The sequence below is a fragment of the Micropterus salmoides genome, unplaced genomic scaffold (genome assembly GCF_014851395.1).
Source record: "Micropterus salmoides isolate LMB-PRFRI ecotype aquatic unplaced genomic scaffold, ASM1485139v1 Ms_hic_scaffold_6, whole genome shotgun sequence".
Classification (NCBI taxonomy): domain Eukaryota; kingdom Metazoa; phylum Chordata; class Actinopteri; order Centrarchiformes; family Centrarchidae; genus Micropterus; species Micropterus salmoides.
Genome location: NW_024044348.1, coordinates 32,174,317 through 32,462,674, shown reverse-complemented (window position 1 = coordinate 32,462,674; position 288,358 = coordinate 32,174,317). Strand labels below are relative to the sequence as shown.

Genomic DNA, 288,358 nt, shown 5'->3' with positions numbered 1-288,358 from the left:
ATTGGGCGAAAGGCGGGGTACACCTTGGACAGGTCACCAGTCCGTCGCAGGGCTATTTCAATACCATTATGTTTAAATTAAAAGACTAATATGTCTTAAAACATTTATAATTTCTAATCAAAATGATAGCCTAAACATTTCCATCATTTGAGATGCTATATCCACTTCTGTATTACGCTGAATTTAAGCCAAATATCCACACACGCACAGCGTGTCGGGCCAGGTTTCGTACTTCTTCTTTTTTTTTTTGCTGTGCAGGTCATGACTCTCCTTAGACACGCATCTTAAAGGATTTCCCTTTACGCTCAGTTATGACACCTTCGTGCTCAACTAGAGAGGGAGAGGTGACAGAAAGATGGATGACCGAGATATTTCCGCACGCAACTATTGTTATTGCCGCGGAGCGCAAATACTGGTAGGGAAACCATTAGCTCAGTTACTAATCTGGTATTTGCGCCTGGTCAGGAAGGGAAGGTGATCCAGTACCCCCCACACCCATTCACACACTCACAGAAACACCGACACACGCGATCATTCTCTCCCCGCCATGCAAGATACACACTCTCTGTACAACCCGTTATGGGGTGCTGCGTCACTTTTACATTATGTTGAGTTCCTGTAGCTGCTGTGATGGCTATATCAGCAGCGGCTGACCAGCTGATTTTAGGGCTTAGCCTATGTGGTGACCCACACAGTGCCACACACAGATGTCTATCGACTGTATCTGTTTTGAACATAGGCTAACTGATGCAAGATTCATTAGACGTTTTTTAAAATAGTGCGACCACCTGTTGCACCAGTCACTGGTCTTCTCATGTCTCATGTATCCTGAGATCTATTATAAGGAGACATTAAGTACCAAATGTTTTCAAGAAAATGTGAATTTATTGCTTTTTGTTTCTTAAAACTCTGAAATTCACATTAGTTTGATCCAGATTATGTAAATATTAAATAAATGTTTGGTTACCTTTATTTAATATCAACTTGAATATATGCGCTATGAGAGAATATTCCATAAAAATAAAATTGAAAAATCACATCATTAAGAGCACTGGTAAGAGACTCTGCACACAAAATATTGCCTAAATGTATTTTGTGCATGCAACCTGTGGCTCTATGGTGTTATTGTTAGTTTTCAGACTGAGATTTTTCACCTCAGCTTATATTAAACTACACAATATTATGAGAAGTAGTCAATAGTAGCTTGAAAGAACAATAAAGTAGCTCTTATATAGAAATACATCAATTATAATGATCCAGTATTAAATATTTCACAGACAATGCAAGTTAAAACTTAATTAGGACACATTTTGAACAGAAAAAAGTATTTGTAATACTGTAACTAACCTATAAGGTAATATAAACTCAAAATGACATGTGTTTATCATGTAACAGACGCTCAAGCAACAGTCAGTCAGAGTGGTGCGCTATAAGATGCAACGGCTATTCAATGAAACAAGAACTTTTAAACCCCATGCAGAAAAGAGTTGTACATTGTTTTACTGTCAGATTGAGTACTTTGACCGTATCACATGCAACAGATAAGATAAGAGTGCTGAAAAACCTCAAATGCGGTTTTGTGGAGCACGAGATGATCTGCAAAAACGTAACTGATGTGCATCATCATGCAGTGAATGGGATATGCTGTAAAATTGCACTAGGTAGGCAACATTCATGTATTATTACATTTATGTTACAATAGAGATAGAGAGTAGAGAGTATAGGCCACTCCACCAATTTTACACATGAAGTTCAGTTTTTTTGTCATGAGGAGGACTACTGTAAAAACAGCTGGATGTCTTCTGTGGCTTTGGATGGAGCTTTCCAAAGTTTAAAAAGAAAAACAGTGCACGATAGGTACTAAAAGTCAGGAAAGGTTTTCTCTTTCCACACATGTCAATATAGAGAATATGTGGCGGGATTATAAATTTTTTAAAGGAACCTTAGAAGGAGCTGTGCTGAGTAACAAACATACAGTAACAAGAAATGCAATTCCTTACTTTTGCTGTTGAGTTGTTAGTAATGTAATTAACTTTTTGATGAGTTTTCAAGTATCTTGCCGGACACTGCTTGCCATTTTTAAGGAAATACAATAATACTAACTTGCTGGAGTAATTAAGTAATTAAGTAATGACAGTTATCACACCTGGGATATCTGCAAACATGTATGTGTAACTTTGCTAAAGAGGGCTGTTGATGCCATTGGTTAAATGGGACACTGCACCAAGATGGAGGAGTGACATGACAATTTAATTTGATACTTGACAGATCATTGAAGGGAAACCCCCCCCCCCCACTCCACTTCCTTGAATTTCATGGCTCATCAGTACAGCAGCGCTGGATCAGGTAAAGATTTCAGCGTCAGTGTCAGAGCTTGAGTTTAAGCAAGTATTGTGTGTTAAGTATTATTCAAGAACCCCCACCACCACAGAGAAAAGAAACAATGAAGATATATTCTATGTTGAGCCAGTTATGTACATCTTTATCTGAACTATTCCTAATGTTCGATTCTTTTATAAAAAGTACCTGTATAAACATGAAAGAGGTAACACTAAAAACAATGCTAAAACCTACTTTGGGGAATAGTCGTATGGTTTGGTCACCATGGATTTATTATTTTTAACTACATGTTTAGAAGATGTTTTATTGCTTCATGACAACCTGTGGAGGTGAATTCAGCTCACGCCAACTCACAAAAACTTCCACAATGAAAAGATACCTCCAGACAGCGAAGGTATGCAAAGACACTTGCACAGTGAAACAGAGGTACACACCTACTGCTGAAGGTGTGTGCGTGACAGCCTTTGCGTGAGTAGAAACTGACAACCTTCACAGTCATTACATCTGCTTTTATGTCCAAGAATTCTTTAAGTGGTATATGGCTGTGGGCAAAACCTTTTTTTTGCTGCACAACCCAAACCCCTCCCAGTTCTGTGAAATGGACACAGGCAAACTAACACTGCACACCTCCAGGCCAGCGTCCAGCTCTGCATTCCAGCTCATCCTGATCATCAAACCGTTGCTTTCACTGTGGTCAACTCCACACATGCAGCACTGCTCCTCACTTACTGTAGTAGCCTGTAATCTCTATAATCTTTTTAAGAAGTTAGGTTCTCACATCAGAGCTTTCACATCCTTCCTCTTCTGCAACCCCTATTTTTCTCTCAGTAGAAAAAAAAGAATCCCTCTCACTTCAGCTTTGATTTTCCTATTCCTTCACTTACTTGTTTTTCTTGCTGGAGCAGCTGCTTGTCAGGGTTTGACATTCAGAGATGGACGATTGGCTTATGAGAGGACTAATGGCTACATGCCCTAAAATGTGAATTTAAAAGGTGAGGTAAAGTTTTCAGTCCAGCTGTGTGACATTTACAGTTGCTCTCTCTCTGACTGTGAATGCTGCTCACCTGTTGTGATGTGACACACCGTCCTGCATAGAATGCAGCCTGCTCTCACCTCAGGTGGTCCACAAGCCCACACTTTAATTAGGTTCAAATTCATCCCAGGCGAACACAATCACACTGGCATCAAGCTAAATAATAGTAATGTGGATCAGATCCACCTTTTGCTTTGATTGCTGAATATTGTAACAGGAGGAGTCATTGAGCTAGATTTAGAATTTGTTCATTGCACAGAACGGAAATTAATCGGTGCTGACAAGAAATTCTCCCCTCATTAAGTTTATAAATTTAACCTGTTTTATAACACTGCTGAAAGATGGGCTTTATCTTTACCTGCTGACCCACAAGAACAACAGGATGTCACCTAGTGCAATCAGCACCATGTCTTTCTGAACCACACAGACTACATTGTTATTTGTCAGCAGGCAGTGTGGAATATTGTTGGAATATGACAGAGTCTTGTTTTAGTAGGATTTTTTCACTCTGGTCCACTGAACTAGAAACGGTAGGTATCCTATATGGTGAATAGCTGTTTTATTTCAAATCATTATGGGTTTCTCATTTTTTTCATATTAAGCTTTATATATTATACATTAGAATGAATTAGAATTAGAATTTTTTAACAATAGAAATGTATTTTTGCATGTCAATCAGAAATGAAAAGATGAATGGAAATTAAAACACTACTCTTGAAATTAGAGGTCTGTTTTCATTTTCTCTTGAATTCTTAAATTTGCCTGAAAGACTCCCTGCACCCTCTTCAACGACCCCAGGCTCACTCCGGACCCGCTGCTTACAAAGTGTGACTACTTCACCTTGTTTTATAAGTTGCAGCTTTCATAACTTGTTTGGCCCTTTGGTGGGATCTCGCCTGTGTGGCTGCACAGACCGGCCCCACCGTGTTGCATGACTGAGATGAATAAGGCCTGAGTGGCAGATTGCATGACTCCAAAGCCCCAAGATCCTCGCATTTACAGAAGCTATAGAGCGTAAGTATGTTCCTTCGTGCCCAAGCGGGGAAAAAAGAGAGTCTCGCGTCCTGCGCTCTTTGTTCTGCAAGTTTAAGACCCTTGTGTCTTTTCCAGAGGCTGCTGCCTTCGCGTGACTTGACCAAGCAGATTTAGGATTGTCCAGAAGACCGAGACCCTCCCCCTTGAACGCCAGCTCCGCTTCTCACGCAACCTGCAGCACCAGAGGCGCAGCCCCGCGGCGCACTGCGAGAGTCCCCGGAGAGTTAACACACCGTCTGCGAGGATCCGGACAGCGCTGCGCTGCGTGGAATGTGCAAATTAAATCAACAACCATAAACTTTTACCTGCCGGTTTTACCGCCATAGTACCTGAAAGTGTAGGCTACGCCTATTTCTAAACACAAACATCTATCTTCAAACTTGAGTTCAAATCACGGCGGTTCTTTATTTGCCTTTAACTATTAGCCTAAATGTAGGCTTATTAATAATAACCTAACCCATAATCTGCCAACAGTGTTTTTAGTTTTTTAAAGGGCTTAATTCCAAAACCCGAAGTATTATTCATTTTGGACACATCAATCTTGGTTAAGTTAAAGACAGATATTGAGCACACTGCCAGAATACGTTAAAGGGAATCTGTTGATACTAAACCAGAATCTTCTGCTTACAGCTTGCTCACCTCTGGCAGACAGAGCATTTTAATGAGCATATGGCCTCTATACAATTTCATCCAGCAAGGCAGCTTTATCTTTCTTTTTTCTGATAATTTCTGTTCAACTTCAGGAGATTTCAGGGTGATTATCCCTCTTTTTTATTTTGGTAATTGCAATAGCTAATTAGAAAAACATAATTTACGGAAGGACAACGACAATTAAACTTAAATAGCCAGAATTGTTATTTTTCACAGATAATTGGCCTTTTCATTATCTTATGTAGTATTTCAAATAAAGGGCTGAACCTTTCACACACCACCAATAAAGTGGTTGTCTTGAGAGAATGCTCTGAGCCTTGGCTCATTTTGCAGTCAGGAGTTTTTCCTCCAAAAATGAGCCTTTACATTTCTGAGGATATAAAAATCTGAGTATGTTCTCCCTGTAGCAGTAATATTTTAGAAACTAGATTTCCTTTTTGTTTTTGATGAGGGTTTTTTTCTCACAAAAATGACATGATGAGGATGATAATGATATCCTGTAGCATGGGGTTACACTTCAGTCCTTCATCCACCTATTGTCACTTGGCTGTACTGAATAAAATTGTTCAGTTCCAGAATATGTCCAAATTCAGTCAAACAAAAACCCAAAGCCACATTGACAGATTTAGATTCAGAACCACCTTGCCTGATTTTTCCAAGGCAAAGCTCCAACTGAAAGAAAACAGATTATTACAGCAATTGAGCTTGTTGATGACCTAAACTAGGATGACTGATCAGTCAGTGTAAAATGAATCCAAATAAAATCTGTTGTTGGTGGTAAGGTATTTTAACATAACATTAATTGCTGGTCATCTGTTGACGTTTCTGTTATAAGTTTAGCATCTGGTTAGTTTGTGTAGCCTAAAAACTGCAATGGACAAAGAAAAAAGACACATAGCAGATTAGAGAAGCACGCCTAATTAGAGAGGCTATTATAGAATCCTACTTTCATGCTTCCACCGTTATTTCAGTCTCGTTTCGATGTGCAGTAACTGATAGCTAGTTGTATAAATCTGACCTTTAGTGTAACACCTGTTGCACACGTCAAGGTTTAAAAAATGTAGCCTACTAACTTTTACAATTCTCAGTTCATACAACGAATGAAGTTATCAGATATTGTGCTTTTTATGCCCCAGATGGCGCAGAGCAAATGGTACAAAACTCAGAATACTTTGAATGTGAAATGCTGAAAATGTCTACTTATAAAATGCTTTCTGGGTAAAATGCTGAAATAGGGACAAAGAGGAATGGTATTGAACTCCTCCCCTTGCACTCCAGTAGCGCTACCCTAACATCCTCTTCAAAGGGGGAGGTGAGTGTTTAATCACTGCGCTCTCACGCAACTGGTCAATGTTTAACTCCAGCGGAGAACTAACAGGTACAAGCACGAAAGTGCATTTGACTATTTTATCAGGACTTAAATGTGCCTGAGTGGTTGCTGTGGTAGCTGTCCCAAACTCCTATTCTCACCCCAAACCTTGATTTTATTACTGTAGGCAAACAGGACTGACTGTAAAAGCCAACACTAAGGAAAAAAACTATATGACACTGTTACTTGTAGACACGGTGTACTCCCTTACAGGTCACTATTCCATTATTTCTACAGGAGAAATGTTTCCTGATGTTTAAATTATTAATACAGGGCTGTTTTCCCCATGTAAGAGACTCATCACTCTTCTCAGACTCGACCAGAACAATTCAAATAATTCACACCTCCTTGATAACAAGCGTTCCCAAAATATTGATAACAAGTCCCTTTGAAATGACAGTATTGTCTCATCAAATGATCGCGTGCGTGCAGGAATTCGTGAGATGATAATGAAAACTCCGCAATTATCAACAAGATTATTATTGCAATTTAGTTCATTCACATATAAAACATTTAGTAAAGTCATTTGTAACACGATATATTGACAGCGGCGTGGGTTTTATTATTTAAGTTTTCTGTATCAGCAAACACAACATTGACACATAGGCTATGAGGTAAACGCGTGGATATTTAATATAGAAGCGCATTTATAATAATTAAACATACGTATTAGCCTACACATTATAGCTCAACTATTGCAAAAGATAAAAGCCAAATCAATTTGCTTCTGCAAATCCTTTTTATTTAAACCACCTGCAGAACAGTATGTGTCATGTATTAAATTGAACAATTATTATTATCGGATTTTTATAGTGCTGGAAATGATACTTGCCTGTGATGGCTATTATGTCTTATCTGTCCGTAGACTATAAAACATAAAAGAGTTCAGGCCATAAAATCCTGTGCACCGACTTTTCAAACTGTAGCTATATGTTTCAAATGTAGTATCAATTTCTTAATTGGTGAAGATTCAAACTTTTTCGAATCTGCACGCACACAACCACCACACATCCACGCGCGCGCACGTTGCGCACCTTTTCTCTGTGCTAAACTTCATTCATGAGCGGTCTGGAGATAGAGAGAAAGAGAGTGAGAGAGACGGATTACGTCATGAACGCAGCAGCCAATGAAGCGGAGGAGCGCACTATAAAGCAAGAGCCCATACTCTGTTTTGGGGACATGTAGAGAGTTCAGCAACACTACTATACTATTTTTTTTAGTATTCTGGAAAATACTTCTGGGACCACAGCATTGTTCCTCTTTTACCATCTGACTAAGGTAAGATTATTATTATTATTATTATTATTTTTAATCAGTATGTTTTGGGACTTCTATCAGTACATATATACATAGCAAACGATTTTGCACAGTCTACTACTTGTAAAGAATGTTTTGGTGCAGCATGAGAAAATATGGAGTTTAATTAATAACAAACACATGCCTGTGACAGTCTTTAGTTACTTTTTTAAACTTTATGTGCTAGTAGTCAACATATTGCACAACACGTCTCTTCCTCTCTGCCTTCACTAGTCCAATGCCCCTCCTATTTAATTTCCAGGTTGAGCAGAAGCTAGAAAAAAAAGGAGCTGTCATCATGGCGCTAATGATACTTCCATTCATTGGATCAGTGTCCATATCTGAGAGTTTGGTGGCCATGGCAACAGTGTGTCTGGTCTACCTGATCCTCAAGTTTTTCCACACTGAGATTCCTGAGGGGCTTCGTCAGCTGCCAGGACCAAAGCCCCTGCCTATCATTGGAAATGTGCTGGAGATGGGCAGCAAACCTTACCTGAGTCTCTCTGCCATGAGCAAGAGCTACGGCCACGTCTTCCAGATCCAGATTGGCATGCGTCCTGTGGTCGTGCTGAGTGGCATTGAAGCAGTTCGACAGGCTCTCATCAAGCAAGGGGACGAGTTTGCGGGCAGACCTGACCTGTACTCCTTCAGATTCATCAACAATGGCGAGAGTCTGGCCTTCAGTTCTGAACATGCTGGTGTCTGGCGTGCCCGCAGGAAGCTGGCCTACAGTGCTCTGCGCTCCTTCTCCAACCTGGAGGGCACGACCCCGGAGTACTCCTGCGTTCTGGAGGAACACGTCAGCAAAGAGGGAGCATATCTGATCAAACAGCTCAACACTGTTATGAAGGCTGAAGGCAGTTTCGACCCATTCCGCTACATCGTTGTCTCTGTTGCTAATGTGATCTGTGCCATGTGCTTTGGCCGACGGTATGACCACAATGACCAGGAGCTGCTCAGCCTCGTGAACCTCAGTGATGAGTTTGGCCAGGTGGTGGGCAGTGGTAACCCTGCAGACTTCATCCCTGCTCTTCAATTCCTGCCCAGCCCAACAATGAAGAAATTTATTGGCATCAATAATCGCTTCAACGTTTTTGTGAAAAAGATTGTCAGCGAGCACTATACCACCTTCGACAAGGTACACCACGCACTTAATTATTCAAACTCATTTAGTCCTTTTGTCTTCCAAATTATTGCTGAAAAATGATACACTGCATCCCCTTTTAGTCACAGTGTATGGAGCATTCATTGAGACTCTACTATCATCTTCTTTCAGGACAACATTCGTGACATCACCGACTCCCTCATTGACCACTGTGAGGACAGGAAGCTGGATGAGAACTCCAATGTCCAGGTGTCAGATGACAAGATTGTAGGAATTGTCAATGACCTGTTTGGAGCTGGTACGTTGAATTTCTCTAAATGTTGAGTGATCTGATTGGCAGTGTTTCATAAATATGTGTCCTCACAGAGTTAATGTTTCTCTTCTAGGTTTTGACACTGTCTCCACTGCCCTGTCTTGGTCAGTGATGTACTTGGTTGCTTACCCAGAGATACAGGAAAGGCTTTATCAAGATCTGAGTGAGTGCAGCTATTTTACACAAACTACTTCCTTGGATATTACAATTAAAAAGGTCTGAAAATTGCATGGCTTTGATGACATAGGATATACTGCAGAAATTCACAATTTGCTTTGCTCAAAGTTAAATGCTAAATACTGTGATGCTTTAATCAAGTAAAAATGTGAGGCCCGAATACAAACTGCAACCTGCATCCTCATCCTGAACTAATAGTCAGCGATTTCTTTTTCATTTCCAGAGGACAAAGTGAGTGTGGATCGCAGTCCTCGTCTCTCTGATAGACCCAACTTGCCATTTCTTGAGGCTTTCATCCTGGAGATGCTTCGCCATTCTTCATTCCTGCCCTTCACTATCCCACACTGGTGAGTTTCATCTCTTTTAAGTTCTCGCCGAACCACACAAAGGGGATCCACTCCCCCCCTCCCCTCAAGAGGCTAATCCCTTGGCCAGGCTGTCTTTGTAAATAGAATAGAAGCTGTTTTTAAGTGTCCTGCCTGGTTAAATAAAGGTCATTAATATGTAATAAAAATAATAAAGGCGAACAACATACATAGCTATCACAAAGAATATATGTGATATGAATCCTGTAAATACATAGTGGACTTAGACATGTCCCTCTTTTTCAGCACGACAAAAGACACGTCTCTGAATGGCTACTTCATCCCCAAAGACACCTGTGTCTTCATCAATCAGTGGCAGATCAACCATGATCCGTAAGTTATTTTTGTTACATTCTTTCTGTCTTAATTAAAATGGTTGAAGATAGCTGACTTAATATTCACACTTCAGAGATGGGCACCCCATTGGTAGTTGTGGTGAAAGATATGTGGTGAAGTCCACATTCCCCTCTCACACCCACTTTGTTCAGTATGAGGAGATTAAACCACTAATTGATCATGGACCTGGGTTTTACTAACATGATCTTATTTCTTCATTCTCACTCAGGGAGTTGTGGAAAGATCCGTCTTCATTCAACCCAGACCGCTTCCTGAGTGCTGATGGCACTGAACTCAACAAGTTGGAGGGGGAGAAGGTTATGACTTTTGGCTTGGGAAAGCGGCGCTGCATCGGCGAGGTCATTGCACGAAATGAAGTCTACCTCTTTTTGGCAATCATGGTCCAGAAGCTGCACTTCAGCACAATTCCTGGAGAGCCGCTGGACATGACCCCAGAATACGGTCTCACAATGAAGCACAAACGCTGCCACCTGAGAGCCACAATGCGAGCGAGGGATGAGCAGTGAATGTATGAATGTGCTATTTTGAATGTACAAAGTTTGACTCAATAGGTGGTATAAGTTAACTCATAACACCGTATGGGTCACAGTCAGTTTAATGATCAGTGAAAGAAGCGTCTCTCTCAGAATGTAAGGCACTGGATGCCGAAAAGGATCCACAGAGCTACTGGCATTAAAGCAAATATGTGAATTTTGCTTACTGCAGATTGTCAGAGATGTCTTGGTTCATATGAACTTATCTCATTTTTTTTGGTATATTCCTTTGAGATATTCCTGCACATGACTAGTGCTACTCAGTGAAGTACAAGGATATACTTGGTTCTCCTGTGTTGTGTAGTAAACTAAACTGCTTCCATTCAGAAGTTGTAAAACACTCAGAGACTATGTTTTGTTTGCTTTGTTCAACTCTGGGACAAACAGTATGCTTTACTGGATAGGCATTACAATTTAGACCACTGCAAACTACATTTTTCTCTTCTGTGACACAGGACTTTGAACTGAACAGATATTAGGCTAGCTTTTGATACCATGGACACTTGTAAGCTAATTATTTGTATTCCATTATAATGTGGATGTAAGACACTGAAGCTATATTTGTATCCCAAAATGTGATGTTTTTTTGTGTATAGAGGGTATGCGCATGATGTCACAGAACACAGTTATGCTCACTGAGTGGCAGAAAGACAAGCAGCAGTGTTAGCTTGAATCAGCTAAAACACAAACAACACATCTAAAACGGGAAAGAGCTGGACCACTGGTTCTTTGGTAAGCAGTTAGGATCACTGTCAAGTCCGACTGCCTTCAATTTGAGCAAATAATCACTTCTTTTACTCCCAGTTTGCTAAACGCAGCCATGGAAACAGATATTTTGCCACTCAGTCCACCATGTTCCGGAAGGGGAAGTGACATCAACGCACACCCTCTATATCAAGTTCTCTGTATTTTATAGTAATTTTTATGTGCCTAGCATTTGTATATATTTGAGGTGAAATAGTTTTGCTGTGCATCAGTATATGAGTACAGTATATGAACTATCAGGATGCAAAAAGAGTTCCCGTGATTTCTGAACAATAGTAGACAGCTATACATTTTTGTATTTCTATCTCTAATGCATCAGTGCTTGTATAACATTTGTGGCATGTAAGGGCATGTGATTGGAGCATTATTTAATCAGCCACGCAAATAAAATAAAATTTATACTGTAATGATCATCTTGTTTCTATTGTTTGCTTGATTTGGAAGGAAACTAAGTCACCCACACCATATGTGAGAGAATATTGAGCTCTCGTGAACGGATTTAAACTTTAATGAGAGAAAATAAAATCACAACAAACCCACGTGGGAGATAACGGAAGTGACGTTAGGGTCCACCCGGAAAACGGCACAAATAACAGCTGCTGCAGCTTTGGCCTTCCTCGACACCTCGCTGCAGATTTATCGACAAGGTAAATCTTTCCATCACTGACTGAATATACTCAGGTTGAGTATTCAAAAATAGTAAGCACTCGTTACAAGTTTACAAAAGTCCGCTTGGATAAAAAGCAAACAGGGTTGTCAGGAGCGAAGCTAATGTTAGCTGCCCAGCACAGCTTTCAGGTTGTTTTTGTTAACCTTAAATGTTGTGGTTGTCCGTATATTTCTCAGAACGCTGCCCTCATATGGATGTTATTTTAAGGTTGTCTCCCGCCCCAAGGTTTTAATACGCAATTCTACCCTGGAGAGGCTCTCGCAACACATGGAAAAACTTTTTAAATGAACGGTAGCTAACTTAGCTAATGTTTCCACGAAGCTCCGTAACTTTACATAGCCCTGCAGGTAAAACCTAATTTAAGGGTCCAGTTTTTAATATGCCGAGCATCCCATAAGTTCAGTTCAATTTCAATTTTAAATTAATTTTATCGCTATGTCTACTCTGCACCGGTGCAAGTATTAACGTTAATTCACCAATTAATTTACACTACAGGGTGGCCGCTTGAATCACTTAACTAAACTCAGGTACATAACGTTAGTGGGCCGGAGTGTAACAGAATGCCATATCAATGTCTAATGTCTCTAATTAAAGTGTGCTGGTTAAGACATTCGCCCATGCTATTATCAACAATGATCTAGCAGATTATTCAATTGGGTTTATGCGATTGCGTTTATTGTTCCGTACCAGATAGTCAGGGCTGAAATTAGGACCATAGCCTGGATTTAAAAAATACTTATACCCAAAGCAGTCCTCACCCCTCTGAAAAAAATGACGAGACACCAGAAAGAAGAGCTCTAAACAATCCTTTTCATTTTTCTTTAGAGTAACTGTAACAACTGCTATAGGTTATCTCTTGTTTATGTTTTTGAACCATAGGATCAGGTGAACAGAATGGCCACTGACTGGTTGGGGAGTGTTGTGTCGATAAACTGTGGACTGACTCTGGGAGTTTATCAGGGAGAGGTGTCATCAGTGGATCACGCCAGCCAGACCATCTCACTGAGACAGCCCTATCACAATGGGATCAGGTGTCCTGTTCCTGAGGTTACTTTCAGGTAAGAAAGAAGATGATGACAGGACGATGACAAATCATCTTATCCTTCAACAGGAAATGCCCAGATTTAACCAGTTCTCTTGAGACAGCGTTGGAGGCTTCACAAGTCAAATGCTTGTATTTCATTTTGATCCAGGAATTACTACATTACTTGTGTAACTGGATTAAACATATCAGTCTATAGCAGAATTGTCTAACACCATGTGCATTCAGATTCTGCCATATACTCGGCTTTAACTATTTATAATCACATTTAGAGGATTGTGTACCCTTGGTGGGGTGAAAATAAATGGCTAAAAATCTGTTGAATTTTAAGCTTTATGCAGTGACAAGGAACCATGTGAGAAGCTGTGCATTTTCCTGTACATCAATACAATGCTGTTTGAGCTCCAACTAAGGTCAGTAATTTGTTTGTCTTCTAGTGCCATGGATATCAAGGAGTTGAAGATCCTAGACATCCAGAATACAGTCAACAAGCCCATCTCTGTCCAGGGAGCCGCAGCAGAAGCCGGGTCCATACCTTCAGGACGCCATGGTCAGAGTAACAGAATCACTTCGACTCATGCAACAAGCAGCAACTCTCAGTCCAGCACTGCTCCAATCACCATCCTACGCAGAGGTAGGTAGATGGGTTTACATTAGCTCATTTGCTAATGTAAACTGTGCTCGTCAATGATGAGTTAAGTTTGCTTGCAGCATCAGCAGCAGATAGTTAGGCAGTCAGGTTTTGTGCTGAAGCCTGTGACCATTACATTCAACACTGCACGTGCTAATCGAGGATACTGGAAGATTGACAGGTTATTTTACAAATGTTCCATCATATTAAGACGTAGGGTTTAACGTTAGGGTTTCATAGGTTGGGAAAGCCCAGTTTACTTGACGCTTTTTGTTTATTCATTGTGAAGCTGCCTTTCTAGTTCTTAAATCACTGAGCTATTGTTGCAAAGTGAATTTTGGGAGTCATGTACTACGTGACTGGGATTAACCACAGCGATGGCTGTACAGTACTCTTCTGTTCCTTAACAGAAATTGAGATCATTCATTGACTGAAGGTAATCTGACACACAGCACGTTCATAATTCTCAGAAAGTTCCCACTGAAATGCAAGACACTCCAAATCACTGTTTTTTTGATTGTGCAACAAACATATGTGATGTTTTCTAGCCTACAGTAGGAAGGGGGTCAGTTTTGTCTGCAGTTCAAATGATCTTTCAGATATCAGATGATTACTCTGTGTAAAAAGTTTTAAACAACATGCTGGATGTGTACCAAATGACAATACTCCAATGCCATAAAAGAGTGATGCTTTGAGCACACAGGCTTTTCTTTGTTGAATAAGGCCAGCAATACTCTGTTTTTGTCAGTGTCATCAAAGACACAACCAACAGTGCAGCAGTTCTACAATGTTTTGGAAGGAAACAAAGTCACCCAATATACAGGTGCTGGTCATATAATTAGAATATCATCAAAAAGTTGATTTGTTTCAGTAATTCCATTCAAAAAGTGAAACTTGTATAATGTATACATTCATTCCACACAGACTGATATATTCCATATATTATTATACATAAGTGTTCATTCCTTTTAATTTTGATGATTTTAACTGACAACTAATGAAAACCCCAAAATCAGTATCTCAGAAAATTAGAATATTGTGAAAAGGTTCAATATTGAAGACACCTGGTGCCACACTCTAATCAGCTAATTAACTCAAAACACCTGCAAAGGCCTTTAAATGGTCTCTCAGTCTAGTTCTGTAGGCTACACAATCATGGGGAAGACTGCTGACTTGACAGCTGTCCAAAAGATGACCATTGACACCTTGCACAAGGAGGGCAAGACACAAAAGGTCATTGCTAAAGAGGCTGGCTGTTCACAGAGCTCTGTGTCCAAGCACATTAATAGAGAGGCGAAGGGAAGGAAAAAGTGTACAAGCAGTAGGGATAACCGCACCCTGGAGAGGATTGTGAAACAAAACCCATTCAAAAATGTGGGGGAGATTCACAAAGAGTGGACTGCAGCTGGAGTCAGTGCTTCAAGAACCACCACGCACAGACGTATGCAAGACATGGGTTTCAGCTGTCGCATTCCTTGTGTCAAGCCACTCTTGAACAAGACACAGTGTCAGAAGCGTCTCGCCTGGGCTAAAGACAAAAAGGACTGGACTGCTGCAGAGTGGTCCAAAGTTATGTTCTCTGATGAAAGTAAATTTTGCATTTCCTTTGGAAATCAAGGTCCCAGAGTCTGGAGGAAGAGAGGAGAGGCCAGTGTAAAGTTTCCACTGTCAGTGATGGTTTGGGGTACCATGTCATCTGCTGGTGTTGGTCCACTGTGTTTTCTGAGTTGCAAGGTCGTCACAGTTGTCTACCAGGAAGTTATGGAGCACTTCAGGCTTCCTGCTGCTGACCAACTTTATGGAGATGCAGATTTCATTTTCCAACAGGACTTGGCACCTGCACACAGTGCCAAAGCTACCAGTACTTGGTGTAAGGACCATGGTATCCCTGTTCTTAATTGGCCAGTAAACTGGCCTGACCTTAACCCTATAGAAAATCTATGGGGTATTGTGAAGAGGAAGATGAAGGCCACAACACCTGAGCAGTGCCACAGACTGATCGAGTCCATGCCACGCCGCATTGCTGCAGTAGTTCAGGCAAAAGGAGCCAAAAGGAGAACTAAGTATTGAGTGCTGTACATGCGCATACTTTTCATGTTCATACTTTTCAGTTGGCCAACATTTCTAAAAATCCTTTTTTTGTGTTGGTCTTACGTAATATTCTAATTTTCGGAGATACTGAATTTGGGATTTTCATTAGTTGTCAGTTTTAATCATCACAATTAAATGAAATATACATTTGAAATATATCAGTCTGTGTGGAATGAATGAATGAATATAATATCCAAGTTTCACTTTTTGAATGGAATTACTGAAATAAATCAACTTTTTGATGATATTCTAATTATATGAGAGAGAGACACACACACACACACCCCCACACACACACACCCCCACACACACACACACCCCCACACACACACACACCCCACACACACACACACCCCCACACACACACACACCCCCACACACACCCCCCACACACACACCCCCACACACAAAAAAATATCCAGTAAAGGTTTTAGAGATCAGTTATCATTTAGGATGGGAGAAAAACATTTTTTGTTTATTGGCCTCGTGAGTGCAGGTATCAGCCAATGCCAGATATCGGCCCGATTAATCAGCCAACCAATTAATTGGTCTATCACTAAAAACCAGTGTTGGGCAGTAATATGTTACTCAGTAATGCTTTACTGTAATAATATTACTTTTCCCAGTAACTAGTAGTGTAACAGATTACTATTTTCAAAACAGTAATATTATTACAGTTACTAATCCAAGTAACGCTGCGTTACTGAACGCACCATCCATGACGTGAATGCGCGACTGAGCAGCAGGTCAGCGGCATAACATCATATGTTGTTCAAGTCAGCTGTTAGCCAAGAAGCTAGAGGAAGAATGGAGAACAAACGAGAGAGGCGTTCTTTCCACAGCTGAATTAAGTATCACCATTATTGTGACAGTGAAGGTTTCAAAGAACGTTGACGTCCATGGTAAACTTTGTGCGACCAGCAAAAAGCTTTCAACCGCGAACAATTCTACATCAACTGTTTATCTTTTGTAAAAATACTGAATATTGCTATTATAAATACATGTGCAGAAAAAGTTCAAAAGTTGGGATTTACTTGCTTTATTCTTTATTTTAGCCAGTGGCGTTAAGAGACGTTATGTTTTGTAAAAACATTCCTTCCGTATGAATATATTAGTTAGAAAGACTGCTTTGTTTGGTTGGAGGATAGGTGGGGTGGTAGTAACATAACTAGTTACTTTTATCACCCAGTAATAGGTAAAGTAATATTATTACTTTTATAAGGAGTAATAAGTAACTTATTACAATTTGAGTAACTTGCCCAACACTGCTACTCACCACAGGTTTTTAAAGATGGTGGTTGCTGGTGCTGCATGTGTTCAATCAGTTCTTATAAAAAAATTTAAAAAAAATCCTACTGTCCAAAAACGCGTAGTGTCTGCAGTCGACATGAATAGTTAAGTGTGTACCGCCAGACCGTCCTCCTGACCAGGGTTGAATACTCCTTAGGCATTGCTCGGCTTTGGTGAAAAATTATTTGTTGAATTAAATATATATAGTTTAATATAATGTGAAGTTTTGTTTAACGTTATTGACTTTAATTGACCCGTTTTGACCAGTTTACCGGGGAGGGGAGACAAAATAACAGGAATAATTAACACTGTGATGCAGTCCAACACAGGGACACTGGCCAAAACATTATGCCATTGGGAAGCTTCTATTATTGTTTATATTAGAGCTGACACTGTGTAGTGGAAGGGTTGATTCAACTTGGAAGTAGTATTATTTAGTCATTTGTGAAGTCTCATTTAGTGTCTTATAGTCATAAGTGATGACAGATGTTCCTCTTTTGCAGATGTCATTTGAGAATGTTTTAGGAGTCATTTGTAACTGTTTTTATGACTGTGTGTTAGGTACTTTTTGAAACGTCTAAAATGTTGCCAGTTATAAAACATTTAACCTTTTTTACATTTTACTTTTTACAAAATATGATAAATTGTCAGGGCAGTTCTGTCACATGTTTTAGACATTTATGCAGAAAAGCACATCTGCACACATTCTCCTCGCCTAAATTGGACATGTAGTTGTAAAAATAAGAATGTGTTACTCAACCTTTCTGATTAGATAAAGGTTAAAAATGGCATTTCCTCTTGTCAACATCCAGTCAGGAGGAAGTCTGCATGGACAGCTCTTTGGCCTCTCCCGGAATCAGTTAAAGTCAGTTCAGTTTCACACTCACATCCCTAAACAATGGAGAAGTCAGAGGTCAATAGAATTGGCTAATGGACAATGTGTAATACTCTTCAGCCTGGTTGTAAAAATGACCTCTGCTTCATGCTTTTTCCTGTGTATGGAAGATGAAGCTTGCACAATAGGAAGCCAGTCCCTCTTAATTTTTTTTTTTATTCAGAGAAAAGTTGTGAAAAGAAATGTGCTCATTTTGCCTGTATGTTTCATTTTGTGTCAGCAAGACTCATAGTTCGTTGCTCAGTCTCTCCTCCTAGTCCCTGTGTGTCACTAGTTCGTATTAAGAAGCTTTAGCATGTCTTGCTATGCCCCCCCCCCCCCCCCCCCCCCCAAGATTCCCATAGCGTGCTAAAGGCTTGTACCAAAGTTCCTCTGTACAATATGTGTGTGACTAAGATCAATAAACATTCCCCCTCCCTCTCCATGTCAGCTCCTAAAGAGAAGGTTATGCAAAGCCTGGCTCTCGTGCCTCAGTGCCCTCCTGTTCGCTCGCTCGCTCTCTCTCTCTCTCTCTCTCTCTCCCTCGCTCCTGCTCAGCACAGGAAACCCCCCTCCTCCTTCCCCAGACAGGAAGCCGTGTTGTCCCAGTGTGCTCGTAAGGCCAAAGCGATATCAATTGTGGAAGCAATGTTTACCTTTTGAGTTTTTATTTTAATCTCCAGCTCTCAGGCTGGTGGCCAGGGAGCTAATGCCCAAATTGCATGGGGCCAAAGTGCTGAGTGGCTTGGGCAGGGCTGGTCCTTTCACACGCAATGCCTTTGCTCCCAAGAAGCCCCCGGCCACAAAGAAGGGAAAGCAGGGTGGGTCTTTGCTTATACAAGAGATATATATGATGCACAGGCCTGTAGAAGTCGAATTCCACTCATTAAACGCAAACTTTGGAAGAGGACCTCCTGACTATGCCCTTATGAAAACTGTTCCCATAACCAGCATGCCACCTCTGTATTTGGAGTGAAATTGTGTGCAGTTAAGTGTTTTACTATAAATCCCTGCTTCAGAGTTCTTTTAAACCTCTATATATCTTGTAAAGGCTTTGGTGTGTATCCATGTTTTGATTATCTTCACATTCATACAACTCCACACACAGCACTTCCCACCAGTAACCACACAGCAACTCCTGTGTGTTTGTAGTGTGCTTTAAGTGCTGTAGCTCCTGAGGCGTTGAAGAACATAACAGATTCATGTTCTCAGTTGAGTTTTTCCCAGCTGGTTCCGTCATTCAAACTGGCAATAAGCAAGTTTCTTAGCAGTGTGGGTTGCTTAATCTTGTCAGCTCTAGTCCTGTTTAGCATTGCTGCTGTTCTCCCACCACCACCAGCACACTCTCCTGTTTCTTGACTGGATGGTACTGACACACGAAAGTCGTGTTTCAACCAAAACTACCCCGGACTTTTAAGTCCCTGGATCTGTTTTCAAGGAACTAAAAGGTTCCTTCAGCCCATTGTAGTGTGCGTTTTCACTGTGATCTAAAGGCCTGCGAAGATTAGGCAAATTAACCAGCTGATGCAGGCTGTAGGCCTGTATGCTGTACAAAGCGATGCACAGGCATCATTATTTGTAACCATTATCCATGAGCAAAATCTATAAATGAACATCAGATTTGATTGGAAGATTATGAAAAGCTATATGCTTTGCTTGTCCATTAAAAACAGCTTCTTTGTGTGGGAGTATAACGGAGAAACACGCAATAAAGTTTGTTACAAATTTAATAACAAACTGGTGAAAGCCATCAAGTTCATAAAATAACTCCAGCACAGAGAGAGAAACAGAAAAATAAAATGACGATAGTTTGGAAACATTTCCAGCCGACAAGAGCTGCAGATCAGCTGGCCAGACGCACGTCTGTGTCCGCCTGAGCGTCGGAGGAATTGGATGTTTAACAAGCTTTATGCTCTGCTGTAATCAGCTGTTCCGCTTATTTAGTAGAGGAGGAGACCGACTTTGACTCCGTGTAAAAATTTCCTGACTGATGAAAACTTAAAACAACAACTTCGGACCCAGTATTTAGTATAACTCAATCAGCTGTTCGCTTTAAACATACCGCTGCACGCTGGCTGCTATTTCTGACCAATACATTTAATGTCGAAGTCAGGCGGGCATTGGCGAGACTTGTGTGCTATTTGACTGTTGATTGTGATTTATTGGTTTGCAAACAACGGTGGAAAAGAAAGGAGCAGTAGCAGGAAAAACACCCGACATGCTTCATTTAAAGCCAGTAGCCTCTATTCGTACATTCCGAAATTCACTGCAAGGCAAGCCCCACCCTCCCAAAGTACCGGTACATTCGGAAAGTCCTACCGCTGAGCAGGGACTTTTTGGGGGTTAAAATAAAGACCCTAGAACTAAATTTAGTTCCTTCGGAGGAAGTCCTGCAAAGGTTCCTAGTTCCGTGGTATAGTTCCTTGTGCTTTCTGGTCGAAACGCGGCTAAAGTTGTTTTTTCCCCCCGTTTGGCCTGTAGGTTTCACACACTGTTTATCCATGCTTGATATCATTAATCAACAGTAACATTACATATTTGCATTTTCCAGGCCTGGAACTGCTGTGAAAATGCTTGCAACTGTAAGTGAAATTGTAACGCTTAATGACCAGCTTGGAGATCGCTTAAAAATAGAAATCCATATTCCCTACTTGTCACAGTTTAACACTGTGCTTTTGTATGTATGTAATTAACTGTACAATTTGACCGTAACCCATATTTCAAGTTGAAATATTCCTGGCCTGTGCAGTTACTCGTTTTTGGAGGTAAGTTTGTCTAAACTGAATCAGTGAAGTTCACTCTCTGTCTCGCTACTTGTTATTCATTAGCCTGTTTGACTTGGAGCTCTGCCCAGGTCATTCAGATTTTCTGATTCATAGCATGACAAAACACTTCCTTGTAAATAAAGACATTGTTGACTTGCGGTAATAAGGACACCAGCTCTTATCCCTGTTCGCACAGGTGAACACACTAACCCCCCACACTTCTCCCCAACATATTGAACCAATCTCAAAAATGTTTTTCTTGCTGCTTGTAATGGATTATAATTTGTTAGCCACTTATAAATACTTGATAGTACACTTCTGTGTTTAGGAGTGCACTAGTGTCTGTGTTTAGAGGCAACTTAGGCACATGTGGTTATAAGGCAGCATTGTGATATTGCGGCAATAGCTCATAGTTGGTTTGTGGCTTTGTATCAATGCCAGTATACTATGAGTTAGCCTGAGAATGAGCGTGAGAGTCCAAAGTACCTTAGCTGTCACAGTGACAGTAGCGTGCGACTGTGCCTCTCTGTCTCCTGGTTAGCGTGAGAGCTCAGCATTGTTGGGGTTGAAGGCCAGGTTTTTCCAGTTTTTCCTTTTTTTTGTTCTCTGTTCATGTAGTTTTTTTTGTTTGCACTTACATGTATGTAAACTTTATTGAGTCCTGCTGAGTCGGCCATTGTATGTTTTGCGTGTCAGCGGAGTTTTGTTCTCAGCGAGTTATAGTAGCCAACCGTGAGAGGATAAGAGGAGTTACCAGTCAGAGTTACACAAGATAAAAGGAGTTTCGAGTATCTAGTCAAAATGTTAAACTGCTGCGTGCGGGAACGTTTTGTGTGGGGATTATACCATTTATACAACACGATGATATATAGTAAGACAGCTCATAGGTCCTTTAAGGGGTGATTAGGATGTGAGCAGGGCTGAGAGATCGGAGGATTTCTGTGTAATCTCTGCATTTTGGTCTTGAGATTAAAGCCAAGATAGCCCTGTGGAAGCCAGAGTGCAAAGCCCTCCACTCTGTGTTGGACCCTCAATTTATAAAATATAGTCCTAGGGGACTGGTATTTAGTATTTCCATAGCTGTCTGCACTGTGTGTTAGATTACAATTCTCATACGGGTGTTTGGGATATTTCTTCATGAATTAAATTTGGAATAAAATACAATTTAACAACTCTTAAACATCCCATAAACTGCACTGTCCTGTTCCATATTTTTTCTTTGTATCCTTGGTTTTATTGTTTTCCTATCTATTGTAATGTGTTAAGTATATATGATAGAATAGATTATTAGAATATACTATTACTATTAAAAATAGCACCCTTTTTCTGTAAGGTCATTATTACTCACAAATGCATTTTGCACTGAAGAATATAATATAAATGTCAACACTTGACTTTGACTATTTTTTAGCATTAATAAGTGGTATACCAACATTTAATAAATGGTTTATAACATGCTAAAATGTAATTGTTCGCAGCTATAAAGACACTGTTGGGTGTTTGTTACAGCATTTTTCAGCAATTATAACTTCTCCTATAAAGACATATTATTACAACTGTGTTTTAATATATAGTCAATAATTATCTACAAAACGGGATTTGATGGAGATACGATGAAACAAATGAAACAACGTGACAAACATTACATAACAAGGACTCTCGGAAAGGCTAAAGGTGGGGCATGGGTGTGGGTTGGAGTGTGTGTGTGTGTGGGCTAAGAGAGGACATGGAGATTTATTTAATCAATGTTAGGAAGCTCATATGGCTGTCTACATAACGTTTCTTTCATCAAATGCTTCATGAAGTATGGACAATACTTCTGAAAATGACTATAAAACACAACCTGTCATATCATTATGCTCTCATCTCCCTGTGTTGTCCACCCCCAACAGGTTCATCTAACAGCAGGGTGGCCACACAGGCTGCACCGAAGAGAAACAGTGTGAGGAATGGAGGTGCTGGAGGGCCGATGAAGCCAAAGGATGACGAGTGCTTCGGAGACAGGACTGATGAGGACATGGGTGCAGATTTTGACTTTGAGGGAAACCTGGCTCTGTTCGACAAAGCTGCTGTCTTCTCCCAGATTGATGGGACAAACAGCAACAGGGCACAGCATCACAGCACACAGGATGAACAGAAGCCCCTGTCCTATCGCCATGATGAGAATATTCTGGAGGTGAAGCCTGTTGTGTACCGACAGATAACGGTGCCCCAGCATGGGGGCAAAGAGTACTGTACCGGTGAGAACACAATGCATGGACAAACTCAACACACAAACACATGTATAGGAGAGAGGGAAGTGTTTATGTGTAGAAAATAGTGTTATCTGTCAATATGGCTGTTATAAACATTTCAACACTTTTTGAAACTGTTTTCTGGGCAGGATTTGGCAGAATCCTTAAAGTTCTGCTAAATTCTCTAGGTTATCTTAACATTACCAATGGAGAATTAGGGTTGCTCGTGTGTAAAACATGTTAAGAAATAGTGAACAATATCCATTGTATTTATTTTTTATATTGTCACCAAATGCCATGAAAAGACCAAAAACAACAATTAATAGTTTCTACTACTAAGTGTTATCTGCTTATTTCTCTGTGTTCAAGGTACAATATCTCCAATATAGTCCCACATACACTGTCCTGTAAATTCTCGCTGGGACACTAGATCTGCAGATGAAAGTTCCCTGTTTTCAAAAAAGAAAATTAAAACTGTATTTTTCACTCATTTTATTAGATTTAAACTTTCAGGGAGAACCACTGGGCCTAACCTTTAGTGCCCCAAAATAAGGACAGACATGGGTCCAGGGATTAGTTTGATAATGTGAAATATTGTCTGTCCCGTCCTTTATGTTGCCTGTTTTCTCCAATCTTTTAAATCGGCAATGTATTTAATTTACAAATGTATAAAACACAGGAAAGCATGCAGGAGAAGCTGTACACAGCACAGAATTTGAATATAAAAGTTGATCCTTTCAGCACCTGTAGAGTAGCAACTGTACATCAGAAGTTTTGACAACCTTATTGGTGCACTTACTCTCACACTCGTGCTATCCTTTACCCTGTGCTTTCCAAGATGATTGAACGCACCTTGAGATAAAATGAAGGGCCTCTTAGGGACATTTTATCAGTGAGCATGTCAGCTTTGTGAACACTGTTTCTTTTGGAAGAAGCACTTTTTTTCCTCTGTTAAAATTTTGACCCAGGAGTACCATATGTTTGTCTAATAACACTGTTTTGAAGCACAGTTGGGAAGTCCAGTTCCAGCTGTGGCCAAATGTTAAAATATTTGAACCTTTCTTTTACACTTGATCCTGAGCACAATACCGAGGAATGTGCTGCAGTCTCTCTTTCTATTAAACACAATGAGGAACACCACGTGCACTATAATGGGGAGGACACAGTGAACCTGACGCCTTTCTCTCCCATTGGCCAGAGTAAGGTCACCTTGGGGTAAGCTGACTGTCCTCCTGGTTACTGTTTATCATGGAGGTGACTTTAGATTCCCTGTAACATCAGCTCACTATAGGGACCTTAATACAGACATAAGATAAGTAACTTGCATGTTAGCAAAGGCACTGGAGTCCAAAGTTTGAGTGAAATGACCTAGTCTGTATAATTTAACTCTGTAGGAGCTGGAACCGTGAGAAGGCGGTGGGTGGGTGTTAATGGAGAAAAGGCTGAGGGGTATGGTGTATGAGGATGGGTTGTACTAGAACTAGAGGGGTCAAACCCCATTTTTTCTTGGTTGGTCCAGATCCACTTCTTAGTTATCTCTTTGGTGAAATATAATTTGCAGGATAAGGTGTAATGGCGAACAATTATGTAAAACACAGTGCATTAAATATATCAACTATTTTTCATGTTGGTTGTCAGAATTGATACTATTGTGTTGGTCCCTTTAAGCTTCTCTTAAAGGTTCAGTGTGTAACGTTGAGGAATATCTATTGACATAAATGCAATATAATATACATAACTATGTTTTCAGTGGTGTATGCCATTTCCATCTACAGACACCGCGACATCGCCATGTTGCGCCACCATGTTTCTACAGTAGCCCAAAGGGACAAACGGCTCTACAGAATGCGTTTTGTCAGTAGTAGTAGTAGTAGTAGTAGTAGTAGTAGTCTGGTTTATTCGAAGTTAAGGAGATAAGTGAAATTTGGATAAAAAGAGGACCCCATGTATTGCCAGCGTAGCTTCTCCTACGCTCTTGGGTGAGCAGTGACTAATGGTTCATTCCAGTTTTGTCGGAATAATTGAGATTTTTTTTCCCCTCAAATCTTTATTGCAAAAAGAGGAATACTGTGTACATGAGAGTGTACAAAGAAGTATACAGAACAGTTTACAAATATACAAGACACAAATACTAATAACTTTGCCAGGGGTAGTTTATATTACATAAAGATATTAAGAGGACCATATGTTTACAGTCACAGCCTTTTTGGTGTTAGATTTAAAAATTAAATTGATGGAGAAAAAATACAAATTAGGTTTTATAATGCTGAATTTACAATTTCCATTAGAATAAATACAATTATTACAACGTACTTATTTTGTTGGAGGAGCAAGTGAATGCACAGTAAGCTGTTTGTTGCATTTCGCAACCCTCACCACTAGATGGCACCACACACTGAACTGAAAGTTTTAACAAAACATGATTCTAAACACATTTGATTTTGCATTTAAGGCCCTGCAGTATCTGCCCCATCCTGAAGAAGAATAATAGGACTAGGATGACCAGAACAAGGATGATGATTGATACGGATTTTAGCTGTTTATTCCCCGGCCTGTGTAGGTGACAGGCAGGTTATAGTCATGATAGCTTTTCTAGGATTTCTATCCCAGACTACCTTTCTGATTGTGGTGACATAACGAAGCTCAGCAGGAGCAGCTGTCAACCATTCAGCAGATAACTGCCAAGCAGAGCCTCCTTTTCTTACCATGCAGGCAGATCTGCTTCCCAGGGCTGTCATCATAATCCCCATCCTCTGCACTCTGTAATTAGTGTGCCGCCGTACAGCCTTACATAAACAGCACCTCTAAAGCTGGAACAAACCGCGGTGCTCTTGGTCTGGAATCTTTGCCAGTAAACAGATAAACCAACAATACAAGAACAGAGAAAGAAAAACAGTGCTCTGCTGTATGTAAGGGTTGCCATAACACACTGGCATGGGGTTTGACAGTTTCTATATACTATTGTTTATTGTATTGTTGGAGTCGGTGTAAGTTTAGTTCTGCTATTGTCTTGGTGTGATTGACTCCAGCTGTGCAGTGAAATCTGAGCGCAGCACAAATTGCAGCCAAGCCAACTGTGAGCTGGTTTTCCTAGTTTTTTTAAAAATTTATTATTAATTCATTAACTATTTAATTAATTAAGTAATGCTGTGTAACTTAGGAGAAAGCAGGATGCAGACTTGGAAACGTGTCATCTCAAAATATTTTAGCGTCTCTGTCTCAATGCCCTTGGGGTTTAAGTGAATCTCCCATGTGTTTCATGAGCTTTTTGTGATACTGAGTGCTGAAGGTGGTAAAGAGAGGGTGAGACTCAGGAACTACGGTAAACATGGGAAAGTGATGCAGTGATACAGTTTTTATTGTTTCAACAAAAATCCACCATGCAGTTACAACAAATTACAACCATTTTTTCAAACACTGCCACTCTAGCCATTTAAAAGCCCACTCTTGGATTGAAGATTGAAGGTACCCCTGCATTCCTCCACCCTCTTAGAATAATCTGTCTGGCTATCATAGAACTATACTGGACCCTGCTTCTAGTGTGTTTATCTATCCCCGTTAGGACTGACCCATCTCCTAGAACAAATAGTCTTGGGCTGAATGGAAACAGGGTCCCTGCCAGTAGATACAGGTTATCATATATTCTGGTCCAAAACTCCTGGGCCTTGTCCCAGGACCATAGGACATGAAGTAAGGTGCCTATTTCTGTGTTACATCTCCAACAGTTTGGTGTGTCTCTTAGTCCACTGCATTTGAATTTTTAAGCTGCAGTTTCGATATTTTGATCCACTGACCTTGATATGAATTTTGCCTGATGGAGAACACACTTACTCCAGAGAGATAGAGAAAGAGAGCGATAGATATATAAAAATTCATATGAAATTATTTTTGGTTCTTTCACCTGTGAAGTGAGTAAAAGTGGTCGACTGAGTGCAAGAGACTGTGGTTTCTCCGAAGTCAAGAGTTTTTTAATCCTGTGCAAGTCAAGTCAAAGACCTCATTGTTTACACCAACAACAATCATAGCTCGCAAAATTGACAATTTAACCGAGTAAATGACAGAAGCAGACAAATTAACGGGTGCCACAGAATATCAAATGATTACAGTACATACAATACGTTGATTGATAAGTGATTTGTGCGAAACACGGGGCAGAAAGCCCCAACAATGAGCTGTTGGCACCGACGATATTACCAAAATGAAAAGCATTAAGCTTGTTTTCTGTGCCACAATGAACCAGACTGCAGGTCACTGTAGTTCAACTCTTGCAGTGCAACAGAGAGGAATGGAACTGCCTCATCTAACCCTCCCTATCCCATCAAAAGCCTTAGTCAGACATGGCCCGCATCCAGCCAGCGTGTATTGCTTTCAGTCCCGTCAGTTCGCTTGTCATGCTTGAAGGATTGCTTCCACCTCAGTTTATTTTAGTGCTGCTGCTGCATACTCAAGGCTACCCGGTTTAGCTAGTTGACTGTTGAGTTTGTTTTTCGCACCACATCGAAAGTGTGTGTGTGTGTGTGTGTGTGTGTGTGTGTGTGTGTGTGTGAAATCACTGCATGTGTGTGAGAGCATGAGGAAAAGCGGAGGTGTGTGTGTTTGGTATCGGCAACTTCAGCAAGAGAGTTATTAAGAAGCACACCTGGTGGGATGGTTGAAAAGCAATTAGTGCATACTAGTGCAACTCCCACTTCCCCTGAGCTTGGCATTCAAGGCAGCAGTTTGCATGACAAGAGGCAGTTGACTTTGCTGTGCTTATCACTCACGTGAGGTTTGGCGTGTTTCAGATTTCTGTTGCCCGCTGAAACATATTAGCAGTCTTTGTGCGGTATCAATAAAAGAATGGTGGGAGGGGAGCAGGGCCAACCTAAAGATAAGCGAGAATTTCAGTCCGGCACGGCATGAGTCTCTGTGTTTATGTAATTAACTGGTGAAAGGGTGTGTGTGTGTGTGTGTGTGTGTGTGTGTGTGTGTGTGTGTGCGCGAGTGTGTTGCGTGGTAGAACGTGGGTGTCGCTCTGTTCCTGTTGCATGCCAGGGTGAAAAGTTCTGGGTGTATGTGTTAGTACATCAGGCCGTTCGGAGTGTGCAGTAAGATGAGGTGTATGCTACCATGCATGAATTTGTGCACTCCAATGAGGCCACCAAGTTCTCAGCTACCAGGCCAGAGATCTGTAGGAGGCCATTAACGACTTAACTGCCTCCCAGCAGCTTTATTTATCAAAGGGATCCTGAGCCGCGCAGTTCCCCCAGCTTGACTTTCATTACCCTCCTTATGTGCCACTGGCAATAGACAGCTAGGGATTAGCACTGGGTCTTTAAAATGTTTCCACACACTTCAGTTTGCACAGTGATAAAAGGCTGAATTGTTTTTCTGTAATACAGTTAATTAAAAATAAAATACACACAAGAACGATTCTGACAAGGTGAAGTGAAGGTTTAAGCATTTTTCTCCAAAGACAGATGGTTACTAGAGAGAAGGTGAATATCATAACAGGATATTCTACAAGGTCGATGTGACAGTGGTGGTGATGGAAATCCACATATAATTGACTTTGTAAGAACATTTTCCGTACAAAAGCCAAAACTCTGCAGAATTCTTAAAACCAGTTCTCAGTGGCGTGTGCTGCGTGTTAGGCCTCCGGCGATAAAATAGATGAACCCTTATGGTAATGAGGGACTACAACAGTGCAGCCCAAAGTAAAAGAAAAGGGATCCCCTGACACAATTGTTGTCTGTCCTTTTCTGCACAGACTGATAAATCGGCCGGACATATATATTGATCAATGTGAGCTTATTGCAGACATAGTGGAATCAGGATGTACTGTGTTGGCTTGTACAATAACAAGAAACTGCAGCACAGTAATGTCAAAGATGTATGTATGGTCAATTAGGAATGTATCCGACGCCTTCCAGAAAGTAGGACATTTTATTAGATTTTTACATATCAAGGGTATAACTGGCCCAACGGCCTTCCTGTACAAATACAGTTCCCCGTACATTCAGTCCTATATAGAGATTTGACAGCATATTCATTAAGTATTGACGTGTGCTCCATCAAAATTATTTGAAAAAAGTTGAGCATTTAAATGTGTTATATAGTTCTATACATGAAAGCAAACTGAAAATAAGTTGGGTGACATAATCCAAACTTAAATTTATAGTATAGGGATTAAAAAGGTTTTTGATGAGCCATTGGCAGATGAGTCAACAATTAATTTTAAGAAACTGAATTGGATCCACTGTTTAGCTCAGTCACCACCATGCCCTCCCCCCTCCATGTTCAGTCCTCCCCAGTCTCTCACCTCGAGCCGCTGGGATACAGGCGCAGGTGTTCACATGTATATGATGTTTATCCCCTTTTTTGTCACGCCAACCTGCTGCGTGTTTTGACTTGAGACAGCAGCCGATGTGGGGGGTCCAGCTCAGTGCAGGCCCGTTCCAGAGCTAAGGATTGCAGGATTGGTCAAACAATGTGACGGTGCGTGTGAACTCAGGGCCAGCTGGGAATAGGCGTCTCACTCTGACTGCCTCGTGTTTGTCATGTTTTGTAAAGGCTGCCAATCTTCCTATTGTTGCCACAGACAGCAGTGACACGCAGGAGAAGAAATGGAGAATCTTTCGTTATGGGAACAAGATCAGGTCATGAGGGGGAGGAAGGGCATTTCCCTGGGGGAATGGGTTCCTTGCATGAGGATCTGTGTTGCTTACACGTACCTACCACCCCCTGAAAACCCGTGAATGTGTTTATCTGTAGACCACCGTTTGTCGTTATCTTAGAGGTCACGTTCTGGGGTTGTGCTTATGAAGATGTCTTACACCTCAATTGTAAAAACATATTTAAAAATATGATACATGTAAGACCATTCCAATTTTTTACAGGAGCAAATTGTCCCCTAAATTTGATCTATGCTCCTCCGTCTTTCTCTGTTTCAGAAAGTGAGATACTTTGAAATTTAAGATTTAGGCATACATCAAATATACTCACAAGATGAATGCCACATATACACAGATATATATGTGGCATTCATCTTAGCAAAACATCTCCCACTAATCACTTCCACTGTGTCATAAAGTCAGCGATGTTACATGGATCATTTCTGGCTCATTGGTTCTGATCTCTGTTAAATCAGAAATGACAAAGTGTAGAATAGCTGACATGCAATCTCACCCCGTGTTTTCTGTCTGCAGATTCCGGGTTGGTGGTTCCCAGTGTTACCTGTGAGCTTCATAAGCGTCTACTAGCAGCTGCAGAGCGCTGGGGCCTATCTCTTGAGCGCAGGCTGGAGACTATAGGTGTTTGTTCCAGTCAGATGGCGCTCACTCTGCTGGGTGGACCAAACAGGTAAGGAATATCACTCTGGTTAATCAGTTCCTGGTATACATGACTTCTTATCTGATGTACAGGATAGTGCACATAGAGCCACTTTCATTTGTATTAGAAAAACAATGCCCAACAATGTGCCAAACATTGCTGTCCAAGTAGTCATACAATCATTAGAGCAAAAAAAACTTTTTGTTTTTCATGTCATGTTTTCCAGTTTCTGTGGCAGTCATCTTTAGTACCACGTTTCTGCATGAGTTAGATGGAGTTAGCCCTGACGGCCCCCCAGGGTTTATTTTCTGAGGAAAGCACTACACCGAACAGTCACACTGCAGGTCAAGAACATCCTAATGAAATGAAGCAGCCCTTTTGGTATTGTTTACCTGCACATTCATGAGCAACATAGTGTTATTTAAGATCAAAGAACCTCAGCGCAGAGGCTCATATAACAAACAGGTTTATTGTCTCAGATCCTTTTCTCAAATTTACATTTGAACTACTGTGAGCTTAGATCAAATTTAATTTTGGAATACCAGGATCACTGAAATTACAATGGTGTTCCACTATTTCTATGACAGCCAACAGGCACTCAATTCATACTCAAAAAGTCTACAGATATACAATCCTAATGCCCAATAAATCCTAACTAATAGGAACTGCAATTATTAATAAGATTAATAAGATAGTTTATTATCTCCATCATCTGCCCATTATCAGAGTAAAGAAACTTAAGTTATCGATGTGTGTAATGGAGCAGATATGTAATAATATATATATATAATCGGCATCAATCTTCTACAGCTTCTTGTCATTATCATTATAACAATAAATGTCTTCCTCCACTATTTGAGGAAACTTTTTTTGGGAGCAATGTTATCCCTGTTCAAACTAAGCTCTTTGTGTTGTTTTTGTGTTATCAACCTAAAACATGTTTCTAAAAAAAGACTAATAATCCCAACTGTGTCAGAGTAAGTAATATGGAAGCCCTGAGAAGCAAGTGAGGGGTAGAAAAGAAAAAAAAAAAAAGTCTTTCCAGGATTTTTTTTTTGTCCATGAAAACAGGTGAAAAAAAGGTATTGTTTTATTTGCCAGGATCATTTTTCAGATGTTTGATGTTGTAATACTGATTTCGTCCACAAGAGGCTGACGTGCGCCTTGACCCCTTGTTCTAAGTAGGACTATAAGCATTCGCGCCAATTAAATTACCAAAAGAAAGATATGTAAGTAATATTACATAACTTGCTAACGCACAATGTATGTACCTTGTGTTAACAGTTCATCAAGAAATTAAAACATACAGATTAATGATTTGCCAGGAATCTTTTAGAAGCATCTTATTGTTGTTACATATCTGTTCTGAAATGGTTCTGAACAGCACATAATTGATTAATACTGGGTTAGGGTTGGGTATCAACCAGGCATAATCATCATCATCATCTTCTTATGACGTGGATATGATGCAGTTTCTTTGATAACATACTTTTTGGGTAACGTATGAACACAACATTGGTTGTCTTTGTTTGTGGAGTGACTTTGTCATCTCTTAAATGTCACCAGACTCACCCCAAAAAATGTCCACCAGAGGCCCACTGTGGTCCTTCTGTGTGGGCCACACATCCAGGGAGCCCAGGGCATCAGCTGCGGTAGACACTTGGCCAACCATGAAGTGGAGGTCTTCCTGTTCCTGCCCAACTTTCTCAAAATGCAGGAGTCTGTCACAAGTGAGGTCAACCTCTACAGCAGGACCGGCAGCAAGCAAGTGGCCAGCGTCAAAGGTGAAACAGTGCAGAGTATTTAGATGATTTAATCCCTGTCCACTCAGTATACAGTGGTACTGATGGAAAGGACCCTGCTCGGTGTTTGGGCTGATCTGGGTCCAAAGTGATGGTGATGTAAACATGATTCAGAGCGCATTAGGATCTGTTCATGTTGTTCTGTTGGAACAAGCCAGCGTGGATAAATGGTGCCATCTAGTGGAGCAGCAACATCTCCACACAATTTAAATTCCTTTAGATAGACGGTAAGGATTTCTTTCGTGTCTCCTGGTTTCAGTTTTTTAGCCGGATCTTTATGTCTCTTTCTTCTCATTTTCCTCTGACGCAGACCTGCCAGCAAGCCCCGTCGACCTGGTCATCAACTGCCTGGACTGCCACGAGAACCTACTGCTGAGGGAGCAGTCCTGGTACCAATCAGCCGCTGACTGGGCCAACCAGAACCGGGCTCCGGTCCTAAGTATCGATCCTGCGGTCAGCGAGCAGCATCAGGCCGTCGAGGCAAAATGGACCCTCTCTTTGGGCCTTCCACTACCTCTGCCCAAGGCAGAGAGCAGGGTGTACCTCTGTGACATTGGCATCCCTACGCTGGTTTTCCAGGAGGTTGGAATCCGCTACCATTCTCCATTTGGATGTAAATTTGTCATTCCTCTGCATCAGGCGTAACAGAGTAACCAATGACATTGCACCTAGATAAAGATGGATAAGATGAGGGAATGGTCTGCTTTGCCACATGGCTGAAGAACAACTACATGGCCGAAACGGTATTTTGTTACAAAGTGTATACAACTTCATGACGCGTCTAAAAGCTCATGGTGTAGGTTTTTCCACTTACACGCTGGAAACTCCCTGGGTTTGCTGCATGTTGCGTGCGACACCTCTTGCCTCTTTGAGAGGAAAGGTTTCCTGTTCTTTGGTGTGTTTTGATAAGGGCTCTGTGACAAGTCAATGTGTTTACAAAATGCTGACCACTGTGAGTCTATCTATGACCCCTGACCCTGTGACCAGTCAGAGCAGCGGAGACACAGTTCCTGTTTCCTTCGTTAGATTGCATGTGGAGTCTCATCCTGACCTCGTGACCGGGAGCACAGCTCAGCCTAAAGCTATCTGCCAACCCGAATCTGCCATTCATCTGCCCCCCAGTGGATGTCCATTGTATTTCAATTTAATGCAGTTTTCTTTTCTTTTTTTACTTTTTTTACTCAACTGGGTGTGTTTAGTCTAGAAAGGATTTTGGTATGTTTCACTGAAAAGGTGATATTACATAGAATCTATATTTGTATTTATTTTTGGAATATGTCTCAGGAATAATGAATGGAAAAATGTTATAGTTGCATTTACATTACATCTGATCACACTCTTTCTGCACTGTTGGGTGTCCTGAGTTTATAACCACTGACGCTGAAAATTAAAAGAGGAGGGTTCTTTTTCTGTATTTACTGAAGTCTTTCAGATTAGACGGGAATTTGAAGAACACATTCCAAGGACCAGGATAATAGCGATATAGTTTCCCATTCTGACACATCAGATTCACCCACCTTCAGTGAAATAATCACTCCAACCAACTTCCTCTCTTTTGGTCAGCGTAGTGATCTTCTGTTAAAACCTCAGATCAGCAAAATGTCAACTTTACAAGAAAGAAAACAGTCTTATTGGCAGCTATGTCATTTTGTCCTTGTATCATGAACTGCTTTTTCCAAATGCAATAAATACAGAACAAAACTCAGTCAAAAACACATTTCTCTTTACAGTCATTTTGCTAATGTGTTGGAGGGTGATCAATTTAGTTTAAAGCAATGGCCGTGGCTGTTCTGCCACAAACAGTGAGAAAGATTCAAGGAATTTGTGGTGAATAAGAGAGTTTTATAACGGACAGCTTCCCCAGAAATCTGAGAATGACTTATCCATCTCCTGAGTGCTTGCCCAAACCAGACCTGCCTAGATCCTGGTATGCAAGGCTGGTAGAAGGGGGTGGAGTAGATGAAGCATAATCTGTGGTGCTTCTACAATGTTCTAAATAAGACATCTGAATATTAATGTAAATGAAATATTTAAATGTGCCAGAGAGCCTGCTGACTATCATTTTTCTTGTACATTCCTAGACTAAATGAAAGACTTGAAAGATGATGACTGTGATTAAGAAATCATGTTTAAACAGTTTTGTTTTTTATTATTGGGAAGGAGTCTCATGGTGATATTAATTATTGAGGGAAAACATTACAATCCGAAAGGTGAATTTATTTCTAATGGGTTTGTATCTTAGTTTTCCGGAGTTAAGTCTTCTCTGGAAAATCTTTTTGTTCCTGAGGGGTATTATTGCCAATCTGCTTGGTTGTTGCTGACAAAGCCACAGATGTGAGCGCAAAGTACCTTTTTGTAAGCCTGCTTAAGGTAGCCTATGGACAATGTGAGCTAAAAACATGTTATTAAATGTATCTTTAGGAATACATGTGCACCGGTCAAAGTATTTTAAAGTTACAAAAATATCACTGATAAACATTCACCCTGGATCTTCTGACAAATGCAGATGCTAGGGTGACAGTAGGTGCTGCTTTATACACAAATGAAATAAAAAGAAATCTTGCAAAAAATTGTGTGTAAACTGCTTTCTCTGGGTCATTGTCATTGATAACAGTATTACACCTAACTGCAGTTTTGAGACACAAACTATACACATGTACAAGTGCATCTCAGAAAATTGGAATATCGTGGAAATGTTTTTTTTCCATCATTTAAGTCAAAAAGTTTAACTTTCATATATTCTAGATTCATTATACACTGTGAAATTTTCAGGCCTTTTTTTATTTTAATGTTGATATAGCTCATAAAATCCAAAAATCCATGTCTCAAAATATTAGAATAAAGAATGTGTAACACAGATATGTTTACCTACTTAAAAGTTGAAAAGTTCTGAAAAAGCTTAATTACTTGGTCAGCACTTGGTCGGGGCTCCTTTTGCACGAATTACTGCATCAATGCAGCATGGCATGGGTGCAATCAGCCTGTAGCTGCTGAGGCTGCTTTGAAAGCGGCATTCAGCTCATCTGTATTGTTGGTCTGGTTTCTCTCATTGTCGTCTTGACAATACACCAAAGATTCTCTGTGGGGTTCAGATCAGGTGAGTTGGCTGGTTCAATCAAGCACAGTAACACCATGGTCAGCATACCAGTTACTAATGGTTCTGGTCCTGTGGGCAGGTGTGAAGTCCTGCTGGAACAGGAAAACAGCATCTCCATAAAGCTTGTCAGCAGATGGAAGCATGAAGTAACCTAAAATCTCCTGGCCGGTGCTGCATTGACTCAAATCATCACTGACTGTGGAAACTTCACACTGGACTCCACTCCTTCAGACTCTGGGACCTCAATTCCCATTTTGAAATACAAAATTTATTTTGATCTGAAAAGACCTTACCCTCCTTGTGGAGGGTGTCAATGAGTGTCTTCTGGACAACTGTCAGTCGAAGTCTTCCCCATGATTATGTCTACTGAACCAGACAGAGATTAAAGGCTCTTCTCAGGTCCACATTTCTGTATTTTAGATTCTTTATTCTAATATTTTGATACGGATTTCTGATTACCATGAGCTATAAGCCGTAATCAAAAAGATTCAAACAAAAAAGGGCCTGAAATATTTTCCTTTATGTGTAATGAATATAGAATACATGAAAGTTTCACTTTTGGAATTAAATTACGGGAAAAAGTGAACTTTTCCATGATGTTCTAATTTTCGGCACTACATTTAAGATGGAAATATTGGACTCTTCACTGTATTTATTTGACAGTTCAAGACAATACCAGTGGTACACAGTAATATGGGTCGTGTTAGCTGGTGGAGTAATGTGGAAAGCCATACAACTGTAGTATTTTGCACCATAACCATAGTAACTGGTTGGTGTTAGTCAACGAGCTAAAATTATCTAACTTGAGCCAACTAACGCACAAATTCACAAAATATTTCACATGTTTTGCAGTAATGCTAGTTTACCTGTCCAACAGGATGAAAGCCAGCTCTGTCGGTTTCAAAACAAAGCCGCATGCTCTCCGTGACTAAAGCCTTTCTGATGTTGACTGTGTTTTCGCCTGATATCGATTTATTCTCTTTTGGCTTCAGCACATAAAACTTTGTTGTTGTTTTTTATCCTTACATGGAGTTTATCTTGGAGTATGTGTGTGCTGGGTGATGTGTGATGTTAGCGGACTGCATGTTGTTAGCTGCGGTGTTGTCGCTGTTGTCAGAGATTAGGGAGCAGGCAGCCGATTCCTTCACATAAGAAGCTGAATAGTTTCTGTTCCAAGTAACAGAGAAAACAGGCGTGTTGTTAATTTCTAACCCTGTAACGACAAGTGTATCATATATGATACATGAGTTTTAGAGACCTCTACATCATCAGTTTAATATTTTTTTCCTCAAAAAACCTGATGTATACAATCAGATACATGTAATGCACGGATAATCCACCAGGGGGCCGACATTCGTCCAACATAGGCAACCCCTAACATACAGTAGGTCCTTCAATTGAGAGCCAAAATGGAGGTTGTCAATCGGTGACCTACAGGTGGTTTTGCAAGGAAACTTCTGCCAATTTTGAAGGAGTTAAGACAAACACTTTGAGACAAACATTCAAATTGTTTTGGATACTTCAATATTAATATTTACAGGACTGAAGCCAAGTTACTTTATAGCTACATACAATACACACTAATTAAAGGTTTAAGATAGATATTGAGATATTTTTAGCCTATATTGTATTTTACTGCTGTCTTGAGATGCTAAATGTCTAATTGGATGCTCACTTCATAATAATTGTCTTTTGGTCATTGATTTTAAATAAAAACTGACCAATTCAGAGGAGAAATACACAATAATTTGAAGATCTCCTGATTATAGAGGGCAATTCAAGTAGCATGGAGCAGTTAGGGGAAGATGAGGGTGCTGATGATGATAAAAGGCTTAAAACATGTTGTGTTCTGCATGTTTTTGTTGTCTTAAAAAAACATGATGTGGGCAAAACCTTGCAATAAATGCTATGTCAAATATGATACAAAACAAAACTCATACATGCAAAGAGCTATTCCAAATCTTTTTTTTTTTTTTTTGATTTTGACATTAGGTATAATAACTCAATTTTCATGGTTCAGGCTTTACAAGGCTAAGTGAGATTAAGGCAGTTAGGCAGTTAAAAAGTTACTTATTGATAAGTGATTTTATCTTTAAAAAAACTACAATTAGCCCTGTTAAGATTTAACATATAAATATATTAAAGTATGATGTGTTACTCATAAATACACCAGGAATAGTCATCCAGTAATACAGTGGGTACGGAAAGTATTCAGACCCCTTTACATTTTTCACTTTTTGTTTCATTGCAGCCATTTTCCAAAAATCAAAAAAGTTCATTTTATTTCTCAGTAATGTACACTCAGCACCCCATCTTGACAGAAAAAAACAGAAATGTAGAAATTTTTGCAAATTTATTAAAAAAGAAAAACTGAAATATCACATGGTCATAAGTATTCAGACCCTTTGCCGTGACACTCATATTTAACTCAGGTGCTGTCTATTTCTTCTGATCATCCTTGAGATGGTTCTACACCTTCATTTGAGTCCAGCTGTGTTTGATTATACTGATTGGACTTGATTAGGAAAGCCACACACCTGTCTATATAAGACCTTACAGCTCACAGTGCATGTCAGAGCAAATGAGAATCATGAGGTCAAAGGAACTGCCTGAAGAGCTCAGAGACAGAATTGTGGCAAGGCACAGATCTGGCCAAGGTTACAAAAAAATTTCTGCTGCACTTAAGGTTCCTAAGAGCACAGTGGCCTCCATAATCCTCAAATGGAAGACGTTTGGGACGACCAGAACCCTTCCTAGAGCTGGCCGTCCGGCCAAACTGAGCTATCGGGGGAGAAGAGCCTTGGTGAGAGAGGTAAAGAAGAACCCAAAGGTCACTGTGGCTAAGCTCCAGAGATGCAGTCGGGAGATGGGAGAAAGTTGTAGTAAGTCAACCATCACTGCAGCAATCCACCAGTCGGGGCTTTATGGCAGAGTGGCCCGACGGGAGCCTCTCCTCAGTGCAAGACACATGAAAGCCCGCATGGAGTTTGCTAAACACCTGAAGGACTCCAAGATGGTGATAAATAAGATCCTCTGGTCTGATGAGACCAAGATAGAACTTTTTGGCCTTAATTCTAAGCGGTATGTGTGGAGAAAACCAGGCACTGCTCATCACCTGTCCAATACAGTCTCAACAGTGAAGCATGGTGGTGGCAGCATCATGCTGTGGGGGTGTTTTTCAGCTGCAGGGACAGGACGACTGGTTGCAATCGAGGGAAAGATGAATGCGGCCAAGTACAGGGATATCCTGGACGAAAACCTTTTCCAGAGTGCTCTGGACCTCAGACTGGGCCGAAGGTTTACCTTCCAACAAGACAATGACCCTACGCACACCGCTAAAATAACGAAGGAGTGGCTTCACAACAACTCCGTGGCTGTTCTTGAATGGCCCAGCCAGAGCCCTGACTTAAACCCAATTGAGCATCTCTGGAGAGACCTGAAAATGGCTGTCCACCAACGTTTACCATCCAACCTGACAGAACTGGAGAGGATCTGCAAGGAGGAATGGCAGAGGATACCCAAATCCAGATGTGAAAAACTTGTTGCATCTGTCCCAAAACGACTCATGGCTGTATTAGATCAAAAGGGTGCTTCTACTAAATACTGAGCAAAGGGTCTGAATACTTATGACCATGTGATATTTCAGTTTTTCTTTTTTAATAAATTTGCAAAAATTTCTACATTTCTGTTTTTTTTCTGTCAAGATGGGGTGCTGAGTGTACATTACTGAGAAATAAAATGAACTTTTTTGATTTTTGGAAAATGGCTGCAATGAAACAAAGAGTGAAAAATTTAAAGGGGTCTGAATACTTTCCGTACCCACTGTATACCACTCTGAAAAGGGCCATTCTGTATAGTGACTTTCCTTGGGATACTACAATTTTGCATAATACTATTGTAAGACTACTTATAGTGGAGTCTATCTCTGGAAGTGAAACATTTTCTCTTAAGTAAATATTAACACTTCCTCTACTACTGCAATAAAGTTGTTACACATATTTGTAAGGACTTTTTTCACAGTGACATTCCAACATATCATAGCAGGAAAAGCACAGGTGTCATTAATCCTGTTGGCTCTTTTTTATTCAAGTTTTCCAATGAGCCAGCATGCACAATATACTATCTATCTATCTACACACATACACAGCAAAATTACAAGTGCAACACTTGTTTTTGCCCCCATTCATCATGGGATGAAAGATCTAAGACTTTCTCTATGTACACAAAAGGCCTATTTCTCCCAAATATTGTTCACAAATCTGTCAAAATCTGTGTTAGCGAACGCTTCGCCTTTGCCGAGATAATCCACCCACCTCACAGGTGTGGCATATCAAGATGCTGATCAGACAGCATGGGTATTGCACAGGCTGGCCACAATAAAAAGCCACTCAAAAATGTATGGGGGAGCGTTCTTGTAACCATTTGCCTCACACAGTACAACACATCTCCTTCGCATAGAGTTGATTGTGGCCTGTGGAATGTTGGTCCTCTCCTCTTCAATGGCTGTGCAAAGGTGCAGTCAGGTCAAGACCCTGATGAGGATGACGAGCATGCAGATGAGTTTCCTGTGACAGTTCCTGACAGTTTGTGCAGAAATTATTTGGTTATGGAAACCAATTGTTGCAGCAGCTGTCTGGGCGGCGGGTCTCAATCTTGGAGGTGAAGATGCTGGATGTGGAGGCTTATGGTAGAGAAATGAACATTCAATTTGTGGGCAACCGCTCTGGTGGACATTCCTGCAGTCAGCATGCCAACTGCACGCTCCTTCAAAACTTGCAACATCTGTGGCATTGTGGTGTGTGATGGAACTGCATTTTTGAGTGGCTTTTTATTGTGAAGGAGAAGGAGAAGTGCTCACTGACACAGATTTTGACAGATTTGTGAACAATATTTCAGAGTAATAGGCCTTTTGTGTACATAGATCTTAGATCCCTGAGTTCAACTCAGGGGGCAAAAGTGTTACGTTTATAATTTTGTTCAGTGTATGTATGTATGTATGTATGTATGTATGTATGTATATATATATATATATATATATATATACTGAACAAAATTATAAACGCTATATACTGTTAGTGTGAAAACCCAACCTTTCAGATTAGCCCATAAGAGGGGCGCCATTGGACCCCTATTTTTGTGGTTCATGGTTATACATTTAGGAATGATAAGAGAGTGAATTTTGACACATAGGCCTGTTACTATATTTGTATCTTGTTTAATGTGTAACAGGAAAGAAAGGATTTTGCAATAGCTTATTCTCCTGCTACTTAACAGCTGTTTTTAATTTTTATGGAATCTCTCACTCTTCATATCAGTTATCGTCGGGGTCAGCAGGAGACGTCAATCAAAACACTTGTTTGGGGGCCCTTTTGAACACTGAATCATCACTTGGACAATGTGGGCCGGTATGTTAGACATGTCCATCCTGTACTACCACGTACCATGCTTTTTACCCGGCCTGAAACGTTACAGGGAGGCAGACAGCTCTCGGAGTAACAAGTCTAACATCAGTTGACAGTCTCACCTGTTGGCCACACGGTCGCGCTCACACACCGCGTGCCCAGTGGCCGTGCTATTCCAATGCGCATGCGTGTTTCGCGCACTGAGCGGAGACCATTTCCTCCAGCAGCAGGCCTCGCAGAGCTTCTCCTCACACACACAAACATACACACACACAGCCTATATGCGGACCGAGTACGGACAGCCGTCAAAGGAAAGCCACGTTTGGGATTGTCTAATCTTAACACCGTTAAACCTGGATGTCCCCCGACCGCAGGAGTCATCCTGATGGGCCTTCATCGCTAATTTGCAGCAACATCTGGTCGACACCACAGTGGTATCTTTTGGGTGAGTTGCCCACATCACAGTCACTGTGTTGTCTCGTTGTGTTGCTGCTGCCGCTGCAACGTTTTAGCTCGGGAGGCTTCGGGATAGCGCGCGGAGGAATGTCATTGTCGGGTTGTTATATTCTGCAGTTGCCTTGGGTTTTACTTCACATTCACTAACAGCTTTAAAGGTCTGTGTTGTGACAGACTGGTTTCACTGCACAGAGCTGGCGTTAAACCTGCTTGAGTGCGTTAGCGTTAGCTGCTAACGTTAGTTAACGTACAATGTAACGTCACGAGATCCATTGTCGGACACAATTTATGCTAGGTCTCAATCAGATTTTCACCCCCTCCTTCCACATGTACATCCGTTACGTTTGACAGTAACGTTAGAGGGGCAAATACTTAAACACAAACAAAACAAGGCAACGGCTAAACTATGTTCGTGTATGTTCTTGTTGAGGGCGATTTTTGCTGCTGTTCCCAAAACCTCCGAGTCACCCACCTTCCTCTACTGTTTTTCCATAGTCGGACGCCTTGGTCGCGGCTTAACCGTTGTGGTCTTGACCTTATGACTCTATTTTCTATCTTCTGTCAGTATTTGTTGACACGGTGTGGTCCAAAACTGCAAGGAAGCCCGGAGGTAAAACTTGGAGTCTTTAAAGTATGGACCCATGCAGTATTGTGTTACAGGCGATGCGCCGTTTTGTATGTGTTAATGTCGTTAGACTGGCCGTAGACTCTACGGTAGAGGGACAGTATTGTTGAAATAATAACCACGTGGATATTAAAACTATAGTAATACCGTGGCCTGTCATCTTGGTATTGTTTTTGTATTTTGCAAGGAAATCAATATGTATAGTTAAAGCATGAGCCTGTCCGATAATGGACCTAGTAGTTTTAGCCACCTCCGCGGTGCTCTAAGTAGAACACAGGGCTGGAGCTGAGGGGCAGCCCCCTACAATGAGACAACACTGATCCGTATCGCTCCACTGATATTGTTTTAAGGTGTTTTTCCATTACTACATTGTTTAGCATGTGTCTTGGTTTCAGCATATCACTGTATAATTATGATGAATGAACAGTGCTACAACAGATTTGTCCTGTTGATGATGACCACAGATAATAAGAAAGAACATTTTTGTGATGATACTGCTTATCCCACAGGGTAATAGTTTTTCTCTTGCACCCCTCCACAGGTAGTTCAGAGGATAGGTTAGAGCACCATCCTGGAGCTGGTAGAGCGAAAGTGCCTTGCTCAAGGACACTTGACCATGAAGGCTTTGATTTAACTCGCAGGTTAAATATTATGACCTGCATTCAGAATAAATTGTGCTGCTGTTAAATATTGTTGTTTCATGAATCAGACGAGCATGAAGCCTGCTGTCCCTGCAGCTTGGTCCTTGTTTGTCAGTTCCTCACTCAGTAATTGAAGGGAACTGTGTGACTGAAATGGTGAAATGTACCACATACCTTTGCAAGCTGTGGCATGACTGACAAAAGTGATGTAAAGTAGCGTCAGTGGTGCATTGTTACTTTACATATTGTTCCCGTGTACTATATGCCGTTCTGCTTTGTAACACGCCTTATCACTTACAATCTTTCTCTTGGGTTCTTTCATTTGATACATAATTACACCTGTCTTCCAACTGTAATGCTGGTTACAGCGAGTGCAGACTGCTGATGAAGCAGCGTGATGGCTGTGGGTTCTCTATTAGATTCATCTGTTACCAAGTTTGGTTCGCGTGAGGTGGGGGTGTGAGGGCTTGGCGTTTATTATCCCCAGAGGAATCTTGTGAACCAGACTGCAACATGTTAAGAATCCATATGCTGCGTCTGTCAGGGATAACCTGCTGCCGGTATGCTAGGGTGTCCAAGATGGTGCCTGGAGGCTGTGTGCTGAGATTAGTTGCTATTAGTGCCTTTTTCTTTTGGTGTGTGACAAAAGTTTGACGCACAAAATGTTTTATTTCAGCACTCTATGTAATGTACCAGCCCTCTAAACACAGCGTTATTCAGCTCTGGTCGACAGCTCAAGACTTACAGATTACATCTTCAAATACAAGGTCTTCCCTTCCCAATCTTCTCTTTGTCAATATCTCCCTCCCCATTTCACTGACTGACTGATGGCTAGATCAGAGAAGCCTAATCGAGGGTCAGCTTGACGTGGACTAGAGGTGACAGGACATGTCTGCAAGCCCAGCTACATGTCTTCTCTCTTCTTCTTAACGAAGAGTTATGAGGAGGGAAAAAAAAAAGAAACGTTGTCTGGTCGATCCTTAGAGCTGCGAGGAGCTGTGTTACTGTCTTATGTTAAGCTCTGAGCTTGGCTTATGTGCTCAGCAGGGAAGTAATGGCTCCTCTGTCTGTACACTGACCATCTCATTGCACATTTGAAGCCTGTCCAAGGCCCTGCTGACCTCAACACAATGGCCGCGTTTAGTTCGTTTTTTCCCCTCCAGCCTCTTCTCCTCTCCTGTCTCTTTAATCAGCAAGTGCAATAACAGAGGAGGGATTTATCGTGGTGACTTTGGTGCAGAGCTTAACAGTATACTGACACTCACGAGCAACAGGACATCACAGATGGTACAAGATATATTCCACATAGTAGGCTGGATCACTCTGCAGAAATGCATTCAACCGCATTCACTTCATGCCCGTCTGCTATAGTGTGTTAGTAGCTATAAAGTGAAGTGCACCGAGTTCACAAGTCTTTATACCCACACACCGTGCAGACTTTTTTATTATTATTTTACCGTATTTGGTAAGGGATGTGCACATTCTGAGTTATGCAGTTTTATTGTAGGCATTGAAAGATGCAAAGTGGCGAGCAGTGCCACGGTCCACTTATTTGGGAAGAGTGATGGAAAGTGAAACTGTCTGCAGATCTGCACTGCACCTGCAGTGCTTCCTCTTTTTAAACTTTGTGAGAGACAGAATGGACAGAATAGGTGTATCATATAACAGTACTGTATTCAGTTTCATTGGCTGTCAGCTGATAAGCAACCACGGCATTTTTTGTGATTTGTGGATACTAGACATGATTTGATTTATACATTATTAGAATAGTAGCAGATGTTTTCTTTACCTCAATTCTCTTTTAGTCTCTTACAGCGTAATAGGAGTATTGCCTTGTGAAGCATCATAAAGAAGTCAGTTATGATTATATTATTTCACAAAAACATTTGGTGCCTGATGGCTTTTCTCTTTAACTACCTTGATGAGAAACAGCAGCTATCCGCACCATAGCACTACATCAAGCACTCATATTTAAAAATAATAATAGTAATGATAATAATAGACAAATGTCCTATATAAACTGGACTTTACAACTGTATAATAATTTGTCCAAAATATTTTTCCCACTGCCGTGTCACTCTTGTTATCTTCTCCGTTTGTGTAAACAGATCAACAATCCGTGTGTAATCTATAAATACAAAACACTTTTCACAAATTGAAAAAAAGATTTGTGAACTCTCAAAAATATTTTGTGATCATACCCTCCTCCGTAGTGATCATGTTGCCCAGTAGAATAGTGGCATTGTGGCCTCCATCTTGCGTGCAAACTCTCCATCTGGGCAGCGGCTGGTCAGTCAGGCAGCTCCTTGAAGGGAGGCTTCTACCGCCACGCCTGCTGGCTAGCTGCACAATGTAGGCAATGAGTAGAGCCGCAGGCCTGACACATGCCTAGTCTTTCACTACGCCCACGGCCTTCAGAGATTTCCCACTGGGAGTCGCAGGATAATGATAATTCATCTTTTTTGCATTACTATAATATGACATTTCAGACAATGTCATCATTGTTTATTTTTCCTCTTTGTGCTGTTCTTTGTTTTTGTGCTTGCTACATTTAAGCGGTAACAATACCATATAAGGAGCCTCAATATGTCAGATGACAACCCACTCCACCAGTTCCTATAACCTGCAGCTGAAACAGTTTATTATCCTCGTAATGATTTTCTACCTGAGGTGATAATTTAGAAATGGCACGGTGAAGAATTCCTCAGCTCCAAGACATAAATCAACCAAAACTACGACTAACTCTCCAGTTTTGTTATGGCCCCTCTCATCCATCACCAACCAACCCCACCTATACCTAGAGCTACCCCGTGGTGCAAACCAGCACGACGCAGTGGTTTATTTAAATGACAGATCAGCGGGAGGACGTCAGTCTGTGTTTTTTGGGTTGTGCAAGAGCTGATTTTAATTAATGAACAGAAGGAAAAATTTTAACCGTCTGACTCTTTTCCCTTGACTGGATCCATGCAGAAAAGCTGAATCTTTTAATTTGAGAGATGCACATATGATGTCGGTCTACTTAACTTGCATTCAGCCTACTTTTGACACTGTCAAATCATGACACTGTGGCACAGGTGAAATTTCTAGTGGTCACTATTCATAAAGATCTGAAACTGCAACTTTAGTTTTAGTTTTGTTTGTCTTTTTTTGGACTCTTTTTTACACTAGTCTATAGTCAGTAAATGTTGTTGTTTTGTTGTTTAAATGTCAGTTGCATCGTCTAAACCAGTGTCCAGCCCAGATTGAGATGTGGGTCACCAGTCAAGGTATGGTGATAGGTGTAGACCCATTCTAATTGACCACAGATAAAAAGATTTGTCATGTGTCGCTGTGTTGTTTGGAAAGGCATGTAATGGGATATAATAGGACAGCCAACTAATCGTGTAATAGAGAATGTTTAATAGCTAGCTGCCATATTGTAGGTATGTGATAAGGGATTTAAGCCACAGTATGTTTTGGAGGCGGCGGATTGTGCTCCTGTAAAAGAAACTCAGCAGCAGAATAAAGCTCAGCTGATGAGTAACTTCAATCCGCTGCTTTGCATAAAATGTCAGTCTAACTTTAACAGGTGTTTGATCAGCTGTGCTGCTTCCGTTGTATTGCATCAATCACTCACTGTCATCTAGTGAGACGAGCTAGATAGCATCTCGTCTTTTGTGACCGATTTAAGTTACTCCTTGATAGTCTAATCCGTAGCCGTTGTAATTTTGCTGTGTGAAATAATGCTGATAACCAAGACTGTATTTTGTCATGCCTCGTGCATTTGAAAGTCATAGCAGAAAGCTTAAATTGAATCACTGTGTTATTAAAGGGGTAATGTGTAATTTTTTGTAAATTGGTCCAGTATTGAGCGACCGTGCAATCTTTGTTTTAAAGGGTTAAAAACACCAAACTTGCACAATAACACAAACTAACCGATGTCAAGTAAGAGAGGTAAAATTACTGTTTTTGTTAATGATAAGAGTCTGGTGGCTTTGGTGGGTTCACTATATTGACTGTTTCTGGTTAAACAAAAAGAATCTTAATATCTAAAAAAAAAAAAAAAACAATCTGAACCTGTCTGTGTCAAAAACAAGATCTTTAGTGGGCGTACTTTGGAGGGCCGGCCCGAGTGTCATTTTTTGAGCTTCGAAGCTTTGATAGTAATTAACAGTGATTAATCGAGGTTTCGCCACCGCCGCCGTGTTCATTATGTTGTTAGTTTGTTGTAGCCTACAATTTAGGCTACTGATTCATTTTAAAATGTGGGCTATTTGACATTTTCTTTTATCTGTAATGAAATTAAGCAGTTGTAAAATGAACACCATAACTGCCACACTACCATTATTGTCTTTCAGTTTAAAGTGCTCCCACACAGCTCAGGGCTTCATTTTGTTTTCACTTTGATGTAAACTGGAACGTTACATTCACTGCTGTGAGTGGGTGTCAGGCGTGCGGGGGAAAACACTCTCAACATTCGAATCTGAAAATTAAACAATTGCATGTATACCCAGTGATCGAATATTTGAGTATTCGAATGTTCGGGTCCAGCCCTAGTACTTTGACGGCGCAATTGCCAGCAAGGATTACGTTGCATCCTGTCTCATTGCTGCAGACTGCAGTGCGCTTGCTCCATTCTGGACCAATTATGACATTTTGTCCCACGTATAGACAGTAATACATGGGAAAATGGGGTCCAGATAAAAAAAAGACTGAAGTTACCCTCTAATTATTTTGGTGATATGAAGATACATGTACCATTCCTTGAGATGATTTAGATTGCAATGTGGTTTATAAGGAAGCAGCCCTTTTTAATATCTGAATATGTATGACATGAGTTCCCTATCCAAGCAGCAAGTTGACTGTACCAAATACTTTTGCCAACATGCTATTTATATATGGGGCTTCTCCTGTGTCCTCCTCTGTCTCTCTGCACACAACACCACCAGTGTCCTGGTTCACTGAAGTCCTTCATATTTAGACCAATACGGGGAGGTAAAGAGGAAATAGTGTAGACGGTACAAAGTTGATGGCATTTTTCTCCATTTATAAAGATTTTAAACTCTGCTGCCATTGTTGAAAATGTCCTAAAAGGAGTACAGGATGAATCACTCATGATGATGATGATGATGATGATAATGACAATGAATCCTGTCTCAGCAGGGAGGCTCCAGTGCTTCCTCTTTTATCCACCGTTCAGTGCACTCCAGAGTAGTTTTTGTGCAATTGAATCATCCGATGCTCTTCAAAGATAAACGCTGTAAATGCTGCTGCTTTAATGATATCACAGAGAGTGCTGAAAAGTAAAGTGACCTGAATTAGGTCTATTCTAACGCAGGGATTTCTAATAAAGAAAGATTTTACTTTATCTGTTCGGTGTGAGGAATTCCTTTCTGGTATCTGTTCAATATAAGCAACATTTCTATCCTGCCATTCAGTGATGTTTTGCTGTCACTGGAAAGGCTTGCGCCATATTCTTGCCAGTATAGAATCAATACTTCTGATTACGTATTTGGATCCCCATTAGCTGCCACGTGTAGGCCAATCAGTAGGGACAAGTGTTGGGAAAAGTTGCAGTACTGTAATATTATTACTTTTCCCATTAGCTAGTAGTATAAGGGATTACTATTTCCATACTACATTTACTAATCTAGTAAGTTGAAGTGAAAGTAATATAGTAACGCAACAAGTAACATAACTAGTTAAAGGAGTAATAAGTAAAAAGTAACTTCTTTCAGTTCCAGAGTAACTTTTCCCAACACCGTCAGGGACTGGACAATTATAAGAAGTTGTAGTGACATATCATTATTAGAAATACAAACAGCTGGATCTGTAATGAAAACAATAGTCCATGCTCAGCTGTGGGAAGCTGGTGAGGGATTGTGCCCACGCCGCTGCTTTAGTAACTCTTACTGGTTGATCAGTGCCTGAATGGGTTGGTGGTGGGAAGCCTGTCCAGGTTTTCCTTGCTGCTACAGGTTTGATATTGGCAACTCAGTATAACACACCTTTGCGAAAGTGTCAACATACTTGTGATCTCCTCTCATTCATCGCCATTTCAGACTTAATGATATTAATATGATACAGAAATAGCAGTACGCTCTAATGATTATTTAATACCTAGTGGGTGTCTTACCCCAGACAGTTTTCAAAATGTCAACAGAATAGGCAGCAGTCTCATACAGTTTGACATAATCATTAGTCGTAATGATCACGGTTGTAAAACACAGTCTCCCATCTCTTCCCTTTTTAGCTTTATTTTAACATGCATCCTAATATCAACGTCACATTAAGGATCTTTCATTTTGTATGTGAGTTGTTGCGTGCACTCATTAACCAGAACAGATCAGTAATATACTATAGTATTATACCAGCTAAGGTAGATGGACTAACTAACTATTATTTCTCTGTCCTCTGCTTAGTGCACAATGTGAAAAATCAATATCGGATACAGTGTTTCCCAAAAGATTTTAATAGACTATAGTGATTTGACCTCGGACCCTCTCGGGGGGCCTTGGAGCATGTCTACCACCCCACCCCACCCCGGAATAAAATTTTGTACATTTTCATGTTAAATACATTAATTTGATGCAAAATCAAAAGGCAATCTATGAACAACTTTGCGCTCTTGTAAACAATGTTGTGCTCTAGTAAACTATTTAATCATAAACCCTTTGTATAGCTAAATGGTGATGAAACAGCAACAAAAGTCAACAAATTTATTTAATGTTTTTAAAGCAACCCTAAATCAAAGAATAGTATTTTCCCTAACATTTTATTGTTGTTGTTGTTGTTTTTTTACTTTTAATCGACAATGTTTTATACTTTCTGTGAATATAATCCAGTTAATCTTATTTCCATACTGTATAGACACCTTATTTTGAAAACCGGACGTTGTCACATGTGTATCCTCGCGTTAAATTCATCAAGTCCGACTCAATTTGATAAATAATGTTGTATGTAGTTCTCGTATCACGTAGCATGAAGACTTCACAGCTTCTCAGTCAAGGTGCTAAGCCACCCAGAACCCAATAGATCTTATTTTGTGATCAATTTAGTTAGTAGGTGATGGCCTAAAACAGCGGTTCCCAAACTTTTAAGGCAGCGCACCCTTTTCTACATCTTGACCCGGGTTGCTGCACCCCCAAATACCCTCTCTAGGTTTGCATAAAGTTTTCAATACCGGTTTTTTATTTCATGAAAAAATACTTGATGTAGTTATTACACTACTACTAAACCTTTTTTCCTCTCGCGCATCCCCTAGACGCAGCTCATGCACCCCCAGGGGTGCACGCACCACACTTTGGGAATCGCTGGCCTAAACAAAAGCAACACTCAATATATAGCCTTTGCTGTGTAAAATAGTGTCTCTGCTCTTAGTCATCACATCTGTTTTTGCCTTTCAACATGGAGTGCGCTGGTTCAGTTCTGTCGTCAGACCAATGAGGAAATGGGATTACTACAGTTTTAGGGATTTGTAGTCATGACATTGCTAACCTGTTGACTTTTCCCTCATTCACAGTGAAATTCGCACAAGGTCTCTCATTCCAGCCTCGTACCCCATTCTGACTTATTTACACAGGCCAATCACTCATACACTCACAGACCCATATATATCATTACGTGGTCACTCTCACTGTCTCTCGCATACAAACACACACACACAGAGATCATTTTCTGTTGCTGACGATGACCCGTCCTCTGAGTAGACCATTGGGTCAGCATTCGAGGAAATAAAGCCACCCATCTCCAGTTTCTGCAAAGCTCTGTCTTGAGTCTCCTGGGAACATAAGAATGTACCAATCATTTAGTATACGTGGACCCCTCCCTGCATATTCCTTGACATATTTCAGTGTTTATTTTTTATTGTGTCAAGTGAGGGGCAGATTTTGGATAAATGTTAGTGTCGTAGATTATTTTTACAGTTTTTGCTAAATATGCTTCCTGCATTTGCTCAGCCAGGCAACCAGAAGAGTGTCTATTGTTATTGGCAAAGGCACATCATGTTGTCACTGTGATGTTATTGCAGTACTAAAGTTTCATTCTGTTTACTTTCTCATGTAATGCAATGTTCTTGGACCAGTCCTGAACACTGTTATAAGCTTATTGCCATATATCAATATATACATTGAATGGTATGCTCTTGGTGAGTCCAGCACGTGGCTTATGTTTTATTCTAATACATTTTGGAGAGCCTGCGTCTGCTGTCTTAGAAGCATGGTCAGGATGTTTGATCAGGTGTCTATAGTCTGTCCTGTGCTGTTCCTCTGTTCCTTCTTGATGTCTCTCTCCCATGCGTCTGCGAGAACAACACCTGAGTTATCCAAAAAACAAAAAGACACTTAACGTTAGCCCCTGACGGTTCCATTTTCTTTATGCTAAGAGAATATTTGCACGGCTACTGTCATAACCACAACGTAACGGTTTTGGAACACGAGACTAATTCATGAGACAACGTTGACATTTAACCTAGCTAAAACGGACCAACGTTACTCATGATGTAATTAAACAGAACGCTTGTTACAGCAGCCTAATTATGCCCTTGAGAAGGAAGCAAATGCCATCCTTACTGAAAACGACAGGAGCAGAATTTAAATTACTTTGTGACAGCTTTTCTTTTAGTTGTAGTGGTTGTGAAATTAATTTATAAACATTATATTTTTTAATTGACAAAACAGCAGTTGAAATAGTTGTAAAGAGCAAAAACCACACAACACATTTTACACAGAGGGTAAATTCAAAGTATTGAATTCACAAAAAAAAAATGAGGGGGACGTGGCGTTCATTAAAAATGACAAGGGATGTCATGATAGACATTGTCCCTGGGGAATATTGAAAATATGCTGTGATATAGATTCACTGCTCAGCCCCGTTTACACAGACTTCTCTTTAAGGCTGAATGTCTCTCCCTTGGCTGTGAGAGCAAGCAGGGTTATCACAGTGCAGTGTGTGTGCGTGCGTGTGTGTGTGTGTGTGTGTGTGTGGCTATGTGAATTTACTGAAGAAATCCCCGAGCCCTGTTCTCAAGAAGCAAGATTTGCAGTTGCTGCCTCTGCAAACATTAGGAGAACCTCTCCTCTGTGATGCCTCTTGTGTGTTTCACAGTCTACCTGGGTTTTCTCACCCACACCATCACCTTCTAACCCAATGTCCTCTTCTACAGCCAAAAACAGACTCTGAATGTGGGGCCCAAATGCACATTTTCAGCCTACACAACACTCCCTGTGGTACACACACACATTCAAATGCTTTACCTCAGCTGTATGGTCTTTTAGTCTACTTAAATTTCACAGTGGGCTGATGATGCTGTTTTGTTTTCCTGCCTCAAACTAGAGACCTGTTGGCTGGCTTTGTGTGTGTGGAAGGAAACAAAATTTGCTTTCTGCTTTGATCAACAGATGTACAAAGAGCAGGGGAATCTGTATTTTAGGTGAGGTACTTCTTGTAGCAGATGCAAAACCAGTGATAAGAGTAAAAGTTGTCTGTGTGCTCTTGATTGTGCTTGTCTTATTTGAATTGCTGCTGTAAGTGTGGTGTGATTTTAATAAGTAAAACTAGGGCACATTGTATATGGGGGGAAGTGACAATACATGCCTCAGTGTTTTGAATGGCACAAATTCAGACAGACACACACAGCCCTCAGACCTTCACTTATATGTAGAATACACAATTTACAACATACTATCAAAGTAGCATTGCACTGATTTACATCTGTCAGGCAGTTTTCCTTTCTAATTAGGCTACATTTCTTAACCTAGCCTATGAAAAGAAACTAATGACCTAGTTAAAAATGTCTCTTGGGTACTGTACTATAGTGGCAGAAACAGTAGTGGGTTATTATGCTAGATATTGCGAGGGTAGTTTTAACATTTTGGGGAACCAAATACTTCTCCTCTTGTATTTTATGTCTGTGTATTGATATATTTGGCAACAGGCATTCTAAATATAAAGACCCTTTTTAGTGTTGATTTAATGAACACAATTCCACAATTATTAATCACTGACTCTGAATTGGTGATATGACATGATGGTGACATTGAAGTAACGGCGGTTTTTATTCTAAACAAACCACATTTGTTGTTGGCCGAAATGTAAAATGTCTCAACAGCTCTGCACCTGACGAGTTTTCTAAGGAAAAACCTGCTAGATGCTTAGAGAGTACCAGAATTTCACTCACAATAATGTTATTAGTGTGTGTGCGCATATTTTCACCTCGCGTGTGTGAGCTAATGCGTATGGTTCAGTCTAAGCAGGTATGTGCCTGCACCCCACAGTGGAGAGTGCACTGCACCTCACTGTGTGCTAATGCAAGTCTGTGGTTGTGAATGAATAATTCAGAGAGCTGGCATAGCTGGGTGGAGCCTCTATTATTCATGGTTGGCATTGGAACCAACAGATGACTGCTGTTAATATTAAGGACCAGCAGACACAGTCATCCGCCAAGAAACCAGGCAGTCTTCAACACTTTCATGTCTGTCTCTATCCTCTATCCCGTGTCATCTCCACCTCTTTGCATTTCTCACACTCCTCTTTTCCTATGTCCTTGCTCTCCTGATCTTTGTCCTCTCCATCTGTGAGCATCTCTTTCTCTCCCTCGCTGTCTCTGTATTTTCTGCATCTCTTTCTACATATCCCCATGTCTCTGTCTCTCTGTGTCATGCTGTTTCTATCGCTCTGTTCCTATTAACTCTTCAGCTGTGAACTTTCTTGGAACAAGATGTCTCTTACTGAAATGTTAAGATTAATTTAATGTTAGAAAATGTTATCTAACAGAAACATAACATTAAGGCAGCGTCACTTTATTTTATGATTGAACTGATGTACCACTTATTTCATGCAATTTCTGCTAATGTGTTGAATTTGGGGGTGGAGCTAGACTCTCAGAACAGTGGGGGCGGAGCTTCATCATGGTCCGCGGCTGTCGGAGCTGATCGCAGCGACAATACTTGTGCTCACACCAGAAGTGTCTCCCCGCTCCTCTCTGGAGAGAATACGCAGCCTTTTTTAAAATAAAATACGCTGTGCAGACTCCCGATCGTATAGCAACAATAAACAGTTAAAACGACAAAAAAGAAACTATTTAACTACATAGCCTACTTAAACATAGTAGAAGCACAAAAAGCAAGCTCTTATCACTAGGGCTGAAACGATTCATCAATTAAATTAATTACTAAAATGCATTGACGCAAATTCGTTGCATTGATGCTTTGTTTAATCCATGTAACTATACAGCACAATGATTCGCACGGACATTTATTACTGTCGCACATCGCCCTTATGCTGTGAACACAACGTATAGTGGAGCTGTTTGCAAAGTGAAGGAAGAGAGAGAAATTAGTGAGGGACAAAGACGAAAGTGTCCAAAGTATGGGATTATTTCAAGCTAAAGAAAACAACTCTGTAATGTTGCTGTCCATTCACCGTAAAACAAAATTTATGTCGTCTCGGCAACAGCACGACGGCAGCTGATCAGAAAGCACCCTGTTTTCTGCCAGCGGACCACAGACAAGGTAACTTTAGCATTTAACTGAAATCATGATTGATTGTTGAGTTGAAGTCTAGCCAGAGTAAGTCCACAGTCCTCAGTTGAAAATGTACACACGTGCGTTTGTTGTTCTCCTTTTTTGGGCCACCGCCGCAAGCAAAAGTACTTCTTAAGCGACACATCAGTGAATCCTTGAAATAATCTATAGAAGCTTTGAATACAAAAATCATTGTTAGCTGCAGCCCTACTTATCACTAAATCAACAAAATCTAAACATGTCCGCAAAATCAGGCAGGCAAAACGCTATTTTGAAATGCTCTCTGTGGGATCTGCAGATGACTGTAAGAAAGTAGGTAACTTGAGAGCTTTGAAGAAGGTAGTAGAAGCACAAAAAGGACATATTAAAAACAAGCCATTAACGTGGGGCAGGCTGCACACTCTGCTGCTGAGCTTCCAGTGCAAGTTGAGGAGAAAACTAAACGGGTGATATATAGCAGCCTAAGTCTGTCCCTCTTAATTTCCAGGATGCATGGTGGTGAAGGGGGTTTTGTTAAAATTTGCAAATAAGTCTCCTATTTGTTTGAAATACTAAAGTTACTTTTGTGATTTATGTTTTTTTTTAAACGTGTCTGCTTAGAATATAGTGTTTTTTGTTGGTAATTGTGGTGGTTTACTAGTGAAACCAGGAATTGAAGGGACTGTTTCATTTCAAGGACGGCTGCACTTGCTCATCTAACATTTGATGTTACCAGCATGCAATTCTCTTGTCCGGCTATGTCTACAAGTAACTGATATAATAGTTGCGGCCCACGTGTGGAGGGCCCCTACAAGTAACTGATATAATACCTCCGTTTATGGTCAGATTCATTATGTTTAGAAGTAATTTCAGGGAGGATTGCTGAGCAGAAGCTAGGGGTTTAACGGTACACAAAATCCAATTGAACCTGTTTGGGTTTACGCTTTGGTACATTTTTGAAACAGCAGGGAAAATGACAAACTGTAGAAAACATATGTCATTTATTTAAAAAAAAAAAAAAAAAATTAAACATACAACGGTGGCTCATTGTGTGTGATTCTTAGTGTAACACTTAAGTCAATTAAATACTGGTATAAGAAAAAATAAATGTCAGTAATGCTCCATCATAAGGCTCTGTCCTGCTGATAACTGCAGCACAACTGCAGCTTGTTCTTGTTTATACACGGCAGGCACAACTGACTGACGAAAATGCACATGTGAAGACACATTGTAGCAGGACTCAAGCATTTTGACCATATATGTAAATTCTGTATTTTCTACGACCAAGTATGATTTCATAGTCACACCAATCAACACTCCTATAGCATTGGTTGTTACTTTGGCAATGTCCGAATCTTCAGTGAGAGGCAAGGAGAAGCACCTCTAGCTAAACCACATCTTTGGGCGATGCCGTCGTAGATGTCATGTTTGAAGTGTTTCAACAGACATCCTTGGCTTCAGCTGAATAACGTCAGCATACAGTTGGACATTTTCGCTGTAACGAACTGGGAAACCAACAATACATGATCTTGAGTAACCTGGCTGACCAGGCTTTGCCTACTAGCATGCTACAGCTGATCCCCAAACCTTTCCAGGTAAAGCTTGTGCTCTAAAATTTCTGTTGTCTCGTGCCAGTAGTAGACCTAAATAGACACGACATGGAAGGCAGAACCGCAGCTCAAGAACGTGGACATTTGTATTGCAGATTCGGCCTCGGTTTCAGAACCGTTACACCCCTGGCAGCACAGTTTTCCAGAGCACCAGATATAGACGACTGTCTACCCTTGTGTTTGGTTGACCAGACTAACTAGGTTGAATGTAACAATCTGATTTTGTCCTTGTGTGCCCTCTCGGGCAAACGGGTCTGCCTGTGTCTTCTTTTTAGTGGCTGCACTCTGCACATAGTCAGTTCCTGTCTGAATTTAGGATTACTCGCTGCTCAGGTGATCTGTATAATCTCTAGTTTGAGCCAAATAGTATTCCAGTGTCCTTTGCCATTAGGATTTTGCCTTAAGGCTCCCCTTCTCAGTCTCCATTTTCTCCCTATGTGCCTCTCTCCTCCCTCTCGCCCTTCTTTTTAGTGCAGAGATTTTCCTTCATGGTGTCAGTGCTGCTGCCACAGAATGCTTCTTTTATTGAAGAGATTAGGAGCTCCAGTCACCACTAATGCTGCTGCCATATTGTACCAGCATCCTGCTGTGGCTGCTGCTAATGACGTTCTTTGTGTTTCCATCCCCGTGCTTTGCCTCCTCGTCTCCTCCTCCTCTGGTCTGAATGGAGGACTTGTCATGTGTTGCCATCAAAGCATGAGGAGAAGCAATGGAAGCAGCAGAAAGCGGCTTCCCCCACCTTCCTCCTCACTCGTTCTTTCTCACCCCCCTGGGAGGTTTGAAGCCACATCTGCATGTGTGTGTTTGAGAGACTGCATACAATAGACCATGGTTGAAGAATGTGTATGCATGTGAATGTATGTGGCAGCATATATTAGGCCAGAGGATGAGGGCTTTTTGTGTGTACGATTGTGGTTGTGTGTATGTTGTCAATATGAGTTCAGTAACATGGTGTGTGTGTGTGTGTGTGTGTGTGTGTGTGTGTGTGTGTGTGTGTGTGTGTGTGTGTGTGTGTGTGTGTGTGTGTGTGTGTGTGTGTGTGTGTGTGTGTGTGTGTGTGTGTGTGTGTGTGTGTGTGTGTGTGTGTGTGTGCGTGCGCGTGCGTGCGTGCACCTGCCAAGCAGATGTCTTGTCAGAGGAGCACAGAACCTCCCATAATCCCACAATCCTCCAGCTCTCAGCCTGCATCCCATCCACTTCCACCTCCCAACCCTCCCATCACCACTTTGGGTGCTTCCTACTCTAACCTGCCTTCCTACATATCATTTTGCACTCAGGCCAGAGTCGGGGTCGGAAAACTGGTTCCAAGCTGGAACAGTGACAAAATTTCCAAGAACCATGAATTGGTTAAGACAAGTGCATTTCAGTTCTGCAGTTCGGTTTCCTAACTCTTTGGATGTTTCAGCTACGCTTCCAATTAAACCGTAGTGAGTATTTTACAGTCCATAAAAGTTCCACTTTACAGGACCTGCTTTGCAGAGCTAGTGTCATGTCATTTTTCAACCACTACGTAACTAAAGCATGCTACAAGAGAGAATGCGGACTGCAGAAAATGCAGTTTGGATTAGCTTCACTAAAAAGAATTATGACAAGAAAATGCAAAACCTGCAGTAAGGATATTTCATGCAAGGGGGGAAGCACCTCCATTATGAACACACATTTACTTCAACACAGCGTGAACTACATTTAATCAATTAATTGTTAATTAACTGTCATATGCTCAACAAAAAACTACTGTGTGTGATCTTTAATCAGGCATGTAGGTGGTGCTGCAACTAAATAATTTTAATTTGTCAAGTAATCTAATGAATTTTTTAATTATTCAATAAATCGTTTTTTCTTTTTGATAATTGGAGTTAATTGTGGGTGCTATGCTTAATGATGGACTCAAATGGTTCATAGATTATCAAAATATATGCAGATAAATTTTCTGCTGTGTGACTAATCACGTTGTTAAAACTTTACATATTAATTGTAAACCCATAGTCTGACATAACCATTAAAAATAATGGAGTTTTGCTGCATTGGTTGACATATTTTTTATTGTGTTTTACATGGTTGGGTTCATCTGAAACAACTCTGCATCCGCATTTTAGATATTCAGGAGTAAACCCATGTCCACAGTGTTACACTTGATTACATTCATTAGATCATATATTAGATTTTAATGGGATACTCAACAGATACAGAGTACAGCTCAGTTTAAATGTCATGATGAGTACTTGTATAACCTGTGGCGCTTGAGATGGCCTTTTTAAGTCTGAGAAAATAACCCTGATGTCATTATCATGATAGATAATGACGGATGCTGTTGAGCTGCATTATGGGAAATGTAGCATCCAGCATTTTTGGAGTTACTAGGGACTGAAAAACAGGACATGTCAGCCTCTGCTGCTTTGTTGAATCTGTCTTGCAACATTGCAATATCTGAACATTGCAATAAAATTTGTGATTTTTCTGAGCCTTAGCTGATTGAACAGTGCTTTATTTTTTAATTTTACGCATGGGCTTGTAAAAACAAACAGGATACAGTCCTGGATACAGCACCCGACACCGTCCGAATATAAATGGGGAAATCCTGAAAGAAAAGTATTATAAGCAGGCGCACTCACAGCAGGCGGACTATATTGTAGCGTCTCCATAATGTATGCAATGATGAAAACGACCGCAGCCTGCCTCTGCCTGGATGGATATTGAGAGGATATAAATAGCCAGGCCTGGATGAGTGTGCGCTGAGGCTGGAACCACAGCACACAGAGCTCAAACAATAAGCTGTCACCACTACCCTTCCTCCCCTCTGCTTTCTCCCATCCAGCAGCCTCCCAGATCTTGAGGGAGGGTGGGGGTTCTCAGTCCTTCTTCCTTTCTTTCTTCCACTTCCTGCCTCCATGCTTTTGTAATCTGTCATCGGCGGCTTGTCCGAGCCTATCACTTACTACGTCAGAGAAGCAGGCAGGAGAGCTGTCCGTCTACCGACCCGTCTGTCTGTAGCGGGAGAGGTTTCCCTGTCGCACTGCTTTATTTTTCATTCAGTGAGATAAAAAAAATAAGGGACGACGGCTGTGGATTAGACCCACACATGACTCTTTTGCTCTACTGCAAAGGATGGATGTGATCCCCCTCCCTGACCTCGCTCAGTTCAGAATTCCAGTAGGCCACCATAGTGGTGTTTGTTTGTATTTCTGATCACATTCAGACTGATGGTTGTTAGTACACATCTCTGAGCCATCTGGTTAATCTGTGTAGGGGAATTGTCATTAATCTTGCTTTCCTCTTCTCCCTCAACCCTTGAGCAAGGCATTTACATCCAATCCCTCTAGTGCAGCTGTTGATCCTATAAGTCTGTGGTTGTGTTGGGCATAATTTTACAGTTAAATAAATGCTTAAAGGCCGCAAAACAACCTCAACCCAGAAGACTGCATGTGGCTTTCTTTCCATTGCTGCTGAGCCAAAGAGAAGAGACCTAGGAGAAGCGTTTCTGTGGGACAGTGAGAACGGCACCACAGCTTAAAAAAAAAAAAAAAAAAAAAAGGGAGAAGATGGCTAGAAATGTTTCATGTGGCACACGGCAGAGGCAGGCACACATTTGAAATGATTTAGTAACCCACAGTCTCTCTTAACTTTCTTCTGCTCCATGATGTTCTCCTTTATTATTTACCACCCCTTGCAGCTCTCTCCTGTCTCTAAGCTCTACTTCAGATTTGAGTGTCCCTTCCCTGCACCTGTTTGTACCAGAATACCTACTCAACTTTAATTTCCTCCCTGGTATAATCTCAACCATCTCTTTCAGAAATCCTTTTTTTAAATTTAGTACTTATTTCTAATCTTTGTTGGTTTGAAAGGTTTGATGTGGTGTGATCTGTGGTAAATTGTTCCTGCTGGCTAAATCACTGGCACAGCATGCGCTCAAGGATTGTTGTCAATATTGATTTTGATTACCTCTCCAGCAAGTTGCATAACTGATCTTACTAGCTAAGCAGCAAAAGTACACCATCAGATTTGTGCCTTTTTGGCTAATACAGCAAACGGTAAGTCAGGTAACAGTGCAGTAATGTGTGTGATTGTTATCTTGTAATGGTGAGGCACAGATGCAATGCTTCCTTTGCTTAAGACATTTTAGACCTCAAAGAAGCATCATTATTTTAATATAAAACCTCCAATGACTCCCTGTATTGTAAAATTGCTAGTCTTGCCAGTAATCCCACTGAATATCAACACCTAGGTCAGCTTTTTGCAGCTTCAGGCACTTTCAGCTGATTGTCTCCGGTCTGTATGGTTGAGTCTGAATGCCTTTCAGCTACTGTACCACTGACGGCTGTTTACTTTACATGTCTTGCAAGTAATGACGCCAAGTGAAGGGTTGTTTGAGACAGAGTTGAACAACTACCAAGCCACAGACCTAGATATTGTTCTCAGGACCAGGTCTAACACACGAGTTCTTTAGTATTAGGTATTTGCCGCTACAGAATCTGATCCCATACTTTATGATATTTACTTTAATGTTGATTAAATATGTGTCTGACATGTTGAAATCACAGCTGTAGACTGCTAAATCAGACAAACTATTTTTCACGAGTTCCTTGATCCAAATACAGGAGGTTTCAAGGTTTATAAGCTTAAATTATTTATATAATTTGAATGAAAATTTAACTGGTAGAATAAGACTCAAGAATTTGACTTTGACTCGCTCTTTTGGAGTTGTTGGAACTACTGCAACACTGTCCACTCTGATTGTACAGTTGTGTTAGAGAGTAGAGCTTCTTCCCCACACAAATGATCTTTGGCCTTTTACTCTTTGGAATTAGTCTGACATTTTAACGACAGCTGGTATGATGTGGTATTTTGCACGCTTAGCTTTGCTGATAAGAAAAGAGAAGAGAGATAACAGGTTTGTTAGTGTCGGAGTTTAGTGATTGTGTATTTTGCCAGCGTCTCTGTCTGAACTCGCCGGTGCGGCCAAATGATTTTTCACACATGTGAGCAGGGCTGCTACACATTGGAGGTGGAGGAGGATAATTCCGGTCTTAATTTATAGTTAACAAGGATCCTCTTGCAGTGTAGTTGATGTGAATTCCTGGATATTAAATGTTCTGCAGGTTTCTGTGGTGGTCCAAGTAATATTTGTTCTTACTCCAGCAACATGGCTAAGCTCTGTTTGAGACTGAGAACATGATTACAAATACTGATATACTGCTGGTATATAAAATATTATTGTGCTGGCATGTAGATCCTCTCCTGTCTTTGAAGCATTTAAAATGAATTTAAAAATAATTGTAACTTTATGTAATCCCCTCTCACACTTTTACAGGACAGCCTATCGTTATAACGTGTGTACATTTATTTTACTTCTCAATTTAAATGATTTGCTTTTATCAGTATATGTTCTCAGGTGTACATATTGTAATGAACTAATATCATGTTCTACAGATGCCCGTTTGAACTGGAAAAGTTAAATAGAGAAATTAAAACCTTACATTTCAGCAGTGTAAACAAACAGACTTTTTAGTCGCTGTACAGGCTTTTTGTCACATGTAGACAAACAGAAAGCAGCGTTCACAGACTGCATTTTATAGACCTGTTGGTGATATAAAACTAATGAATCAATCTAATCAAATGGCAGGGAAAAGCAGTTGTGTTTTCTTCAGTGATTATTTTTTCCGGGTTGCAAAGACTTTACCAGAAGAAACGCTGTCACACACCTCGCACTGTGGTCAAGCCAATGAGATGGCTCTTTCATGTCTTTTTTAAATTTATTTATTTAAAATGTGGAAAATATTCAAATATATTTCCTTACTGGCAAATAGTGTTTACTATGAAGCTCTGTGTCAGAGTTTTGTTAAGAGCTGGAGGCGGGGCCAAATTTGACAGAAGCCTCCTCCTCGTAATTCTCTATGCAGGAAAAACCCTGATGTGATCATTGAGGCCCAGTAGGGACTGCCTGCTGTGGTGGGAGACAACTCATCCAGATGAAAAGGACACGAGGACACTGAGGCTTATTAAATGTCTGGGGATACAACTTCCATCTCTGGGAAAATTATCCTTCTGCATTTGCTCTAATTGAAGCCCACTTCCTGGCTCCTCTAACATACTCACACACAGAGACACTAGTGGCAGATGCAAGGAGAAAGGACAAAGAGAGGTTGCCATGCCTGTGTGTGTGGCCACTTTGATGCACTCCCTCACTTCTTTAAATACAAAATACAGCCCTGCTTGTTCAATACTTAGTATGGACAAGTCTCCGTGTGTTGTTGTGTTGAGAAATCAAAAAGATGTTGTGTTTATTAAAATGCCTCCTATGTTTCCTAACAAGACAACTTTCAAAGGTTGTCACTGGTTTCTCTGTGTGTTCCTTATCATTAGACTTGCACTTCAGTTCCATTGATCAGGCTATATTTTTCATACACAACGTTGTTACAGCAAGCCAAAGCTCACATTTTGAACAGCAGCAATGTGAAACAGTGACAGAGGTAAAATGCAAATTGTGTTGAACATCAACTGTGCGTGTCACGTCACGTGTGTTCATTGTTTGCTGTTGCAAACTGTTGCTGTGAAGTACTTTACATATGGGGAAATGTGATGCAGCCACGAATCATTTGTTGTTGACCGTTCCATGATGTCCACTCTGCAGAGCCTCCACCACGGGGAGCTTATACTGTATATTTGCATACCCAGCAGGTCACATTTCCATATTTTTCTTTTGCCACCAGTAGTACGCTTCACCATAAAATCTTTGTACTGATCCTGAGTCCAGGTTTGATAGCCGTAGCTGCACTACACTTGCGATACTGCCTTGAAAATCCTTTTTAAGAGATAAGACTTTGTTGGGATTTTGTCATTGTTAAAAATAGACGGTCTGTCTACATACTAAGCAATCTATCCACCATAACATCAAACATAAAATTGGTTCCTCAACCATCACTCCAACTATGGTGGTGGGAAACTTGGGTGTCATGATTGATGACCAGCTGTCCTTTTCAGACCATGTTGCTGCTGTCTCTCTTACCTCGACTATTGCAACGCCCTCCTAGCAGATCTTCCAGCTTGTGTAGTGAAACGCCTACAAATGATTCAGAACACGGCAGCTTGTCTGGTTTTCGATCAACCCAAGAAGGACTCCTGTCACTCTGTTACTCAGTGACCTCCACTGGCTTCCCGTGGCCTCCCAAATCAAATTCAAGTCACTAATGCTTGCATACAGAGTGGCTACTGGGTCTGCACCCATCTACCTAAACTCCATAATACAAGTTTACGTTCTTTCTCGGCCACTACACTTCTCCAACGAACGCCGTCTGGTTCTGCCATCCCTTCACACAAAGCAATCTCAGTCCCAGCTGTTCTCATCTGTGACACCACGATGGTGGAACAATTTACCACATGCCAACAGAGCAGGGGCGCACTTTCTCTTGTAACACCTCTAACTCCTAACCTCTTACATGCTCTTCCTTACACTTCTCTTGTATTGATTGCACTAGTTTGTTACCTCTTTCTTCTTCCCCAAGCTATATACCCCATTGATGCCGTACGCGCCAATAGTTCTTATTAGTATTCATTACTGCTTGTACTAGCATCTATTGTCACTTGTAGATCTCTTACTTTACTGATCCTTTGTAGGTTGTTCCTCAAATGTCACTTTGGAAATGTGAAATATTCCAAACATAGTTATACAATACAGTAAATTAAGTTATAGATAAAAAAAAGTCATACCTAGTTCAACTCCTGCTTCTTGCCAGTCATCTCTGATTGCTGAAAGTGTTTGGCAAAACATTGCGTAAGTATTGATTTGAGTCCTCGAGGGTACCGTTTTTAACGCTGTAGAAAAGCGTATGTTTAAAAACTGCATTCTTAAAGAACCAACACACTGCTGCATTATAACAAATGTAAAAACATTTAGTGTTGTGTATATAGTGCTCTCTATGCACTATACAGAGCTCTAGTGTGGCATTACTTGACTATCCAGACTTGGAATTTTGTGGGAATGTTGTTTACTGCTTAATGAATATAATGCTGTTCCTTGTTGAGTGTGATGGAAGCTGTTGTTTAATGCCGCCTCAGTAAATTTAATTTCCCTCAGGAAAATTAATGACATTCTGTTTTAAACAGACACATATCTGGGCTAAAGTTAAATTGTCACCACAATCAAAAGTTGATTTTTATAACCTCTGTTTGGACTGTAATCTGTGGATGGCCATGGGCATGCTTGTACCAGTCTTCTGATTACATAACCCAAGGTTTTGCCACAGTAGTTTTAGAAACTGACAGCGAGTCTCAGTTATTCACCAGCCCTCTCTGATGATTTATCCAGGGAAAGCTGACAGGGCAACAATCAGCTAAACATTCTCACAGTTGCTTGCACATGGTATGTGTCCAGTACAAATGTGCAATGAATGAAAATGAGTGTCAGCTAATAAGAGCTGGATTAGAGTGTTGTCTAAATATCCAAAATTTTAAATCGCAACGTTGTACTAAATGAAATATATTTGAGATAGAAGGCTCTTAACTCCATCAAGTGACAAATCTGCTCCATTGACAAGGAACTGGGAGACTGACTTGTGCAATTGTAAGATGGTGATTTAAGCTTAGTTTCTTGTCAGTGCTAACAATTGTGATTTAGGGAATGTGTGCTTACTGTCATCATTGTCTGCACTGGATCAAGACAGTCTCTTATCCAGTGTCAGAGCAGTGTATACGTCTGTGGTGGACTCAAAAAAAAGACTACATAGAGGAAGAAAAGCAAATTGCATAATGAGGTGTGATCAAACTCTGCTGCAAAAGAACTTGATATGACAAGCAAAGACCCAAATTAATTAAATAGCATTTAAACTTGTTTTTTTTAATCTTTTGGAACAATCATTTCTTTTCTTCTATCGCAAAAGAGGCGAAAAGACCTCTTTGATTGTCTTTCACTGGCAAGTAGACTGAACATTTTGTTAATTTATTTCAACACAGCATCGACAGTTTAGTTGACCAATGGGGGGCAGCCCTACTTTTCAGAGATGTGGTTTTTCAACACCTTTCAGAAGACTTGTCTGTAACAAGGCCTGGACAGCTTCAGCAAAGACACAGACATACCACATTGTTTTTTGGTGCAGGATTCTGGATGTTGGTGTAGAATGGAAACAGAAATCAACACTGCTTTATTCTCAAGTATAATGAATATGTAGGCATTTGCAATGAAATATTGATCTAAATAGTGTTTCTCAACGGGGTGATACCGCCCCCTGGGGGCGTTCCGAGGACGATGGGGGGCGCTGGAAGCAATATTTTGGAAAGGAGTGCGCTGAGCTGCTTTTGGGGGGCGTTTGTTGGTTGGAAATTCTAAGGCGAGTTTACACCAAAGATTCACAACAATATGAGTTTAAACTACTTGCAAAAAACTGTGGTCTGCAACATTAAAACCTGCCAGACTATGTATTTTTTTCAGCTACTTGTGGTGCAGCTTCGTGCTGCCTTCACGGGAATGGGAAGTCAGAGTATCATCTCTAAAATTTTACCCACAAGGCGTTGACTGTGTAAACTCTGGAAAATTGACGCTGTCTTTCTTGGTGAAAAAGTGTTTATTTCTCTGAGCTATACACCGTGAACATCTTATTATCGCAGTGGTTACACATTTACAAGAGGGATATCCGCTGTCGGACTAACCCTGAAAGCAGCACTGCGACATCAGCGAGTGACGGGGACCCACCTTGCTCTGTGAGTTGCAGACAGTTTGTGCCAAAGTGGACATATACTGTAGTTTCAGTAGGCTATAAAAATGTAATATTAAAAACTGAAGCCCTGTCTTGCTCTGTTGTGGACTGTAAGCGGCACTTTATCAGAAGTGCTGAAGGTTAACAGAGTCAGAGATTTCTGCCTGATCTTAGGTGTCGGTTAGTTTCGTTTTCCTCTGGCATGAGCAACTCCTGGTCTCATTCAGTTTTGTCTGTTAGACGGCGAGGGGATACTTCCATCGAATCAGTAACATAATGCAGTATAGGGCATGTAGTAAAATGTTATGAATTCTCTTTAAATAGGCTAATGACGTTAGTCTCCCAGTACGACTTTTTTTATTTACATGTCAGAGAACTCAGATAAGTGGGAGAGATTCTGAATGTGCAGAAAGTTTTGAACATGAGCAGTGTTTCCCATACGTTCATTTATTTGTGGCGGCCCGCCACAATATCAACGCTGACCGCTGACATATTGATTTTCGATTTGTTTTACTAGGCCTATTTAAAATCGTATTTGACTGCAGAGCTGCAGGCAGCGCGTATTTGCGCAGCACATCCTCTCACTCGTCTCTCTCATCCGTCCCTCGATCTCTCGCTCTCTCTCCCTCATGAACACAGCTGCACAAATCTGTGCAACACGACGCTGTCAATGTCGGAGACCCAGCTATTAAAAGTTATTAGCAAGCATGTAAGGAGGAGAGCTAAGTTAATGTTAGAATACAGCTGGGTTTTTGAGGCTAGCACGCTGTATATAGCTGCGCCACAGTTACACTGTCATTCTGTGGGAAACACTGAGTTATGATAAGTTATTAACAGATGAGCTAATAAAGTCCAGTCAATAACTGAATTAAAACGGATTAATTTATTACTGAGATGAAAAGGCATTTAAATAGGTTACTTCCCCTCAAAAGAGGAGGTAAGACTTAATCATGTGTGTTGACTCAGCAGGGATGATATTAAATAAGTTGATCTACAGGAGAAAAGGAATAAGAATGCCTGAGAGCCTCATTTACATTATATTCTATTATTATATATTTTGAATTGTCTCCTGCCACCTGAATTTTTAGACATTTCCTGGATAATGGATAGAGGGGCGCTGGCCCAAAAAAGGTTGAGAACCATTGATCTAAGACAAAGTAGATAGATGAGCAACATAACCGAACATTCACTTTATCACTTTCATCTGGAGTCTTTAAAGCAGTTCCAGTGCAGTAGGTTGCAGCAATACAAAGAACACAATACTAGTTGTAATGAAAATGGCACATAAGACGAACAGTAGTAATGTTTCTGTAATCTGGCATAGCAAAGGGAAAAGGCAGCACTCTGATGTTACAGCAGCTTTTGATGTAGCACTTCCCAGTGTGTTGCCATGACACACTGTCACCAGCAGCTCCTGTTGCACAGTGGGAGAAAATTAGGAAGAGAGGAAGAAGAAGTGATTTCCACTTGTGTTGGTGCATCTGGTAGCTGGAGTGAACTGGAATTCTAAATGTGTACTTTGATGTGTGATGAGCCTTAAGCAAGATTATACTTCACGCGTCCGCGAGTACGCGAAGGTCTGCTAGGGTCCACGTGATGAAAAAAATTGCCATCAGAAGGGGTACGCATAGGATCCTGCGGACATCCAGAAAGTGACTGCAGAAAGTAGTATAAACAGAAGTAGTCCGCGGGGTCCACAGCTGTCCGTATCCTCTCACGAGTATATTCGAGGCTATATACTTGGCACTACCTGACTGTGGCTAATTCAAAAAGAGGCAAAGAGGTGGAGCTGGGGAGGGCCGAATGAAGACTGGTTACTGAACCATCTAGCGGCTAGCCACCTGAAAGGACACCTATCTTTCACTGAAAGCGGCCACATCTTTATTTATGCATAACTTTAAGCCATAATATAATTTAAACAGTTGATTTATATTAAATTCACCCCCCGCACAGTTGTCATAAAAGGGGAAACTAGCTAAAGAGACCAAGACCAGTTTTTTGTACCAGGCTGTAAACATCTTTATTTCTGCTGTAAAGTTGGGCATTTTAACATGGGGGTCAGTGTGGGGTGACTTGCTTTTGGAGCCAGCTTCAAGTGGCCATTCGATGAACTGCTGTGTTTGGCACTTCAGCACTGGTGGCTTAATATTTCAACAATAACTCAGAAAAATGCATGGCTCCTGATTGATTTCATTTCTGCTTCAACAAAAAACAAAACGCAGCGCAGTCTGGCAAAACAGCTGATTCCAGCTAAGCTGTTTCTGCTATGCAGGACAACATCAGCCAGAAGTGCTTTGTATCCAAGCAAATCCAATTGATGCAGGTTAAATACCTTATACCACATAGCATTGCTAATTTTACTGTTTTATATGGTATTCATTTAGACAGAGGAGCAAATCATGGCTGCAGTAATAACTTTCCGGAGTTGAAACTTCCTGGCTCATATTTCGTCTTCTGACTTGCTCTACAGTCTGCTGTAGAAAATTTAATTGAAGAACTATTTTCAATCAGAGCCTTTACTGAGTACCACTTGACTAACTTGAGAAGAGCGATATGAGCAGTGTGACTCTGACGTTCTTGCATAGCTTGAAGGCATTCCTCAGCACTAGATGGAGACAAGAATAGCACTCACTTGTCTCTCATTTATTGGCTAGCTAATGTGGCTGTGGGTTGGTGAGCCACGATGCTCTGTTCTAGCTGCGCTGCTCTAGACTTAAAGAATCGCAAAGAGAAAGAAGCGGGTGCCCTCTGGGTGCAGCAGAGCAGCCTGGCCTTACATATATGTGGCTCTGTCAGTTTGCATACAGATCTGCAATGGTCTGCAATTAGGCTGTTTCCTGTTTAAACACAGGATATGGCAGTGCTGTGAAGCCTGACCATAGATGTTCTCAGGGAGTATGCTAGCCAGTAGCCAGGCACTCTGAAGGAGGTGCATCATTTTCATGGCTCTAAAATTACACAGTTACTTTGTAAGTGGAAAACAACTGGCTTACACTCAAGTGCACAAAATGTCTGAATCAGTGAAAGCTATGGGCTGTTAATTGTTTTCAGACATGGAGGAAATAAAAGGGAGTTGTTAAAGAACATGTTTTAGTTAACATAAGTTATACTCATGTTGTTTGTTTTGCTTTTTTTACTGTGTTTACTGATCTATTCTGATGTGACTCTGGTTAAGAGTGGCTGTAGTCCGTCTGAAGGGAGGCAGTGACCAGAGTATGCAGACCAGCTACAGCCCCTCCCTACCTTGTACAAAGCATTGGAAAATATGCGTAAGCAACTTCCTCCTTCTCCCTCCCCATTTCAACTTCCTGTTCTCGGGGCTGGTCGGAAGTGAGATGCTTTGAATGGAGGCTACTGCGGGAAACCTTCTTCAGTTACTGTTATACCTTCAAACTGTTTAGTATTGCCATAATTTGTATGCTGTCACTGATTTACAACTGGCTGTGTGGCTGTTCAGAGACACATAAAAAACACACATTCACTTTTCAGGCACACAAAAAGATACACATACTTGATAAGGGTTTGTATAGACACACACTCTGTCAGCACACATTATAACCTACATTCTTTTACCCACTTGCTGCCACACATGCTCTACCAGGAACACACACCCAACCACACATGGCCTCTTTTTTTAGGTGCAAATGGAGACGCATTTGTATATTCTCTCATCACTTACAATTGATGTCTTCACTTTTTGGTTTATTCGCTCCAAACCAGCTGATGTAAACGCACCTATTTCGCATTTACTTTCTTTTTTATTACTTTTTTGCTACATTTTTTGCTCTGTTTAAAATGCGCATTATAATTAGATGGAAACATGGCTTGTGGCTCCCTCTTTCTCCTTTCTGTCACTATATCAAGGTCACCTTCAAAAGACTAGTAATTAGCTGCAAAATCAAGATTCTCGACAGGCTTGACTAATAGCAGAGAGCTGCCTTTCACTCACTTACAGTTTCAGGATTTCAGATTTTGCATCCAATTTGTATAACTTCACTAGCAAACATAAGTCACTCAAAGTAAGTCACTTTTCAGCTAGCTGTGTGTCTTTTAGTCTCTTTAGCCTTTTATCAGCGCCTAATTTTTGTTTGGAATGGGGAGGATGGATTAGTGAGATAAGATTTGTTGCACCTTGGGAATCTGAGTTATGTTTGCAGTAATAGCATTTTGGTTGGTTTGCATATGTGATGTGATGATAAAAATTATTTCTACACCAATTGTAAAGCCAAATCCATATGAGACATTATTTCAAAGCACCCAACAAAACTGTAGAATAAGCCTATATAGAGGTGTAAGGTAATTTGAGGGACCAAGCATTTGAAGTGGTCGCTCTTCTGCTTTCTGTGGACATGAACCTGTCCATGTTAGCAATGTGTCACGATATTAAAATATGGACGCTGATAACCATTGTCAGCTGAGGCCACTCTTACATACATACACATCTTGCAGACAAAGAGAGAGCAGTAATTATCTGGAGCCTAGAGAAAGTGTGCCAGTTTCAGAATGCTTGCATTTATCTTCTAAAACAAAGATTGTTGGTTGTGTTTCTAATGCCTCGCTTTCTTTGTTACAGCTCTGATGGTACTAGCTGAATAGTGACCGCTACCGCCTGAGGACACCTGCTGCCCAATTCCCTTCATCATGTCTGGAATTCATGTAAGCAAAGCACGCATAGCATTTTTCTTTTCACATTTACCCATTGTACAGGTTTACAGATGCAAAGGGAGGCAAGCGCTTTTTTTAACACGAGCACTCTCTACATTTCATACAGCTACACACATCTAAACAAGGAGTCGCTCAGGATAACCAGTAGGGGTGGGCGAAAATAGATTCTTAGATGCATCGAGATGCGGATGTGGACAATTGTGATTCGATTCACCAGTGTCATAAATTCATTTTCTAATTAATTGAACTGTTAATTGATAATCTAATGTTGACAGAGCGTGTGGAAGTGCAACGCCTGGACTGTCTATGGCGTGCACATAACTGAGACCAGTGATCCCCCTATATTTGGCAGACTGTTGCTGCTGAATGAATGTGCGCCCCTACTAAAATATCACACGATCATTAATATCTGTGCACAACTAACAATTTTCACTCGCACATTGTGCACATATGTGACAGGTGCTGTTATAAAAGCAGCGTGAGTTAGGTCTTTTAAGAAACGGTGCGTAATGTGTGTGTGGGTGACTGAATCTTTCGAGATCGAGCAGCAGAAAGTGACGGTGATGAGGGGACGTTTTATTTTTATTCTAATGTACAAATGAAATGTTTGGTAATTATCCAGAAATCCTGTCTAGAAAAATAGATGTATCAATAATTCGTGAGTTGCCTAGAGATTCCAGAGTTAGAGATAACCAGCATCTGGTACTTGTTCATAGCAGCAACACCAGCACAAAGAGGTTCATTCTTACAGAAGAACGTCTTGGTGATAGTTGGAGGGAATGCCTAACATCTGTTCGCTTTTTTGACTCTGATTTTGTTTTTAAAAATGCACATAGTCTAACTGAAACTGACATAGAAAATAATTATACAACAAAAAGGTTCTCTTTCTCAAATTGGGCTTTTATCCTGTCAACGAGATTGTCCGGACGTCACGGACAGCTTCAGAGTGTTGTGTGGAGAGGGCCTGGCAGAGCGGGCGATGGAAAATCTGCAGGCCGGTTTAGAGCTGCTAAATTTGGGCCAGAGGAGCAGGGAGCAGCGTTCCAGCTTTTGGACAAATAAACACCTGTGGTCGGACTGGATTATGCCCTGACAACTACGCCATTTGCTTGAGGGAGGAGCTCGGAGTAAACTGCTTTTATTAAATCAGCTTTTTACTTTAGTTTTTGGGATTACAACACGGTAGTCGAGTTTCTCAGCAGCTAGACTCTCACAGACCTAACGTGGCTCTGCTGCAAACACGTCAGCGTGCCCCGCTTCTCCCCGTCACTCTCTCCCTGTGAGTCTGTTGCGGTGACTTTCTCCGTCAGTAGTAGGCTACGTTATATGAAGTTGCCAAAGAAAATAACTCATCTTCTGGACTTTTCCTCATGCGTTTCCATTCACAAGGAGTTGACGACGTAGCCTATCAAAACAAAATCAATGTGGTCGCTAACGAATGACATCTGGCTGGTGTGTTCACTGTCGCTTAAGTTTGCTCTTGTAAAATATCCGACGTGTCGCGACTTGTAACATAATGAATCTTTTTTTCACTGAAAAATGCTTCAATGTGTCTCCGAACATGGGCGGCCCACCAAATAAAGTGAATGTGTGGAAACACTGACTGAACCTTCTGGGTTTTTTTGTTAGTTTTTTTATAAGCCAGGTTTTGAGCGGTATCGACACTGACTACGTTTACATGCTGTCAATATTCGGGTTATGTTCGGGTTAAGGTCACTATTCGGGTTTCTGAAACATTCGGGATAACCCGTTTACATGCGTGAGCAGAGAGAGTTACTCCTGTATACATGGAATTTGTAATCAATTGGCACTACCCCGATGTAAACGGCGACGCACGGTTAACGTCTGGACGTACGTCCAAACGTTACCGTCAACAAAAGACATTATATTCATGTTTTTGACAACATGAATTAAAAAATTGGTTTCCTCCTCGCTCCAGAAGTACGGTGCTGTGCTGCGTCTCGCCATGTTTACCTCGTTTACTTCCGTATACTGCACGCGGGTTTGGCGCATACAAGAAGTTCCTCTACTCAAAAGACCAAGATTCCTTGCGAATAGAACATGCGCAGAACACAAATCACTATGGGGATATGCCGATACGCGTTAACATGACCAAAAATTCGGGTTAGAAAAGGGGTACCCCAGGTATAATATCCCGGTTTTAAAAATCCGGGATATGAGCATATTCGGGTTTTTGCCGGTGTTTACATGGCCGTTCGCGACCGGGTTATTGCCAATATCCCGGTTTTGAACGGGTTATTGGCTGCATGTAAACGCAGTCACTGTCTCTCCCTCCATGTTGTTAGAGAGTTTGTGAGTAGACGGCTGTGTGCAGACGCAGAGGGAGTGTCTAAATTTATATCGCTTGTGAAATTATATCGGTATACCTCATTATACCGATACAAGGCCCAGCCCTAATGGTGGGCAATATAGAGGTCAGAAAAATTCATCAAGGGTTATTTCCACATATTGTACTATATGCTGATAATATAATTATTATGACAGGCCTTCTCTCAATACTTAAAAATAATTATCAGGTACTATGAATATTGTCAGGATTTTACAGTCACAATCAGTTACTTGAAGTGTTGGTGGTGAAAGAATAAATGGCAGTTCTATTGTTACTCCCGTCTCAAGGTGTGATGGATAAGAGTGTTGTCTTCAGCACCAGCTGTCAGATTTTATAACTGTTGTTCAAACACAGTTCACTCTCTAGTCTAGAGACAAACAGCACAGTACTACGCTCCTCCTGTCAACACTGTTTCTCATAGTGTCTTGTCCTGTTTCCAACATTGAGAATGAACCTTAACACTCAAGAATATCATTGTTTGGTCCAAAACTGAAGCATCCCAATTGATTACTACTACTGGGTCTATAAAATTATATAACATAGTAAAGGATTTCCATCACAGCTTCAATGTTATCATCAATGACATCTTTAAACACCTTGTTTTGTCAAACCAGCGGTCCAAAGCCAAAATATATTGTATTCATATTGATGTAGAACAGAAATAAAGCAGGAGAAAATGTGCAGCTTGAAAATATGTTAGCGACCAACATTCAATGCGGTGTAACTTTTTGGTCATGATATCCAACCTTAATACTTTCTTGAAATGAGTGTCAATTTCACGAGAGTGATTGACTGAATAAAGGTTAACTAACATGCACAGACGTACACAAATGTGAGTGTGCATGCACATGCTGGAGAATGCATGTAGAGGTGCTGAAATAAACCCATATCAGCAGTAATGTGTTATTGAACATAGCCGGTGCGCACATCAAAGAGTTCTGCTCGGCTTTAGTGGTTTCACATTACCTGGCTGGCTCAGTGGTTTGACTACTGCTTCTCAAGTGCTAGCTTTAGGGTAGGATTACTTTCTCCCCTGCACCCTTTGACTTCACGTCTCCTTAGGTTGTTTGTACGCACCAAAGTGCTTCACTACAGTCAGGTGACATTTTTAAAAACATCACTGTCTTCGGAATTTAAAAAAGTCAAAATAAACACTTTAGTCTTATGGGAGCGAATCTAAGTTACAACTACACTGGCCACTTTATTAGGTACACCTTGCTAGGACTGGGTTGGTGGACCCCTTTTGCCTTCAGAACTGCCTTAATCCTCCATGGCATACTTTCAAAAGTGGGGCCCAAAGTGTGCCAAGGAAATTTCCCCCACACCATTACACCACCTGTCTGAACCATTGAGACAAGGCAGGATGGATCCATGCTTTCATGTTGCTTATGCCAAACTCTGACCCTACCATCTGAACATCGCAGCTGAAATGGAGACTCATCAGACGAAGCAACGTTTTTCCAATCTTCTGTTGTCCATTTTATTGAGCCTGTATGAATTGTATCCTCAGTTTCCTGTTCTTAGCTGACAGGAGTGGCACCGCTGTGGTCTTCTGCTGCTGTAGCCCATCTGCTTCAAGGTTGGACGTGTTGTGCGTTCAGAGATGGTATTCTGCTGTTATTTGAGTTACTGTTGCCTTTCGGTCATCTCAAACCAGTCTGCCCTTTCTCCTCTGACCTCTGACATCAACAAGGCATTTTTGTCCACACAACTGCCGCTCATTGGATATTTTCTCTCTTTGGGACCATTCTCTGTAAACCCTAGAGATGGTTGTGCTAAATACTCAGACCAGCCCGTCTGGCAACAACAGCCATGCCACGTTCAAAGTCACCTAATTCCCCTTTTCCCCATTCTGACGCTCGGTTTGAACTTCAAAATGCGTTGAGTTGCTGCCATGTGATTGGCTAATCAGCGTTCAATCAAACAGGTGTATCTAATAAAGTGGCCCGTGAGTGTATATCTACCTAGCAAAAATGATCTTCATAAATAAAGTTTGGTTCAACTGACCACATGTAAATTAGTAACTGTGGAGAAGCAAGGCTTTTCTATATCTACATTAACCCCCAGTCACAGTCGTCACCAGTGGTCCCAAACTCATTATGCAGTGTTGAGTGAGGCTGCTTCAGACACATTCAGCTGTGCTATTTGTTGTCAGGAATAAAGCAGCTTGTACAAGGACCTTACTCGCTCACTCACACCTGCTGCTTTGTACTCCAGCTTTGTCATTTCATCTCATTCACTCTATTGTGGCATGTTTTTGATCACACCACTGTACTGAGCTGACACAGCTCTTAGTGCAAAACGGAATACACAAAACATCCTTATCTTGCTGTCATTTAAATTTGTGTCTGAAAGTGAGTGCAACTAGTCTTTAAAGACATTTGCAGTATTTTGAGCCAGCAACTGTGGTATAATGACTTCATATGTGCCAGAGAACAGGAAATGCCTCTCACAGAAAGCACATATTATTTCCATTTTTTAAAAGACACTGCCCACCAACTTCAGATTTTTTTTCTGGCTAATTAGATCTCTGCTCAGGTAAAAGTTGTGTGAAGGTACACTGGGAATTCCCTAAGGTCACAAATCGCAAATCGGAAGGTGAAAATTGTATATAGCACTGTGAGATGTTATTTATTAGACATTTTCATGTATAGATTGGGCTACACTAATATTATTAGTATTATACTATTTTTAGAATTAGATTCCAGTGGTGGCAGCACAGGATTGTTTCCAACTCATATGATCCAATCATTTCCAATAACTCCACAGCCTTGTAATGTCCAAAAATGTATTCATTTATTGAAAAAAGATAGATGTAATCATTTCTAAAAATCATGTTCATGTTTTTATCAAACAAAATATTCTGCTTCAATTCATATTTGTTGGCAAAAACTGTTTGCTCTCCTGCTTGCCTCACACAAAGGTAGGCAAGTTATATTCATGATGAATAAAAAATAAATAACTCATTTATTCCGATGGAAGGGAATTTTTTTTTTCTATATTTAGGCTTATGGCATCATGAAGTATGACAGTCAAAGCTGCACTTGAAAACCCCAGTAGAAGCTTCAAATGTGGAAAAAAAGCATTGGGTACAGCCCTACTAATAAATGGTTTTGAAGTCAGTGGTGTTAGCATGCACGTGTACAGATACAGGTTATTGCCAGAGATCTTTACCCCACCACTGTGCACACACACTATTACATTTTTGAGATGTCCATCATACGTGCTTTGAAAATGCTGGCTGAAGTAAAATAAGGGCATATTACCATATTTGTGTTATTTATTACTATGTTTGTTTTTTACTAGCGAACTGTACAGGATAAACCCATCACAACAGACGATAAAATAATGTCCTTGGAATATGTAGGAAAAGCACACAAACATTGGAAGACCATACAAACTCCACAACGAAATTTCAAAATTCAAACCCAGGACCATCACACATTGCTAAACAGAACAAACTGTCGGCTTAATTCTTTCTTTGTCCCCCAACATTGCCTAGCTATCTATATTTTTGACTCTGTTGCTGTGTTGTCTGTCACAAATGCAGTTAAGCTCTGTATACTGAACTGACTGACATCCCTGTGATTAATGTTGGTTCCTCTCTGCCTTGTGTGATGTAGGCACCATGGTCAACTGGCACAGAGTGTGTAGCCAAGTACAACTTCCAGACTGCCAACGAACAGGACCTGCCTTTCTGTAAAGGAGATGTACTGACCATCATCGGAGTCACCAGGGTAAGTAGGCTCTGAATATTTTGGAAATGTTATACCAAATTAGTCCATAAAACAAATTAGTCCTTAAAACCGCTATCCTGGCCAAAAGATTATTAATCGAGGATTGAGTTAAGAGTTAATTGTTTAGCTTTGTATCCCCAGTCAGTGGGTTTCCTTTTAGCTAGAGGTGCTCTCAAGGTCCTGCTGGTGCCTCAGATATACAGCAGCCCACACTGCCTGCAATGATATAGTAATGCCCACAGATATCTAACTGAACCCTTAGTATTAATGTGGATTTTGGCATCCATTCTCCACTATTTGTAGAGCACTGTAGCTTGGAACTCCACCGTATCACCTCTGCATCCAACTCAGTGTGTTTAGAGAGGGACAAGAGGGACGCTCATCAACTACAGAATGACCTGGTAGCGCACTACAGTTATTAGCACCAATAATAACATTGTAGTGTTGTTTTTTGTTTGGCTGTTTCAGGATCCCAACTGGTACAGAGCGAGGAACACAGTGGGAAGAGAGGGCACCATCCCGGCTAACTATGTCCAGAAAAGGGAAGGAGTCAAGTCAGGAGGGAAACTCAGTCTTATGCCGTAAGTACAAGAAGAGTAATGGAGGAGAAACACAACATAACTCTCTCTTTGTGTCTGCGCGTGTGTGTGTGTGCGCGTGTCATGTATTAATTTAAACACATACACACACACTCAAACATTATTTTTAACTGTTGAATGTTTACAGTGTGTCTTTTATCTAGAAAGAACATTGTGGAAAAATGTTGATACATAATGCCAAAGTGTAGTACAGGAATATGACAATATGCAGCAGTAATTACAGTAACTAATTTAGCTATGATTATTCTTCTGAGGTCTTTGCGCCATATGCTGTCTTTCCTTAAGTATGTGAACAAGTTGTCGTACCCCCGTTCACTTCTGTTTCCAGCAGCGAGGGGAAATGTAGTGTTTATTTCTAAAGTCAGGCAAAGCATCAAAAGATTGAAATTCCATCTCTTTTGGTTTGTGCTGTGTCTTCTCATCTGTATCCGTCTGCCACCAAGGCAAGGACCAGCTGCGTGCTGCATTTGAATCCATAGCTATTTCAAAAAGAGGAAAACATAACGAGAGGCATATGCAAATGGAACGAGACAGGAAAGCTGAGTGCTACAGTATCAACACATGTTGTCATCTCAAAACGGACAAGGTTTTTGTCTGTATCCCCCAAGTTTTAATAATAAAACAAGTATTTCAACTATACAGATGAGTAGAAAGTTATTTATTTCAGTGTGGTGTGAGGAAAGTCAGACCCAATCTTTAAACATGTTGATTTAAGTTAATTTGGGTTGGTCCTCTTGTTTTCCTGAAGGACACATTTGGCTTGAAGATTTTAGGGGCTATGTTGTGTGACTAAAATACGTTATAATCCCAGGAGAAAGTCCAAGGATCAAACCTTTAGGAAGTCATAAGCATGGGAGCCAGTAGTTCAACAGTTCTTATAGCAATGGCGGTTTGCCACTTCAACATCTTGTTGGCAGGAAACATTTAAATAGGCTTTTGACCCTCTTTGTCTCACTTCATCAGCTGCTGCTAAAAGCATTGAGCTCTCCTTTGAAGAGGCCGTATGGTAACTTTAAATTAGCCTCGTGCAGCTATGGATGCAACAGCATGAATTACTTAACTTCAGGGCCAGCTCCTACTCCTACAGCTCTGATTAGATTTAAGTTTACCTAGAGGTGGTCACATTGATTGATTGTGTAATTATTCCTGTTGTCCGACAAGTAGTTGGTTTTCCACTTTAGTTAGTAAGGCTGTGGATGTTTTCCTCATAAATGTTTTTCTTTTGTAGAGAGCAACAAAAAGCATAAAAGTTATTAACTGTTGATTGACGGCATCGGTCAGTACTGGAGAAAAAGTAAACTCTGTCACTGAAAGGAATGAATAGACTTCTAAAATGTCTGCATGGTTACACACTTGCTGACCTCATGTTCTTACTGCTGGCTTTGAGATAAGTCGTTCTTCTTGAGCCGTTAGCTGTAACCCACAGGGACTGTTGGTTTTGTTGTGAATCACCGACAGATGTCTCAGAGAAGACCTCTCCCTCTCTTCTGGGTTACATAAGGGTTCAGCTGTGGTCTACCGTCCCCATGCTCACCATGGCTGGATGATACTCAGCAGTAGATCCTGTCCTCTCCTTCCTCACTGGCATCTAACAGCTTGCTTTCTCTGTTTGCTGCCCCCATGTGGCAGAAATCTGCCACACGGAACAGCACCACAGCAAAAGGGAGCAGTGGTGTTCAACCTTGCTGCCCTATTTCCTCCTTTCCTGTTGTCCCCAACAAGTAGTTTACTACCTTTGTGTGCCTTTTTTATTTCAGTATGATGTAATGTATGAAAACTGCAGTTAATTGCCATGAACAGAATAGCTAGTGTGTGTCCACCAAAGGGCTATGTGTGTCTGTGGGCCGTCCACGCTTGGCGCCTGCTCTCGGATTAGTGGGAGTTAGGGAGCTGCTGTCCATCGGAGAAGCTGCCTGCACTGATCTAATCAACTCAACCCGTATTAAGCTGCTTTGCCACAAGGGCCTCTGCTGGCTGAGCAGGCCGAGTATGAAGAGGAGGAGGAGGAAGTGAGTGACGAGGCAGCCACGGGAAAATGGGCTAAATCAATTATAGCCGTTGATTACCACACATTCACCAGCCAAGACGGATAGAGAGACCCTATGGGCTGCTAGTGTTCGCGGCTAATACGACCTTTCACACAACTGGGTTACGGTGCTGGAATGGTGGTGTGTTTGACCTCAGGACTACAGGTCTATGGAGGCGGACAAGAAGTGATACCAAAATTCTGAATCCTTATGATGAGGACTATTTTATTGGGAAATCTAAGATGCATTACACATCAACAGTTGCAGATTACAGGTAACAATTAAGTTGCTGTTTAATACAGAGACACAATGGTGGTGAGAAATATTTATATGTTAGCATAGAAGAGATTTATAAAGACCATAGTTCAGTAGGTGCCAGTGAGTGCATTTACATACGCGCTAGTATCCTGGTTATGATCCGGTTTTTGAAGTATTCCAGTTGCGTGCTGCACCTGTAAACATCATATCCTGGTTTCAGAAACCTGGATAAGCTCTTATCCCGGTGTCTGACAATTCTCTGCCATGTTTGCACATCTGTGCTCAACTCAAGTTACATAGTAGTTATTAAGCCAAAAAATATAAAGATAAATGATGATCAACATGCTGAAAGGGAAAGTCTGATTTGCCAGTACAGATCATGAATTGTGAAGTCGCTCTTGTTTTCCATCACAGTGATCAGATGGAGAAAGTTCAAACGGCCAGAAACTGTGTTCATTCTCAGTTGTTGAGGTCAGTACAGAAATAAGTTGTTGAAAGGTATCAGATCACCTTCAAACAGACCAATAGAAACCTGGATACTTTTATGATCATGTAAACAGAAATAATATGACCAGGTTTCTCTGTTTCTCTCTCAAGATAGTAATGTGCATGTAAATGCACTCATTGTAATGCAGTTGTCTAATATATCCATTAGTAGCCTATAGATATATCCAGCAGGCTATATGGGGAGAGTAAAGCAGGGTGATGCAGCTAGCTTCTAAATAAAGAAGCAAGAGCTTTATTTGTTCTTATTTATGTTGAATAGTCAGTCCATCTCTTGGGTGACTTGCTTCTGTCCTAACCACCTCCTCGCCTGAGCAGTTTTTGCACTTTCCTGTTATTGCAGTGCCCATGTGTCAGTTTCCGACTCTGCCTCAGGCTTCGTGCGTGTGTGTGTCTGTGTGTGCGCACACATGCATGTGTGTTTGTGAGCACAATGTTTCCTGTTGTTTGGATTCAGGTGCTTTCTCACTGACTCCTTGAGTGAAGACGGCCCTGCCCCTGCACCGCTCACGCTGAACAGACTGGAAGTGCGGTTGCCGGCTTCCCCTTACCGGTCCACACTAGTTTTTCACTTCCCATTTCAGAGGAGGGCTGTGGGGCGTGATACATGGAAGTGGATCTTTCCGTCTGGTTTAATATTCAAATGAATGTGGTGAAAATGCGTGATCTGTTGTAGGAGCTTTTGAAGAGTTTAGGCCTATGTGATGCTGGTAGCACTGACACGGAGCATATGAGGATTTAATTTGTTTTCCACAAGAACTGGCACATGTGGTATTTCTGTGCATGGATCAGACTTGTCTCTTAATAAGTGTGTGTGTGTGTGTGTGTGTGTACGTACAGTACAGGCCAGTTTTTAATCTCAAACGATCCTCTGACCAGTTATCTCTCTTTCCCTGTTTTTACTTTGTTTTATCTCTTTGTCCCTTTTCATGTCTGATTCACTATCTCCTCCTTCTTAACTCTTTCTCCTTTCCTCCCTCTTCATTTCTTGTCCTCCTTCTTTTTTACACTATGTACACTGTATTCCTCCTTTCTCACCCTGTTTCCTTTATGTTCTGCCCGTGCTTCCTCCTCGTAGCTGGTTTCATGGGAAGATAACACGGGAGCAGGCCGAGCGGCTCCTCTACCCTCCGGAGACGGGCTTGTTCCTGGTGAGGGAGAGCACCAACTACCCCGGCGATTACACCCTGTGCGTCAGCTGCGACGGCAAGGTGGAGCACTACCGCATCATCTACCACAACGGCAAGCTCACCATTGACGAGGAGGAGTACTTTGAGAACCTCATGCAGCTGGTTGAGGTGAGGCACAGCAGAGAACATAGCTGCCATTTAAGCTCCTGTAAGTTCTTTACATAATACCCTAGATATCCATAATACCCTTGGCTTTCAGTCTGGCAGATGAAAAGGATAATTGCCCACTCAGTAGGGCCAGTTGGTTGGGTTTATCTTTAAACTTTAATAGTGAGAACAGATAGTCACAAAGTGACCACAGATTAAGCCTGTAAAGATAGTAGTTTGAAAGAAAAGGAAACCTTTGACCACTGAAAGTCTTTCCATATATGTCACACTTGTTTCATGTTCCATGAGATAATTCCTCTCTCCTGAAAGTCACTGAGATGCAGGGCAACATTTTCAGGCAGCTGGTCATGCTTTCTAAGTCTCAAAAAAGGCTGCTGTGGCTGAAAATGTGGTTTAGAATATGGATTCCACAAACATAATGCCACATCAAAGCACAACTATTTTGATAATGTATCTATTGTCATTGTTTCAAGCAAAAATGCCAAATATTCCCGTTACAGTTCCTCAATTGTGAAGAAGTTGCTGGGTTTTGTCTCACGTGATCGTAAGCTGAATATTTTTAGACTATGGACTGCTTGTTGGACAAAACATGCTAATTGAAGGTGTCTCGCTGAAAATTGTGATGGGCATTTTTCACTGTTTTCTGACTTTGTACAGACAAAACTATTTATCAAGAAAATGATCCGCAGATTCATCAGTATAGTAAAAGATAATCATTAGTTGCAACCCAAGAAGACTGTATGGACTTTTTTCAGTTTTCAACCTACATGTCAGCAGACTTAGCTGTACATACCTACCCAAAAAGATGATGCAGGTCATCTCATCAACTTTGTGTTGTTTCTCACTGTTCATTTTGTTTTAGGTAAATATGTTTGTTGTCAAAATTGCCTTTTAGATCCCTTCTCCTTGTCATTCAGACATTGTAGTGAAACACTCAGTCTGTTAAATTGTCAGCAAATGTGGTATTTCTCATTATCTTGCTTGTACACATGTAGGCCTTTTGTTATCAGTTATACAAGTCTATTTCAAGTCTGTGTGATGTTAGGAATAAAAAAGTGAGTCTGTATATATTTATGATGTAATGATTGAGATTTGGAATCCATTCTCCAATTTTTATGCCAGGAGTAAAATTACATCAAGTTACAGTGTGATCTATCATGCAGCAGTGTGATTACATAACTCTGGAAACACAAGGCCCACACACACACGCACATTCAGTGTCCCCATGGAGTTTCCCTAAAATTCAATGTTCAAATTCTTCAAAAAGCTGTCTGATCCTCTCACTCTCTGGCTGTTATCAGAAAGCCGGTTCAGGGGAAGGACATAGTGTGGAGAGGGGAAGACAGGAGACATGATGGCAGAGAGCGAGGGGGAGACAGAGAGGCCTTTCATCCTCTCAGATAAAGAGAAAAGCTGGATTGGCGGCTATCACACTTTTAATTGGACCTCATCTTTTTGCCTTGCGGGGCACTGGAAGTGGACAACAGGAATGTGCCAGCTGGCACTGAGACCATCTACATCCCCAGTGTTTTCTTGTTATCAGCCACCCACAATCTCTATCTCTCTATCCTTCTTTCTCTCTTGTTCACACCCTCCAGGCTTAGTCCTGCCTCCACTACCTTTCTCCACCTCCCTCCCTCCTCCTCTCTTTGCGTTCCCTCGTGTCTACCTGGCACAGTGCTTTCTTTCCTCCTCTCTTTGTTATCCATGTCAACCTCTTATTTTGCTTCCCCTCTTCATTCTCCCTATATCTTTATCCTCTCCTCTGTCTGCGTTCCCTTGTGTCTTCTCATTCTCTCTATAATAACCTATGAGAGGATTCCTCACATTCTTGTGTGTTTTTCCGGCTTGCTCACTGTTCCCCTGCTCTGCCGGCCCCGCTCCTACTGGCCTGGCACAGCGAGCTTCTCATAGACCTACATATACACACACACACAGCATAGCATCTACACACAGTGTGTGCATAAATATATACAAACAGACCCAGGCTTCTATTCTGTCAATCACTACATCTACAGTGTTATGTATGTAAGTCACATCTACGCAGTGGGACTGGTGAAGTGAAACAAAGATGGCGCCATATGGTATTTGCATGGGTGTAACAGGACGGTGAAAGTATTTTCAGCTACTATGCCCATTTTGTATTTTTACCCTGTGATTACACCCTTCCCCGTTAATTATATATGGGGAGATCTTGATTTATCCACTACCATTGTGTTTTAAAAACACATTTTCATGCATTAAAAGACTGACTTTAAGTAATTGTAATGTGTTAACCAAGCAGGACTAATTAAGCAACAGAGTTTACTTTACATTTTCACAGTCATGGAGAAAACACTGTACAGATAATAATACATGTTATTGTTAAATCACTGATGAATTCTGAAGAAAATCTCTTCAGAAAATCTATTATGTGTATATAAATGTAAGGAGAGAGGGTGATGCAATTGTTGTTCGACAACATAAATGGCTGCAGTGTCAGTGCTAAATGATGAAGTGGAGCTGACCCTTCCTTCACCTTGCTGCCCCCTGGTGGTCGTCTGGGCAACGTACACTCAGTCAATTCGTCATGCTGCAGTTGTAAAACATTGGTTCTGTTGTTTGTGGGGTAGTGTTTTCTTTTGCTGTTTTATTAATTTAGTGGTCAAACAGCAGTTTGATGGCCCCATACGACCTCAGCTGTCTGGTAGTAAGTCAATGATTCACTGTTTGTTTGAACGTTTGTTTTTCCTTTTTTGGCCCTCAAATTTGGATTCTTAAGATTCATATTCTTTCTCAGTGTCACCGAAATGGGACATCTGCGTTCATAATGTCGGTGTCTAAGCTGACTGCAGGATGATGAGCAGATACTGCTGGGGTTTGCTTGGTTTGCTGTGTTTCTGGGGGGTGAAGGGTAAAACGCATTGACCTCTCTCACACCCACACACTTCTCTGCTGCTGGTTTCCACAGTGGGTGCTCTAAAAACCTTTATACCTCCCAGCTCGGGAGCTACTTTAGAGCTTTTTTCAGATGCCTTACACGTACTGTCAGTCTTCAGCAGATGTTGATAGATGTATAATTGCAGTACAGATGCATTGGGTTTCAGTGAATTGTGTTTATTTTATTCATGGTTGTGTATAGTAAAATTAGTTGGGGTTTTTTTGTTGATATTACGATGTTCTAAAATCACCTCTATTGGATGGAAATGAGGCAGGCATTCTGTAGTCCCTCAAGACAACCATTCTCCTCTATAATATTGTGTGTGTTGATAAGTGTCTCTCATTGGAGAAGGCAAACACCACTGATATCGTGTACATATTAAATAGATAGAGCCCCCCTCACGTCAACTCTTCTGACACAGCCTGAATCTTTTTTTCATCACTACTTTTGATATTCCTCTGTAGAATGTTACTGGAAAAACTTTTGTTTTACATATCAAAGCTTGTATACAGACTCAGCCTTCAGATTTAATCTATGGACATCAGTCCATGATTATTCAACTAGGTCTAAGATGGCAGGGTGAGGGTGAACTATTACATTATATATTGCAGACACGAGATTTTTAATAATTCAGACAATAAACACCTAACGAAAATGTCAACATGGATTGGGATTGGAATTTGCAACACTTAAACATACTGATGTTTGCCTTTGCGTATCAGTAAATGCATTTAATTCCCTCTAACTCTGTCCCCAGCATTACACCAAAGATGCCGACGGCCTTTGCACCAGGCTGATTAAACCCAAGTTGATGGAGGGAACAGTGGCAGCGCAAGACGAGTTCTCCAGGAGTAAGGACACACTCTGCTCATTACACTGCTCTACAGGGACACGGGCACCAATGCACACAGGGACATGATATACTGTCACGCAAACCCTCACAAGCATAAAGTGCGTGCACATTTTACAGACAAAGCCTGCATCTCCTACAAGAATTCGCTATCACTCTGGTCCTAATAACATTAATCAACAGAGGGTAATTAATCTGTGTGTGTCTGGGGACGACGGCTGGGCATCACCAGTTCTCAAGGTCAATCTGAGTCTTCGTCCACCTCTGTCTCTCTTCATTCCTCTTCGCGTAGCCTTCTGACCCGGCTAATTCTTACACCAGAAAACTGGCTAAATGTTCAAATAAATTAACACTCTTCCTCCCAAATGGGAGATGCATCATTCAAGTACAACTTTTCCTCTGACCAGAAGATTAATGTGAAACTCACTAATGAATAAGTTAATACATTTTCTGAATACTTCAGTGCTTTGATGTCAAAATTTTACTTACAAAATCACATGTTCTGCAATAACATATTGAGGGGTGGGGGGGTGGCCTTTTTCAATGCATGCTTTTCCCTGGGTGATTTACGTTAACGTCATTAGACTCATAGCATGATTGTCATTGACTGTGAAGTCTGCTAAGTGTTATCTGTCCCTTCTTGGCAGGTGGCTGGGCCTTGAACAGAAAGGAGCTGAAGCTGCTGCAGACCATTGGCAAAGGGGAGTTTGGAGGTAAGGAATTAATTTGACAAGGATCTCTGCATCATTTAATTTCATACATCAGAGCCATAATAAGAGACCAAGGTCGCCTCGGAGATTGTACTAAAACTTCCCCTTGTCTGTGTCCTTGTCAGATGTGATGGTAGGAGACTACAGAGGGACCAAAGTGGCGGTCAAGTGTATCAAAAATGACGCCACAGCACAGGCTTTCATCGCAGAGGCCTCTGTCATGACGTAAGATCTTCCAAGTATTCCTCTGTCCCTAACAAGTCTTTCAAATAAAATGTTTTTTCTTTTCACACAGGGGACACATCAGGGTTTTCCAGCAAGCTAACACTTCATTTCTGGTTCTGTTGTTTTGTACAGGCAACTGAGGCACAACAACCTGGTGCAGTTGCTAGGGGTTATTGTCGAGGAGAGGGGCAGTCTCTACATCGTCACAGAGTACATGGCTAAGGTCTGTTACACAAGTTTCTTTTTGTTTCCTGTCACAGAAAACCACTAATCATTTTTATCAGAAATAAGCTTATATTTTAAACTTCATTTGCTCAATCTATACGAAAACCGGTTATGTGCTGGACTATTTCTTTGGTCGAGGCTGTAACTTCTTAGAGTTGCCTGGCAACTGCTCCCTGACAAGAAATACTCCGCCCAGTCTTTGTGCTAAGCTAAGCTAACCGACTGCTGGGTGTAGCTATATGTTCATTGTACATATATGAGAGTCTGCTCATTTAACTCTCCCAAAAACTATTCCCTTTAATGTAATATACCAAACCTGGAATAGAAATTATTACAAATCAAGAGAATATCAAAAATCCTCTAAATAACAAAGTAATAAGCATGAATTATTTAAATGCTTACTTGAGAATACACTTTCGGTGTCAGGGATTTGTTCTTCGGTGGAAACCAGTCATGCTAAAAATGCTCCGTGTCCACTACATGTTGTGTTAATACTCTGAACTGTCACAGGGCAGCCTAGTGGACTACCTTCGATCTCGAGGACGGACCGTGCTCGGTGGAGACTGCTTACTCAAGTTCTCACTGTGAGTCCTCTTCATCTCTGTTCAAATATTCATTACATGTGTAGAAACGGCAAATGTGTGATCAGCACACCTCAAGGTTTAGAGATAAACTGCTGCTCTTTAGCTGTCAGGATCTGAATAGAATTTCAAAAGAGCAGTGTCACGCACATGAGAGACTGGAAACAAAAGAAGCCTTTGTTTACCCAAGCAACCATCCTGCGGTTTTTGTGCCTTGATAAATGGCTGCTTTATCTGCAAGTCAAGTGCCTTAAAGTTTTCATTTAGCTGAAGCTGTAACCCAGCACAACTTAAAATGAGTGCAACCATTACATAAGTGTAAACACTTCAGCACAATCAGTAGGCATAAGTACATGCATCCACAAGGAAGTGATTCATTTTCAGTATGAGCCATGTAACCCTTGAATGAACCTGACAGAGGAGTGAAAGGGATTAGATTTTAACTTCATGATCATAAAGCAAGTAAATGAGGAAACATATCATGGTTTAGCCTGTTTTTTTTTTCTCTTCCAACTTCCCCATCTTTATATTTAATGAATTAAACTTGCACTGTAGTTGTCATTTGGTGTGTCCTGGCAAGAGCTGATGATAGAAGTCGTAACCACTGCCACAAATATGTCCACATAAATGAAGTAGTAGATGCACACACACCTGTGGGTTGTTAATATCTTCGTCATCCAGCCCCCTCTCATCATCTCTCCTGTCACAGTGATGTGTGTGAAGCCATGGAGTACCTGGAGGCCAACAACTTCGTCCATAGAGACCTGGCAGCTCGTAACGTGCTGGTGTCTGACGACAACAATGCCAAGGTCAGCGACTTCGGCCTCACCAAGGAGGCCTCCTCCATACAGGACACTGCCAAGCTGCCCGTCAAATGGACCTCCCCCGAAGCTCTAAGAGAGAAGGTGAGAGAGACGAGGGGTGGACAGGTAGCAGACCGTCGAGGATGTGTTGTTGCTTTCTTGGCATTTGCCTTTACCTGCTTCACAGGCTTTAACTTGAGTATCAGCATGCTAAGATGTAAAGTCGCGAGAAAGTAGGGACGATAACAGTTTATCATCAATAATCTTCAAAAATGCTGACACTGCTCTGACATCACATTGACCAGTAAAAAACAAACATTGGGCCTCATCCAAGAACATTTTTGTTTTCCTATCCCAAAACTCAAAAAGTGCAGGTACAAAAAACAAAAATTGGCAAATGCAACAAATTCTCACTCAAGGTGCCAGTTAAGGCTGAATCTCTTTGCACAGGGGGTTCTTGCTAATATTTAGCTCCTGGCACCTGTTTTCTTTACTAGTCCAGGTCGACTGGAATCCAGTTCAGGACACTGTGGTCCATTTTACAGCAGCAGTGTAATTTAGCAGCCTGCTGCTTCTCCATTTTCTTCTGAGTCTTTGTCAAATCTGCATGTACACACTCTCAGCCTCACTGACACATGCTAAAGTAGTACTAGTCCTATCAAAAGCGTGATTATTGTCATATTATTCAGGTTTCCTCACTTGAACTCCTGAAATTGCACTGAAACAAACAAACCAAGACCCAGTTTAGTTGTGATGGATAGAGGCAGCACAAACTACCTGAGAATACCTAACCCTCTGTGAATGCCTTTACTTTTCTTTTCTTTCTTGCTCAACAGAGGTTTTCCACCAAGTCGGACGTCTGGAGTTATGGAATCCTACTTTGGGAGATCTATTCCTTTGGCCGCGTGCCTTACCCTAGAATTGTAAGTACCTGAACACCAGCTTTCTGTGGCTCACCAGGGTCTGAGGTATACCAGCAGATGGCAGGCTTCATTGCTGGGATCAGTATTTATTTATTGTTTATTTTTGTACATAATTCGAGAATTATTAGTCTTGTACCAAAATAATTAGATTTGTGCCATCAGACTGCTGCAGCATGCTTCACCACTTGCTACATTTACACCTTTAGTTATTTGTTTTTGTGAAGAATAACCTTTGCCTGGGATGCTGTGGTGCAGTTGCTTCATCAGCTCAATATCAACCAACATGTTCATGTAGAGAATCTATGTCGGCATTGCTCTGTCTCTGTCTCTCAGCCGTTGAAAGAGGTGGTGCCCCGGGTAGAGAAGGGATACAAGATGGACGCCCCAGACGGCTGCCCGCCCGTGGTGTACGACCTGATGAAGCAGTGCTGGACCCTGGACTCCGTGGTGCGGCCCTCCTTCCGCATGCTGAGAGAGAAGCTGCAGCATATCAGAGCCAAGGAGCTCTACCTGTGAAGAGGAGGCCCATGGGAGGCGAAGGGGGGAGAGGAGGGGGGCGGGACACAGCCTAACACAGCTGTAAAGTGGGAGGAGGAGGAGGAGGAGAAGAGGAAGCGGGACCACCTTCCTCCTGCCTGCCCAGCCTGTTGACCTGTGGGACTGCCATACTGTGTCCCCTCCCCCGACCTCAGACGTCCCCCAGCCGCCTTCTGCTTCCATACAGGGACTGTTTTCCTGTTTGTGTTGTATAGCTTTTGCCAGACAGTTTCCTCTTCTCTGCTCTTTCCTCTTTACCTGCCTCTGCTCACTTGCTCTCTCTGTCTCTTCTCTCTTGGTCCAAGTTTCTTTTCTTCCTCCACCAGGAAGATCCCTTTTCTCTCATACCCCCCCCCCCCCCCCTCCTCTCCTGAACATGGCATTAACTGGAGGGGAGGCTGGCCTTTTCCTCCACGTTTGTCAGGTGCTCTTTCTTCTCCTCCTCTGACCCTCTATCATTCCTGGATCTCTGTATCACCGTGTGGCTCTGCATGATTTCAGCCCAGCTCTCTTGTCATTCCATCCTTCCTTCTATTCCCTCCTCCCCTCGGCGTGGTGTCAGGTGTGGGGCCTTCGCTCTGTGCCAAAGTGCCTCCAGACTACAGAGCTCCAGACTTCCCTCCAGCACTTCTTTAAATTGGACTGTTGTGGTTTGATTTTTTTATTACTTTTTTTAAGAAATCTTTTTTATTGCTTTCTTTTTTTCAGGGAGGTTTATCAAACTGTTTTTCTTTTTTTTTTTGTGCTGTCTCCCCCACCTCCATCACCACATCAGACTGTGTCAAGCGTCCATGAAGAGAACGTGAACAGGAAGAGAGAGGGTTTGGGGGCCAGTATCGTATGTTCGTCAGCAGGGTGGGGGACAGGACAGGACAATAACAGGAGGGCAAGAGGGAGAGGCAGTTCACCAACATGGTTGATTCATCATACGTGGGCTTGTTTTTATATCAAAACATATTTAAAGGATTAAAAAAAAGAACAAGGAAAAAACTGACTGGGGCAGAGAATAAAAAAGGAGGACTTTTAGAAGCCAGGAGTCTCTTGGTGTGAGGAATGTTCAGTGTCCCTGTGAACGCTGGGGTCGGGGTGGTGCATGCTGTGTGTGAGAGGCCTTGGGTTCAACTGTCAGTGCTTTCAATGTTCATTGTTTTATTATGCTATCATGATTATGAATAAATCATTCCATCTGAACAGTGTGGAAACACCTGCATCATTATATTAGCGTGTATGTGAGAGAGAGTGAGCGTGTGTTAATTAAGGTATGGACTGTGGGCATACAAGCATCTTTCCCTCCATGCGAGTATGTGTGGGTGAACTCCGAATGCACATTGTGTTAGGGTTTAACATAGGAATATCACAAAAATCTTACATCCCCAGCTATGCATGCAGAGGAAATAGTCAGCAGAGATGGATTCGACAGCTGAACCAACACTAGGACGCAGAATATTTTGCCATAATGAAATTACAAATTTTCTGTTGAGTTCATTGAACTCTAAGCTGGTTCGGATTCATGTTCTGCCACACCTGGAATGGAAAATGGAAACTAAAGGATAGGTTTTATTTGCTATAAACATGGCTCCTGTACATATTGGCCAGGTAAAGATCCCATACTAACTGAGTACAATGGAAGAGAAGGGACAAAACCCACAGTCCTCATTCTTTGTGAAAATGTGTGTTGAAGTGGTCGTATTATGCTCATTTTCAGGTTCAAAATCCTATTTAGGGGTTGTACCAGAACAGGTTTACATGATTAGATTTTCAAAAAACACGTTTTTTTTCATACTGCACATTGCTGCAGCTCCTGTTTTCACCCTGTGTTAAACGCTTCGTTTTAGCTATGGAGTGATACATCTTACCTCTACAAGATCTTTGTTGGGAGTTGCACATGCGCAGTTCCTAGTTAAGGGCTACTAGCCAATCAGAAACAGAGTAGGGAGGGTCGTGAGAAGCCGGTAAACATGGTTCCCGTTACCAGTTTAGCAACATGGACTGGAGCAAGAGTTTCAGAGTGGTGAGTTATTAATCTGTAACAAAAGTATCTTTCAGCCATAAAGTTTTAACTGAGCTCTGTCTCTACATCACAGAAACAACTTTGTCCATTGACTGCCTGGAGGGTAGTTAGTGTAGAGTTTTTTTTCCAACAATGTTTTTGAGGGCATGTCGGGCTAGCCACTAAGCGAGCATTATGACCAAGCAGGAAGCTTCTGGTCAGCGAACTGATATAAACGCACAAGTCCCTATCGAATGGCTCTTCTGTTTGCAAAAAGAAGTCCAGTTCCATTAGAAATGGTAAAATGACCCTACTTCTCAGCTGAATAATTAACTCAGTAAACACTTTCCTAATGAGTTTTTGGTCTCAGTTGCAAGTTTCATGTCGTCTTTAATACAGCATGATGTTCATTTTGGAAATTATGGTCCCATTTAGAAGAAAACAGACCACAAAGCAGAGTATACTTCAGGGCGGGACTACCTGTGATTGACAAGTTGTTACCATGGAGACCTGTCAATCAGGCTAGATAGAGTGACTCGTACCCACGGCACTGTGTAAATTTAACCAGTGCCGTTGAAAAAGCTTATTAGGAGTTGGCTGTTCACTTTCTCTGGTAAGTGCATTCAGTTTTAAGACTATTGTTCGCTAGACAAAATTGTCAGGCTTGTTAAAATGATAGTTAATGTGAATTACAGATGCACCTAGCTAAGCAAGCTAGCTAGCACCAGACACGGCCGTTAGCTCCACCGTCTCATCCAAATATGGTCACGTCTGGTGCAGCTGGTTGCAAAAACGGCCAAACTCAAGTCTTCAAAACGGCAGTCCACCAACCAACGGGTGACGTCACAATGACTACGTCCAATTCGTATATACTGTTTATGATTATGATGCGTATTTTCTTGTGACGTCACAAGAAAGGGGAGGGAAAGGCTGGACTACAAACGAGCTGTTTTCAGGCAGTTCAGAGCAGTGTTTTCTGTAGGAGAGGGGAACTCCCTTTGGGGTGGACTTTGGGCTTTTTCACTTTGCAAACCTGTTACATGCACAAAAAAGAGATAACACAAAAAAGGAGAGGGAAAAAGCCAAAAAGTATAATATGACCTCTTTAAAGTTCAGCCACAGCTGAGATGAGATTTCAGCATTTAAACAAATCAGGTGGTTATCTACTAAAATAAAAATCTTTTCAGTGTTTCCTTGCTAAAAATAATATGAATCCATCCTTTTAGTGTCTTGCTCAAGATAACCTACTAATAAGGTTTAGAAAGTTGTCGAGGCCCATTCTGGTTTCAAAATGTAGACCGTAAACCAGAACCTCAAATGGCAACATGCTTTGTAATCTGTAAAAGAACAGAGATATTTAAGGTTTAAAAAAGTCAATTATTTGTTAGTAGCTAGTAGCAGACAGTGTCTGCACCTGTCAGAGGGGTTTGAGATGGCTTACATGGAAAATACCTTCTCTTAATTTGTCATCACGCCTGTTTTCCCGACAAGTTTTGCTGTTTTATTTGTAAAATGCTGACTAGTTTCTAGCCTCCCTGTCCCGTTCAATAGCATCAGACCACCTGAAAAGAGAAAATAGTCCTTTGATTTAACTATGCAGCCCCGCATGAGCAACATGTGACGAGGATCACAAGACAAAAAGACTGCGGACTGGTGCTCTAAAGAGGTATCTTGCGTCTGTCTCAATGCCCAATCTCTTCTCAGATGTGCAGCTATAAATAATCCCCTTGTGATCATCTTTCAGAAGAAGTGCAATGAACAGGTGATGAAGTGTCAGCGGAGCCTAAAAGGTGTGAAGGACTGTTTGTGTTATGTCAGCTGAGCAGTTCCCAGTGGTTAACACCAAGCTGGGTTCATTATGCCTCCTCTGCTCTGTGGAGATCGCCCACTCGTCCCCCAGTGCAGTGACTTACGGGGCGGGATGAGATCCCTAGTCTCTCCCTTTTAACTCATTCTAATCTCATCTTTTTGACTCTGACCAAACCCTGCATCATCATCATCATCATCATCATCATCATCATCTGCTGCTGCAGCAAAACACTTGTTCAGGGTGTAACTTCATATGATTCCTATGAATTTTAATGGCAGTGACATGGCAGGAACAATGGGCTGGTTACGTAAGCAAGGCAGTTTGTGCTCATGGCCAAGACTGTGCTGCTGTCAGGACCTATCACGCCAGCTCCAATTTACCATCCTGCTACAGCTGCACGAGATGTGCCTGCTGCACCCACCCCCGCTCGTTTTGTCTCCTCGGCTCACTGGCAAAAAGTACAGCTCATTAGCAGATTGGGGGAACAGTTTTGGATGTCGCCTGACTGCTAGAAGTCACCACCGGGAGGCATCAGACAGTCTTGAGTTCCCAAGGGAGCTAGAAAAGAGCAAACACAAAGCTTTAATCTTAGGTTGTGTTTGGGAAGGTGTTACTCAAGGTATCATAGATATATATGATTTTGAGATGTGCACATTCTGCCGGAGTGGTCAAAGGTCAGAGGCAGCTACATCCTTTAATGTCATTCAATACCTTGTTCAAGGACACTTTGTCAAAGCTGCACACAATCTTGTGATTCTCTCAGGCTTCCAGACCATCTGTCTCCACATCACCACATATCCTTCGTTTTTACATTTATAGCACAGGAAACCATTTTAATTTGATGAAATATGATACCTTATTATAGTATATTTGAAAATGGAAGGCCGAACTTGAGGTATCACTATGATGAGAGCTTTTGGTGACATGAGTGAGAGTTAATACACAGCTCTCGTGTCTGGATGCACTGGCCTTTCGTTCACACTTAAGTAATCCTGACAACCACCCAGCACCACGTTCTCAGCATGCACAAGCAGGAGGATTGATGTGTTAATCAGCTTTTGATAAATTATGGATCTCGACGGTGACAAATTAGCTCCTGAATTAATCTGATTACGCCAACACAATTTTTTGGGGCAAGTCCGAGGAAGATGCTGAGGGCTGCACATGTTTTTGTGGAGTTGGCATGTGCGTTGTCGTCCTGCGCGTCAAGCTGGTCCTGACAGATTTACACATGTGACAGAATGAGGGTGAGGTGTGTGTGTGGGGGGGGGGGGTTCAGTTATTTTTATTTTTATTTTTATTTCCAGTCAGCAATGGATTCAAGTGTTGCTGCTGGGTTACATGATGGCAGATTTCTTGAAGCTACATGACTCCCCAGACAGACACACCAGTCTGTGCCATCTCTTGCCTGTATCCCTCAGCATTAAATGTTTCTCACCATCAGTGTTTTCAGGAGGACCTTTTTTCCAAGAATCATTGTTTTTGCACCAAACCTGCTTTATATTTGCACAAATGGACCCTTTCCATCTGGAAACTAACTGGTAAAACCAGTCAGTTAGACTGGAGCAGATTGGGGTTGCACAAATCAAGGGCACCTCTGTACATGACAACAGAATGATTCTTTCCCAAGTTTCTCAGGCTTTTAATGCCAATATATGAATCCATTAAACCACTGCATGTTTTCACACCCAGTGTGGGTTTGTCACTGAATAATTTACATTCAACATTTTAATGTTCTTTCTCAAGGGCAACAAAGTGTTGTTCACTTTTCTTTGAACCTAAACTGGTCAGACCTCATCTATTGACACAGACAATCTATAAAATTTATACCTGTTCAGCACCACAAAAAAAGAAAAGCATAGGCTAGCCTAATGTAGACTCTATATGTGACCGATGTCGGAGCTCCCTTCTACTCTAGCACACATGTTCTGGTTCTGTCCCACATTATCTAACTACTGGAAATCTTTTTTCCAAACTCTATCAGATGTTTTTGGGCAGGTGATGGAAACTGACCCTTTTATTGCCATATTCGGCATCCCAGGAGAGGATTGTCCCCTTAGAGGAGCTTATTCTCCTAAACTGGAAAAACCCAACAGCCTCCCAGTTATATTTTATGGTTAAAAGAGTATGTAAACCACTTTAAATTAGAGAAATTCAGGTTACTTTGGTTTTGCCAACAAATTAGAGAAAATGTGGCACCCCTTCCTGGACTACGCTGTATATAAGCTTTAAATCTCCTTATGTAACTTGCAGACCTACTGTCATTGTCATTACTTTTATTAACACTGCATCAATGAATATTTTCACATCGAATTCTTAATCAACTTGATCCCACCCAACCAGTGTGACAACAAACAAAAACCAAATCTGTAAAACAGAAGACCAATAAACACAATAAAAAAAAAAAAAAGGAAACTAAAGGAATAGGTTGACATTTCAAGGAAATACGGTTATTCATTTCTTGCAGAGAGTTGAGAGAGATGAGAAGATCAATACCACTCTTACACCTACGTACGTCTTACACCACCAAAATTCACCTACGTAGCAGCACCTCCAAAGTTTATTTCATTATACTGTATCTTGTTTGTTTAATCCGTAGATACAGAGATATGTTGTGTTAAGCTAAGCTAACTGGCTGCTGGCAGTAGTTAGCTTAGTAGTTTGGTTTTTTATCTTCTCATCTAACTCTGGGCAAAAAGTAGCAATGAAGTGTTTTACCCAACATGACCAACTGTTCCTTTTAAGACAGGCCAGCAATGTTGGAGACCCCTGAATTACTGACACCGAGGGGTTTGTTTAAACAGCTCCACCACTGTCATTGAGTGAGTGTGGGAGTGTTCTCCATTTCCAGCCCGTTTCAGTGACAAGGAGTGGGCGCTGAGCTGACAGAAGATGAAGGAAAAGATATTGACATTATCAGGCCATCGTGCAGCTGGCTGTGTCAAATGTGCACATGGCCTCAGTGACAGACATCTTTTCACATGGACACATCACTTGGTCGCATCACATGCCTTTCTGTGTCCAGGCCCTTCGTCACTTTAGTGAACAGCCTTAAAATATGCTGTTTCCTGTTGCAATTAGCTTCTATTTGGGGACACTTGCACAGACAGGGATGTTAGCCTTTCAGACATGGGTGCCTTTTTTCCAGCATTCAGCCCTTGTGTGTCTACACAGTAGTTTAGTGGTTGTAGCCTGAATCACCATATGCAAAATATGGATTTATTTCTATATGCTCTTTTTACTCTGATACAGCATCAGTTGGGTCTGCCACGTAAATGTTTATGTCTTAACATCACATTTGGAAGTTTTGTTTCTCAGTTGCACGGACAGCTCAGTTTATCTTCCGTGTCTGACCGCGGGAGGCATGACCTCTCAAACAGAGCACAACCACGATCCATAGACAAGACAGAAGGGAGCACAACCTCAGACTTCGCAGAGTCATCTGAGTGCATCATCAGGACATCCTGTACTGAAGGAACAGATCTTCAGCTATGAATTTAATACAGACATAATGAAATCATGGCTTATTCAGATATGTTTTATATAATAATTGCTTTTTACATTGGTATGTAGAGCACATACATGTTAAATTAAACCCTTTACTTTTTTTATACATCCTGTTGCAGAAATCCTTACCTAATACAATTTATTGTCGTAGATGGGGAGCAAAAGTCCAATGCAAAATATTTTGTATTTTCATAGACTGTGTTTCCTTGCTATGCTGCAGTTGAGTAAAAGTAAAAAGTAAACTCACAGTTTGTACAACTTTTAATCGTCAGTGGGGTTAGACTAGACAGCGAAAATCTGAAGTCAGTGGGACTAATTCTCTAGCTGGAGTTTGTTAAAGTATGGGATGTGTAAATCATCCAAAAATGACCATAAAATTCAAAATGGCTGACTTCCTGTTGGGTTTAAGGCATCGTTCCAAGAGGCTTTTTGGTATGTCTGGACATGATACATGTGCCACTGAAATTTCATATATATAGGTGAAACGTGCCGCTGGGGCTGCTTCTTTGAAGGTCACTACCTGTTTCCAGTAGGAGTGAATATTGGCATATGGATGTGTTCAGGGCAGGACTCTTATAATGCATTTAAAATTTGGTGCAGATGTGAGCATGTAGACTGAAGTTAAAACAACTTCCTGTTTTATGGCGAATCATTGATATTGGACGCCATGCCACAGCCACGCTGTTCCACGAAAACTCACCGTTTTTACAACTTTTAGTCGTCAATGGGTTTAGACTGCACAGCAAAAATCTGAAATTGGTCAGACTAAATCCCTAGGAGGAGCTCGTTAAAGTACGGAGTGCATAAATCATCCAAAAATTACCATAAAATTCAAAATGGCTGACTTCCTGTTGGGTTTAGGGCATTGCTCCAAGAGGCTTTTTGGTACGTCTGGACATGATTCATGTGCCACAGAAATGTCATACATGTAGGTGAAACATGCCACAGAGGCTGCTTCGTTAAAGGTCATTTCCTGTTGGCAGCAGGGGAATGTTAGCATGTACATGTGTTCAAGGCAGGACTCTCATTAAACGTGTAAAATCTGGTACAGATCTGATCATGTACAACAAAGTTACAACAACTTCCTGTGTCATGGCAAAGCATTTAACTTTGCCGGCCTGCCACCACAACGTTGTTAACTGAAAACTCACGCATTTTACAATATGGCCTCATCAATGTGTTAAGAATTTTTTGGGACAGTTTTTAAGTTGATATGACCAACCTGCTAGGTAGTACATTACAGCGTAAATCGTGTCATTTCCTGTTGCCAGCTGGTGGCGCTATGACTTTGAGTGAATGTTAGCATATGTATGTGTTCAAGGTGGGACTGTTATCACACATGTCAAATCTGGTGTGTGCATGTGAGCATGTATATTAAAGTTATTACAACTTCCTGTTTTGTGGCGAATCGTCAATTTTCAATGCCACGCCATGGTCACGCCCGTGGATATAAACTCACCATTTGTACATCTTGTAATTCTCTAGGAGGAGTTTGTTAAAGTACATAAATGGTGAAAAATGGGTTAAAATTGCACATTCAATTCAAAATGTCGGACTTCCTCTAGAGTTTGGGGTATGGGTCCTTGAGGCTTTTTTGTGTGTCTTGATATGATACATGTTCCCAAAGATTTCGTGCATGTAGGTGGTGCAGGGGCTAATTTTTTCCAATTGTGCCGTTTTGCAACGCCCATGTGCAGGGTGCATAAAATACGTAATTTTTTGCCACTTCTGACATATGTGCAAAATTTGGTGAGTTTCTGAGCATGTTTAGGCTGCCAAAAACAAGCTTACTTTGCAGAAAAATAATCCCTTCGGTTCCAATAGGGACCTCGTATGTTTCATGCTAAAAATTAACCTTTCCCTTAACATGGCAGTTTTAGTGATGTGCTTTTCCTTTCTAGCAACACAGGCCCTCACAACCATGATGAACTTTTTGTAACAGGACCAGCACTCTGCAACCATGCTAGCAGCTCTGTACAGCTGTACTTTGACACAGCAGTGTTTTAAGCTAAATGCTAACATCAGTGCAAGAACATGCTCAAAATGACAAGATGATGTTTAACAGGTCGTGTTTACCATGTTCACAATCTTATGTTACTAATTAGCACTAAACACAGTTTGTACAGCTGAGGCGGATGGGAATGTCATCTGTTTTTGCAGGTAATTGGTCATAAATCAAACTATTGGGCATAGTGATATTTTGGTGTGATGGTGGCGCTAGATTAAAAGTCAGAGGATCACCAAAGTTATTAGAATTTATTCTACACTGACCTTTAAAATTACTGTCTGCAAATTTAATGGCATTCAATAGTTGTTGAGACATCAACAAAAGTCAGAGAATCACAAAAGTCACTAGTACTCATTGTCTGGTGAATATGAATGCCTGTACAAAATTTTGTGATAATCCATCCAACAGTTTTTAAAATATTTCACTCTGGACCAAAGGAGTGGGTTGACCAACAGATCGACATACACAGAGCCATGCTTCGTGCATCATGGTGATGTGCAGCTGCTTGCGCTTAGAAGCACATTATCACTTTAAAGGGTGTTTTGCTGTTCATAAAGTGATAACCATTGGTGCAATAAAGAGTTTGCTTCATGGTTGCCCACCAAAGTAAGGTCCGCTGTACATTATGAGCATCTTCACACCATGACCCCCCATTTTAACAACATTCAACAGCAACAGCAGCCTGAATTAGTAATGTTTGAGGTTGAATCTGCTTCTTAAGTCTTGATGGCCTCCTGCTGCCAATCAAAGCTCCAGCTGTGAGCCACGTAGTGTTTTTGGGAGATCAGTGCTGGAGACAGTCAACACACAGGGTCTGGGTGTGACCGTGGACCTGGTGGTATGAGAGCGCAGCAGTGATAAAACGACGGACTAATGTGAACCAGTATGTGTTTCCTCTATCGGCCCACCCTCATTGTGTCTCACTCTGAAAGTGGGTGATGGCTCACTGACAGAGGGAGACTGGAGAAGGAGGATAACGACCACAACAAAGATGAGCTTTGTCTGCTGAGCTGCTCGTAAACAGTGCCTGCTGCCTCTGATGTAACACTGGCCTGCTTTCTGAACCTCCTCTTTAAATAACCCAATAGTTGCCCTGCAGTGCTGGCTGACATGTTCATTTGACTTTGTGAAATATCAAGGTTCCCCGAGTCGCCGAGAACATGTTTTCTGCACCGCTTGTCAGCATGAATTTGCATTTTGCTCTTGACATTTCACCTCTCCCTGCCCTGGGCCCCCGGGCTGCTGGATGCCAGAGGAGGGGAACCGTGCCAAAACACATCCCAATAAGGAGAGGATGAAGGGCCCTGCGGCCCCTGGGATCCACCGTTATGATACCACTCCACATAGTAACTCTCCTACCAACATTATTCTCCTGACTGTCTTAAAAATGCAGACAACCGATAACATAAGAGCAGAACAAACATTTAAGCTGCACAGAAATACATTAACGTAAAATCACAAAATTGCAATTAAAGCTGCATCAGAGAGAAATGTAAAATCACCCGATTTAAATATTAATATTTAGTAAATTTAAGTCATTATTTTGGTTTTGGCACTTCACTGTTTTGGTTCAGTCTAAGCGCTCTCATTGACCTGGTTTTCCAGCCGCTGTTGAACACAGTGGAGCATCTAGTTGCTAAACATACAGATATTTCTCTCCAAAGTTCGTGCAGAGCTAAACAAACAACTCAGCTAGGCCTGCTAAAATAACTTGATATTTTATAGTGTGCTAGAAAGAGAAGAAGGAATCCCTCCATCATTAGTCTTGCATCAATAAAAAACATGATAAAATTAACTCCACCCCCAGGAAGTTATTAACTCAACAATAAAACGTCATCCCGTCCACAGACTTACTAATATTAGACCTTTGTGTATCCTGTGGTATAAATCAACACATACTGGTTGGGTTGGTGATCATTAATAGGCTGACTGCAGTGTACTTCCAAGATTTCTGGGTTTTGAAGTTGGTGGTTTTCAGGGACGTCTCGCTGCCATTTGGAGACGCTAGTGTGCAAAGTTTGTTGGTTCGGCTTGAAAGAATCTTCTCTCCTGACAGGCCTGGCAGATGATGTGAGGTTTGATGAATCCTCGCTGTATGAGTCAGAGCAACAGTCTGATGCCGAGGGCTCGCCATGCTTGCTGTCATTCAGAAGTAGGAGTTTGTTATCGCTTTTTATAGACGAGCAGCGGGCTTAGTGGCAGGTTGCCTGAGCAGACAATGTCCAGGTGGGCCATTTAAAGCAGAGTGCTTAACTTTACACAGCACCTCACCATACCTACAAACTAGTAGGTCCTATTACATGCAGGTTTGTTAGCATTCACAAGTAAATATAATCACAGTTATCTGTAAAAGGATTTACTGTAACCGCAAAGAGTTCCACTGTCCATACTGACATGCATGGTGTGACAGTTGTAGAGATGTAATGATAAACTGAAGAGGAGAAGACGTCTGAACATTTCCTGTCTCATGAAGGAGAATGAATGTTCTTTCTTTCAGGGTGTCCACCCTCACAAATGACCCAGGCTTTGTTTCTGCGACTTAGCCAGCATCTACAGAGGACCGACTATAAACTGTTGTGACACATGAGGAACTGCAGCCAACCGCGAGTAATGTTAAGGTTCACAAAATGCCTTGGAGACTGCAAATAAAACCGTGCAGTCAAAGGCTTGTCACAACTGTACGTTCATAGCTAAATTCTGGGATTTGTTTTTGGGGAATAATAGTAATTTAAGGACTGCCTTGGGGTCATAGAGCGCACCAACTCACTCCCGCAGCAACATTTATAAAAATGTTCAGAGCTTGATTATTTCAAAGGCTGAAACAAAGTCTTGCATGATAACCAAAAAAAATAATAATTTGTTATCTTTGGCACAATGATTGACTTCTCTTTGTGAGGACAACTTTTTGCAAAACAACAGTTTAAAAAAGGGGCCACTGGCTCTGTGAACACCCAAAACCCCTGTGCACCCATGGGGAGGGACCACACACACCGTCTGAGCTTTACTCCTGCAGCCTGGCACGGGGGCCAGGAGGAGGAGAGACACAGATGAGGACTGAAAGCCTGCACAGGGTTGTTAGCCAGACCCTCCCAGAAACACTGGAGCTAATGAATGCAGCCAGAAGTCAGTGTGAGGCTCAGCAGCTGCTGCTACACAGCACACACTACCCTACTGAAGCTGCTCTGAAGAAGAAAATAATAATAATAACAATAATGGATTACATTTATATAGTGCAACCACCACCAATATGTAGGACCCACCTGGATTTATAAAGAAAGGGAAAAATAGGCAGGAATGGCTCACTAAGTATAATAAATGATTCAATTTTTGTCTTATAATGAGAACATTATCTCACATATACAGGCAGGAAAATGTCTCCTAATGGCTATGTGTGTGTTCCTGTGTTTTCTGCTCTGTGTGTGTGAGTGATGTAACAGCCTCTCTACCGTGGGCAGGAATGACTCCCGGCTGCTCCGAGCGCATTCACATTAATTAAGTTGATGCATCGTGGCAACTCACATGTGAACAGACATGTATAACCACAGCCGCTTTACTGCGGCTGCGAGAGTTAGGTGAGCACACATGCTCTCCCTGATCGCCAAACAGGAGGCAATATGCAGTAGCTTTTTGTTGAGGAGTGTTTGAAAGCTTGTGGTAACATGGATGATGCTCTGCATGTCTAACATGAACTCAGGGCAGTGCTTGACCCTTTCACTTTGTCCCTTTGTGTTCTCAATTTAACGGATCACTGCTTCACTGGTGTATAATGGCAGCTGTGTTCCTAAGCTGATTTATGGGCTTTATGCATGTTTGCTGCTTTATTAGAGGGTGCTTTGTGTGGAAACTGTGATAATGTGATCATTAAAAAGCAGCTATTTAAAACCATGCTGTTGATCATCACAGAATGCTACCACCACTGCCTTGTGTGTGTGGTTTATGTTGCATAATTATAGCTATCCTCATTACTTTGTGAAATATAATGATCATGATTATCAGCTGTAATGACTGTAGCGCATTTTCAGAATTTTCTATTCACTCACCGACTATTTTCAACCAAAACAGACATGAAATATTTACTAGGGTTACCAATGTGCCCTTCCTGTGGATCTCCAGTGCAGACGCTCTTCTCGCTTGCTTTCTGCTTATTTGTCACATTTACAGAGGTTTCCTGTAAGACTGTGGAGACCATTTTTGGTTCAGCCTGCGACACCCATCGGCCAGGCCTAAGATGATGCAGCCTGACACACAGCAGCCTCTGCGTCACAAAGACAAAACAGCCTCAATGTCAATGTGATGACAACCAGCTCATAGATCAGTCTTCTAATTCCTCCGCCCTTTACTCTCTTGTGGGATTCACTGATAAAATGGAAGTGCTGGTTAGTCATGAAATGAATTTTGCCACCTTCTTTACTGACAACATAAAAAAATTAGACAGGCTGTCAGGTCCCCCGTATCAGTTCTGTAGTGTACTTGTGACCACTTAAATCCAATTCAGTTATAGCTATTGGCTATAAAACCTCAGAAGAAATTGTTCATCATCTTAAATCCTCCATCATAACTGCATGACAACAGGTCATCATAGTCAACACTTCTTTACTCAGAGGCTATTGAAAACTGGCCCTGAAAACTGCAGTTATTAAGATACTCGGTGTGAGTATTGTTAGATCTCAGTGCTTCATTCAACACTGTCAACCGCAACATATTACCAGACAGAATGGAAAACTGAGCTGAACTTTGTGGCACAGAGCTAAACTGCTTTAAATCCCATTTGAATGACAGGGACTGCTTTGTGTCGATCTGTAATTACATATCTGAGCGTACAAAAATTAGGAGTTCCCCAAGGCTCCAAACTCAGGCCTCTTCTGTTCAGCATCTACATGCTGCCACTAGCACAGATTATTGAAAACAACACAATACCCCACCATAAATATGCAGATGACACATACATAGATTAATATAATGATATCACCATGTATTGTCCCATACTAGCATTAGTAAGCACGTTCAACAAATCAGTGAAAGAGTCTGTGACAATTTCCCAGAATGCAAGTTGACATTGCAGTTTTGTTTGACCAACAAATTCAGTTTACCATCATAGAAAACAAGAAAATTAGCAAATCTTCACATTGGACAAGCTTGAACCAGTACATTTTTGTCTAATTTTTGCTTGAAACATAATGCTGATGATCAAATGATTTGCGGAATTTTCTGTCAGTCCACTAATCAATTAATAAACTAATTGTTTCAGCTCTACACTTACTCAAAGTTGTCAAATTTAAAAATTGTGATGAAAAGTGATTGGTGCTGGCTCCTACTGTGGCTGCTATCTGACCCCTGGTTCAGCTGATAGTAGTGATCTCAGTCCACTCATACATTATATGTAAGAATTGCTGTTGATGCAGCCTGGAGCCAGTTTTACATCACTGCTTTTGTGTTCTTGCAGCGGCTCTGCGGTGGATAATTCCTGGTTTCTGTTTATTGCTGCTCAGCTGGCGGTATTAATCAACTGCTATCCTATTATAATATTATTTCATTGAGACACTGAGGTGTGAAACCCTGAATTGGATCAAACCTACATCATACAGTCGAATTCTGACCGAGGTGACTAACATGTCTGTGCCTTCACTGGCATTATATTTGCATTAGTGGTGTGTTTAGCCCAGTCTGTGCTTCAATATTTCCCCACTCTGCTGAGACTTTGCTTCAAAGGCTCGCCTCCTGCCTCAGTCCAAGCTGGATTACTCATCAGCCCCCACACAAAGACGTGGGCAGCTACGTCATGCATGACTCACGTGGCTCCCAAGAATGTTCATTTTAATTCTGCACCGGCTAGAAGAGATGGAAGTATTAGTTGTGGACACAGGGAAAACTTGCTGGAAGATGTACAACATTTGTGGCACACAAAGGGTTCCTCAGAGGCCCTTGGAAAAACCTCAAGGTGACGCATTTTGACTGCATTCATAGTGGGTCAGTCTGAGTGACAGTATCATCTATATCCCCACAAATGTCCAGTACCATTTACCCCTGACCTTGGTCTAGTTTATTGGTGAATGTTCTTGCTGGGAACACATATTGATCCACATCCAATGAGAGCTGCCCAGTTCAAACAGTTCATGTCTCCTTAGCCAGTTAACAGCACCACTGGAGCACTTGTGGTGAAGGATTTAAAATGTTTGATTGATGTTCCTTGTCCAGGTTTTGCCAGCATGCCTAGGGATTTATAGCAGCAGCCTACCAGTCAAATGTATGTTCTCAGAGACTTCACAGGACTTCATGGGGGCGGTAATCGAGTTCATCTTTTTTTCTAATCATTCCAAAGTAATTATTTTATTTTATTGCAACATGCTTGCCATGTCCCCTTGGTGGTGTCCCACATTAAATTGCCCTAGTACATTTGTTACAAATGTAAAAGTTTACATCCGCTGCCTACAAATCACTATCATGGTACATCACTAGACAAAATAGATATTTATTCATATGAAACTGTTGCAGGTTATTAGTCCAGCCATCCAACTGTGGTTGCCTTTTGTGCCTTTTGCAATAAGAACCACTTGTATCCTGAAGGAGGATGACATGAGATGAGTCGGATGTTCAGCTTTAGACCTGAGGAAGACTTGAGAGAAAAAATGGCAAGAAAGAGAAAGAGAGAGAATGTCAATCATCTCAGATAACATGTGACAAGATAGGCTGTGAAAGCGCTTCTGTCAATCACATTTTCCTACAGCAGCTCTGTTGCTCACAGATCTTGTGTTTTCTGTCCTTAAGAACACAAAACACACGCAACATTGGGTTACCAAACATAAAAATATGACATTAAACAGGTACAGATACAACATAACAATAAATTAATTTAAATTAACTGGAGCTAAAAAATAATTACATACCCCACACATGGACCTTCAAGGTAAGGGAAATGTCTCTTTGACGGGCGTGCTAACAACTCATGTAGATCATGAACGAGGCCACAACCAGACACTGTTATTTTTACAAGAGGTCAAAAAGTTGGGAACCAGTGATCAAATCTTTATCTGTGAAGTGAGTAGTAACTATATCTCTCATATAAATGTAGTGGAGTAGTGGAGACAGTCAAACAAATTTGTCAAGATATTCCATATACCTCGTACTCTGGGTGAAAATTTTCTCTTGTACCATGCTCCATCTTGACATCTGATAAATATGTGTCTTGTTTGTCTTTTTTATTGAGGGAGGGTTTTTGGTTTACTGGTATAGTTTACATCATGTTCTTTTTGATTATTAGTGCAACTTCTTCAATGTTTTGTCTTGTCCTGATGTTTATATAACTCCTGTGTTTCCATTGATGTGTCAGCCAGGTGTGTAGTGTTGGACTATGACAGGGTGCATGGTTAGTGGGGACAAGCTGTGATGGACACTCTTTCCTGGCTGGAAGGGAAACATCTACGCAGCCGTCTCTGTCACGTGGCAAGGAGGCCATAGCCTTGCCGAAGTCCATGATGCCCAGGAATGCTAACATCTTCAGTCAGCTTGTCACATAAATCCCACATCCTGTCCAGCCTCCGGAAGTTTGACGGCTCCAGCATTCGGCCCTGACTTCTCAGACGTCAACGGCCTACTTCGGGAGCTCACCTTACCTTCACCTTCAGCCTTGATTCCCGCAGAGACGCTTTGATTGAGCCAGAGTTAATTGAATTCAGTGAGCAAAGATCTGCCATTGGGGAAGAGGGAGGAGAGGAAGCGACGTTAGCGCTCCAGCAGGGATGAAGATGATGAGTTTGCCTTTGGGGTGAGGGCTTGATTCAGTAGAGCATATGAACCATTTTCAGTGGGTTTCATCAGAGCGGGCCTCATGTTGTTTGGGTTGGGCAGGGGCCACGTGAGGTCGGACAGAGACATTTACCAATACACAGGACCTTACGTAACTACTCCTTGTGCTGTATTGGCAAGTGGCTGTGGAGAAACCTGGCTCGAATGTTAGAGGAGAGTGTAGTTCAGGGTTACCATGTTTTGGTATTCTGTAGCCAAGATTTTAAAGGGTCAGTTTACCCAAATTACAGAAAAACACGCTGAAACAATCTTCAAAAGCAACATCTCGTTTAAAGCATACGAAGCCACAAATACACGCATTTGCTATTTTGCCCAGAAATTAATCAGTATTTCTCCACTGGAATACTACATGGCCACAGGTTTTCAATCACATTAAGAGTTTCAGTTAAATAGGTGTATTAAAACAATCAAATAAGATCTCTTCCTCTACAAGACAGGGCCTCAAGATCATGCATAACTGCAGAAGGCCCCTATTTTGTTATGCTTTAGTGGTGCGTATTTCCAAACAAATTTGCACAAAGTCATTGTTGCATTGACAACCACAGGGCATTCAGACAATTATTCGCTTTGCCCAGTTGGTAATCCAGGCTTGCACAAAACTACTTTCTGTTGAAAAATAGTCCTTACAAAAACTATTGACCTTGAGGTCTGTGGATTATCTAGAGTAACAGTTTCAGGAACGATGCGTTACTGTGATATTTGAACAAATATTCATTGTTATGGTGTGGCGGCAGAAATCTAAAGTCAAATCTCAGTGCAAACAAAAGAATAACTCCTGCTATGGTCTCCGCATGGCTAAATATCAGTGGAGGCAGCAATGTTGTTGTTGTAATTCTGATGAAATGACCCTTTAATAAAGGAACACATCTGATATCACCAGTAAGCAATTTATTGTTCATGATATGAATAAAAATGTTTTCCTAGTGTTGTCAGGTCTATTCACGGCCCTCTGGTTGTTTATCATGGTGCTAATTGGAGACATGAGGCCTGCTCTACTGCTCTGTTCCTTGGACGTCTGGTGTTTTGACGCATCTAACAAATGTCCTTTTTGGCAAGGCAAAGACTTTTTGTGACCATCAGTGTGAGGTGAATAAGAAGCCCATACATTTGTCAGCCGGTCTATAACCTGTGCCTGTAGTCTGTTGTTTATCTGTACAGTCGTCCCAGAACCTGAGCAGACAGAGGAACAGAGGAAGTGACAGGATGAGGGCGATTAGCCCCACCTCCACCCACCCCACTGCACGTGCACACAGACACCACACTGACTCATACTCCCTCCTCACATGGTGAACAACACTCCTCTCACTAAATCACTGTGTGTGTGTGTGTTTATATTTCGTGTTTACAGATATGAGGCCTCTAAGGATAACTGGGATTCAGAGGCAGTGATGTGTGAGGGCCGAGATCAGATGAGGTCATCAGGGATGGCGAGCTTAGAGGAGTTTGTCCCGAGCCGCTGCTCTGTGAGGAAGTCAGCTGTGTGTTTTTGAGAAAGGTACTAACAAGAGAGGGAGGGAGAGTAGGGGAGAGGATGCTCTTAGTTCCAGCATATGTCAGGATGTTGACATCTTGTTGACAGAAAAACACAAAATAGATGTTTTAGATCACATCATCAGATAAATCTGGTAGTTTGAGAGGGTGGAGATGGCTGATTAATCTGCTCCCCCCTGTAAAGTCTTGCCTGTCACTGGCAGAGTACAAAAGTGTACATAGTGTAAAACCCACAATTTGCATGCTGCTGTGAAGAAGCTCATAAAGCAAAACAGTACAAACAAATGTCAGACACCTATTTATAGCACTGACACTAAGAGCACATGTAATTGGCCGAGAATTGCCGTCTGTCCCGACTCCACGAGGCCATATGTTTGCGGCGGTTCAGCTGTTATCAGATTGGTTGTGTCTGCTGGGACCATGTAAACATCAGTGCTCATAACCTTCCAGTGAATGGACAGACAGAGAGGCTGCACGCAAGGCAAATAAACATACACACATCAGTGAGGATATCTTGGTGAGAGCTGGGTCAGTGTGGCAGACAGTTAGGGCTGCAGAGGCTGCAGGCACCACGATTTTGCCATAAGGGTCTCAAAAATCCAGAAAATTGCTCTTGTTCCTGAGGCAGACAATGTCTTTTTTGCCCTGTTTTCTCCTGTTTACATTGAATCCTAGAATTCATCCATTTTGGGGGAAAAGACAGGCCAGAATGCAGGTTTTCTGAGGTCAGATTGTGGGAGTTGGTGCTCGTAATGTAAACACACCAAGACTGTGTTTATTTGAATGTAAAAACAGGCGAGATCTGCTGTGACTCATCTTGCATGTGACTCTGCGCTGGGAAATATGATCATTTCAGTAACAGCAAAGCCTGCATATATGTGTGCGAGTATATACGTGTGCATGTGTGTTTGCAGGAGAAACAGGAGTGAGGAGCGCGGTATAGACTTGGGTCATAACTTCCCAGTGTGCTGGTGGGGGAGGGTAGTTATGTAACAAGGACAAAAGGATGCATGTTGCTGGCATGGCTGCACATGTGGGGAGATGGGGAAATTTGTGTGTGTGTGTATGTGTGCGCGTGTGAGAGAGAGAGAGATTTTTATTTTTTTAACACACACACACACACACACACACACACACACACACACACACACACACACACACACAATTACTGTTTTATTTATTTATTTTATTTTAATACATTTAAATTTTTTTTAATAAAACACACACACGCTTACTTGTTTAATGAAATGTATGGGGTTGATCGTTCTAGTTAGTATGATTCTTTGGCAATATTGTTGTTACACATTCATGCCAATAAAGCTAATTTGAATTTAATTTAATTGAGAGAGAGAAACAAATCTGTAACTCTCTAACACGCAAGAAACAGATGGAGTATGAGGCTTCAGGCATGACCTCAGGGTCACCAAGATGACAAGATGTATAGAGACTATATGGCATGCTACATCATTGTTGTGAAGGTTCAGGACTCCATTTGATCAGTTTAGTCTAATAGTTATAAATAATATAATTATATAGATAATAATAATTGAAAAGTACAAAAATGTATTCTGATTCAAACGCTGCTACAAAGTTGAGTCACATCATGACAGATTGTAATTTGCAGCATGTTCCAGCCAAAAATGAGTTCTGGAAAGTTGTCCGAGCATCTCAATACAGGTGTAATCAGATCAAATCATCTGCGCCCAAACTGCAGAATCAGTTAAGCAAGCCTATCTAACTTTTGCTGAACAGAAGCCACGCTGGCCGCCAGTGACAAGTACAATGCTTAAATGTAGTGTACAAGTTGCACAAGTGAGAAGAGTCAGAAAGTCAGAAGACTGACTCAGTAATGTCAGTTACACAGCAATACCTAACTAAAGTTTTGCTAACCGTAGCTAACTTTTGGTCTCACCAAACCAAGTAAGGCTGCAGCAGCAGCACCCCTGAGTCTTTTGAAGTGATCTGAGGGGCATTTTTTTTGCCAAGGACTTTCATTTGTTAGAGGACTACTGCGTTATTTCATCTTTCAAAAATTACAAGTCTTGCTTTAAAGACTTCTACATAAGGGGACTTGACTGAGAGCAAGTGGAAAGGACCCGTAAGAACAACAAACATGTCTTCTGGTGAGGTATGATGTGTTTACTTTTTGGGTATCACTTCAACATACAGCCCGTGACATACTACATAATTCCGTTGTATGAATCAGGTTCAAGTTAAATACTGTAAGTACACTGAAAGAAAACAATACAATGGGGAACAAAGGAGTAACAATTTTTGAATCTGGTTCAAGTTGTCCTCTGTAACAGCTGTATGTCTTATGGACACCTGTTAGTACGTTGCTGTATTCCTTAAATGATTTTCCCAAAGCCCCTATCATTACCTTATTGTACCCCAGAGTTCCGGTAGCATATCGTAATCATATTTTACATTTATAGCTGCTGCAAAATGGCAATTTGTTTTCCACTATTGTTAGGACCTTTTTCCAAAAAACACCACATACACAAGCATGGGATTATATCTACAGTATATTATTAAGCCACAGATGTCACAATGCAATTTGTTGTAAAATGGCTTTTGGAATTAAAAACCTTCATCATTCTCCCCTCTCCACTGACCCTTACACCCATCTCTAGCCATTTTTCTGCACCCTTGTCTCACTGCTCTTACTTCCCAGCTTGCTCTATCTCATCCTCCTCTCCTTCATTCATCCTCACACTGCTGATTGTTTGCATCTACTCATGAAAGAGAATTTTCCGGGTTTCTCATTCCATTTAAGCTCAGCTAGCACTAACCCATTGTGCTCTGATGTTCCTCTCAGGCAAGAGGTCTAAATCAGGCAAGGAAGACGGGGGAGGGATGGAAGGATGGAGGATCGTAGGGATTTGAGGGAAGGAAGGAAGGAGGGTGGGGGTGGGGAAGGAGGATAAGAAGGAAGGGTTAGAAAATGGAAAAGGCAGAGAGTAAAGCAAATGTGTGAGAGCAGTGTAAAAGAAGCATGCGAGGAAAGAAAAGCTAAATAAGCAGAGATATGACAGCGCAGGCTCAGCAGCCATATGCTCTTAATGTGGACTCAGATCTGACCCATGACCTTTCCTGCATCTTCGTCTCTCTCTCTCTCTCCTGACAATAAAAATGTCTCATAAAATGACAATTTTCCTCAACAAGTCCTACAACCTGAACAACAAAATAGGTCGTTTGTCAAACCTCACGTTAAATGACATTAAACATGTGGTTAACGATGTGAGACAGTCATAGTTTGGTTAGGTTTAGGCAACAAAACTACTTGGTTAGTAGAGTTTGCCGATCACCGATTGGCAATCTGATCGCCAGGGGGCGGTGTTACGTTGCAGCAAGTCAGTGAAATGACAGCATGGAAGAAACAGCTTTAGCTTTAAGAGAAACCGCCAGAAACACCTGTAAATACACAATACAGTGTTTCCCACAGAATTACTGTGTAATTGGCAGCAGGGAGGGGGGTGCATTCGATAGCAGCTATGTACAGCACGCTAACCTCGACAACCCAGCTGTATTCTAATGTTAACATATGTGGCGTTCAGCGTTGATATTGTGGCTCGTTGTGTCGCCACAAATAAATCAATGAATGGGAAACACTGCAGTGTGGTGCAGATTCTGCGACTGTTTTCATGTCATCTTGGTTCTGACATTGAGTTAGTTAAAATCGCCTGAATATCAGCGATTACGAAAACATGGTGGTTTGGGCTAAAATAGGTGGGCCTACATTGCGTAAGTGATGTTATGTAGATCATGTGACAGAAGTCAGTAATGCTATTTAACTTAAAACTCAAAATAACTCACTATTTACTTGATTTCACGTGGGACTCAAACACCGTTCTCCTGTGTGAAAGTCCGTCCTCCTCTTACTGTGCTTTCAGACCAACAGCGTTCGGGGCGGTGAGTTTACATACAAAGTCAATGCAAAGACGTGTAGAGCCGCGATTTCTTGTTGGGCCACGCGAAGCGACGCAAAGGGGGCGGTGCAGGCGACGCAAAGCCAACACGAAGGCCTTCGCGTGAGTTGAAAATTTCCAACTCGAGTAAATTTTCGCCTTCTTGCCTTGTGTGTGAACACTTGCTGCGAATGTACTCACGCGAGGAAAAGCGTCGCGAGGATTAAATTCGCGTTTGGTCTGAAAGCACCATTACGCAGATGTTCTCACTATTAATATTATTATTATTATTAGTACGGCCAGTAGAGGGCACTGCCACAATAAACGTAAACATGGGTAGTAATGAGGTACTGAACAAATGACCTATTTACTGGGGAGGAGGACAGGCTGATTTTCCTTAACATACTATATCTCTATCATTCTTGTAATTGTAATCTTGTAATATCGCTATCATTTTTGTTTTCACTCCCTGCTACTATCTGCTTGTAATTCTTCTGTTGGTTAAGAGTGGTAGCTTGGGGTCATTTTAACCACTTAATTAAATGTGGACAAAAATCACCTCCTTTCTATCATTTGACGTCCAGCACACAGATGATATCACCGACAGTCTCACTGTGCAGCGATTTAGCCCACTTTGCAGCCCAGCGGGTACAGCGTGGCTATAAAGCTGCAGTGCTTATAAGGTTTAAACCCACCAGAGCTACTTACACTAATACACTTCTGTGCATTTGAATGCACAGAAGTGGAGCATGCTAATATTAATACTAGTCTGTGCATACATGGAGATAGAGTAGCTGCATTTGATGTAGGCTGGTTTCTTTAAAGTGGTTTTAACAGGTTGGCAGCAGTTTTACAGAACATAAAGAACACGGTATATGGATTAAACAACACTTGGTTGAAAACAGACATAGAGACAGAGTCAGAGACAGATGTGTGAGTATATCAGAGCATTATAACAGTGCTGCAGTTTGCAGGAAGTGTAAGTACAGGATTGCGAGTAAGTAAAAAATCAAATGAATGAAAGGCTGACAGGGTGGAACACATTATACGAAGTTTGAATCCAATCTGGATTTAAAGGTGCACAGACAAAGTTTTGTGGTAAAATATATATCACAAAGTCACCAAGTTTGAGGCATAAGGATGTTGAAAATATCATGCTGTGACATTAAGAATTCTATTAAAATGGAACTATGGGTGGTCTTGCACAAACCATTAAACAGCTCCACACCTAAACTACTGAAAGTAATGTGGACATGTGCACAATTGTTGTGGCTTGGTTGGATGGTTAGGAGCCTCCCTTTCTGCTTACTCCATGGCAACCCTGGCATTTGTGTAGGTTCTTGATCTATAGCTTCTGTCTCAGGAGTCTGGTCTTTCCACTTTCTGGGTTGCATGCATGTTTGATACTGTTTTTAATTCTCCATCTTCTCTCGATGAGGCTTTGTCAGCAGCTGGTGTTGTACTCTCTAAAGGGCTCTGCTGTCTCATTGAGGCAGCTATCAGGAACAACACTGTATCATCCTTGTATTCAGCATCATGGAAAAGGCGGTCATTTGGTTTTGGGTGTTTCTGCTTCTAATAACACAGTTTAGTGAGTGCGAAAAGGACACAATGTAGTCTGAAGTCTTTTTTTCTGTTCACACTCAATTTCACATCTTATTCCACCCAATTCTCTGAACATTTGTTTCACATTTCTCACTTTTCATCTGCACAATTTTCTGCTGTGAATTCTGTCACCAAGTGTGTCTCTTAGCAGCTTCTTTTCACACTTTCATCCATGCCAATGTGTAATCTGAACCTCCGTCTGGGTTCCTGTTTTCTGCTTCCACTTTTTCCAGTAAATGTATTCTTTCTGTCTTCCACCGCCCCCGTCTGTGAAAGCATACATGGGACAAGCACACATACATAAAGCTGAAGGAAATCACAAAATACATACTTCTGCTGAAATGAGACAAAACACTGTGCTGAATTCAAAATACAACATATCAACCCATTGTGAGATATCATACCAATATAATACCAATGAGATCAGATACAGATATGCTGGCTTTCTATGCCCAGGTTTTAAAATATCCATCTCTGAGATTTCTGCCACCACCAATACAATGGAGGGGAATAGAATTTAGTTTGAGCTGAAACATTAAATAAATGATTTAACAGCAACACCTCTTTCCAGAAACAGTGTCATTACTCTGGGTCATCCACAGAGCTCACTGTGAACACTTCAACTACACTTTCTACCAAAGAAATAGTCCCTGTGAAAGAATGTTGACAATGTGTTGACTAACAGTCACTCTGCGAAGATGTGTTGCTGTGAATTTGTTAATTATTGTTTCAGTATGTTTTTGGTGTAATTTAGGTAAAACCAAACATTTACACAAACCAGGTTTCAAACCCAGTTTGATGCAGCTTTAAATATCAAGTTCAAAAGTTGAAAGGGTCTTTGTTTTCTCTGTTGCAGGGCCATTATATTAAGCTCATGAGGAAGTAGTTGATGTTAGCTGGGGGGACAGTTGCCATGCTGACATGCGGTGTAGTTCAACACCTCCTAGACAGCCTGCGGGGCATCAAACCCCCTCTGCTGGGGTGATTCGCTTGCCACCATATGGTGCCATGCTGCTGTGACCCCACCTGTCTGTTCAATCTCTGGTCAGGCCCTTACACAGTAGAATTAAAACACAGCAATTCACTGGTCCACCCAAATGTCTTGAGACGCTTTCTTGATACAAAAACTAGTTTAATCATAGAGTGCACAGGGCACTTATCTCACAAGGAGGGCGCCACTCACACACTGCTGTCACTAAGACAGGCGTCCCAGTGACTTGCTAATGGCGTCATCTCCACCTGTGTGAATTTAAAAACTCCCTGAATGAGCATATTGTTTGCTGCAGGGCACATTCGTTTGATGAGTCTAATCCCTTGACATCCCACGTCTAAAGAAACAAAAAGGTGCAACACTCGGCAGCTGAGGATCAGCCAAAGTGTGTGATGGTGTACATGAGCCCTTCTCTCTCAATCCCACACAGGCTCCTAATCCTGGAAGATCAAGTGTAACCAGGCTGGAAGTGTGACTGGGCAGGAGCCAGTGTGATGCTTTAGGTTATGATGACTCACACCCTGATCACTCCTGCCTCACATCAACCACAGAATGGCATACTTCTGTAACCTTTTGTTGCTTTTGGCTCAAAGATTCCTCTTCTTTTTTTTTTATCAAAGGCTAAATGTTTTACGATCTTACATGGACAATATACATTTTTCACCATCATTCTTCATCCACATTGTTTTTGACATATTTTTCACTAATAAAATAAACCTTCTGAAGACTAAGCACAGATGTTTATGCAGTAAGGGGAAAGTAATGTGTCAGGTTCATGTGCAACCATGCATGCCGTTTATAGTAAACATCTGTGCGAAGGCTTTGCATGCACTTATGCTTCATATATGCTAAACACAGACCAAATTGAATATGAATTTTCACAGCACATTGAGGCATCAATCAAAGCTGAGTAGGTAGTAAATTTAACTGAGCACAGGCAGGAGCAAGGCAGCATTAACATGACCCTATTTTTAAATCAGCTACTGTGAGTAATGTTGTTTTCTGTATTTAACCGTGAAGGTTTTATTTCAGTGCCACATGCTCTGATTTAACTAACATCTGATTGCATCCCCTTTTGCAAGTGATGGACTCAAAAATAACCTGTATCATAACTCAGCTGAGCCCTCTGACAGGCCATTCCCTAACCTTGCCCTGACGCACATTTAAAATGGCTTGAATCCTACTACTCATATCATGGCCCGTTCAGTTGTCCGGCTGCCATTCCTGCTTCTGTAAGCTCCTACTGCAAGTCTTGCAAATTGAATTTTCCTCATCATTCATTAATTCTGACCATTTTAATCTTTCTAAATAACCAGTACTTTAAGTTAAGAGTTTTAATGTCTGAAAGTATAAAAATTAAACACATTTATTCGATTCAAATCATTGATTCAATTTGATTGATTTTCTTTGGTTGGGTGGGTGCGGTTTGGGGTGTGTGCCAGTGGAAGCTTGCCCAGGGAACTGAATGTGCTAGGTCCAGCCCTAAATAAACACCTCTGTTAGAAGCTCTGCAGAAAATGTCTCTGCTCTCACTTTTTGTTCAGTGAGGCTCAGCTGCCAGAGCATGTCATCGTGTGAAGGCTGTAGTCCTCTTTTCTGAAATGTATGGATTTTGCCATTAAGCCTGTGTGTGTAATTTACATCATCTTGGATTAAAACCTCCTGCTGTATACCTGCTGAAGCACCTGTAGTCAGGGCTCAGTGATAATCCATAAAAAAGTGAGTGAAGCCTGCGCTGGGAACAGATCTCATGGGTGTGACTATCACAAGCGAAACGATATAATTTGATGTTGAAACATGCTGGTTAGGCAAATTCTTCCTTTTTATTAAATTTCACAGAGATTACAGTTTTGATCTTATTCACTACGTTACGTTTCAATCTATTCACCAGTGGCAGCTTTGAAGTTGGAGAGAGATTTAAAAGCAAGCCAGGTATAGGTTAACAGGGGCCCGCTAAGCCTGTGACAAAAAGACACTGAGACGTGCTCTGCCTCTCCTGATCCACAGGGACTGGAAAAGTAGGCCAGGCTCGGTGTCAGACTGCTGCGAGGATCAGGACGCTGAAGTTGTTGACTTGTAATCAAAGTTCCTTTTCACACTTCATGTGTCAAGAATCTCAGACAGAGAGAGAGAGAGAGATTTAAAATATTCCTCACAAACACACACACGTAGGACATATTTTTAGAAGTGAGGCTTTCCAGCTGAACATTGCGTCAGACAGTGTCATCCAGAGCATCCAGCTTTTTAATAAATCATCTTTTCTGGTGTTGGAAGTTGAACTATTCACCCGCCTACCCCATCAAACACACACATTACAAAGAGACATGAGAGGAAGCAGCACAGAAAATCCTATAGGAAGACTAATAAGCATAAGACACTGATATTATAAATTCAGGCGGACTCCTGAGTCACTAGGGGAATATTATACTGGAGACAAAATTTCAGATTTTAGAATGTCAGCTCCAGTTCTTGAATGTTAGCAGCAAGGAAAAAGGAAATAAGGGTATTCAATGCACATGGAGGATGCTTATCTGCTCAGACTGACAGATGCATTTAGGCTACTTGCGCACTGCTCCATCTGTCTCCTCTCATCTTGTGGAAAGGAACTTGTTCGTGTACATCAAAGGAACCCTACTAGAGAAGACAGCGACTTATCATTTCTAAGTGATTATTCCAATAAACCAAGCTCATGCCTTGAGTTAATAGACAGCCATTTCCTAATTTGCAATTAGGAAGCTTTTTGTGTGTTGACAAACTGTGTTAGGCTCCAGCGCGCAGATGACCCTAAGAGAGACAGAGGCACCAAAACAGCCAGGAGACACTGAGGCTCGTCACGTGTTGTTTGTCCCTCCCGGAGTCCTTCTTGACTCCATAGCGATTTATAATCAGACGGCGAATCACGGGAGCAGCCCACGATGCCGACGCGCGCCATGCAAGCGCACACCCAGTCCGGCAGTGCCTGGGATTGGGTGGAGGGAGTGGTGGCTGCGGACGGAGTCACAGGATTGGTAGAGTTCAGCGCCAAACTTGTTGACTCATAACGGAGCAGCTCCTCACCATCCTTCACGGCGCGGAGCTGTCCAAGGCCAGTGGTGCTGAAACTGCCAGCTTCCGACGCGCCGTTGGAATAATTCCGTCGTTTTTCCCTCCGGTTTGTTTGCTCCCACCAAGCCTTTTAAAGTTACCTGATCTTGTGCAGCACTTCCAGACGTTTGGTTTAAGCGTCGGATATTTATCCACCGTCACCGCTCTATCCAAGAGCGCACCAAACCTTCAACTTCTTCTCCGATCATATAGAGAACTCTCCGAGGCGCAGCCATGGCTTTCATGGTAAAACACGTGGTGGGAGGACAGCTGAAGAACCTGACAGGCGGACTGACGGAGGAGAAACCCGAGGGGGAGAAAACAGAAGCTGCGGCGCAGGGGATGACTCAAGAGGAATTTGAACAATATCAACAACAATTAGAGGAGGAAAAGTAAGGGAATGATTGAAGCTTATGATTGCGCCCTTGTAATACAAACTTACAGTATGTGTCAGGAAAGCATGGCATATTTAAACAGTGCGTTTTTGTGTGTAAATAGCAAAGCGCTCCCAGTGCACCGCGCGCTTTTTTACGCATCAGTGCAATAACATGAGCGCGCCACACACAGCTGCTCCTCTCGCCCTGGGAGCTCTCGGTCTCTTAGATTCGGCAAATTGTGTAGCGCCGTTTTTAATTTGGGATTCCTGGAATCATTCTTCCGCTGAAAAGTCTGCAGGGATTCCTGCCTGGGGCGAAAAATGTTCCTATTGCTGTGCGTGCGGCTGAATAATGAATTAGACTGTGTGGTAAATAAATGTCTATTTGGATATTAGCAGAGACACAGCATAAACTAATATGTATTAACTTGGGCTTTTTCTTTCTTAGCATTCTACTCCAGATGGTTCCTAGTAATTTACATTATGCAGATATATTGCAGCCTAAAGGTTTATACATTGAATTTAGAATGGTATGGCCTCTATATCTTATTTGGTTTTTAGTTGAAATTGCTTATACATACTGTTCACTATTTAATTATTTTGCCGTGCTTGCTTATATCATTTAAATATTTGCTCTGTGTCTCACCTGCAAAAGTGAATTCTTTAAATGTTCTCTTTTCTCAGTCTACATATTTGTTAAGGTGTTTATCTCCTGAGTGCACTGCAGGACAATGTAAGTTAACAGCAAGGTCATTTGGCAAACAGAGTTCACCCAGGAGACAGAAACTCACTATTGATTAGTGTGATGCTTCTCTTGGAGCAAGACTCCCCATATCTCGTATTCACTATCTTAGTCATAGAATAAGTTACCATAATAATGTGGAATAAAGAATTCAGACCAGAGTTTTACCAAAAAAAGGCAAATTCTGGTCATTTATATATATGTGTATGTATATATAAATATATATCATCTAACATAGCATGTGTGCTCTCTGCTGGGAGAAGCGTTTATCAAAAAGACAGAATTATTCAATTGTTTCCTCGCTGGCTCATTCCCGTCAGCACAAACACATTTGATGAACACTTTTATCCAATGAGCCATGTGCAGATATTTTAAGCATGAGTGGGTGAAGTTCTTACTCTTGCAGCGTTCACAGTCAGCTCAGCCCACTGAACTCTACAGGAGGCTTGGCGAGATGCTTAACGCTCTGCCGTCATACCGTGACCTTCACTGGAAGTGAGTTATTAGTCAGAGCTGCTAAACGAGCATAGATCACGAGAAGCCCATACTGCTCAGATTAAAGCAGAATAAGGTTGGGGGGGGGGCTCACACTGAGATGTCACATGTAGATATTTTATCACCCTCAGCACCGGGGCCACAGTGACAACCCTGGTCATCTGATGCCCTTGAGAGTGGAAAACACAAAGCTCTGCTCATTGGTTGCAAGTGAGCGCTGCACGGGCCCATGTGCCATTTGGTGTTTGGCCCCCTCAAGTTAATACAAAGTGAACTCAGGCTCACACAGACAGCACCATGAATGCTACATCTCCAGATAAAACGACCTTCCCCTGACACATTGGTTACAAACACTTTGCAAACCATGCCCGTGGTCCTCTAGTGTCCTCCCGCCTTTAGATTATGCAGCTGACTTGATCCTTCTAAATGTACAATGCAACCTCTGCCACTGTAGCTTTGAAGAACATCATCTATGGTGTTTATTTTGTTATAAGCACCTACTGTATTTCACAGACTGTAATAAAATGTGGTCTTTTGTCACTGAATCATGCTATGTTTGGCCTCAGGCCATATAAGCAAGTTTATTTAGCATTATGTCATGTTGTTGACTCATGATGTTAGAGGCATTTCAGCAAATTTAGCAATTTATGAGGGACAATTATGAACTACACTGAAGCCATTAATTTTCCAGTGACATGGAGTGGAGAGAGCAATGCCAGCAGCTTATTGCCTGCCCTCTGCTGGAGGCATCACATACTGTAGGCTGGATAGGAGTAAGTTTTAAGATATAAATGACAACAGGCTAACAGATAAATATTGGACTTCTCGTAACATTTGGTTTGGCAGAATTTCAGAAATGCCTTGTTTGTATGCAGAGGCTGACTTACGGCAATTATGAAGATGGCTGGAGTGTCGTCTTTCTTTTTTCACCCCTTAGCAGCACTGCCGATCTAAATTTGTATGTTGAGTGGGATTGAGAAAAGTATGCCCAAAAATGTTTTTCCTTCTTTCTTACAGACAAGAACGAGAAGCCAGTTTTGCCCAGAAGAAAGCTGAGAGAGCCACAGTTAGAAGTCATTTCCGGGAAAAGTACAGGCTACCAAAGGTAAACTAATCCAGCTGTGCTTTTGTAAAGAAAAGTAAAGACATCTTTGGACTAAAGTCATGTCATAACATACATAAAATATCTCCAACAGGACCACGGTCTTTGTAAAACCCACACATTCCTGCAGAAGAGTACTATATTTCAATAAACTACAGTGAGATTTAAGCCTTTTGTTCTATACTTGCTGGGTGTGTCAATATGGACATGCATGCATGTGTCTATCTACCTCAGAATGAGATGGACGAGACCCAGATCCAGCAGGCGGGGGACGATGTGGTGTTGCCCACAGAGCTGGCCAAGATGATTGCTGAGGACAACCAAGAGGAAACGCACAAGCAGTCGGTGCTGGGCCAGCTGTCCAACATCCAGAATGTGGACATCGACCAGCTGAAAGACAAAGCCCAGGCCACATTGGAAGACCTCAAAAAGCAGACGGAGAATTGCAGTCTCATGTGATTTGGCTAAATCTTAAGTCCCAGAAGATTAGAGTTTTTCTGTATTTTTCTGAGGCAGAGCTGCTCCGGAGGTAGAAATATTCTTATTGCTTGTGTGGAATGTCAGTTCAGTTGGCGTCACATAATAACAGGTTTCCTATCTGTGCAAAGTTAGACAGAGGCCGTGCAGAAAAAGAAAGTGAAAGAAGCGTATATAAAATCTGGGGCTCAAAAAAAAAGATTCTAGCCATAGTGTCATGGGTGATCTAGTTTAGTTAGCTTTCCTGTTGACCATCAGATATCCTGAAAGTCATGTCATTCATTTTGTTATTGAAATTAGCTAACTTGCACTCTGAAAGACTGCAATTCAACCAATGAGATTATTTCTGCCTTCAGAGCACCTCCTCCTCGGAGAAATATGCGTCTATTAAATCCTTTTACTCATTTACCCTTTTCATTCCCCCAACCTCCCACACTCCTTGTACCTCACAAGACCAGTGACAACACAACATGATTCTGCAGCAGAGGCCTCAGGTGTGTGTGTGTGTGTGTGTGTGTGTGTGTGTGTGTGTGTGTGTGTGTGTGTGTGTGTGTGTGTGTGTGTGTGTGTGTGTGTGTGCGTGTGTGTGCAGGTTTTCATTGCTTCCAAACACACAGCAGAGGATTTCACTGACAAACACGCGTACCTTTAACAAGAGAAGATCACTGAAATCAGCTGCTTGGTCAGAATGAAAACACACGGCTGACGCTGGCTCATGTGAGGAGGCCATATGTGTGTTATGTTGAATTTGGGCAATTATGGAAAACTGGTTAAGGGAAAATGAAAATGCAGGAGCCATTTGTGGGGTTGTTCATATTCCACATACAAAATCTTACAAATGGGCAATATTAGGAACAAATGAGGTAGATTTTTGTCATAAGTAGCTTACTGATGTTGGCCCCCTGGAGCCCTGATGAAAGCTCCCTGTGAGCTGCATTAATCTTAGTTTTGACATATCATTATTAAAGCTTTTATCAGAGGGGCTTTTTCCCATACTTCAGTGTGCCTTGGACGTCCATACAAGGCTGTCTTCTCTAGACCTCCAACATCTAGCTACTTATTGCAAAGACAGGACCTTCTTGTTTGTTTCTGCAGGAGGCTTTAAGTTTGATTAAAAGCAACAAGGAATTTGTGAGCAGGCGGAAATGATGTCTTACTTGAGGGCAGAATAGATTTGCTGTCTTTTGTCTGTTGTAAGTACAGTTAAGTTTGTACAATAACTGTTCTCACACGTCTAACATACATAGGGATGATCCTGCTGAGGTAAAAAAAAGAAAAGCTGCTCAGATGAGAGAAATGTAAATGCTTAGTCATACGCTAAAGCCTTTGTTGAAAACACTCACAAAAATGTTGAACTGTGTAACTGCTGTGTGAGCATAAGTCACACATATATTTGTGTTGTGTAAGATGTAGATGTATCTGCTGCTTGCCTATACTGTTGGCAGCGCGTCGTTCTTCACTTGGTTTTCATCAACTCGCTGCGTCTTGTAGTGTTGTCGACTGTCACATGACCTTTGACCTGTCCTCCATCTCTATGACCCCCGCGTGTGGTGCCGTTTTGTGCTGGTGGATTCGTGTTGTTTAGCTGGTGTGATATGTCAAGTGGTGTCTTAATAAAAACTTCGTCCTGTGGCAGAGAGTGCTGGTCATAGTGTTACACAGCGAGTTACGGTGGGCTTACTGCGTAACTCGCTATTCTGTCTATGTTGTTTTCTAGCCAAGCTAAGTGAAGGTGGGTGGTGAACCAAGAGGGGATGTTGTTGATGTTGTGTTACATTCATATACGCCAGTGTCTGATTCCTGTGATGGTCCTACTGCCACAACGTGTTTTTCTGGGTACTTTATGATTATAAAAGTTTTCCTTTTACACGTGCGCATTTTATTTTAGAGGAAAAGTGGGCAAAAATGCATTGACTGTTTTCTCTAAGGTGAGTGGTAATTTCCTTGCTGTAGGTGCCACACTACCGCTGAATGAAAACTTAGGCAACACTTGCCGTGCTTATTGTCATGTGATAGATAAACAGTATATTCGTGACATTTCAATAATATAATGCAGAGAAAAAGTTGCAATAAGTCCTTTTATAACAGAGCTACTACAATCTGTTGTGTCCGATCATAAGACAATATTAATGGGTGGAACAGAAGCCATAAAGCAAACTGTTTGCTTTGTATGAGTGTGTGTGATTTAAAATAATAGTTCAATAACTCAATAATAATAATAATAATAATAATAATAAATGTAATTTATTCTGTTATGATTCTGTGGAACAGATTTTTCAGGAAATGGCTGCCATGACACACAGTTTCTTCTCGTTCTTTGGCTGTTTCTTTGTTTCACAGTATCTCTATCATTCTGTCTCTGAAAGTATTTCAGTGATTTTTTGAGTTCCAACTGCAATAAACTCATTTTTAGGATAATGAACTTCCTTTCTGTTTTGTGTGATGTACTGTACATTTTGTGGCGATTTGTCAGTAGTCTTGCATTTGCAGCACCCAGAACACCAGGTGGAGACAAAATAACACTCACAACTACAAAAGCATCCAACAGGGAGGCTGCAGATAGATTATGATTGACATGTCAGCATATGGGAGGTTGGGGTCAGTTAGTATTAAACGATAAAAGATACAATTACGCATTTCTTATGGGAGAAAACATCCTCAGCCTGTGGCAACGGATAATCCATATACCAGTGTGTACTAAAAGCCTACTTAAAAATAAATATTCATGCATGTTTGTATGTACACCCAGAGGCCACTTTATTAGGTGCACCTGTACAATGTGTTCATTCATTTATGGTTTTAGCTTTGAGTTCATAGTTAGTGATGGTGTGGTGCTGGGCTGCATCACACTGAGAGGTATTCACATACAAACAATTAAAAACATATCACAATATAATGTAGTCCAGTACAACTTCAGCTTTCCCCCCACCAACTATCAGACTGTTAAACTCAAATTCATCCTCAGCACTGCTCCACTGAATATAGTTTATTTCTGTTTACCATTTTTACAATTGCTTCTGTATCAATGTATATTGTCTGCTATGCAGCAGAAGGGAGTTACAAATCTCAATTTCACAATATATCCTGTTATATTGTGACAAATAAATGTACCTACCTACATACAACACCACATTTCACTATGAGCTCAACAATTAACATAGAATTGAATTTAAATGTTTCAGACAATCTCAACATAAACTGAATATTTTACATCTCCTAAGAGGGCATTTATAAGGGTATAGGGAGACAGACCTGAAGCTACTTTGCCGAAAAAACAGAAAAAGAAAATCAAGTTAGTTACCATTTCAATGGCAGAAAAGCCTGAACTATTGGTAGTTTTCAAGTGTGGTGTGAAAGGGGATAGCTGTAAAATATATTGATGCTGAAACCCCTCTCTATTGATAGGCTGCAGTGCGTAGACAATATGCAGCCTGGAAAGACACTGGCCCGCTGCATGGCCAATCTGACACAATTGATGTGAAACGGGCCAGAAAATACTATTCTTTCCCATTCTTTTCTGTCAACCGGGGCTTAAAACTCTACAGAATGAGAAGCAGGACATGGAGAGGGGGAAAGAGGGACAATTAGCGAGAACCTGTAAGTGAAAACCCTAATCGGCGAGGCTGTTATCACAGTGGAAAACGGTAACACATTTACTAGCTAAAAACCGGAGCAGTGAAATTGCAGATGTGAGCTTCTTGCAAAGGAATGCGTTTTGCAAGAACCCCCCCCCCCCGACACACACACACACACACACACACACATTTGTGATTTGCTACAACAAAGGGGGACCACACAGATCCAGGGTTTCAAGCAAGGAAAATCATAAACATTTTCCACCAGTCTATCTCGTCATGTACTGCGAGGATTTGTGCTCAGAGCTGTGCTGCTAGGCCTGGAAATGGGTCCCACGGATGACTCCTCAATGACGACCAATCGGTGGCCAGGATTGTAAATAAGAGGGGGTGAGGGAGGGTTGGGGGGAGGAAAACTTTTCTTTCTTTTTTTCGACAGAAGGAGGGGTGTTGTGGGGAAATGCTCGGCGGACCGTGAAGCGAAACAGCAAGAAGAGGGACAAAGACGCACATAGCGGGACAAAATGCGACAGATAGAAACCTCTTCCTAAACAAAAAAAAAAAAAAAAAAAACACATCGGAATGCGTGGATGGATGTTAAAAGTAGTAGGACTGGAAACAAGAGTAGAAACCAACAATGACAAGAAAACTGAGTTCAAGTGTACAAACTGAGTTGTAGACAATAACTATGGTTATAGAGTGCGCGTAAACTTTGGATTGTGTCCACCTCCTATCTGCACCGGCGGCATGGAGCACACACAGGCTGCACTTTGGAGCAGGCTATAATTTCCCATTTTTGAACGGACATGCTTCCCGGAGTGACTGTAACTGCGCGGTTTCTCTTTTTTGCAGCCACTCGTTGTGATTTCCCTGACTCAGATCCTGTATTCTACTGTAGCAACGCTCACCGGGAAGAGGCACACATAACTTTCGTGCAAGTTTGTGGATGATTTATAAAGGTCCTGATTCTTTTTCTTCGATTGCGTTGGTTGCAAAACGCATGTACGGAATCCTTATGAACTTCAGTCTGTGAGATTCAGTGTGTAAACTGCCTAGATGCTAATGTGCTGGTGGAGAAAGTGCACGTCGCCGAACTAGAACTCCATCCAAGCATGAAATGTTGGTGCAGCGCCCTGGCACTTCTCCCGTGGGTGCTGGTGGCTTTAGATGCCCAGCTAATCTGCTGGCAGGCGCTCCTTCGGTGCCACGACGAGCCCGAGTGCGATCTTGCATACAGTCAATACTTAGCAGCTTGTGACGGTAACATCAGAGGCACGAGGAGGCAGTGTCCGAGCCACTGCATCAACGCGCTGATAAGGCTGAATCACACCCGCAGCGGGCCGGACCTGGAGACCTGCGACTGCGCCCAGGACCTGGAGTGCCTCACTGCCAAGAGAGCCATAGAGCCGTGCCTCCCCCGCAGACACCCAACCGATGCAGGGGGTATAGGGTGCATGGAGGCCCGGCAGCGCTGCGAGGAAGACAGCAACTGCCACACCTCCCTCACGGCCTACTTGTCATACTGTGGGCAGCTGTTCAACGGTAGGAAGTGCTCCTCCAAGTGTAAAGCCACCATTCAGCAGATGCTGTTCATCCCAAATGGCATGCTGCTGAACCGCTGTGTTTGCGATGGGGTAGAGAGGCCTTTCTGTGAAGTGGTCAAGGAGAACATGAGCAAACTTTGCTCCATAGGAGACCACATTGTTATTTCAGACCAGCCTGATGTGGAAGACATGTATGAGGATGAAGACTATGACCCTAAAGGCGACAGAGAGGAGATATATACTGATCATTCCTCTGCTTCCCAGAGGTTGTCCAGCTGCATGATGCTCTTCTTTCTTCCTCTAGCACGGACATTGTACTGAGATGATGGGTACTTGAAACATGGATTGAAAATGAGGCTGTAGAGAAATAATCTTTGACCTCTCCAGGGAGCCAAGAGTCCAGCTGGAGCTGGTATGGAATCAGTCACTTGATCAGAGACACTTTCGCTGACATTGACTTGCTGGCTCAGGACTCAAACCCACGCAGGTCTGTTGGATAATGGAAGCTATTCTTTCACCCCCAGGCCTCCCTGCTGTCCCATTTTAGCTGCAGGGTGACAGTGAGCATACTAGTGATTTGAGTAGGCTTTCCACAACTGTACAATTTGCATAGTAATTCTTCTCCATGGGCGTCTCACTCAGGAGAACTGCTTTTTTGGATTTGTGACTCAAATCTTCACAAAGATGGCCTTTACAGTTCTCTGAGTGAACTGCTCACTTGCTAATGCTAAAGTGAAGGGAAGCCAGTTTGTCTCAAATGGCAAAAATACTTTCAGTGAACCACACCAGACTTTGTTGCAGGGCATTGCCATTTTGTGTGCCTTAACCAGGTCTTGTTTGTTTGGTTTGGATTCAATGGCACTTGGCATGTGGCCTTATTAAGACCTTGGACAAACATTGGAACCATCCAGTCTGTGTTTGCTCTGCTCTCCATTTCAGGGGCCTCTGTATTGTTGCAGGAACCACACTTCAAATATTTGTGGGAACAGTCAAAGGACAGGCAAGGTTGTGGGATCAAGTACTGAAATTAACTGAAGCGCCTCTCCAGCACTCTGTCCGGGTCCCCTCCCCCAGATGAGATTGTTTTATTGAACTTTTCCTGAGACCCCCTCCAACCCCACCCCACTCCTTCTTCCTCTCTACTGTCTGCCCCTTTCATGCCTTTACGAGACCTCTGTCTTTATTACTGCTTCCACACTGAAGCATCAAGCAAGGAAAAGCTGCCTGTCGCTGATGTGAATAAGTCAACATATCATACCTGGTGTTTGTCCAAACGACTGCACATGATTAGAGGTTTACCTGGCCTGACACGGCTTAGCTTTGTTATGTATGGGATTTACAATTTTAAAACAAACTGTGTGATTCCAAGTTGTTGGAATCATCAAACAAAGACATTAGATTTTATTGATTAATAAGGATTGTGGACCAAACACCAGGTCATGATCTATCTTATTGTATCTCCAGTGTAGCAGCACTGCAGCAACCACACAATAATCAGTGAGCATGGCAGTGTCACAACGGTGTGTGAATAGGAACAACAAGGTATTCACTTGTGAGCAGTAGTCTGGTATGAGTGGTGAAACATGGGTTGAGTGTATGTTAATTATTTTGCGACACACAGTGTTTGTTAAAGAAGTATGAGTGTTGCTAACTAAACAAGAGGTGTAGCTTTTAACATGCAGGATTGGCAACAAGTACTTTATAAAGAAATGCACAAATACAGATTAAATTCCAGCTAATTAAAACAAGAGATTAAGAAGAATGCATGACATTCATATTTTTAGTTGCACATATTTACATGACGAGATGCTCTGTGCAGCTACTGAGCAGTTAGCGGGGCTAATCTTACCTATTTGAAGGTCCACACCGATAGTCCAGGGATTCAAAGCAGAGGTCCTTCAGTCTCACGTCTTTCTTCCACTACTCCACTTTAAGCTGTTTAGCAAAAAGGGAAGGTAAAAGCAATGTTTTCATTAGTACTGATCACTTGTAATGAAGCTGCCAATTTGTGTGTTTGCCACTTGAAATTGTGTCAAAACTAATATTTTTGTCTTGTTGATAAATGTTAAATTATAAAGCTAGAATATGAAGAGTAAGTGTATATATACACTTTACAATTATATGCAGTAAAATAAGCCAGTGTCTGCCCACTGTCACTTATGTTCATTTAATACAATAAAAACACACCAATGTAGCTCAGATTTCTCCCACAAAATCTGACATGATTTAGAGTTTTCAATTTTTCCATTTCATTTTGCAGGAACGTAGCAGTAAACAGTTCAGAGCAGTGTCTTCAATGTGGGATGGTGCGTTTTATAATAAAATGTTTATGACCTGAAGTTGTGTAATGATGTGATTTGTCCTCAGAGAGATCAAGAAAGTGTCCCTAACAATTCTTTAAAGCCCTATTAAGGTGGATTTTTAATCCACTTGACTGTGTCTTTGAATGAGGGGAACCTTCATGACCCCATTAATATGTTTAATGATATAAGAAGTATATGCTTCAGCTTGGGAAGTAGATGCACAAAATGTTCTATTTCCCCAAATTCCCCAAAAGACTTGAATGCAGTAATACTTTCTCATTTTAGATTTACTTTATTAACTATTTATACATGGCCTTTTGAAGATGCTATATGCAGTATCTGTAAACCAAAGAAAGAAAGTCAACCAAGTGACTCCAAAGTAAGCACTTCATGTGGCTATGTTTCACTATCTAATATTTAGAGGATTAGGTCAGTGTAACTGAAGAGTGGTGAGGAATTTTAAGTGCCTAGTCGTTCCGCAAAACATCCTCATTGGAGCAAAAAGACAAATCAGGATTCTACCTACAATTTACGCTCAAATTGTAATTAAACCACCAAAGATTTTTAGAGGTGGAAGGCATGTCAATTGATCCAACTGAGCTGGTATCAGAGGAACTTGTGCACTTTTCAGTGTATTCACAATCCTTGCTAATGACCAAAACTCTAATGAACCAACCGTTTCAGAGCCAGCAACCATTTGGGGCTTTTTCCACACTTACTTTGGTATTGGTATTTACAAGTCATTAACAAATTGTAAAACCGTCATTTAGTATTACAGCCAGGTTGGAGGTGTACACCTGTTCTGCAAATGTAACTCTAGTCATGCTAGTCCAAAAGGTACAAAAGTGAAGTGCAAGAGTAGAAAATTAACAAACTGAGAGAAAAATGTTAAGAAGGAACCGATTTAGTTGAAACTGCCTTCATCCTTTTTGTCAAGCTCCTTTCGGCCCTTTTGACAGAAAGGATGTGTCACTATGTATAGTTCATTTAACAGCAGGATACTGATTGGGGTAGAGTTGTTACACATTTCTACACATTGTCAACTGCTGCCACTATCCTTTGATAAAAAGACATGTTTCTATAACCCATATTTGTCAGGATTTCCCCAGATGTGTATCGCAAAGTAGACCTATGTGTGATTAGAGTAATTATTAGAAGTTTGTTTCTTGACTTACAGGTGGAAAATTTCAACATCTCCAAGCCTGGAGGAGAACATATGCACAGCTTCTCCTGATTTTTTGTTAACCACAGGAATCCTTAAGCACCTCCAACTGTCTAATCTGTCATAAAACAAGGAGAAACAATGTGGCCTTCGGCTACAGTATAGCATGACTCCCTTTAGTTTAGTTAGATTGTCTATGATCCAATCTGTATTAACCATTGCCACGCATCTTAAAGTCCTCCAACTTAACCGCCACATCCCCTTCACCCCCCACCCCGATTCTGGGAGCAAAATCAAAACAAACATAAGCAGAGCAGCCTTGGGGAGTTGAGTGTGTGGAGGGAACAGGGATACAGAGGCAGCACTGTGCTGGAGCCCATTTCCTAAATTATCTTTATTCAACATTTCTCTGAAACAACCCCCCGTCCCCCTTCCTCTCTTCAGCGCTCCAAAGTGGGAGTGACCCGGGGATTTAGGAGGCTCTTGTCTCTCATAGGTACAATGTTCCATTCATGATAGCCATCGCGCCACAGTGAATGGCTGACCTGCACTCTGTTTTCAGTGCACGGGGTGCAGGAGTCAAGGGCACCCAGTTGCCCCAGGTCTAGAACACAGAGACCCGTCTTTACAGGGACATTAATGCCAACGTGACTTGACCACTGTCCCTTTTACAGTATCAACAGTGTCACAGAAAGAGAGAGATTAAAAAAAAAAAAAAAAAGAGAGTGAGAGAGGGAGCCTGGAAGGGGAAAGGGCAATAAGTAGTGCTGTTGGAGCTGCAGCAAAATGGAAGCCAATTAAAGCCACAATGCCGTCAGTTGTGGTTAGGAAGAGGAGACTGAGGGGTGTGGGGGTTGTCCTGCAGGATGAGGGTGGCAGGTTAAGATTTCCATTTCAGAATCTCCCTTTCTGGGTTGCATTATAGGATATAGTCTATGCACTTTTGGGGGGCAATATAAATTGGCAGAGCTCCCAGAAACAAGCAGCAAAGCAAGCACTAGGGTCAAAATTGCATCCAAAGGTTTCCTGGCAGCAACATGCTCATGTCATGATTAAAGCAATGAAGCTGAGCCAACACCATAGGCACCGTACAGCCCCCTCCCTCCACTGCACAGCCACAAATGCAGCACCCGGTGGTTCTCTCTCCTGTTGCTCCAGGACTCGGGCCACGGTGCTCTCTGTTCTAACCATACAATCTGGGAGTGATTTACACCTGGCATGCCAGGTGAATGTCATTAACCAGCTGGTAGGGCAAATACAAACATTACTGAGTCCCGGGCAGATTTGAAAACCACTTGTTAAACCTAAAAAAAAAACCACACTCTATTTTACTGCTTTTAGGGGAACTAGGCATATTTTTTTCTAATTCTTTGATTTCCCAAAGATTGTTTTATACTTTGAGGCACAATTTTGAAGTGGGCCTCCAGAGAGATTTAGTATTGCACCTCCATAAATTTGAGGGACTCACAAGAAACTGATTTTTTATATAGTCAAAGTTGAAGCAACAGAGGCTACGACATCCTGACTTTTAGTTCCTAGTATGGGTGAAGTGCCAAAAACACTGGCTCCTACATTTCCCTGAATGCAATTCAACACCATCTTTCAGAAGACCCACTACCTGGTCCACACACTTACATTTCCAAACACAGGCTTTCTGTTATACATTTGTACTCCCCAAGTCCATAACCCTGATGACATCACTATGACATCATAAGGGATATTTTCTCAGACTTGACAAAGCTCCTCCAGAGCCACAGAAAACCTTGAAACTGTTTTCACAGGTGGCACTAATCCAGTCTTCCTTCATCTTTCTAAAATGGCTCCTTTTTTGCATTTCAGTTTTTTTGAAAACCTTAATTTCCACTTCTCTTGTCTGGAGTAACCTGCAATGAGTCCAACATTACTGGCTAATTATGACCGACAAGTAGTAAGCGAAACTTTCGTAGTACAGTGAAAAGAGCTAGATCTCTCATACATAGCAGAAGAGACATGGGCAATAAAAGGAAAAAAAGATAATATACTTGTAATTAATTCTTTGTGCAGTTCACATGTCTGAGATCTGTTGTTTGACATTTTCAAATTCAGTTTCCATAGTTTTCTAGACTTCCATATGAATCATATAATTATTACATGTCCTTACTTTCCCTTGCCTGCCTTCCTCTCTCCTCCCCTTGTGGATATGAGCCAGCTGTTTCTACAGAGCGGCCTTCCAGATGATGACGATGGCGAGGGACCAGCAACGTTGCTCACACCACGCCACATAAATCTTTCCATAGGTTCTGAAAGAAAAGCGTTTGCCTTGTGCGGTTGACAAAAAATCCAGACTACAAAGACCTCAGAGATTGCCATTTTATTTTCCACTGAATTTCTCATTTAATAAATACATAACATATAAAATCACAGCTGTATAAACATTCAAATAAAAATAAAACAACACAGCAGTATGGAAATCATACATTTATCAGATATATTTATATTTTTTCTCCTTTAACTCCTGTTTCAGATATTTTCTCCAGTTTATTCACAAAGTAAAGCTCCCTTCTGGAATATCCAATACCTGTTTGAAATCAAAACAGTCCATGAAGACCTACAACAGCGAGGATTACCGGCCTTCCACTGACTGTTAAGCTTTTTACCGTTTCACAGAGGCCTAGTTATGAAGGCTTAGCTTACGCGCCACAACTCACTATGTCCCTCAAATACCCAGCCAGTGCCAAACCTAAGAAAATGCAAGTCTAGTGTAAATAAGGCAGAGGCCGCACCTCTCCAGTTTTTCCCTCTTAGTGGTGAAGAGGGCTCCATCAGAAGAGAGGGCATGGTGAGCCTGTGGTTGACCCACAGTAAACGCAGTGGGGAATGGGGGTGAGGGATTATGTGCATGTTTGCAGAGGCCTCAATATACTACAGTTTAAATTGATTTGATACTTCTTGATGTCACAGTTCCCATTTGATTGTATTTTCAGGTTTTCACAGTTCATTTTTTTTTGGTGTGCTGCAAACAGTGAAAGTTTTGCGCTACAATAAATGCAGCAGTCTCAGTTTAATTCGTTTACCATGAAAGTGTGGTATTGTCATACAAGCTGTCCAGCATTTACATATCAATGGTGTGTCAGGAGGAGGGATTTGAGGCAGTGCAGAAACAGAGTGGGACATGCAAGGAGCTAACTTTCACATTCACCAGTGTGCAAGTGCAAAATTCAGGAGCTACTTTCAGTATTTTACCAGCCAAACTATTTCCCCCCTCAAAAACAAAAAATACAAGTTCTCAACCTGCAAAATCAGCTACTTAGATTTGGCCCCTGACAGAAACCTGGTCAGGTGAAGGCTCCGTGTTCAACCTGAACACTGACAGGCAGTCTGGTGTTCTGTGGGGCATCCCACCCAGTTCCCACGGTGCCAAGCTCACTGCAAACAGCAAGCTGAGAAAACAGAAATAATTGATGCGTGTTAGGTTTCAACTTTTCAAGATTGCAACACATTTCCACTTTTAAATTTCTTACTTTAATTCAAATAATCAAGCTAAGGTGACCAGTAACCATATCAGTCTTTCACAAAGATGGCCCTGTCTGCTGCTGCCTTCAAGATTACACAGAATACTATATTCCACTATATTTGTTTTAGACACTTCTACGTCTAAAGGAAAACGAAGCCTTGGACTAAACATTCTCAGCATTGTTAAATACCAGCAATGTATGATATCTTCTAGCTTCATGGTTTATATTATGTGATAAAATGGTAACAGTTTACATTTTCTATGTACCTACTACTTCAATCACTGATTTCCTTCATTTCCTGAAAGTCTATGAACATTAGGATGGCAGCAGCTGGACCCCAAATTCAACAATGGGTGTTATATGGGAAGTCCAGAAATAGGCTAAGCCTTCACTCACTGATTTAAAGGACTGTCTCAAACACTGGATGATAATGACTGCAGAAAGTAAGCATGTGCTGATATGAACATTAAGATTATCTTGGCAAAAATACTGTATACAATAATATCATTCATTGAAACATGCAGAAAAACAATACCCTTATAAAGCAAAGGTTTCGATGAAAATCATATAATAATGTAAACCGTTTCATAATAATAAATATATAACTTGTTCTGTTGCCTCCTTTTCTTTTTTTCCAGATGATGTAGCTTTAAGTCTGTGAGGGTTTAGAGCTTCAGGCGTCAGGGGAGGACATTGTACCTGAAACACTGCGTGCAGCAGTATATTACATGTAAATTGTCTGAGTTTGATGGTTCTCAGAAAAACAGTTTTGGTAAGTAAGAGCAAGAGTAAGGTCACCAGACAGAGTTGGGCGTTGCTGCGACCCTCTCTAACACAGCTGGTTTTGTATCGGTTCCAGCTAGTATGGCTGGCTTTATTAAAATAACAGCAGTAGAATAAGAATCCAAGTTCTTCATGAAACCTGAGGGGCCCCTAGAGTCATACATGCTCTTCCCCCACCCCCATTTTTTAAATTCATAATTCCCCAGGAATTTCTTGCAGAGAACAGGATATTGACTAAGCTTTAGGTATCTACTATCCATCCAGAGCTGAGCCCAGAAAATACCACGAATTGGGCTGACTTACAGCAAGGGAAGTTCAAGTATATTAAAATGTAAGTCATATTAGCTTTTTATGTATAGTAGTTTGTTTATATAGTGTACAGACATGTTATATAATTGATACAGTATATATATAAATATATATATATAAAGCAAATTTACACGTGAGTATGTGAAAGGAATGAAGCGTACATGTGCGCCCTGTTGTTGTTTCTTGTGTCTGTGTGTTAGGAGGGTAAATCTTTGCTAGCACCAAGTCTCACTTTCACAAGGTAGGCTTTACAAGAGGGCAGAGGACAGAGCGGCCCGAGGCAGCTCTGAAATGAAATCAAAGAGCCAGACAGTCCTGCGGGGTGGCCAGCACAGCAAGAGAATGGCTCATATTTTACAAGTGGAAAAACCTTTCATGAATGGACATTTCATTACAACTTTAGGCAGCAATTCCCCCCACCACCTGCCCTACACCAAACCCCAATACAGTCACTTATCAGCAAAAACATGAACAGAGGAGCAGTTTAAGCAACATGGCAGGGAAACTCACAGCTTCTGACACTGTCTGCAAGAGATTCTCGATCCAGAGACACGTCGCTCTGAGTTTCCTGCATCTGAAAAATAAACATATACCTGTAATTACGCAGAAAAAATAAGCAAACAACATGGGCATTTAATACCAACACAGGGACTAAAAGATTTCTGGAGCATAATACTACTACTACTAATAAGCTTTATTTATATAGAACTTATCAAAACAATGTATAAAGGATGTAACTATCTTCACTGAACATCATCATCAATGTTTTAAGTTCCAATGATTTAGTAGTATCCAAACAGAAGCTTTAATTTTGCCACTACTCTGTTTTTGATATCAAACATATTCTGTGTTCTCGGCTGCAAATTTACCCCAACAGTCTGAAAACGTGTGACTTATCCTTCATATTTGGAAGGAATGTATGCTTACCTTGATATGCTTTTTAAGGTATTCAGCTCTAGTCATGAGGCTTTTAATCTGGCGAGAGACATAACATTCAGATAAAATGTAACTACAGTTTACACTTTAACCACAAGTGTTACATCATGCTTTCATATGCATTGGTTCTTCTGATTTTAGCCAAGGTTACAGCTTGGCTCACAGGAATGGCAATGTCGGTGGATTGGTCCACCACTTTGGTCAAGACTGAAATACCTCAGCAACTTTTGGATGGATTGTCATAACATAATGTTTTGTGTTTTAATGTTTTCCTCTAGTGCCACCAGCAACTTGACATTTTTAGGTTTTTAATGAAAATCTCTAGTGGATGGATTGCAATGAAATTTGTTAATCCTTTGATTTTTCATCTAGCACCATCGTCAGGTCTTAATCTGAATGTGTCCAATACTTTATGACCAAATTTCTGCAAAACTAAGGACTTTCCCATCAGCTTTGGCTGTATTTTGTGCAGCAAATGTTAGCATGCTAACACATCAGATTAAGATGGTGAACATGGTAAACACTATACCTGCTAATCGTTAGCATTGTCACTGTAAGCATGTTAGCATGCACATTAGCATTTAACCCCAAAGCACCGCAGTGTCGATTTACAGCCTCACAGAGCTGCTAGCATGACTGTTCTCTTGTTTCACAATAAGTGCCAATACAAGCTCTTGAATTGAAACGAGATTATGACTCTCCTGCATTTTAAATATAAAGATTTTTAATTTTTTTTTTTTTTTTTTAAAAGAGGCCCTTGAATAATTTAAAACACATTTACACATACATACATACACACACACACAAATACATACATATATAAAGTATGTTAGAATGATTAGGAAAACATTGTTATTTCTTTGGATAATTTTGTATTCATAAATTATATTAATTTTCCTTTATGTGTTTCACTTCAAACGGATGTCATTAGTGTATATTTTAGTATCTAACTAATTAAAATGTGTAGCTGTGCTCCATTAGTTTGTCCTGTTAACTCTATTAGCTATGAGCTATTTAAGTGTCATAAAGGGCAGGTAAGTGTAGTAAAAAAGGCGAGAGCACCTACTGGCATGTGCTGCGGTAAAAAGGTCATCCTAATGGACATGGAGCAACAGTTTTCTAACCGTCGCGTTGTGTATAGCAATAAGAAAGTTGTTACCTGTGTGTAAGTAAGTTTGACGGAACACATATTTAGGACTCTGCCTGGAGACATTTATTTTGTAAGTGTCGTCTTTTTTTGTCAACTAAAACATCGGATATTTCTTCATCTTACATCTGCCTCCCTGCCTCACTGGACTATACAGTTTTGCCCTTTTTGTAAAGCACGAGTCAGAAACTTTATGTCCTGTGAAAGTGACAAAATAAGTTTTTGAAGTTGCCACTACACAATATAAACACATTAAATAAATGTGCTTTAAATTACTTTCAAGGCCTGTGTATAATCAAAAAAAATCTCTCCAAATCTTTTGTTTCAATTACCGGATGTATTTTCTGAGCTGTATTTTCTTGTTTACTGTTAACTGCGGTGTCTTCATGCAGCCGAAAACACGATAACTTTAAGATGCGTAGGCGACATAAACTCGATGTTAAAATCAGACTAAAGAGTCTGCTGATGTGCTTCTTGTTCTTTCTGTTATTTATTTATTTATTTTTAAACATTTCATATGGTACACACGTGCTAGTAATGTCTGCTGTCATATGCTCCTCACTGTGGTAATCAGTCCTCTGGTGATCATGAAGGTTCTTGGTTGCACCTCATACCTAGTTTGATCACCACTATATCACTGTATAAAGCACGCCCTGTTGCAGAAAATAATCATTCTGACCACAGGTCCTTAGAATCCAGCCCTGACCCTAATCTTATGTACCCACAGCACTTTAATCACAATCCCTTTAATCAACAAGTACAATAAATGTGGAAGAACTCTACATGGGCGAGGATGGTTCATGGAACATATTGATAACTTGCAGAGTTTTAAAAGGCACCTTCTGAAACTCAGGCCAAAGGAAAACATGACCTCATGTATGTTCTTCCATAACAACACAACACTGGATAGATCAAAGTTGTGGCTCACATATGAGAAGATAGGATACTGAATAACAACTTTGAAAGTGTGCTCTACAGTAGATGTGAACGCACACAGAGGCCTGTCATGGCAGCATGTGTTTGCTTTTTTGGGTTCTCACTTACAGTATACACATGCTTTCTATCGGATTTGCCACCCCCACCCCCCTAATGCTGTGTTAGATTATTACAGCCGCATCTGAATTTACTTAAGACAAGTGCCTATAAAACTTCAAATAGGGAGGTCTATGAGGCCCACTCAAACCCCCATCCCCCGTCTGGGGTTTGTTGGTGAAATACTGTTGTCTGTTGTTGGCTCAGTTACTGGCTAAACAATGCAAGAAAACAAAAGGGTTTGGAGCATTAATGGCAGACATGCACAAGTTGTTTGCAAAGGTTTGTCAAAGTATAATATCAATGCTAATATTCATCTTGCTTCCTGAAAGTTAGGGCCAGCAAATCAGTTTGTTCAAGTATGTTCGGTTGTAGTCTACAGGAAGGGTCTTGTTACTTTTTATTTTAGGGTTGATTATTATTACTATTATTTATCTATCTGTTTTTGTAACACATATCTAGTTTTTTTTTTTTTTTATTACCTAGGTCTGTTCATTTCAATTTCAACTTTAAATTAGTTAAGATGAGTGTTAATGAAATAAGAGTTTAACCTGTAGTTGAGGGAGTTTAAACTTGCAATAACTGATTTATTATTATTTTTTTGGGCCACTTGGGCAACAAAAACAAGCTGCAAACACAATAGCGGCATAATATCACCTTTTAAGTTAATATGGCGAACTTGTTAGCAAACAGTTGCCTATTTACACATCCAGCAGAAACAGAACAACATTAGCATTAATTTGAATGTAACGTTCAGGTGGTTACTCTCCTTTTAGCTCTTTTTTTTGGTTTCCACCAACTCCTCATATCCTGATATATATGGCTATTTAGCTGCTAAATGCCCCACTATTGTATGTTCAGCGGCTCTCTGGACAGCAAGCATAGAGTCAGTTTGCAGGGCTATTTCACTGAAAACAGCTGCTAACTGCAGCCAAAAAAAAAACACTAATGAGAGTGGTGACAGTGAACCAACAGAGTAAAATAAAAAAGAAACCAAACCAATGAACTGCATGTCGTTATACAACTTCATAGAGCTCAGGGCAACTGCAGAGTTTGTTTGTCACTACATGTGACTCTTTTCACATACAAGTGGCCATGGGATCCATTGCTGATGAGAAAAAAAAATATCTCTCTCTCTCTATAGAGCTGCTTTAAGTATCCAATTATAAAGTGGACAGTGATCTATGTGTATGTAACAGTAGTATAGATGATGGATTACGTTATTTGACCTTTACCATAAAAAACATGCACATGGAAAAAGGCTCACGGGTCATGTGTTGGGTGATCAGCCAAGGGCTCGTTGGAGGTGACAGATAGTCGTTTCTACCATGAGCACTCAACCAGAATCCCTTCCTCATCTACTCACCTCGCTGTGGAGCAGCTCTCTCCTGCGGCCCTGGGGCTCGGCTGGCTCACCAAGAGAAAAAAAAAAAGATACAGAGAATAATGAGGAGAGGAAGGGAGGAGAGAGTCCACCTAATCACCTTGTTTGTTCAAGAAGAGGTCAACTACTAGATTGGATTTCGCTAACGTGTAGACTGGGTGCTCGGGGGTGGAAATGGTTCTAATGTAGGCCAGTGTTTTCACAGTCAGTCCTCCTGGAGGGGAGAGTGGCGGAGAGAGAAGAGAGAGAGGGGAGGAGGATGAGAGCTCTCTGGTGGCAAGGCATGTTGGGAAGCTGTGCTACAAAGAGCTCTTAGCCAAACAAAGAACCAATGTTTTCTCCCCCACAATCCCCCTGGTGGTATCTGCCGTGCCACACAAAGAGGCTCTCTGACACTGGAGAGAGAGGCTGGTTAGGATGGCATGGGATTAGTTGGACCAGACTGTCATATATTAATGATCCACTGACAAGATGAGGTTCTGAACTATTTCTTTAGGTACATCAGGCAGTAAGTGTAACATCTACAATTTATCAACTCAAGTCAAAAAGTATCAGTCTTACTGGATGAACCTTTAACAGCACTGGATGATTAGAGCTTTTGTTTATTAGAGAGATAATAGTTTTTATTTGTTTCCAGTGCGTAACAACATATAGCACTGAAGTGTGTTGTCTGAATGAGAAGCAGATGGCAGGGCTCTCATACCACACACAGGGCGCTGGCACCGGGTCTCATCCCGGCTCAAAGCCACATCTGGATCACTCTATCCCACCTCTTCCATCGACCGACCTTCCAGATGAGCTCATGAGCCCGGGCCTAATGGACTCCAGGCCACAGTCACTAGAGTCTCCTCTGTAGTTTATTAAGTGTCCCTGTTCTCTCTCCAAGTCTGTTGCTTCACTCTGTCTTTCTCTGTCAGTTTGTTTTTCCCTCTTTCTAAATCACTGTCTCCAAGTTCTCCGAGTCATTTTTATATCCATCTCTCCCAAAGTCTCTTTGTCCCTTTCTTTACGTCCCTATATCTTTAGTCTCCCTCCCAGTCAATTCATTTCTCTCATAGTCTGCTCATTGTATCTCAGAGTCTATTATTCTGTACCTATAATAACAAATGTGTGCTAACACACACAGCTGCCTGAGATCTGACGTGATGTCTCTCAATGCAGAAGTATCAGATGTAGGACTACAATATGGTTTACATTTCTTCCTCAGTCACCAAATACTGCCAAAGTGTTCTTGAGCAAAGCACTTAAAAGTTGGGCTCCATTGGAGGGGCTCAGTCGCCCAACAGCAGCAAAGGATAATTGTTGTAGCCATCTTGTATGGAAAGAAAGAAGTTTATCTACCTGCTAGCGCCAACAGTAGTTCTCCTAAGCACTGTTGATACACATCCAGGGTCTCATGATCACCCAATCCATTCTCCTCCTATAGGTTGAAAATGAAGCAAAACATTGCTTTATACATGACTACAGAGACACAAGGGGCACGCTGGTGTTTACATAAGTCAGCTATTTCAGTCAGTTAGCATTGCAAAATCTAATTTAATGTTCACTTCTAAAAGACACATAAATAATAAAAGAGTTTGCACGACCAACAGTGTCAAAGTAGCAACACCGAAAAATAGATATTTTTGGTTTACCAATGATCTTAAAAGATGTGGTTTGGAAAGCAATATTTGTATCCTGCTGGTTTGTTTTTCTGCTGTATTACTGCCTGTGTGCATCTTTCTAGCCGTGGCATTGTACAGCAGTACCCCATTCTAACCTTAGCAATCGCAGTAGAGGCCATCTCCAAAGCAGCCAGCAGTCGTGGTTGGTCTCGAGACATTTCTGGAGTAGAAAGGGAACAGAAAACACCACTTTGAGCCCTACTGTCTATCAGTCTAAACTGATTAATTAACCATTAATTAATTCTACTACAAAATATGCATTATTTTGCAATTGGTATGTTTCCTACAGGAACTTAAGACTCCAACATTGTGGACTTACCTTAGATTTCATAATATTTATTTCAGGGAAACAGGGTAATAGAGCATAAGCGTTCTTGAGCAAAACACCAAATCCCTAAGTGACCTATAAATACCATTCTGTAGTCTGACCTTTGGCCTCTGAGGGAGGGAAAATATTTTCCTCACAGGATTCATTAAAGTAGTAGAAAAGATCAAACAGCATTGTTTTATCGCATACATCGTTTTAATGCAAATTTCCATGACTAAAATAGCACATTTGACAAAGATGTATGTACTAAAGAGGAATAATAATCAGGTGAAACACCTATTATTTGATTAAATCCGAGCACAAAAACACAGATCACATTACTGAAGTTGCCCTGTCACACAACTCCTGATTAGACAAGCCTAATGCAGACATACAGTGGTCCTGCCTCAGCACTGAGCAGTGTTCATTACCTCGGAGGACATCCCTGGAAGTGCGGGCCTCCTCAAAGCTCTGTCTGTTGTCTGAGGCCACCAAGGCTTTCAGCTCTTCGGCTCTAGACACATACTGGCGGACCTGCGGGAAGTCCTCTTACATTGACTCAACATAATCATGTCAACCACACCATATGGTATTCATAGAGCAGAACTCATTCCAAGTGAAAGTCAGTCACTGGAGTGTAAAAAAAAGCGTAGAAAGTAATCCAAATGTGAATGCGGGGAGTGTTTTCGGGCCTACCTTCTGCCTGAGGGCATCTTTACGTTGTCGGTCTGTCTCGTCTGGGGAGGGCGGAGTGAAGAGATGTTTTAGTTTTACATTTAGTGCGTTTTCTTTGTCAATTTATTGAGGTGGAACAAAGGCAATGCATTGTTGAAAGGGCTGAAGCCACAGACAGGATATGAGAGAGATTGTTGCTCTTACAGTGAATCGCAGGGACAAAGTGCTCAAGGGCACTGCAGTATAGACAGAGAGCAGCGGACCTCTCCCCCTCTTGGTCCTTCTGAACGGCCTGCAGGACCAGCTCTTTCTGAAAAGAGGAAATAGGAACTGGCATCACTGAACGCAAACTGCTACAACTATCCATTCTTTACGCATGCATGCAGAGTCATGTGAGGCAGGCATGAGCGCAAACCTACTAATACATGTTTACACATATAAACACACACAATTCATGGTCATCTAGTAGATACACACATTCCTTTCTCCTTATTTGCTCACCGCTTTCACTAAGCTGTCTACACTCGGCATGTGCTCCATATCCACGAAAGGGTGGGTGAAGAACTCTGCAAAGGTGATCCGGGCATCTGGATTTCTCTCTAGCAGCCGCAACAGAAGGTCCCTGCAGTCCTTGGATACCCTAGCCCCAGGAGGGAGCTGATGCACAAAACATGACCTTATTATGTTGCACTCAATCCACAGGACAATCCGAGGGAAAAGGACAGCAGATTGTTGCCAGAGACTTTCTAGTCTCACATAGCCACTTTTTATCAAAAGATGACCTTACAACACTTTATGTGAATGCCTGGCTAATGGGCCATATGCTAATGCAATCCATCTAGCACAAGCCTAATGTTTTACACAAGAATTCAAGTGTTTTGAAAGTCCTCCATCACTAAAAGCACTGTTATCCTTAACTGTTTCAATGGAAATTAACATTTGGTTTATGTGTGCAACGGGCAAGTCAGGACAGACACAATGACTTTTAATTGCCAACATCCGTTATAGTTTAATTTCAACATATTTAATCTATATCTAATTAGCATATAATCTATATTATAAACATTACATAGGCCTGTTTACAAACACATAAGAAATGGAATTTGTCCCAAACTGTTCCTTTCAATTAAGAAATTTAGGTAACTGTAGAGGAGCAATAAGTCCTTATTTCAACTGAGCACCTCCACTGCCAGTCTTCCTTGAGAGGGATACAAGTATAGTGTGAAAGGATGCCATCTAGTGGTTTAATTGTGAAAATTCACAAATACAGTGTGAGACACACACACACACACACACACACACACACACACACACACACACACACACAATATATAAGTATTGCAATTCCCTGGTAATGTGGCGGTGTATGTATATTTGGATGACTGAATAGATTTAGATTTGTGTGTTTTAAAACGGTTACACCCCAACATTCCGTGTTGGTTACCGAGACGACCACTGAATGAAATAAAGCCCTTTATAAATTGACATTTGGCAAATTCCCATCCAGCTATTTTCCTAAAAAGCAACTCATCTAAAAAATAAGCACTGCTGCCTTACTTCTGTTGTTCTAGACATAATACAGTTTTTGACATTTGGAGTATACTCAACATGTGCATCCATCAAGCAGTGAGCCATTCATTTTTTTCCAGCAGGACTGCTGACTGTCTCTGTCCAGCACACTGAGTGATCACTGACTCATTTGTTGCTCAACGCTTACCTCAATAGGCTGGTTACTCCGGATCTTCTCCTCCAATTCAGCGTATGACCTTGATGCAAATGGTGCTCGCCCAAACAGTGCCTCTACATGCACACAAACAATGTTGAGTAGACTATTCCAAAAAGATAGTCTGCAGTGAGTATTTATTACTGAAAACTGATGCACCTTCTGTGCATTAAGTTAGTTTCAGATAAATGTTATGTATGCTTTCTGATGCTTATACTGTATTTAAAAATTATCTTAGTTTAGCTACCCTTTATATATCTTTAACATTACACTTCATTTACACAAATGATGCTGGTCTTTAGTGAACCGTCTGTAAATTACATGCAACTGTATTTGGCTAACATGACTGAGTAGTGACAAGACCTCCTTATGTGTTGTACATTGTCACTCCACAACTGTACTCCACAAAAAAGGGGGCAAACCAGGCTCCCCTTTTATGATGCAGGGCCAGTCAACTGATCAGCCTTTTATTGTTGAAAAATATGTGATGTTTAGATGTTAGAAAATATTATTAACGGGGACTCACGCTACACAGCCTAAGACACAGTTACACCAGATTCTGCGCATGGGAATGCATTTTGCTCCCTTGAATATATAATGAAGCAGAATTACAATTAACAGCTTGCCCGAGACACATTCAAAAGAGATGAAAAGCTGGACACTAAGTACTCACCATAAAGAATGACTCCTACTGACCAGAGATCTACCCGGGCGTCATATTGGCGCCGGCACACCATCTCAGGAGCCATGTAAAGAGGGGAACCCCTCAGGACACTCTGCTCGTCCCATGGTGACATGTACTGGGCGAAACCAAAATCTGAGAGCAAATCAGAGTGTAAATAACATGTTCACTGTGAGAGATTCCAGCTGATACAATCCACCTAAAACAGCCTTACGAACTAATATGTTTATAATGCAAATTGTTTTTGTTTGATACCAACATGGTTGAAGGTCCCTTTGATATAATGTTACTACAACATGAACAATCAAATGTGGCATGTGCAGCAAGAAAATGTTAACTCTCTTGCTCTGCACACATAACTATAATATGACAATGATTCAGCTCTTTTAGTGTCTGGCACGTTGCTGAAATGATCACAATCACACACAAATCAATCAGTTCACTTATTAACCTGCTAGTTTGAGGACAGAGCCGCTGAGCAGAATATTCTGGGGCTTCAGGTCCAGGTGTGAGATATTTCGCTCATGAAGAAACTGGAGGGCACAGGCTGTTTGTGCAGACGCACATACAAATACACAATGAGAGAAACACATTGAAACTGAATTTCACATCATGCCATCACATCCTAAAGTTTGCACAAACTTGCACTTAATAAGAATATTTATCCTCATGCAATTTACATGTACGCGTGGCTGAAAATATGAGTCAAAACCCACTAGTTTTTTTAAAAAAGTTGCTGACATGGAAGCAGTATAAAAAAGGTATTTCCTATCTATTAATATCAAAATAAACAATAAGCGTGTCTTGCAAACAGATTGTAACACAATGTGGCAATGACTCACCGATCTGTTGCAGGAAGCGCCGGGCCACCCTCTCAGGTAAAATCCTGCGACTGCGAATGAAGCGGGAGAGGTCTCCACCTGAGCACCACTCCAGGATCAGATAAATATTCTCAGCATCCCACTGAAGAAAGACAAGAATACAGGGAAAGACTGAACGCTCTATTTAGGCCTATAGCTTTTTGATCTGTAGCCTCAATGAGCTTACCTGAAAGTCTTTCAGCTGGACTATATGAGGGTGACGCATAGTCTTGAGGATTTCAATCTCTGTGAGCAGGTTTTCTGTGGATGCCTTGTTTAGAGTCTTCTTTGCAACCACCTTCACTGCCACCACCTCTCGACTGTCCCCCTGCAACGTCACGGACAAGAACTAAAACTTCCACTTTCACTTTTAATGACAAAACTAGACTGAACTCATAAATGTGTGTCTTTCAATGGTGACTGCAATTATGTGTCCAATGTGGACTGTCTCAGAGAAAACCGGGAGTGTAGAAATCACATTTGATAACGGCTACTATATATATATATATATTATCACAGTAATTGAAATATCATAGTTTTCAGGCAAGGATGCAAAGCCAAGTACATGGAACATCACTGCTGAGTCAATCCTTGAGCTCAAACAGAAACATGAATGTTGTATCAATTTTTGGGTGATGTTTTCCCTGACTCCTCTACAAACTCACCTTTCTGTAGGCTTTGTAGACTGTTGCATAGGTACCACTGCCCAGTCGCTCTGTGAGGATGAAGTCAGTCAGTTTCGGCGGAGCAAAGCTGGAGGTTGAAGCCATGCTGATGACAGCAACATCAAATTTGCAAAGCAGGTCTTGGCTGGAATGTAAGATCAATAAGCTATTCATACCAAATTGCGATGGATGGTCTGATCTTCAAACTTCAACGGGGAGATGTCAAGATCGGTTGCAGAATAATAATACTATGATTGCACCATCATTTGATGGGGACACTAAGGACTCCGTGTGTTGCTCAAGGACAGTTGCATGGACCTTCTAGTCTACATCATTCCACTTTAAAACAATAAAGAAAACTTTATTTCACCACTGTGATGGTCAATCATGTAGAGATTACTGATGTGAGGAGGAGTGACAAGTTGATGATCGACTTAAGGGACGCCTCTTATTCTGATGTTTGAACACATTCAAACTTTACTGCCTTAACTTTGTTTAACGTTACTTTTGCTTAATCTAACGTTATTTATCCCCCATTACGTCATTCAGACAGGCTCGTTAAAAGTCTTAGACCGTATTCTGACATGAATTTGTCTTCCCGATAAGCAAGGAAACTGTAAACTATCTGTGACTGAACTAAATGTGGTGTACCTAGGTTTGGGAGCTAGCTAAGTTCTAGTTAGCTAACGTAGCATCTGCTGTGCTGCCAGTGTACAGTTAGCTGCTAGTATGTAGCTAACGTTATAAAACTAGCGCTATGCTACTAGCATAAATGTAACGTTAGTGTTGGTAAAGCGTTTGCCAAACATGAAACTGACGTAGTTAGACCTTTCCGCCTTCATTCAAAAGTTATGCAAATAGTTGGTACGTACCTTGAGACTAACAAATGCACAGTATATTAAAGACACGTCTGTTTACATTGCTGACACACCGCACGGTGCACTTGGGTGCACTGCAGCGACCAACTGACAGTAAAACGAAGTACAAAATACGTTACTGCCTCCTAGCGTTGGTACTTACTGCAAACTACTGGAAGAATTGACTAGAATCAAACGACGTACAAGCCGGAATCACTATTCAGTAGTTATATTTGAAAGATGTGATGTCATTAAAAAAATAAATCCCAAGAGCCTCAACCGCAGACATCAATTGTTATTACCTGTTTCATATTGTTATTGTTATATACTACTGTAATAATTTGTACTAAATTATATATTGTCTGATAGCTAATTTACTCCACTTTAGCTTTTGTCTGATTTTGAAACTCATAACAATATAATAGCAATATAGCAATAGCAATATAATTATTCAAATTTGAGTTTTTAAAATGTTGAACAGCGTATTGATATAATTTCATGTTCAACTCATAAACTGTATAAAAAAGGTAAATTACTGTATGGGGATTCTTGTTCTGGGTGCTTGCTTGTGGGTAGTTTTATTTTCAAAAACCTCCACCGGAAGTCATCTTTCATGCGCGTTTGTATGGTGGGTTTTTAAAGATGGCGGAGTGCCTGGCTGCACGCTTGGCTTCTCAGGAGGAGCAAATTCGGCTCCTCACCAATGAAATCTCCATTCTCCGGGATGGATTAAGCCGAGGTCTGGATGCTGCCGGTGGTGCGAGGGTCTCACCAGAGCTGGAGAGCCTGCGGACCGAGAATGAGAAGCTCCGGTACCGGCTTGTGCACCTCCGGCGGGGTCTGCGGGCGGAGCTGGCGTTGGAGGAGGCGCAGGGCAAGAGACAACCAGGAGTGAAGTGTGGCAAAGCGCCGGAGAAAAACACCAGCAAAGAGCCGCAGACAAACAACCAAAGTGATAATAAGGTTGTAATAAAGACTGGGACAGTCAGTGTTAATCAGTTTAAATAGTTTCGTTTGTAATATGACGAGGAGCTGAGTAGTAGTCTTGTTAAGAGTAGTGGGCCTCCAGTGAAGCCAAATGACAAACTCTACCACCTCATTTCCAGAAATAGCTGCCACACTCTGTGTCACAGTGTGTGCACGCTTTGAATACTGAACATGTTCACTGACATTAGTAATAGGCTGATAACGTGACTCAGAAGTACTGGAAAAAGTGATAAGAGCCTATTGGAAGACAAAAGACTCACACACCCCTCTGTTTCTGTTTCTGGACAGGTGGCAACATCTGACACCAAACCAGGTGACAGGAACAAGAAGGATAAGAAGCAGGAGAAGGGACAAGCAGGTGGATGTGTGAAAGAGGTGATTAATAATATAAAAAAGCACAGGACACTGAAGTTATTGTTCTCCCCTGGTCACCCAGTGTACCAACAGGGACATATAACTAACTAACTTTTATGTTATAAATAAGTTTTTTCACAAACAACAAAATTTTTTTTCGCTATAGTCACTGCTTTAACAAAAGTTGAGATGTGAAATATTAATACTTGGATTGTTGGCATGATAAAACAACATGCAAAGCTCTGGACATACCAGAATTTTCCTAAAAGAATTTCCCAAAGCTTGTGTTTTTATATATATATAAATAAAATAATTATTTATTTATTTATTTATAATTTGCTGTAGCTGAAGCCCTGGCCTGGATACATCGCAGAGCGCCTCCGCCTCTACGAGGTGCTGAAGAAGGAGAGTGATGCCCTGCTGGCAAAGAAAGCTGCAGACAGCAAGCCCATTACTGTGGAGCTGCCGGACGGACGTAAGGTGACGGGCAAGGCTTGGCTCACCACGCCATACCAGTTGGCTTGTGACATCAGGTTAGTACTTAAATAGCTGGCCGGAACCACTACTGTTCAGTCTACAATTGTACATTCAATTGATTGCTGCCAATATGATCAGTATATTGAATTACCGGTACGTACCTACAAAATACTTCCAATATGAGCGCATCTCATTGTAATAACATAAATCACTCTGTTAAATTTGGAGACCGCTTTTCTGAGGCAACCATGTTGCACTTTTCTTTTCTTTCAGCCAGGGCCTGGCTGACAACGCTGTGATTTCTCGGGTGAATGGGGAGCTTTGGGACCTGGACAGACCTCTCGAGCAGGACTGCTCTCTTGAGATCTTGCGCTTTGACAATGAGGATGCTCAGGCTGTGAGTACTTACTACTTACTTAATAAAAAATAAAATACCACCTCAGTCTGAGGTACTAAAAAGGTTCAAGCCACAGCGTCCAAACAACATACCTGCTTTAATTTGACTGAACTGTTTTTACTTTTTTAAAGAGGTTATTTTTCCTCCTCATGTCCTAGGTATATTGGCATTCAAGTGCTCACATTCTTGGGGAGGCAATGGAGCACTTTTATGGAGGCTGTTTGTGTTATGGACCCCCCATTGAGAATGGTTTCTACTATGACATGTTCCTGGATGGACAGAAGTAAGCAATTTTTTCTGTCTTCTCTGCTCTGGACAGCTTTTCTTATCCATGTGGATTTTTCTGAAATATCATACTTTTCAGACATGATTTCTTGTTAAAAAAAAAAAAAAAAAAAAGTGTATATTTACCAGTGTTAATCATGTATTTAATTGCTTTTATAAAAACACATTATTGATTTGTTTGCTTTCTTGGGGCAAAATGAGTGCCTACAGCAGAAAGGAAGAGAATCATCATGTCAAAAACAATTGGGTCATTACAGAAACATCATGATACTTGTCAGAGCAGCACTGACCATGCGTGCTAACGATATTGAACTGAACATGTTTCCTTTTCCAGGGGAGTGTCCAGTGCTGAGTTTGGGGACCTGGAGACTTTGTGTAAGGCTGTGGTGAAGGAAAAACAGCCATTTGAGAGGCTTGAGATCAGCAAGGAGACACTGTTGAAGATGTTTAAGGTGAGTGAGAGCTGGCATCTGCTGTCAGCCTGAGATACCCTGCTTGTGTGGAAGAATAAATTATGACATTTTTTAAATGTTCACATATGTGTGAGGAGCTTTTGTCCTGCACTACTACTGTTTCACAAACTCTTTTCACTAATGAGAAAACAGACATAGCCTGGTTGCTACATTTGTGCCTAGTCGTATTGTTATTTGCATGCATGGGGGGAAAAACACAGTGAAATCTTTAAATCGCGATAAACGTGTGTATGCAAAATGTTCCTTCTGCCCAAATTGACTTGTGTTTGTATCTTTTTCAGTACAACAAATTCAAGTGCCGCATTCTGAATGAGAAAGTCACTACCCCCACTACTACAGTCTATAGGTAAGTTGCTTAAAAGAAAGAATATTAATTATAGCTTTTATTTTAAGAGGATGGGTTAGTTCTTTTTGGGTCTTAGTACTTTGTAAGCTAACTGTTTTGTATTTTTTTAAAACCTGGTTAGATGTGGGCCCTTGATTGACCTGTGCAGAGGTCCCCATGTCAGACATACAGGCAAGATCAAAGCTATGAAGATCTACAAGGTATGTGGGAAAACACACAGAGTCTATTGTTTTTTTTTAATGTCCAAAATCCATTTAACCTGTTCTCCGATAACAATAGTTTTAATTAGACCTTTTTGTTATAAAAATATTTATGAATGTTTTCTAGAAAGGTAATCTTGTATTAATGAGTAAAAATCTTCACTCTTTTCCACCTCTGTCATCAGAACTCTTCAACCTACTGGGAGGGACGCTCCGACATGGAGACTCTGCAGAGGATCTATGGGATTTCCTTCCCAGACTCAAAGATGCTGAAGGAGTGGGAACGTTTTCAGGAGGAGGCCAAGAATAGAGACCATCGCAAGATTGGCAAAGTGAGTCACTGTAGGCAGTCATGTTCAAGCCCACCCAGCTGGCTGAGGCCTAGAGCTGGAATCTGAAACCCAGTACAAAGTGAATTTTGGTTATTGTGTAACATGATGGCTGACACATCTCCTTTTGAGGTTTTTGAAGGAGTTTTCCCTCGTGAGAGTCTCTAGGTTTGTGGGGTTTTTTAGATGTGGCGAAACCCTAAAATGAACCTGGACCAAGAACAACGTGTCCGCTCAAACATGAACTATAAAAACACATGCAAAAATATACAGAATACAACAGTACGTAGAGGTTAAGTAAAGTAAAATATTTCTAGTGTTACCCAGTTGGCATTATCAAAAATGCTTCAGTGCAAAACTAGTGCTCAATATTCAGGACCAACATGGACACGAAAAAAACATTTTTTACTTTATATTGTGTGTTGCTGCTTTCTACCAGAGAGGGCACTGTGTTTCTTCATATTGCACGCTCACAACAGAGTCATCTGAGCACCCCAGCTGGTTTCCCAGCATGGGAGACCCAGACGGCAGCACCTCAATCAGCAGTGATAACAACACAATTCCATATTAAATGAGAGTCAAGCTTTTGCTGTTGAAGCCAGTTAGAGGGAGGTGACAAAAGTGGCATGTTGTTTTAAAGATGGTGCTCTGTGGCATGATCCCAAGCCGACCCTCATCATTTGCACAGGGCGTCGGGAAAATATAACACTTTGAAAATCTCTAGTCCTGTTATGTCGATAATAAAAATGATCTTTAGAGGGGTGTTTTTATAACCTGGTGTAATGTTAGTAATTAATGCTAAAAATTCTGTTTCACAGAGGGTATTTTAATAAGTCGGACCTAAGTTGCCATGGGAACCTATCCTTACAGACTAGCCTGGTCCTGTTCAGGTCTGTTTTGGTGCTTAGCGTCATCTAAGGTTTAACCACTGTTACAATTAAATCTGTCAGACAAAAACACACTGTTCCTTCCTGAAGTTTCCTCTTTACTCCTGCACCGTAATCATCATGTCATTCATGTCAAATTGATCACATTTTGACAAAAGCTGCACGTTCCTAAAATGTGAGCTCATATCTTTTATGAGTCTTAAATAAAATGAAAAGGGACAGACACCCAGAAATCCATTTGTTAAACAAACAAAAGACCAGGCAGCCAATCTGAACATATTCCCCCCATATACAGGCTGTTATGTTACTTTTCCAAACCAAGTAACACTGTGTACTTCGGTTTCTAGAAAATACTAATAATCTTATTTGCTTGCAAAAAGTTTAAAGGCGTGTTTCTATTTTATACATATTCATGTAAGCATTCACATTCAGTATTTATTATTGCAAAGCAAGTTCACATTATTTATGTTGGCTTTGAACCCACACTGTAATGATTACGAGCAGAGTGCAGCAACAAACTCGACTAACAGGAGCATAGTGGAGCTGTGTTTATCTCTACATGTGTCCAAGTCTGAGCTGCCGAAGTTAAATTTTGTTTTATTTATTACAGTGATTTGGTTTTGTTTTTTGCTGTAATATTTTAGTCTAAATATTATACATTCATAATGTGCTGCTCGTGGCAACAAACATCACAGTTTTGTCTGTGTTTTCAAAGTTAGTTCTTCAGAGTTGAATTTACTTTTTCAGTCTGATTTCGTTAGCTCAGGGTCGGCTTTATGATGAAAGGAAGATCTATTTATCATTTACAACACAGGGTTGTATAACGAGATTAAGTTGGAGTTCCCTTTATGATACTGATTGATTGCATTTGTGTGTTCGGCTTTATCAAAACGGGTTATTCACAAAAAGTTGTGCTTTTCTGAAACACGCCTCAGGTGCCAGACATCTAATCCCACAATTCAGTTTACTTACATTTTTGAATAGTCTGTAATTGAGCATGTTTTCTTGAAATAGGTGGCTTACATTGCAAGACATTTCAGTTACAAAGCCTCAAAGCCTACAAAGTTTTCAAATCAAAATGCATTTGACAAAGCAGTATCATCATTCTAGTATTTATTCTGTTGGATCTTTGCAGTGAATCTCAAAATGCAATTTGTTTTCATTAACGATTGTAGCTCAAAATGAATGAAAGAATGGAGAGGAGACATCTTGTGTCAATGCTGGTAAAATTTATACTGTTTACCATTTAGTGCTGTTACAGGAACCACAGGACCTGCTGCTGACACCCACATACTAATGTATTTTAGTTTTTTAAAGGGGAAATGAATAAGATATGTGTTCACAGTCTTGCAAGGAAACACTGTCCTGCTTTCCAGCTTCCAGGGCACACCAAGCCCGTGCTGCCCATTGAGCTTTTTTCCCCACATCATTGACAGATGGTGTGGTGTGTGATGACTACATAACTCCCTGCTGTGTATGGAGGAGATTTTCTTGCTGCTTGTACCTGCAGATAAAAAGGACAAGTCATTCAAAAGTTATCTTTGTCTGCTTCACAGGACCAGGAGCTTTTCTTCTTCCATGATCTCAGCCCTGGCAGTTGTTTCTTCATGCCACGCGGAGCCTTCATCTACAACACACTCACAGAGTTCATCAGGGTAGGAGTGGTGGCCTATCAGTTCCTCCTTTTATTTACAGTATATTTGCCAAGTTTTGTTCTATTTTACATCAAAAATTCACGTGTGTGTGTGTGTGTGTGTGTGTGCACACTTAACAAAATTATAAATGCAACGCTTTGTTTTTGCTCCCATTCATCATGAGCTGAACTCAAAGATCTGAGACTTTCTCTATGTACACAAAAGTACCACCATTTGTCTCACGCAGTGCAATATTGTGCTGTGTGATGGAACTACACATTAACACAGATTTTGACAGATTTGTGAACAATAATTGAGAGAAATTGGCCTAGAGAAAGTCTTAGATCTTTGAGTTCAGCTCAGGATGAATGGGGGCAAAAGTGTTGCATTTATAATTTTGTTCAGTATAGAGATAGATATATAGATTTTGAGGTCAAGCCTTTATTGCATGTCTCCTGTGCTACACTATGCTAGAGAGGACATTTGTTTTCAGATAGTTTAAAAATGTTTTTTTTGGAAAATAACATGCTTTGTTTAGTAAAAAATATTGCTTTATCATAATAAGCTTTTGTTGGTAATTACAAAATACTTATTGTCATTAGAGGAATTATTTTGTCATCTTGTTTATAAGTTTTTAAAAATTCTTTTGGGATCACTTGAGGAAGTTTTGTCAAGATCACTGAACACCATTTGAGTTTTAAAATCCACAAATCAAATCAGTATTCATATAGTGTTTATACTATCAAAAAGAAGTACTCCAGGGATTCTGAAATGCAACATTTAGAAGCACTCTCAACCCACAAGTCCACAAGGCTCAGGCTATGCTCAACATTTCCAGTACTTAGTGATTGCCAGCTAATTGATATGCAGCCCACAAACCGTTAAATTCTGCAAAACAAGGAGTTCAAAGATGAGCTGTGCGTATAACAGTGACCTGAATAGTTTAGTTCAGGTTAGTCAGTTCAAATTCTGCTGAGAGCCTCAGAAAAGCTTGACCTGACTTTATCCAGTCTGAAATATGGTCTGAGCTGTTTCAGTCAAACACCACATACGTAACACACTGAACATCATAAAGTCGGTGCCAAAAATGTCAAGATTTTCAGATTGTGGGCCATAATGAGCTTGTCAGCAGCGCTGTGAATGATCTCTAGATTGGGCAGCAGTTCTCAGTTAAGAGCAGACAGTAGCCTTGCCCAAGGTTTAGCAAACTTTAGATTTCAGAATGACTTGAACTCTTTTGCCAAGCTCATTGGCTGTACAGGAACTCGAAGAGATGTGTTAACATCTTGAAGACTTTCACATCACACACCTACACACCAGACCAAGCCAAGGAGACGTCACATACATAGCGCAGAAATGGTGCAAGATCATTATCACATCACTTCAATCTGTTACTGTGTTGGGGAGGGAGGGCAGTAACAAGCTATGCATTTCCTACAACATATCGCTAAAACGTTTACCCGTGATAAGTCACTGCACACAGTCAGTTGTCACATGACATTCAGGTTTTTGTATCTCTCATGTTAAATTGAGTTTATTCAGGAGAAGCTGACTGAGCATGAACTGTATTTATTTATTTATTTTATTTATTTTATATTGGAAATATATATTATTATATCAGTTCCACCTATTCACAGTTGACATCTCACAACAACAGATACTTTCAACTGTTGGCTGCTAAACAGCTCAACTGGACAGAAGATGTGGTGTTTAGGAAAAACAAATAAAGAAAATAAAGATAAATAAAAGCCACAGGATCTGATTTATTTTGCAGAAGCTTGAGATTCTTGCCAGATGTCATGATTCATCTCTGCTCAGTGAAGTACCTGTGGAGTAGTAGTAGTAGTAGTAGTGGGTTTTGCTTGTTTATGTGGTTTTGTTGGTTTTTCTAGGATGAGTACTGGAGAAGAGGCTTTCAGGAAGTAGCCTCTCCCAACATCTATAACAGCAAACTATGGGAGACATCTGGCCACTGGCAACACTACAGCGAAAACATGTTCTCATTCCCTGTGGAAGACGACATCTTTGCACTCAAGCCCATGAACTGCCCCGGGCACTGGTAAATTTAGAGCGAATATTTGAAGTGTTTCCCAAATAATGTAAATCAAATAGTACACACAGTGTTTAATGCGTGTCATTTGATTTCCTGCTGTGTGGTTGTCCTGTAGTCTGATGTTCAGCCACAAGCCTCGCTCATGGAGGGAGCTCCCTCTGAGGCTGGCAGACTTCGGGGTCCTCCACAGAAATGAGCTGTCAGGAACACTAACTGGGCTGACCAGAGTACGGCGTTTCCAGCAGGATGATGCTCACATTTTCTGCACCATGGATCAGGTGACCACATCAGTAGTTTTCAGCATTTAGAGTTGTTATACATATAATTTTCTAGGTCTTTGGACCTGCGGAGAAACAAGTACTCACTGTGATTCATTTTTTTTTTACAGATCGAGTCAGAGATGAAGGGCTGTCTTGACTTCCTCCGCTGTGTTTACGATGTGTTCGGATTCTCCTTCCAGCTTCACCTGTCCACTCGTCCAGACAAGTATCTCGGCGACATCGCTGTGTGGAACCAGGCTGAGAAGGTAAACCGCACCATACTTGGTAGTTATAATTTATGGTGGGAAAATTAATTCCAGCCAGCAGCTGAATTCTGATAAATACTCAGCAGAAGATCTGACTTCGTCTTGCAAGTATGAGACACACTGCTTTGGTGTCATACAATATAAAATGCAAAAAACAAAAGGTGTGGCAAATGAATGCTCATGTTGACACTTACTTGGCACTGTTGATGAAAGAGCTCGTTCCTGGTGTGCACAGTAGTATCAGGTCTGTGAGTCATTGTGAAGTTCCTTGAATTTATGTAGGAGGTGTGTTGTCAATAAAATAAATTACTCATTTGTTTGACTTGATTTCTATTACTCATTTTGTCCGGTAGTAAGTTGCAAAGGGCATCACTTGCGTTTGGCAGTGGCAAATTTTAGATGGAAATAACTGGCCTGCTTTACCGTAATTGCTTTTCATTGTTTAGTCTGAAATCATATGTTGACCTATACATCATGTTTGACAGCAACTGGAGAACAGCCTGAATGAGTTTGGGGAGCCATGGAAACTCAACCCTGGAGACGGTGCTTTTTATGGTCCGAAGGTTAGAACATTTCTTGATGTTTCCTGCCGATGCAAAATCAATTTAATCCTTTGAGGTCTGAAAAGTACTTTTATTCTTTCTGTGCTGTTGCAGATTGACATTAAGATCAAAGATGCAATTGGACGCTACCACCAGTGTGCAACCATTCAGCTGGACTTCCAGCTGCCAATCCGCTTCAACTTGACCTTTGTGGGGTGAGTCACCTAGTCAAAACAATGACACACCACTGAGTCTGTGTGCTTTACTGCACCAAAGATTACATGTTAATCCCCTGCTGAATAAGATGTCGTAGCTTGCGCACTGTGTTCCATGCAATTTTGCATTCAAATTTGAACGAACACAATTTATAACCCCACCAGGAACTTCAATTGTAAACAATGCACATCCTATACAGCAGCGGTTCTCAAACTTTTTCACATCAAGGACCCACAATCTGACCCCCATTTGGTAATATTTTGTCCCTGGGTTCTCCATCTGATAAGATTTTTGCTTTTTAGATGTTTTATTACAGAAAGTATATGAAACCCATGGAGTCATACATTGTGTCGTTGTGTAACTTACGGATTGAATTAAAACGAAAATCAATTATTCCCCTTTTTACTGGGTAGCCCCTGGAGCCCCCTGAAGGATCCTGGGGGTCCCCGAACCCCACTTTAAGAACCACTGCTACACAGCAATAGACAGCGGGGAATTAATAGTCTTTATAGTTTGTGCATTAGTCCACTCAGTCCTGTTTTACATATGGAAATAGAAGGGGGTGGCTTTGTAGATCAGTAGAATGATACACACATTTCACAGGAACCCTTTTTTATCTTTTTGATGCAATGTCTTACAGGAAGGATGGTGATGACAAAGCCCGACCAGTCATCATCCATCGCGCCATCTTGGGCTCAGTAGAGAGGATGATTGCTATTCTCACAGAGAACTATGCAGGGAAATGGTGAGGCGCTTTCTGGTAGTACTTACATTTGTGAAGTTAAAAATGATGCTGATATGGCCCAGCGCTTTGATCGGTCTTGTACGTTCAGTGATGTTTCAGCATTGTCATTATTTCAGGTATATTGTGTTAAAATAAAATAGTTTTGACTTATTATGAGTGCCATCTGTTGAAATGCCAAACTACCCGCTGTAATTGTTGGTAACAGTTTAACCACTAGTGTCCTCTTTGCTTTTGTCATAATTTCCACATCCCCATACCATAATTATTTCCCCCGTAGTTCCTGTTTGTCAGGGAGAAATGTTGGTGGTAATGTTAAAGTTTCATGAGTGTGTCTATCCTTCCACCAGGCCTCTGTGGATCTCTCCACGTCAGGTCATGTTAGTGCCTGTAAACCCCTCCTGTGAGGATTATGCCAAGAGGGTATGTCTTCCACTTCCCTATCTTGACCACAATTAAGTAAGAATGCAGACAGTTGTTATCTGTGTTATTCAGGTTTGTAATGCTCGTGAACTGTATATTCATGAATGTTTTTTTTTTGTTGTTTTTTTAAAACCCGTCAGGTGTGTAAGCAGTTTACAGAAGCTGGTTTCATGGCAGATGCTGACCTAGACTCCAGCTGTCTTCTAAACAAGAAAATCCGTAACGCTCAGTTGGCCCAATATAACTTCATTCTTGGTGAGAAAATGCACTGCCCTATGTAATTTGGAAGCACTGTCACACAACTAATTCGTGAGCATCTTCACCCCATATTTGCTGCTTTCGGAGTTGCCTGCAATCACTTCAAAAGTATATTTAATTAATCATTCCAACAACATTTTAATCACAGTATAATTGTATTTTTAAGATAAATTTACTTTCAGTTTCTGGAAGTTTAAAGGAACACACCATACCAAAACTTAAGGTTCAGGAAAACCGCATCAGTGAAGCAAGTTTAATGAAAGGACTGTACCAATTATTTCACATTTAAGTCCATCCTCCGAAAGTCATGTTTATTATCGACTTCTGCCAAATACTTTACTAGACATACAGTCCCCTCCAAAAGTATTGCAACGGTAAGGCAAATTCCTTTGTTTTTGTTGTTCACTGAAGACATTTGGGTTTAAGATCAAAAGATGAGTATGAGACAAGAGTTCAGAATTTCAGCTTTTATTTCCTGGTATTCACATCTAGATGTGTTAAACAACTCAGGACATACCACCGTTTGTATTAGACCACAGCATTCTTAGGAGAGCAAAGGTAATGGAACAAATAATCTTAAAGTAAAAAACATTTAATATTTGGTGGTATAACCCTTGCTTGCGATAACTGCCTCAAGCCTTTGACCCATCGACATCACCAAACTGTTGCATTCTTCATTTGTGATGTTATTCCAGGCTTTTACCGCAGCTTGTTTCAGTTCTTGTTTGTTTCAGGGTGTTTCTCCCTTCAGTTTCCTCTTAAGGAGGTGAAATGCAGCTCTGTTGGGTTCAGGTCAGGTGACTGACTTGGCCAGTCTAAAACCTTCCACTTTTTCCCCCTGATGAAGTCCTTTGTTTTGTTGCCAGTGTGCTTTGGCTCATTGTCCTGCTGCATGATAAACTTCCTCCCGATTAGCTTCAATGCATTTCTCCGTAAATTGGCAGACAAAATGTTTCTGTACACTTCTGAACTTATTCGGCTGCTACCATCATCAGTTACATCATCAATAAATATTAATGAGCCTGTTTCAGAAGCAGCCATGCACGCCCAAGCCATGACATTACCTCCACCAGGCTTCACAGATGAGCTTGTATGCTTCAGATCATAAGCAGTTCCTTTCTTTCTCCACACTTTGGCCTTTCCATCACTTTGCTAGAGATTAATCTTGGTCTCATCAGTCCATAAGATTGTGTTGCAGAACTTTTGTGGCTCATCTCTGTACTTTGCAAATTTCACTCTGGCCTTGCGATTCTTCCTGCTGATGAGTGGTTTGCATCTTGTGGTGTGGCCTCTATATTTCTGCTCTCTGAGTCTTCTTCCAACAGTAGATTGTGATACCTTCACCCCTGCACTGTGGAGGTCGTTAGTGATGTCACTTACTGATGTTTTGGGGCTTTTCTTCACAGCTCTCACCATATTTCTGTCATCAACTACTGTTGTTTTCCTTGGCCGACCTGTTGGACGTCTGTTGCTCAGTACACCATTAGTTTCTTTCTTTTTCAGGACATTTCAAATTGTTGTGCTTGCTATGCCCAATGTTTGTCCAATGGCTCTGGTCGATTTTCCTTCTTTTCTCAGCTTGACAATGGCTTGCTTTTCTCCCATAGACAGCTCTCTGGTCTTCATGTTGGTTTATCCTCTTTAACAGGAAATGCAGTCTTTATAGGTTTGAACCAAGGATGAAAACTTAGACCAGTCATGCAGAGCTAGAGACAGTCAACCTAAAAGGCAACACCTGGGCAACAAGAAACATCTGTCAGTCACATGTTCCACTAGTTTTGCTCACTTCAAAAATGGGTGGGTTCAAAGGGTGGTATTATTTGTTCCATTACCTTTGCTCCCCTAAGAATGCTGTGGTCTAATACAAACGGTGGTATGTCCTGAGCTGTTTAATACATCTAGATGTGAATACCAGGAAATGAGGGCTGAACTCTTGTCTCATACTCATCTTTTGATCTTAAACCCAAATGTCTTACGTGAACAACAAAAACAAAGGAATTTGCCTTACTATTCCAATACTTTTGGAGGGGACTGTAACATAGTTTTGGGCTTAAACTATGGTCCTTTTTGGCTGTGTGGTTGTCAGTATACTAGCCCATTAGAATTATGAGTCAAAATAAACATTCTTAATTGGTTGAATTTAAAGCAAATGGACCTCCAAGCTGGTTAACCACCCACTGTTGTTGAATGCAGCATCACAGAGCGGGGAATGTGTCAGGGTAGCTGCGTGTGTGTGTATGGTGTGACTTGGCCCATGTCAAGCTGTTGTGTCTTCTCATGTCTTGGCAGTGGTCGGAGAGAAGGAGAAGATGACTAATTGCGTCAATGTGCGCACGAGGGACAACAAAGTCCATGGAGAACTGTCTGTGGCCGAGGTGCTAGCCCGCCTGACCCTGCTCAAACAATCCCGCTGTCGGAACGCAGAGGAGGAGTTCTGATCAAGACAAAACAATCCAGACTCTTGCATTTGAATACCTCAACTACAGTCAGATGAGCAGTAAAGAGACAAATGATGGCACAAGTATAGATGGTAGAGGAAAAGTGTAGTACATGGAGCAGACGAAGACAGGGGAACTAATGAGCTGAAATTCTGTAAGTAACTGTAATAAATGTGGCTTCAAAGCAACGTTGAAATACCCACATGATCATGTGTGAAGAGTATAAAAAGAGAAGTTTTTGTATGTGGTGTGGGTATCAATTATGTCAAAGTAATTTAAGTTTATCTGAAGGGAAGCTACTTCATAATTTAAGGGGGAAATGTGATTGTTGTCATAATGGAGGATATATGGATTAATCACAGAAGAAGAAGTTGAAGGCCTGTCTCCATGCAGAAACAAAATAAATATACTGAATGTGAGCAAGAGCTTATTGTGTTTACAAGAAACAGTTGGCATGATAAAAAGCAGTAGGACTATTTTGTAGACATATGAAACCTTTTGGAAATTTGTCATGCTTGATTGGTTTATTCGTTCACAATATCATGAAACTGAGCAGTTGTTTTGAGAATGGGCTTACAGTTGTCAGAAAGTAAAATAAACCTTAATCAATGACCGTGAATGTCTTTGCCTATTGGGCAATATAGGACCACATCCTTATACAACGTGTTAGGACGAGTATTATGGCATTTTGCAATGAAAGGTATTTTTCACTTTCCATCATTCATCATTAGTGCTGTTGAGCTTATGAGTGTTAGTGTAGTCCACAGATTTCATAGACTAAAAACACCAAAATAACTGACATTCTGACTAAAATGAGACATCATTAAAAGATAAAAATCTTAACAGTTTATAATTACAGTTGTGAGTGTGGAGAGCAGTGGGAGTGGACAGACCAGGAAGTTCTGCTGCTTGTTAAGCTGCGTTCACGTGCATCCTTATACACAATCAATCATCTCTATATTACAGGTGCTGGTCATATAATTAGAATATCATCAAAAAGTTGATTTTATTTCAGTAATTCCATTCAAAAAGTGAAACTTGTATAATGTATACATTCATTCCACACAGACTGATATATTCCATATATTAAGTGTTCATTCCTTTTAATTTTGATGATTATAACTGACAACTAATGAAAACCCCAAAATCAGTATCTCTGAAAATTAGAATATTGTGAAAAGGTTCAATATTGAAGACACCTGGTGCCACACTCTAATCAGCTAATTAACTCAAAACACCTGCAAAGGCCTTTAAATGGTCTCTCAGTCTAGTTCTGTAGGCTACACAATCATGGTGAAGACTGCTGACTTGACAGCTGTCCAAAAGACGACCATTGACACCTTGCACAGGGAGGGCAAGACACAAAAGCTCATTGCTAAAGAGGCTGGCTGTTCACAGAGCTCTGTGTCCAAGCACATTAATAGAGAGGCGAAGGGAAGGAAAAAAGTGTACAAGCAGTAGGGATAACCGCACCCTGGAGAGGATTGTGAAACAAAACCCATTCAAAAATGTAGGGGAGATTCACAAAGAGTGGACTGCAGCTGGAGTCAGTGCTTCAAGAACCACCACGCACAGACGTATGCAAGACATGGGTTTCAGCTGTCGCATTCCTTGTGTCAAGCCACTCTTGAACAAGACACAGCGTCAGAAGCATCTTGCCTGGGCTAAAGACAGAAAGGACTGGACTGCTGCTGAGTGGTGAAAGTAAATTTTGCATTTCCTTTGGAAATCAAGGTCCCAGAGTCTGGAGGAAGAGAGGAGAGGCACAGAATCCACGTTGCTTGAAGTCCAGTGTAAAGTTTCCACAGTCAGTGATGGTTTGGGGTGTCATGTCATCTGCTGGTGTTGGTCCACTGTGTTTTCTGAGGTCCAAGGTCAACGCAGCCGTCTACCAGGAAGTTTTAGAGCACTTCATGCTTCCTGCTGCTGACCAACTTTATGGAGATGCAGATTTCATTTTCCAGCAGGACTTGGCACCTGCACACAGTGCCAAAGCTACCAGTACCTGGTTTAAGGATCATGGTATCCCTGTTCTTAATTGGCCAGCAAACTCGCCTGACCTTAACCCTATAGAAAATCTATGGGGTATTGTGAAGAGGAAGATGCGATATGCCAGACCCAACAATGCAGAAGAGCTGAAGGCCACAACACCTGAGCAGTGCCACAGACTGATCGACTCCATGCCACGCCGCATTGCTGCAGTAGTTCAGGCAAAAGGAGCCCCAACTGAGTGCTGTACACGCTCATACTTTTCAGTTGGCCAACATTTCAAAAAATCCTTTTTTTCGGAGATACTGAATTTGGGATTTTCATTAGTTGCGAGTTTTAATCATCACAATTAAATGAAATAAACATTTAAAATATATCAGTCTGTGTAATGAATGAACATAATATCCAAGTTTCACTTTTTGAATGGAATTACTGAAATAAATCAACTTTTTGATGATATTCTAATTATATGACCAGCTGTATGTCTATGCAGTCAATGATGTAAACCTTTTTCCATATCTTGCCCTTTTTTTTTTTTTAAGTTTTTTTTTAAGTTCCTTTAGTATAGTCGCACGACTTTAAAACAAGGGTTGTGGTGAAATGCTTATTGATTTGATGCAACCAGCTTTAATTATAGAAGTGGTGAACGATATAACAAGAAAACGGCATTAAAATGAATAGTCACAACAATGCACAATTTTCAGGATTACTGTAACGTTTTAAGGTTGATGTTTATTGACATATATTTTTCACTGAAAGGTCTAACAATACACATGGTCCATACTTAAACATGGCACTTTGCCAAGTGCTTAGATCTAATCTAAGACGAATGGTTGAGTGTAAGAAACTCATTAATTAGGAGCAAAGTGTCAGCTGAGTACTTCCTCCATGGTATCTCACGGTTTTAGGTAACTATAGATGATAAAACAACCAGGGAAATAGTGCTAGAGCATTAATTACTTCCCTTGCTTCAGAAGGATCGCTGACTCGATTATTTCCCCTACATAACCTGAATGCAGCTCTGGTTTCCTCTGCAGCAACAATGGCCACTAGCTGTCAGACATGGAGACCGGACCGAGGACGGTGCTTTAAAACCTACGGAATTGTTACTGTTTTGTTTATGGACTTGGTATTACAATGTGTTAACGGTATGTTTATGAGACAGAGTAACACGAACTTGGCTTGCGTGTATGGTTAGATTACATTTGGGCCATTTACTAGCGTTAGCTTCCTCCCACAGAGCTAGCATTAGGTTAACGCTAGTGTTACCTATGTTAGCTAGTTAGCAATGAAAACATGGGTTGCAGTAGATGGAGCAAATCGAACAGTTGTTTTTCTTATGTAACACTAATTTCTGGTTAATTGTGTAGCATTTAATTTACAATACACGGGAGCTAACTATTGACTGTCCCTGCTAATTTGCAAGATGTGTCGCTAACAGCTAACGTTAGCGCCTCGGTGAAGTAAGTTAAAGAACTTTAATTAACGTCAGCTGGCTTAACTTAGGTGTAATGATATAACTGCACGCGTTTTTAATTACCAACACATGTACTAACGTTAGACTTCTAATTTATATTTAACCATACGTTATTGACGTGTATGTGTTACGCAAAGTAACGTTGTGTTTTATAAAATCATAGCAGGGTGAGTGAGTTGGACCCGTAACTATCTTCTTTATCACCTGTTTGCTTGTCAGGATACCTGAGCTCTCCTCATGTTGGTCAGGATCGCACCTACAGCAAAGTTACCCAGGATAGACATGTCATCGCCACCCCAGTGGTACCTCCCTCAGGTAAACTCATTAATGTTAGTCAACAATCAACATTAATCATACTGACTGTAACTTAACCTTTAACTATTTTGCCAAGACTACATATAAATCAAGGGACCCTCTCTTGATGGTTTTTGTAGCACATACTATAAAGAAATACAACACTATTAAAAATAACAAGTAACATTCGTTTCTGGTTAAAAACATGCTCACACTGACCATAGAAAGCGATTCCTCATAAATAGCCTGGAATCATAAACAGCAGATCTGTGCATATCCATACCGAATTATAGTCTGGTTATGTAACCTCTGTCATTTAGTACAGTCATTATCTTTCTTAAAGTGAAGTTGTCTGTGTTGTGTTATAACATACAAAGAAGACCTGTGCCAACTTTCAGAAAGCGGGATTAGTGGAAAATTAGAGAGTATGTTATGCATGATGTTAAGCCTGAGATGAAGGAAACTCTGGGTTTTCTGTTTTACAGACCGAGATGACCGCTTTTATGATCAATCTGTCATCGATGTAAGGACAGACAGTTATTTCCAGACATCGTGGATTTATCCTCGGCACAGAATAAAATCTGTCCATTGCGACTACTTGGACAGTTAATACTGCTTTGACCACTGTTAATCTGTATAAAACTAATCAATGAACAGTAATTTTCATATTGTGATTAGTCGCACTGATTGGAACATTACTGTCGTAGTTATCATGATGTAAATGATGTGAATATTTCTGAGTGAGGATGACTGTGGTGCAGCTGAAAGAAATAAATATAGTTTAAAAGTTTTTCATTATTAGCTGCTGATAATCTGAATGTGTTTTGACAGCATTTCATAAAATACGAAATGAGCAAGATTTTATTAACGTAAAATAGACATACAACTTTACAGTCAGTTTGAACCTAGACACATTTTCCGCTGCAAAAAAATAATTAATATGCTAAGCCACTGGGTCGGACTATAACTTTACAATCATAGGTCCGTGAGTAAACTGCGTCTTATATTGTACACATATTTTCACTTTTAGGTAGCCGATAGCCACCGTCATCTGTTCCCGTCAGGTTACAGCTGAATTTTATAGCCTATTTCAAAATTGAATGTAGCCTGATAGACCTAACAGACAGACAGACAGAGAGAGAGAGGGCGAGAGAGGAACAGAGAGAGAGAGAGAGGGCGAGAGAGGAACAGAGAGAGAGAGAGGGCGAGAGAGGGATAGAAGGCAGCCTACACAATATACACAGAGGTACAGACAGTAAAGGTGATGTTGCTATAAACTAAGTGAAAAATGGTACAGATATTTATAGTAGTGTTAATGATTATAATAACAATAGGACTAATAACAATAGTTGTTGCAGAGGGTGTCGAGCAGGAACACGGGGGCAGCAGGTGACTTGCAACCACAGCTCCAGAGCCAGAAACACCTGCAGGAAGTGATAGGAGGAGAGAGGAGAGGGACGAGAAAGCACAAGACTACCGGAAAGTGGAGAAGTTGAGTTGGTAACATGCAATAATGGGATGAGGTTGCATACAGAGGGAGAGAAAGTAGAGGAGAGAGGAGCTCAGTGCATCATGGGAAATCCCCCGGCAGTCTAGGCCTATAGCAGCATAACTGAGGGATGGTTCAGGACTCACCTGAGCCAGCCCTAACTATAAGCTTTATCAAAGAGGAAAGTCTTAAGCCTACTCTTAAATGTGGAGATGGTGTCTGCCTCCTGAACCCAAACTGGAACCTGGTTCCACAGGAGAGGAGCTTGATAGCTGAACGCTCTGGCTCCATTCTACTTTTGGAGACTCTAGGAACGACAAGTAACCCTGCATTCTGGGAGCGCAGTGCTCTGGTGGGGTAGTAAGGTACTATGAGCTCTTTTAAGATAAGATGGTGCCTGACCATTAAGAGCTTTGTAGGTAAGAAGAATGATTTTAAATTCTATTCTGGATTTTAGAGGAAGCCAATGCAGAGAAGCTAGTAGTACTCACAGCCATAATTTCAGCTTGTGGTAAAACGGTGCAACGTATTTAATGGGCATTTTGCATGTGAAAGTACAAATTACACACTTTTTCCCCAGTGGGGAAGCAATATCCAAAAAACGTTCCGTTTTATTTTAATGCAAATTCGGAAAGTATTCATTATTTGTCACTTGATAGGCACACGGTATTGTTATACATCAACATTAGCAGTAAAAAGAATCACTTTCACCACTGAAAACATAGTTATGGATCTTACATTGCATTTCTGTCAATAGATCCTCAGAAATATTACACACTGAACCTTTTTAAAAATATTGTTTTTCTTTCCCACCCTGTATCATATCAGATACATATCAGAACTTTAGTTGTATGCCACATTTCATGCAAAGACGTGGCCCAAAGTACTTAACTTAACAAGATCAGACTATACATAATAATAAATAATAATAATTAATTAAAAAACAAACAATAGGTAAAATATCAATAATAAATAGAAGAGGATATATTACTCTTGTGTTGTCCAGGCTTTGAAGAGTAAATGGTTTTTCAACAGTGCAAAAACAGCCTTAATGGAGCAATTAGGAGTGAATGGACTTGTTCAGGGACCTTTTTGTTAAAGCAGAGGCAGAGTGTTAGTCATTCACCTTCAATAGCCTTATTTTCCCAATTTGGCAAGAGATTCAGCAGGATGCGGCCACAAGCCTGTTGCCACACTCATTATTGATCCCAAACATAAAGTCATAAAATTAACTCACCAAAGCTTTGTTACATTACATTGGTTCTTCTAGCTGGAAATGGAAGAACACCTGTAACTTTATGTTTGCAGCGTCTCCTGCAGATGAAGAGAGCTACGCTTCCAAGTGTCCTAGTTGGGGACTGTGCAGTCGCCTGCCAGCTGATTGCATTCACTGCAATTACCAACACAACTGCACCTACAGGAAACCAGCTTCCTTCACTTGTAAACCCAAAAAAGGAGTTCAGTGTATTGTAAGTAGCAGTTTATCTTGTGTTCTGTGCTGCATAAAGGTGGAGTAAACTTGAAAGTTTATACATTGTTTAGCTCATTGATTAAAAAGGGAAATGAAACATGGCACATAAGGTCATGTTGTGCTTGTAGCATTTGTGTCATCTAAGTGTTTCTAGTCAAAAGTCCTCTAGGCAAATAGTCACGTGTGGTGATAGAAGTCGGGATTTTAAGAAACAGCTAACTGTGTAGTAAAGACCTGTTGTGTTTTTTGTATTTGTAGGGAGAGTCGGGACAACAGCAAGCCAACTTTTCTCTCTCCATCCCCTGTCAGTTCTGCTGGCAGCTGGACCCGTCCCAGTACCGCTGCTCAAACTCTACCAACTGTATGACAGTGTCTTGCCCACGCAAGCGCTTCAACGCCACCTGTGATGTGTTAGACCATGTGCATTGTTTAGGTATGATAAAGGCTCAACTGTAAAGTGTAATTTATACTTCTGCGGCAAATCGACGCAGAGGCTACGCCGTAGCCTGACGTGCACCTCCTCCAAAATGTAACTACACATCGCGTCAATGCGGACCGTAAGCACTGTGATTGGTCGGCTGGGTAGCCTCGCAATGCTTCGGAGCCGACCGGAAGTGCCCCGTGCTTTGTAGTAACTTTTACTAGCAGCCAAAACGGCGGCTGTAACATGGTGGATCAATATATTTGACCGTCACAACCCGAGTGTGATCCATTCAGTCGATAACATTTGAAAAGGCTACACCAGCCGCACGTATACAATTTTACCCCCAATTCACGTTAGCGGAGCGCTAAACCAGAAGTTAAGTCTTCTCGACCGTCAAAAGTCAACACAGTGGATGCTGTAGCGCTACCGGCGAGTAGCGTTTGGGGGTGAAATTGTAGAATAACAGATACACCGACGCACAAGCATAAATGCCTGGCTACGTGTGTAGCCTATGGCATAGCTACGCATGCTTTCAGTGGGGGTAACTGTGTTTCTGTGAGCTTTACAGATGTGAAAAACATGTGAATTGTTAGCCATTTGTGGTTGCCCTTAAGTTTCCTATGCAGGGTTAGGGTCTGTTAGGAGTTCATTAATGTGATAATGAACCATTTTTCAAACTAAATGCACAACATGTATGGAGAACAATATATCACAAAAGCAGTTGTTCTGTGCTGATACATATTTGAATACATATGTAGGTGCAGAATCACAGAAACTTTTAATGTTGAGGCATCTAAAAGTAATACTATAGAGTAATCATGGCACTATATATTTCGTCCTGAGGACCTGGGAGGACTACTAGCTTTCAGTCTATCAGGTTTAAATCAGACGGAGATCTCTCACAATTAACACCGTAGCTTTTGATTTGATATCAGCATTTGTACATCCCAAAGAAGTATTTTTAAAATGAGTTTGCCACCAGCTAACCCATCAGACACGTCCAACACAATATTTCACAAAAAATAATGCCGAGTGTTGCCTTGCTTTGTTTTTTTTTTTCTGAAAAAATGTTTTCAGTCATGCAAATTTCTTTTCCTGAAATGTGTCCACTGAATGTCTTTATTTCTTCTTTAGGTAAAAGGCGCTTTCAGAAACGTTTATTTTGTAACTGGACTGGTGGCTACAAATGGTCAACAGCATTAGCACTCAGGTAAACCTGCCACTAGTATCACAAATTATGGCCAGCGTAGATGCTGAAAACATTATTTTTGAATCACTAACAGTAGCTTTGTTTCATCTGTGTTTTCTCTCATTTCTTTCTGTAGCATTACGCTTGGTGGTTTTGGGGCAGATCGGTTTTATCTGGGCCAGTGGAGAGAGGGTCTAGGCAAACTGTTCAGCTTTGGAGGCTTGGGCATTTGGACTTTGATAGATGTTCTTCTGATAGGGGTTGGCTATGTGGGACCTGCTGACGGTTCGCTCTACATCTGAAGCAGAGCTCTGGAGGTTTACACTTCACACTCAGAGATTGAAGATCTGATATGCTGTGTTCTTTGCATGTTTGCCTTCCCAACCTCGCGGTGCAACACTTCCTCTTCCCATCTGCTAACAGGCAGGAAGTGTTTTCTACATTACACCAACGATGACTCTACCCACACAACCATCAGATCAATCCCAATCATTCTGCGTTCATCCCCTGTTGAGATTCTGCAGATGGAGCTGTGGAGGGGGATGAGGAGCTAGTAATTATGTGTATCTGGTTGGTTTGACTAAACTGCTGGTTAGGCTCTGTCATGCTGATATATAGATAGATTTGGTTTCCTGCGGAGCATTGCTTTCACAGACCTCCTGACACCTTGGAGCTGTGTGTTGCTCCTCCTTATTCCAAGGTAAATTCATCAATGGGGGTCAGATGGTGACATTAGACACAATAGACAGGTTGAAAGGTAATATTTATGCCCAGAAAGAAAGCATGAATATGCAGAAGGGAATATGTTCATGTGTTTTATTGACAACAAATGTTTGTTCTTGTGGATGAATTTAACTGTTATTTTACATGTACTTTATTTTTTCCCTACAATTAGTCAGCAGCACGGGCCACAAGTGTAAGAACAATGCCCTGAGGGCTGGATGAAAGTCAAATGTTGCAAAATGAAACTTTGACATTGATAAAGTTCTTATGTTGTATAAATAAATACATAAGAGCTACTGTATGTTTAAACAGCAACTGGAACTGGTAGAGAACCAGAAAGTAATGCAGCGGCTAGAACCTATAACTTTTGTTATCACTTCCTGCAATATGTACTCATCTGATTTTGTGGGAGAACGCACAGAAAATAATCTCTAACAGTGTATGTTTGTACATGACAAATATTGAAACACTTGTGTTGCACTAGCAAACTGCAGTTAGTTGTGGTATCCTGTGTTGGAGATATCCTGTGCATTCAGCTAGTAATTTTCTAGAACACTGGGCTTCCCTCTCACTACATGTAAATATGTTTTCTGTTTTCAGCCTCAGGTCACAGTTTCATCTGTTTAGAACACTGTAAATGACATTTTTTAAGTTATGTAAATAAAATTGTAAAATCAAATGTGTTAATCTAATTGTCCTCACAGTATAGTGCTGGATATACTAGAAGCATGGCTAAATGTTTTAATTTACTTCTAAACAATTTTGACTAGCATTTCTACATTGAGGAACCACACACTGAATGCTAAGATGTGTTCTGGAGCTCTATACTTTAAAAAGAGGCCAGCATCATTATCATCAGGGAACAGGACAGATGCTTTTTTCCAAGAGGCCGTGATCTTGGACCCTTTTGCTTGAACGCTGTTCTTGTAGCGTCAGAGGAATTCAGAGCTGAGGTCGTCTTCACAGATGTCTGTGCATTTCCCACGTTAAACACAGTGAGTAATGCCAGAAGCCCTTGTTACCCACAGGCGTGTGTGATAGAAGGTGGGGGTAACCTAGAGGCTGAATGCTCCCTTCCTAAACTGTTATGGGTTTTTGAGCAAGGCACCAAATTGCCTCATACAATGGTTTAACATGTTAAACCATGTCAGTTATTTCAGTAAATCAGTTACACATTTTTACAACAGCACTATTTAATTCACCAATTCATGTAGATACAATATATCCGTGCTCATGCTGCATAATGTGAGGAGAAAAAAAAAAAGTATCACAGGAGGGAAGGGGGGGGGGGGGGGATCATTTCCCATCTAGAGCTTTGTTTTTGTATCGACTTTTCCAGTTGGCTGCTTTGCTGAGACTGTTGTAAATTTACTCCACCCTAATTCTAGTTCCTCAAATTTGGCACCGCCCACCCACAGCTCCCACCCACAGACTGATGCAAGTGTTTGTCATACTGTGTTGAGGAGGAGACTTGGAAATGCTCACCTATTTACTGCAATACCACAAGTGATTTTTTCCCCCACTTTTTGGAAACTTATAATTTAAATCCTGACAAATTACTCCGTAAATTGGCATCCACAAGATATTACCTACGATTGTTGCTACTGACTGGCCCAGCATGAGCCCAGTTTGTCTGAATCATCCTGTGTAGGTATGAGTAGGTTTTCTTGCATTGTGAACTTCTGTAAACCGTCAATGGGTATAACATTTAAAGCATATTGAATGGATGTGTTTATCCATACATCTATGTATATCAGTGAGTAAATGATACATGCATTCAAAACTGTTATAACAAGGGGATGGTAGAGTACTTAGTTTAACACAAAGCTGAATGCACAATGACATGGAAAACTAACTTCTACAATACTAAGATCAAACACAAAGCTGGAAGGCTCTTCTCTTTAGATATAGCCTGATCACATCTTAGTAATCATGTCTGGAGTAAACAGCTAAATTACTCCACTAAATAGCTTTTTATTCATACATCAGTGGCTACTGCCCAATTATGAATAATGGTCAGAGTGGTATTTGGTTTTGCGGTCTATTATGATATTCCCATTTTCTGTGAGTATGAAACCATCCTTAATGAGAATTATATAGAACTTCATCTTATGAGAATAATAGTTTAATTTTGCGGCACTTATCCCAAACAGTCATTATTCACACTGTTAGAATGAACAGTCATTTGGAGTTGAACCAAAATATTGGCCGTCAAAGACACATGATATCACGACTTCCTGATTATGAATTGCAAATTATGCAAAGAGGAGAACAAAAGTTTATTCATCCCTCTTGCGCAATCCCACTTAGTCCCACCGCAGCTCTGAATTTGAGCATCGGCTCTGACCCTCTGTCCTCCCATTATGCTCACTCCTACAGGAGATAACATCTCATACAAAAAGAGGATAAACAGAATGCTGTAACCGCATGAATTCAAAGTCTGACCACTCCATAAGCATCCAACTGTGTGCTCTCGCTCACACTTGGATGGTTGCTAAGGAGTATTTGAAACCACCTAAGGACACGACAGAAATTACAGTGACTATAAAAAGTAATAAACCAAAATGGAAGAAGTCCATGGGTTGTGAACACTGAATCACAATGGAGTAATTAAAATTTTGTTTATACTAATCAGCAGAGAGGGCCATCAAATGACAGTGAAGTGAAAACAATGATCTAAATTAAGAACAAATGAAAAACACAAAATGATTGCCTGGGTAAGTGCTCACAACCTTTGCTATGACATCCAAATCATTATTAGTGCAGCCAATAATGTTTTTTTAAAAAAAGGCACAGAATTAGATAAATGGAGATCACCTGTTTGTAATCAAGAAATGACAAGTGATTTTAAGGGTCAGTGCACACGTGTGTGTAAAGTGTAACAGCTGGTTAGTCATTTCCAGGGTAAGAAGACAAGTGAATGTTCCAGACAAGTTTGCGACAAAGCTAATTATATAACATTTCCAAGACTGAATACAAATACTTTGACACAAAAAGTAACATGGTCTTCCAAAACTGAGCTTTTTGTGCATCATACATACTGAATCCTAAATGAAGCATCATGCTGTGGGGACGCGTGTCTGCAGCAGGCCCTAGAAGGCTTATGAAAGGAGGGGTCAACTTAAATGCAGCACAATACAGACAAATCAGAGGAAAATCTGTTGCAGTCTGCAAGAGAACTGTGGGAGGCAATTTTCCAGCAAAACAACCCCAACAAAGCCAAAGCTTGACCGGAATGTAAGGTATCCAAAACAACAATGATACCGTCCAATTCAGAACAAACCTCAATCCAATCAAGCATCTGTGACGAGACTTGAAAATTGCTGTTCAATCACACGGTCTCCATGCAACTTAACAGAGCTTGGACAATGGATGAATGAGGATGTACAGAGGCACAAACCTGACAGACTTATCCACATAGACTCAAAGCTGTAAATACTACCAATAAGGTTCTTCTGCTACATATTGACTGGAGGAGGGCAATACCTGCGCAACCAGTTGTGTGCATCATATTTGAATTCAATCAGGATCATTTGCAGACATTCACAAAACATTTCATGTTACTCAGTGTCAAAAACAAAAAACGCAGTTACATCCACTACATTCATTATTGTAAGACAGCAAAGTGGTCTAAGTGTTAAAAAAAAAACCCATTTCTTGGCATTGCACATACCAAGATACAGGCAATTTGAATAAATTACTTGTGCAACTGGTCTCCTCCTGTTTTGTCAGTGTTCGGTTCCTTATGAGGGTTGATCTAGCTTATAATCCAACTCTGCTATCCTCCCATCTGTGCAATGCATTTAAACAACCCCCCCCAAAACTACGAGTGTGCCAATTCTGATTTCCAAGTCTAGAATTGCTTTTATGGTCCTGGCTCAGCAAGAGTATCTCACTTGAATCTTATTTACACATTGAAGCAAAAAGATTAGATTGAGATTTTTTTCAGACCATCATGACTACCTCAAAATGTGTCAAGCAAAAAGAGAAAGTCAGGCCAATTGCAATTTTAGTGATTTATTTGTACAATAGGAGTCGCACTGTACAAATACCCCAAGCTCAGATGTAAAGACAAGAACATAACAGCATCTATTCTGCCTGACCTGAACATCCCTCAAACCTCATTGTGAGAATGATGGAAACATACGCAAAAAATAAAAGCTAAAAAAATAAATAAAGCAGCTACCTACTTAAATTATAGGACTAGAGGAGACCCTTCCCAACTGCCAAAGCATACTGAAATTAAAGGCAAAATAAAAAAAAAAAAAATATAAAAAAAAATCTCATGTCCAAGTTTAACTGTCCAACCTTTATGGCAGTGGGGCGATTATGGCCTCAGTTTAAACATGTAAAAATGGAACTCACAGTAGACAAACACAGAAAAGGCATATGGTGATATCGCTATCAAGTCCATGTGCCCATGCCACTTACACCACATTTATACACCATCCACAGACAATGTTGTGAGCTTTTCCACACAAGACCGAGTTTCAATTAAAAAAAAAAAAAAAAAAAAAAAACACAAAAAGGTGGAACTTCCACTCTAACCCGCCCCCATGTTGAACAAGTTTAGACAGCGACAGAGTGACATGGTCCATTTCAAATCAATATAAACGTACATTCACTCAAATTTCCATTAGTAAATCACTAATGTTACCATGGTAACTCAAATGTTGTATAAAAATATAACAAAGACTGAAAACTAATGCACTCAACAAAAATATATCTACACAGTCTTAAATGTGGGGGGGGGCTGAGCGACACAGCCAAGAACAGCTCAAATTTCCAATCTATCCTTACTTCTGTGGGATAAGGAATGTATAAGGATCCTCCACTTTTCAAGTCTGAGTAGCAGCAGTCTTTCCCCTCTCACTAACAGTGACACAGTGAAAGCCACGGGTTCCATCGGGACCCCTTGGCAGCCTCATCACCCCTGGTGGCAGGCCGTCAGCATTCTGGATCTTTCTACCCAGCATCGGACTGCCAACCGGACTGCTTTCCTGAGAAGCCACCTGCTTGCGCCGCTGAACCCACGGGCTCCCTGAAGGGGTAAGACTACTGTCTGAGGAGTAGTCTGCCCAACGGCGCCCCGGTTCAGGGCTCAGTCTGCCTTCGCTGACTAAGGGAGACTTGTTGGAATGAGGAGATTTGCGCTGAGAACAGGGACTTGCACGGGGGCTGGACCAGGGACTGTTACGCGGGGACATACCAGGACTCAGGTGATTGTTCTGGAAGCTGATGCTCGCAGTGGTGGGGCTGAGCTTATTGCAGGACTGGGACTTTCTGGTCAGCCTAGGAGACGTGGGGGTACTCTCAGTCTCTGAAGAGCTGCAGGCCGAGTCGTCCCCATGGTACTGAAGCTCTCGTACTCTGCTGTTGAGCGAGCGACTCTTACGCATCCCTCCCTCCTCACGTGGCCGTTCTTTGGTTACCTTCTTCTTGGGTGGTTTGGTGCCAATCAGGACTACTTTCAACCCTAGGGAACTGGCCCCTGCATCCTCGCTCCCCACAGCTTCATTGGCTTTGACAGCAGCCTCCACCTCCTCAAACTCCACAATTGCACATTCCTCAGTACCTAGCTGAGTGTAGCGGCCGCTCAGCCTCTTCAGGTCAGCCGGCAGGTCCTTCCCTGGCTTCAGGACTCTGACAGAGGCGATGGCACCGTATGTTCCGAACGCTTTCAGCAACAGCTTCATCAGCTGCTCCTGCTGAATGGCTCCTCCCTCACTGCCTCCATTATCCTTAGTGAGAGCCGCCAGCTCTGGCCACTTCTGCAAATCACTTAACAGCAGCATGCGGCTAGGCAACGACTCACTGGCAAAGACCGGCACTGCTGATTTACGCCGCACCTTACGCCCCTCATCATTCAGCTCAAGTATCTTTGAGTGTCTCAAAGCATAGGCAGTTGTTCTCCAGTCACGAGTCAAGTGTTTCACCTGCAAAGAGACAATGCTTGTGTTATACATGCGAGATGCTACATGATTTAAGAAGGCCATCTCATAACCATTAGGTCAAATATAATCCCTGCTACAGCTTCTTTAAGGGTCATGAAGCTTCCCTTTAAAAAAAAAAAAAAAAAGAAATTTAAATAACCGAGGCCTGTCAGCAGAATCAATTAGTGTGTACTGCCATCCTTTCAGTTATACTTCCCAAATCAATATCTGACAGCATAACCGATCCAACACCAAACATCCTCATTCGTCACTGTATAATTTGATCATATTTGAATCATTGTTTATATTAAAAATATGCACGGGGCTTCAGATCACTTCTGGCATAAACAGATTTTGTTTTTTTTAAATCTGCATGCATAAGCCTAAACTAGCACCAGCTGTTGAATCAGTGTGATAATATCGTATCCCCAACAGCATTATGTTGACACAGAACACAGCCAAGTCATTGCTATTAAATTCTCAATTTCTTAACCTCTACATCACTGGGAATTAAAAATGGCATGTATCAGTGTTTAAATTTTAATGTAGCATGTGATGTGCACGCTATATATAGCCCATAATATAAAAAAAGCTTTGAGTGCAATTTCCATCCATATCAAGACAGGGAATTCCAATTTTCTGAGTTTCCAGAGTCAGACTATACCCCAAGTGCTTCACAGTGACGGTTACCTTTTTGAATGAAGTGAGCAACTTGACGCTGACAAACCCGAGCTTGTTGCGACGGACATGTTTGAGCAGGAAGGCATCATGCTCCAGGTTCTCATCTGACAGGTAGTACTCGATCTGGGCGACCAACTTCTCGATGAGCTCTGGATCTGGGGGCTGCCAGCTCTCCTCCTCCCCTCCACTGGTCCCGGCACCACTGTGTGGGAAGACAACATGCATCATGGTCAGCAGAGATTAGTATCTAGTACATCACTGAAACAGCAGAATGCTTCATATCCTAAACTGCCAATATTACAACTGTTACACATTTCACTTTCATTAATACAAAAAGCCAGAGTCTTGCAATTTGTTGGCAGGAATAAGTCCTGCCATTTCCCTTTCCAATTTTCCTTGCAGCAGTTGACAAGCTGCGTCTCCAGCCACAGTCACCATGCCTCAGTGCCAGACCTCGACACCACAGTGTCCCTGAAACTGCCAAGACCTCTCCATCTGAGGGGCACAGAGTCACAGGCTCTCCCTCCCACACGGAGTATGGTGGCTTACTAAATCAACTTCACACAATTTACAAAAACTGGTACTAACACTGCATTACTAACACACAATTTGCAATTACAATCTCAGTCAGACACATGGAGGAAGCTGTGAAGCAACACAGTCAGGTAGCCATGCAGAGTGAGGGTCTGAATGAAATTTTGTGGATGACTCATCACCTCCTCCAGCCTCCTCCCCTCCCTCGCACACCCTTAGTCAACAGCTTTCCAGCCGGCTGACCGCACGGCTGGCACAAGCCCACTGCTTCCCCGGGATGTAAGATAAAAGACAACCACGAGCTGAGCTTTCAGAAGAGAGTACTGTTACGGTCAACACATACACAGGGAGGATTTAATTATGTGAATCAAATAACACATCACAGATGTTGGAGATACTGGACATTTAAAAAAAAAAAAAAAAAAAAATAGGCTGTGATAAAGTTCACATTGAAGTCACAAATAAGTGTACTGCCTCTGTCTGAAGAAATGTAGTAATTTTAGGTGAAATAGCCACATATACTCTAAATTCCAAGCATGTGGTTAATCACATGTTCAGTGACCTTAAAATACATCCTGTGTGAAAAGTGTGCCACAAAGCACCGGCTGTCACAGGTGTTAAAGATCTTTATGCCAGAGAGCCATTATGCATTTACCTACAAGCAAACTGGAAGGCTTGGTATGGATAGGGCAGTTTATTTTCCCCTTTGGCCTTTCTATCATTGACTTCTTTGTGCACTGGTCCAAGTAGTAGGGAACTTATAGGCCAGAGGATAAAAATAGCAGGCCATGACGCAGGGGAATTAGATTAAAGTGAAGGTGTCATCCTCTCCCTGTCTCTATAGCACTGATTCTGCCTACAGGTGGTTAAAAACGCTTCCCTGCCATCATACCTAGGAGAGAACAATATCCCTCAAGTTTACTGTGAGCATCTATTGTCCTCCTTATACATGGTGATGCCATTCACAGCCTTTTGTTTGTTACTGTAATAGAGCTACACCGGATTTTAGTTGATTTGTACAGCAAACTTCTATACAGTTGGCATTGTTTCAGTGAAACAAAGTAAAGCAATCCAACTGTATCGGTGTTGATCAGCCACTGGCGGTTCACAAATAAAGTTACCGGCCAATACATAATATAAAATCCGATGCAGAAATAGACTGGTAGTGTAACCTTACTTTCCCAGTCTGCCTGCCATGATATTTGGGGATGCACTCACATATTGAATAAAACTAAAATGACATATATATATATATATATATACACAATATATCAAAGTAAGTGTCAAGGACATTTGTTTACATAATGATATAATTTACTTAAAATTCAAAACCTTGCTGTCACCACAACTATCACTGCTATTAAGACATTTAACTTAAGAGTAGCAATAACTCAAACCTTGATTTGTCATGCCTTCCGATTTCGTCCTCACTGCAGCTCCCTCCAAGGAAGTCAATATTATTCGATGACACTTCCTCGGGTTCCTCGTCCTCGGCCGCTTGAATGGCCACTGTTATAGTCACCGTCCCCATTTCCTGCGTGTGCTGATCCACGGTGATTACCTCATCAATGCCCTGCTCCGCTGACGCATCTGAGGCGCACTCCGCTGGGTTCGGATTGGGGATCCCCACGGTCCCACTCATGTTCCTCGAATAAGTCAAGGTGCTTCCACCCGCTCCCTTCCCCTCTTCTGTTGTAGTAGTAGCAGCAGCAGCAGCAGCGCCTCCCTGGAAGCTTTTAATCTTGCTCGACGCGAAGGCACAGACAGGATACGGGGTGCGTAAAGCTGCTCGACGCCTCTTCGGGCACCAGTGATGGCGGAGAAGGACCCAGGGGGCTCCGAAGACGCGCTCCACGGCTCGCCAGAGACCCCCGATCCAGATCCGACCCGACGGAGGGCCCTGATGAGCAGCGGGGCTTGTAGCAGCCAGCGAGACGCAGCCTTGAATTGGTGAGACCGACAGGCTGGAGCCTCCTTGGGCTTCTGCTGCTGCTGCTGCTGCTACTTCCTCATATGTAAGAGGCTTTCTGCTTTTGAAACGAGCTCTGGGATTGGGCCGCGGCAGCGTCTCTTCGCACTCATTCCCAACCCACCAGGAAAAGCTGACACACAACCAAGGGGGAGGCAAGAGAAAGGAGAGGCAGCGCATGAAGGCGTTCACCAAGGCGTGCATTTTTCTCTTTCTCTTTTCACACACGGATTTTTACACACAGATTGGCGTCTTTTTCTGTGAAGACACGAACGGCCTGTGTCCCTAAGTAGGGGAGCAAATGCACGTGTTCCTCTCTAATTGGGAAATTGCCGTGCCAAGGACGAGCCCTTCTCTAACGCCGCTAATTGGATAATAGGCTTTCAGCGTCTGGTCGCACGCACTTGTAAGCGAAGTCATGTGCCTCAAAGAGGGAGAAAACACAATAATAGTAGATATTAATGGACGTCAAATTGGAGATTGCAAACAATTAGTAGCCTATGATATCGAAATTCCAGATTAGTTACACATTGAAGTAAAGTAAAAGTGAACTAACACTATCATACTTTCTGTCTGTCCTACATGATAGCTTTGCTGAAAACGGTCAAATTTAAGAATACTGACTTCAAGAACTATCAAAATCATCTGTTAAAAAGTACAGTTTGTAATTGCTAAATTCACTCTCAAGTCAGTAAAACTCCCATGCCCTAGTGTCCCCAAAGCTGTGGCCCTGCTCTACATGGGCCCATTGAAACCTCACTAAAAAAAACTGAAAGTAACCTATGATTATTTTATTTTTGTCTTAGGGATCCACTAATTTCATTGATGTTGATTTGTAGCACAAGGGCATAATTATGTAGGTGTTGAGAGCATTATCATTACAGTCATCTGAATATTTCTCTGTAAACTGTGCCTCAAGTCCATTTTTGTAGCTTGTTGTTGGCCTCCATCCTAATAACACAGTAAATCACCCACACCAATGTTGTTGGCTGTTGCCTGCCCTACATGAAATGTCTTTTCTCCTCCCCACAAGCCATGCTCACAGCTGGTGGGCAGTCTGACTCATTCTCTGCACCACATGCCATATAGTGCTCCAGTTTGTGTACAATGCCAATGCCAATGCAATGGGGGGGGGTTCATTAAATATGAACCGCTTTCTAGAAAATTCCTGAACCAACAGCATTTAGATGGAAATTGTTATGAAGCTGTGAGACAAACTGGAAGTGATTTCAGGATGGCACTGTAAGCAAGTAGCGGTGCAGGCCACCTCTTTTCAGTATAATACAAGACAGTTCAACAGCACCACAAACTACAGCCTTTAAAATTACCATAGAGTTGAACACCTCACTGACACATTCTTGAAAAAAAATTTGTAAGACAAAGTTCACATATTACAGGGCTGTTGTGTTGGAATTGATTGGGCTACATTTATCTAGGTTTAGTAATAATCTGGAAACTCAGTATATGATCTTTTAAAAGTTAAAAGTTCTAAAATCACTCTCTGGGGATTTTCTTCTAATTTGCTTTTTTCCCACCTCTGGCTCCTATTGCTCCACCAACCCTCTAAGGAGAATCTTCTCCAGAGGATTTTCTTCTTCATCCCCCCAGTTTCACATGTCCTTTTATGCCTTTCGCTTGTAGGGTTTATGCTGCACATGTGGACCTTCAAATCCAATTCAAACATTTAAACAAATAAACTGGATTTCGGTTATTTTATGAGACTGTGATAACTCATGAGTAAAATATCTTTGTCACCCACCATCACCCATTAGAATGAATGAAGCCTTTACAACAATTTTAACAAATCCTTTTTGAATACTTTAGGTCACTGAAAACGTGGCTGCAGGTATTTTTCACTGGCAGATGGAAGAGACCTTTGTAACCAATCTGTTTCCCCCTTCTCGTTTTTCTGCTTTCTTGTTTGAGAATTACAGCAAAAAGTGGGGGATGGGTGTAATCATGTGAGGAAATGTTTGCAATCCTTATCTCTTGCAGCCTCCACAGCAAATACAGTGCTGTTTAGACCATAGACTGTATACATGTAAATTTGTAATTAGCATGGATGCAATTTCAACTAGAGGTCTTGGATTAAAATAATCAAAATAAAAAACAGATGTAAAGGAAGAACGTCTCTTCATTTCCCTTTACTTGTCCTGCCGATATAAGGTTTTCTGCAAGCTCATCATTACACATCCCTTTGGACACTGACTTGGTTATTAAGCAAGTCAGATAACATTTAAGTTAGTGGGGAAGCGGGTTACTGTGAACCATGTGACTGCAAACCCATTACCTGAACCTGTTATTCTTGTGTGTGAACATAACCAAGTGTTACAATTCTTCTGGTTTCTCAGTTAAAATCATTGACCCTGTGTATACACACAGGGTGTTGCGTTAATAATGAACTGAAGCTTGAAATCATTAATCCAGAGCTGTCATGTAATCTATTTTCTCTCTGGCCGGGAACGACATAAATCTTTTCAACACCTGTGGATAAGCTAAAATAAAAATGTTTGATAAATGGATTGACTGACAGGAAAAACCAGTGTTCTCTCTTTCTGTCACACACACACACACACACACACACACACAGGCACACACTCACTGCCAGATGGTAGAAAGCAGCAGATCTATGTAGTACATCACCTATTATAGTAAATTTTTTTTTTCAACATAAGAATATGTTTACAAACAATGTCCCTGTTTCTACATTTACATGTCTGCTGTCAATGAAGGCAGGAGTCAAATTGTGCTCCTGTCAACAAATCAGCATTTCTGGTACAATTACACCATGTTCATTTATGCATTTCAAAGCTAATATCTATATATGTCTACTAACCAACAGTATGTATCACTTTTGTGATGTGTATAGTTTTATTTCCACCTGTCCAGTTTTATTGCTGACAAATCCTTGACTGGGTCTAACTTTAAGAACAACATGTGGCATGAACACCTTGGTCAAGAAGCAAACATTTACTGTTTGAGGGCAGAGGGTGGCAACATTATACAATACGATAAAATAATGAGGGCACATGAAATACAGATAAAAAAAGTGACAACAAAGGAATGGCACCTTGTATTGGCTCATGTAGCAAAGTAAATAAGTAGATCTATTTATAGACAACTGGAATTTACATTGTACGTTTTCAATATGGCCTGTCATGCAAACTGTTGATGTTCAACTCCCATAATATGTGTCAGCTTGTGCTTCATGAATAGACTGTGACAGGCAGTGTGTGGGATGTCCCTTTGATGAATCTGGACTTGTGTTCTCTGAGCAACCGCTTATTACCGCCAGAGTAAAAAGGCTGAAACTGCAAACAAAATCTGTGTTGTTACTGACTGAGATTAAATGGGTAGTCACTTGGGTTACATTGTTAATAGAGCAAAGGGAGAGCACCAAAACTGTGGAGAACGACAGGGTCCAAAACATTGTCCATCCATGACAAATAATAAAGAATCCATATGTTTTCATTTATTGCAACATACCAAAGCCTATTTTAACGTCTTAGCCACTTAGATAGTCCTTTTTCACAGTGGACATTGGGACATTTCTCAAACACATCATGAATGACATCATGAATGATATAATAATAGACATCTGAGAAATGCAAGTGACTCACTGCCGTGGCTTACTTACACACCTAGTCAGGTGTCATAATTGTTATTTGTTGCACCTGTGCCTTCTCCTGTAATGACAAAATGTTCACTGTGAGAGAGGTCTGTTTTCAATCTTCTTGTGGTCATTATCATAGCAATCTCTTCCCTCAGAGTTACATCAATTTTATGTGGAGTACAAAATAGGAGTAGAGAACAAGTCAAAATGACAGGTGCAGGTAGAAGTAATGACTTGACTTGTTTTAATTATGTTTTGATTTAGATTGGGAAAAGTGCATGCAAAACTATTATGTTTAATTTGCATCTTTACAATTACATATTTACAGTACTTTGTCTGTCATACAGTTTACGTCAGTGATATGTGGTGCTACCTACTGGCCTTATCATATTAAACAGTTCGTCTTCACCGTACTGACTTCTCCAGGATTAGAATCTTCTGAGGATAATGTTTGACTGCATTAAACACCAACATTTTACTCATCTACTCTATGCTTATCTAATTTCCTTTTAAGTGTGACATGATACCCCTAGTTCTTCTATTTTGCTGTAAAAAGCCAACTGGACCCACATCTCAAAGGTCTATGTGACTGACCATGGCAGAAGCTATAGTGTTTACTTACAGTAGGCTACTGTGTACATCAGACCATTTGTTTTTCTGCTGCATTTACTCTGCAGTAGGTTATTCTGGGAGGGGATGCATGATTGGTTCATATTTATCCTTGACCTGTTTAACTGAGATTGATCTTCAGTGTGATGTAAAATGACAACAAGATTTAAGGTTTAATAAGCAGGTGGTCCGGTGGATGGCCTCACAGCATGAAGGTCGCGGGTTCATTCCTGGTTACCTTTTTGAGTGGAGTTTGCATGTTCTCCCCGTGGGTGCTTCATTGTGAGCGTGACTGGTTGTTGTGGCCCTGCGATGGATAGGCGACCTGTCCAGGGTGTACCCTGCCTTTCGCCCGATGTCAGCTGGGATTGGCTCCAGCAGCCCGCAACCCTGTACGAAGGATAAGCGGTTGACGATGGATGGATGGAATATTACAATATGATACTGTAATCAATATCTTTTAAGTATTTTAATCCAATCTAACTATTTTTCTTAAGTATTTTTCTATTTCTATTCGCTTCATAGCATCTTTGGGTTTGTAAAGCTCTTTGAATGGCTGCAGTGTTTGGAAGGTGATTTATAAATAAACTTGCCTTGCCCACGGTGTAAGTCCAATATAAACTGAAATAAAACAGACCTTTAAAGCTACATTGTGAAACAGGTAGCTTCTGCAAGACAAAGCCATAAAGTTAGGAGTAAAAAAGTTATAAACCAAACCTTTAAAATAGTTTCCCTACGGTGTGCTTTCTCAGTGACACGGGAAGTGACCGTAACCAAGCAACGCCGTTATTGCCATGGCAACAACGCTTGTCTCCGAGGGAGTTTGTAGCTGCTGAAGTAAAGATAACAACAAATCCAGCGTTAAGCTCTTGAACTAGCTCACTGTACCAAATTATTAAGCGCATTTCATGTAAATAATAAGTCAGTTCCGTCACTGAAATAGAGCTTCTTCTTTTTTCAACGTTCCAAGGTTGGTCTTAATTGTTAACGTTAGCAAACGTAGCTAAATGGAGCCGGAGCGGTCTGAGGGCAAAACGATGCGGTCTGAGAAACACAGTGTCAACGACGGATGGGTGTTTCTCACCCCCATGGTAAATAACGTTACCACTCTTTGTATACTTTTACCATTGCACTATTAAAAGTGTAGTGAAGCTTCAGGCTCAGTAGAGAAAATTATCAGTTAGTTATCGTTAGTAACTAGAGGTTAGCAGCCAAGCCATATTTCACTGTTTGAATAAATTGTCTCCAAGTCTTTTTTCATGCAACACAGTTGATGTGTTAGTTAGCCTGACAATATTTTTTGCAGGTCAACAGCTGCAAGTTGCACAATACGACTGTCAAATCACTAGTACCAGAGAGAGCCCAGAGGATGGTGAGTGACAGAGAACACACTGAAAGACAAGCTATGGGTTAACTGCTTTCCAAGATTACTTCATAACTGATCATGTTTACTGTTTTACAGACAGACTCTCAAGCTCTTATAAAAGAAAAAAACATGAACTCCAGCCAAACAATGAATCATTCTAACCCAGGTAAACTCATTCACAGACACATGCACCACTCACCAAAGAGGTTTTTGTGTGCATTGTATTATATTTTCATAAATGGCTATGGTATGTAATCATAAACTGCTTGTGCTTCACTATACCATACCATCTGTAGAAACAAGGTTGCATGCATGCAACCAGAGAAGACTTGTCCAGACTCCTCCGGTGTCATCATTTGCCAGTGACTCTACAGATTCCTCTGCACATAATCTTGTACCACTAGTGGGTGGTGCTCAAAGTGGTTTGGATGCAGTTTCGTATGCTCCACAAGAAGATAGAGACAAATCTGGAAGACCAACCCACAGTGCAGGGGCCACTTACTACCGTAACGCCTTAGACCTTCCCAAGCCAGCAGGTAAATATAGCAATATCACTTGGCAAATATTGTGGAATTGGGGAACTGGTTTATTGTTTGCTTTTAGATATAAAGTGTGTCTCTACAAATATACAGCATTCATTTTTATTCCATGCACTATGATATTTGGTGTATCTTGAACACAACTCTGTGTAATGTTAATGTCAGGTGGTTCTGGAGGACTTAAGTACAACACAGTCCTTGGTTTTCCCTTCACTCAGTTGCCTCATGACAGTTTTGCATCCAGTTTTCAACGAATCGACTTGGACAGGTACCTCTGGTCTCTTTTTTAATTTACAGATTAGAATTTTATCTGTGTAGCTTAGAACATGTTGGTTTAGCTATCACTGTAAAGCGGACATATGATTGGCATGTCATGTCTATGTATGCATGTATGAATCTCTATGTATCTTTACTACCAGTATCTTTCATATTCTTGTGTCATTCCTGTTCCATTAAGTTTTGTTGATTTTATGAACTCAGTCTGGCTGTCACAGTTTTTGCAGCAGAAGTAATGAGTTTGCCTGAAATGGCAAGTGCTTCACATTGCCACCAGGGTGCAGCAAAGTCTCTTAAAAATACTCACCCTTGTCTCCAAAGATAAGTGGCTGCTGACAAAGGTCTACTTCACTGGTGACAGAGCAGAAATAAATCAATCAATATGCATAGTGAAATATTAACAACAATTTGCATCACTGAATGGCATGGCTTGAAGGTGATGTCATGTTTTATTAAGCGCTGAACTGTATTCATCCATATAAAGACCTATTTGTGCTAAATGTTCTTTTATTTTCCAGGCGCTATCTTGAGGAATGCCCCCAGCTGGGCGATATGGATGAACTACAGCTTCTCAACCTTCAGCACAATCTAATCACAATGATCCAGCATCTGTCACATCTGCAACAGCTTGTTTTCCTGAACTTGTATGACAATCACATCTCTGAAATGACTGGTATTGAAACCCTACGCTCTCTTAGGATCCTTATGCTGGGGAAGAACAGGTAAGTTGTCATCAGTGGATTCACAAGCAAACAAACTCAAGACTATGTTACATTTGTCTGAATTGCCTCTGCTACACCGATAGTATTGTGTAGCATAAAATTGGGGTAGTAACACAAAAGTTGCAGAGTACAATAAGTGACAGTGTCAAATGAAATATTGTTCTGATCTAGTATAAATGTTGCTTTTAGGTTATTCAAGAAGTGTTGTCTGCATGTAGCATTTGTACATTTGATATACTAGCTGCTGCTACATGGTAAGCTTCAGTGATGAGTGTTTTCCTGCAGGTGCCCAGTTTAATGGGACAACTGTTTATTTTGGCATTAGTAGTTTTTGCTTCAAAAGGTCAGCAGGAGGAAGATTAAAGTCACATATCACCGCAAATGATCTTACAGACAAACACTGGAATTAGTTTCTCTTTCTGTAACTTTTGTCTGTTTAGACCTACTTCCAGGGCCATGTGTGGTTCATGAAGAGTAAAGAATACCACTGATTTAGGTTTCTATTGGCAGAGACTACAGCCTTACTCGTAATTAGATCTAAATCCATATAGACAGTCCAACAATAAGTCACTGTACACTACTGTATGTTCGGTTTCCTCAAGGAATGTAACCTTTTATAAGCTTGTGGGCCAGTCCTCTGCTTAGAACCTTTTTTGATAGACATTTATCAGCTGTTATAAACACAGAAACTGATTTATATGCAGTTAGCTCATAGCAGGCGATAATATCGGCACATTTTTCTTATCTAGTTGAAATGCATTGTGACAGATTATTTATCATGTAGCCTCCACTTTCTCGTATTTATGTCACTTCTTCCTGATACTTCTCAGAATCCGTAAGATATGCTGCCTGGAAAGTCTGTCCAAACTGAATATCCTGGATTTGCATGACAATCAGGTACTGTTTCTCCACTATCCTCCTACTTACAGCATGTGTTTTTAGTCTTGTTCATTTAGTTGCCGATACTGTAGCTGGACATCGTGATTTTCAGCTGCAAAGTTCAAAGAAGTGGATTGCCTCTTCCACCTCCTCCACACTGTGGCTAACTAGTGGTTTGCTACGTGAGATGCAGCTTTCTAAATGCTAGAGTCACACAGACATGACAGTAGGAGGCCAGGCATGAGAATTCATGTACTCATGCTCATCCGAAACCCTTCATCTGAATCCACTGGCCTATAAAATGATAGATGTCTATTCAGGGTGGACTTTTACAGCCAAATTGTCCACTTATCACTGTGTCTTCAATAGAATTAGAAACAAATAGGTCATGTCTAGCATTCTTTTGTCCGTTTCACATTTTGTTCTCAAGTCAGAAATGGGTGTTACGATCATCATGTACCTCAGTTTTTAGGGACTGAATTTCGACATTTGTTTTAGTTCCCAGCACTATTAGAGAACAAAGCAATGAAAACCATCAGAACCCACAAGCTCTTGTCAACGGTCTACTCCCACATCCATGTCCTCAGTGACCCTACTTAATTTATTCACCAGGCACAACTGTTTCTATGTTTTCAGCTTTGGGACTGGTTATGAGCAGAATTAGTGCACATTCTGCTATTCTTCAATTAATTTGAGTCTATTTATGGGGGGCTGTTTGTTCAGCCTCTACAATAGAGTGTGGCTCACTGATATTAAAAGCCTGAGAAATCATATGATGTAAGTAACACTGATGTCAGATGAGGATTTAAGCTGCTCCTGGAGAAGGAAGATAGAATAGAGAGGCTTCCCTTGGTCAAATTAGTGTTTTGCCAGCATGCCGCCTACTCTCCTCCTCAGAGAGCTACTCCAGAGCCCTGGTAAGACTCCCTCCCTCTCAGATGTTCTTTGCATGAGCAGGCTTCCCAATTACTATTCAGTGACTGCTACAGTCTCATGTTATTTTTCATGACAGAGGACGCTTTGTTGCCTTAAGCTTTGTCCATTCCGTTTCCTAACGACATCTGTACAGTTCATTCATTAAAAATTTCTGATATTGTGACAATTGTATGAGGGACTTCAGAATGAATTAATAAATGGAATCTTTGGTGGTGTCCTTGTTGGTAATGAGAGCGCATTGCATTCAGAGCTAGCCTTTTGTTGGCAGGCGCCTATTAAGGAGCAGGTGAAAAATCTATTATTCCATCCCGGGCAGGTTGCTTTTCACTCACTGACTTCAAAACCTCCTGTTTTGTGCACTTAAAAACCTCTTCAATCACCTTTATTCAACATTTTCCAAACCCACCAGAGACCTGACCACACAAATGTAATGTGAATTGTTGCACAATGATGATACAAGATGATGAAATGAGTGAAGTCAGCGAGGGAATTAATGCATAAAGAATTCAAATAATGTTAGTCATGGTTATTCTACCTATCACGTTGTTGTTTAGTCACTATTGGCTATAGAACACCAGCTGCTTGTCCCCTTTCCTTTTGTGTGCATGGATGCTTTAACCACAAACAGTACATCACTGTCATCCTTTCTAGCTCCCATCCTCTAGCTGGGAGGCTCACATCACTCCCAACCCAAACTTTTTACCCATTTATTTCTATAACAGGATGTTGTTTCACTTCCAGTTTGCTGGAACTATTAAAAAGGAGATATTCTCTTTGGGAGTGTGCATCCAACCCACACTTGGTCTCAGTGACCGAACGTTAGGGCTACAATGCGACCTGACATTGTTGGATAACCAGTCTATAGTTAGGCAGTGATGTTTTCCACTGAAAAACTATTTGACTTGAAAACTCACAAAAGACAGTGAAGAATCCCCTACAGGCTCTGTAAAACAAAGACTAAGTATCACAGAGTAAGATGGGTTGGTTTAGGTCATGTCCCTCCTACAAGTCAAGATGATGATGATGATTTTGATTTAGTCTGACTGAATCTGCATAACACTCTGGGTTAGGGTGAAGCTGGAATAGAAACTGCTCTCTGAGGATGCTCAAAGCTTTGTTGTCATTAATGACACACAAGGTTATCTGTGTTTGTGTCCACTTCTTTGACAATACAGGCCATTGTATGAAATGTTTAAGATGTGTTTTGATATTTGAACCAGAAATCTGTCACAAGCCGGCCTCTCTAACCTTTTAGGTACCATTGTCCTGTTAGCGTGTGATGATCGCGTGTTGATTGAAAGTATTCATGTCAGCTGTGACACAACAATACAACTATTGTAAAGGTCTTTGAATGCAGGGGATCTCCCTCTGTTGTATTCATCACCAGGTGAGACTGCTTAAAGGTGGGGTTTGGGATGGATTAGATGCACTCAGTTTATTCTCATTTTCATTTAACTATGTTGTCACTTGTATATGCACACCCACTATCAGTACACTTGGACAAATCTGAGCCAGCACCGTATAAATGACACTTCTTATCCCACGTGTATCCCTCATGAAGTGTGTAAAATTCTCTCTATGGCAAATATTCCTAAACTACTATTCATTTGTATTCCAGCCAGAGTACAGACTAGGACCAGAAGCTAGGCACATATGACTCCTCATGTTACAGTGGTTCCCTGTAGGTTTGTGTATTGATTTTAAAATCTTTGGAGTTTTTTTTTACGTGTGTGAACCTGTGAGATCTCTCACCATCTGGGAGTGTCAAATGCCCAGAAATGTTTGCAGAGCCTGCTTTCCAAAATAGTTATCTTCGGAACAGCAGAGCTGAGGTAAGTGACAACGGACAAGCTGAAAACCCATCCCATCTTGATTCTTATCTTTATCTATATTTCTAAACTACTTTTTTATTTAATTATTAGATACATTTTTATCCCATGTAATACCCATATGCTGCAGTGATCCTTGGGTATTACATTTTGACAGAATCCTTGAATCCCAGATGCCCTTTAACCTTGTCCTCACATGTACAGTGTGCACTATAGGGGGCAAACACATCATTCTCAAGGCCACCGGGAATTCTTGTGAAATATTTTAAGTATTTATGACAGGGGCCCATGAGTCTTTTCTCACAGAGAGAGGAGGGGAGAAAACTGGGTATCATTTCACACAACTTTTTATGATTTGGGAGGTCAAACAGGAGTCATGGCTTGATGTGACTGACTGCATATCAGTTGTTCACAAGTGATACAAATTGCTGGCGTGAAATAGTTCAAGTGGAAATGTCATTTCTGTTTTAGTGTCATTCTGCAGAAGGTGTAGCCTCAGGCATTGCAAAGAAAAAAGAACACAAGGCTTTTTGGCTTTCTTGTTCCCCAAAAACATTTAGCTGTGCAGGCCAAAGCACATTAAATAGATGATCTTTAAATACCTGATTTGAATGCAAGAGTGAGCACTGAATGTGTTCTGCGCTGCTAGCCCTATCTCCCTCTGTGTCTCTTTATGTTGAATCTGATTGTCTAGATTGCCATTTAACATAATTTTATGTTACGCATCTTTGTCTCGCTGTGCTTACATCCAGATCTCCAGGATAGAAAACATGTCTCACCTGAGCGAGCTGCGAGTGTTGAACCTGGCAGGAAACAACATCTCCAGAGTGGAAAACCTGCAGGGCCTGGACTGTTTGACTGAACTCAACCTACGACACAATTGCATCTCTGTTGTGGTGAGGGGCCTCTTTCCCAATGAGCGACAGGTTAAAGCATTTTATTCACTGCGTGCTATTCTACTCCTTCATATAAAGGAAAAGGTACCAACTGTTCACAGCGATCACAATCTGATTTTCAACCAAGAACGAAGTTTCTGCCCTTCCCATTTGTGAGCCTTCTATTTCAAGTTAGAAATATTAAACAATTGTTAATAGATATCCGAAGAAGAAAGAGAAGGAGAAGAAGGAGGAGAAGGTAGTAAGATAATTGTGGGAAACAGTAGCTGCACACTTGAAAAGATAATATGCAGACTTCCTGAGCTGGTGAAGTTCCTGCAGCTGCCAATGGTAAATTCATAGTATTATTTTCTGCATTTAGATGAACAAATAAACACTTATGCACTTGTTTATGCACTATGTTCTTCATAGGATGAAAGTGCTAGTAGCTTCCTTATCTTTCATCTGGATGTCATTCCTTTTGACCTGGTCCTTTGGATGGTTATTGTTTCCCCTGTTGTGGGATCAAATGTAGCAGTTTTTACTGTCACAAAATAGCAAACACAGAAATTACATCAATAGAATCTTTGTAAGATAGTCTGTGGTGAAATGTATCTCAATGGTGTTACCTAGGGAGACGTAGGTCATTACCCACAACCTCCCACCGACTTTTTGGCGCAGTGGAAGAGGAACTGGATGTTCTAAACATGGAAATTCACTCCCCTTGGTTTCTATAGTTTTAATCTGATAAACAGAACACTGCATACCACTTCATTTGTATGCAAATCCCCCAAGCCCTCTCCTGCTTTTTGGGCTAGAAAATAAACACGGAATCCAACATTGTGTATGAAACCTCTTCTTGTCACTCATCCTGTCCTCTGCCGGCAAGTTCTGATCACGAACCACTTCCAGTCCCAATTACCGGATGTAATGTTTTATTTGATACACAGGAAAGGAAAACTGCTAGCCCTCAGCAGATTCTCTAGTCTCTGTCATTAGTGGTATTTGCTGGCATGTGCTTGTGTCAGGCACAAAGTAAATAAGCATCCCCCAGGTGTCCAGGTTTTCCCTTTCATTAAAGGCAGATGAAAAGTGGAATTCTGGACTAGAAAAAAATGCTGTGAGTGACTTATAATAAGATTTGTGTATATGTTAGGCTCAGTCATCCAATACATATTATATTAGCATACTGTGTGTTAAATATGCTTACTTTATCTTAAGTTAATGTTTTTAGGAAAGTGTATGCTTTTACATGTGTTGACATATCAGGACAGTATTTAGGTCATCCTTTAATGCATCTAAACATGTATTTTTGATACTACAATTGAAAATGTAAAAAATTGCGTGTGTGTGTGCGTGTAGCTTGTTTTGCTATGTTCGTGGTTTAAAAAATTCGGGATTCCACTATACTTGTGAGGTCCGACGGCTTTGTGGGGACCAAAATGCTGGGCTCCACAAGTTTAAAGGGTTTTTTGAGGGTCAAGACTTGGTTTTAGGGTTCACATTAGAAATAAATAAGAAATTAACGTGCTGCCTTAAAGCACTGTGGAAAATACTAATATTAAAACTTGAACGATCAAAAACAGAATCAACACAAATACTAAAATGAGGATTTTTGCAATGCCCAAGTCCTCAGAATGTGAAGTTAAAGGGAAATGAGCAAGCTAACTATTAAGTGATACCTGCGAAGTGCCGTGCAATAACAACAGAGCAATGACCACTTAACACCAGATTGCAGTCTTGCACATAATGCACAGCACCTGCAGTTCTAGCATACAGTACCTGAGGCCAGATGTATGTCATCAAAGAGCAGCCACAAAACCCAACAGCTTACAGTCTTTGAAATCCCCTCAGCATCCACATGTACCTGTGTGTTTGTTTGAGCAGCTTTCATGCCCTTGTTGCTCATGTTTTTGCATGCAACCGAGACAGTGGTGATGAGAAGTAGTTCTATGTTTGTGGAGTAATGCCTCTGCCAGAGCTCAGTATGAGTGTGAAAAATGAAGACATGCAAACTGTCAGTGAGAAGAGGGCGGAGGCACACAGACACATAAAAGCATACCGCTGCACACACACAGCTGTACCCAACCTCACAGCTGATTGGTTCTGATCAATCGTTTTTTTGTTTGTTTTTTTTGTTTTTTTGAAAAATAGACCACATTGGTGGGCGATTGTTGTGCAGCACATCAGCTCAGTGATGACGACATTCTGTCTGAGACAGGGCTGCTATATTTAGTCTCTGACAGTGTGCAGTGGCTGCTGCTTCACCAGCATCCATACAGGAACTGGCACAGACAGAGACTCTGGGAGTGTGGTGGAGGGTCAGCAGAAGCTAGCATTGTATAGCATGAGTTGCAGTTTTTCAAGAGAAGGAAAGAGAACACACCCAACAGTGAAGCATCACACAGCATCTATAACTAAAATGCACCTTCATAGTCTTTAATGCAAATAATGTAAAATAATCAATGTTCAATATGCAGTCATAAGAATCATAATTTGTTTCTCCATACATCAGAAATAACTGCTCATGAGTGATTTTGTTTTACCACTAGGGAGCAATAAGCCTGGATTATCAAGTGCTCAAGGATAGCATATTTGCATACAGTTGACAGATTACATGTTTGGATTACATAGAACAACACGATCATCCCATTTTAGTTGTGTTTCAAACCACCTGACAAATGTTAAGTCCAACATTCACTTGTCAAATAAATGTCTGGTTTGCTTTGGCATGCTAGATGTTCAGCTTTCACTCACATACCTTTTCTCGCCACCATTTTAAGATGGACAGGTACTGTCGCTTAGTGGAGCTGGGAAAACATGACATTCCTGTCATATTGCAAAGTAACCCTTTCTACTTTATCAGTTATTATGTGCAAATAGTACTTAGCTTGTTTTTGTTGTCTGATAATGTAGAGAAAAAAAGGTCAGAGAGTAAAATGTGTTTAAAGTGCACAGCCACTGATACACTAAACTCAGTTCTCATATGCAAAATAGTTTGCATGATTCTCATTCAGTGTTGTGTCAGAGATATGCTCGCTATGTTTCGCCAAATAAATGACTAATTAAGAAAACCCTTTAGAAGATTAACTGAAAAATATTGGGGGAAAGGTAGGCAGTCCAGATCATGAAAAGGTCAGCAGGATGTCTGCAGATTGGAAAGAGACTGAAATATACAGTGAAAGGTGAGATATCACTCACTGTGTGCTAGCTTGTTGAAAGAATTCCATGGCTCACATATAATAAATGATGAAACTCTCTATACTGTGTATTACATTTTCACAGAAGAGTCACAGGTAAAATATTTTATCTCATTAAGTCCACAGATTGAGCATCAAATAATGTAGCACAACAACCACTCTTATAAACAAACTGCTGATGTTGCATATTGTACTATAGTGAGCATTTTGGCCGTTGGAATGGATGAAACAAGGATGAGCAACTGTGTATAACTATATTTATATGGTGATGTGGACGGGGGTTGTACGACTTTGTAGATGATGAGACTATGTGCTGCAGTATTGTACTGTATTCTGCAGATGAGCTAGCATAGCTAAATGATAGATGGTCTCTCATTTGAACAGTTCTGGAGGCTGCGAGGCGGTGGCTTCAGTATGGGCGGACGCTGACGCAGTGTCATTCAGATTGCTGCTGGGAGTGTCCTACTGGCTACCAGCATGTGCAATACTGGCCATCAACACACACACACACACACACACACACACACACACACAGCTTGACACTACTGAACATGATATCCTCCATCTGATTAGCTTAGCTTGTGACATTGGCTATGTTCCTACATATCCTCTTTAGCTTGCAAGCTGGCCAGCTGCTGCTCCTCACCCCGCCCCATCTCTAAATTCTGCATTGATTTTGATGCTGAGCCTGCTTGATGAAAAAAACCCCATCCCAGTCTTTCCACTGAATTTTGCCCAGCTATTGTTCTTGTGTGACGAGGTACAGTTGCTAGCTGCTCATAGTGAGTGTATTTGTTCTGGTGAGAGTTAGCCTCCTGCAGCAGGGGATCTCTGCAGTAGCGCAGCACACGATCCGCTATCTCTCCCCTCCCCCTTTCCTCTTCAGACTCTCACTCTCTCTCTCCTGCCCCTCCTCTCCATGTGCAGACAAGGCAGCATGCTGTATGTGTGTGTGTGCATGGGCAGGGTGGATGGGGATGCTGTATACTGGAGCTGAGAACTGCAAGGTGACTGAGGGAATGGAGAGGGATACAGAGCTCTGACGACAGTGACGATGCAGTGCCCTCTTCCCGAGCACCTTCTCCTCTTCACATCCCTCCATCTCTCTTTCTTCCCTCTCCCTCTTTCTCTTTTTAGACTAAGGTGGACCGCCTGCCCTGCTTGCAGCGCCTCTTTCTCAGCTGTAACAACATCACCAGGTAAGAGCTTGTACCGCTTAACTCCCTCCTCCCCACAGGACAGGGACAGGGGATAGTGGCTGGACAGGCATAGTGGCTGGACAGTTCCACATCCACTCCCTTGGCTCTTGGCAGAGCCTGGCCAACAAGCTGCAGGCAGAATACACACAAACATGTGCGCACACACATACACACTTTTTCCAAAATCTGTAGTCTGTCTTTATTCTTTGCTTGTCCCTCTCTGAGCCCAGCAATGAAGATGTCAAAGAAGCATAGCTTTCTAACTGAATAAGGCTGTTTAAAATTGCTTTGTGTTTGCCTGGAGGAGGGGCCTGTATGTTGGATTCAGGGTGGGATAGTGTTCATTAGCCTCCTTCACCATAGTCACCTTGTGCTGTGACAGATCTGACCTGACTTCTCAAGCCAGCACTGCTGTTCTGGTGTCTGCGTGATTCTGTGTCTGACACAGTTACAGAGTGAATCATGACATAGAAATAGGTAACAGGTAATCAGTTTGTACTCTTAAACCCCTTTTTTCCATTTAGGGTGACACTGCATTCTAAGTACAGTGTGGTAAAGGCAAATTAAAGATACTCCTTTGAATGGATGCACACTGTGCCAGAGTATAAACTTGTGTGTCTACCCTTTGAAACTGTTCAATGCTGATAGGAGAACGGTTGTGCTCTGTTGCTAGGTAAAGGGACAGAACACACTCGTCTACATGGTGCAGTCAGTTTGACCAGTAGAGGATGTTGAAGCAAAAAGAATCCCACATGTTTACGATTATTTCACTTTTCATAATTTTGCAATTTTGACTATACCTGCCTGAATTAAGTTTGACACCTTATATGTGGAGGAAATGAACCTAAAAATGAAAGCTCAATTAAGAAAACGGCGCTGGGATTGTAGTGCTAAATGACTTTGGAAAATACACAATTTTCATCCTCGCCCCACTCTGCACACACATCACACAGGTGCATGTAGACTTTCCATTACTGTGACTATTTATAGAGCGGTTCTATAAAATCATGCATGAGATGCAATCAAGCATCATTGGGATCTCTTAAATAGTCTCTCATAATCACTGTGGAAAAAAATCCCTCTTTGTTATTGCTAGAATATAACTTACTCCATTAAGTATGTAATGACACAAAGTATTGTATAAGCATGGGGATTAAAAACGAATGAAAATGCCAGGTTACAGGTTACTGCATGTATAGACTGACCCACAGTATATCCACGCTATGCTCCTGTGCATTAGAGCCGTCTAGCTGTGGCAACTGAGAGTAGAAAAATTCCAATTTCTCAAATTATTTCTCTTCCCTGACTACCCCTAATGAAATGTGAATTGTAGCTTTGCATCTGTTTGAACTTCAACAGTACTTTCTGTAATAGTTCATGAGAGGTTATTATCTGACCCCCTTTTCCACCCAAATAAACCTCTGGCTAGGATCAGGCACAGTGCAGTGTAGTAGGTTCATAAGTAGTTTCAGGCAAGTTATTTATCAAGTTTATTATTGCAAATTAGCAGTGATAAAATCTCCACTGCCTTACATAGCATGACTGTGCTTTTTCTTGTCTCCCTTTGCCACAGGGTGATATCAACAGTGTAGTAGATTTTTCTCTCTTCATTGCCCCCTGAGTAATGTCATGTGTTGTTTTAGCTTGACTCCATTCTGTCAATACAGTCATAGATGAAAGAGTTCAAGATTCAAAAAATAGATGGGGTAAGTCAGGGTTCAGTATAGGGTGGTTAAGCAGCTGGATGACTCAGGCTTCCCAGTACTTAGTTAGGTCATCATGCCTCTGTATCATTGTGAAGCATTCAGTGTACCGTGTTTTTGTAATGAAAATGTGTGTGTGTGTGTAGCTTTAACTCTTGATCTCATTCAATATGTTTTTTCTGTGTCTAGTTTTGATCAGCTAGCCTGCCTTGGAGAGTTGCGTTCCCTTTCTGAGCTCACCCTGGATGGGAATCCTGTAGCCCTGGAGACATGGTACAAGCAGGCCGTCCTGCGCTGTGTGCTTCATCTGAGACAGCTGGACATGAAGCGCATCACAGTAAGGCTGAACTGTTTAACTGTGTCTGTGTGTGTTTGGCCAAATGCTGCTAATTCTAGTTGTAACTGTTGGATTTTTTTGTTAAATTTAGGTTATTGTCCCTTCAGATAATTTTTCTTTATTTCTACACATTTTGAACAGTGAGTCACATGACCAGAATGGGAAATCATGTGACAGTTTTATAATGCTGTATTGCCATTATCAAACATATTAAACAGCAAAGAGGATGATTTGATGATTTTAACTTAAAGCTATAACACCCTCACAGCTCATGACTGAGCTGTACTTACAAACTATGTCATATTTTGTGTCCTTTATGTCACTGTCTGAGCACACGTTCCTGAAGGCTCTGCACATGTTGATTCTTGAGCATGACTTGACATAAACATGATTGATGATAAACTTGATGATTTCACAGTTCTAAACAAACTTTCGATGAACCCACATGGGCAGTCTCCTGTTCACTGCCAATGGGGCATCTCCAAGCTCCTCTTCACAATGCTATACTCCTTAGTCTTTGTTCTTTCACATTGGTGCAGCATTCATCATGTTCTCTGTAGCTTATTAGAGGCAGAAATTAATTGTTGACTAAACTAAAAGCTAAGCATTTACAACAAACACAATGCATATCCAGTCTAACAAAACAATGATTATTCTCAGACATAAATATGAAGTCAATGTATGAATATAGCATGCCAGCAAAGTGCTACAGTGAAATATCAGCATGCTTTTAGAGGCTGTCAAGCAGGGAGCACCCAGGTCTGAGCTTGTACTTTAAAGGAATCTGCAAGTACCACACACCTTGCCCTCAGAACATACTGCTGATACTTTGGGAGAAAAAAAGCCCATGTAACTCCAATTTCAACAATTTTCATGTTTTTACATGATTTTCAAGCTACATGTGGTCCTTAACCGTTTAGGCAAGTTTCATGATCTCCAGGGCCTATTAAACCCCTCCAACAAACTACTGTCTGTAGCTGTCAATCCTGAAAACAGGGATGGTGTTTTATTTCCAGAAAGTATACTTCTGGGGGATGCAATGTTTTGATTTGACAACAACAACAGCCTAGGAATTGAGTTTCCTTTTCAAACCGCATCAGATATTGCTAGGGGCAATCTTCATAGTAGCCATTAAAGATCTAGATTTTCCCCTCCAACTGATTTGGAAAAACTTGCCACAGTGCACTATGCTGTCAGTAGAAGTGAGATCATATTATCTGAGGTAAAATCTATGCCTGACTGCTGGCAGATTGTCCATTATTTATGAATGAAATGAGAGTTAATACTGCAAATGAGGAGATACAATACTATTGTTCTCTTTGGGGTAAATTATGTTGCTTGTGGGAATATATTTATAATAATAAAAGAAGTTCAAACAAGACACATACAGTAGACTGAAACTGTCTTTGACTAAAGATATTATCACTCGGCTTATAGTCATTGTATTTTATTGACTAATAAAATGTATAATCCCACTCTGATTATAATATATTTAATATGGCTAATGTTGAAGAAAATATTGTGAGCCAGGTTCAGGTGTGAAGAAGTTTCAGAGACTGATGAAGACTTAACATAGCATGATTTATTGAGCCCGGCCAAGGAGATACAGTGCCAGCATGCAACATGTGAACACGTCAAATGCCAGCACCAAATCTGAAGGATAACGTCTTTTGGTCCCTTTTATGTTGTATGTATGTCTTCCCCCTAGTGCCTGTAGGTTTCTCTATTAGGTCATCTTTAACTGGCCTTAAACTAGAACAACAAATCTATCGGATCTGATGTTTAGACTCCAATGCTTCGTCATATTGGAATCTATCACTATCCATGAGTTGTACTCTAATCTGTGGAGCCAGTGAGTTCTTGTAAATATTCTTGTAGGACTCAACCTTGTAAGATTCCCAGAGAACACTGATATCTGCCAGCCTGATGCCTGAGCTACTGTCAATAACTAAATCAGTCTATTGTTGTCTCCCTGACAAGGACAAATACATGTGAGAAATACCTAAAGTTAGAATGTCAGAAAAGGCTTATGGAGTCAGCTAAATTACTGTAAGCTAGACCTGTCTTACCTTTCCCTGTTAACATCAACAAAGCCCCTTAAGAAATATTCTCAACAGCTAATAGATCTTCTATATCAAAGACAACTATTATGGTATTTTATATATTGTGTATATATATTTTTTTCAGCAAATAACTTCAAATTGTATAATTTCATTATTAAACTGGAAATATTGTTGTTTACTGAAACCTTTCAGCCAAATAATCAAGATAACAGTCTATGTGGAGGCTGCCCAAACAAAGACATTGTTATTTCTGAAAAATAGCACCCTTTGGAATCAATAAGATATTGATTAATTTCACAGAGTAGCTGTTCTTCTCACAAAATTAGTTTAAAGTAGTGACATACAAGCCTGGCATCTTAATCTGTTTCCACTAGCTAACATCAGTGCCTTGACTCCTGTGAGGCTAGCATTTGCCTCTATTGATCAGACTGAAGTATCGTCTCTGCTAGCTCGTCACAGGCAACTGAATATCTCCCAGCTCAGATTGTGATGGCAGCATTGCATTCTGGGAGTTTTGGCTTTCCCCAACAGCTGGGCTCTGTTGATCTGAAACTGAAAATCAGACAGATAATCCTGTGATGCAGCCGGCTGGTGTGAGAATCTCTCCCATCCTCCACAGTGGTCCAGTTCTGGTGTAGAGAACAGTCTTTCTGACGGCGTCTTTTGTGGTTCCCCTCTCTCTTGAATAATTCAGAACTCATGAATGGAACGGCACTCTGATTGCACAAGCTATCTTTTTCAGGACGAGGATCGGCGCATGGCTGGTGTACAGGCTCGAAAAGAGGAGGAGAAGAAGAGGGAGAGTCACAAACAGACTATTCATAAGGTACCACTCTGATCTGAATTGCTGTAGTTGTCATTGTCTGCCTGGATTTACCTTTTAAATATGCAGCAAGTACACGTGACGGCCTACATCTCAGAGAGTAGATTAACAAGTGTTAGTTATTCTTGGTAGAAAGAACATAATTAGTTGCAAAGGTTCAAAGTACTGGACGGAGCTACACACATTATCATTCTAAAACTACCACGTTATTAACAGTGTTTTATGCATGAGCTGAATGTTATACTGTATGTGCTTTAGTTTGAATCCAGTGTTTTATAGTATAAGGCAGCAGCAGGCCATTATAATATGGGATCCAGGTTAAAGCCAAGATTAAGTGTGTATTTGGACAATAATCAGAATCAGAATCAGACTCATAAATACTTGATTGATCAAACTCTGTGTCACATTTGCACACATTAAACATCATGGTAAAAGGAATATAAATAATAATAGAAAGTTGGTATATAAAGATGTATATAAATATCAGATTAAAATAGTAGCAGAAGTAGCACAAGAGTATTGCACATTTAATATTTAAACAGTTATTATTGCACAACACAGATAATAATGTCAAATGTAAATGCTCCGTACTTGTATAGCGTCTTTCTAGTCTTTTCGACCACTCAAAGCGCTTTTACACTACATCTGCATTCACCATTCACACACATTCATACACTGAGCCTAAGTGCTCAAACGGAAACTAACATTCACACACATTCATACACTGGCGGAACAGCCACCAGGGGCAAATCGGGGTTCAGTATCTTGCCTAAGGACACTTCGACACGCAACCAGGGGGAGCCAGGGATTGAACCGCCGACCTTCCGATTAACGGCCAACCCGCTCTACCCAATGTCCAGTTTAATAACTAAGTGTCCATGTGTCAGACATTGCCACAGGCAGGAATGACTTCCTGTGGCATTCTGTGGTGCATTTTGGGGGGATGAGTCTTGCACTGAAAGTGCTCCTGTGTTTGAGCAGCACGTCATGGTGTGGGTGGGAGACACTGTCCAAGATGACATGCAGCTTGGACAGCATCCTCCTAACTGACACCACCGGTAGAGACCCAGCTCCACCCCCACAACGTCACTGGCCTTGCAAATCAGTTTGTTGAGCCTGTTGGCGTCCGCTACCCTCAACTTGCTGCCCCAGCATGCTATAGCGAACAGGATAGCACTGGCCACCACAGACTCATAAAGCATCCTCAGCATTGTCTGAGCCTCCTCAGAAAATAGAGACTGCTTTGGCCCTTGCTGTAAAGGGCTTGAGTGTTCTTGGCCCAGTCCAGTTTAATTATCTATTATCTATTATTATATTATGTGCACGCCCAGGTATTTGTAGTCCTCCACAATGTCCACAAACCTGGCTTTGCGAATGACAGGACACAAACCTCTTAATGGTACTTTTTATCAGCTTGCCCATTAAAATATATGTAATGCCAAACCTATAAAATGTTCAAATCTTTCTCCCTCATGTCACGTGTCTTTTATCATATGTGCTTGTGATTATTGAGGATGTGTTTTAGTGCAACATTAAATACAGTATTAGATGTTGAAATGGACATTCAACTTTTCAAATGTATCCACATCACTACTACATAACACAGCAAGTGCCCATTGGTAACATTCTTACTGTATGGGGAGGGATACACTGTCCACAGAGGTACTGTATCTGTAAATGGGTCTGTAAATTATACTTTATTTCTTTAAATTGTCTTGCACAGGCATCGGTTTTATCTGTGTGTGTGAGTGTGCGTGCATGTGTGAGAAAGTATATATGCTGATGTCCTCCTGCAGTGTCTGCACTGCAGTGGTTGCTCTTGCTGAGAGATGGTCCCTGTGCGGAACACATAGACAATGTAACCTAACTCCAGCTAATCCCTGGTGTTGAGACAATGTTATATTGAATGCCGAAACCAAGAATTCGTAAGGGCAAAGGATTCACTATGAATTGGTACTGACTCACCCCTGCATTGGGGAGTGGCACATTCCATAACTGAGCAGATCGAAACTACTGCTTGGCCAAGGAAATCTTCTCTCTTACAGGGTAGGGATGTCACTTTTACTGCTGTAAGAGCCAACTGCATTTAAATCACAATGCTGTGGTAACAGAAGCAAATGAAATGGACCAACACATGCATATACAATTTCAGATCAAACTTTAGTGAAGTGTGATATCTGCCAGTAAGCAGTTTTCATACTGTCTTCAACAACATACTATATCTCAGAGACAAGCAAGACATTTGCCTGTGATTATGTAAAGATAGACAGAGGTTCCATTAGCTTATTATGCCCTCTGTGTTTTGCCTAAGAAGATTTGTCATTTGAAACCTTCTCTGTCCTTTGTTTGTGTGTGTTTCGTTCATCAAGGAGAAGCGGCGTCTGGCGATCCGTAATGCAGCGCAGCAGTGGGAGGGCGTCAGGGCCTGCCTGGAGCCGCCACCAACAAATGGTGCCAAAGAAGAACTTAGTCCAGAGAACAGCCCTGTCCACAGCCCTGCCCAGACCAATGGCCTCACACAGGAGCCTTCTCCAGATGAACCCAGGTACACGCCACATCAGCAGAACATTTAAGTCACTTAAACTGAACTTTACTGATATATTGGCCTTTTTAGGCTATGGATTACAGTGTTTGTCAGTTGGTTTGTTGGTCCACCACTTGGGTGATTTGACATTTCCTATAGCACCACCATGAGGTTTACATTTGGGTTTTTTAGTGCAATGTCTCCATGAAATTTGGTACAGACATTAATGCCCCCCTGAGGATGAATTGCAATAACTTTGATGGTGCCAAATACCTGCAAAGCTAATATCTCAGCTGTACTTTGTGTTTAGTGCCAATTAGTTAATGTTAGCATGCTGACATGGTAAACTGATATGGTGTACATGGTAAACATTATACCAGTTTAACATCAGCATTCAGCAGTTAGCAGTTAACAGCACCGTGCCTATAAACAGCATCACAGAGCAGTTAGAATGGCTGAAGGATCTGTTATTATATATTTGATATTTGTCAATTACATCAAGAATGAGAAATGAAAATGTTATTTAATTTGCTCAGTTTCTCAAGCTGCTGTTAAATTAAGTGTTTATTTAGTTAGGCATTGTCAGATATTTATGGTGAGATTTCATGCTGGAGGGAATAAAATTGTGAAGGATTCAGTAAATATTTTTATACAGTATGTCAAAATGACAAACACTACAACAGTCTTATTTAGTTTTGGTTAGTCTGTACATAATGTAGCTCAGATGGGATCCCGAAAACATGAGGAATGAATGTATCTTGGTGTTTGAATTCCAGGAGGTTTGATTTTTACAGTATTCATGAGTCTCCTCTCCTGACCATTGGAAGGGAAAATCCAGTCTGAGGCCTTGGTTGGGAAATGATGTTGGGCATGGAATATCCGTTATATATTCAATTGTAACCCTTCAGAGCTGTTGGCAGACTCATCTGGGTTGATAATTCTAAACCAGTCTCATGTTTGCAGTAACTGTCTACATATGTTTGTGATTCAGCTGATTTCAAAATTGGTTTGGATTTTAAAATCCCTCTAATATGAGCCTGGCTTTACAGACTTGCTTCTCCTTCATCTGAGAGGGTTCTGAAAAGAATTGTTTTCTCTTTATCAGGCGGGTAAGCCCAGGCTCAGGACCAGAACGACCATCAGGTGGAACAGAGAGCAGACTCCGCACCAACAGCCGTCCCAACAGCCCGCGAGATCCCAAGTAAGACAAAAATGCATGTGTGTCTACATCCACTCTGCCATATACGTTTACATAAAGTCAAAGAAGGAAAAAAAATAAATAAATAAAGAGTCACCCACCCCAGGTAACTAGTAACTTTATGAAATACAAACTGATTATAGATTTTATGAGTTCTGTTTGTCAGAATCAGCCACCTGGCTGAATGCTGGAAACAGAGGTTTGGACCCAAAATGCAGACACAGAGCAGCTACTGGTGAGTAAGGGAGGTTTATTGCAGCACAGGGTGAAACTTACAGGTGAGGTGGTAAAGCAGTCCAAAACACAACCGGTGAATAATTCTACTGAAAGTAAATCCAAAGTAATCCACAAAAGCACAGACAAGGCACTGGAGAATTCTGGCATGGAAAACAATGAACTGGCAAGGGGTGATAGAAAGACAACCACTTAAATACACAGGTGAGGGAGAAACTAATTAGACACAGGTGAACCCACTGAAACGATCAGAGACAAGCACAGGAAGTAAAACATGACAACACACACTAGGAGCAGACTAAACTACACAGTAAAACAGGAAGTAAAGGTACCGACAATACACCAGCATAAAAGAAACTAAATACAACAGAGAACAAGGAAACACAGATCAATATCAAAACCTAAACAAGAAAACAGAGGCAATGGATAAAACACAAAGAACATTTAACAAAATAACAGAAAAACACCACAATAAAACCCAAGACCGTGACACTGTTGGACTCCATGATAATTTACAGACTGACAAATGTATTGTAAAATCAAGTAAAGGATCTGGTTACACAAATTGTAAAAAACAAAAACAAAACACATCTTCCCTCGTGGTATCTAGCCATGCAGATAGTTCTGGTTTTATTTGACAAGGTTTTGAGATATCTGCCATTATGACACCTCTATTGTATCAGTAGAATGGAATTTTTCTTCAGGCAATGATACATGAGGTAATTGAAAATTGGTGTACAGACAGACAGACATAGATACACAAACACACACATAATACAGCCCACTGAAGAAAGCTAACTTTGTCATTCATTGGAGAGGGTCGCTGAGCTGTGTTCACTAGCCATCAACTTGAATACTGAAATTGGCAAAACATGTAGTTATAGTGCAGAGAATAGTCTAAATAGAACATGTAGAGAGATCATCCTGGTTACAGATTGTGATCCTGGTCTGGATGAGTTATGAGGGGGAGGGCTGAGATGAAAGTGGGGGCTGTTTTAAGGACTATTATTACATGTTTCAAAGATGGCTTTTCCTTCCTGTACCAGGATATGAATATGCCCCCGAAGCAGAGTCCCTCAATGGCAATAGCTTTCCTTTACAGTGTCTATTATAATTTCAGTCATGTGGCTTAAGAGGTTATGGTGACAAACAGGACTCACACGATTCATTCTACCACACTGTTATGAGTTGGGAGTTGTATTACTTTGGCTTGCATTGAGTGGCAAAATAACAAAGGCCTTTACAAACCACAGCACCACCAGCTGAAAGAGAAGCAAGGTCTGTGACTGAAAAGTCAGAGGGTAAAATACTCAAAATGTCTGGGTATGTGTTTAGTAGGTGTGAAATTTAAAGGATGTTTTGTTCAACAGTGCATGGGTTTATTAAAGGATTATAATGCCTATACGGTGCAGCCCAGATGACCTCAGATAACTGTCCAAGTACTTGATGCTAAAGAAAATTAATCCATTCTCCCCAATGTAGAGCTTGAAGGAGCAAATATGGATGAATTTGTCTCTGTTTTTTGAGGCCTGTGAGTCAAAACTCTGGCCTCACTAGTGCTTTACATCATGCATCAGGTCCTTGGGGGTGAGAATTCCCAGGAATTACTAACAGCAGGAGGATGTTATTCTTTTGCACCCAGAAGAGACAGTATATGTTTAGTTGCAGCTATAATCCTGTTACCCCAGAATCTCAACAGATTCTTGGTTTCCCATTTAGTTCAGGAGCTGGACCTGGCACATCCACACATCTGGATCTGCTCAGTGGCAGCCTTGGGAGCAATGCAACCTCTTGGTGCGTGTACGTGTGTGTCTCTTCCTGAGTAACAAACTGAGGAGTGCCCTCTATTTCCTTTCTGAGAATTATCATCTCAATTAGAGACAATTTAGGTGTAAAATACAACTTTAATTGATTTAAGTTTATTAAGAACTTGAGAAATTGAGAAAAAAAGGTCTTCATAGTGTCCTTTTCATATGATGAGATCTGTTGCTATGTATTCTCATTTTTCATTCAGGATTCAGAAAATTTGCAGTGCAATTCTGAAAATAGCGTCTTTAAATATTACAAATGTGCAGACACAGAAAAAAAGGAAAAAGTTGCAAATAGTGCATTAATGATTCAATTTATTTATAGGGATGCACCGAAATGAAAATTCTTGGCTTAAGCCAAAACCGGATATAATGAAAAACACCGAACAATGTTTTTAACTTTTTTTCCCGTTTATTTTGCCTTTTTTACCATTGCATAAATTAAATTAATTAAATTAAAATATGCTTTTTACTCAGTGTTTCCCGCAGGATTTGGAAAGACTATGGTGGGTGGGTCCAAGGCCCGAGAGGGTCCAGTAAAGTAAATTACATGTGTCCATTTACTTACTAATTGACAAATTTAATGTTTTATACTTTCTGTGAATATAATCCAATTAATTTTCTTTCCATACTGTAAAGACACCTACTGTATAGACACCAAACGAGTGACTGAAACACTCAAAGCGGTTCAGACCATTTTTGGAATCTGTCAGCCACAGATGGAGTGGATGTGCTTGGAGAAAATTCAGGAGAACAGTGTCTGCAAACGGTGATTTTTGCATGTTTTTCGGGCACTTTAAAATGCGTCCACACTACAAACATTTCAACGTAATTGTTTTGTAAAATTTATTTAGTCTTATTTAGTCTTTTTACTTATTGCTATTTTTGGCCGATTAATTTCGGTTGCCAAACATCTGGGGCATCCCTATTTATTACACACATTTTTCCAGTTAATATATGTAATCAATCACCATGGCGAACAAAATGTATTTTATATCACGTATTTTTGTATCAAGGGTTAAAATTACAATGCCTCAGAAGATAGTTAAATGTGATGAAGATTAGGGAAAAAATTAACATAATGTCATATCTGGTTGGCATTTGCACCCCTTCTGTGGTGAGAAATTAGAATGAGGTTAAAGTGAATGTTGACAGCACATTTAGCAGGAGTTTATTTCTGTGCAAAGAATTTAGGCTTTATTTGACCTCATTTCCCCCGAGAGATGGGAGCATGGGTTGCATGGCAGTGGAGGAGTTATTACTCAGAAATCCTAAAGTGGGGTTGGTCACCATGTGAGGAGACAGAAAGGCACTTTGTACTATTCATACATTCATTTAATTATGAGCTGTGCTGAGATCCTGAACAGGTGGTTTTGCAGGCACATAAATCAATGAGTTATCTTCACAATGGTGAGAAAGAAGTTCAGCAGCTTCCTAGAATGAAACCTGAAATTCAGAACTGCCACACACTGTTGAAACACACTTCACAGTAACAGTATGTAGGACTCAGACCCAAGTAAGCCTAACATCTGCACTGCACCACAAACTGCCACTTGAGCTATTTGTTTTCACTTTTTAACGGAGTGAAATGATGAAATGTTCTTTTGAAAAGACAGCTCAGAGAGTAATGTTTCATACGTCACTACCACACAGTATTTAGGCAATTGGAGACATGTGAATGCTACAAGCCATGTCTTGGGGGGGATTAAGTTGTTGAGAGATGACAGATGTCCTTTTTAAAACTCCTGTAGGATTAAGTGAGATAGCCCTAATTGAATTAGATTCACAGTCTAATATGCCAGAGCAGGATCGGCATAAATGTGACAGATTCTTCGCCCGGTCTTCATAGCCTTGTTCTGTTCACTCTCAGAGTTAGCTGCTGGGCTCATGGAAGAAGAGGGTCCAGGGCCACCTGGCAGCCTTTCAGCTGTGATTATGTGGGAACAATATGTGACAAAGTATATTGTTGGCACACTTCCAGGCGCACACAAGTTACTTTCATTCTTTATGTGACTTATCTACATGTTACGCTCCGTCTCCTGCGCCGCTCTCCAACTCCTCCTGATTTACTGCCTTTGGTAATCCTACATCTCGGGGCCGTGGCATATCCTGGTGATTAAACTGCTTTTCAGTGTCTGGCGCCTCCCCATCTATTGCTGGCCAAGTCCCATGTTTCTGTCCATTTGTGGGCTTACAACAGGACACACTTGGACTTTGCAACTTTAAAATGTCTTCACTACCAGGTCTGGTTTTAATACTTTAAGTATTACACCTGCTTTTAGTGCTCTTTCATTAAAATGCACATTTAAGGATCTGGAAGAGTACACTCATCTTTTAACTTATTTGCTCTTATACCTGCTTTTGTAGTTTCACTCACTGCAAGAATCCACTGTTTTGAGGCCTTTTCACATCTGTCAATGGCCATGTTGATTTAACAAGTTAGTAGTGTAACAAGGAACCAGATTAATAATTGACCTTGGGGGTTGTTGAAGGTGACCTGTCAACAGTTTTACAGACATGTGTTTTGTAATCATGGTCTTTGGAGTAAAAGCTGCAAATGCCCCACCATATCCAGTTCTCTTAGTATCTCCATGGCATGACCATCCCTCGACATTTGATGAAGAATGGCTTTCATACAGGGTGCATGGAGAATAACCTTAGGTATCATGTGAGAGTAATGTGTCTGGACAAAAATATGATGATTGAATGGAATGAATCTTGTCAGTCACTGATTTATTGGGAGGTTCAGACTGTACACGATTATTCCAGATGTTGTGTATACTGTTAAGTAATTTATTGCTTTTTTGTTAAGCTATAACTCTCGCAAAGGGTACTTTTTAAGCTAACTGAACTAATTAATAGTGACTCCAAGGCAGTCGCACCATGTACTTCTCTAGACACAGACAAGCAGACAGCACACACAGAAAGCCATGGTCTGAACTGGTCCTGCACTTTGCTGTCTCCTTAGGCAACAGCCCATTCACCTGTCTTTTACACAAGACTGAATCAGTTAAAGTGACTGAGTATCACCTACTGAGAACCTGATGTCAACATCGTGTCATGTTCCTCCTGCAGCAGCTTATACATATGATGTGGGCTTGTGGAATATTCCACTACGATTACTGGTTAGTGACTACATATCAACCATCCTCACTGTTTTCACTTTTCAAGAATACTCAACTCTCTTGTTTCTCACTTGTGACAATTTGCTGCTTTTCTTTGTTTTATGTGATAGTATATAGAGTTTCTTTGGATTGTAGACTGTTGGTGGTAAAAAAAAAAGGAATTTAAAGACTTCAGCCGTAATCAAAAGCATATTACTATGATGCACCAAACAACTCATTTCAATATGACTGGGTTGACTTTTATAAACTGTATGTAATAAACCAAAAGCTTTAATATGATATTTTTATCTTCCAAGACATTGTGTTTAAGACTTTGTATGATTTAAAAAAACCTCTTATACTATAATCTTCTTTTTTTTTGTCTAGGACAAAAACTAAAATAAGAATCACTTACTTAAAAAGTAGATCTCTGTCTCCATCTCTTTTCTTGTCTCTCTGCTGTTTTTCCTGGACCTCCTTATTTATTTGGCCAAGACTACAAGCATACATCTTACCTCATACCTCTCTCATAGCATACCTCTTATTTTGAAGATGGCCTTTAATAATACCGTAAAATTTTCTCGTAAAATCTCTGATCCCCTTTGTGCTGCTCACAAAGGACGAAACTGTTCCTCCTCCTTCTGTATAGAGAGGAGTCACCCCTGGGAAATCAGTCTTACTGTACGTGCAACAAAGGTGGCCCTTTCAAAGAAGCTTCAGTCACTGCAAAGCTTTATTTTGTTTCTTTATGTGTACCTCTCGGTCTACAGTATGTCTGCTGTCCTTTTTCATCTCCTTTTCTTGTTCTATCTCTCAACACACACTTTCTAAAAATTGGTCTCAACAAGAATCTTGGATTTGAGTTCTGTAATCAAAGGATTAGTCTTCTAATCACTATGACTTTCTATTGCAGCAAGATTGGAAGAGTGTGAAATATGAATAGGGGTGATTAGTTTGTTGGCGGGCTGAACCCAAAATGATCAGTGTTGAGTAGCGTGCAGCCAGTAACCATCTGATGCCCTGCTATACTGAAAAGTCCCCTGAGTGTCAGCAGACCCAGAGGGCTGAACCATTGGGCTCTGGCAGGGAGATTAAGTCTCCTTGAGACATGCCCCGATTCTCCACTCTCACGACTCTCTTATCAGGGAAGGGCACTTCAACTGTGGTATAGGAGAATAGAAAGCAATTAGGCAAGACAAATCGGACATTGAGAAGACCACTGCATGTTCTGTAGTGATCAAGCTACAGTGTTTTTCTTCTTTCAGCGCAATGCCTGCTTTTTCAAACAAATGTAAGCAAAGCATTTTAAGCCCAAAAATATTCTTCAAATTTCACAAGGCAGCACATTCTGTGCTTTCAGCATATCAAGACTGATTTCCAGAGACTCTGTGTGTGTGTGTGTGTGTGTGTACTTTGCAGGCTTGTGGAAACAGGGAGCGGCAGTGTTCAGAGCTTGTCCCTCTCTGACAGTCACCTGGCGGAGCTAGATGGAGACACCCTGCGTTTATTCGGACTTGGGGCCCTGGAGGCCCTGGAGAGGGGCTGGGGAGTTCAGACTGCTGGTGCTGTCACTGTAATAACCTTCCGCTACATCAACTTTGACGCCATTGTACCAACACTGCCGCGGATAAGGGTCAAGTTCCCCAATCTTTCGGTGAGGGCACTGGCCACACTGCATAATGAGCGATGGGATAACGTTATTGACGTAAATTAAAAGAAAAGAAGATTATACATTTTTAATTTGACCTTCAAATGTGTTTGTAGTAAATGCTGAATGTTGTCAAGCACCAAACTGCCATGACTTCACACAAAAAGTGAGGATTTTAGAGGTGTTGGCTGGCAGATACCTGCCCTCTCACAACCAAATAATCTTTGTTTGTCATCAGTTCTTGCCATTACCCACTGAACCATTTCCTATGTTAGGCAATGGATAATGTAGAACAAGTGCACCATATTAATCAAATGTACAACTTTTTTATCCAGCATCATCAGACAGACTGCAGCTTTACTGCAGATAACTATAGTAAAGGTGTTGGACAGTCGTGTTGTGTTAATTCCGAACCTCCTGCATGAACTCATCAATTTCTCCTCAGTAGAAGTGTTTGTGACAGAACAACTCTCACCCTTCCAGTGTTCTGGTAAAGAGAGCGCTGATTTCAAAGGGAAAGAAAAGAGTTCATTTAGCGGTCATTGGTCATGGTGTCGACTAACCCTAGCGACTACAATCTCTGATATGCTTTTACTTCAACCCCACTTCGCTGCCTCACAGGTGTTCCTGCTCCTAGGCATAAAATGCCCTGATGCACACAAAGAGGCAGAGCTAATCAGGAAAGATGTCTATTTTAGTAGTGAACTCTTCTTGCTGCCACAAAGAGAAACAAAGAGAGGGAAATGTAGAGAAAGAAATTTAGATTGTCTTTGGATTAAACCTAAAATTTAGTTTTTACAAGTGCAGTTTTACTCGTCAGCTTGTCATTGTCTTAGCTAAGTTTTTTGCCCAGAAAGTCAACAAATAGTATTCCTTCTATTGAATATTATGAATGAAAACCTTGTTGCTCATGTAACATATAATATAATAAAATTTTTATCCAAAGCACCTTACAGTTTACTGAAAACACACATTATATGTTTTAAATAGATTTCTCCAAACGCAATTTATCTCCTAACCCTGCCAGTCTTTGCCATGATCAACTTACAGACATGAACAAATATATAATACAGTGGCTATATAGTTCTACCTCTCTGAAAACCAATTTTTTTTTACAGCACCTGATCTTCTTGGAAACCAGCATCAGCCGTTTGCCCCAGCTGGCGGCACTGGCTCAGGTGAGGCGTCTGGACCAGCTGACCATCCACCAAGAGGGCAACCCAGTGGTCAGTCTGACTCTCTGGCGCTCTTTCGTCATCTACCGCCTCCACCACTTCAACCTGCAGAGGATCAATGGACAGGAGGTGAGGATCAGCTCGGTTTTTAGTGCAGTCCTATACGACACAAATATAATAACTACTAATAAATTCTCCTGGAAAGATCTTTTGCTGTGTGTGTAAGTTCTTGTTTGTGTGTCTATCTCAGGTGACCATGAATGATGTGATCGCTGCAGAGCGTGTGTTTGGGACACTGGGGCATATAGCAGCCACTGAAACTCCACGTTGCCGGCTCCTTCTGCTGCTAGAAGAGTCCAGGTGAGTACTTAAGACTCTCAGACACTTAATCACAACATAAAATTAACTACAATATAATGACAGGTGTGTGCTGTGTCCTGGACTGTGTATGTTGTTCGTTTAGATATGTCAAGAATGTGTGGATTCCTAAATGTGGGTATGTTTGCGTTACAGCTTGTGAGTGTATAGGCTACTGTACATGTAGGTGCATGCCTGTACGTAGCGTTTTGCGTGTATACATTTGTGTGTGCGTGTGTGTGTTCACGTTTGTGTGAGACAGCGAGACAGAGCCTGGCACCGAGGAGCCAGGGGAATTAGACTATGCGTCTCAGGGTAAGGGTGGGTACTTGGCACTTCGACACAAACATTCCTCTTTATTTCCAGCCAAAAGCTCTTGAGGTCTGTCACTCTTGGTTAATGAAAAACATCCTCGCGAAGCAAAAATCTGCTGAATTTGTCACGCACATGAATATCTTTTAATGGTTCTTATTATCTGCTTTGGTTAAGGGCAGACTAGATTGTGAAAGGTCGAAAGAAAAGCTGCACACAGTATTACTGTTACTCCAAAGATTGGAAAATTGGCAGGTGGAATTATCTGGCTTGTTAATAAAACTGTATTATGTTATCTTTATTATTATTATTATTGATGTTGAAAATGAGCTAGTAAACTTTAGGATAACTGCATCTTTGCTGCAGCTCACCTTATTCATACACTGTTGGATAGATAGATAGATAGATAGATAATACACAAAAGCAGAGAAGAAGAAGATTATTTTTGCTTCTATACTGAAATCTTAATCACTGTTTTCTGCGTCCCCCTTCAGTGAGTCTATTTCATTTGTTACACTAAAGGCTGTTAGATTTGACCGCTTATTCAAAAATATTAAAACCTGTATGTCATATGATGCATATTTTCTGGATAACAAATACTGGAGAAAGGAAACAAGATTACCATTATAACATCTACAGAACACACAAGGAACAGTTTTTGTTTAATGTTCCCACAGAGCTGCTCATTGAGTTTCACAAGAAACACTATTGAGGTGTCTTGGTTCCTGCATAGGTCAGTGTGTTGAGGAAGGCTCTAACATCACAGGGTTTGGGGATACCGCAGATGTTCTTTAGGTTCTTTAGGTTTATCAATTATGTTTGTCAAATAAAGCCTTCACTTATGTAAATGTGCGTCACAGACTTTTTCTCAAGAGTCACTTTAGCCTACTCTTTTTCCTTTTCCTTCTTACATTCATAATGTCATTACACAAAATTCTTTCAAATGTCAATTTAGTAGACTAGACTGTAGACAAGAATGTTTTGACTAAGTTGGACAATCTAATTATAACTGTTGTTCTTTCAATGGATGGTTACACTCTATTAACAAATACACAACAGGTTTTTTATGCTGGGTGTAAGAGTGGCTTTTAAACCACCTGGTTCACCTTCAATTCAACAGAACAGACACAGAGGAGACATTATCCTGGGACATAACAATGGGATGTTTGCCACAATCCTCCCCTGCGAAGACTATTTCAGCATCCTGGCACTGGCCTGTGGAACATGTTAGTGCAATGGTGTATCACGTGAGATTTTGTACTGATAGACAGCATCATTTGATTTAGTTTACATCACTTGTAAAGTCCTCTATACTCCTTTAATACGTGTACACATCCGGATGCTGACTGATGAGTGAAATCAAAACACTGACATTTATAGAAGTATTTATTAAATTATTAACACGTCATTTAGTGACAGTTTGATTGATGTCACCTCATGAAAGAAGGTGTTTTTCCAAAGAATTTTCTTGCTGATGGATTTCTTAAGCAAGTCAAATGAAAACCTTGCTTGTTATTTGATGGACACACGAACACACCTTTATTACCTTGGTGTCACTCACTTTCAGCCACTGTTTCCCCAGGTGTCTTTTGTGTCTCTTCACTCTGTGTCTAAATCACTCTTCTCTCTTCACCCTGAAGGAAGCGTCAGCTGCAATTCCTGCTGGAGGGGCGTGGCCGGCGAGCGGGGCTGAGTCCGGAGGAGCTGCGAGACAACGGGAAGCTCCTGGGAGAAGGTCTGAGCAGAGCGCTGTTCAACTACCCAAACAGACACTGCAACGCAGAGAGCCCTGAGGTCTGTTCTGTTTTTAACACTGGCCATGTGGTTTGAGAAACTGGCAACTGCTCTTGAAATTTACTTAAAAGTTAGCAAAGCTGGCCCACGCTAAAATGAAGTGTTGAGATAAGTCTGGCTATGTCCCACACATTAAGTGATGTGTTTTGCCACATCAGGTGGCAAAAGAATGCTTTACCAACTCACAAGTATTGTTGTGTAAAAGGCATCAGGGTATGCTATCATAAATCCAGCGCACCCTCAGACAGGAATCAACACTCACCATCAACTATGTGTAATTGGCGTGTGTGTGTGTGTGTGTGTGTGTGTGTGTGCAAATGTCACAGGAGTTATGACGTGTGCCATCACAGATGTTTTGCTGAATGCACGTTACAACAGCACATCTGATTTCACTTTCTATGCTATTGTGCTGCGGTTCCTAGTTAAAAACAATGCTATGCTCACTAATGTAAACAGTACAGATAATTTAAAGCAGTATATCACAGCATTTTATCTACTACTAAGTTATTTCACATCTCTCTAAGACATAACTTTATATAATCATGCATGGACAGGAATTCCAAAACGGACATTATCTTGACCTTGACCATGCAAGCTTTACTTATTTTCCTCACAGGAGGGCACCGTGGAGTCATCGGAGCGTGCTTCCATGGTAGAGCAGTACCTCCAGGAGTTGGTCCAAAGGGCATCAGACACCAATCTGAAGGGTGAGGCTCTACACAAGCTCTGGCCCTCCATGTTTGCAGAGATGGTGAGGGACTGTGTGTTGGAGATGAGGGACCGAACGGCCTTTCGCCAAGCCGGCCTTGCAAAGCTCTCCGAGACCAAGTGAAGAGGACCAAAGGTTCGCTCTTAGACCACACATGCACGCACACATGAGGACTTAACTTTCCAGACGCCCCCAGGGCTTCATCTCAAACTCCATCTTTAACACATCATCACTTAGTGACTTGTCACTGACTATCAGTTACTAAAATCTTTTGAAAACTTAAAGGTGTATTTCCCTAGTGTGAGGGAAGCTCTTTAATAAGATGGATGTAGACTGTTGTCTAGATGTCTGAAGAAATTATCATGACAAAGGCATCTTGATTGAATGTAGATTTTCAGTGAAAACACACTGTTTGGTTCTTCATTGCTTGGAGCTGTAACATACTTGAAGAAAGTTAAAAGGACTTATTGACTCACGGTACATTGTGGTCCCTACGGAGCGTCCTCTGCACTTTAGAAGCCTTCTGAATGACCCCTTTTCACCATTACTGTCATCAGCTGAAAATGTCTCTTTTGTTGAGACTAGAATGATTTTTCTGTCTTAAATCTTGTTTCATGCATCACACTCACTTTCTCCTGCCTGACATAAAAAACGGCACAAACAAGGACAAGGACTTTTCTTTGTTTACCACTGTTTTTCTGTATTGTACTTAGTATTAAAAGATTCTGTATTAATACTCAGTTTGTGTATGTGGTGTACATGATGTTTTTAAAAAAAAAAATCTATCTACAGGAGTGAAGAAGTCATGTCTTAAACCGGCATCAGATCGGTTCAGATTAGTTGTTAGTGTTTCTCTGTTCCTACAACATGACTCCACATCTAAAGTTAATGTTCAAGTTACTTTCTTCTGGTTTCACCCTTTGGCAGTTTACACTTGCATTACCCACAACTCAAAGTCCATTGGTGTCCCTTGTGTGTGCATGCGTGCAGTAGGAAATCCAGAAACCATGAAGGGTCCTCTGGGTAGTGTGAACTCAGGAATGTCCCTGAAGGCATAGAAGCTTCACCAGTTTCTCGCCACCTGTTCCTGCTCCCCTGACTCAAACCACCCACAAAGACTATTTTAACCCTCGCTTAATCAGGCATGTTGGCACCAACCTGGAGGAGTAACTGCAGGGGGATGGAGTGTCAAACATCTCCACACACACACACACACACCAAGGGGTTGACAGGCACTGCTGTCCGGTGTCATCCGCTCCACTGGAGATCAGTGCCTTGCTCGCAGGTATTTGACTTGAAGAAGAACATCAGCTCGTGTGTTAAATGAGAAACTCATTTAACACACAACGTGTATGTTCTTCTCTCCCCTCAGAGCTGGGTTGATGTCTTCTTGTTTTCAGGGGTATTGGTCACCAGTAGCTTTTGAAGAATTGTTTTGCTGTCTATTTGTGAACTCATATCAATCATCCAAGTACACTGATCTAGCTATCCAGTATCTCACAAAAGTGAGTACACCCCTCACATTATTGTAAATATCTGATTATATCTTTTCATGTGACAACACCGAAGAAATGTCACTTTGCTACAATGTAAAGTAGTGAGTGTACAGCTTATATAACATTGTAAATTTGCTGTCCCCTCAAAATAACACATCACACAGCCAGTCTAAACCGCTGGCAACAAAAGTGAGTGCACTTCTAAGTGAAAATGTCCAAATTGGGCTCAAAGTGTCAATATTTTGTGTAGCCACCATTATTTTCTAGCACTGCCATAACCCTCTTGGGCAGAGCTTCACAGGTTGCCACTGGAGTCCTCTTGCACTCCTCCAACTTCCGTTTGAGGATGTCCCACAGACGCTCAATAAGGTTTTGGTCTGGAGACATGCTTGGCAGACATACTTTTGTGAGATACTGTATATACACACGCACACACACATGCACACACAAAATATTTAGTACTGTGTTAGATTTAGGCAGGTGTGAAAAAATGCTGTAAAGTAAGAATGCTTTCATAAATAGACATGTTAATAGATTCTATTTATCAATTAACAAAATACAATGAGAGTGAAACAGAAGATAAATCGACTTCAAAATTTGGTATGACCACCCTTTGCCTTCAAAACTGCATGAATTCTTCTAGGTACACTTGCACAAAATCAGTGGATTTGTAGGCATATCGTCAGGTGCATGATTAAACAATTATACCAGACAGGTGTTAATGATCATAAATTCAATATGTAGGTTAAAACACACTCATTAACTGACAGTGTAGGAGGAATAGAAATGATGCGGAACAGCCAAACCTAGCTAACAAGGTGAGGTTGCTGAAGGCCGTTTACTCTTAAAAGCCATACACCATGGCAAGAGTGAGTGTAGATTGATATTTTGTATTGATTTGCAGTGAACATACCCTTTAATGGGACAAGTGGACCCAATCCATGCCAGCAAAATCCCCCCGAAAGCATGAAGGAGCCATGGATCCCCTCACTGTAGTGGGCATGCATTCAGGCCTGTACTGTTCTCTGGGTGTACGCCACACATGCACTCGCCCACTTGTCTGACTGCCTCACTTTTTCCACAGCTCTGTATACCAGTGCGGATGGATTTTGCACCACTGAGCTCTGAAATGTGCATTCATCTTTGTAATGAGGGGTTTATGCACTGCTGTCCCACTTTAATATCCCTCGCAATGTTACTGTTGACTGACTGTTCTTGCTAACACAGTCTGATCACATCCTGCATTGACATTCTCAGTCACCTGAGAAAGAGTTGCTCTTCTGTTTTTCTATATATATCACACTAATGCACAAGCATCACGGTCATCAAATGTCTGCTGTTGACCACACTTTCCTACCCTATTAACCGATATTCCCATGAATCAAATACAGATGTCACTTTTGTTACTGTTTCTGTTAAAACACTAGTTTTGTGACTTAAGCTTCTGCCATTAATGCCCCAACAATAAACCCTCTTTCAAAATCCTTGAGATCTGTTCCTCTTGCCATCTTGATAAACAAAAAATCACTGGGCCTACTTAGTATACAGAGCATAATTGGATGTTAATTGCTTAATTGTACCATGCAGTGCACCTGTGTGAAAGCATTTGCATCTGTTATGTTTCTTCACTCATTTATTCAGATTTTTCCTTGAATTTGACACCTGTCTGCATATATATTCTAACCAACTGGGACACAGGAGTCATCTTGTTACATAATATTAACCATTTCTAATAGCTGACACTGTGATGAGGTAGGGATTAGTGTTTGTTAGCTGTTGTGAAGCAACTGAAGTGGCAACCTCTTATTTACAAGACTCCACTCACCAGACATGCTGATCTATTTAAATGTTTAATTCCCTATGTAGGGGAGAAAGGTAGCTTTAAATAAATCAATATTTTTTTACCCTTAAAAAATAAAAACAAAAAAATCAATATTTACATTTATCCGTTTTAAAAGGTAATAAGATAAGTACAAACATTCTACATAAGGTTATTTGCTGACTGTATAGGTTTATTTTTTCACTAAAATGGCTTTTTGAAATCTAGGTTGTTACCTGAACTGTTGGATCACAGATGAAAGTGACATGTGACATATGAAAGCAGTGTTTTTTTCACATCACTGTGGTCTCTGCCCCGCCAATGCACAGTGGAGATCGGCAAAGAAGGGCTCAGGAAATGGAAAGCAAAATGACTCATGCATTGTAAGCCTGTGAAGGAACTATTATTAAAGGATGCACATAATTACACAAATATTCATATAAACGTAAATAAGTAATTTCACGTTTGTAGCGCACACTTTCTCTCAGTCAGCCTTGTGCACCTCTGTTTCAGTAGTTATTACCTACATTTCTCAGAATACTTTATGATGATCCCCGGAGAACATGCCACGTTTCATTCAGCTGTAGGTTTTATAGATACCTGTTTGACGAATGCTGTTGAGAGAATTTTCTACATATAAAGGAGGTTAGCGTAACAGAAAAAAGAGTGAGTGACTGCAGCATTATTGCACCAATACGGACTTACCAAAAGACTATTGTCATGCAATATTATCTTCACAATTTGTGTTCGGTTGAATGACTAGCAATAAAATCTAAGCGCTGGTCTGAAGGACGCAGTGTTGATGTGCTCGACCCTCTGATAGACTTTTGTCTAGTCAGGACACATGGCTGCCAATTCGTTCCACCTCACAGAACCAACTATTAGTTTCTCTTGGAATGAACCAAGTGCATTGTTTATTGTTAGACATGCACTGCAAAAAAGAACCATCTGAAAATGTCATTTCAGTTTGTTTGAAATAAGATTTTACTTTAAGCAGCACAACATCTGATCACACAAATGAGCAACATATTTTGCTCATTACTAAAATGAACCCATGTTTCTTTTTTTAAATTGTGAATCAGATTACAACTATTTAGTTACAAGGGCAGTAATGTGGCTGGTTATTTTATTTTTTTTAATAAACCTTCAATGCAAACAAGTGAAATTATATTAACCCACTCATTTATATTTGCAAATACTGAAGTAATACTGTACACTATTTTACGCTGTGGAAGTGTTGATGGATTTTTTTTTCAGTGTAGCGCATGTCCAGTCGATCGTCACCATGCATATTTTTGTGCAGTGACAGACAACAGCAACTCCCCTCTCCTTATCTCGTCTCGGGCAGCCTTCAATTGGTCAACTGAAACAGTATTTCATTAACGATCCTGTAATTGGAGGTTTGTTTGCCTCTTTAGGCTCTGGAAACATTTGGGTTAAAGGCAAATTCCTGGACAGCATCAACATCTGCAACAGGACTGCCCCCCCAGCAGATACATACAGACTGTGTACTTACATACAGACATATATACTGTACATACAGTACCACGTGGATAAGTGGATGGACTTGTAGGTAGACTTACATTTGTAAATATATATATGTATATAAACACACTCAGATTTCACAGTATTTACAGATTGTGTCTGGCTTATAATGAAGCCATTGTCAAGCGAGCCTGTTCACAGACAATGGCTGTAGTGAGTTGCACACTGTAGGTCACATAGTACGGTGTAAACCACTGAACCATAGTTATGTTTTGTTCTGTTAAATAAAACTAACTGGCTAAAGATAACAGTACACTAAGCTTATATAAATGCGAGAATGTCATTTTTCTCTGAAGACAAATTTCCCTACTCTCTCCTACTGCAGGCTGTATATACATAAGTGTGTAAAACTTTGAAACAACCCTCTTAAAATAGAATTTTTTTGTACAAATCATGTCCCATTTTTCATTAAGCTTAAAAGTCTTTTAGTTTGTCCAAGTTTGATTAGTTGTTTTTGGACACTAAGTCATGGCCAAGACCGTGTGACATGCTTCCCCTTAATGGATGAATAGTCGCAATGATGCCAGGTAGTAGATTATAAACCACTTTACACTGTAGACCACTATAAATGTCCCTTGATCTCATGAAAACAATACATTTGTGAGGTGAATGTAAAAGAAAGGATTGATGTCTGTCCACCAGAATGCTTCAAGGAAGTGGTACTCATATGTACCAGTGACTAAAGTGATCAGTAACCCACCCCATCAGCCAGAATGCTTCAACTGAAAGGTGTGAGGAGTGGCCAGGGTGTCACCAACTCCACAAATGACTTTTGTTGCATAGTAACTACATGGAAAGATACCACAGAGGTAAGTGGGAATTAATTTGTGTGACTGGTATAAACTGACCCTTTAATCCTGCTGTACTTCAATTTTGTATAATACAGTATAGAGTACATTTGTTTTATTGCTGTTGATTCTACTTCTTTACAATGTTAACAATGCTGTAGAGTTTGATGAGTCAAAAGTAAGGCTAGTGTTCTGCTGTCTTGTGTTGATGTCACGTTTCAGGTTTTCTGGGTTTTTGAAATGCGATATACTTTCCCTTTTGTGTCCAGCTTTGAACTTTGCATTCATTTCATTTGGTAAATGTTTCTGCCTGTGTCTCCAATACGAACATTTCCGCGCGCGCTTTCTTCCACACAACCAAGCGCGCCACTCATGGAGTGGGAAATGGAGGAGACACACACACACCTACATATTTTACATGACACGCACACACACACACACACACACACACACGAGAGAGAGAGAGAGAGAGAGAGAGAGAGAGTGGTTGCTGCGGTAGGGGGCGCAGCAGAGGTTGTTTTGCCGTGTCACTTTCCAGCTTTCTGTCATTCTGTGTCTGTGTGCGTAAAAGCAAAACCGCCGGGATCACCATGATGACCAAGGTCCGGGGTTTCAACTGCGCCAGGACTTGACTCACAACTCTGGGTACGGATTTACTGACATACATGGCTTAGCACAAAGGCTCTTGGGAGAAAGCCTGCATTTCCACCTGGATTAATGTGTCGACCGTGAAGATACCTGCGCTTGGAAATGGATCTGTAAACGCTACAGTGTAGGATACTCAGAAAGTACAGTGAAGTAGCCAATACTTTACCAGACCCGCATCAGTAACCTACAGGTACGTCGACGTGAAGATATGTGGGCTGATAATGTCGATTACATGGCTATAATAATAATAATAACAAAAGTAATAATAATGATGATAATAATAACAATAATAATAACAATAGAATAATGAACTGTGTAGTAGGTTTTCTTCATTCCCTAAAATCCTTGTGCGAAGTAAGACTGAGTTATATGGTCTGGGGTGAGGGGTGAAAGTCCTAACCTTGCTGGACCTCAGACCTGCTGTCTAATGGGGTAACAGTTTTTCAGCAGGGGGGCTCCCTCATAAGGAGCAAGAGGTCAGAGAGATCCACTCACATGGTCAAGCCCCCCCCCAGTCAGTGTCTTGAGGGATCTAGTGGCAAAAAGTGTCAGATGTTGACATTCCTGGCACATAGCTATCAGTAAAGTCGTATCATTTACATGTGGATACTCTTAACTGTTTGTTTTTCTAGGAATGCATGTCAGACAAGAAATCTGAGTGGACTCTTTTTCTGTAGATGAACAGAGTTCCCCTGGGGTTTGACCCTCCAGTGCGTCTGCACTGCGGCCACACAGAGAGAATTTGTGTTGAAAATGTCACCATACAGGTGTATGCTAATGTAAATGTCTCTATTTTCACTTAGACTGTCCAACTTTAAGAATCCAGGAGCTATGCAGGGAACCTGTGTCTGGATTGTCAGGTAATGTCAGAGTGATTGTATCAATCATGGATTTCTTGTTTCTTTCATACTTACTTACTTACTGTCTCATTCTCTGATAATCCATCTCTCAATTTAGCGATCTTTAGTTATCATCACACCTAAATGTATATTTTTGATTATAAACCAATGTTGCCACACGTATCACCTGTAATCACTTCTGTCTGTTTTCTGTAGAGTTTCTGTCCTCCTGCTTTCGCTTTGGTCAGACCCCCTGGACTGCCAACACACAACAGACCACAGGAAGGTGAGCAGCAGTTGCGTAGCAGTTGGTGGTACTGTGGAAAAAAAACCCTGTGTTCTAATGTTTGATCTGTTTGACACACTCACCACATGATGGTAGACCTCCCTTGAATATTTCCAGGAATCTTTCTTGTTGTTTTATCTACCAGTCTAATCGCGCGGTTGGCACAGGCTAGTGGAACACTCATCTAGTGGAAGATGGCATGCATGATTGTGTCTTGTTAGCATAGCCAAATGCCAGTTTTAGACTTTAAATCTTACTTCTTCCGTCCCAGTATGTGTGAAAAGCAAGAGTAATCCCAGGGGGAACCTGACCAGGGTCCTAATCTGTTAACTTGTCATGAGAGTATGAGAGAAAAGTTCTGTGGGTTGCAGTGAAACAGAGAGGACTTGTGTCAGCTGTCAGCAAACCTCCTCTTGACCTCTGGACACAGAAACCTCAGGGAAGAAACTTGTGGATGCACCTCGTGGGTGAAGCTGACTGACTGATCAACTATCCAGGTCAGGTTAGAGGGGGATGGTGCAAGTCAGCTCCATGTGCTTCCATCGGCGTCCAGCTGTGTGACCTATGGTTGACCCAAGAGATGACAGTGGCATTGAGTTACAAAGGCTGAAGCAGGGTATAAGAGGTGGGGGGGGGGGGGGGGGGGGTCTGAGTTCTCTTTGAATAGCTACACAGCACTGATTGACAGGAGAAAAACTTCCTGCCAACTCTCCCTACTGCTTCTGTATTCTCTTTCCATCCGCTACAAGTCAAAGGCAGCTGAGCTTTTACTACGGCCATGTGTTTGCCCAGAGAGGTTGCTGTGAATGGAGACAAAGTGCTCCTTAAAGAGCAGGATTTCCACACGGCTCCATGAATAAAGCCGGCTTGGCTCAGGACTTCTCCTGGCAGGTCCCTCAAACAGTGAGTGCAGTGATCATTGCTAATATGGCCCTGGCAAAGTTGCACAGAGGGATAGAGTCAACAGTGAGAAAAGCAGGTAGCCAATAGGGGATAGGCCACTAACAGACACCCACTAATCGGCCAAATCAGGGCTTTATAACCGTGAACAGAGGTCTGCTTTATGGACAGTGGTGAGAGGCGGAGGGGCAGGATAGTCATGTTGATGAGATGAGGTCACTGACTTGAGCCTTTATACAAGGCCATGATCTAAGGAGATTAAAGTCTCGTTGATGGAGGCTTTACCATCAGTCCTTGGCATTCAGTTTGTGTGGCACTATCCCATTTGTTTGCGCCCTGTGGTGTTGCTAATCGTGGTTGTTTCATCTCCATACAGGTTACTCAGAGGGCAGAATCCCAACAGAAGTTCAGGACAGAGCATGGAGATATCCAGGGCTCCTGGGGTGCCTGGGGGCCCTGGTCAACCTGTTCCCGGACCTGTGGAAGAGGGGTACAAGAGCAGAGCAGACCCTGTCTGCCTGCTTTTACTCCATCCCAATACCCCTCCAGAAGAGCTGGCATTCACCCCCAGCAAGCCGGCCATGTGATTTCAGCCCTACGGCCAACAGTTCCTCTGCACCGCGACACAGGCAGGTCCTCCAACAGCAGCAATCGTGGAGAACCAAGGCAGGAGAAGGAGACTCGGCCTGGTGGACGCAGGTACTGTATCATCCTGCACAGGATGATGGGATTGGTTACAAAATAAGCTGAGGGGTTGAAATCATTGTACTTACAATTGGAATTTTCATGCACATACAGGATACGAAGGCTCAATATATAGTTTGATGAATATGAAAATTATGTTATTATGATATTATTGGCCTTCATCGTGACTAGATCCCCAATCAGTTGAACACCCATGGGAGACTGATGTTTTAGATAGCACTCTCCATCAACACCATCAACATTAAATTAGGGAAAGTCTTTAGGAAGAATGGTGTTCATCCTCCCAGCTGAGTTCCAGAGAATCTATGACAAGGATGGTGGCTCAATACCTGAGACACTTTATGTGGCCTTTTTACTTTAACTTGTCATCCATCTGAAGCTTTTGACACAAGTTGCTCTGCAAATAGTGCAAAAGAGTAAATTATTCTATCTATAATATAATTTTTTAAATAATTCCAAATGATTGATTTAACCTGAGTGTTACATTTTAAGCACTAAAGAAATACTGTAGAAAAAAACTGTGTCTAAAAACTCTACGTCTGTTCGAAGTGATTCAACTGTCATGATGGTCAGTGAAGAACTTTTTTCAGTAATGCAGCTCTTGTCTTTGTTTAGATCTGCAAGTCCTTAAAGAGCCTGTACGGCTGTGCTGCATGCTGAGCAGCCTGGTCTAAAAGTGACTCTTTGGAGCCATCAATGTGGGCCATCTGACTGCCCTTCAGTGGAAATCTAGTCTTTTATGAATGGAGTCAAAGGCTCGGCTTGTGCTTGGCAGCTTTGTGACCTCCTTCCTGTGCTTGCCTTTAAACAAATAGCACTGACAGCTGAGAAATGGGGGGTTGTTTGAGTTGGAATCTAAGCAGCCAAATAACAAAAAAAGCTCCCAGAATTCTGCTACCGGGATCTGGATGCCTCTCAAAAGTTGTAGTTCCGATGAAGACAGTTTCCTCAGTCAAAAAAGAAGAAAGAAATTGGACTAAAACATAGTCCAATAAAAGAAGATAGTGATCCAAATATACTGGATGGCCTTTGTTGGACAGTCTCTGGTTGACTTAAGGAGACAGACGATAGGTAACTGAATACAATTCTGTGTTAGTATGGACATGTGTAGGTCTAGAGAAAGACGTGATAACCAGTACACAGTCTTTGGTTTAGTTGTTGATCTCCACATGTTTGTGTCTTCAGGAGGGTCACTCACATCACCCCAGGGAGGTATGGCTACGGGAGAGCTCCCTATGTTGCTCCATTGCAGACGGACACAAGCCAGGGCTCTGGGACGGCTCACCCCCGCAGGCAGAGACACTCTGCTGATACCCACTACCCTACCACTAGAGGCCATGGTGGGCAGAAATCAAACAACCTAGACGCCTCCAACAACGTCAACCGCTACAGCAGACCCTACACGCAGCCCAGGGCACAGAAGCCCAAAAATAAACAAGTCTGGGCCCCCCTCTACCAGCCCGGTTCGATCAACCAGGCTCAGATCCAGCAGGAGCTACAATCAGGCAGCCAGATGTCTGGACCCCAGCAGCACCAAGAGAGACCCTATAACCCACTGCCTACTTCCTTCTGCACAGGGGAGCATGCTCACTACAGGATCTGCAACAGTAATGTATGCAAATCTGCACCTTCTCCTTCTTTTTAGCATGTTGCTTAAGCATGGCCATTTAATGGATAAATAACAACACAGATTTAGTTTATTGTTCTGATTTGTTATTCACAGACAGGTAGACGGGTAGATAGAAAGGTACTTTATACATCCAAGCAGTTCTTGAAGTGGGCCGGTATGCACCGGTACGCGGTACGCATTTTACTCTTTAGCGTCCCGGGACTTTTTCTTGCATACCGGCACTTCTCACAAGCTGCTGGTACTCTTCTCTGCCCTCTCCATATCAGGTTCTCTGGGCACTATGTGACACTCACCTGTTCCCGTTCTCGCCTGCCTGCTAATCTCCTTCGGTGCCGACAGTGGAGGGAGAAGAGAAGCTCGGGTACCTTTCATGCATTTGTGTGCAGAAAGTAGCTCGTCATGGTCACTTTTTGTGAACCAACCAGTCACAGTCTGGATGTAGCAGGAATTTTAAAAATGTCTGACTGCCATAGGTGTCATTTCCACTGGGGACGCTGGGGACATGTCAGGATCAGAATGTCTCCACCACTTTTTTAAAGCATTTGTTAGCTTGCAACAAGAAATGTTGAATAACAAATGCAAATGCTTTGAGAACAATTTATTGGCACAATCAAAAACATGCAATGCAATTTAAAGAAACAAATGTGCATTGTCCAAAAAAAGTAACAAAAATATAGTCACCTGCCATTTTGTGTTTCCCTTCATATAAATAAAGACATTTCCACCTTAAATGGGTGCAGAAAATGTCTCCAGAATGCAGTAAATTAAGAGTGTAATGCTAAAAATCTGCTTGGGAAGACCCGTATTCTTATATTTCAGCATCAAATATTTCTTCAAGATAATGTTAAATCCTGTCTTGTTGACTTGTTGTTCTGCATGAATGATTATTGACAAGTTAGTACTTAGCATTAAGAAATCAGAGACTTACCACCATGTAGAGCATTTTTCTTAATAATTTAATGAATAAAAACAACCCACAAAAAAATCAAACCGCTAGGGTTAGGGGGTCGGGGGGACATGTGAATGCAGAGTACTGACACCTATTTTTTTCCACTTCAAGTGCTGCATCCGAGGAAGGAAATTGCAATGTTACTGTTTACATAATAAAATAAATTACAGAGTTACGAAACATACACAACTTACACAAAACACACAAGGTATGTGACAAACTTGAGGTAGGTGAAGAGATAAAAAAATAATGTATGATTAAAAAAATGTACAATATGTATTCATTCCACTACTATGCTACTATACATACATAAAGTAAAAATGAGTGTAAAATGTGAATTGTCCTTCAGAAGAAATAAGTCTCCTCTCCCTGCCCAGAGGGGAGTCATGAAGGAGTCTCCAACTGAGTTGTCCGACCAGTTTGTTCGAGCAGAGGATATGAAGTGTTATCCAAAATTTCCCTTCCTGTAGACAGCCTCAGTGTTATACTTACAGCCCAGTCTGTTGTCAAGGTGAACCCCCAGGTATCTGTAGACCTCTACCAGCTTCACCTCCCTGGATGTAAATGGTGTTATCTCCATCTTATTTAGGTTTGTTACACAGAACCAAATGTTACAGCAAAAGATAAAAATGTTAGACCTTTCCTTGGACATTATGATTCTTCCACGGCTCAAATGGCACAGCCAGACCCCAGCTCAGTTTTTGCCAGAAGATTTGAATCTGAAAGCAATTCAAAAATCATTTTCAGTCCAGTTAGATTTTAATATATTCAGGGAGTGGCACAGGTGTAGAGGGGTTTGTGTTTATGTTGTGAAGGAGTGATGTGTCAGTCATCTACTTTACAACTGCGTGAGGTGACTACTGTCACTAAATTTAATAGGCTAGGCTCAGATTGTGGCATTATGTTATTGTTTTTAAAACACAGCTATTGTTTTTTTCGGAGCTGGACAACAGTGAGAAATTAGACAAAAAAAAACGATGTCCAATGGAACTGATTCTTGATTTCTATTTCAGATGTACTCAAGATTTGAGGTAGTCTGACAAATTCTCCATCACCTGAGTTTGAGCCTCAGTATTTGGTGCACTGGGACACATCATCAGTGATGTAATTGGATTCTGATTAAATAAGAATTAAACAGGAAGTGAATAATTATTAACTTTGTGGTTGCTACCGCTACCAGCAAGAAGTGGCGTAGGTGATGTTGCACGATATGTTTGTTTAATTTGGATCTTCTCAGTTATTCTCTGTTGCACAGAGCTCTATTGTCCACACACTATATAAAACACATAATGGGCCACAAGGTGACAAGATCCGTCATTATTATAGAACTCATCTAGAACAGGCAAATAGCCTACTTTAGATTTCCTGCATTATATATTTTGGACAGACACATTAGTAGCTTTTTAATACTTAACACTAAATTCCACTGACAACTTAAGTAAAACATATTGGTGGAGCTACTGGCTTAGGAAATGTAGTTAGCTGTTAAAGCCCAGCTCTAATGCAGAAGTGTGGAGATGGACTTTGCCTTTATGGAAGCCATCCTGTGTATTAAAATAAATTCAGTGTCTGGTTCTGTATATTGTCTCTGGTGTGCGATGACACAGATATTCAGGCAAAGTAAAGCAGACCAGGGGTTTGTTTAGACAAAGGAGATATGGAGGGATGTCAAGGAGGGCTCGCTGGTGAGCCTTCATAAATACTGGAATCTAACTACTTTTGGCAACTAAAGCCTGAGCTACAAGCACAGGGGGGACACAGTAAAAACAGAGAAGCTTGACTGCAGCAGTCAATCAATGGCTACGGAGCGTGTCGATGAGAAATGTTTACACGTTGGACTCTGCGTCTTTATGGAAAATAAATGTATGTGTGTAGATGTTTATGTGTGTGTATGGTCCATTCTCAGGCCTGTCCTCCATCCAGCAGACACATCAGGGCCGTCCAGTGTTCTTCATACAACAACCAACCTTTCATGGGCAGACTGTACGAGTGGGAACCTTTCAATGAGGGTAGGTTGTATTTATGTATGTATGTGCAGTATGTACATATTAATATTATTTTCACTTTTGATTATGAAAAGGAAAAGTTTCCCTGTGAACCCTATCTATCTATCTGTTTATCTATCTATCTATCTAAATAGTAACTTGCTAATGCCTAGCAGGTAATATTTAATTTCCCAATTTTCTAGATTATCGGTAGTTTTGCTGATTGTTTGGTCACAAATTTAAGTACAGGACAAATTGAAATGTTGGCTTGATGATGGTTATGGTCACCAAAATGATTACAATTCATCCTGAGGACGACATGAATGTGTCTACCAAATATAATGGATCATTTTCTCTAAACCACAAATGTCAAACTCATGGTGGTGCTAGAGTAAAGATCTGTGAATCACCAAAATCAGCAGGCCATAATAAATGTACAAAATCTGATGGCATGGACTAAAGTGGTGAACTGACTGACCGACCAACAGACCCACATTGCCATACCTACAGTATGGTTAAAAATCCCAAACCTGAGTCGAGGGTCGTGCTCAGATGACTAAGATAATCAGGATCCTAATCCTAAAAAGTACTCGACACAATCTTAAGGTCACACACATTTCACCATGAATCACATTTTCACTGTTAGTTACTTCTCCAGCTGCCTGACCTATGACCTGTATGAACTAAGGTGTGTTGTGATGTAAGCACTGCAGTATGTCACCGGTCTGTAGGTTCCCTGATAAATGTTTATTCAAAGGAACTCTCTGACCTTACTCACCTGAAGTATCCAGGCAACGGTCAAAACACATCCTGAAATGTAATTTCTCTGGGAACACTAATGGAAAGAACAGTCTCCAAATTAATATCCTGTCAAACAGATGTGTATTTTGAGATCTCTTCTTTGTGCTGCAGCCGTGACTGACGGGTAATGCAGATGTAAAGATTACTGTAAATAACCTCAGGTAAATGTATGAGGTTGAGTCTGTGTTATTTGACACCCATCTTGAACAGTGCATACACATACTGTTTTAGATCTATTTAAGAAACACCGTGTTGTTAGGTGTATGGTATCTAATTGATAAAGCACCTAAAAAATGTAAAGAGCAAGGATCGGGGTCCTCATCGTGGCTCACTACTGGGTTTTTTGAATATTTCTATGCAGCAAAAAAGGTCTCGAAAAAGTTCTCATCCTTTGAATGTGCATTCAGTGTGCTCTACAAATCCAGCTATTCCTTATATTTCACAAAGTTACTAAGTATTGAATTTAATGTTAACACATTGTAGTTGTATCAGAGAGACACATGATGAAAGAAAGCATATTATATACTACATGTAAAGATGTTGACTGATTTGTACTATGTGCTGTCTGTCATGTTTTCCATTGTTCTTTATCAACCTATCTGGCTGTTGTACTTTGTTTCATCACTGTGCACTGTGTTACTAATATGTTGTCTAAATTTCTGGATATGTGTCACAATCTCCTAAATCTCCCTTCAGTTCCTGGGGATCAGCATTGTGAACTCAACTGCCGGGCCATAGGGTTCAGGTTCTACGTGCGGCAGTCAGACAGAGTGATCAATGGGACGCCTTGTGGGCAGAATGATACTTCTCTCTGTGTGGCTGGAAAGTGTGTGGTAGGCCACTTTTTAAACCTTTTTTTTTGTAATTAAAAAAAAAGTTTTGTTTTATTCACCAGTGTCATTCTTCATGTTTATGTGACTCCATGTGAGAGCTTTTTCAGCTCTGTCATACTTTTCTACTCTGGTCACCTCACAGCTTCACTGAGGCTGTTAGATGCCAAGGCTTTATCAGTCTACAAGCTTGATTCATTTGGGGATTTGACCCCTTTTAGTCACAAGCCAGCTACTTTGCTTCCTTTATTCTATGACTGTCTCCATTTCTACCGGATCCTTGGTGTTGGTGAGGATGTACACCTGAAAATAACTGAGAAAATGAACCATTGAACCATACCATTATTATTGTTTCCCTGTGTCCTTCACTTTTTATTATCTACCGACCAAAATGTAATTAATAAGAGGACATGAAGGATATATCCTGGATGAAGACCTAATTTTTGAACTCAATAGCACCTTATTTCACCCACATGTACGCAATGAATGAGCATATGGCACAGATTTAATAACTTTATTTGGATACACTATGCTGCAATCTTGGAATATGGTTAATGTTTGACAATACCATAACAATAACCTAACCTGAAGATTTTATCCTAACCCAGACATTATGAGATCACCATAAAATCTGTACATATGTAAGTGACATGCCTATAAAAGTTTTATAAGAGGCAATTTTGAATACAATTCAGGCAGCAGTTCTGATGTAAGGATGGGCGTGACCAACAGAGGGCAGCATAGCATCAGAGTGAGAGTTGTTTGTGTGGAGGAGTAAAGTGGAGTTAAGGACGAAGTTTTTACTCCCCTGTGCAAAAGCAGGAGATCTGGGATCTCAATGTAGGACATATTTGTACTTCTGACCCTGTATTTAATACAAACCATGAAAACACACCTGTGAGCACAGTGTTGGAGAGACAGAAGTCGTTGTGTGGCCCGCTTGGCTATGTATTCAGTGTGCTGGATTCACTTTAACATTCTTTTGATCAGGGTTTAACTCAAAGAAATATGTTGGGGAAAGAACTCCTTTCTGACCATGCACCATGTATTTCCCATGCGCTGTAATCCAGCGACAGTCTTTGCCACAGATTTAGTCGAGATAGAAAGCCCTCTGATCTCTCATTTGGGCCTTGATCACATTTCTACTGTTGACACGCTCGACATGGTGATCCTTCACGTGGGTAGGGTTGAATTATTATTAATAAAGGAAATCAAATTGTGATTTAGGAGTCTAAATCAAGCTATTATACAAAAAGTATTGACCTGCTGGTGTTAATAATTTATTTTCCTGTCTTTGCTGGCTGAGTATTTGAGGATTAATTTCATGGAGGAGAGTTTTTTTTTCTCATCGCTCTCCCCACTGAGATTTTTTCAGCTGGTTCAGCCATTTGAACAGGAGATCCCCCACGGCTATAAGCCAAAAGATAATGTAAAAACCTCTGGATAATTTGATTTGAATCTAGATCCGCTCTCATCATTGAAGGTGAACTTTGTTGTGGAAATTGAAAATCTTTAGTAGTTGGCGCCATTGGTTCTGCCCTCAGCAGATACATACCATGACATATGGAACATACATAATGCTCAAAGGAAGAGATGTCATTGCAAGCAAATTGATAAGCAATACTTTAACATGGGGAGGTTGGGCTGGTAGAGGGAGTAAGCAGCACAGATATTCATCAGCAGCAACAACAGCAGCATGGAGCAGGAAGGAACCACAGGGAAGAATGAGGAGTTGGCAGCTCAAACAGACTGTTTGAGGTGTCATTCATCATCGGTACCTGTTTAAATCAGCTGACGGTCAGCTGGTTTGGTGCACTCTGCTTGACCTAACATGATACTTCAGAACTTTTCAAAATACTATAACATGTGATGGATCCAAATTTAACAAATCTGTTACATTTAATAAATTCTAAACAAATATCACAACATGAGATTTTTATATTACAAGTCAACAGGTGTAGCTTTTTCTGTAGCGCCACCAGCTGGCTAACACACCAATTTGTCCAATTATTTGGCTTATGACCAAATACCTGCGAAAACTAATGACATTTAGCCTCAGCTGTACTTGCATTAAGTGCTGATTACGAAAAGTTGTGTGCTAACACGTAAATTAAGATGACATGCTAAATATTACCATAATATTACCAAAAATATCAGCAGCAGAGAGGACAAATGCACACCAGTGTTGGAGAGGTGCCGACCTCGATGAAAATACAGGTGTGGAGGAAAACAGTTGCACACTCGTAGCCACAATGCCATAAAATATTTTAATAATTTATTTTTACCCTTCTTCAGGGTATAGAAGACTAATAATAATAATTAAAATTTCTTGCATCGTCGCTACGAGTGTACAACCTTTACAAATATCACCATGTTAACATTTTCATTGTGAGCATGTTAGCATTCTGATGTTAGTAATTTGCTCAGAGGACTGCTATACCATGGTACAAAAGTCACAGTGCTGCTAGAATGGCTACAGATCCACTGCATGGCGGCAGTAACTCAGTCCGTAAGGAATTGGCTGGAAACCCGAGTTCAGCTCGTGGATAATAATAATTGACTTGAATTTCCCCTTGCCAGATTAATAGTATGTCCGCTTCATCTCAGATAATTAGAATGTCATAGAAAAGTTCATTTTTTCCAAGTAATTTAAGTCAAAAAGTGAAACCTCCATATATTCTAGATTCATTACACATAAACTGAAATACTTCAGGCCTTTTTTTGTTTTAATCTTGATGATTTCGCCTTACAGCTCATGAAAATCAAAAATCCATATCTCAAAATATTAGAATATTAGAATAAAGAATAATAAGTATAATACAAAAATGTCAACTTCAGAAGAGCCTTTAACCTCTCAGTCTGGTTCACTCACACAACCATAATCATGGGGAAGACTTCTGACTTGACACTTGTCCAGAAGACACACACTGACAGCCTCCACAAGGAGGGTAAGCCACAAAAGGCCACTGCTGAAAGGGCTGGCTGTTCAAAGGTGCACAAGCAACAGAGATGACCACAGCCTTGAGAGGATTGTCAAGCAAAACGTCAATTCAAGAACTTGAGGGAGTTTCAAAAGGAGTGGACTGAGGCTAGAGTCAGTGCATCAAAATCCACCACCCACAGACGGGTCCAGGAAATGAGCGTGAAAGTGTCACATTCCTAGTGTCAAGCCACTCCTGAACCAAAGACAATATCACAAGCATTTTACCTGGGCTAAGGAGAAAAGGAACTAGACCATTGCTCAGTGGTCCAAAGTCCTTTTTCAGATCAAAGTAAATTTTGCATTTCATTTGGAAATCAAGGTCCTAGATTCTGGAGGAAGAGTGGAGAGGACCAGAATCCAAGTTGCTTGAAGTCCAGTTTTCACAGTCTGTGATGATTTGGGGTGCCATGTCATCTACTGGTATTGGTCCACTGTGTTTTATCAGGTCCAGAGTCAATGCAGCCGTTTACCAGGAGATTTTAGATTACTTCATGCTTCCATCTGCTGACAAGCTTTATAGAGATGTTGAGATGTTCCTGTTCCAGCAGAACTACACACCTGCCCACGGTGCTAAAACGACTAATAACTGGTTTGCTGACCATGGTATGACTGTGCTTGATTGGCCATTATTTACTCTAATATTCTAATATTTTGAGACATGGATTTTTGAATCCATGAGCTGTAAGCCGTAATCATCAAAGTTAAAACAAAAAAGGCCTGAAATATTTAACTTTATGTGTAATGAATCTAGAATACATAAATATCTAACTTTTTGACGGAAATCTAAAATATTCCACAATATTCAGATTCTCTGAGATGCACCTGTATAGATCATAGACAGGCTTGTTAAATGATGACATAGTAATGACATAATACTGACTACTCTAATAATATATAATAACTCACAATATTCCAATTTACAGTGTCTGCAAATATTTTAAATTAATAGGTTTGGTTATCTTTTCTTTACCCATTTTGAGAGACACCATATCATGTTATTACATCATTCAGTTGTTCAGTTAGAGTGCCAGTGATTAACATTTATCCTGTAGCTTCTGTGGCTGGTGCAGAAGGCAGGGTCCATGTGGAATAAGTGTACTGTTATGATGTGGCCGGGTTGGCTTCCAGCTCTGCCCGGGAGCTAACCAGCTGCTGTGCTCAGTGGATGAGGATTGAGTACTACAGCAAAGGACTGTCCGCTAGATGTATTAATCTGTGGTCTCTAGTATTGGAATTGTAGGAATATCATATCATCAGTATTTTAAAAGGTGTGTTTAATGCATGGTGAGTGAGCAAATTTCTGGGAATTCTCTGGGAATGTCAAACTGTATGAGTGAATTTTACAAGTATATACCAGATTGTATTTCACAATCGTTTAACAATGTTTCACACATTCATCTATAATGAATGCAGTTTTCCGTTGTTTCTCTATGGCATGCCTCTCTGTAGTGGAAACCAGACTGTTTAATCCTTTTCTGACCTGACGAACAACAATGACAGACCAAGATGGATATTTTATTATATATATATATTGGTTCACATGGGAAAGCCGTCATGGTGTTTGATCCCTGTTTATGAAGTCGTTGTAGCAATGCCCTTTGCAGCTCTGTTATTTTAACTGCCTAGTTTTCACCAATCTCTTGGTCACATACACAAAACATATTGTGGTACTTTCCAGGGGGTAGCTGATAACATATGCATTTGGTTGTGCAAATTTACAATAAATTGAATGAATTTATTATTCTCATTCACCACATCATATTTTGTATATTTTAAGTCATCAGTTTGTGGAATGTTACAGTGCAGAAGTAGAGGTGATTGCCTTGGCTCGCAGTTTGTTTTTAACCAGGCCTATAGCCTATTTTCTGCCATGTACACTCTCTCTACAAAAGATTGTGCTCTGGAGCTGTGTTGAGTAAAAGCTGAGGAGCTCTATGTGTGTATGTATGAGTGTGTGTCTGCAGGGGTGTGATTATAAAACTTGAGCATGTATTGCAGGAACATTTCATGAACATTGGTGTGTGTGAACCTACATTTCACCCACACAATAAAGCAGCTCGGTTTCCTTTGGAAGTTATTTTACATTGCAGTCGGGTCAGGGGGTTATTAAAGTTTTGGCTTTCATAGCCGTCCCATTGCAGCTCTGTGCTGCAGGTTGTTTAAATTTTTAGATACTTAATCATGAGAATGAAAAATGAATTCAGAACATGTGGGCTGTACCCTTGGTTTAGAGAGAAATGTTGCTCAATTATGCGGTTATTTTAACTTTCCAGACAAACCAAACCATAGAGGCCGTGTGCTTCTTGTGGTGACTCAATAAGGCTGACTATAGGAGGACACCGTCTACATGCAGCCCACAGTTTGTGTGGTCCCTTAAACTTCTCCCTGACACCTTTCATGCTGCATGAATAACAACCAAGCTCTGTTCATTTGACCTTTGGCTCCTGGTGCCACTGCAGGTCTCCATCTCATATTTCTCAATCTGACAGTGACACCCTCAAATTGGCCTGTTAGAGAAACTCGTGTTTATCAGGTTTTGCAGCCAAAACTAATCAGGTAAATCAAGGTTCTCAATCAGGTTTTAAGGTTGGTACCTTCAATGGTCTGATTGGTGTGAATTCATCCTCATGTCATTGCTTGGATTATTGCCCACCCGAAATTGTCTGCTGTATTGGAACCTCAGTGCTTGTCCTGAACTGTCTGAGGTGGTCTGGATCAAGGGTTTGGTGATGTGGTCGCTAGCAGTTTGACCAGCTTTTAACAAAGATTACAGTGCTCTTGACCAACAGAAGTTTTGGAAAGTATAGTAAAACGACATGGCAGACTTAACGGTGTTGTTGTTTCCATGTTGGTATATGAGGTGCCTACACAGATTTAAATGGCCTGCCAATGTTTTTCATTCCATTTTAGTGCCTGTGCTGACTCACAGACTACATCCTGAATTTAAGAGAGTGTGGGCAGGCCAAACAGTTGCTCACTGTTCAGGATACTCAGCTCTCTTTGTGTGTGCTGCTGGGGCTTTGCTTTCCTTCATGTTTTGTCCTGCCTCCAAGGAGCAGCTTCAAAACTGCTGAGTAGCACTGCACTCTTGATTGGAATACATATGGGTTTGGGCAGACAGTCAGCACATTACCTTTAACTGTTTGTTCATACACAAAATGGGAAACAAGCCATTTTGTCACTTTTGTTTCCAAGACAGACTTTTCATAGGTGTTAAGACTCTTTAGGGATGAGTATTAGCCAGATTAATTACACTATCTTCAAAGCCTTCAGCTCCTTAATGCTAGAAGTTAGATACTCTCTGCATGTGGTCACTGTACATTATTGTGATGATCACAGTGCTTTAAGCTAAACGGTAACATGGATCTAAGGATCACCAAAATGGTTGAATAATACAATTCATCCTGAGGGAAACATGAATATTCATGGGATACATCCAGTAGTTGTCAAACTATTTCACTAAAAGCCAAACATATCAACCTGGTGGTTGCGCTAGATGAAAAATCTGAGGATCACCAAAGAATGGCCGTACAAAATTTCATAACAATCCTTCTAACAGTTGTTAAGATATATTTCACTGATGGATGGATGGATGAGCAGACAACATTGCCATCCCGGAAGCCACACTGCTAGCATGACTAAAGAGCTGACTGATGGAGTTTCATACACTTTCTGCTCATCATCAAAACATCCTAGCACCTTTGTTTTTGTCCATAGTGGCAAATCTCACTGATCTGACACTTACATAGGATAAAACTAATCTCAAAATAGACGTATATGCTGTAAATACTGTTTGGTTCCATTCTGGTTCAAACAACCACAATATGACATGATTGAATGTGTAATATACAAGTTATATTTTTACGACATTATAGCATGTGTTACATATTTAAACTAATTCATTTTAGTGAAATTATAAGCCTATGAATGACCCTGATCTTTGAGACTTACGCATTTCAAGTACATTTGACATCCTGATATCCTTTGATCTGTTCCCGTAGGATGACCATTTGTCTTTTAAAAGTGGAATCGCATATGTATACGAACATATTGAAAAAGCTGGCTCTGAGGCATTGAAATCCCCCTGAATGTGGTTACCCTTTTCAGATGAACAGTGAAAGAAAGATCCCTTTATGGTGGGAATTCCATTCAGCTGCAACTTCTTTCTCTTTATACCAAGGAAGGGCATTTGAGAAGGGTGTGTGTATTTTTGAAGGGCGACCACACTCTTCTCTGCTGGCGGTGGTGGGCCCAGCTGAGGATAAAAATCTATCTTGCAATCACTATTCTAAACCCAGTTGCACCACTCCCTCCCACTCTTTACAGTTAGGTGGGAGACACTGATGAAACAACAGGAAAAATAGTTAAGACAGCTGAAGTTGAAATCAGATTGATACATATGGATGATAAATGGGTCACTGATAAGCAGTGCAACATTGAACTGACAGATTTTGGCATGAATTTTGACATATTTTTCTCTCTCAATAAAGATGACAGTGTTGAGGTCTCAGCCACAGTCTTCCTCTCTGACTGGCATGTTTCCCAGCACCCAGAGCGCAGCTCAGGCCACTCCTCACTCCTCTCCTTTGACAGCTGCATCTGTTTTATGCATTCCCTACTGTGGTGGACAGGCAGACTTGTTAATAAAAGGGGGATGAGTGCTTTGATATACAGCCTGCCTGGCAAAAACTGGTGGAGATACCTCAATCCCATCTCTGTCACGACAAGCCCCAGCTGCATGCTCACAGGGTGTTCCCCACCATACCTCTGCAGATGGTTATGGATTCATCTCAGAAGAGTCTGTCTTCAGTTATACAGTAGCCTACTAGTTATTATGGACATTTGCTTTAGAAAAATGCTGTATTTACAATTAGTACTTATGACTTTTCCCTTAGTGCCACCATGAGGTTGTTGCCCTGAAATTTGGTACAGGTATCTGTTCCCCCAAGGATGACTTTTCATCTAGCAGCATCATCTGATGCTTTTTCTAATACTTTGGCTTATAAACAGATACCAGTAGTAATGAAACTCCCATCAGCCTCACTTTGTGTAGCAAATGTTACCATGCCAACAGGCTAACGGGCTTGCAGCTGCAGCAACAAAGAACATTTACAAAAACTCTTTCATACCAAATGCGATAATCTTTCTAAATTCATAATGTCTCTACACTGGTTATCAGTTATGGTCTGTACTGTGTATGTTGTGTTATTTATTGTGTTTTTGTATTGTGATTTTTTATGATGTGGTTTTTAATCAGCCTGTGAAGCCAAAGACAAATTTCCACATTTGTGGACAATGAAGAGATTTGATTTTAAACTAAAATTATGAACAGAACATGGTGAACATTATACCTGCTAAAAATCAGCATGTTAGCATTGTCATTGTGAGTGTGTTAGCACGCTGACATTAGTATTTAACTATTAGGTAATGAAAAGAAAAGAAAACATACATTAACAAACATATAGATCTGTATGCAATGCTAAGTTAAACCCTGGAGAGCGATACTATTTCTTCTAGCTCCCCTCCACAGTGTGTCAAAGGTCAGGTTCAGCTATAGAGCAGCAGCCCTGGAGATAATAGAGATACAATGTCCTGCTTAATGACACTTGTTAGGGCACTTGTTGCTGTCAAGAGGGCTTAAATATGAGAATTCCAGTAGGAGGACAGTTAAGACAAATGGTGGCTGAGAAGTTAAGATGTGAAGGAGATGACAGATTGATGTCTTTGCTTGGCCTAAACTTCCAGGATGTTGATGGGCCCTGCTGTCCCCCCTACTGGCTATTACTGGCCCACACCGACCCTTGCTGGCTCTGTGTGACTTGCAACTCAGGCTTCAGAGCTCAGGGCTTGTGGGTCAGACACTTGTTCTGCACATCTTTGCTGGGCTCCACTACAGCTCATAAAGTCTGTCTTCAGGAGACAGGGGAGTGTTTAACCTTGTAAGTGGGGCCTCCTTCAAGCTGTGAAAAACTGTCTAGATGGGATCTCTATTTGATGTGTTTCCAACACACTGGTGGTTGTTCCTCTGTGCATATCCTGTCTTTTCATTTGGTCTGTTGATTTCCTCTGAATGGTTGAATTTTCTCCTTAGTCCTGCTTTCTATTACTCTTAGTCCTTTTTTTTCTGAAAACACAGGAGCTAGTTTAAATGAATATTTGTGTGGGGGACAGTGATTACTTTAAGTCTTGTTTGGTACCTTGTCTGGGTTTTATTTTCATGGTACCACACAGGACTATAAGGGACTATGGGAAGTGTAAAAGATAGCCAGTGTTCAGCTCTGTGTTGCACTTCCATTTCCTGATCGTATTCTGGCAGTTCAGCACAACAACAGCTGGGCCAGAGCCTTCAAATATCAGTGTCAGCAGAAATAGTATTTGCACAATTAGATCTGTACACTTTTTCTAGTAATCCTTGTTGAAGCCCTAATGGAGCAAAAAATGGGAACACTGCAAAGTTGACTATGATGTGATGTTTTTTATACATTCAATTTTTTTAATTATTAGCATTTTGTTCTGCTGTATCCACTGAACTACTATTCTATAAGGTTTTCCATTATCACAGACGGCACCCTTTAGCCCTGCTTTGCCATGATCATTATGCATCTCCCTCACAGCGTGCTGACTCATGATATCACGGCCGAGCCATGGTCAAGCGAGCAGTGTTGTCACAGCGAATAGAAGTGTGTGTGGTTCTGTGTAGAGACTAAGTAGCATCCTGTCTCAGTGACAGATTTATGAGGGTATACTAATACGGATACAAGGTTGTATTTTTAGCACTAAGCGGTCACACAGGTCCCTCAGACAGACGGCTGTTGACAGTGAATGGCTGCTATCTGGGTGGCTGTCAATTGAAGAGACAGTTGAGCACATTTTATGCCTCATCAGTTTGTTTGGAATGTCAGGGATCTGGAGCTCCCAATGTGTGGTCAGTGCTCTCTGGGCACCTGGAATTTAGGATCGTTTGAGAATAAGATAAGAAACGTAGGTGTGAATGTGTGTGAGTGGATGTTTCACTTACATTTGTGTTTGTAACTGTAGGTGTTTAAGAATATTATGTGATACTATGTATGTGTTTGTGTGCACAATCTTAATTATTTACAAATGCCTATTTATAAATGTGTTTATGTCAGCATGTGTTTGTGTATATCTGTTAATAAGACAGTGTGTCTGTGCTGTAGGCTCCCTGCTGCTCAGGGTCAAACCCCATTGTAAATTAGACTCTGATTTGTTGGCGACTAACAGCTCTATTGACAAAAGGCCTCCAGCAGGTATATAAAGACACACACAGAAGTAAATGAGTTAATGCTGGGTTATTTGTCCATTGTCTGGTGAGTCAGTTGCTGTTTTGGGCTTCACTAAAGCTTCTTGCTGAGGTCAACATACTTTGTGTCTTTGATCAGCTTCATAAAATGGAAAAAGATAAGTTGTCACTGAATTTTAAAGCTTTTATCCTATTATATTGAAAGCATATTTCAAGAGGAAATACAATGACGCTGTCAAAGACAACACCTTACAGTTTGAGATTGTGTGTGTTTATATTGTCAGAATTCTACCTTTAATGAGCATCTATCAGCTTTTAAAGATCCAGGACCTACAACCTGTACCTTCACACTGTAAGCAACATGATTAACAAATTACTCAGAGTCAAATCACTTCCTATGAAGCTACAAGGTGAGACTTTGTCCAAGATGTACAGATGTTTAGATATTTAGATGTTTTATAAATTCATAATAGTAGCTGGCAAGTGCAACATTGACAAGTGGTCCATCTCAACCTTTGATAAATTTCTAGTTCTCTTGGGCAGCGGTTGCATCCATCATTGGGGTGAAGGAAAGCCAGCAGGTGGCTGAAGGACACTCTCAGTAGAATCTCCATTGCCAACCTGGAGCAGTAGTCTAATACAAAATACAGAATACAATTGCAATGATATTTAAAGAACAGCATCTGAGGACCAATTGGAATGTGTGGGAAAGTGGAAGTGATGCAGGAATAGCGTGGGAAGAAAAGTAAGAGTAATAAAGTGATTTTCGATTGAACTTTCGCCAAAAGCTCTATTTAGTATAAAAAGACATGCATGAACACTACAGTGTTGAAGACAAGCATGTGTGTTTTTATTCCATTCAAACACCACAGGTAGAGAAGGGAAACTACTCACTGATATCAGATGCTGTATTGTTTGGTTGAAATGAAACCCCACATACAGTACCTATGCATTTAGTAGGAGACCGCTGATGTGGCGTAACTATTTTATATCTCTTCTGCAGACTGTCAGCCGTCAGCTGTTGTTTTGATAAAGGCTACGCAGAAAAGTTGTATCCCTGAGCCACACCTTGCCCCTCCCAGCCCAGCTCTCGACCTGCTTTATTCATTAACCCGGATATCTCCACTCTGCTCAAATACATACATTGCTCAAAGGAAACAATCATGTGACCTACATGCCTGGCCTCGCTAATATGTATCCCAGATGCACAAAAATCGTGTTTTCTCCTCCTACGTTCTGCCTTTTCTCAACTTTTACTGATCTACTTAACAGATTTAAAGTGTAGACTGTTTAGAAGAGGTGGACAAAATTAATGGAGATGTTAAAGTATGACTGAAAAGCAATAGAGATTTGTTTAAAAAAGGCTGCCGAAGTATGTTTGCACTGCTGTGTACAACTCGGGGGACCTGCATCCTCTTTTCTCATCCTTCAGTGTGAGCATGTATGGAGCATGATGTAAAGGTCCATTAATGACAGAGGCATTACAGCTGCCAGGTAGAGTGTTTCCCGCTGAGGCAACACCTGCTAAAAATGTTTGCAGTCATGGTTCTGCTAATGAGCTTTGGATCTAAGTGTCCTCCAAACAGCTAACTCCAAGACAGGCTGGAAACGGGACAGAGAATAAGAACAGGCGCTGAATACAGCTTTTGTATGAGCGTGTGTCTGCCGGACCCTGACAGTGTACAGTAATGTTGAGCCCACCTGCTGTAGAGCATGACTCTGACGTGTGTGAGTTGGAGACTGGTGGAAGAGCCAAGGTTCCTTCAGGGCTGACCCATTTGTTGAAGGAAACAAAGACCCCGGGGTGTACTGAAGAGTCAGTCTGGCCCCGCCCGACCTCTGGGCGATATGCTTCCATAATGAGACCTGTTCTAATTAGAGGCAGATCAGGAGACGATGTCTGTAGGTTCATCGTGACGGATGGGCTGCTGAAAAGAGCTGTTCCACTCCTGCATACTGAATACTGTACATGCTGATTCATGGAGTGTGTGTGTGTGTGTGTGTGTGTGCGCGCATGTGTATGAGGTGATGGGGTGGAGGACAAGGAGTGTACCTATGAAAACAAGAAGAAGGCACAAGCTACTTGCTTAAAGAACGAGGCCATACATATTTTTGTGTCTGTGCCTGCGTGTGCGGTGTGTCAGGTGACACAGTTCCAACATAATCCAAGCCAACTGCAGGTGTGGAAATATTTTTTTCTTGCTACTCTTCCTTGCTTGCACCCAATGAATAGATTACTGTGAGCTGCTGTTTAAAACATTTGCATCCTCCTAAAGCACAGTAGTGGTATCATTTTGACATTTTCCCATCTTCCCCAGCTGAGATTTGTCTTTGTCTTTTGCATATTTTGAATGCACCGGTAAATACGAAACATGTATATTGCTTGCAATTGTTATTCACTGTCATTTAAGGAACAATTTATTGCAATTTTAACAACTGCAATTTTAACTAAAACTTAAAGTACAGTAAATTTACTCATCTGTAGCTACTAGCTAATTAATATTCTGTCAGTTGGTCAAACTACATTAAACTCAAGTAGTAAAATCATGACTGTATTTGATGTGATGTGATTATGCTATATAACTATATGGAACACATATAGCAGTTTAATTTGTAGAAAATAATCAGAATTTAAAATGCAATATTCGTTAGATATTTTTGACAAATTCGTCAGCCCTATTGGCGATCATGTTGAAAACATAGAATATCAAGTCAGTCAATTATTAAAGGTGGGGTATGCTATTGTGAAATTTAACAAATATCTCGCTAACTCTCGCTGTCTGGAGTTGTTGTGCTAGCTCTGGGAAACCGGCTCATCCTCTCTGCATCTTAGCCTCGCAGCAGCAACTGTAGCAACACTTTGCTAATCCCCTGATGTTGTTCGCTCTATTTCATGGTAGTTGTCATTGTATTGGACTTCTCCAGAATTGCATACCCTACTTTTAAATCTCATTTGCAACCCACTTGATATCAAATCTATTCCACTATTAATAACTCCATGTTGGTTGCATTTTGGCCAGTGTCTCTGTTTGCTTTGTTAGGATGTGCTATGCGGGAGGGGGTAAAGCAGAAGAATAATTAGGATAAATACCTCCCAAACCTGAAGGGATTTGATGTCAGTGTGTACATTTGAATGTGTTTTGGTAGAGTAACACAGTAATTTTAAGAAACATAATTATCCATGTTATATTCGCAAGGGTTAATGACCTAGTCTCAAAGTGTTTTTTCTAACATAAATCTATGGCAAAATAAAGCATGCAGTAAATAACAATTGCACAAAACATCCGCAAAAGTCAATGACTGATTAGTTGCTCAAGGTCAAAATCTCACTAGTAAATTTTTTTTTCTTTTTTATATTGTGTCATCTTGTCAGTCCATCTGTCTGTCTCCCTCCCTCTCCTCTCCTTCTATATTCCCACCATGTGTGCGGTGGTGCTCGGCCATCTGAGAAACAGCCTTTCAGTGCATACAGTACAGTAGACTTTGCAGCAGCCTGTTGCGGTCTCTGTGTGCCACTTCAAAACAGGAACGTTTTCAATTATCTCATGCTTATTCCAGACCCGTGCATGCAGAAGTCTCTTTGTGTAGAAACAAGTCCAGCCATAATGTGTGCACGGTCTGCCTATGCCATTTTATTAAAAAAACAACAACTGTCAGACACAAGGATGAAGAGTGTACTCCTTACCTTAGTATGTCCTGGTGAATTAGGGTTTAATGTTGTGGAAACAATGGTGGCGCAATAGGAAAACCATATGATGAGTCTGGTATGTTTGACTGCAGCAGTTGTGCTTCCAGCATTGCAACGTGGCTTGTGATGAAGTATTTGAGGTGGGGGAGCTCAAAGAGGGCAAAGGGATCTTTTTTGAGTTGTTGTTTCTGTATCTTGGGAGTGAGCAGAAACAACAAAAATTTGTTATCCATATTGGGTTCTTTCTACTTCAGGATGTTCATGAGACCTTGGATCTGATTCTGACCCTTTTTTGTGATTTGTTAAGAGGTTGTGTGTGTAATTCTGTAATTCCTATTTGTTGGCATCCTTAAAAGATGGCATGCCCACCTGCCAATTATTTCCACACAATTTTAACCAGAGTGGTTTTGCTTACACATTCATTTCAGCCCCGCAAGAATTTCCTTCCTCTCTTACTTTTTCTGTCACATTGAAAATATTCCCCAAAACTTCCTCTGTGTGTTCCAATTTACTGTCAGCAGAAGCCGCCACACTCTCCTCTCTGACTCCTTTCCCTCCCTCTTCTCCTCTCTCTCCCTCCTATTCATTTTCTACCTCTCCCTCCTTTAAAAAAGCCCCAGTCCCCCCTACCTCCCCCGGCTGCACCTCCCCTAGCTCAGTTTACAAGGGGAGCTCGTAGAGATCAGCTCTGTAGTCGGAGGGTTTTTTGGCATTCTCAGAGCTACAGAGGCGAGGAAGAAGCTGACGGGAGCAGCCACTGGACTCGCGTGGAAGCCTGAGTGACTGGTCGAACATTTCTGTGGCCACATGAGAGAATGCTGTCAGGACTGGCTCTTCTGCTGCTCGTCTGCCTCCACATGCGTGTGCAGGGGAAGCCGCGGTCACAGGTAGGACCCGCTTTACCTCCGTTGGGTCCTGGAGGAACCTGGGAGAGAGTGGGGATTCCCATTGATGCTAACACTCTGGCATTGCACAATGCATTACTCAGTGTAAGTTTGTTTTGGACTGAGTGAGGTTTTGGAAGTGGATAATATGCCACTGTATGTCACCAAGAGAAATTCTGGGCATTTATTGGAAGCAGCGCCGGACAGTGTCACTCCATAACTTGGACTGTCAGTGCAGCCCCTTGATCCTGTGGTCCATCTACTGAGTGGTAGTATTTACAGTATGGCTGTTTTCACTGTGGCTCTGCTTGCTCTCTGAGTGGTTTATTTTTCCACAGCACATTCACAGGCTACTTGTGGGATTAGATTTCCCTCCTAGTGGAGGAGACTGTGAGTCAGGCCTGTCCTAGGACTATAAAGATGTACTTGGAACTCTATTAGGGATACACTGCAAGCCTGAATTAGCCTGTCGCTGCCTGTGGCTCAGCCAGTTTCAGCTCACCTGTGTTTGCCGGTGATTGATGAGGCTGGTGTGAGGTGCCTGAGGTTGTTAATGTAAACTTGTGAAGTGTCAAGGTCTTGATGAGGATGTCAGTACCAGTTTCGTATGACTCTAAACTAAATAGCCATTATTCGTTGCAGGCTGTGGTAGTTAGGGGGGAAAAAGCAGACTGAAGAGGAAATCAAGTTGACAGAGATTGGCATGAATGTTTGTTATTGCTAGCATCAGAGGTCTACACAGTAGTAAACATTCATCCTACACTAAGAACAACCAAATGATGTAATGTCCCTCATCCTACCCTGTGATGTCCAACCTCACTCTCTCAACAACAGACTAAAGACAACTGACATCACTTTGTATAAGAATGGCCGTGGAACATTTTGTTTCAGGATGTTTGCTTTATCTTTCTTTCTAATCAGGTATTTTTGTTTTGACAGCGGCTTCACTTCCTCATCATGAGGTCTCACATATCCCACTGCTGTTTGTGTAAAAATGTTAACATTTACACAATCAATGTTGCTGTAATGGATCAAAACAATCATGTTTGGTTAATAAATCCTAATTAAATTATGAAAATGTAATGTGGGAAAAGTTTAATGTTCAATTTAATGACGGCCTGGCGTGACCCCTAAGAGAACATTGTGGTCAAATCAACAACCTGTTTTATACCTACACATGCATCACTGACACATATCACAAAGTTTTGTCAGAACCACAGTTAGCGCAGCTCATGTCAAAATAACCATGCTCATGTAACTGTTCAGTTCGATAGTTTGACACTTCCATTGTCACTTTGTGACAAGTTGAATGTCCTCATGTTATTAATATACTGTATGTCTATTTGTGGATGTTCCCAGCAGAGTCAAACCCATTACCTTGCCGTGTGAATGCCCAGCAGAGACCATTTGGTCATTCTGTTCCCAAAACAGTGCATCCGAATCAGAGCAGTGATGTCAGGAGAAACCTTATGCTTTTTTACGGCTGAATATTCACCATGGTCAATGCTATTTCTGAGTGTTTTACAAGCATGGGAGCCTTTAACGAAGACGCTCTGCCCTTCGCCCCGGGCTGTGAGGGCAGTTTGTGGTGTGGATGAGGCCTCTTTTTACTGTTGGGATCAAAGGTCTTGCTCCTCACACCTACAAATCTTTTTGCCACTTGGCTACAAAGGCTAATGCTCGCAGCTTGTAAGGTATCCTGTAGAATAGATGATTTTGTGACTTTTAATAATAAATAAATTTGACTTGCTGTTTAAAAAGGAAACAGACAAACAGCACTATTAATGCAATGTTTTGGAACGTCAACTGACACTTTTTTGTCCTCAGCTCATCTCTTCCTACATTAGAGTAAATAAGCCCAGCTTGTCTGTGTTTTCATTTTGGTATGACACATGTTGCTATTGATTTCATGAAATGCTATGTTGTGGAGAGTGGAAAGTCGAGTGATTACTATCCAAAACACCAGAACTTGTGTTCCTTTGTGGTTACAGACCACAGTTAGTCTTATAGTTAGTGTTCCCATTATACCAGAGCCAGAAGTGAAATCTGAGGGAAAGGAACAAATTAAGTTTTGTGCTATTGATGAAGTCACAGCTTCCATGTAGTACATGCATAACCGGGTCACAGTTACATTTTGATTCCTGTAAGGGTTTATTCCTAATTATTTTTGACAAAATGTCCACTGAAAAGTATGTTATGTTGTGATGTAAATTAGTTTATTGTTTGTTTAGTGATGTTTAGTGTTTGTGATGTAGTGTGAGATTTCATCACACTTTTTGATGAAAGCATTACTTGAGTGACATATTCGTATTTTGGTGACATAACGATAATGGTGCCAAATTTACTACTCAATATTCTTTGTAATCTTTTAAACAATTAGTGCTTGAATTTAGACAGAGGTAGACAAAAGCAGGCCTCGTATTTCTAGTTGATTTTCTCGGTGGAAACTCTCACTAGCAGGTTTTATTAGCTATATCTAGCTAAGAAATACAGCTAAGGTTAGCTTTGTGAGGTGGTTGAAAACACTGTCTGTAGTTGACTTTGGATTTTCTAATGAAACTTTTGATATGCACTTGACATGAGATTGTGGTAAATGCCGGTTGAGGGTTCATGTAGAAGACACTGAAATAAAGAAACATCATTGTTCTTGTATAGTAGTGTAGAGACAGGTTGTCCTGGTATTGTAAGTGTGATAAGGAAATATGTAAGGATTAGATTTATTATACCTCAGTTTGTTTATCTTGAATGATGAATGAAAGATCAGGACAGAGTTTCTAATATTACCCTAAACTCTGATAGCATCCTGGAGTAAGCATTTTGTAATGTAAGCTTTAGCCCCATAAATGAATGTAGTTAATGAGGTGCTACTCACTTTTTAACCAATTGCTGTTCGGGAAGGGATTTAGTGAAGAAATCCATTTTTTTTTTGTGGAATTTTTATTATATGATTGTTGGCATGCTAATAATCCACTAATCCTCCAGGCTGTCTCTGACCTTTTCTGTGAACCCACCAATATAATGGATGTGCCCTGAATCACATCCAGTGTGATCTTCAAAAAGAGGACATTTCTCTAATATTTTGTACTATTTCACAGGATGTAACAGTAAATCAGTGATAGTCAGTGGTTCAGTCAGTTTATTGGTGAGAATGTCGCAAGAATGTGAAGTTGATGGCAGTGTGGCTTCCACAGATACAGATGTGTTTGAAGTGCTGACTGAAGTCGCCTGCCCCCGCTCATTAAAACCAGTTAAGGATCCACAGCATCCCAGCATGTGGGAGGCAGATGCTGGTAGACATGGCAACCACGCAACCACAATGTGAACTTCATATGAAAGAAAGAGAGGGTATTATCATGCCATAATGCATACGTCGTCCCAATCTAAACTTAATTTTTAAACCTAATTTAATTTATTAGATGAGATGATCTTTGAAATGTCATTTCCAGGCACAGCATTGTGTCTTGAGGTCACTTCTACTATAAATTCATTGTCACAGGGATGGTGTTGCATCTGTATTCTCAACCTGGAAGCCAAGTTGGGGCTATATTGCATTTCCAGATGAGCTGGTGTGTCACAGCTGACCAAGTCATGATAACCTTATAGGCCGTTAGCCATAGAACATTACAACTTTGTGTTAGGAGCTGTAGAGGTCCCCAACATGTTTACCAAACATCCCCCTTTAACCCCACGCTCATAAATATGTTAAAAAAAAATTCTGCACTACTTCCATTCCAGGATGCCTTTTTACAGTAGACTGCACAGGTCATAGCATGCCTCCAGAGGTTAGCCATGAGGAGCTGTGCTAATTTCCCACTAGCTTTGGCTGGCAGGAAGCTGTTGTTTCTGTTGACATGAATGAGAAAACCCTTCAGTATTGTAATGGAGCTTTTTTTTGTTAATTTCCTAAGAAATGTAATTGGTATGTTACAGCTGAAGATAGTAAAAACATGTTTTGGTTTATTTTTTTGTTTTGCTTTATGCGGTCAGTGGGAAAGCTGAGATTGCCAAGACACAGGTTAGAAGGTTCTGGTGGGATCTGAGCCTAAGCCAACCTGGATTCATGTGGATTAAGGCTTGGGGGTGCTGCACCATCTCCAGACTTAGAAATCCTTTTATTCATAAACGCATCCATTTCATTGCCCTTTGGAGCATTTGGACCAGCAGCATGTAGCCATATGAGTTGTTTTGGGCAAGTCTGGCAGGTCAAATTTGTTGATGTTAAAATCCTTCCATGTAGTGAGGCCTTGGTACCAACAGTAGTGTACTAACCTATTGTGGGACACCCTGGCACACTGCTCTGGACATGGGAAAGAGCCTGCAAGTCACATACACTGCATTTGCGTTGTGTCTGTCAAAGCCCCTATAAACAACATGACATTGTATGTTAACATACTTTGTCACTACCGCTGATTTACAATGTGATTTGGATATAAGATACTTTATTTGTGAATTGCTGTCATGGGACTGTTTTCATTGTTTTTATATTTTGAGCCTGTCACATGTTAATGTCTGAGATGTTTGTTTTACATATTTGTACTGTATAACCAGACCAGCTGGAATTATGTTGAACCCTAAATCTTAATCAAATGCACCACACCGACAGTTGGATACATTTTAGAAATAGAGGAAAAAGGTGACAGAGAGATACATGTTGAGCCTTGTGCAATATGTAATGTGCATGGCTTCTGTTCTAGTGTATATGGCCCAAAACCAGCAGATGCTTAAGGCTGTGGTCCAGCCATGAGCATCTGCTGGTCTCAGCCTTGGGCTTGAAGTGTCTGTCAGTCACAGATTATTCTGTCTGAGCACCCTAAACACTGGCTGACAGTGTCTAACATGTGCACATTACACATGTTAGACAGGGAAACCGTTGCCTTCTCTTTCCAAACTCTCTCTCTCTTTGACATGCTTTTTCAATACATTTTGTATCTCTTCCCATAACTCAGGTCTCAGTCTCTTCAGCAGCTCTGCTGCAGAAAGACACCAGACCACTGTTGGTTGTCAGTCTGTTACAGAGGAGCACTAATGTAATTTTAGCAGACACAAGAGTGTTGAAAAGGCAGTATAATTAACCATTTTAAAGAAAAGTACAGTCTTGGTCACAGAGTAAACTGTGTCAGGTTTCTCTGAGACCTTCCATGCCGCGTCAATTAAAGCCTGTTTTCCACCACATTTACAGCAGTAGAGACAACTTTAAAGCCTCCATGTTATGGCTTCCACTGCTGTTAATTTAGTGTGGTATCATTCTGGGAATTAGCTTTTTATTCAGTGTGGAGCCACAAACCAGGCCTCCTACATGGATAAAAGCTCTATTATTTCAAGGCAACTGTAACGTTATGCTAGAGTTGTCGGGAAGAGATTTAGTGCCTGTGCAACTGTATATCTTGACATTGTGCATGTTTAGTATTAAGGAATGAGACAAATGTCTGATATGTGCATCTCTTTCCCCCAACTGTCTGATATTCTGCCTGACAGAAGTTTTTCCAGAGGGAACTAAAAAGTGATGAACACGGCGTGGACACGCTTGTTGCTGCAATGTTTTGTGACGGATGAAGTTATTGTCAGTTTCTTATAATATTTGTTTATGTTTATATTTTGCGTGTATTTTTTCAAATTCCTTCAAAGTTGTTTTAATTTTTCAAAGTTGCTTTAATTTTTATGTATTTGGTTGTGTTGTTTGTATTTGCAGCGTGTTTTCTAAATGCTGCACATGTGTGGTCAATTTGATGAAGATTTTTTTTTTTAAATTGCAGTTCGTTCCTCCCTTGTTGGCCGCCATAGTAGTGGATATCAGAATGTGTGTTCAGTGCAGTATATTATTACACATAAATGCTTTTGTTGCATATTGTTTATAAATATCACGAATACATTTATAGTTGGTATCAGTATTCCACCAATCAGTATTTTATATTAATAAACCTCTCCCTCTTAAACTGATCAAATGACTACTTGTAATGTGAAAGGTGTTGCTCATAGTGATGAACACAAACAGAATTATCCCCAACTCTGCAGTTCCCCTTAGCTTTGCAGAGCATGTTAGTGTCCTTCAGCCCATTGTTTTGGTTTTACAGCCTTTAATGATTTGGTACAATTTTACTGCCAGCTGCTACTTTTTTTTAGTAGCAGCAGGCAGCTTTTTTCAGCGAAAAAGCTCTGATAAACTCACTATACTCTATCCAGAACCAAGTGGTAGCTGCTGAACACATTGGAGTGTATTGCAGCAAAAGAGACAGATATTTGGCTGAGTTTCTCTCAGGAGTTGTTGGAGACAGGAACAGACCTTGATTGTGAGCGTTGTATTTACATTTGTAGGCAACTTTTTGCTAATGTCAATGTTGAGTTCATAGCTTGTTTCCACTGCCCCCAAGTGGCCACATAACATTTAATACTTCTTTAAAATACTATTTTTATTTTTAACCTGTCCTAAGGCATGCAGTGGCTATACCACAGCCAATGGTTTAAGAGGTTAAGCGGAACACAAGTAGAGGCCCCTTCCCTCTGTTTTATAGATCCCCAAATTCACATGACCCCAGAAATGAGTTGGAATTTTATTCATTTTAGGACCCAGCACACTCAATAATGTGTTACACTTAATGTTTATCCTACAACTCACAGTTCACTCAGAGGCTAATAACCATAATGCTAACCACTGGGGGTCCAGACCCCAAGATTTGGATTCTCTGCCCTAGTTTTTTTTTTTTTTTATTGTATTTAAACATTAAAGCTGTAAAGTGAGTGTAAGTGCTGCCATTATTGATCTGTATGTCTGTGGGGGTAAACTTGTAGTTCAATGAGAAAGAGACTAAAACTCACCTCTCAGGAAGTCTGTGTCTAATCATAAATCTGTGTCTTGTTGTGTTTTCTGGAAGTAGAAGAAATCTCCGGTGACAAGTGCCTTTGGCTGTGGGAGTTCAGCAATATGATGAGTTTAACCCAGCTGCATCTTGTGGGACAAAACCATCAGGATTTATTCTAAGATTATGTTGTTTTCAGTGTTGGTGAGTTGACTGGGAGTTGACTCCACTGTCCTGAAACATGTAACCATTTCCAGATGAAGGTGAGCTTTAGCAACATTTAAAAAATCCTGTTATAATTCCACTGAAAACAGGGTGATTTCCCTTACCAGATGGCACAAACCACCGACAGAGAGATGGTGAAAAAGCATTGACATGCTCTCTGAGTGAAGAAAGTGGAGACTGCAAAGCTGCCACCTCGTTCATCAACCACAATGAGAGTTCTGCTGGGAAGAGTTAGTGAGGCTTTCGCTGTGTTCTGACACCAGCGTCACCTCATTTTGATGGGTTCACAGTTAAGGTCACATTTGTCAGAGACAGCCTGGAGAGAAGATGTGACAATTTGGGGGATTATTCAGGGACAGATTAGGATGTTAGTGTTTTGTGCAGCATGCTACTGTGAGGCTTAAATGTTTGTCTTGACAGTTTAGTGATTTCAGTGGTGCAACTGTCCAAATCACTAGATTTCAAGTAGTCCCTTAACACTCATGCTGCCTAGGTTGTAGGCGTTAAACCTCTTGGCTCTTCCCATATCAGCGGAACAAAAACCCAGTGTGTTTTGAAATCCACAGTCATATGATATTACATTGACAATTCAGATTTTGGGTCAATACATTTCAATGTTTATTCTCCACTCCAACATTAATATGTTTTGATTCAGACAATTTCCCATCCAAATGGCCACAGCTAAACTCTCACCATGTCAGCATCTATTTTATGAGAGGAACATTTTTTCCTTTTTCAGGCAAAGGCTAACTGCTATAATTTTGTTGTTTTAGTTTGAAGGAATTTATGGTGAAAATGGAGACGCGGGGGTGATATTCAGCGGTAGTCATGTCACAGTCCTCCCTGACTGCATTTTTATTTGTTTTCCACGGTGTGCCTATTGTAGTTTGTCAAAATGTGTTTTACTGTTCATTCTGTATTCATTTATTCCTGTAGTGTTCTGAGTTGCTTTATATTCAATGATCTGTAAAGCGAGATCATGAAACGCAGCAGCTTTCTCCTGAATGTTATCGTGTCATGTTTAGTGATTTTTATCCCGGCTTTATCCAGCCCCTTGCTGTACTGCAACCTAATTCCACACTGACCACAGCTTTATTTTTTTCAGCACTTTCAGTTTGCTGTTCTTTTCTCTCATCACTTATTTCCTGTGTGGAAGGAGGCACTTCATGTTTGTTTTGGCCCAGGTGGTGTTTTGGCCCAAAACAGAGTGAGCTGCTATGGGTGGGAGGGAGCCAGATTCTCCTCTTTAGTTCACAACTGCCTTAGTCCACCTCCTGGCCACCATTCCCCCCTCCATCTTTCCTGCTACACCTCCCTCTAGCCCGCTTTTCATCCCTTTACTTTACCCTTCTACACCTCCAAGTCCTCTCCTTGTTCTCTTTGTTTCCCTCTATCTGTCTTCCCAGTGACCTGCAGCTGACATACGGCTGCTCTGGTACAGCTAAACCCATGGAGATGACCACAGTTTTTATGACTTATTAGGCATTTCCTGTAAATGTGTCTGTCATTCATCTTTGGAGCTCGGTTTGGCACCTCACAACCACATGTAAAGCTCAGCAGACCCACATTGGTTTATGAGGAAGCTGTCATATTTTACATGTTTTTTATGAATGTTGAGACCCAGTTCATGCATTAGCTCGAGAGTTACAGCAAGAGGAATATGTCAGCTTAAGTGAAGAGAGATCATGCGCAAATTAGCTCTGTGAGGGAATTAACCTGAAATAAGTTAGCAAGAGGTAAAAAGGAACGGATACGTAAGGTGACTGAAAGTAAGGTACAGAAAACAAAGAGCAACAATTCTATATGAAACATTTATTACACACACTTTTAATAACTACTAGACCCATAAATGAATGGATAAATGCAGGCATGAATGTAATGAACACAGCAATGCATAACTGACAAATGATTGAGGACAAGTGTAATCAGTTAAGTGGATAACTTTATCACTGTCACTGTTATGCACCGCTCAGCAACTGAGAGGTTACTTGGGAAGCATGAGAGATATATTTACATGTCATGAGGATTAAAGGGAGATCTTTCCTGTCCTTGAAATAGCATATCGCATCAACCCCAATATCAAAGTAAAGGTATTTTGTTTCACTGGTGGTTCAGATCGCCAGTGAAGTTGTGCTGGAAGGGAGGAGGGGCAGTGCTGTGTCTCTGTGGGGCGCTGTGAGGCATGCTCCACTGTGTTTGACCTCATGTGGCCAGCTGATTTCTCTTGTGGAGCTCCCAAGAGCTTGGGCTTCTTCAGGCATTGTTGTTCCTGCATGGTGATTCAAGTCGGTTGTCTCTCTCAGAAGGCGGATTACATCTTTCACACCCACTTGGCTGGGTGTGCTGGAGCCGGTTTGGCTTTCAGTCAAAGTTCGTTCCAGTTCTAATCTTTCTTGTGTTAAAGCAAGAAGCAGGTTTCTTGCAGAAAGGTTCCTTCTTTCAGAGTTGGGCTGGGCTCCAGACAGAGGGCCCACAGGCTGCTGTCCAGACGGTTGCCCCCCTCTGACCCCAAGCCAGAGTGAGAGGTAACAACAAGAAGCCAAAAAAGAAGAAGAAGAAGCAGAAGAAGACTAAAGACACGAAGACAAGATGAGGATCCCTGGGGTCACTCCTGGCTTTATAGTCTTCTGTTCAGGGGGCTGCTGTCTGATGTCAATGGCTAAAATGTACTCCACCCACCCCAGATGCATTCTGTCTTAATTATTTTCTTTGTTATTATTTCTTTCCTAAATAATTAATAAAGTTTGTTACCAATTTTATTGTGAAAGTGAAAGACACTAAACACATTTTAGGCATATATGAACTATCCACTTTGCAATAAGTAGCCTAAGTAGTGGACTGTTAATGTCAATCATGTTTCATCTGTTATTATTAATAAACATACATATGTCCTCCCTATAAATGCATACATATTTATAACAGAAAATGAGGAGAGAATGTCAAATAAAATCAATACATGTTGTATTAATACATTGTCCATATCATTGGGATCACAGCAGTGTCTTCCCTTTCTCTCCTGAGAAGGGAGAAACAATGAAGGGGTGAAGGGGTAACCCAGACCAGGCACATCACACCAATTTACATCTTCTTTCTGGAATACTGGATGTGTGTAACTAGCTGTGGTTAGTTAAGTTCCTGCATCAAAATCAGCATGTTGATATTAAACTTAACATATTTCCTATAACATAAATTATACTGGGTGCTGACCTACAGGGTCAGATGTAAAACGGGGCAATGGTCACTTAACTTCCCTTGATGTCATCCCTTGAGTCCTGGCATGGTTTATTTATACTCAGAAGAAAGTGAAGACAGGACGTTTGGGGGGGAAGTCACTGAGTCCTCAGAAATCTTGTTTATGAGTCAGAGGCCATATTTAGGCTGTTTTAGGAGAGGGCATCAGTTATGTGTGGAGTATTTAAATTGTTCACCATCAGCATATTTCCTAAAGTTTTGTTATCGGCAACTGTGGTCTGTGAACTGCAATAACCACAGCCCAGTGTGTTTGGGTGTACACTAGCTCAGTGGGCCAGTTTTGGCTGCTTCACTGCCTGTTTGCACAGCAAGTTTCTTTTAGTGCTGGTTTGAGTGAATTTATGGACTGCTGATGTTAACTGTTCTATTTTTACTGTGCCCAGGTTTCCTGTAATTTATTACCAACAATGTGACAAAACTCACACCCGTAGAAATTCAAGCCAAATGATGTCTTCTGGAATGTAAAAGAATCCTTGCTAATTAGTTATTCTATTATTGTAGTTAATGATGTGAATTTATGGAATTTTGCAGGTGCAACATGGCTTAACTTTGTAAATAGTCTTTTATGGCTAATTCTGTCTTTTTGTTTGACCAAGAAAAGTTTATGTATATCCAGTTAGTCATAAACAACTATTTTATTAAACACGTTTAGTGCTACCACTTTGATACTTCAGCTACTGCTGAGCACTCTGTAATGCTCCTCAATCCACACTCCTTCATTTGAAGTCCTATTTCTTCTCTGTCTCACAGAGTTTAGGCTGCGATGAGTATCTTGGATCAGGAAAGGTGATGGACAGGTGCGGCGTGTGTGGAGGTGACAATACAACCTGCAGGCTGGTCTCTGGAGTGTTTAAACACAGTTTATCCAAGATCGGCTACCACAAGATAGTGGAGATCCCAGAGGGAGCCACCAAGATCAACGTCACAGAAATGGTGAAGAGCAGAAACTACCTAGGTGGGAAAAATACACTCGTCACATTGATACTGCACTCCACAGCATCAGCTCACACAGTGTTTGCACATGTTTGTAGTTTCACAGCAGAGAAACCTAAGCTAAGAAAAGCATTCAGTCTTCTTGCTCAGGAGTGGTTTGCTGTTTTTAAATTCTAGCTACTGTTTTCTATCTGGATGAGTGTTACTACAGTAAACTACCAATAGAACATAACATCTCTACCCTTGGCTAGGCTTGAAGAGATGCTAGTTCAGGCAGACATCTTGAAACTATTTTGTTACTTGCCACTTCTGCTGCTGCACTTTGGAAAGCCCCACTTCCACCCCAGAATCCACCTGTAGCCTTCACTCCCCACTCCCTGCTGTGCTGAGCTTGGTGTTTTCTTCTGGGGAGTGATGAGGTCAGAACCCAGACGCCAAATATCAGTACTTTACATATTTGCATTGACATAATAATCCATTCCCTGTGAGTTGGCTGAGTGAACTTGTCACGGTTTGGTGGTGAAGGCAGGGTTGAGCAGGTTGGAGGACCCAAATGCAGGACGCAAGGCAAAGGAGGTACAGTTCAAGGGGTTTTAATAAACAAACCAAGGCGAGCACACTTACAAACTGAGTGAAATCCAAAAGGGTGAAAACCAGAATCCAAAACTGAGCAGGGTAACAGGGAGACACAGTGAGTAAGGCTGGAGACACGAGAACAAACTGCAACACTGGGTGATAATAAATAATAAACAATGACCCAACAAAGACAAGACAGAAACACCAGGTATATATACACACAGGGACTAATGAGCAGGGCGGGAGCAACACAGGTGAGGAGCATGAGGCTAACGAGGCACAGGTAGGGAGAGAGAGAGAGAGGGAAAACAGAGACAGACATGCAGAGGGATCACTGGGGTAACAGACATGACAAGGGTTACCGAACACTAGACGACAGACAAGACAGACCCCCAAAACCCAACAGACCAAAATAACGCTAACTAAACACAAAAGTGCAAAACACCGCATGGCAGACAGGAAAGAGTGTGACAGAACTACATTTGGGGGAAAATCCTAAATACTAGATGAATAACAGCAGTTAGTAATGCTTGAAAATGGAAGGAGTTTAAGGAGGGTCTTGAAATTGCAGCTTTTATTTAATAATTTATTTTATAACAGTCTAGAGTCCAGAAGGTTGAATGACACAAAATATCTGCATATGGATAATTCCTAATCATTGAGGCATTGGCACTGACTGGTATCCTACTTCTATCTTCTGCTCTAAGATAGTAAAACTTACTTGCTTACTTTACATTTCATAACACTAAAAATCTTATCAAACGGGGGTCTGTGTTCTAAATAGTGTCTGTGTAGGGGTCCTTGATGTGAAAAGGTTTGAGAACCACTGGTCTACAGGGAATTTTAAAATTAAGAAAAAAGATCGCAATTTAGATTGTGGATCGTTATTGGGATCAGATAGATTGTGATGTTACCTTTTGGTCAGCTGACATTTGAGAAACTGCCATTTGACAGTTGTACTAGTTCGAACTGTGCAGGCATCAGCTTCTTATAAAATGAATTAGATTGGCCTGAAAAGGCAGATCAACCAGATGGCAGTGTCATTTTTTTCAGGATTTCTCCTGCATGAAGTCTATATTACCACCCACCACTGTGGTGCAGCCTTTCATTGGACCCTCTGAGAGAAACGCACACACAGATAATTGGCATCTTTAGAGAGGTGCAACGGTGGGACACAGTAGTGGGTTATTTTCAGAAGTGAATGTTGGAATGTCAGACATTGTTTAATGAGAGCCATGCCCCAACTCAGCAATGGGTTCGGAGGAAGAGGGGAGCGGTCCCCGATCCCACCCCCAACCGCTTCCCTCCAGGAAAGTGCAAAAACATGCTTTCATTAGAGGATCTTACCCCTAAAGCCTCACCATCCTTTTTAATTAAGGTAAGGAATTCCACCACTCTGGAAAAGAAAGAACTAGGAACACTCTGAGGATGAATTCAGTGGCTACCTTTCAAATCCCAACTGCATGGATGTCAAGTCTGCTGTGCTTGAACTGACCATTTATAAGCACACAAGTATACAGAGATATGTACAGCCATATACACTTTCACACAACAATTTATAAGCACCCTGTACATTCATACACATTGACTACTAACTACTGTTAGCATCATTTTGAAACTGAAAATCATACTTGGACAATGGCCCCTTTCACTTCCCAATGGAAGGAACTGTGAAACATAAAATAAACAGGAGTCAAATTAAAAAAAAAGATTTTGAATTGATGAGGAGAGTTCAAGATTCCAGGCATCGTTTTTTTCCTCCAAGATGTATAAATAGGTTTTAAAATGCAAACAAGAATATAAATCAAGGGCACGAGTCAGCACGAGCCACCTACTGTATCCTCATCATGTCCCTGATTTTTCCTCAGTCGGCCTCTGTTCTATGCTGTGCATCCCTGATGTGCTTTTAGTTGTTTAAACACTCTTTTACAAGCCTGTCTAATGTTACACTTCTAATGCTTTTCTAATGGCCTCTTGTACTTAATCCATGAAATCAGTGGAAACATCTTGGGATATTATGTTACAGGATTTGCATGAAAGATTTGCCAGCACAAACAGATAGTCACGTTTATAAAAGGCATTTCTTTGAAAGCGCACGTGACAGCATTTATTCCGTTAGCTATAATTACTTTTTTGGGTGGAGAAAGTCAGTGTCCAAGCTTTTTTTTATATTGTACTACAGTTCTCATTATGCCTAAATGGTTTTACATTAAACAATAATTATGTGGAAGAGGTTGTGGCAGTATTTTCCTTTTCGTTTGAGCCCAGGCTGTCAGTGGTGATTGTGTGGTTATTCTCTCTGTCCCTTCCAGCTCTCAGAAGCCGATCAGGGCGATCCATCATTAATGGAAACTGGGCTATTGACCGACCAGGGAAGTATGAGGCAGGGGGAACCATGTTCACCTACCGCCGACCCAACGAAATCCGTAGCACAGCTGGGGAGTCCTTTGTTGCTGAAGGGCCCACCAATGAGATCCTGGACGTTTATGTAAGTAATGAATCAACTCAGACCTCCAGATACTTACAGTAGTGACTTCTTTACTTTCATTCATACTGACAGGCCTTAGCTTGACCTGAGGAACTAAGGTTTGTCATTGTATGGTCACTTTTCAGAGTAGGTATCACATTTTAGAAGGACACCATTTAAATATTTGAAATTGAGTATTATTTTGTGATTGTTACTGGGTCTCATCTACTTCACCTCAGATGATCTTCCAGCAGCCAAACCCCGGTGTTCACTATGAGTACATTCTGCCCTCTGAGAAACCAGTTGACCCTCAGCAACCAAACCACAGACCAGAAGGTAGATGACACCCTGATTGTTGCTTTATAGGCAAAACAATTAATCGAGAAAAATAATGGGCAGAATAATTAATAATTAAGTTAGTTTCAGCCCAACGCATTTCCATCTATTCATACAAATATCCAACCAACCAAGCATTTATTCATCCTCATATATGTAATTTCACTTTACTCATCCATTCACCACAGTTAGATTATGCTATGTTTTTAGTGCGTGTAAACTCATGTGTCCATGTCTTAGGGAATGCTGTGAATGGACAGGGTGGATACGATCATCACAGCAACACTCACCAGGAAAACCTTGATCCAGCAGGTGGGGAGAGGGACCCTTCTCGTCTCCCCGAAAACCAGGTCCCTGTCGTACAACCACCCAGGCGCTTGAGAGAGTACAACTGGATACTGGCTGGTGCTACAGAGTGCAGCACCTCATGTGGTAAAGGTCAGTCAAACATTTAGGTTTTCAGTTGCAGACACATTGAGTGGCCGGCAATTGGAACCAAAGGGAAGTACACTTGAATTTTTACGTTATCAACATTGGAAGCAACCAGAAGTACTTGTAATGTAAAATTATAAAATGTTACATTAAAATTTCTTACAAGGTGTCCAGAATCTTGGAATCCTCCATTAAGTCACTTTGACATTTGTCTTTAAATTAACAATTTATGTTTTCAGTGATCAGAATTTAATGATCAAGTGGCAGTTACAAAGTAAAACTAGGTCCATAAATCAGTTATTATGAAATATAAATAATATAAACTGTACTAAAAACAAACACCTTTACCTTTTTTTATTTTTAAAAGGTTAATTTTTTGACCTTTGCCACATCTCTAATAAAGGCAGGAATCTCTGTCTATCTCTGTCAACACGTTCAGAATTAATACATATAGAGAACAGCGCTGAGCGGAGCTCTGCAGCAGCGACGGTGGGGAACGCTCATAGGGACAGGGCTTATCCATATATTATGTATTATAGTGAGCTGAAACTGAGTTATCATCATCACGCAGGTTTAAAAAAGGAAGGTGTTGAAACGGAGTTCTAAGTTTTCTGAAGTTCTAAGGAACCGCTGCATATCTAGCAGTGTCTTTGCCATTGTCATGTTGTTTCAGTGTTATTAATGCTGTAGGTTAGTGTGGGCAAATAAGTTTGAGTGCCCAGTTAGTTCAGTCAGTAGTGCACAGAGCTTTGCCCTTGCGCAAACAATTTTTTTTCCCTCTACAACAAATTAACTATGAAAAGACTGTTTCACATGATCATAATAAAGCATGTGCTGGAGAGTGTGCATCTGGCGATTGATCCACATCCATTTCATTTTCCCAGCATCTCCAGCAGAGGAACTTCCTGCGCTTCTCATTAAAGGGAATCCAAAAAAAATCCTTGCGCTTTTATTTTGTAGGCACGATCACTGTGAAGTGATTATGTGAGTAACTGTTGCTGTTATGACTGAGATCTGTTTCAGCACCTGCCGCTATCAAAGTATTTTTTATGTATTTATTTATTTGGCCTACGGGCCGCCTCTTGCCAACCACTGCTGTAGGTGAAACCAATGTGAGATGCACATTTTGAACAAAAACAGAGGGAGGCGTCACATCGGCGCTGTGAAGGGGCACTGCACTATTTTTAAAAAAAACTTAACATTTAATATAACACATGCAATTTGTTTTGTACAGAATAGTTTCTTATATTTTGGATACAGGATTTAGTGCTTAAATTAAATACCATAAAACTTCAATTAATGGCCGAGTCCCAAATAGCTGCCTGCCCCATTTACTGGCCTGGTGTGGGAACACATTTTGACAAATAAATGCAGGTGTCCATTAAATGCCTGGTCTGGTTTTTATAGCCTAGAAGTTGTTGGATGTATAAAATCTCTTAAACTCCGCTGGGTCACCCGCTTTAGCTGCTTCTAAGCTGCTTAGATCGTTGCTACAAATATTAATGTTTAAACGTATGATCAATATGTCAGTATGAACATGCTACACATTGTTAGATCAGTTAGATTCTCCACAATTCAATCGTTCAGTTAATTTAACGGAAACAACAAGCCCCAAAGTAAAATTCTTATAGATCTACCGGTGTAACAAGAGAGTGTACAAGAGAAAAAAAAGATGTGCTGACTTGGCTGTTACCTTTGAAGGACTCCTTAAGTCCAAATGTGTCCATTCCTTGATTATTTAAATTCCTTTAGTCTGTAAGGGTCTATAATAATAATAATAATCCTTATTTGTAGAGCACTTTTCAAAAACAATTTACAAAGTGCTTTAACAAGTGTAAAGAATAATCAAAAAAAAAACAAGATAAGAGCATGAAAAATTAATATAAAATTAGCAAAATACAATAAAATAAAAGGGATAAAATAAAGTCAAATAAGATCGGGAAAGGCTCTCCTATAAAAGTATGTTTTAAGAAGGGACTTAAAAGAGTTCACTGACTCAGCCGACCTGATTTCCTCAGGCAGGCTGTTCCAGAGCCTCGGGGCCCTGACAGCAAACGCTCTGTCCCCTTTAGTTTTCAGTCGAGACTCTGGAACAGACAACAGACCTCTGCCCGAGGATCTCAAGGTACGTGCTGGTGTGTATGGGACTAAAAGTTCAGAAATATAACAAGGCGAGAGGCCATGAAGAGCTTTAAAAGTGATCAATAGAATTTTAAAGTCAATTCTAAAACATACTGGGAGCCAGTGTAATGAAGCTAAAATAGGAGTAATGTGGTCATATTTCTTTGTTCTGGTTAAAAGCCTGGCAGCTGAGTTCTGGACAGTCTGGAGTCGATCAATAGATTTTTGGGTTAAACAGGTGAAAAGGCTGTTGCAATAATCCAGGCGTGATGAGATGAAGGCGTGTAAAATGGTCTCGGTGTCCTTAAAAGTTAACATAGATCGAATTTTTGCTATATTTCTAAGTTGATAAAAACATGATTGAACAAGCTTTGTGGTGTGCTGCTCGAAATTTAAATTACTATCAAACCAAACACCAAGGTTCTTTGCCACAGGCTTAATGTGATTTACTAGGGAACCAGCAGATGGCAGTATTTGATTTGCCATCTGCTGGGACCCAATGACCAGGATTTCTGTTTTGTCTGAGTTCAGCTGGAGGAAATTATTTGACATCCATTTCTTAACTTCACAAAGGCACTTGTTAAGTGAACTCAGCATTCCAGGGTCTGTGGATCTGACGGGCAAGTATATTTGTGTGTCATCAGCATAAATATAAAAGAAATGCCATGTTTATGGATAATATGTCCAAGGGAAGCAGATACAAGGAAAACAAAATGGGTCCTAAGACTGACCCCTGAGGCACACCATATTTAACTGGACAGAATGAGGAGACATAGTTGTTTACAGACACGCAAAACTTCCTATTTGACAGGTAGGATGAAAACCATTCTAGGGCAGTACCAGAGATCCCCACCCAGTGCCTCAGTCTGTCTAACATGATGTTGTGATCAATGGTGTCAAAAGCAGCGCTAAGGTCCAGGAGTACCAGGACTGAGCACATGCCTTCATCAGCAGACATTAAAAGGTCATTGGTGACTTTAAGCAGGCAGTCTCAGTGCTGTGGTACTTCCTAAAACCAGACTGAAACTTTTCAAATATTTTGTTATTTTCCAGCACAGTGAGCAGCTGTTTGGACACAATTCTTTCTAGAATCTTTGCAATAAAAGGCAGTTTTGAAATTGGTCTAAAATTATGTGGAGGGAGGGATCTAAACCAGGTTTCTTTAAAAGTGGGTTCACGCAAGCCGTTTTAAAATAATCAGGGACACAACCAGTAGATAGGGAGCTGTTGAAAACAGAGATCAAATGGGGCCCAACAGAATCCATTACTTTCAGTAAAAATTTTGTAGGTATTACATCAAGTGGGCTGGAGGACACTCTCATTTGTGATACTGTTTTTAAAAGCTCAGACAAGTCGATGGGATAAAACTGGTTAAAACTCTCTTGTTGCTGGTGAGGAACCTCTGAGTAAGAGGCGTGGGGGTAATAGAGGCTCTGATTGACACCACCTTATTGGTAAAATAAGATAAAAAAAATTCACAGTCATCATTACTTCCAGCTGGGGCACAAGGAGGGGTTGGGTTTACCAGCTGATCCACAGTCTTAAACAGAAACCTGGGATTGCGTTTATGTGTAGTAATGAGTTCAGAATAGAATAGTGTGTTCTCGCATCCTTAACCATGTTATTGTAGTTAATTAATAAATCCTTCAGACTGAGGTAATGGACTTGGAGACTGGATTACCGATCAGAAGAATCAAAACAGCTTTTCATAAAAATCTATCCAAGTTGAAAATACTGTCATGTGAAGTCCATCGCTCTCTGTCTGCCACACTTTTCCCATGCTGCAATGTGTGGTTGTTTTCGTTACGTTGCTGCCTTCAAAAGAAAAGCGTATAAGCCGTCTGTAGGAGCTAGATCAAATGAATGACATCTATTTTATATTTTTTGATCATTTTTATACAACTAATATTCTGTTGAAATAAATAAACTGTTTCATACTAGCCTATTTCAGTTTTGTGCAAGAGGAATTAAAGGCCTGTCCCATATGGACTCCTGTCCCAAATATAGGCAGGGTCAATTCACTGATTTTAGCAAATAAAAGCCTGGGCTGTTAATCAAAGTTTTACGGTATCTGCTTTGTGTCCCTTTTAGGATTCAGATACTCCATCTTTCAATGTGTTTCCCGGCTGAACCATGTCCAGGTATCAGATGCGTTGTGTGACAGCAGCAGCAGACCAACTCCACAGGAAGAGGCCTGCAATCTGCAGCCCTGCCCAGCCTTGTGAGAGACCACACTCTTCTGTTCTCACACTTGAGCACTGTACACTACTGCTAAATATTAGAGGAATTTCCACTTAAAGGTGGAGTATGTGATTCTAAGTCCAAGTCTTTTTGTCAAATTCAGTGAATATCTCCTCACTGTACGTTTGGTGTGTGTGCAGAATATAATCTGGTTTGTAGACAGCCTCAAGAAATGGGAAACAAACAATGTGGATCACACCAAGCCACACAACATTATTCCAGCCTTTCCAGCCGTGATTTGGGACTTTAAATGACTTGCCCACACACATTCTTTCTAGTCATTCAGTCCAAGACATGCTGTTGTTGTGATGTTAGCTATAGTAGCAGGAGAGTTATGAGTATTGCTGTCTGGAACTGGTGTACTGGTTCTGGGACTTTCTTGTCCTCTCTGCATTTTAACTTTGCAGCAGCAACTGTTGCAACAACTTAACTAATGTTAGTTACATTACCTGTGGTGTCATTGTTTGCTCTAAATGTGTCTATACACATGGCATTTGTCATGATATTGGACTGAATTGCATACCACACCTTTCAAAAGAAACGTTACCAAATACATTACATAACAGTCTTCTTATGTTATGATGACTTTTGAAAGTTGTTATATTAAATATCTGCAAATTAGATCAAGAATTTGATTATATCTGTTACAATCAAAGTTGTAATTGGTATACTACAAATACGGAGAGATTTACATTGCGATAAATCAGCATTGGCAAGGGCTTGAATGTAACTGCTGTCCATTTATATGTAAAAGTCCCGCACTCTAGCTTTAAGATCACTTGTGTCAAATGATGGCATCTGCAAGCTTAAAAAGCAACAGCAATGCTGGGTGATCAGGGTGCTCTGTGATTGGTTGGGAGGACTGAGTTCGACCCAACCTGACAGACTGATATGAGAATGTAGAAACACAAGATTTACAGATGGAACTTTTCACTATAGCTGGTCAAAGCATATCTTCATGTAAACAAATTGCAATATAAACAACAAAATGTGTATAATATACATATATATGTATGTAATATACACTGCCTTGGATACCTTCCTAACACCAAGCTCTTGTGATTTTGACTTGAGCAGCTGGGATATTGGAGAGTGGTCAGAATGCAGTAAGACCTGTGGCCTGGGCATGCAGCACCGGCAGGTCCTTTGTCGCCAGATTTACGCCAACCGCACCCTCAATGTCCACACAAGCCGCTGCCGACACTTAGAGCGGCCCGAAATCACCAGTACCTGCCAGTTGAAGATCTGCAGTGAGTGGCAGATCCGCTCCGAGTGGACCACTGTGAGTGGAAGCTGTCAGTCACAATGTGACTGCACTGTACCTGTTTGACGTGTGTCTACAGTTAGCAGACAACATAATCTTTAATGACACAGCTGTAAGAAATAAAGGAGGTTTAACAGAAAGTGCTGTACATGTTTAAGATTTTACCCCTGGCATCAGTATCATAACAGTTTTTTTCTTTGACACATATATGAACATTTTGGGAACTATGCTTCGTCTCATACTGCACCTGAAGTTAAATATAAAGCTTTAAGTTTATAAGACAGATATGAGAGTGGGATCAATCTCGTCATCCAACTCTTGGAAAGAAAGTGAATAAGTGTATCTCTCAAAATATCAAACTACTGCTTTAACGTTAATGAAGTCCCTTTACAGAGTGAGCATTTGGGCACTGCATAGATGTGTTGGAGTGCACACTATATTTCCTCTTTGGGCTCTGCAGAGCATCAGGAAGATATACAGTAATTCTCCAAAAAACTGGAAGGAAACAGCCATCTAGGAAAACCACAAACAAAATCCAGTTATTGTAGAGATAAACCGTTGTACTGGAAAAAGCAATCCAGTCTCTCCAGCAGTGCTTACCCTTCACAGTACAGTAGTAACCATGTGGCATGTGTCTCCATAGTGCTCAGTGCCGTGTGGGCTGGGTCAGAGGTCACGAGAGGTACGCTGTGTCAGCAATGTGGGCGACTTTGTTCCTGATGAGGAGTGCAACATGAATCTGCGGCCCATCGATGTAGAGAACTGTGACATGGGAGCCTGTGCCAAGAGCTGGTTCTACACTGAGTGGGGCAATAGGGTAGGTGTTAGAATCAGTCGGAGGCATAGTGACTTTCATTCATTTCTAATAACAGTGGTAGTCATTGTACAGGTCGGTCTTCAGGCATCCAGCTGTTTTAAAAAAACAGATAATATATAGAGATTTTAATATACAGTTTGGCAGCTAGAAAGACAGCTTGGATAAAGCTTTAGTTTCTCATCACAAGTTACTAATAGGTGTTGAAGAGCCTGAGACATAGTGAATAATCTGTTTCCCATATGTAGAATGATCATGAAGGACAAGTGTGAGAAAAGGAAATTCGTGAAATAAGAGTTAAGAACAGAAAGAATAGGGATTTTTTTTACAGATAGAGAATATTAGAATATATATAAAAGATAATATACATACATTTGAAATGCATTTATTCCACTTAAGTCAGATTACAGCCTAGTATTGTAGTGACTTCACAAAATAAAAGCACGCAGTAGTGTTTTTAAATGGGGATTTATTCTTATAAAAATAAACATTTTTGCCAGTTAGCCGCTGATCAGCAAACAAAATGAATTGTAAAACGAGCGTCTACTCCACAGTGCTCAGCTGAATGTGGGATGGGTGTACGAACCCGGGGAATCCTCTGCCTGACCAACCACATCGGTAGCCTTCCTCTGGAGGGCTGTGGCAACGAGCGGCCCGCAGACTCTCAGGTCTGCAACAACGGCCCCTGTGAGAATCGCATTGAGTGGTTCACAGGCCCTTGGAGCCAGGTATGAGGAAGAACCTGGGCTTAAGGTGACGTTGGGACTTTTCAGTGATTTTATGTTGACATGTCAGGATCTTTTTTTTCTCTCCCAATTTTGTGTAATTCAATCCATTTGGCCTATCCTATTTGTTGTACTGTATGTGACGCAGTGCTCTGCAGAGTGTGGCGCAGGCAGTCAGCAGAGGTCAGTGGTGTGTCTGATGAAGTCAGATGAAGGATTTACCATCATGCCACCATATGAGTGCTCCTCCCTGGAGCGGCCCCTCAGCCAGCAGAGCTGCAACCTCAAGGCCTGTGGAGCAAAGTGGTACCACACTGACTGGAGTGCTGTAAGTAAGATATGAAACCGTCTCCCTTTTGCTGTTTAGATGCCCTTAAGCAAGGCACTCCCTGTCAAGGCAATCCTGTTTTGGCTTGACACTGATAATCTGGGTAGGTCCCATTGATGAAATCACTCAAATCCATCCATCCATCGTCAACCGCTTATCCTGCGTACAGGGTCGCGGTGGAAATCACTCAAATCCTTTGTAGATATATTACCAGTGGAGTCGCCCCCTGCTGGCCATAAGAAACAATGCAGTGGCTTCACTTTTCAGACCGGGGGGAAACAAGAGCACACACACCAAAAAGAAATATAGCAATCTCTCATGTGAAATTACCAAAACCGCTCTAGTTTTGGCAGAGAATACTGTGTTTATGTTGGGTTCAATCACTTATATTAAGAAGCTAATTGAGCAAATACATTTCCAGGGCCTTTACAGGTTTGAATCGCAACATTAAGAATGTTTGCAAAGTAACATCAGCAGTGTCATCAGTAGACCAACTTTGTGGAGTTTTTTTAACCTGGGACTGACTGCTGTCATTGACCCGTCCTTCCAGTGTTCAAAAACATGTGAGGGAGGTTTCCGTCTGCGGGAGGTGCGCTGCCTGTCTGACGACATGCAGTCCAGTGAGGGATGTGATGAGCAGCTGAGACCAGCAGAGAAAGAAGACTGCAACCCAGAGCCCTGCATACCTCACATAGGTCAGACATCTCCTAGCAATATTACTGACTTTTCTCTAGGTTAAATAAGGGTCATATAAAGCCTGTTATTTGCTTAGAAATACAAGCCAATCAACCCCTTCTTTTTCTTTCAGATGAGAATTGCAGAGACAAATACTTTAACTGCAACGTGGTGGTCCAGGCTCGTCTCTGTGTGTACGATTACTACAAGACAACGTGCTGTGCTTCGTGTTCACGAGTGGCCCACAGACAGTCGATTCATCGTCGCCGCAGCTAGCACTCTCCACCGGCGTCCCTCAGCTCCATGTTGGGCCAGAGTCAATACCTGCTGCAGGCACTCTGTTCCTGGACCAGTCAGGGGAGTGGACCGGCTGGACCTTGGCTTAAATGGACACTTTCTTTAATTGCCAAGGATGGAAACTGAAGAAGGAACATTCCTGTTCATTTGGAGACAGCTGTTGGGAGAAAGGAATACCTAAGAACAGTAGAGAACAGGAATCCACTTACTGGATAAACAGTGCACTGGTGGGGTGAGAGAGATCACTAGCAAACCAAGAAACCTACAAAAAACTTTATGGATTTTAACCACAATGTTTAATATAAAGAATCCATTTTTTGTTTCAAGGGGAGCAGTTTGCAGTCTGTCTTTTACCAATAATAGCTCTTGTGGATTACATGATATGAAGAGGAGAGCACCTCTAAACTAAGGTGGACTATATATATAGAAAGTTTGTGTTCTAATGTGGTTCTTTTTACACTACAATGCTCAGATTTATCACATGATGTCATATGAAGTTGATGCTGTCTGACCTATAATCAACTATTTAACACCCACTTTGTTGACCAAAGATTCATAACCTCATCAAACTGAAGACAGTGACAAATTAACACTTTTTTCCTAAGAAACAAATAATGTGCATGAAACCCTCATGCAGCTGATGGTGTATCCTTTACACAGCATGGATTCCGGAGAAAAAAGTCAGAATTTGAGCAGTTTTTGTGATAGCCTAAGCAGTGGCAAATCACCTTTTTTCCTGCCTGTACAGCCATGAAGTGTAAATGCAGCCTATGTAATATGTAGGTATATACAGTATGTACTGTGAATGACAGAGTGAATGATAAAGGTCTTTTTAAGGGTTCTCAGACAGTTCTCCCAGGAACTGAAGAAAAAAAGCCCTCTTATTTATTTGTGTGGCTCACCAGAAAGGGCCACTGGTTTATCGGCCACCGGTGGCCCCTTTTTAGCTGTGGGGATAAAACCTTTTTTCTGCCTCTCCACCAATCACAGTCTCTGAACTGAATCTAGGCATTCCACAGCCCGCTGGATGGTAGAAGCAGATGGTCAAAAACCCTAATGTATTTTAGGAGAGGTGACTCAAACTATAACACAACCTAACTATATATACACACTGTATATATATTTTATGTTTTTCCTGTGGGAGATGATCATTCCACATTTATACAATTCCTGATAAATCATCATTAATAAAATATTTTTTGATTGTAAAGACAAATCATGACAGTATTTTCTACACTTTTGGTCTGGTATGATATATATGAGCTTTACATTAATAGTGAATTCTCGTTTATAAACCAGCCGTTTCAGTTTCATACAAGACCTGTACACTGTCCCTCTCAAACTGTTTTGTATTATCAGTTCCCTCCACGCACTATAAAAGTACCTCTGATCAATAAGTACTGTATATGTATCAATGTTTAAGTTCAGGATGACTCAAGTTTGCAATTATTTTAATAGGTATCTAAGGGGGAAAATACCTGTCCTGAATGTGCCAACATGATGGCATGATTCTGGATTTTCCCCAAAACAATCAAGAAGAGAGGAACTAAAATACCAGAATCCCTCAGTATTCAACATATTGCTGCAACTAATGAAACATCTGTATTTGACTTATTTTATATTTCAAGTGTTCAACAGCTGATTTTCATGAGATTTTCTGAAATAAACAAGATTACTAATTATTTGGACAGCAGACTTTCCTTGTGTGATTCATAAGCTGATTCCTTCTACATCACATAGAAGATGAAGAAATGATTCCAGATGTCCATCTAGAGGACAAAGGCGGCATTACAACAAGCAGATTTAGAGGCGGAGTTCCCCCTTTTATAGCTACACACTGCTTAGTCTTCAGGACAAGATGTCAGGGAGTCTTCTATTTGAGGACAAGAGAGGTCTACGCTAAACTAAACTTTGTGGTCCAAGGTACTGATCTGTATTCAAATAATTTTTATTAGAAAATACTAGATAAATGCAAAACACAATTCATCTTTTGTGAATCAATATATGCAAAAAATACAAGAATAAGATTTTTTCCAGGAAGCCCAGATGTTAACTCTGACATAAGTAGCAAAAGATTTGTTAAAACAGAAACAGCTGTGTGTTGAACACCCTGTTGTGAATGCAAGTGAACTGCACTGCCTTTTAATACAGCTGTGTTTATATGCACATCGCTGCTGCTAACACCTCTGACAAAAGGAGAGAAAACGATCTCATAGCCTGTCGCTTTAAATGCCTTTCTGTCAGAGACATCATTCAGAATTTCTCAATACTGCTGACAGGGCTGAGGGGTTTTGCAGAGTCTGCCACGAAGGCCCGGACTCCTCCACAGTGCAAAGGATGCAGGTCAGCAGCTCTATACCATCAGCTGTCAATGCAATATTTTCTTCAAGGTGAACCTGCACACAACAGTGACAGTGATCAGTCACACACTGTAGAGTCAACACAAAGAGACGTTCAAAGGCAAATTCAAACCATGCAAAAGGGAAAGTCATGAATTCATATATTGAGTAATTAAATTTCAGTTATCTCTTAGAAGTAGAGGTGGGCAATCTGATTATGTTGAGTCGAGTGGTATGTCCTCATACTTCTGTTTCCAAACTTTACACAACCTAACGGATTAGCTGCTCGCGCTATTTGAACAAATCAATAGAGTGACGGCCAATTATGACTATGCTCATTGGACAAATTACTTCAAGTGGCTCTTCCTGGGTAAAAATTGTTATTTTAAGGCTTGTGTTTACACCTTTTAATCACCATTTTGAAGCATGTGTAATATATTTAATGCAATATTGTGTTTTCATGGTGCAAATTGAGTAGACTATTTGAAGTCTGGTGATAGCATACAGGGAATTTCATTTCACACTCAGCCTTCTCATGTTTTATTGTCTATTTTCTTCTAAATGAGACTTCTTTTTGCAAACAATGGAGTCACCTCCTGCTGGCCATTAGAAAGAACGCCGGGTTAAAGAGCTTCCTGGCTTCATTTTTCAAACCGAGAGGTTCTGGTTGGTTAGCACTGACACAGTTACCATTAACTGAGAGAAGGGGTTAGAAAGAGTAGCAGTAGGATGAAGAACAGCATTTACAGTAGAGAAAAGTACTCTAGAATTATTACAGTTTCCGTTGCAGCGCCGAGTCTTGTTGCACGCTGCAACGGCTTTGGACTGATGGATGTAGGCTACTGGATCTTGGGCCAGTTTCTCACTGTGTCCCACCAGAAGCCTTTACTGTCCTTTCTGTATGGCAATCCTCGGCTCGGTTTTCGTTTAGTTGTGAGTTTTTGCGTACCTGTTTTCTAGCAAAAAAAAAAATCTTTTCACTGGAGAAAAGTCAGAAAATACATGGTTCGATTTCCACTACTGCACATCCACTAATATGTCACTTTGCTACAGTGTAAAGTAGTGAGTGTACAGCTTATATAACAGTGTAAATTTGCTGTCCCCTCAAAATAACACATCACACAGCCATTAATGTCTAAACCGCTGGCAACAAAAGTGAGTGCACCCCTAAGTGAAAATGTCCAAATTGTGTCAATATTTTGTGTGGCCACCATTATTTTCCAGCACTGCCTTAACACTCTTGGGCATGGAGTTCACCAGAGAGGTCCAACAGTTTTTGGTAAGTCCCTAATCCACGTCTAAACTTTAAATATGACTTCCATTCACCTGGATTGGAAGTGTTTATGAAACTATTAAAACTTAATTTCTGCAGGTGTCAAAATAATTTGTTTCCATATACATCTATGTTTCTTTGTCAGCGTGTCAACCCTCTTGATAGTCTGCCATCTGATACTTGTCATCTGAGTCTTTTATGACACATTGTTACCTGCATCACGTATCTGAAGTCACTCATGATAATTAATTATTTCTCAAGCTCTCCCTGCATTGTGAGAAAAGAGAGTAGTATCTCCCCCTACTGTTTTTACTGCTACATTGCAGAATCAGTGTAGTGTGCTTTTCCAAAGGCTTTTATGTGTGCCTCTGAAGGTCTCACATTTATTAAGGTTTTAATACGGACGGAGATCTCCTGTGGAGTAACTGATATTCTCTGCCCTACTGGCTGGAATGGAAATGTATACAACTGTTTACTTGTAGTTTTAGGGGCGTGTCAAAGACAAAAGTTATTCAGCACATTCACTGCTGTCTGGGGGAAAAAAAAATAGAGATACTTTTTCTGATGTTTCATAGTTGAATTAATGTGTTTCCTAACCCCTGGGTAGGCCTACTTGATAGATTAGAAATGGCTAATCACGTCTTTAGTCCAGTTTGGGACACTGGTTGTACTGACTAAGCACCAGAAAATGTCTGAATACATAATTGAATAATAGTGTCTCACCATGTTTGCATGTGAAAGTATAAACTCATTGTGTGTTCCCTGTAGATTATAGAACAGGTTCTAATTCTTTTAATGTTGGTTCATTCATCTATTTATTTTTATCCATGGATAATTTCACTTCCTCACACATGACAAAAAAAAAGAACCAAAAGCAGATATCCAAGATCAGGTGTCTTAAATATGCTCTTCCTCTTTTCAATAATAAAAAAAAAGTTTCCAAATGTATCTTAAATGATAATCAAACGGGGAGCTGAGAGCTGGATGATGTGTGCATGCACATCTGTATAGCACCATATAACTTTAAATTATGGCCGTTTTATATTATATTATACAGAGAGAGAGCATAGTTATTTCACGCTAAAGGTACCCTTCAATGTCTGTATGAAAAGCCGCAGTTTGATATACCTCACCTAGCCGGTCTACATGCATACAGTCACTGACTTAGGTTTAGGCAAGGGTAAGGGGCTTCAGGGGCTGTCAATGCCTTTAACACAAGTATAGCATATATGAAATGATATGGCATGAGAAGTGTCATGTCTATGTTAGCAACAATGTGAATTTTACTACAAAAAAAAGATTATTTTTTGCCTAGGGTTTCTATGATAGAGGCAATGCTGCAACTTTTATCACCTAAAGTAGCCGTTTCTCTAGTTTCATTTGATGCTTTGCTCTCATGCTAACTTCAAACCCACACACCTTAAACAGTTACCTATGTAATGACTGGTTGTTGTGCGGATGGTTGTAACAGTTCATCAAAAATGTTACAGCCATCCCCTTATGATGATACTTTTCTCCTGCAAAAACAATGACAATCTATGAGATCCCAAGCCTGGTCAGAACTTCATTCCCCAATGCTGCTACACCAAGCAAACAATGTACAAGCTGGTTTTAGATGTACAGGCATCTGGCCTTTCAATCCACCTTTTCCAGGATTGTGACTCTGCACTATCACAGGTGAACCTGAATCTGTCTCTCTGGGCTCCACCTCTGTTGACAAGCCATCCCAAGCCACCACCTCCGCTGAGGCAGCCCAAGCCTCTTGTTTCCAGTTGACAAGGCAGGTCAAGTCGTTTCTCAGACTCAGCCAAACCTCTCCACTCAAGCTGCTCGAAAAGGTTTCAGTCCATCTGCTCTCCGTCCATTTCCCAAAGCAGGACCAAGGAAGACTGCCTGATACACCTTTCAGTTAATTTAAGTTTTGAAAGTGTTTTTGTCATTTTAAACTATTCAGCTTATTCTTCAGTAATCTTCTTGTATAAATTGTATAGTGTGGATCTTATTTAAGCAAATTACCTCTCATTGTTACAACCAACTCACCCGAGTTGTGTAACAACGGGACTCTTGTGTAGTAGATGCCCAAGTGAGTAATATTAATAGAAGACATATGTAGGTAGTATGTATCAAAGTTTGACACCTAGCACAAACAACCCTTGAGTTACTGATGTTCAAACAAAAAGTGTTACTTTTTGGCAGCATGGAATGACGTGACATTTAGGGGATGCAGAATTTTCACCAGTATTTTCTGTGGGAGCTCATTGACCAACATTGTTTTGAGCCTCTTTGTAAAGCTTTTTATTTTGAGTGTTTTTAATGGTGTTTTCCCCCTCTTGACTGCAGCACTTCGTAAACGACAGCCGAGGTTGGAAAAATAACAGTTGGTATTTCCTTAAGACTTGAACGCAGCACAACGTTGCGTCAGCTGATTAGCGACAGAGCCGTATGAAGCTCACGTGACTCATATCAGCACATGACAGTTTGGACCTGCACATCGACATGGCTGCAGCATCACAGTAAGTTGAGCCTTTTGATTTATGATAACGCTTTAAATGACCAGACCATGTATTTATTTATTTATTTACGGTCAGATCATTTATAGTACGACGGTGTATTAGGGCCTCTGAAGGTATAAAAAAACACGATTATGGAGCCGGGGGTAGAGGGTGGATATTCCGAGAAAAACTCAGAATTTCCGTCAACTAAAGTCGTAAATTTACGACAAAGAAAACGTAGATATTCTCTGAGATGAAAGTGAGAAAGAAAGAAAGAAAGAAATTCTCCGAGAGTATGAAATCGTATGCGAGGGAAAACTCTGTAAATACGTGACTGTCTTTCAGATGTGCTTGTGTTATTAAAGGCTCTACGTTAACGTTACTCTATTATAAGCAGGCTATGCAGATGTTCTAACACCCGTCAAATAGCCTATAACCTTTACTTTCATCAACCAGGGTGACCATTATTATATACTTTCTTTTGCTCAAAGACCAACAGCATAACAAATTGGCTAAAAACAACAGACATTTATAAATAACTCGAATATGACACAAGTTTCAGAGTCTTTAGGACTGAAACAAAACACGAAATAGACTTTCTGTCTACTTGCGCACTATAAAAATATATAGCACTTTAAGTCCTAAGGAATTAAACTGTTAGTTTTAGCCAACTGAGGTTGTGGCTTCTCAGAAGGAAATGAAAGCATATTGGGTTGAGCGTGCGTGATGTTCTTGTTAGATATCAAACTTTTATATGACTTACTCAGTTCTCTAAACTGACTTTGTCTATAGTAATGTTATTTCAAAGTTTGGTTTTAACTTTGGTGGCATTTAATCTTAATTAATTTATTGGCTTACATTTAGATCGAACAGCACAATTTAACCCTTCCTATATAGATATGTGCTGCTGAGAAAGAGACAGGTCTAAAACAAAGTAAATTCTGTAGTCTGAAAAATGTCATATTACAAACACATTTACTCACTCATTTGGCAGATGCTTTTATCCAAAGCCACTTACATTTAAGGATCAACATATAAGCATGAATAAAGCATCAATACAAGAGATCTACAAGTGACAATATATACTAGTAAGAGCAGCAATAAATACTAGTAAGAGCTAGTATCATGTACTTCATCGATGGGCTAAATACCTAGGGAAAGAAGTAAGAGTTAACAAAAAAGTGCAATCAATACAAGAGAATTGTAAGGGGATAGAAGAAGAAGATCTGCTCTGATGGCATGTGGTAAATTGTTCCACCATTTTTTTTCAATAGCACACACCATATTGTAAAGTTTTTTTTGTTTTTTATTCCTGGGCTGTTGCCATCAGGGTTTTTTGATTGCAGTGTAGTACATGAGTAACCCTTCCACCTCACTGGGGCTGATCTGTCCCCACAGATCCACAATCTGTATACTCCGCCAACAGTGAATGATTGTTGTGAAATCATTGAGCCATAAAATACTATAAGGTTATGGATTAACCTTTTATAAAGTCCAGGCTCAATCAGATATGTTGTGTTTGTTATTGCCTCAACCAGAGACCCAGATTTATAACCAAGACCTATCAGTTAAAAGTATGTCTGTTTATGTCTTAGCTCCTTCTGAAGGCCAGCTGGGCTGTGGTTCACCCACCTCTTCTGGCTGAATGTATTGGTCTAAAAGTATGATGGGTCCCCTCTCCTTGCTCTGTGTGTGTGTGTGTGTGTGAACCGAAACCACAACATCTCCAGCTCAACAATTTAGAAAACATTTACTTGTTTCCACTGCAGCTCTCAGCACTACGATATCAGGGAATTGTGTGGGACAGTGTGGACAAAATTATGTAGTTTTTTGACAAAGAAATCCTAATCCAGACCCAGGGTCCCGAGGGTCAGTCTCACCAATCACTACTCCACCCTGATCCACCCTATCTTCTGTCTCCCTGTCCTTTCAGACCTGTCTACTGGCTGGGTAATGACACCCTGCGGGTGTCTGCAGCCCTGTTTGCAGAGAACCGTCGACGACTGTGCCAAGGGCTGAAAGCCAAAGATGGAGTGGTGCCACAGTCAGTGGTGGTGCTGCAGGGAGGAGAGCAGAAGCAGAGGTACTGCACGGACACAGACCTCCTTTTCAGGCAGGTAAGTAGTCTTGAGTTGACTCCAGGATTGTTACAAAACTGAGGCTGAGGTGGGGGCAAGGTTTGTATAATTCATCCATCTATGATCCTCAAGCATGTCCTGTGTCAGTGTCCTCTCAGTTTGTTGTGCCCGGTCGCTAAAGCGCCCAGAGGGCATTTTATCAAGGTCCCACAAAAACCTCACCCAGCTTCTCTCAAAGTCAAGTCCAGTTCTGAGCTTCTCTGGCACTGTTAACCTCACTAAGTCAAAAATATGTAGGTCAGCGACTCTGCAGAGAAATCACTCATGTCTAAGATCTGTTTTTCCAGACACTCCAGCATAAGCTTATGACACATTCAATGTTTTGTTTTGTTGTAATAATCTGACCAACATTGGCTAACTTCCTGCTTTCTTCTTCTGACTATTATAATCTCCCTCACTAATGCTCTGGATGATTCTTTGAATTCTGCAGGAGTCTTTCTTCCACTGGGCTTTTGGAGTAACTGAGCCTGACTGTTATGGAGCCATTGATGTGGACTCTGGGAAATCCATCCTTTTTGTTCCCAAACTGCCTGAAAGCTATGCTACTTGGATGGGAGAGTGAGTCACACAAATCTTCAAAGAGCTGTGTACATGGCCAACAATCATCACCAGCTGGTCCACAGCCGTGAGCTGTAACCTGAAGAAAGGGCCGACAAAGTCATGCGCTACACAGTTCCATCTTTTACATCCACTATAAACATGTTTTTATAGAAGTGTTTGAATTTAGTTTATTTATTGTAAATACCACCCAGAACCATTTAAGACTTAATTTTGTCATCACCCAAACCAACTCAGACATGTTTGACTCTACTGCTACCAAAGCCAGTATTTCCAGTCCACACACACATGTAAGAAGAGTGCTAGTATTAGTTGTATTTATTTGCTTGTTTAGTTATTGCATCTTTTAGAAATTATTCACCCTCTTGCAAATGGTCAAAAAACACAACCTTGACAAAACAACTTTTCTTCTTACAGAAGAACATGACTATTTTACACATTTGTATTGAATTATGTGCGGATAGATTGTGGATTATAAGGAATGAAGCATACAGTGTTACAGACTCCAAACCAGACATCATGATCTGGAAATAAACTGCAGACTCTTGACCATGTCACATGTTCACTTTCCACTGATCTTCAAACTCCAAAACATGTTTGTCATCTGACTTGTGTCTAAAAATAACAAATTCCTTTTCTTGTTATTTGCACTTGAATGTGCCGAGTTTGTCATTAGTGTTGCTTTCTCCCTCTGATCTTCGTCCAGTTTTGCTAGTGTCTAACCCTGTTTTATGTTTTTAAGTTCTCATGTTTGTTGACTGTAATTTTCTGTTGACAGGATCTTTCCTAAAGAGCACTTCAAGGGGAAGTATGCTGTTGATGAGGTGCATTACACCTGTGATGTAAGTCTGTGTTGGTGCTGGTCTTAACTGTGTGTGTGTGTGTGTGTGTGTGTGTGCGTGTGTGAACTTTTTCTGTGCAGTAACTGAACCTTGATGTTCAGTCACCGAGCTGTAAAGTTACAGCAAAGGACATCAGTTCTTCTGTAGACAGTTTTTTAAAGGTGAAAGGACCAATATTAGGTTTGTACTAGGACCTCCTACAGTAGAGGGTGACATTGCAGACATTTTTACATCTCCTCGGCCAAACATGTCAAGTAAAATTCAATTATGAAGCCTTTTCAGCCAAACATATTTGTCACAATATTCAAAGGGATAATAGATAAAAATTAACTTGCATAGAACATCTTTGAGGCCTGTTGGTGGTTACGTGTGATTGGATGTTTGGGTCATGTGCACTCATTTGTGTGAGCAGATGATCAGGCCACCAGTCCACGATATCAGATATGGCTGTTGTCTGAGAAAATGTGGACAGTAGTTGGGCTCACACAAAGCACACACTAATAATTCATTTGGTAGAACAAGTCTCCCATGTGTGCGTACCTCTTACATAGATCAACCATCAAATTCTCTGAAGACTTTTCATTTGAATGTTAATTTAAATGTGTAACCAGCAGCTTCATTCTCTTCATTTTAACGGCCTAGTCTAAAACATACGTTCCTGTTCAGACTGTCTGTAATCGCTTATTTTAAGAGTTTGGGAAAACAGTCATGTGTATCGGTGTTGGCAGCCGATTCCCAGGGAACTATGTTGGAGGCTTGACAGCTTCTGTGCTATTTTGGAGGTGTGCGTGTTGACAAATCAAAATAATATAATCAGCTTATAATATAACAGCTTTCACTGGCCAACTACTCATTTAGAAGTTTGCATTTGAAATGATGACATTCATTTCTACATTTACACTGTGACCTTTTGATGACTCATCCTACTGATGATTTTTCTGGTATTTTTAAATCTCAGCATCTGCCTGAGGTGTTAGATTTCCTAATTAGTTACAGGTTAAGATTCAAATGATCACTTCCTTCAACATTCAGATCTTCCATGTAGCAATAGCAGCTCAACACTGCAGTATAATTTTAGAAAACATTAAATTATATAATGGTTGCCTCAGGATTTGTTTAACTAATACTGCCATTTAGTCAAAGAAATCAGTTGGTGGTGTTCAGCATTGAGCTGGAAATGTTGCCTGCAGAAGGACCTAAAACAGAACAATACTTATTTTTTTATAAATGCAGTAAATGTAACGTTATCATGTAACAAGCATGGGTTAGTTCAACGTCAGGCTGATAAAAATATTACTGTAATGTTGCACGGGAGTTTACCTGAGTTTCCAGCATGTTGTGTGAAGCTGTCTCCCTGTCTGTTCGCTGTCACACTGCTTGTTTTCCTGGGATTATTGTGCCAATTTGCACTTGAGGTATGTTGCTGAGTAGCAGAGATGCCACATAGCCACAACGGCGTCTGACACAGTGACCTTTATTCTGCAGCCGAGACCAGAAGTAAATGGTGCTTGTTGAATCGTCTCCCTACTGTGTGTCTCAGTCTTCTCATTGCTCTCTGTCTGCTTCCTTGCAGATAGTTGATGTCCTGTCCAACCTGGGACCAGCAGTGCTCCTAACACTGGTATGCTATTGGCTTCTCTGTTTAGCAGAGTGTAGTTAGAACTTTTAAAAACCTGATTAATATGTTGACCTGCTGCTAAAAAGTGCAGTGTGAGAATTAGTGCAAACTCCTTTTACTAGTTCTACATCCTCTACAGTCCATCTGTCATTAGAAAATAGGTGTCATTAATAAAATGGATATAAACCAACTGATTGTACTGTAGTGACATTGGAAAGCACTTTTTTGTGTTTGTGTTTTTCCTCCATGCAGCGAGGACAGAATACAGATAGCGGGAGCATCTGCCGCGAAGCTCCTTTGAAGGAATTAGTCGGTATGTTTAATTGGCATCACTTTGCATTAACATAATTATACTTTGTTTTGGGAGGTTTTTGTTTTCTCTGTTATAACCAAGGATACAACAGACTCATGCATACCAATTGTTGCTGATTAACTTAATTCTGAATATGATTTAATTAAGCAACAATCTTGCTTTTGCTTGTCAATTAATGGCAATCTTACTGTCTTAGCGCGTCTTTGTTCTTTTGTTTTTTTAACTGCATACATTACACCATTTTATCTATTCTACACTCTGACCCTAACTGGAACACTAAGTCTCATATACTTATTTCAAAGCTAATGTATCAATTTGCATCACATTGCATTTCAATAAGGAGAGTTCAGTTGGAAGTGTATAACAGTATTTATTGAAGAGAGGAAACATTTTTGGCCATTTGACTCCATCGATGAAGCATCTTTTAAGCGTAGGCACATATGCACATAGGAAGTAGGATAGGATCCTCCTGGAGCCTAAAGCTAGCAGGTGGTTAGAGGAAACTTTCAGTTGAACCTCGCTGGACATTCTGGAGGTCATGGTGGTGACGGCGAGCAGGTGTGTTGTGCAGTAGTACGCCTGAAAGACAGAATGACAGAATTGTAATGACACTTCAAGGACCACGGGCAGAAGGATCATTGGTCAGTATGTGGACTTCAGAAACACAATAGAACAGCAGGAAATAGACGTTCACCCATATGTAAATGTAAATGCTCCGTACTTGTATAGCGCCTTTCTAGTCTTTTCGACCACTCAAAGCGCTTTTACACTACATCTGCATTCACCAGTCACACACATTCATACACTGAGCCTAAGTGCTCAAACGGAAACTAACATTCACACTCACTCATACACTGGCGGAATAGCCGCCAGGGGCAAATCGGGGTTCAGTATCTTGCCCAAGGACACTTCGACACGCAACCAGGGGGAGCCAGGGATTGAACCGCCGACCTTCCGATTAACGGCCTCTACCTCCTGAGCCACAGCCGCCCCCATAGAGGAACAAAGGCAGAACACTGAACTTTCACCAAAGCTTCATTTATATTTATTATGCTTCTGTTTCTTGTTGTTCTTGTTTTATCAGCTTCCAAGTGAACAACACTCTTTTACACCCAGTCATTGTGGAATGGTAAGTCATTAAAATGTGATTTATAATATTATTCAGAGAGCCCACTTAAGATGAGAATAAAGAATGTATTGTAGTCTCTCAGTTTCATCAGTCAGATTTTGCTACCTTTAACTCACAAACCTTGGCACTTACAGCTGCCCAGTCATGTAATTGTGCAATCCTCCTATCTTTTCTTTGGCTTGTTTTTTCCCCTCTTAGAATTACAAGCCAGTCTGCACGGATTTAATGGACTTCGTGCTCGCATGGTTGTCCTTGGCATTAGAGTTTGCACCCCTGAGATGAATTGACATTTTCTGAAATAAGGAGGAATGCTTTTCAGGCACACCTCCTGGGGAGAAAGACTTCGTTGAACCCCCCTGCCCCTTTTTTCGTTGTGGAGCTTGCATGGCTCCCTTTTAATGGGCCGTTTCTTTGTACTTTTATTACTGTTACTAATGGGTACCACTGTCTTATGATATTATTGTAGAAGTCCTTACTACTCTCCAGTATCTAGCCATCTAAGGTGCAGCTACCACTTTCTTAACACAAATGAATGAGAAATTGTAAGATCAGCAGGCAAACAGCTTCAGTTCTAACATAGTCTTAAAGCCTAGGTTTAAATCAAAGAATGTATTACATTTTATTATGGTCTGAAACACTTTCTGCAGAATATTTTGAGAAGGTTTCCCACTGGAATTTCAAGAAATTGCAGGTGTCATTTATATACAGTGTTCCTGAAAATGATGGAGGATCATCTGCCAGACATTTGGTCTCTGTTACTGCATTAGCAGTGTATATTTCAAAAATGTCTCTATTTGAGTCATCACAGTCCAGATACTGTATTCCTTCAGCTCAGTGTGATAGCTATATGAGTTCTGAATCCTGTTTGGCTGCATATTAATCATACTGTGCTGATATGGCAATGATCAGAATGAGAGCGCTGGTCTGTCTGTGTCTGCAGCCGTCTGATTAAGACTGATATGGAGCTGGAGGTCCTGCGCTACACCAACCGGATTTCCAGTGAAGCCCATAAAATGGTAAGATCTTTCTCTTCTAGACACATCATCTGCAAGGTTTCTCAAATATTAAGCACAAACAAGCATTAAACACCCAATGTATCGAAGTACCAAGCTGCATATTGACTTTAAAACTCGTCCAAAGGATTCAAGATGTCAGGATCCTCAAAGGCTGTAAACTGTTTAAATGCTTTCGATTTTAACTTCACCTCGTAGCTCGAAGGCCAGTTGTTAACAGAGATAGCCTTTGACCAATAAGCTGTAACATTAAAGCAATATCTTTACTTCAGCACCGGATATCGCTTTATCACCATGAATAACCTCTTCAGGGGTTGAGGAGCAGTTAACCTCTCAGTGTTATCTGTCCTCTGAAATCACTTACCATGAGCGGTCAATATTGTTTTCCTCCTGTTAGGCTTAGTTTAGGTAGATTTTTACCTTTGTGTCCCAATGAAACTACATGAAACTACCATGAGAGTTTACTGCTTTGTGCATGTGTTTGACATTGACATCCATTTCACAAGAGTCTGCAACGGTTTTATCCAGTAGGTTTTAAGTTTGCTATTCACATATACTGTAAAACTTTGATTAATCAGTGAATTGACCCTGCCTATATTTGGGACAGGCGTCCATATGGGATAGGCCTTTAATTCCTTTTGCACAAAACTGAAATAGGCGTTCAATGGAGACCTGCGTTTATTTGTCAAAATATGTTCCCACACCAGGCCAGTAAAGGAGGTAGGCGGCTATTTGGGACTCGGCCATTTATTGACATTTTACGGTAATCACACTTTTTCTACGTAGGTCATGAAGCATGTGAAGCCTGGACAGAAGGAATATGAAATGGAGAGGTACGTGGAGCATTTTGTCAATGGACTGTCTTGTTTTTCATGCCTGAGATGTATAGGTCCGTGTTTGGTGAAAAGACATAGTACACGTAAAACAGCTGACTGACATATAAAGACATCTCGTTTATATCTACATGATATTTGTTATATTACTTTATAGCCGATGTAATGACACTGGTAAACCTGTCAGGTGGACATGGCCGTTTCAGCCTAGATCAATTTAGATTCAGAAGTTAGTTTTCATCACGTTGGAAATTGTGTCACAGTCAAACGAGTGTGAGTTTCTGATTCACCACAAAAAGCAAATGTCAGCCATATTTGGCTGCTTTTTTCTGTGTGTGTTTTTTTTAATAATTTGCTTATTTTCCTGTGCTATGTAATTAGAAATAGGAAGACTCTTCTCACACAGCATTGTGATGCTGTCAAGATCCATAGTGTTTGACATGCTTGACCGTGTGATGATTAAAGAATGAGTCCTGAATGAATTCTTAAAAGGCATGGAGTCAGGAAGAGGGCAGCGAGAGTCCTTCAGCTAATTAGAGTTTTCTGTGATCTTTGCTGTGTTGAAATCGTTTACATTCCTTTTTCTTACTGGGTGTTTTTTCCTTTGCAGCCTGTTCCAGCACTACTGCTACAATAAAGGGGGCATGCGCCACACCTCCTACACCTGTATCTGTGGAACGTAAGGCTTTGTCAATGAATGTTCACCCATTTCATTTCCGACTGAAGCTGAAATTAGGCTTCTCCAAAGGTGCATGTACACGTGGTAGGTTGCAGAAGAGCTGATACGCACAACTTTCAAATCTCAACTATGTGTTGGGCGGACTGTGCGTCTAGCAAGCTGATATAACAAAGCATTAAAAAAATGGCATGCAAACGTGTACGCGTGACATCCGTGCACGTTCGCTTGAATCTAGACAAGCATAATTACAGTCTTACTCAGATACTTACCATAATTACTTCCTTAATTGATTAATTACACACCAGGTAAAATAAGGATGTTGTTATTAATGAAATAAAAGATTGTGTTGAGGTTAAAGTTGCCATTAGTTCATATATTTAGACCAAACACCATCAAATGCCATCTTCACATGTAGGACAGAGCATTACTAACTAAATATTATAAACACTTTACAGTATAATGCAGAACATCCTGTAAGTCTCTGTGGCACAGCGGAAGTTGAAGTCTGTAGCCTTTCAGCATCCCGATTGGCTTATTGGCCAAACCACCATCAAATTCCTCTTTGTTGCAGGGTAACTGTGATCATTATGGATGAGGAATTTCAAGACAACATTGTGCTAATCATGCACTGACCTTTTGTATTAAAGGCCATGTGTAATGATTAGCGGGTTTAGTGGTCAGTGGATGAAAGCTATATTCGTTTTCAAATTAAGAGCTTGAAAAAGCTAAAATTGTGAAACATTGGAACCCCTTTGACGATATTGAAATACATTATTTCATTCAAATATTTTACTTTATATAATTTATATTCAATGCAAATACCACCTTGTAGTTGTGTGTGTGTGCGTGCGTGTGTGTGAGCACAACCATGTAATGTGCAATGCAATTAATGACAGCTTATTAAATACTGTAAGTCAACACACCCTGCAGACTCTCAAACCAGTGTTAACTAAATAAAACTGTAACGTTACATGATCAACAATAAATATGTAACATATTTGCAGTCAACGGTAACAATTAACGTGATGTCAGCCAGCGGGACGTAAATGATTACGTTAATCGACCACCACAAGTTTAGATATTGAATGAAATCTGACATCATTAAGGCACTGATGCCATCTTGTGTTTTCGATGTGATTAATCCGTAAGGCTATAACAAGTGTGACACTATGAGCGAATCAGCAAGAAATCTAGTGTCAGCTATTTGGAGCAATGAAGAGATTACAAACACACCGGCAAATACATGTAAGAGCCAAAATACTGGGAATCATATCCAGTACCATTCGTCTGATGAAGTAATTAATAATCTTTCATCGTGGAAGACTGAATGCAGGAAACTTCCCAGGACAGTTCCTGTTTTTCAGGCAAACAGAAACAAGCCTTCAACACACACTGAACAGCTTAAGTTAGTTCAGATCCGAACTATTCTTTTGAACACCAAAGTCACACTAAAAGCTTTAAAAGCTTAAATCACACAATAACCTGGCAGCAGTAACATTAAAATGACTGTTTTTGACAGTGGAGTTTAGTGGCTTTGAAGTAAGCGATATATCAGCTATTTCTGGTTAAACACAGGATCTTAAACAACAAGTCAAATGCATTCAATTCTATTGTTACTGCCTGTGTCCTGAGCCCTTTTGGGTGGACAGACGAAGATTGTACATGGGTACTGTTGTTTGGGGCACCTGTGAGGTTAAAGGCGTATTTCTGTTTGCCTGATAAACTGGAACTGCCTGGCCTGGCAGCTGTCCTGCATTTGGTCTTCCACAATGAAAGAGAATAAATTTCTTAATCGGGAGAACAGTACTGGATATGGTTTCCGGTATTCTGGGTCGTACATGCATTCGCCATTGTATTATAATCTCTTAATTGCTCAGAATTGCTGACACTGTACACTTTCTTGCTGATTCGCTCACAGTGTCACACTATACACCAAAAACACAAGTTGGCGCCAATGTGTTAATGACGTCGGATTTCATTCCATATATTCAGACTTCACTTCATGTATTCAGACTTTCATTCAATATATTCAGACTTTCATTCAATATATTCAGACTTTCATTCCATATATTCAGACTTTCATTCCATATATTCAGACTTCATTCAGTATATTCCAACTTTCATTCAGTATATTCAGACTTTCATTCAGTATATTCCGACTTTCATTCCATATATTCCGACTTTCATTCAATATATTCCGACTTTCATTCAATATATTCCGACTTTCATTCAGTATATTCCGACTTTCATTCAATATATTCCGACTTTCATTCAGTATATTCCGACTTTCATTCAGTATATTCCGACTTTCATTCAGTATATTCCGACTTTCATTCAGTATATTCCGACTTTCATTCAGTATATTCCGACTTTCATTCAGTATATTCCGACTTTCATTCAATATATTCAGACTTTCATTCAATATATTCAGACTTCCATTCCACATATTCAAGGTTCACTCCATATAATAAGATGGACAAACTATATATGTATGTAACAATCTCTTTTTTCAATTCAATACAATCTCGTTTTTCAATTCACATATTGTGTTATTGTTTAACAGGGGCAATAACTCATCCATTCTCCACTATGGTCACGCTGGGGCTCCGAATGACAAGACAATAACAGAGGGAGACATGTGGTAAGTAGCTTTCAGCAGTTTTTAACTATCTGATCAAAACACTTTGGAAATAAATTTGACTGTATCAGTTTGGATGTTTTGTCCCATGCAGTCTGTTTGACATGGGTGGAGAGTACTACTGCTACTCCTCTGACATCACCTGCTCCTTCCCAGCCAACGGCAAGTTCACTCCAGATCAGAGGGCCATCTATGAAGCTGTCCTCAAATCCTCCAGAACTGTCATGGCTGCCATCAAACCAGGTTATTGTCTTTTGAGTTTAACTATTGAGTACCCTTTACTGACCGACAAAAAGTACTTAAATATTTTATCTTCTTCTGTTGTTGTTGGGGGGTAGGACAGACGAACAAAACAATCTCATCACTACAAACTACGCTGCCTATCTACCACCCCACCTTGTTCTCATGATGTGTTGTCGCAAGATTTCGAGACAAACTGTAACCATAGTCATTTACTCTCACTCCTGCCTGCATGTGCACTGTGCGAGAGGAGAGGGAGAACCGCATATGGCGCTTTTGTTTTCTTGACTCGACTCGGTTTGGCCGTCCTCTGTTTTCTATTGCAGATAGTACCCAGAGATAGCACCCCTCAATGTAGCTGGTCGTCATAGCGACGGCACACACAACTGCGTGACGTAATGTTCAATGTGACACACACACCAGCGATCCACACAGCTTTCTCTTGATTTAAGTTAAAACGTTTCAACAGACAAATAAGCGGTATGAAAACCTTCCAGCTGTTTTTTCCTCTGCCGTTGTTGCTGCAGCGGTCTGTGTGACCGTGGGAGCAGAGGGCTCTGTGAGCGGGCGGCTGGCCGACCTCGACAGCTCCTCCCACGGGTTGCCGCAGGCTGTCAATATTCGAAATGTACACAGTTGATTTCTCACCTCAAAACTTCTCAGAAGTGGATTTAGTGATGAAATTACTGCTGGCCTCTGTCTGGGCGCGCAATGATGACACAGTGAATAGTGACGATTCTCTCTGACCAATCAGCAGTCTGCTGTGTTTTCACGTCACATTTTAGTATCGCCTCAGCTCGCTTGGAACCTCAATGGAGGTGATACGAAAAAAAGTACCTGGAAGCAGGTACAGGTACAACTTTTCCACAATGGAAAACCAAACAAAGGCGAGGTGAGTCGAGCTGGTACTGTGCAGTGTAAAAGGGGCTTTACTGAGATTACTCTGAGCAGCATGAAGGGGACAAAATTTGACTAATATAACAGACTTTTGTATACTTCTCACTTCCCCACCTTATGGTCTGAATAACGCACTAGATTTGTTGCTAGTTGCTTTTTAGAAATAAAGTCACTGAGGGCCTAAAAGGTAGGCAGCGGACCAAACCACTGTGACACATTTTGGGGGGGCATCTTTCAAAATGTATAAATGCATTGGACTTGAGAGTTGTTAACCATGGTGTAAATAAATTGACTAGATACCGACGGACAACAGCGGTTATATTTAGGGAAAATTCATGAGTTGCTGGATATTGGTAGGGAAGTGTCTGCGCCTATTCTATGCCCTAGCTTGTAAATATATTATAGAAACACATACTTCAATGTAAAGTTCAAGACAAAAAACCTTTTGTTCTTTATAAACCATGCTGTTTGTGTTGAAGGTGTAAAGTGGACTGACATGCACCGCCTGGCTGACCGGGTTCACCTGGAGGAGTTGGTGAAGATTTCCATCCTGAATGGCAGCGTGGAGGACATGTTGAAGGTCCACCTGGGCTCCGTCTTCATGCCCCACGGCCTGGGACACCTGCTGGGCATCGACGTTCACGATGTGGGAGGATACCCTGAAGTGAGAACAGAACTTAAATTTGACCACATCACAACCAACCAGTAGGTAGTGTTGTATCGGTCAAAGTTCAAAGACAGAGGAAGAAGAAGAAGAAAACACAACCCTGTTCCTCCAATATTCATGTGTCATCAATAATAGAGAGAAGTGCAGAAGTGAGAGCTGAGCAAAAAGAGAATCAAAGTTCAGGATGAGTGCAGTAGAGAGAGGAAGGTGAAATGTTGTCTCAACACAGATGGTTTCAGGTTGTGGTGGAGCAGTTTGTACAGTTATGCTCTTCTGACAACTAAATACAGAAGACAGTTTACCCACAGTAGCTCCAGGGGAACTGCTGAGTCTTCACCAGCAGAAGGTGTAAGTGTGTGAATACACTGTTAAGCAAAGCTTCCTGGATATGAATACAGGGCTCAGTCAGTCTTTGGATACATGCCAAACGATGCTGTTGGCTAGTTTCAGTAACTACAGAAGATGGCTTAATGTAGTGACCACTTGCCAGATCTCTAATCACACTCTGAACCAATCTTCTTATGTGGGTGGAAACATTTTGAGCACTGGACTTAAAGATTCAGCTGAAACCCAGCCAAAGTAAATTCTTTGTTTTATGCTGCCAGAGAAAAATGAATTATATTTAACACTTGAAAAATGCATTAAATCTAATCTAATTAGGGTTTACTGTAGCGATGCCTCCATTTAGTCTGGGCTACAGTTATCCTACTACTATATTTTCATCCAAAATAAAAAGAAATACTAGTTCAGTGCTATTTTCAAAAATGTTAGCACAAAGTTAGTATTTTTTTAAGCTGTGGTTTTAACAAACTACTGTTGTCCAGGGGGTGGAGCGTGTTGATGAGCCTGGACTGAAGAGTCTTCGAATGGGCCGCCTGGTGCAGGAGAGGATGGTCCTCACCGTGGAGCCCGGCATATATTTCATCAACCACCTGCTGGACCAGGCCCTGGCCAACCCCGCCCAGAGCTGTTTCATCAACAACCAAGTGCTGGCTCGCTTCCGCGGCTTTGGAGGGGTCAGTCTACAGTTTTATTTGGTTATGTTTGTTGAATTGAGATTCTCAGGAGCTGTAATAGAAATGAATCTAATTTTCCACAGGATTAAGAAAACTTTTCTTTTCATAGTTTTTGAATATAGTTTCATAAATGTGCTACTGTGGTGCTAAAAGTAATGTCACTTAATGCAATGTCAAATAATCCAACAATGTGAATATAACAGATTATATAATGAAATTGAGCTTTGTAACTCCTTTCTGCTACATAGCAGACAATATACATTAGTACAGAAGCAATCATAAAAATGGTAAACAGAAATAAACAATATTCAGTGATCAATGGAGCAGTGAGAATGAATTAGAGTTTAAGAGTCTGATAGCTTGGGGGGCAAAAGCTGCTCTGCAGTCTGGAGGTGTGGCAGCAGAAACTTCTATAGCTCTTCCCAGAAGGCAGCAGGGTGAACACGCTGTGGCTGGGTGGGTACTGTCCTTTAGTATCATTTGGGCTCTGCGTAGGCACCTCACCGATATCACTGATGCTCAGGAGATGGGTACCAACGATCTTCTGAGCAGTTTTAATCACCCATTGCAGAGCCTTCTGGTCTTGGGCCGTGCACATCCCATGCCAGTTTTCCAGTCAGGATGCTCCTCTGTAAAAACGGACAAGAATTGGCATGGGAATTTGGCCTTTTTGAAGATTTTTATGTCGGAGTCAAAATGGTGATCAATCTTATTTAATGAAAATCCATGCAATCTTAAATCACCAACTTCATTGCTGATCATTTTAACATTCACTTTTAGTTTAGATAAAATGGAAATAAACCGGTGCCGCTGTCTAACCACATATATCTTTCCCTGTTGGACTTTCTGTGTCTGATCATTAGGTTGACGAGTTACCATAAATTATGATAAGAATCAATATTATGAAATTACACAAAAATAGTAAGTATTGTGGTACATTCACACTTGACTAAATGGTCTTTAAAACTTTGTGAATGTGCATTTTTCAGTGACTGAGGTTTGCCTTTGAAAGTCTCTGGCTTTGATTGTTCTGTGTTTGACTGACTGCTGTCACTACTGTGCAGGTTCGCATTGAAGATGACATTGCAGTGACAGCGGATGGTGTAGAGCTGCTGACCTGCGTCCCACGCACCGTGGAGGAGATTGAGGCTTTCATGGCAGACTCTGCAAAACCCTTCAGCCCTGTTGACAGCAGTGGGAAATTCTGAGTAGCGTCTCACAGTAAAGTCTGAGCTATACGCTGCCATGACATTAATTACTGCAGATAAACAACAAAGGCTATTCTTCAGTAAAACTGATGTTATTACTCGCATATCTCACTTATACAACAGACACATAATCAGTTTTATTGATTATAAGCAGTAGAATTAATGCATGACAAGCAAAGAATAATTTTTTAAAAGCTTTCATAATGAATGTCACTTGAAGGGACAAACTGTACCTTAATACATTAAAAATATTAATTTCTTTGCCTTCTGTGGGAAAGAAATTTAATTTTTAAAAAGCAATTCTTATTCTTATATGTTCCTCTTTGTAAACAGTGATTCACAAAAAATGTGGTTAAATAAAATTTAATATACGTTTTATTTGCAACTGTGTGCAGTACATTTATTTGTTGGTATTTTGTATGAGTCTTCTTTCATACAAATAGTAGCAAGCATTGGACCACAGATGTACTATGAACCACACTAACCAGAGAAGTCTCCTTGCCCCGACAGGAGAAAACTCCCTGACTACAGCATGTTTGTTGTAAGTCTTTAACGTGCGAGTTCTGCGTGACTTCGGTTAACATGTAGGATTTTTAAATTTTTTAATTACACTAACATTTCATATCA

General features: G+C 40.9%; 12 protein-coding genes and 1 long non-coding RNA gene across 14 annotated transcripts; 10 read left to right on the top strand and 3 right to left on the bottom strand.

Moving 5' to 3' along the window:
* The first annotated feature begins 7,552 nt into the window (after positions 1 to 7,552).
* On the top strand, positions 7,553 to 11,752 carry LOC119890136 (cytochrome P450 1A1). The gene is made up of 7 exons (XM_038701222.1): positions 7,553 to 7,706; positions 7,987 to 8,862; positions 9,001 to 9,127; positions 9,216 to 9,305; positions 9,543 to 9,666; positions 9,931 to 10,017; positions 10,250 to 11,752. Exons 2-7 carry the CDS (start codon positions 8,023 to 8,025, stop codon positions 10,545 to 10,547), a joined length of 1,566 nt encoding a protein of 521 aa, XP_038557150.1. The 5' UTR covers positions 7,553 to 7,706; positions 7,987 to 8,022; the 3' UTR covers positions 10,548 to 11,752.
* A 143-nt stretch (positions 11,753 to 11,895) lies between these two features.
* LOC119890212 (enhancer of mRNA-decapping protein 3-like) lies at positions 11,896 to 33,764 on the top strand. The gene is made up of 7 exons (XM_038701361.1): positions 11,896 to 11,986; positions 12,889 to 13,067; positions 13,489 to 13,685; positions 22,595 to 22,942; positions 30,124 to 30,277; positions 31,814 to 32,031; positions 32,360 to 33,764. The coding sequence occupies exons 2-7, from the start codon at positions 12,904 to 12,906 to the stop codon at positions 32,692 to 32,694; spliced, it is 1,416 nt and encodes a 471-aa protein (XP_038557289.1). The 5' UTR covers positions 11,896 to 11,986; positions 12,889 to 12,903; the 3' UTR covers positions 32,695 to 33,764.
* Positions 33,765 to 40,751: 6,987 nt separating this feature from the next.
* LOC119890227 (tyrosine-protein kinase CSK) lies at positions 40,752 to 89,454 on the top strand. Its single transcript, XM_038701384.1, has 13 exons — positions 40,752 to 40,993; positions 69,620 to 69,702; positions 75,685 to 75,798; positions 76,267 to 76,379; positions 80,265 to 80,484; positions 84,162 to 84,255; positions 84,902 to 84,967; positions 85,090 to 85,189; positions 85,322 to 85,412; positions 85,925 to 85,998; positions 86,705 to 86,900; positions 87,635 to 87,721; positions 88,055 to 89,454. The coding sequence occupies exons 2-13, from the start codon at positions 69,688 to 69,690 to the stop codon at positions 88,235 to 88,237; spliced, it is 1,353 nt and encodes a 450-aa protein (XP_038557312.1). The 5' UTR covers positions 40,752 to 40,993; positions 69,620 to 69,687; the 3' UTR covers positions 88,238 to 89,454.
* A 19,556-nt stretch (positions 89,455 to 109,010) lies between these two features.
* LOC119890863 lies at positions 109,011 to 126,716 on the bottom strand. Its single transcript, XR_005442324.1, has 3 exons — positions 126,616 to 126,716; positions 119,400 to 119,560; positions 109,011 to 112,647 (listed from the first exon to the last, which is right to left on the bottom strand). It is a non-coding gene; the product is annotated as an uncharacterized LOC119890863 (long non-coding RNA).
* On the top strand, positions 115,757 to 122,065 carry cplx3b (complexin 3b). Its single transcript, XM_038702305.1, has 3 exons — positions 115,757 to 116,847; positions 119,086 to 119,173; positions 119,405 to 122,065. Exons 1-3 carry the CDS (start codon positions 116,690 to 116,692, stop codon positions 119,627 to 119,629), a joined length of 471 nt encoding a protein of 156 aa, XP_038558233.1. The 5' UTR covers positions 115,757 to 116,689; the 3' UTR covers positions 119,630 to 122,065.
* On the top strand, positions 123,601 to 127,105 carry LOC119890861 (growth arrest-specific protein 1). Its single transcript, XM_038702304.1, has one exon. It carries the CDS (start codon positions 124,335 to 124,337, stop codon positions 125,085 to 125,087), a length of 753 nt encoding a protein of 250 aa, XP_038558232.1. The 5' UTR covers positions 123,601 to 124,334; the 3' UTR covers positions 125,088 to 127,105.
* Positions 127,106 to 130,566: 3,461 nt separating this feature from the next.
* On the bottom strand, positions 130,567 to 144,917 carry ulk3 (unc-51 like kinase 3). Of its 2 annotated transcripts, XM_038702303.1 has the most exons (17): positions 144,765 to 144,917; positions 143,893 to 144,037; positions 143,415 to 143,555; positions 143,210 to 143,330; positions 142,819 to 142,914; positions 142,359 to 142,502; positions 141,680 to 141,762; positions 140,464 to 140,619; positions 140,167 to 140,272; positions 139,984 to 140,024; positions 139,719 to 139,821; positions 139,076 to 139,140; positions 138,658 to 138,736; positions 137,299 to 137,339; positions 133,745 to 133,792; positions 133,328 to 133,391; positions 130,567 to 131,650 (listed from the first exon to the last, which is right to left on the bottom strand). In XM_038702303.1, exons 2-17 carry the CDS (start codon positions 143,995 to 143,997, stop codon positions 131,634 to 131,636), a joined length of 1,410 nt encoding a protein of 469 aa, XP_038558231.1. In that variant the 5' UTR covers positions 143,998 to 144,037; positions 144,765 to 144,917; the 3' UTR covers positions 130,567 to 131,633. The 2 variants fall into 2 exon arrangements, 1 of the variants encoding a protein (XP_038558231.1); XR_005442323.1 differs by lacking the exon at positions 130,567 to 131,650 and having other exon boundaries at positions 137,200 to 137,339.
* Positions 144,918 to 145,366: 449 nt separating this feature from the next.
* tars3 (threonyl-tRNA synthetase 3) lies at positions 145,367 to 158,735 on the top strand. Its single transcript, XM_038702302.1, has 19 exons — positions 145,367 to 145,712; positions 146,025 to 146,111; positions 146,436 to 146,623; positions 146,841 to 146,964; positions 147,123 to 147,247; positions 147,584 to 147,701; positions 148,004 to 148,068; positions 148,190 to 148,268; positions 148,454 to 148,600; positions 151,041 to 151,139; positions 153,011 to 153,177; positions 153,287 to 153,449; positions 153,560 to 153,697; positions 154,183 to 154,260; positions 154,354 to 154,454; positions 155,096 to 155,200; positions 155,548 to 155,620; positions 155,761 to 155,875; positions 158,168 to 158,735. Exons 1-19 carry the CDS (start codon positions 145,392 to 145,394, stop codon positions 158,314 to 158,316), a joined length of 2,442 nt encoding a protein of 813 aa, XP_038558230.1. The 5' UTR covers positions 145,367 to 145,391; the 3' UTR covers positions 158,317 to 158,735.
* A 2,527-nt stretch (positions 158,736 to 161,262) lies between these two features.
* Positions 161,263 to 168,051, top strand: LOC119890428 (TM2 domain-containing protein 3-like). The gene is made up of 6 exons (XM_038701704.1): positions 161,263 to 161,453; positions 162,002 to 162,097; positions 164,874 to 165,034; positions 165,295 to 165,469; positions 166,595 to 166,670; positions 166,786 to 168,051. The coding sequence occupies exons 1-6, from the start codon at positions 161,348 to 161,350 to the stop codon at positions 166,949 to 166,951; spliced, it is 780 nt and encodes a 259-aa protein (XP_038557632.1). The 5' UTR covers positions 161,263 to 161,347; the 3' UTR covers positions 166,952 to 168,051.
* Positions 168,052 to 170,179: 2,128 nt separating this feature from the next.
* Positions 170,180 to 176,959, bottom strand: larp6a (La ribonucleoprotein 6, translational regulator a). The gene is made up of 3 exons (XM_038701502.1): positions 175,918 to 176,959; positions 173,996 to 174,188; positions 170,180 to 173,308 (listed from the first exon to the last, which is right to left on the bottom strand). The coding sequence occupies exons 1-3, from the start codon at positions 176,691 to 176,693 to the stop codon at positions 172,211 to 172,213; spliced, it is 2,067 nt and encodes a 688-aa protein (XP_038557430.1). The 5' UTR covers positions 176,694 to 176,959; the 3' UTR covers positions 170,180 to 172,210.
* Positions 176,960 to 181,538: 4,579 nt separating this feature from the next.
* Positions 181,539 to 213,061, top strand: LOC119890764 (leucine-rich repeat-containing protein 49-like). Its single transcript, XM_038702161.1, has 18 exons — positions 181,539 to 181,802; positions 182,018 to 182,083; positions 182,174 to 182,243; positions 182,374 to 182,613; positions 182,782 to 182,884; positions 183,411 to 183,614; positions 184,445 to 184,511; positions 188,011 to 188,154; positions 192,471 to 192,532; positions 194,425 to 194,572; positions 197,378 to 197,461; positions 199,828 to 200,003; positions 201,088 to 201,183; positions 207,746 to 207,980; positions 209,093 to 209,278; positions 209,400 to 209,509; positions 211,459 to 211,612; positions 212,229 to 213,061. The coding sequence occupies exons 1-18, from the start codon at positions 181,719 to 181,721 to the stop codon at positions 212,442 to 212,444; spliced, it is 2,445 nt and encodes an 814-aa protein (XP_038558089.1). The 5' UTR covers positions 181,539 to 181,718; the 3' UTR covers positions 212,445 to 213,061.
* A 5,455-nt stretch (positions 213,062 to 218,516) lies between these two features.
* On the top strand, positions 218,517 to 267,514 carry LOC119890788 (thrombospondin type-1 domain-containing protein 4-like). Its single transcript, XM_038702189.1, has 18 exons — positions 218,517 to 218,807; positions 219,421 to 219,477; positions 219,673 to 219,742; positions 221,019 to 221,341; positions 222,533 to 222,959; positions 225,833 to 225,935; positions 227,409 to 227,545; positions 253,380 to 253,584; positions 256,451 to 256,626; positions 256,845 to 256,941; positions 257,182 to 257,379; positions 261,586 to 261,715; positions 262,813 to 263,017; positions 263,643 to 263,816; positions 264,368 to 264,541; positions 264,687 to 264,866; positions 265,417 to 265,561; positions 265,675 to 267,514. The coding sequence occupies exons 2-18, from the start codon at positions 219,449 to 219,451 to the stop codon at positions 265,815 to 265,817; spliced, it is 2,916 nt and encodes a 971-aa protein (XP_038558117.1). The 5' UTR covers positions 218,517 to 218,807; positions 219,421 to 219,448; the 3' UTR covers positions 265,818 to 267,514.
* A 4,293-nt stretch (positions 267,515 to 271,807) lies between these two features.
* Positions 271,808 to 288,116, top strand: LOC119890140 (xaa-Pro dipeptidase-like). Its single transcript, XM_038701226.1, is given in 16 exon segments — positions 271,808 to 271,963; positions 273,876 to 274,059; positions 274,511 to 274,638; positions 275,417 to 275,480; positions 277,054 to 277,101; positions 277,351 to 277,387; positions 277,390 to 277,411; positions 278,496 to 278,540; positions 279,481 to 279,556; positions 280,340 to 280,386; positions 280,997 to 281,065; positions 283,629 to 283,706; positions 283,798 to 283,946; positions 285,320 to 285,504; positions 286,332 to 286,523; positions 287,588 to 288,116. Coding segments are annotated over 16 exon segments (1,485 nt in total). The 5' UTR covers positions 271,808 to 271,946; the 3' UTR covers positions 287,732 to 288,116.
* Positions 288,117 to 288,358: the final 242 nt, after the last annotated feature.

Excerpts from the sequence above, each read along its gene's own strand:
- ulk3 (XM_038702303.1), bottom strand. The coding sequence starts at position 143,997 with ATGGCTTCAACCTCCAGCTTTGCTCCGCCGAAACTGACTGACTTCATC. Across the intron at positions 142,915-143,209 it reads GCGCTTCCTGCAACAGATCG|CCTGTGCCCTCCAGTTTCTT; the intron begins GTGAGTCATTGC and ends CTGCACAAACAG. Across the intron at positions 133,793-137,298 it reads GAGAGCTGCTCCACAGCGAG|ATTAAAAGCCTCATGACTAG; the intron begins GTGAGTAGATGA and ends GTCTCTCGCCAG.
- LOC119890136 (XM_038701222.1), top strand. The coding sequence starts at position 8,023 with ATGGCGCTAATGATACTTCCATTCATTGGATCAGTGTCCATATCTGAG. Across the intron at positions 9,667-9,930 it reads CCCTTCACTATCCCACACTG|CACGACAAAAGACACGTCTC; the intron begins GTGAGTTTCATC and ends CCTCTTTTTCAG. Across the intron at positions 10,018-10,249 it reads TGGCAGATCAACCATGATCC|GGAGTTGTGGAAAGATCCGT; the intron begins GTAAGTTATTTT and ends ATTCTCACTCAG.
- LOC119890212 (XM_038701361.1), top strand. The coding sequence starts at position 12,904 with ATGGCCACTGACTGGTTGGGGAGTGTTGTGTCGATAAACTGTGGACTG. Across the intron at positions 13,686-22,594 it reads AATCACCATCCTACGCAGAG|GTTCATCTAACAGCAGGGTG; the intron begins GTAGGTAGATGG and ends CACCCCCAACAG. Across the intron at positions 32,032-32,359 it reads GCAAGTGGCCAGCGTCAAAG|ACCTGCCAGCAAGCCCCGTC; the intron begins GTGAAACAGTGC and ends CCTCTGACGCAG.
- LOC119890227 (XM_038701384.1), top strand. Across the intron at positions 85,413-85,924 it reads TCACAGAGTACATGGCTAAG|GGCAGCCTAGTGGACTACCT; the intron begins GTCTGTTACACA and ends GAACTGTCACAG. Across the intron at positions 86,901-87,634 it reads CCGAAGCTCTAAGAGAGAAG|AGGTTTTCCACCAAGTCGGA; the intron begins GTGAGAGAGACG and ends CTTGCTCAACAG.
- larp6a (XM_038701502.1), bottom strand. The coding sequence starts at position 176,693 with ATGCACGCCTTGGTGAACGCCTTCATGCGCTGCCTCTCCTTTCTCTTG. Across the intron at positions 174,189-175,917 it reads GGAAGGCATGACAAATCAAG|TGGTGCCGGGACCAGTGGAG; the intron begins GTTTGAGTTATT and ends CTTCCCACACAG. Across the intron at positions 173,309-173,995 it reads TGCTCACTTCATTCAAAAAG|GTGAAACACTTGACTCGTGA; the intron begins GTAACCGTCACT and ends GTCTCTTTGCAG.
- LOC119890428 (XM_038701704.1), top strand. The coding sequence starts at position 161,348 with ATGGCCACTAGCTGTCAGACATGGAGACCGGACCGAGGACGGTGCTTT. Across the intron at positions 165,035-165,294 it reads AAAAAGGAGTTCAGTGTATT|GGAGAGTCGGGACAACAGCA; the intron begins GTAAGTAGCAGT and ends TTGTATTTGTAG. Across the intron at positions 165,470-166,594 it reads AGACCATGTGCATTGTTTAG|GTAAAAGGCGCTTTCAGAAA; the intron begins GTATGATAAAGG and ends TTTCTTCTTTAG.
- LOC119890788 (XM_038702189.1), top strand. The coding sequence starts at position 219,449 with ATGCAGGGAACCTGTGTCTGGATTGTCAG. Across the intron at positions 225,936-227,408 it reads GTGGGAACCTTTCAATGAGG|TTCCTGGGGATCAGCATTGT; the intron begins GTAGGTTGTATT and ends ATCTCCCTTCAG. Across the intron at positions 263,817-264,367 it reads ACACTGAGTGGGGCAATAGG|TGCTCAGCTGAATGTGGGAT; the intron begins GTAGGTGTTAGA and ends TCTACTCCACAG.
- cplx3b (XM_038702305.1), top strand. The coding sequence starts at position 116,690 with ATGGCTTTCATGGTAAAACACGTGGTGGGAGGACAGCTGAAGAACCTG. Across the intron at positions 116,848-119,085 it reads CAACAATTAGAGGAGGAAAA|ACAAGAACGAGAAGCCAGTT; the intron begins GTAAGGGAATGA and ends TCTTTCTTACAG. Across the intron at positions 119,174-119,404 it reads AAAAGTACAGGCTACCAAAG|AATGAGATGGACGAGACCCA; the intron begins GTAAACTAATCC and ends TATCTACCTCAG.
- tars3 (XM_038702302.1), top strand. The coding sequence starts at position 145,392 with ATGGCGGAGTGCCTGGCTGCACGCTTGGCTTCTCAGGAGGAGCAAATT. Across the intron at positions 145,713-146,024 it reads ACAACCAAAGTGATAATAAG|GTGGCAACATCTGACACCAA; the intron begins GTTGTAATAAAG and ends GTTTCTGGACAG. Across the intron at positions 151,140-153,010 it reads CACTCACAGAGTTCATCAGG|GATGAGTACTGGAGAAGAGG; the intron begins GTAGGAGTGGTG and ends TGGTTTTTCTAG.
- LOC119890861 (XM_038702304.1), top strand. The coding sequence starts at position 124,335 with ATGAAATGTTGGTGCAGCGCCCTGGCACTTCTCCCGTGGGTGCTGGTG.
- LOC119890764 (XM_038702161.1), top strand. The coding sequence starts at position 181,719 with ATGGAGCCGGAGCGGTCTGAGGGCAAAACGATGCGGTCTGAGAAACAC. Across the intron at positions 194,573-197,377 it reads TGGACATGAAGCGCATCACA|GACGAGGATCGGCGCATGGC; the intron begins GTAAGGCTGAAC and ends TATCTTTTTCAG. Across the intron at positions 211,613-212,228 it reads GCAACGCAGAGAGCCCTGAG|GAGGGCACCGTGGAGTCATC; the intron begins GTCTGTTCTGTT and ends TTTTCCTCACAG.